Raw genomic sequence first — 222,373 nt, 5'->3', positions numbered from 1 at the left:
TACCCCTTGGGCTCAGACTCTGGGAGCTGCCCGATGCATCCTAAGCTTAGCCGGGTGGGCTAAGCTGCACGCTCCGGGACCCCTCCGCTTTTCTTCCTGGTAGAGGGAAGGCAGAAGCCTGCGCGGCCGGCCGGAGAGGCGGGGAGCGGGCAGTAGGGGCAGCACCAGCGGCGGCGGCGCCCCCCTGGCCGCGCTGGGCGCCGAGGGGAGGCGCTGTGTGCTCACGGCCAGGCGGGGCCGGGCTCTGGGCTCCAGGCGCCCCGGGGCTCGGGCTGCTGCTGCTCCTCCGCTGCCTCCTCCCCTTTCCCTTCTCCTTGGCTGGGAAAGTGGGAGGTGGCGCGCGCGCGCGGGCGTGTGTGTGTGTGTGGGTGCAGGGGGGCAGCAGAGAGGAGTCTCCTCCGTGCCGCCGCGTCGTCAGAGACAGACAGACAGATACACACGCACACACACAGGCAGCTGGGCTGGGGCGGCATCGGCTGCATCTGCTGCTGCTGCTGCTGCCATCGCACCCCCTCCCCTCCACTGCTGCCGCTGCGGTGCCCGCGAACAAAGAGGAGGAGGCAGCTCCAGACCCGGAGCAGGGGGCCCCCGGACCCCGGCCCCTGCCTCCTCCTGCCCCCCTTGGCCACGGAGGAGCCGCGCAGGAAGGAGATGGTGGGTGCCTTCTCCCTTGTTCTCTCCCCGTCTCGCTCCCTCTCCCTCTCCCGCTCTTTCCCTCTCCTCTCCCCAGCTCTCTCTTTCCCCGGGTGCGGGGCGGAGATGTCTCTCCTTCCCGGGAGGCCAGGAGAGCCGGCTCGCTTGACCGGAGGGGTCCCTGCGGGTGCCCGGGGATCCAGGAGGCAATTGGCGAGGTCCGGGATCCGCGCCGGGGCTTCCGTGGCCCGGTAGCCAGGCTTGGCGAGGGGGGTCCTCCCCGGGCTTGACCAGCTTTCCCGCGATCACCAGGACCCCCCAGCCCTCCGGAGAAATCGGTTTCTATGGGGACTGTTATCTCTTTACTTGTCCTGCCCCTTTCTCTAATGGGTTTTCTGGTTTTGCTTCTCCCCCCCAACTCTGTGCCGAGCTGAGTTTCACAACTTAAGGCTACGCATTTATTTTTAAGTCCTTGAAAACTTCCAACGATTGTGTGTGTGTGTGTGTGTGTGTGTGTGGTGTGTATGCATGCATGTGTTTGGCCCCTGCCCCAACCGAAAGGCGCAAGCACAGAGGATTCTATTTAATAAAACCCATATTCCATGGTTTCCTCTTTACCCACTTCCCCCATCCCCTTGCCTTGGCTGCGTTAGCCATTGACCTTTCCCACTAAAAAGTGGTCACGCTGTGCCCCAAACACCTTGCCGTGGGGTGTGTCTGGAGAGAGAGACAGAGAGAGAGAGAGAGAGAGACAGAGAGAGATAGAGACAGAGTACATATGTGTGTGTGGGGGGGGGGGGGCAGGGGGACAGGGACTTGCCTCTGTTCAGTATGTTTCCAGAGTCTGAATTAATAATCTGTAGGGATTGTCTTTTGGGGGGAAGGGGGAAGGGGAGTAAGGGGATGGTGGTGGGAAATGACTTTTTCACTGAGTGGTCGAATTTCCTATTCTGCCGGCAGATTTCCAGGCAGAGATTCCCCATCGTCAGATTCACAATTTTTTTGCCCGTTGTCTTGAATGGAATTAGGGCAGGCAGTTTAAACAAACAAAAAAAATCTATGTACTTGAGAGTTTGTGAATGACTGCTCAGGAGGTGGGGATTGGTATAAATTACTGCTGCTTTTATATTTTAGGAACTTTCAAGCCAATCTTTTTAGGAATATCCTTAGAATTGGGTCTTAGATTCTAGGGTTGGAAAGGTACCTTAATTATCTAAGTTCCAGCCCCTCCTTTTACAATACTGACCTTTCATTCTTTTTTTTTTTAATGAGAAATCTCAAATAGCCTCATTTTTAAGACCAGATAAGAACCATAGGATTTGCAGAGCTGCTTATTGGCTAGAGGTCTTACTGGTGTTGGAGTCAATAAGACCCAGGTTCCAGTCCAGTCTCTAATACATACTGTCTGTACTCTTATTGCAAAGTTACCATAGCCTTTCCATATTCCAGGTAAACCTCAAAGACAAAATAGTTACAGGCAAGTGAGTGATCTGCATCAGGGAAGGGAGTTTCCACCTTGGGAGTTTCCTTACTCATGAAATCACAACCCCAGACCTACACACACACACTCACTCACTCTCTGATACTGGAGCCACTTTGCCACAAGTGATCACAGGCAGCAGAATTTATTAAACTCTAAAGTGGTTTGAAAATTGGAGCTTTGTTGGATGTTAATAGTAATTTCAGGTAGAGAAAACTTTAAATTGGCTTGTTTAGCTTTGCATTGGAGCCAAGTACAGCAGTTAATAGCATTGTGATGGTCAAAGAAAATGATCTTTATTTCATTTCATAAATTGCATTTATTATAGAAATCCTTCTGTAATACGCACTTAATGGCTGTTACAAAACAGTGTACTTCTAAATAGCTTTAGGGATTATTTTTGAATTGTGTAGAAATCTTTTTAAAAAAAGATTGACTCACTCATCAGTGTAGGAACTGTTCAGAAGCAAAGCAGACTCTATAAAAGATATTTATGAATGTTTTTGGTTCTTGGCCCTTCTTCTATAGATTCATATGTTTCCCAAGCTGGAAAGAATCTTGGAGATCATCTGATTTGCTGCTCTTATTTTGCAGGTGAACACACTGAGTCTGGGGAAGGCCAGTGAGGGTCCCAAGATCACATAGTGATTTATTAAAGTCAGCTTCTTTTATTCAGATAAATTTCTTAAAAAGTAAACACTTGATTAGCGAAGGAAAGTAAGTTTGGTAGTGGAACGGGGACATAAGCCCAGCTCTCCAGACTGTAGTGTTCTTTTTACTGTGCTCCGATGCCTGTCAGTGAACTCATTTTTAATTTTTTTTCTCCCCAGATGACCACATTAATTATTTATTTTTCTTTTTTTCTCTACCCACCAATTCCAGAGGAGAGTCTGAACAGGCATGGATGTTACATGCATCACTTTAAGGGAGGCGAACAACTATGAAGACTTTTTTTTCAGTAAACTAGATAAAGATGGATGAATCTGCCTTGTTAGATCTGTTGGAATGTCCTGTGTGTTTAGAACGACTTGATGCTTCTGCAAAGGTCTTGCCTTGCCAACACACATTTTGCAAACGCTGTTTGCTGGGGATTGTCGGTTCTCGGAATGAATTGAGATGTCCAGAATGCAGGACTTTAGTGGGCAGCGGAGTTGATGAGCTACCCAGTAACATCCTATTGGTCAGGCTGTTGGATGGAATCAAGCAGAGACCTCGGAAGCCAGGCGCTGGCAGCGGGATTAACTGCACAAATGCTCTAAGGGCCCAGGGCAGTGCTGTTGTGAATTGTAGTTCAAAAGATCCCCAAGGCTCTCAAGGTGGACAGCAACGAGTGCAAGCCCGGAGCCCACCAGTCCGAGTAAGTAGCCAAGAAACAACTAGTTGGTACATCTCAATCAGTGCATGGAGGACTAGATTTCTCTCTTTGCATTCGAGTGCTTTTAGAACTGGTGGTAAATTATCTGTTTCAGAATATATTCTACATGTGTTCTCACCCAAAGTAAGTGTTTTTTGGGGACAATTATCAAATTATTCAAATGTAATTTAAAAGATGGCAGTTTGTGAAAATGTTGGTTAGGTGTGATTGTGGTTTATTTCCCCTCCCTCACATACTGATCATATATGTCTGGAATAGAAAATCAGCCTGGTGGAATTATTTTTTGTAGTGGTGTTTGGCTTGATGAAAGCATGTTACTGTATTTGCTGGTGGGAGGAGTTCTTAACAGACCATAGCCACAGGTAGGTCAGTTTTGTTGCCATGGCAACAAAATGTCATTCTGGACTGCTCAAAGACTGTGGACAATTTAGTCATGTGTTTTTTTTTTTTAAACTGGGAGTGTAATACAATTAATTCAGCAAGATCCTTTATTAGGGTTTGGATGTGAGCCTGAGTTGGGGCTGGAAAAAAATTTTAAGTGTTACTACCCCTTAAAATCAAGCAATGAACTGGCATTTATTAAGCACCTACTGTGTGCCAAGCAGAGGCAGATAGATGACTCAGTGGATAGAGTGCTAGGTCTGGAGTCAAGAAGACCTGAATTCAAATCTGACCTCAGACACTTACTAGCTGTGTGACCCTGGACAAGTCACTTAACCTCTGTTTGCCTTAATCCACTGGAGAAGGAAATGGCAGATCACTCCAGTATCTTTGTCAAGAAAACTCCATGGCATGCCATGGTCACTGGTGTCTTGAAGAGTCAAACTCTCCTGAACAACAACAATGTGCCAAGTACAGTACTAGCCACTAGGAATATAAAGATGAAAGTGAAATTGATTGTACCTGGCTTTAATGAGCTTATGATCTGAGGAGACATGGGAGAGACTTGAATAAAGTGCTAGGTTTGGAGTCAAATGACCTGAGATTGAATCCTGGCCACATGATACTGTGTGACCTTGGACAAGTCAGTCACTCTTTCTATGCCTCAGTTTTCTTATCTCTAAAACAAGAGTGTTTGACTTGATGACCTATAAGGTTCCTTCTAACTCTACATTTATGATCTTATATAGATCGATACTAAATAGATAAATAATTTTGGGATAAAATTCCTCTGGGCTGGACATATCAGGAAAGGCTTCAGATAGAATGGAATGCTTAGCTGAGCCTCATTCTGTTTTAGCTTTAATATTTTTTTGGGGGGGGGGGAGACAGGGCAATGAGGGTTAAGGAACTTGCCCAGGGTCACACAGCTAGTAAGTGTCAACTGTCTGAGACCAGATTTGAACTCAGGTCCTCCTGAATCCGGGGCCGGTGCTTTTATCCACTGTGCCACCTAGCTGCCCCCCTCATTCTATTTTAATCAATTCTATTTCTCAGGAATAAACTATTTTATTAGGTAAGGTTAGAAGTCAGGCAATGATATTGTAATCAGATAATATAATATTGTTATACTATGTTGTGTTTTCTTCTCTCTTGCTCTTTTTTTTTTTTTGGAAAAGTAGTTGTGAAGTAAATAGTTGCATTTGTCATGAAGGAAACTATTTTAGAAATCGGCCAAAGTGTCGTGGATTCAGTTTTAATTAATAGTTAATCTTGCTTAGAATATTTTTAGTGATTCATAGGATCTTAGATTTAGAGCTAAAAGGGACTTTAGAGCTTCTAGAGTTCAGCTATCTGATTTTGCCATTGAGAGAGTTAGTGACTTGCCCAGAGTCCCACAGGTAGAGTCGGTTCCTAGTAAACATTTATAAACTCACAATTATTTTAACACTTGAAGAAGGTTTATAAGGCCTTTTCCTCCAACCAACCTTGGTAAGGTAAGCAGTACAATATTTTTAAATCCCTCTTTTACATATGAAACAACTGAGGCTCAGAGAGATGAAATATCTTGACCCAAGTTTACACAGCTGTTAAGTATCAGAGTAGACTTGATTCCAGGTCTCTACTGGAACACCTGTGCTTTTCCCCCTACGGTAGGGTGCCGGTGTCTATTATTATAACCTTCCACTAAAAAATAATGTACTTTGTAGTTTCTTTTGTAGTTTCCTTTGATTTACTACAGGAATTCTTCATCTTGCAGGCATTAGATAATACAGGTTTCACCTAGAGTGGTTGAGGAGCAGCTGGTCCGACGGCAGCCTTGTATATAATGTGACTGCTGCAAACACAAGTCTGTCTCTACATCCATTCCCCGGGGGATGGCCCAGGTTTAGAAAACTGATCCTTTGAACCCATCGCTGGCAAACTATTTCATGATCTTTTCTTTTGATTCACATTTTAAAATTTCTTCAGGAGAGTGAGTGTTCTGAGAGACAGAATGATTCTTTCCAGTATTTGGAGCCCATGTGCTATGGATTAAATAAATACACAGGTCCCCTCAGCGCTCTTCTTGGCATTTGTTTATTTCCTGGACTCTTTCAAGAAAAAATTCCGCAGGAAACAAGGCATGGGGAATTTCACTCATGAATATTTTAACTGGAGAACCAGTCATCACATTGATCATTTCTGAGACACCTGACCCAGGTCTGCTTCCTTTAATTAAGGGAGATTTACTTCTTTGGAAAGATTTTGTTTCACTCTTAATTAGACTAGTGGAGGGATAGCTTCTGGCTATGAATAGAAAGTGTCTTTGTTGTTGACACATCACTTTACATGTTAGGAGGAATGCTCTGAATGTTTGATCATTGGGTAAAAAGAATTTGGAGGAGAGGGCTCAAGTATTCAACTCCACAGCCCTAAGATTTAGAGTTAATAATTTACAGCCTTGGTTTTCTTTGTAGGGGAGGAATCTGCTACATACCTTCATTGATCTAGGCCTCAAAAGGACCTTAAAGGTCCTTTAGTCTAACCCCTTTATTTTGAAGATGAGGAAATGGAGGCTTAGGGTGGTGAAGAGACTTGCCTGAGGTAACACTGGCAGAAAAGTGGGTGAACAGGTATTCAAACCCACGGCCATTCACTCTTAAAGGCAGCATTCCTTCCAACTGTACCTTATCTCCCTATATAATACACCCACGAAATTCTTATGTTTTTGAACTGCTAAGGTATTTCAGGTATGCATCGCTATGTAAACAGTTGTTAATATTTATGGCAGTAATACCAACTAGCTGTGATAGGATTTGCCTAGGTTACACAGTTTTCTTATTTTATTACTACCCAACTGTGGTCTCTTCTAGGTGTGAGAATATTAACTCTACAGGGACAAGAATAGCAAAGGATCCGTGATTTTATCAGCATGAGGACCTCACAGTGTGGGAATTCCCTCTTGCAAAGCAGATCAGAACCATATCTATAACTTAGTAAATAAATTCTAGGGAGTTATTTGGTGCACGTGGAGTTAAAGTGACTTGTCTAATGTCAGAGAGTTAGTGTGTCAGAGGTGATATCAGAACCCAGGGTCTTCCTGATTCCAAACCCAGGTATTCTATTACTTAGTATATTTACTTGTGATTTCTTTGTATGGAGAAAAATTATTTTTTTAAAACGAAACCCAACTTGTCTTGCTTCTTACTATAACTTGGGTACATTAGTAGAGGTGGTTAAAAATGGGAATGAAATATGTTGTTTTTATTGAAGTAGAATAAAAATCCCCAAAGCGGCATCATGAGAGCAGTGGAACAGGAGTCTGGAAAAGCCAAAGTCAAATCCTCCTCCTAATACACACTTATTATATGACTCTGGGGAAAGTCATTTAACTTCTCTGTGCCTCAGTTTCCTCATCTGTAAAATGAAGGCCTTGGGCGCGATGGCTTCTAAGGTCTCTTTCAGCTCTAAATCTGTCTGCTGAGGGATGCCAAATATTTCAGTACTTCCAAGGACAGCCTCTTCTCCTGCTTAAAATAACTCCTCATTAACAGTTACCAGTCATTACCTTTTGCATTCAGAATCAACAGCGGCAAAAATACATTCTCTTTGCTGTGTGTTTTCTAAGCATTTCAAAAACATATTTGTAGGTATAGGGGATAATTCCTGAGAAAGAAATCATAGTTGATGGATGGCACTGAGGTTGGTGAGCATGTGCGTGCGTGTGTGTGTGTGTGTGTGTGTGTGTGTGTGTGTGTGCACAGACACAGACACACACACACCAGACTCAATGAGAGAGTGACTGTAATGCCCACCAAACATTTATCCTTGTCAGGGGGATATTTTTAAATGACAGTACTGTGCAGCTTGCCATGTTGCCACGTGTTTTCCCACAGCTGAAAGTGATACCGCATGGACGGGTTGCTTTAGTTTATTAGTTGTGCTCCGTTATGTACCGGGAGGCTGGTGACCACATGGCTTCCTCATGCCCTTAGCTGAGTCAGAGTGAGTATGATCGGCAGATCCGAACATTTCCAATAGGTTCTGCACATCTTGTTTGCTGAATTTGACTTTATTAACTCAGTCTAAAGACAGGATGAAGAGGGGTAAGGGTTAGGGCCTGCCCTGCCTGAGTCAGCATTGGAACCTTTCATTCTTGCCCTTAGGCAGAGAATTACCATGGACTTGGTTTCCTGCTGAGGACAGACACCTGCATGGGCCTTGGGGAAGGATGAACATTGCTCATCCATCCTTTTTCCCCATCTGCGGTGTAATGGAAAGAGTTCTGAAAGCCTTGAAGTCAGCACCATGGTTTTTAATCCTGCCTCTTTGTCAGTCTTTGTGATCTTGGGCAAGTGCCTCTTTCCTCAAAACAAAAGGTTGGACTACCTGAGCTCTAAGGTTCCTTCTATCTCTAAATTTATATGGGGCTGTAGATAGTGTTGATCTTGGAGTGAGGAAAACCTGGGTTTTGATCTGGCTTTAGATGTTTATTAGCTGTGTGACCCTAGTCAAGTCACTTAATCTCTGACATCATCAGTCTCCTTACCTGCAAAATGGGGACAATAATAGCAGCTACCTCATAGGGTTGTTGTGGATCAAATGAGAGGACGCATATATGATCTACAGTGAACATAGTGAGACGAGGCCTGGAGAAGGCATTGTGCATAGACAGTTGCTCACATTGAAAATGTAACAATCGGCTCTCAGGAGGAGCTGTCTCCAGCACACCCTGGGCTAGATGTTCATTCGGATCCCTTTCAGCTCTAAATATTCGATCCTATAATTAAGGGCCAAATAATTGTTACAATCGACAATAACAACAGCACTTCATGACCCAGATTATGACGATTTAGGACTTCGGAAGTACGTTCCTTTGCAACAGCTCTGCGACATAGGTAATACAAGTATTATCCCCATTTTGTGGATAAGGTCACAGAGACTCATTGAGATCAAATGACCAGCCCATGTATGGAAGCTAGGATTTTCAAGAGGAAATGGCCCCTGGGATGACCAGTTAAAGCTTCATGAAGGAAGTGAGACCAAGAGCTAGACTTTGAAAGATGGGATTTGAATAGGGAGAGGAGAGTTGGGGAGGGACTTCAGGGCAAGGAGAATGGAGGTGAAGATGCTGTTTTGCTCCTGGCTCTCAGAATCCTACCTTTGCTCTATAGTCCACTGTGGCTCCCTAGCCTTTCTCTTACATTTACCAATTCCATTCCACAGGGAAATGAAATAAAAAATACCTACTCTGTGCCCTTGAAAAAATGAGCGATAACCTAAAAAGAGAAATCCCTGCTCTCATTCTCCCTCAGACTGCCCCTTCAAGCTTAGAAGTGTGTATGTAGCCATCAGTGCCAAGCCAAGAGCAAGGCAGCGGTTGTTTCATGAATGGTGGCATATGGGTCTATGTAAATATAGCCATCTTAAAGATAGATGTGTGAGCAAGCTCTTCAGTGGAAGCTGGAAGGGAACAGAGGTGCCATTTCGGATGGATGACAGCGGCAGTGAGCAGTAAATTACTTGAGTTGTGAAACGGAGAAAAGTAAGCAGTAGGAGGGCTAGAAAATGAATTTTTCAGCTGAATTAAATATAGTACAGAAAGGCAAGGGCTGTCAAGTTTTAAACATTTTTCTATTACCCTAAGGAAATAATAAATAGCCTAAAACGCTTTTTGGGGAAGAATCCCTTTCCCCCAATGTTTTTTTTTTTTAATTGCTAGAGGTCCAATGATTCATGAAGGAGTGTGAATTTTTATTATTTTTATTGTTTAATTAGCAACTGTCTCCAAGTAATAAAGAATCACTTTCATCCTTTTGAAACTTAGAAGCGAGAGCCTAATTTCAAGTTTGTGGTAGAGGCTTCTGTTCAGTCATTTGCATTTAATAGGCTTAATACTTGACTGCTTCTGGGATCCATGATTCATGTGGGTATGGGGAGATGGCTGTATGGGGACAGTTGTTAGAGGGCTGGGAAACCTAACCTAGCTGCACGACCCTGGACAAGTTGCTGAATCTGCCTTAATAAAATGGAATAGTGATAGCTCCTGCCTCATAGGGTTGTTGTGATCATCAGGCAAAATGCTTTGCAAACCTGAAAGCATCCTATAAATGTTAGCTATTATTGTTGTTATTGCTGACACCCAAATGGATCTGATCTCACTGATGTGTGAAGACCCCTCCTCTGATACAGATTGCAACCCATCCATCCCTGCCTGGCCTGGCAGACTCTTACCCATTTCCTCCCTCCCATAAGTTCACCAGGGGAGCAATGAGGGTTAAGTGACTTGCCCAAGGTCACACAGCTAGTAAGTGTCAAATGCCTGAGGCTGGATTTGAACTCAGGTCCTCCTGAATCCAGGCCTGGTGCTTTATCCACTGTACCACCTAGCTGCCCCTCTTGCTTTCTTTTCCAGTCAGTGAGGAGGATATAAATTGAGGACTTGGCTATCTCCTGATTTTCTTTCAACAATCACTATAGGATGCTATTATTTTTTTCACCAATAGATTTCATTGATGACATCCTGACCATTTTTTCACCAATAGATTTCATTGGTGGCATCCTTTGTAACTAACATATAGTCCATGGTGCACAACAGCCTGTTCCTTTCCTCCATGCACTTCTCTGTGGCCCTATTGATGTAGATGGATCTCTGCCACTCGCTTGGCAGCTTAATGAGTGGCCAGCGCTGACAACAGCCCTCACTTGGGGTCTAGCCCTCTCGTGATGACTTAGCTAGTTTGGCCTTCAGGGAGAAGACATAACAGTCTGTTCCCACCGCTGTACCTGAAGCCTTTCCAGGTGGATGTGGTGGCACCACCTCTGAGAACACAAAATCCTCTCCATGCCACGATGAGAGATGAGCCATATATAGTTTTAATTTACCTGAGGCACCTCACAGTACTTTCAGAGAGTGATCAAGTATAAAGCTATTCTTTCAAAGATTAGTTCTTTTTAAAAATGTTTAGGGCAAAACAAACAAACAACAACAACAACAACAACAACAACAAAAAAGGGGCAGCTAGGTGGCGCAGTGGATAGAGCACTGGCCTTGGATTCAGGAGGACCTGAGTTCAAATCCAGCCTCAGACACTTAACACTTATTAGCTGTGTGACCTTGGGCAAGTCACTTAACCCAATTGCCTTACTAAAACAAACAAACAAAAAAACCCAACCCAAACCAAACCAAAACAACAAGAACAACAAAAAAACCAAAAAATGTTTAGGGCATAGGTTTTTTTTTTTTTTTTATGGGGCAATGGGGGTTAAGTGACTTGCCCAGGGTCACACAGCTAGTAAGTGTCAAGTGTCTGAGGCCGGATTTGAATTCAGGTACTCCTGACTCCAGGGCCAGTGTTTTATCCACTGCTCCACCTAGCTGCCCCTAGGACATAGGTTTTTAACCTTTTTTTTGTCTTGGATACTCTGGCATTTTGGCGAAGTCTACCTACCCCCTTTTTAGAATGTTTTTTTCTTTCTTTCTTTTTTTTTTTTTTTGCAGGGCAATGAGGGTTAAGTGACTTGCCCAGGGTCATACAACTAGAACATGTCAAGTGTCTGGGGCCGGATTTGAACTCAGGTCCTCCTGAATTCAGGGCTAGTGTTCTATCCACTGCACCACCTAGCTGCCCCCTAGACTGTTTTTAAATGCATAAAATATATAGGATTACAAAGGAAACTAATTTCAGTATATTGAAGGATAGATTATCAAAATATATATTTTTAAAGTTCACACACTTTAGGTTAAGATCCCCGATGTGGTCTATTCTGATTTTTTGCGGGGATATGGTCAAGGAAGTCTGCATCTCCATATCTCGCTCAAGCTGGAAATGCAGTGATTCCTCCCAGGGCTGACCCCATTTCTGGTCTTTAAGGAAGCTGTGACCTTCCCTGTTTCCAACTTGGGCCAGTTCACCTCTCTTTAGGCAGCCTAGCAGTCGCCATATTGGTGTCGGACCTAGCACACTGTAGCTCTTAATGCCCAGGCTCAAAGGATCCACCTGCCCCAGGCTCCCTAGTAACAGGGATTATAGGGCACACCTGGCTCAACTCAACTTAACTCATGTATTTTTTTTTTCTTTTTCTTTTTTGTGTGTGAGGCAATTGGGGTTAAGTGACTTGCCCAGGGTCACACAGCCAGTAAGTGTTAAGTGTCTGAGGCCGGATTTGAACTCAGGTCCTCCTGACTCCAGGGCCTGTGCTCTATCCACTGTGCCATCTAGCTGCCCCTACTCACATGTATTTTACAGATGATGGAACTGAGTGCCAGCATCTTGTCCGAGGACACACAGTAATTAAATCAGTGGCAGAACTAGAATTTTCACATCCAGCTCCAACTCTTAGTGGATGGATAGCTACTTGTCATAGGTGTTAGAGAGGAGATTTTCCTTCTGATAAGGGTTTGACTAGATAGCCCCTGGGGGGCCTCCTGTCTCTCAGGTTTAGTGCTGTCTTCCATTTTGCTTTTCTCCTGTTACTTCTCCAATACCCAGCTGCACCCTGAGGAAAGAGAGTTTTGTCGGTAGAGGGGAAAGAGGTAATTTTAGATTAAGGAGCATTTTGGGAAATAGGAAAGACCTGAGGGGATTAGGACAGCACGAAGGTACCTGAGGTCCTGGGGACAGGAGTACAGAAAGACACTTGGGAGGGTACCGAAGACAAAATTCACTTATCTCAAAGTGGGGCAGAAATTTCTCTCCCTACCCCATTTCTATACTAATGGGCAGTCTACTAATGAGGCTCAGATCTCTGGCTAGTACTATTAATTAATGAAACTTAATTATACGTTAAGTATGCTTTTATTGGCCAGCCTGGGAGCTTCATTCCCATTAATACTTCTTCCTTTGGGGGGGGATGGGCAGTGGGGGGGGTGGTAGAAAAATGTTCCAAGTTCCAAATCTATTAATGAAACTTGTGGGTCACAACCCGTTGGAAAATCGAGGAGTTGCCTGTTGTGTGCAATACCATGTTTTACTTATAGCAACAAAAACAAAACTAGTCATGTTAAATTACATATTGTATATATAAGAATTTTTTTTTCTTTAGTTTTTCTTTTAAATGAAATGTAGTGGGACAGCTGGGTGGTGCAGCGAATAAAGCACCAGGCCTCGAGTCAGGCAGACCTGAGTTGAAATGTGGCCCCAGTCACTTTACATTTAGTTATCTATGTGACCCCCATTGCCTCCCCCTGCCCCTCAGTGAAACGTAGGAAAATAATTTAAATGATATGAGCCATAAGTTTTTCAGCTCAGTTCCTCTATTTAGCTTTCAAAAACTTTAAAGTGAATGTTTATTAATGGATAACAGATATGCTTTGAGTATTCCTTTTTTTTTTTTTTTTTAGTGAGGCAATTGGGGTTAAGTGACTTGCCCAGGGTCACACAGCTAGTAAGTGTTAAGTGTCTGAGGCTGGATTTGAACTCAGGTACTCCTGACTCCAGGGCCAGTGCTCTATCCACTGTGCCACCTAGCTGCCCCCTTGAGTATTCCTTTTTAAAAATTTTTTTAAATTTTATTTCTTTTTTCTTTTTTTTTTTTGCTTTGAGTATTCCTAAGGTGAATTTGAAGGAAGGCAAACATATTCTCCTCCTGTTGGTGAGAGAGACTTTTAGGTCTCATCTTATGTTCTTCTGGTTTTTATCTATAGTTGAGATTTTTTTTTCCCCTCCCTGGATGACACTGAGAAGATTATAGTTCTTGAAGAAGGCATAATAAATTCCTGGTCCAGTTTTCTGTGTATTGAATATTTCTATGTTTAGAGCAACTCATGATCTTTCTTATAACTAGGAAAGTGCATGTCCAATTATTGCATTCTCCGGCAGACACTGTAGGTGAGATTCTGGGAATGCAATGACAATAATGTATTTTACTGTGTTTTACCTCATTCTCAAGAGCCTAAATGGTTTAATCTATACAGAGTGTGGATTCATGGTTTTGACTTATCAAAAATCTTCCTCCAAAAGAAAGTATAAAGTAAGAAAGGAACTTGACAAGAGCTGGTCATCTACTATATTTTTATAGTCTCTAGATTCCCAAACTTAATGGCCACACACATTTCAGTATCTCAGGGTTTTCATAGCCAGAAAGTGTGTTTTCTTTTTTCTTAAGTGAGGCAATTGGGGTTAAGTGACTTGCCCAGAGTCACACAGCTAGTAAGTGTTAAGTGTCTGAGGCCAGATTTGAACTCAGGTACTCCTGACTCCAGGGCCGGTGCTCTATCCACTGCGCCACCTAGCTGCCCCGTATTAAATATATATTCCCATGGCTTTCAATCTAATTGCATTTCCTCTTGTTCTCTTCTCAGTGGAAGAGAAGAGTTGATCATGTGCTATCCCCCCATATCTGCAAACATTCATGTTAAGCATCCATCTCATCTCTCCTTTAGGCAAAATAATTCCATTTTCTTTTATATTTCCTCTCAGGACCTATCATGCTTTTGGTTGCTGTCCCTTGGACTCTCTCCAGCTATTTGCACATCTTGCTTAAGTTTCAGTCTGGTAGAGCCCCCAGGACTGTAATAAAGTTCTGACCAAGGTTTAGGATTGTGGAAGGTTTATCACACCGCTCTCCTGCACTGGTCCACTTATTTTTACATCTCACTGTCATATGTGTGGCACAGAGGGATTTGGAATTGGAAGTCTTGGGTTTAAGTCCCGACACTGCTCAGACTGCAAGCTACTTCAGCCTCGGTGCCCCTATCTGAAAAATGGGTGGGTGGGGAGCAATAACGTTTGCATTTCTTACCTCACAGGGTCATTTACCCCTTGGTAAAGCTAAAGCATCAGATGAATGTGTTATTGTAATAATAATAATAATAAGCTTTTTGAATGGCTTCATTACATTGATGACTTATTCCAAGAGCTGGAAAGGACCTTGGGAGTCATCGAGCCCAACCTGAATTGGAACAGCAAATCCCTCCAAAGCATCTCAAACATCTGGTCATCCGCCTCCACTGGAAGACCTCCAGTGATCAGGAACTCATTACTCCTTGAAGCTGCCCATTGCATTTTTTGAACAGTTCTCTCTATGAGGAAGCTTTTCCTTCCATTGAACTGAAATTTGCCTCTCTGCAGTTTCCCCCCATTGCTCCCAGTTCTGGAGCCAAGGAAAACAAATCTAATCCCTCTTATACATGACAGCTATGGAAGACCTGAGAACAGCTCTCCCATTCCCCTTAAGTCTTTCTCTAGTCTAAACATCTCCGGGCCTTTGCACCTAGTCTCAGAAGGGCATATTTTCAGCCTCTGAAGAATCTTGGTAATTCTCCTTTGCTACTCTCGAACCCCTCCTAAAATGTGGCTCGCAGGGATGAACAGAATTCTCTAGATCTGGTCTGACTCAAGCAAGAGACACTGGGATTCTCGGGGGCCTTCTTCTGGGTGCTTCTTATGGGAATTTAGCCCATGGTCACATTAGTTGTGGGTTTTTTTTTCCTGGCACTCATCTACAGAGTTTGCAGTTTTCTAAAACCCTCAGGTTCCCCCCACCAACAAACAGTTGCCTAGCCCTACCTCTCTCATCCAGTATTTGTGCAGTTGATTTTTTTTTTTTTTTAGTGAGGCAAATGGGGTTAAGTGACTTGCCCAGGGTCACACAGCTAGTAAGTGTTAAGTGTCTGAGGCCGGATTTGAACTCAGGTACTCCTGACTCCAGGATCAGTGCTCTATCCACTGCGCCACCTAGCTGCCCCTCGTGCAGTTGATTTTTTGAACCCAAGTGGTGGACTTTGCATTTATCTTCAGTGGGCTTTGTCTGTTAGATTTAGCCTGTCAATTTGGGCCTCTTCAGGGATTTTTGGATCCTGATTCTCTCTTCTAGGGTGTTAGTTATTCTTTTATGGACTCATATTTACTTGAAGTGATGAATACATACATGCATACATCCATAATATGCACACCCCCCACATGTTATATAGGTGTGGATGTCATATGTATACATAGATACAGAATGTGTATATAGGCATAAACATGTATGTATACATGCATAGAAGAATATATTTAATTATACAACCCCAACATACATGTGTATTTATAAACACAGTTGCATATGTGTTATGTATACATGTGATATAGGTGATATATACCTATATACACATGTAGGTACATGTAAATTTTGTACAAATCCAGATTTTTCTATGTCATCTTTGTGAAGTTAGTTTCTCCTGATCAAATTTCTGGCCTTGTGTTGCCCCTGGGGTCCTTTTCACAACTTGGTCAAGCTATCATCCTCACTGACATGAACTGAAAACATTCTGTACCATAGTGAGTGATTTCATGAGTTGCACATTGCTACCCCGTCCCCCTGCTCTGTCTACTCATACACACACATGTACTTATCTGGAACCCACTTTCTGGTGATGAGCCTTTTCAAACCCCAAGGCTCACACTGGAAGCTGTTTGGGGCTGGCATAGGAGCTGCTGGAGCTTGTGCTGCCTAACATAGTTTACAAGTACCTAGTGTCCCCTCCATGCTAAGATGGTTCATCTGAGTAGGAATTTAGTGGAGAGTCTTGTCTGTTCAACACATATTTGGAAGAAGCATTTGACCCTGTAGACACTTTCTTCATCCTCTGATGCACTGATGCTCAGTGCCATGGATTTTATTGTGCTTCCTTTTTCTTTGTTGATTTAGAGTTTTATAGATGCCCTGTGTATTTTATACCACTCATTGTCCATCATGCCCCTTACACTGAGCCCTCTTGTTACAGAAAAAATAATTGAGTCAAACTCAAAGTAATTGACCAGAAAAGCCCCTTGTATGACATTGTATGCAGCATTCTGTACATGTAGTTCCCCACCTTTCTGCAAAGAGGAAGGAAGTGTGTTTCCTTGCTTATTCTGTGGGACCACAGATTTTAAAAGATCATTTTATTATAAGCAATTTATTAATGTGCTTGTTAATTTAATTTTTTAAAGTAGATTGTAAGCTCTTTGAAAACAAGCACGATAGGAGGCAACACAGTCATTAAATAGTGGGTATAGCACTGGAAGAAGAAGACCTGGGTTCAAATCCCACTTGGGTCCCTTGGGATCATCAGCAAGTCACAACTTCCATGGGGTTCCGTTTGCTTCTCTGTAAAAAAAAAGGGTTCGACTAGCTGACCCTTCAGGCTTCCTTCCACCTCAAGATCTTTTAAGTCTTTTAATTCTCAGTATAACTGGTACAAAGCTAGGCACTTAGTCCTGGCTCTATAAGAACACAACTGATGATCTCTTCCCCTTTCCATTTAGTCACAGTCGCTTTGAATTCATGATCTGTTTTCGGTAGGGTCTTTGGGGGACAACATGGACTTAGAGTTAGGAAGACCTGTGCGACTTGAGATACCCTCTGTGTGACCCTACGCAAGTGACTTCTCTTCTGTCTTCCTCAGTTTCCACAACTGTGAAATGGGGAAAATAATAATAGCATCTATCTTCCAGGGTCGTTAGGAGGATAAAAATGAAATAATATTTGTAAAGCACTTAGGATAGTGCCTAGCACACATATAATTATATATTATATTACAATAATTATAACATCATTATTCATTATATAATATATAATTATTAAAATTATATGGTGGTAAGATTTTAAAAAATTGTTAGTTAATAATAATAATAGCTGTGTTTCCCTGGGTAAGTCACTGAACTTCCCCAGCTTCAGTTTCCCCAATGGTAAAATGATAAAAATAATAATAATAGCACCTATCTCCCAGGGTTGTTGTGAAAATCAAATGAGATAATATTTTTAAATCACTTAGCATAGTGCCTGGCACATAGCAGGCACTTAAATACTTTTTTATAGTATCTATAATTAATTCTTTTTTTTTTTTTTAGTGAGGCAATTGGGCTTAAGTGACTTGCCCAGGGTCACACAGCTAGTAAGTGTTAAGTGTCTGAGGCTGAATTTGAACCCAGGTACTCCTGACTCCAGGGCCGGTGCTCTATCCACTTCGCCACCTAGCTGCCCCTATAATTAATTCTTGATTTAACAGTAGTGTCCTTTCCATTGTCCAGTTCTGTGGTGAAAAGCTTCATCTTCCAGCTCCCACTGGAATGCTAGCTAATGCGTCAGTAGATCCTTCCTAATTTTTCTTCAGGAGTGCTGCTTTCAAATCTTACCCTGTGATCTAAACCGTCCAGCTTTGAAATGACGGTACCCTGTGGAATTTAATGAAAAATCTTATTCAAGTCAAGACATATGTCTACATCTCTTTCTTATCTACCAAGTACGTCACCCGGTCAGTGCAGAAAATGAGATGAACTTGATTGGGCATGCTCTCCCTAATGTCATTTTTTTTTGTTTTTTGTTTTTTAATTTTTTTTAGTGAGGCAATTGGGGTTAAGTGACTTGCCCAAGGTCACACAGCTAGTAAGTATTAAGTGTCTGAGGCCTGATTTGAACTCAGGTACTCCTGACTCCAGGGCCGGTACTCTATCCACTGTGCTACCTAGCTGCCCCTCCCTAATGTCATTTTGACTTTTTTTTTTTTACTGAACTGCCAGGTCTCAAATTTAGGAATTGAATTCAGGTCCTCTGACCACAAATACAGTTCCCTTTCTATTCTATCCAGTAGCATTCAAACTCATTGAGGACAGGGACTGTTTTGTTTTGTCTTTGTAACCCCAGCATTTAGCACTTACTGCCTCTCACTTAGCACGTACTTCAGGAATGCCCATTGAACTCCAATCTGTTCAATTACAACACTGGCCTTGATCTTTGAGTCCACTTGGTCTATCCAACAAATGTCCTCCTGGGGGAGTCTTGCTACTGACTAATGGAAAATATGACATAGTTAACAGTGGCATCATCAACTTCTAGAGACAATATTATGTATTTATAAAATAAAATTAAGCCTACTGGCCAGGCATGGGTAGAATGAATAACATGGCTGAAGGAATAAAAAAAGAGAAAAATCGTTCCTTTGCCCCCAGATGCCCCGCCCCCCTCACAGTGCCCTAAGGTTCTATAAGTTCTATATCTGCAAGACAAGGGAAGAGCAGGGAGTTTGAGGAAACAGAATGTAGCATCAGTAAATTGGTCCCAAGAGGTCCAGGCCCTTTATAAATTCTTGTATCACAGCTATAAAAATGAGAGGGGAAAGAGAAGGTTATCATCTTTATTCCCCTGTTCAAGTTACTCCTTAAGATTCTTAATCCAGATAGTTTAGAATTCTTATAGAAATGTTAATGGGAAAATGAATTTAAAATTTTGTTATATGTAATTGAGAAATATTTAATGAAATAAATAAAAATATATTTTAAAAAGTATAAAGATACAAGTATTTTAAGTGATTAGGTTCCATTACTCCCTTTAGAAGAGACCAAGCTAATACAAAGAATCCATAGAGGATCCAACTTTTTGTCATAGAAAATGGGAGACAAGGAAATGACTTTTTTTTTTTGCTTTTTAAAAAATTCTGAACACATGACTTTATCGCTGTAAGGAACTCTCAGTGAGGAAAAAGGAGTGTTGCCCAATGCTGTTCTGCCAAGCTGTAATCTTATCGGCTCAGGCAGTATGGTGTGTTTTAGGAGATTAAGGGTTGGGCTTAGATTCAGGAAGACCTGAGTTTGAATCCTGCCTCAGATTTTTCTTAGCTGTGACCCAAGGGTAAGTCACTTAATCTCTCTCAGGCTCAGTTTCCACATGTGCAAAATGAGAATAATAAGAGAGTTGCTGTGAGCACATTGACAGCTTCTTTTCATTTTTTTTTTTTTTGCTGGTCAATGAGGGTTAAGTGACTTGCCCAGGGTCACACAGCTAGTAAGTGTCAAGTGTCTGAGGTTGGATTTGAACTCAGGTACTCCTGAATCCAGGGCCGGTGCTTTATCCACTGCGCCACCTAGCTGCCCCCACCTTCAGAGCATTGAGAAAGTTAAGTGATTTGCCCAGAATCACAGCAAGTCTGTTTTTTAAAAAATGACACTGAATAATTTCTTTGTTAAGAAGGAGAATGGCATTTGAATTAGGCAAATATATATATTCATTATACACACACACACACACACACATATATATATACACATAGATATATTCATTGGGTTATTTTATTTTTTCTTCTTTTACTCTAAGTACCATCTTTTCTACAGAGCCCAGAATTTGTGGCAGCTATGCCCTAGATGATCCAGGATGCATGCTTGGTCAATTAGACACTAACTACCTTTCTTAGTTGCTTTAGGGTAAGAAGAATGGCAATTTGAATTTTTGATAGTACACTATATTGCTTTTGAAAACTTTTTTCTTTGGATATTATATTCTTGGATCAACAGTAGTAGTAGTGGTAGTGTTGGTGGTAATGATGGTAGTAGTGGTAGTGGTAATTGTAGCGATGGTGGTGGTGGTAGGATGGTGGTAGTAATATCAGTGGTGGTGGTGGGATCCTGGTAGTAATATCAGTGGTAGTGATAGTAGTAGTAATAGTAGTGGCGGAGGTAGTGGTAGTAGTGGTAGTATTAGTAGTGGTAGAGGTGGTGGTAGTAACGATAATAACAATAGCTATTGATATAAAGTTTGCTATGGATTTTACTTAGGCTACCTCAACCTTACAACACCCCAGGGAAGTAGGTGCAGGAGGCCAGAGGTAGGTAATTATTGACTTAGACTCTGAAAAGCAAAGCGACTGCCTTCACTCTGGGCTAACAGGATGTCACTACATCTCTTAAAGGAGCAAAGCACAGTTTAACAGTTCAGTTCAAGACTCATGAATGGGTTCATTCTGTCTCTTGTGAGTAGTCTTTGCCTTGGGCTCATTGTTTGTGAAAGGAGGGCAGTGATGAACTTAATCAACTGGAAAACTCTACAGACATGGCCTAAAAATGTGAGAATGTAGGGTTTATTTGGATATACTAGGTTTGGCTTGAAGTATGTGTTTAATCTGCCCTCATCTTACACACACACACACACACACACACACACACACACACACACACTCTCTCACTCTCTCTCTCTCTCTCTCTCTCTCTCTCTCTCTCTCTCTCTCTCTCTGCCTCTCTCCCTGTCTCTTTCTCTGTCTCTCTCTCTTTTTCCTTAAGCTCATTTGTGGGCAACATAGCAGAGTCATTATTCATAGAGATGTATAAAACATAGCTTACAGTCTCCTGCTGGCAAATGCACTTGTTTGGCACAAATGTATTTGATCAAAGGTCATGTGAACAGCATTTAACAGAGAACAATGACTATTTAAATGTTTTCCTTACCATCAGTGCCACAAATGCTATTGCAAATAGCAGTGATAATAAAGTAAACAGAAGAACAGCAACAGCCCCCAGTGACGTGTTCAGCCCTGGATCCTGAAGGGGAAGTGGGGCTTTATTCTCAGACAGATTGTGTTTCGTGGTGAGGGAAGCCACTTTGTTCTGTGTCACTAACGTGGCATTTCTTGCAGGTGAGGTCACCCCTCTTTCATAAAAGGGGAACGTGGCCCACTCCCATCTCATTCCATTCCTTTTCTCACAGTCTTTAAAATACAGCTTAAATGTACCTGTGCATTTTTGAGGGCTCACGCGCTCAGCTCACCGTACAGGCTTTGCGAACCATGAATTGACAATAAAAGACAGTAGGCTTCTGTTTTTCAAATAGCCTGTTTAAGGACAAAAGGACTATTCACTCCTACGTGACTTTCAAGTTGTTATAATAAAGAATGGGAAGGCTGCTCACCCTGTTTTGTACATGAGGCCATGGACCCAGGACGACTGGCGTGGGTGGTTTTCAGTGATGCCTCATGGTGTAACCGGTCATGGGAGGGGGTGCTATCACAGACCTCTTTCTATAGGTTTCTTTAGATAGGATGCCTTTTAGGAGCATGATTCCCCTTCTTTCTTGAGACTTGGAGCATGGAGGAACTTGAAGAACATGGTGAAAATACCAGATTCATTGACTTGGCATATGTGGGGTATCATTACTTTGATTTTTTTTTTTTTAGTGGGGAAATGGGGGTTAAGTGACTTGCCCAGGGTCACACAGCTACTAAGTACCTAGTGTCTGAGGCCGGATTTGAACTCAGGTACTCCTGAATCCAAGGTCAGTGCTTTATCCACTGCGCCATCTAGCTGCTCCTGTATCATTACTTTGAAAACCTAGTTTGAATAGATACGTAATAGCATTTCCCTGATTAGAATCCAAGCTTATTGAAGATAGTAATTGCTTCATTGTTGTGGGCATCGAAACACTGCCTGGCACATAGTAGGTATTTAATAAATGATATGCATTCATTCATTTGTTGAATTGCTTTGTTCTCTGAACCCTTTCATTAGCAAGGAGAATACAGTATCTTGTACTCAGGGGACTTCCAGTGTGAGAATTGCCTCTGCCATTTCTAGCAATTGCATTTATTGCCAATCTACCCACCAAAGCACTGTGTATAAGCTAGCACTGAACAAAGCTGATGTTTCTTGCCAACCCAATAGCTGCCTTAAGACACTTGACTTGCCCAGGGTCATATAACTAGTGTCAGAGGTGAAATGGGAAGCAGGTCTTCTTGGCTTCTTCCCCACTGCTCTAACCATTATACCTCACTGCTATCTTATTATTTATAGACAGAGCTATTTTGGTGATTAAATGTTCTCTCTTTAGGAGCAATTGAAAAAACAGTCTAAGCTTCACTATTCTTTTTCTTTCTAAACTTCATCTGGCTTTTTCCCTCCCTAGAGACTAATTCTTTTTAAAATGGCTTCTCTATTGGCGGCAGCCAAAATATTTTAGGGGAACTTGTTGAGATCAGCACTTATTTAGCTGATAACTTCAAACTAGTCCTGGGGACTCAGGAGTACAGGTCCAGACAAGGGAGGTGTTTCAGAGGACACTCTGGTTCAATTTGGACTCAGGGAGTCCCACCTAGACCTTGTTCGAGACACCGTATGAATTTCAAAGTCTATTCTAGGAAAGACATGGTGGTAGTGGGAAGAGGTGGAATGTAGTTGGATCTGGGCCTGCTGTAGAGTTGGCCTACACTTGTACGTTAGCCCTGGTCCAGGGCTGGCTTGATCCATTTGGTCCCTCTGGGTCAGGGGCTGCATAAACCTCTAGGCAAAAGGGTATGAGACATCCTATCACTGGAATTCCACATGGGTTATTGACCCTGCCATTTAAATCCTAGTAAGGAGAGAAAAATCTTTTTATTGTTATCACACTAGGCTTTTTCTTTTTCTAAGTTTGTGAAACAAAAAATAATTCTTATTTTAACAAGTAATCTGGAATTTTTCAGGGGGTGGGGGTGGGCCAGACCTGTGATTTCATCAGTGCAGAGAACTCTGGTTACAGAAACTCCGGTCACCAACACCTATCAGCAGATGGGTTGTAAATTATGTCTCTAAAAGTTGCTTGAGGACATTGAGAGATTGGCAGCTAGGTGGAACAGTGGATAGAGTACTGGACTTGGAGTGAGGAAGATCTGAGTTCAATTCCAGCCTCAGACAAGTAATGGCTGTGTGACCCTAGGCAAGTCACTTTACCCTGTTTGCCTGTTTCTTCATGTGTAAAATGAGCTGGAGAAGGAAATGACAAACCACTCCAGTATCTTCGCCAAGAAAACCCCAAATGAGATCACGAAGAGTTGGACACAACTGAAGCAACTGAACAACAAAACTGAGAAATTAAGTCACTTGCCCATTTTCACACAGTTGGTCCTTGGTTCCAGACTTTGAGGTAAGCTATCTACTTCACTACTGATATCAAAACCAATAAGAATTCCTGTGGGCCACATATCCACTCAGTTTTAAAGTATGATGTTATCTATGTTTTATTGCATATTTACATATGTTGTTTAAAATTTCCCAATTACATTTTAATCTGGTTCCGATTTGGGGGGCCATTGTAGCCAAGGGTTAAGTGACTTACCCAACATCACAGAGGTAAGATTTGAACCCAGAGCCCTTTCATTCCAGAGCTGGTGCTCCTTCTACTGAACTGTACTACAATTCCCTCATTTTATAGATGAGGAAACTGAGTCTCAGGTTAAATGACTTTCCCAGAGTCTCACAGGATTTGAAGGATTGTATTTTCAACAGACCATGCCTGCAGTGGACTCTTTTTTTTGGGGGGGGGGCAATGGGGGTTAAGTGACTTGCCCAGGGTCACACAGCTAGTACGTGTCAAGTGTCTGAGGCCGGATTTGAACTCAGGTACTCCTGAATCCAAGGCCGGTGGTTTATCCACTGTGCCACCTAGCTGCCCCTGCAGTGGACTCTTAAGCTCTGAAACCTTTCCAGTGTGGAAAGCAGAGGTGCCAAATAGTCCCACCTTCGGGAACCAGGTTAAAATGCGATATGGGAGGTGGGGTAAAAAAAAATAAATATTTAACAATTGAACATAGATAATGTTAATAGGTGGTTTTCTAAGTCAGCAAACAGCCAGCAGGGTTCCTTATGTACTTGTGGTGGTCTCTAGTTTCTATTGGAGTTTCACAGCACTGGTTTAGAGTGTGGATCCAGTGACCAGATGACGTCTGCCCGATGAGGACCAGCCTGCAGAAATGGACGAAAGCTCATCACTAGAAGCTTGGTCACCAGGCTGATGAATTTGGGAGGGGAAGGGAGAGACAAGCAGTTTATGAAACATGGATGGAGTGTGGTCTCAGCTGATGAAGGGAGTGGATATTTCCAGCATGCATGTATATGTACATTTATATATATATATATGCATATACGTGCATATGTATATGTATGTGTGCATACACCCAGTCTTGTCAATCAATCAGCAAGCATTTATAACCAGCTGCCTTGTGCTAGGCATTGGGTTAAGATCTGGGGATATGAAATCAAAAATGAAGCTTACATTCTAGCAGCACATCTGCATGTATGTGCATCAGCACATCAAGGACGTGTGGTTTCACTGGACTGACCAATTCCTTCATCCTCTCTGACTGGGTGGACAGGAGAACTCAAGAACTTAGGGTCATTTCTATGCTACTGTGAGAGTCAAGGAGTCGTCTGTTCTCTCTCTCTCTCTCTCCTTTCTCCTCTCCTCTTCTCTTTTCCCTCTCCTCCTTTTCCTTTTCCTTCTCACTTTTATCTGTCTCTTTCTCTGTCTTTCTCTTTCATTTTTCTAGGAAATTAGACATGCAGCATGGTCTCAAGTTCTATCTCTAATTCTTTTTAACGTTTAGATTTGGACACAAGTACTCAACCAACAGTATTTATGCCCTTCAGCAATTTAATTTTTTTTCCTGATGTTTTAAGATGACTTTTAGTGGTTTTACAGAAAAGGGGCATTTTTTTCTTTTCTTTCTTTTTTCTTTTTTTTTTTTGCAAGGTTAAGTGACTTGCCCAGGGTCACACAGCTAGTGTCAAATGTCTGAGGCTGGATTTGAACTCAGGTCCTCCTGAATCTAGGGCCGGTGCTTTATCCACTGCCCACCTAGCTGTCCCCAAAGGAGCATTTTTTTTTTGAAAAGGGACATTTAAAAAACATATTTTGTTAAATTCAGGGACTTATAACGTAAGTAGGGAAAACCGAGATTTGCCGTTCCTGCCATAGTTCAAGGCGTGGTCAGGACAAACCTTTTTAATGATCTGCTTCACGACCTCAAGAAATTGTTCTGTCTTTAAAGAACCTTCTTTTTTTCCCCCCTAACTGGTACTACCTAATGAGCTCCCCAGTCTGCTCATTGCTTTGTAAAGATTAATGAGCAAAACACTTTTCCCTTTGCTAATTGAGTCCTCATTCTTTGCTAGGGGTGAAGATCGGGTATCCCAAAAGTCTTAGTGCCGGGCTTGAAGCTTTAATACCTTTAAACTGCCCTAAGACTTCTGGGACATCCTGTATATTACAAGTAAAATCATTTGAAATATACCTGTGCTGAGACCCATAAACAGGACCACAATCACAGCGTCTCGGAAGTGACACCAGCCATGTTTAAAAGTAGACATGCTTTCTTTGGCTTGAGTTGGCCAAGAGGAAGTCACAGCTCACTGAGAATTTTCCACCCTTCCCCCCATGGCCCTGGGGGAGACTAACAGGTGAAGGAAGCCTTGGGGTTCTTTTACACTAAGTGCTTAAGAAACATTATACTGATCCTTTACGGTTTCTCGGTAGCAGGTGGGCTTTCTGTGCACAAGGAGAGGAAAGTTAAATTTATTGAATGATTTTGCAGGAATCCCAGGGAGGAAAAGCCCTCTCCCAAAGTAGATCCACATCTCTGTGTCTACAATCCTCTGTGGCTGTTGCTTAGAGCTAATAAGCCTTGTCCAACATAGAGATGGCCAGGAAGGGCTTGTTCCCTCTCAGTTACTACTTTTCTTGTCCCACTCGACTTGAATCAGCCTCTTCTTTCCTCTGTCCCGCAAAACTTACGTAACCCTTTTTATCACTCCTGGTGGGTGCTCCCTCTTCCTTTCTTGCCCCACCCTTCTACTCCCAGCCCTACACCATTCCTCAGGGCCACAGCAAAGTACCTCACTGATTCAGTCAGCCAACCAGCAGTCATTCAGTCAATCAACACTTCTTATGTGTTGGGCTCCCTGCTAAGTGCTGGGGCTACAAAGAAAAAAGGGGAAAAAAGCCAGTACTCTCAAGGAGCTTACATCCCAATGGAAAGAAAATGTGTATAATTAGTAAATACAGAGTACTTACTGGGAAGGAAATCAGAGAGAGGATACCAGAATAGGACCTCTATAAGGATGATAGTTATATTATATCATATAATATACTTTTATGAATGGGACCTATCTAAACCCAGGCAGAATTATATTCCATTTTAGAGACTCTTCCACACTGTCAGTCTCTTAAAACATTGTCCTGGGCAGCTAGGTGGCACAGTGGATAAAGCACTGGCCTTGGATTCAGGAGTACCTGAGTTCAAATCCAGCTTCAGACACTTGACATTTACTAGCTGTGTGACCCTGGGCAAGTCACTTAACCCTCATTGCCCCTCCAAAAAAACCCCAAAACCCAAAACCAAAACAAACAAAAAAACCCATTGTCCTGTCTCCTGAGAGGAAAGTACCTCAAATCCTTCCCCTACAGTGAACATTCAGGCCGGGGTTCTTAACATTTTTATGCCATGGACCCCTTTGGCTCTCTGGCTTTAACAACAACTAGCACTTACATAGTGCTTTTTTGAAAAGTTCACAAAGTGCTTTTCAACTATCTCATTGTATTTCTACAACAACTCTGAGAGGTAGATGCTATAATTATGCCATTTTTACAGAATGGAAAACTGAGTCAGAGGTTAAGTGACATCCCAGGGTCACATAACTAGTAAATGTCTGAGGCCAGACTTGGGCTCTGGTTTTCCTGACTCCAGATCCAGTGCTCCATCCCCTGCCCTTGGATCTCTTCCCTCACCCTCCCAAAATATTTTTAAGTCCGGTATTTTATGGCCTTAAAATACATAAGATTATAAAGGAAACCAACTATATTGATATATAGTTAGCAAATATTAAAGAAAACAGGCTCCTGGACCCCAATTTGAAGATCCTTGCTTGCAGGGATATCCGTTGTCCAAATACTCCCAACTCAGAAATTCTTTAGATTCTTTTCTCCCTGTTGTCCAAATTGTTTTGCCCCAGACCACAGGACTTTTCTAACCTGGCCCTCCCAAGCCTGTAAAATCATTTCCTTGCTTCACTTCTCCATACCTGCCATTTTCTGTATTATCTGACCCCCAAGTGAAGCCCCTTTCTTTGCTGTATCATTGAGGTCTAACCTTTCTTCTACCCCTGTCATTGAATTCCCTGTACTGAGGCTCTGGTTATTTTCTGTATCTTTCCAGCCCACCTATATCAGACATCTGGTACATTGTGGGAATGCTCATACCTGTTGCTTCAATTCTATCCCAACTCCCGACTATTAAATAGCTTCCAGTGATACCGTGGGATCAAATACCATCTTCTCACTGGGGCTTCTGAGGCTCCCCACACATTCTTCCTTCCTTAGCTCGGTCTGCCTGCTCTCGTCCTGCACCCTCTCCACTGGTTCAGCCTTCTTCCTTTCTGTTTCCTGGAAAACTCAGGCTTTGCCCTGCAGGATCCAGATGCTTGGAACATCTCCCCTTCTCCCAGCTGACAGTGCTCTGTAACCTTTAAATTAGACCCTGGGCTGTCTACTAAGCTCTATTTGATTTTGTGCAGAAAAACAGAGTTAACTTTAATAGCTTTCCTTCCTGACACATGAACAGTGAAATGTTCACTTTTCTTTTCTTCTCCTTCTCCTTCTCCTTCTCCTTCTCCTTCTCCTTCTCCTTCTCCTTCTCCTTCTCCTTCTCCTTCTCCTTCTCCTTCTTCTTCTCCTTCTCCTTCTTCTCCTCCTTCTCCTCCTCCTTCTCCTCCTTCTTCTCCTCCTTCTCCTTCTCCTTCTCCTTCTCCTTCTCCTTCTCCTTCTCCTTCTCCTTCTCCTTCTCCTTCTCCTTCTCCTTCTCCTTCTCCTTCTCCTTCTCCTTCTCCTTCTCCTTCTCCTTCTCCTTTCCCTTCCCCTTCCCCTTCCCCTTCTCCTTTCTTCTTTCTTCTTCTTTCTTCCTTCTTTCTTCTTTTTCTTTCTTCTTCTTTTCTTCAAAGTTGGGGTTAAGTAATTTGCCCAGGGACACACAGCTACTGTCAAGTGTCTGAGACTGGATTTGAACTCAGGTCCTCCTGACTCCAGGGCCGGTGCTGTATCCACTGCGCCACCTAGCTGCCCCTCCCACCTTCATTTTTACGTTTAGTAAGATTTTTTCATATTTAATGGAGAATTGCTTTGTAGGGGGAAGGAGTTTGAACTGGGTTCCTCCTAAGAGTAAATGCTAGTTAGCTGATTTGGGATTAGTGGAAGAGACCAAGTTAATATGAGTTTGTACAAATCTTAAAATGAAAGTTGAAAAATTAAATTTGTTCCGTACTAATTTGGTTGGTGGGAAGTAGGGAACAAAGGATTGCTAGCCGTGTTTTAAAAATCAGCTGTAATTAATTGCATGTGCAAATGCATCAACCAAAATTGGGAAGCAATTAGTCTAATTATGTTGAAAATAAAGTTGCATGCTCAAATAGATAATCACGCCCCCGGGCCTGCCCAGTTTCTTCTTTTTTCCCTTCTGGTTCAGACATGTAGGGATTTTTTTGACACTAAGCATGAACCATTCAATTTCTATGGATGATGGCACTATGTCAAAATACTGAAGAACTGAATTCATACATGCCCTAGGTTTAGAATTTTGGTCACTTTGACATCTATTTCACATATTTGCTATCTATTTAACATATTTCAAGATACAGAATGCTTAGTGACATCCTCCCCACTCGTATTATGTTGTATTTATCATGTATCTCTTTTACATTTACTTAATTGTTTACGCATCCTTAGGCCCCCACTCCCCCCAGTAAAGAGTAAGCTTTTTGAGGGCAGGACTAACAGTTTCATTTTTGGTTTTGTATCTCTAGCACCTTAGCATACTGCCTGACATATAGTAAGTTCTTAAAGATGCTTGTTGAATTGAATGCATCAATTAAAAGGAATGATAACATTTGACCTAGAGAAGACTGTGGTGGGTGTGTGTGTGTGTGTGTGTGTGTGTGTGTGTTGGGGAGAGATTGCTGTACTCAAGTATTTGAAGATTGTCAAATGAAGAAGCAAGTTTAGACTTGATGTCTAAGGAAAAAATTTCTCACAGTTACTAGTTGAAAACTCAGTGGACTGCTTTAAGAGTTGGTAGATTTACCTTCCTTGGAGGTCTTCAAGCAGAAAGTGGGGATCACTTGTTGGGCAGGGATTCTGTTGGTATGTGGGTTGGACTAGACAGTCGCTGATAGTTCTTCCAAGTCACTGTGATAAAATAGCTGGTTACCCAGGAAAAAAGAACGGTATTGTTCTTTTGGCCAAGTTTATTTAAAATACTTTCCATAGCTAGGCTTTCTTTTATTAAATGAGTAAGTGCCTTTCCCTTCTGGTTTGAAATAAGATCACTGCACTTGAATCCCAAAGTGAAGATTGTAACCATTTTTAGATTCGAATTATAATCTCAATAAGAATTTACATTCATATTCACATTTCCGGATTTACACATTGCCTTTCTTTAGTCCAAAGAGAGTGGATTTGGAGCAGATGTCCTGGGTTTTGTATTCCAGCATTGCTATTTCTCATCTATGAGTCAAGTCATATCATCTTTCTGGCCTTCCATTTTCCTCATGAGTAAAATAAGGAAGTTGGGCTAATACTTAATAAAATTCTTCCCTTGTGCCTAGCACTGTGCCCAACAGCTCTTGAAATACAAAGAAAAAGGGAAAATAATTCCTGTCCTCAGAGAGCTTTTGTTCTAATAGACCTGTTAAATCTTAGGTATCTAGGGCATGCCTTATTTTCCCTTATTATTTTACCGCTGAAGAAACCGAAGCTCACAAAGGCTGACTTGGAATGCATTTTATAACCACCACAATACATAAAATAAGAATGAATGGTCACCCCACCGCATTTTTGCGCCTCAGAAAGCTGAGATAGAAGTATTGCCTGTAGCTCTGTAATAGTTTTGTGTGAAGTCTTAACCCCCTGAAACTTCCAATGGATATCAAGTTCCTGCCAAAGTTGTGGTTTTCTTTCCATCTAAGGGGACCAACTGACTTTCATAAAGGAGAACGAACATAGATGTTTATGAATGACTTTCCCTCCTTTCACTAAAAATTAATATGACTAATTTTTCTATTCCCTATATTAGGTTTTATTGGCAGAATCCATCCAAGGTGGTCTTATATAAATACTCCCATGTTAACTTTCCTCAGGTTCCTGGTAGCATTAAAAGCAATTTACAAATTATGTTTTCTTTTTATAGTGTATATCTGTCCTGCAGTCAAAGGGTTCCAGGTTTCATTATAGACCCACCACAGTGTGATGTCTTTTTTTTCTTCCAATATGTTACTGTAATTCTCATCCAAAGTGCTTTTAGGTTTGGAAAGTGCTTTACTTATATGATTATAACCGCACTGTAAGGTAGGTCTTGTAGTTACAATTATCCTCATTTTACAAATGGAGAAACACAGACTCAGCGATAGTAAGTCTCCTGGTATATTTGTTCACGTAGTAAAATGTCAGAAGTGGGATTTGAACCTAGGTTGGCTTTAGTCCTGATCCAGAAAGCAAGCCACAACATCATGGCGGTCCTATTGATTAGAGAGTATAGTTTTTCCATTCAAGTGACTGCATCTCACAGAAACCAATGCCAGTGAGAAGGGAAAAATATTTTATCCTCCATATCCACCCTGATGCTTGCTGAAGTTATGCCACCTAGAACTTTGCTCTGGATTATTAGGATCGTTATTCAATACACCAGTTACTTGGAGATCTCAAAGCTCAAGTCTCAATTAGTGATCAAAGAACCAGCATATTCCGTTCTCGCTGCCAAAAACCTCAAGTAGAGAGGTGCTGAACTCATTCAATGCATCTAACACTTATTATCTGGATAATTCAGGTCAAAATAATTTGCTATTGAGAAATAAGAGCTTTTTTTGGCCCAAATCATTAGACCATGTCTTTGTAGCTTATTTGTCAACACAGCTTGAATTCAGCCTTCAGGCATTACATGCAGAGATACACACAGGCCTAAACAGAGGGTAGTTTGGGGAAGGGGTAGGGAAGGGGGATGGGGATGGGGAAGGGGGAAGGGATGGTTTCTTATTTCATTTCCTGGCCCACATTGTCATCCCCTCCCTTTTGGTCCAGAGCGACACAAGTTTCCTTTGAAAAAGTTTATTGTCACCTTAATCTCTACTTTAAAATGAACTACTCTTCTTAATTGAGGTTGACATGAGTGGATTCATTTTTAATCAATAAAAGCTTATGTCGTTTGGTTCTCAGTGACACAGTCAGAAGAAGAAAGGACTAATTATTTTAATGGAAGTGTATTGAATGCCAGTCATCTCCTCATTATGGACAAATTTCAGATTGTACTGGTCTATTTATTCCGCTGCAGGTGCGTCTCTGCGTCACAGGGACCAACGTAGATTAAAATGTCACTTCTGTTTTGTGTAACCTTTAACCCCCCACTCCCCACCCCCACCCCAAATAGGGAGGTCTCCTCTCCAATTTGTTGTTGTTTTAGCATTTCTTTTCTTTTCAGGCCAGAGGCTTAGTAGTGTTTTTCCAGTGTTATTTCTTAGTGGCAAAATATCTTAGTGTTACCAAAGTTAAATTGTAAAGTAAAAAACAAACCCAACAAAGAAACGAACCTGCGTTACATGATTAGAGTTAAAAACCTGCTGGTAGAGGTTTAGTGAAACCCAGTCATGGGCAGGTTCATTATTGTATCCCTCTAAATGTATGCCAGATTTTAATTTTCTCCTGGGGGGGATTTCATTAGACCTGCTTCTCACACCAGTTTATCTTAATTGTTCTTGCGGGGAATAAGGCTAACTAGGATTCTTCAGTCTCTTGCTTCTTTCTCTTTAGTCTGGTGTACATATTGGTTTGACACAGATTGACAAGCTTAGACTATTAACTTATAGAATGGGTGTATTTGAGAATGAGTAACACCCTGGCCTCCGTCACACACGGTATTCTTGAGCCTTCCAAAGGATTCATTGTGAAAGACTAGACTGGGTGGGGGGGGGTGGGGGGAAGGAAGGGGGAGGGATGGAGGGAGGGATCAGCTGTGTGGTGGGCTTTAAAAACAACAACAACAACTTGAGAGGAACTTTTATAAAAGCAGCAGGAAGTACTTACTGAATCAGCACTGGCCCATTGTGTGGAGGGGTTTGCAGATTTTTAATTAAGCTCCGAATGCCTACAGTTCTCAATTCCCAGGGAAAATGTAAAAGTTGTAGTGTATAAAAGAGGAAAAATAGAAACTGGGCTGAAAGCTAATGAAAGAAAGAAAAAAAAGAAAGAGGACTAGGTGCCTAAAATGATATGATCAGAAACATTGAGATGAAGGATGCCTCATGCTTTTTTTCATTCTCTCTTTTCTTTGGAAGAACCAAAAAAAAAAAAAAGAAAAGAAAAAAGAGCTTACTCTAGGCAACTTTGAGACCAGTGAAAGGGATGGCCAGAGAATAATGAGAGCATGTAAAAGCCTGTTCCTAAATCAGAACCGAATAGGCATGCCGGCCAAAACCTCATTTACTACTCCTTAGTCTGTTGCCCTAGAGACAGACCTAACATATTGACTTTGGCAGGACTGGCCCATGTTTGCCATGACTGCAGTTATTGAAATTAAAAAAAAATTAAATTGTGCTATTTTTTGGGTTTGTTTTCAAAGTTTACTGTGATCAGTTCATGCAGTGTTTTGTGTCTGTTGTTGGGAAGAAATTGACGAAGGTCTATTCATTCTTCCTAAAAAAATGCTGGAAAAAAAAAGACAAGAAGTCTTTTATTTTATGATTTACAAAAAAAATCTGAGAGGAATATAGAAACAAGAACATGACTTCTTAAAAAGTAAAAACAAGATGTTTGTAAAAAAAAAATTCGATTTTAGCCATGATCTGATGTATTCAATGAGGTGATACAATGGGAATGTAGAGAACAGAAAATTAATGTTAATCCAGGGTGTGCCTAAAATATTTCTTAAAGTCTCAGATGAGGACATTGAACTGGATCATATCTCCAAGATTTCCATGTTTAAGATTAAAAAAATATTTCAAGGATCCATGATTCTGCGAGTTGAGTATACCCTTCCTTGGATGCAGATTGAAGTTCCTCAGTGCCTTAGGAAATGTTTCCCTAGGATGGTTCTCAGATAACAGATATGAAGCCCATCCCTGAGCCCATACTGAAATCTTAGAGGCTTAGTATAACTTGCCAGGCTGATGACAGCACCCAGGGTCTCTTCCCCTCCACAACAAGGCCCTGGAGTAATTTGGGCTTTTAGGATTTGTAAGGCAGAGTGGATAGAGCTCTTGACTTAGATCCACAAAAAACTAGGTTCAAATGTTGTTTCAGATACTTACTACCTATGTAAGTCACTCTCTCTTTTTGCCTCAGTTTCTTCTTTTTCAAAATGTGGCTAATAATAGCACCTACCTCACAAGGTTTGTCCTAAGAATCAAATGAGGTAATGTGTGAGAAATACCATGCAAACCTTAAAATGCTACGCAAATGTCAATTGTTACTATGCTTCTATCGTTTAAAAGAAGGAACTGGTTTTCAGCTCAATTCCAGAAGCATCCTCCCTTGCCTCTTTTCATTTATAAGTTGTACTGAAAAAGACATTCTAAAAAATTTAATTAAAAAAGTAAACGGACATGCACGTATTTCTGAGGTGAAAGACTACAGGGGAGAAGATAGTCTAATTAGCAGCACCCTAAACTGGTCTCAAACTCTCCACTTGCCTGCTGGTTTCTTAAATCTACCAATCTCAGCTGAAGAGGATCCTGGTTGAGCAAAAAGTTCAAATACCTGTCCATTTCCTGTTGGGGGTAATTTGGGGAGCAGGTGTCAAATTTCTTTAAACCGTTTTCCCCTTAAGCCCGGTTTGATGGGATTAAGCAGCTTTACCTTTGTCAGGTGCTAGAAGTTAATTCTGATGATTGAAGTGATTTTAGGTGGGGGATTTTCTCTGATGTATGGAGATGGGGGTATTGTTCCACAGTAGATTTCTGCCTTCTTGGTATAAAACAAAGCCTTTACTTTTTATTAAAAGAGAAACTCCTTTGATTTAGAATTTAGTGGTCTGTTTCTTCTCTTTCTCTTTTTTTTCATCCAGCAGGGAATCTCCTTGCTCAGCTCTCTTTCAGATCCCACTCACGATTGAAGCCAATTGATGGGTGGTCTTAAGCTGCTTCTTTTGACCTGCCTTAAGTTTTGGTTTTCCAGGCTTCATTTTCTACTATTCAGCTCTGGTCAATAGAGTTAAGATATGGGACCTGAAGACTGGAGGCTGGATGATCAATAATGAGTTAAGATAGGGGACCTGAAGACTGGAGGCTGGGTGGTCAATAGAGTTAAGATATGGGACCTGAAGACTGGAGGCTGGGTGGTCAATAGAGTTAAAATATGGGACCTGAAGACTGGAGGCTGGGTGGTCAATAGAGTTAAGATATGGGACCTCAAGATTGGAGGCCAGTAAAACTACAAGCTGACTTTACCAAAAGATCCCATTTCTGGTCTTACAGGTGGTAACCAGTTTTCCCTTGTCCACAGAAAATACTTTATGTGTCTAGAGTCCAACCCAGGTACTACATGGAGTTGCTGAACTGACATTTCAAAGGAATCTCAGTGTGAATGTTGTTTGTTTTTTAAATAGGTACGATTCCTTTTTGTTGTTGATAAACTGATGGAGTACCTGAATTTCAGGCAATATTCCAAAAATACCTTGAAGATTAGAAATTTGAAAGTATGTGTTCTGGATAGCTCCGGTATCCTCGTGTAGAGACAGCTGGGGACCTGACTCAAAGCATATTGTTTGGTCTACTGCTAAAGCTACCCATAATCCCTTTACTCCTAAATCCTTTAATTTCAATGGATCATAATTTTAAAAACAACAACAACAAGCAGATATTCTACCCCCCCCCAACCTCTCTGCCTGTGGTCCCCACCTTACAAACTTGGGGATGAAAATTTATTCTATTTAATTTGGCCCAAGGGTAAATTCATTGACGAAAATCCATCTGGTTTTCTTATCAATAAGTTGTTTTCAAAATTAAAACCATTTTTCTTACTTTTAGTCAATGCTAATATGTATGATTTTAAATCTAAGCTCATTTCCTTTTTAAAATAGTCTTGACCCCGAAGCAAAAGTTCAAATAAATGACCTTTATTTAAAAATCGCCAACTAAATACATTTCTAGGAGAGAACCCCTCTCACTCCTTTTCTTTCAATCAATCAGTCAGTCCACCAACAAGTTTTTACTAACTCTTGAGTCAGGCACTGTGCCAGGCACGGAGAATGCTTACTCAATGAATAAGGGCTATCCTACCTCAGTGTATGGGATTCTTGGGCAGTAGTTACTCTCATAGTCAACATAACTGAATCAGCTCCACTTTTGAGTATAGACTCTTAAGTGTTAGGTGGTTGCCTTTTCCATAGTTGCACCGGCTCAGTGCCAGGCTAAGACAGTAAGGGCAGGTTTGCTTTCAGCTTAAAGAGCTTGTGACCTGCTGTTTTCGCTGGAGATCATGACGTTTGTTTCTAGTTGACAATTTGTGGTGTTTCGATCTATTCTAGTGGGCTGTATAATTAACAGCTCGGTCATTCTTCACCTTTTTTAGAACAAGGTTGTTTCTCATGTAGGAGGGAGGTGATTGCCAAATGAAAATCAGCACACACAAGTCATTAACTCTGATTTAGAGTTGGGGGACCCAGTTTTCAGTCTTAGCCCTGCTACTTAGGTCATAATCCTTTGATTCTCTGGCCCTTGCTTTCATCAGTAAGGTCAGTGACTGGGAATAGATCATCATTTAAAATTTTTTTTTTTTATTTTTTCATCTCAGGGACCCCTCTGGCTGTCTGGTAATGTCTATGGACTTTTTCTCAGAGTAATCGTTTTAAATAATTGAAGGAAATGTAAAATTTCAGTTAGAGGCTGGTGAAAATAACAGGTTGGGTTTTTTTTTCCCCATTCAAGTTCATGGTTCCCTTGAAATTTATCCACCAACCCCTTGGGGTAACTTCAGGTTAAACGTACATAGACTATATGATCTCTGAGGTCCTTTTTATTCCTTCTAAGTCCTGTGAGATTCAAAGCTGTTGTTTATATGTATTAACCCTTTCACCTTATTCTGTACACCACCATGGCTGTTGAGTGCTTAAAGGGTTTTCAGCTTTACAGCACTCCCCCTCCCACCCCCCTACATTAGATCAGTACCCCCCTACACACACACAAATATAGGAAAATTGGAAAGCCTTACCCTATTAATCTATATATACATGCAGACCTTAGCTAAAGATAAAGATTAACTTTAATAAAAACAAGAATTATGCAAGTGTACTAACAGCAGTGTCCAAAGCTGAATATTCCCAGATGTCTATTAAATTTTATGCATATCCCTTTTGTTTTAGCATTGTCCTAATTAACCTCCCATTGTTTCCCTTCCTGCCACTTGACCTCTCTAATACCAACTTTCTGGGGAGAAGACACATGGGCATATTCTGTTTCCAATATGCCTCCTCCATACTACTTTGTATATTAACAAAAGCTTTCATTTTGCAAAGAGATGGGAGAGATTTACCTCCTTGACTCATGGGCAGAATCTTGGTGGACAGCAGGGATCTGCAAATAGTGGGGATCTGCAGATTGGAACAGGCTGTCCATGAAATGGGAGGGCTGAAAGCCAAGCTTGTTGTGTGTGTGTGGGGGGGAAGGACAAGGGGCAGAGTTAGAAATAATGGCAGAGATTGATGGTCGTTACTTACATGGACCAAATGTGCCCAGATCTATACTACTCCCTGACTCGTATCTCACCAGACTTCAACAACTGGCCAAGGTCTTTGCAGAGCTATTAAGCAGTCATTGTTGAGAATTCATGGAGGACTGATGAGGTGTCTGGAGACCCGGAAAAGTCAAGTGAATTAGAAGAAAAAGGGTTGGGGAAGCAACCTGAAGAGGGATTATCTTTGAAATTATTTATTTGCTTGTCAGTTTCTATAGCTAGATAGACTCAAACAAATCAACCAAGGAAAAGGAGGTCCTGGACACCACAACAGTGGCGCTTTTAAGAGAGTCGGCAGTAGGGCAGCTAGATGGCGCAGTGGATAAAGCACCGGCCCTGGATTCAGGAGTGCCTGAGTTCAAATCCGGCCTCAGACACTTCACACGTCCTAGCTGTGTGACCCTGGGCAAGTCACTTAACCCCAATTGCCTCACCAAAAAAAAAAAAAAAAAAGAGAGAGTCGGCAGTATAGTGGAAAGAATACTAGGGCTGGAGTCAGGGTTGTTGTGAGCCCTTTCTAGCCATATGACCACGGACATGTTATTTGTCCCTTCTGGAGCCTCATCTCATACTACTTCCCATAAAAAAAATATAGGCAGGGGGGCAGCTAGGTGTCGAGTGGATAAAGCACCAGCCCTGGATTCAGGAGGGCCTGAGTTTAAATCCAGCCTCAGATACTTGACACTTACTAGCTATGTGACCCTGGTCAAGTCACTTAATCCTCATTGCCCCCCCCCCCATACAGGTTGCATGAAGCTATTCAATATTTTTAAAGTGCAATAAGACTTTTGGGAAACTCTGTATTAGTGTATATTCTAGAAGAGATTTTTGTTTCCCATCCATTCTGCCACTTCCCATATCCTATCTAATAAAATATCATAACTAATATAATCCCATCTATAAAATGGGGAGTGATATTTGGATAAAGATGTCTCTTTCACATATTTCATAAGGAAGACACTTTGTAAAGTATTACATATAATACAACATGAGCTATTATGCTTATGGTTGGAAATATTTTCAGTTACAAACTGATGCTATCATTGGGCCTGGCACATCCTCTTTTCACCTACTCTGTTAAGACAGAGAGATTGCTGGTTTTTACTTTCCCAGTGGGCTAAAAGAATGTACTAGTGGCCTTCCTAACCACTTAACTTAAGGAGCGGGTTAGCCTTAGTTGAGGGATGGGGAAGTGGAATAAATAGAAATTGTCTGAATCAGCTGAACTCCCAAATATCAAATTGGCTGATCCTGGCTGGGTGCACTCTACAGCCTCGGTTCTCTATGTCAGCAGCAACTCATAGGACATCTTCCCCTTGATAGAGAGACCACACTGCTCTCTTTATGGCACGGCATTCTCTGCCTCTCCTCAAGAACCTTCAGTGGCTCCCTGGCTCTTATGGAGACAAAATAGAGTGTCCCCAAAGTCTTATTGCACTTTTAAGCTATTAAAGCTCTAGCTATTAAGCTGCATCCAGTGTTTTGGGATACCCTGTTAGAGACTTTATTTTCAAGACTCTATGGCTTGGCTCCAAGCCACCTTTTCAGTCTTTATCTCATACTGCTTCCCTTTAAAAATGCAGGTTTCATGAACTTGGTCAAGCTTTAAAATTGCATTGAGACTTTTGGGACACTTTGTATAGCCTATATTCTAGAAAAATTGGATTATTGTTTTCCACCCCATTCCCATTCTGCCACTTCCCACATCATATCTAATAAAATATCATAACTAACATAAGAAACTTTTGATAAATTGGGGCAAAATGGTGAGCCCATCTTATCTACTGCAATGATCTCTTTTCCTCTTTGCTGTACCACTGAAGTATAAAGGCAGAGAACTATCTCCTGTTGAAGACAGGCTTCTCTCCCTTTCCCTCCTTTTCTCCTTTTCACTTGAGTCCAACTCATCCACCATTTAGATGCTCAACCAAACTTTCTCACACAGTATCATTCAACCTTTCTGGGCCTGTTTCCTCAACTCTAAAGTGAGGAGGTAGCCCTAGATGACCTTGAAGGACCCTTCCAAGCTCTAAATCTGTGATCATCCATCCTTTTATAGTATGAAAGTGAAGGTGAAGGTACACAAGAATGTAAACTATGTTGATGTGCTTTTGGTATCTCCCAAATATAGTCACTTAGTTGTGTTTTTGTTTTTTTTTTTTGGTAAGGCTATTAGGGTTAAGTGACTTGCCCAGGGTCACACAGCTAGTAACTGTTAAGTGTCTAAGGCCGGATTTGAACTCAGGTTCTCCTGAATCCAGGGCCGGTGCTCTATCCACTGTGCCACCTAGCTGCCCCGTAGTCACTTAGTTTTGAACAAGGTTCAAACTGGATTTTTCTGCTGTTGGGCCACAGGTAATGGAGAACACAGGTTTAAAGATCCCAACAGACCCATCCTGGTGCAACCTGTCATCACAGGTTTCCCCTCCCTTTTACTAATCTCCCTACCTCCACCTTCCAATTGCCAGGCCCAGCCACACTGCCTTTTGTTCCCAAATTGGTCTTTGTTGTCTGGCTGCTCTTATCCTCTCTCTAGTCTTTGAAAGAAGCCCTTTTAGAGGATGTTATTTTTCCTGTCTGGATTAAAGCATAGCCTAGGCTTCCTTTTCCTTCTGTTCTGTACCTGGCCTGCTGTTAGTAGGCTCTGTCCGGTGCTCCTGCCTATATAACCACTATCCCTCCCAACAGGAATCTCATGCTTCTATCATCCCTGCGATATCTGTCCTTGGGCCCCTTCTTGCTGCCAAGGGCTGCCAGCCTTAGATTTTTCAAATCACCTTCTTAGTTCTTCACAACTCTTTCCCCTAGAGCTCTTCCTAGAATCTTGCATTGAAATCCCTGAGAAAGCTTAGACATCATCTATTTAACTCTTTCATTTTAAAGGTGAGGAAGCTATGGTTCAGGGAGCTGAATCAAGGTCACACAGATGGCAAATGACCAAGCTGAGATTTGAGCCTGTGTCCTCTGTCTCCCAGACTACCATACCGTATTGTCTTCCCCTCCACTAATGCAATCTGGGACTTTCAGAGCTTGAATCTGGGATGTTAACATCTCTGCATTTAAAAAATACTTGCACCCCCTCCCCCCCCATGTATATTATTAGCAGGATCCCTTCAAAGTGTCCTCCCTCAGATACTTGCTAGCCTCGGGACCCTGGGCAAATTGCTTCTCTCAGTCTCAGTTTCTTCATATGTAAAAAATCCCACCTACCTCACAAAGTTGTTCTGAGGGCCAAACGAGATAATATTCATAAATTTCAAAGCACTACATAAATGCTTGCTATTATTATTATATGTAAAACACTTTGCAAACTTGAAAATGCTTTGCAAATGTTAGCTATTATAATTTGCATGAATTCTACCAGCCCTCCAAATGCTTCCTGCGAATTCACAATCCCTTTATATGTGTGTATTTATGACTGTGTGTGTGTATTTTTGTATGTATGTGTATGTGTATGTGTATGTGTGGGTATATATGAATATACAAGGGGGGAGAGAGAGACAGAGACAGACAGAGAGACAGACAGTGAGACAGAGACAGAGAAGTTTGATTCACAGGTGAAAAAAAAAACCCTCTCTCCTATAAAGGGGTATCTATCTATCTATCTATCTATCTATCTATCTATCTATCTATCTATCTATCTACCTATCTATCTATCTATCATCTGTCTATCCATATATAGTTATACATGCATTTGACACTTGTATGTGTATAGATGTTTATACACATGTGTGTGCACATATACATATATGCATACATGCATGTACATGTATATCTATCCCGTTATAACATCCTTTTATGGGAGAGGGAGTACTTTTTTCACCTGTGAATCAGACTTCTCCCCTCTTTTACTTAAGAAAGTCCTCCTTGCTTTTCCCCATCAAGAAAATTTCTAATAAGGAGTTCAGAGGCCTTTCTGAAACATTGATCTCTTTAGCATCCTGGTGGTTCCTATAAATTCCGGTGAGCACATAGTCTTCCCACCTCTTAAAATTGGTTGTATTTCTCTCCCAAGTAAATGAAAGGACCACAGTGAAATTAATCTAGAGGAGTGTGGTGCTAGAGTCACGGCCCCTCGAATCTGTCATGGGGAAAATGGGGTAGGGAGTTTGGGGAGGGGTAGGGGTTTGGGGTCCTTAGGAGTTCCTTTTTAAAGAATTACACCCTCTTGCGCACAAAAGCAATTAGAATAAGATGGTAATTTATTTCAGGGCTGAGGAAAGGAAAGTGAAGGGAAGGGAAAGCATGAAAAAAGTCCTTGTAATTCTCATGGGGAGAAAGGCACAAAGCACATGACTTTGAGATACCAATCTCCTCAAGCAGGAGACTGGCAGGTACTTTTATAGAGGACTGATGGGGTTGACCATCTGACTGGAAAGTTCCTTTAGTGAGGGAGGACCATCCCCTACTGGTGGTGGCTGGGGGAATTGGGTGCGGGGTGGCTGCAGATCTCTCAAGCCATCTCAGGACACAAAGGAAGCAGCCACACCTAATCTTATTGCACCTGGGTTGAGGGAGACTAGAATGAAGGAAGGGTGGAGGTCCCAAAGCTAGCTCAGTCTGATCCGGTTCCACTTATCTCTTGAGGTGTGTCTGTCCTTTGGATTAGTTTCTCTAGGAGAAGGTTCTTTGATGTGCCCCCAGAGAACTTCTGGGGTGCTCTGGGCCCATAACAAATCCAAGCATGAATATGCTCTTCTCCACCGCATGTCTCTGGATGTTTTGCATTGTGATTTCACACCAGAAAGCTCCTTTTCAGTGTGGTCCTTATTCCCAGTCAGTGGATGTCAGGTGCGAGATTATTTAGTAGACATTGTTGTACACATCTCACAGCCAATTGGCACTGGTTGCTTTGGCTCCTTCTGCTGAATTCTCTTCTTTGCTGTCTGGCAGTTTGAATCTTTTCATTGAGAAGGGAGTGTACAAGTGTACAGGATGGGGGATGGGAACAAACAAAAAGGGGACCCTTTAGCTTCAATCCTTTTATACCCCTTTTTTATTCTCTCTCTTCTCTCTCCCATTCTTTCTCTCTTCCCCAATCATTTGCTTTTAAAAAATCTCTCAATTTCTCCCTCCCCCTTCCTTCCCCTCCTTCCTTCTGGCAATCGACAAGTATTAAGGGCCTTACCCAGAGTTTGGCACTTTGCTAGGTGCTGAGAATGTAAAGACAAACCTGTCCTCAAGGAGCTAGTATTTTCAACACTCTTTCTCTCTCTCTTTTTTCCTCCCTGGTGAGGTAATTGGGGTTAAGTGACTTGCCCAGGGTCACACAGCTAGTAAGTGTTAAGTGTCTGAGGCCAAATTTGAACTCAGGTCCTCCTGAATCCAGGGCCAGTGCTCTATCCACTGCGCCACCTAACTGCCCCAAGGAGCTGGTATTTTACCCAAGGAAACAGCACAGACACATAGAAGAAGACACAGAATTTATGCAGGATGCAGTAGAATCCTATTGCAGCACAATTCATTATTATGTGGGACTTGTTATATCCCATACTAAATCACTTCCCCCAGAACTAAATGAGTGTGTCCAGAAAAAGACTGCTCTGATGTCATTAGCCTGTCCCCTCCTCACCACTTCCATTATAAAAGTCCATTATAAAAAGAATGTCAGGGCAATGAGGGTTAAGTGACTTGCCCAGGGTTACACAGCTAGTACGTGTCAAGTGTCTGAGGTCAGATTTGAACTCAGGTCCTCCTGAATTCAGGGCTGGTGCTTTATCCATTATGCCACCTAGCTGCCCCATAACAATATTTTTATGGGAAAAAGCACTCTTAGTTATGACTTGTGAATGCAGAACTAGCCTCCCAGTCACTCCCCCATCTCTTAAGCAGTAGGAACAGAGACACCCTCAGCTTCAAGCCATTGGTGATGGCTTCTGTAGATATTTTTATCTCTGTCTTATAGATGAGGAAAGCAAGGGTCAGAGGTTAAGTCATACAGATAGTGTTTGGAGTTCATGGTTTGAACCCACACTTCTCTGGTCTCCAAACCCAGAATTCTTTCTACCATAACAATGATAAAGGGGAGGGACAGAAGCTGTGGAGAGCTGGGAGTTCTTGTCTGTCCAGATAGCTTGGTTTCTTCTTTTCTTCTTTTGCTACCAGAAGTTAGTATAGCTATTTCCCTTTTACTTCTGACCAGGATTTTTTTCTTCTTCTGGCCCACTCTGGAATAGAGCAGTCCCCTGTTCAGTCCCGTCGAGCTTTTTGTGGAATTTTTATTGCTTCTAATAAAGGTTATACAGATAGGGAGCAACATTTCTTCCACTTGGTCCCTTATCTTGTGTCTTTTTCACATGGACCTTGGGGGAAAGACACAGTAGGGTGACCACATTTAATGATAAAAGTTGAGTTATGGTGAGACAAAGGATATGTATTGTGCAAAGCCTCTAAAATAACTTTTTTCCTTGAAATGGAATTGACCCTAAATCTAGAACTTTGGGGCGCGCTCTCTCTCTCTCTCTCTCTCTCTCTCTCTCTCACACACACACACACACACACACACACACACACACACACACACACGGTTAATGGGTTAATGGGTCTTTTAATTTTTATTTATTTATTTATTTATTTTAGTGAGGCAATTGGGGTTAAGTGACTTTCCAGGGTCACACAGCTAGTAAGTGTTAAGTGTCTGAGGCCAGATTTGAACTCAGGTCCTCCTGACTCCAGGGCTGGTGCTCTATCCACTGCGCCACCTAGCTGCCTCTAGGTCTTTTTATAAGAAGGACTAAAGTAATATTTAAAGGGAAAATTATTCAGGTTGTCCTGAGGACTTCAGTCTAAGAGTAAGAATTAGCCCCTTGGGTTTGGAGGTCAAAAGATGGGGCAGAGGCTACAGGGAGGAATCAGTTCCCATGGGGATGTTGTAGCTATTGCCCTGGACCAAAGTATCTTGAACACAGTAGTAAGTACTTAATACCTCTTTGTTGAATTGAGTTAGAAGAAAAGAATCCAGATGGAGGTGGAGGGACCTGTTCTAGGCAGGACCCAGACCAAAGCAGGAACCTGTGTAAGAGAATTCTAAGGACCTGGGTTCAGATCCTATTTCTGTCATTGGTGGGGCTTTCAACATATCATTTAACTTCTCTGGGCCTCAGTTTTAGCTCTAAATCTCTGATCCAGTGACCTTAGTGACTTAAAGGACGTGTGGGTCAGGTCAATGATATCTTAACAAATAAAGCTATTTTTATAGTCTAATTGGGTAAGAATAAATGACTTAACTAAATCCAGTGTGAAGAATGGGACTTAAAAAACACATAATTCAGGGGCTGGTTTTGAGTTTGACAGAATTCTCTTTTTGCTCTCCTGTAAGATTCTTTTCCATAAGAAGGTTCCCTACTGTTTGACAAATGCAGGTAGAATCTTGTTTTAATGGCTTACCATTGAGATGACCTATTTTATATAATCATTCTGTTTCCATGGTCTAGCCAACAGCTCATGCAATTTTGCTGATGGGACCGCAGCAAATTCTGTAAAACACAACACCTCATATAACATGCATTCACAAGTCCCTGTGCACTTAGCAATTAATCATTTAACAATGAGATTATCTAGTTATCACAATATTTATAGTAATAGTATTTAAATAAAAGTCAAGTATTTTTAACTATTTAAATTAAATGTTAAATGACCTTACAAATAGGCATTTAATAAGTGTTTATATAGTTGAGCTCAATTAATATACTCTGACATGCTTATGACAACATTGGTTCACAGTATTTTAAAATTTAGTTTCAACTTGTGTTTGCTTGCTCTTTTCTTCCTTCCTGCCTGCCTTCCTTCCTTCCTTCCTCTCTCTCTCTCTCTCTCTCTCTCTCTCTCTTTTTTTCTTTCTCTTTCCATCTGTCTCCCCTTCCCTCATCCTTCCCTTTTCCTTCCTTCCTTCCTTCCTTCCTTCCTTCCTTCCTTCCTTCCTTCCTTCCTTCCTTCCTTCCTTCCTTCCTTCCTTCCTTCCTTCCTTCCTTCCTTCCTTCCCTCCCTTCTTTATATAGGAGGGCTGTTGGTACATTCCTGCCCTGAGACAGGAATTCTGGTGTATCTTGGATAAGGGTACTATCTACTACTTATAGAAACTATTCCAGCCTTTTCTCCTCAAACATCTCACATATCTCCCATTCTCCCTCCTTCCCCAACCTTTCTTTAAATTTACTGAGTAGACTGAGGCCAATTGGTATGTTTTCTCTCCTCTTTGATCTCTAAACCCTTTGCCATCATCCCCTATTTTTCTCCTTTTCTCCATTCTCTGATATGAGATGGCCCTTCTCCTTGTCAAAGCCAACCCTTCAATATGTACTTTTTTTTGGGGGGGTCGGGCAACGAGGGTTAAGTTAAGTGACTTGCCCAGGGTCACACAGCTAGTAAGTGTCAAGTGTCTGAGGCCAGATTTGAATTCTGGTCCTCCTGAATTCAGGGCCAGTGCTTTATCCACTGCACCACCTAGCTGCCCTTAATATGTTCTTTTGAGCCCATTTCCTCTGCCTATTCCAACAAATGGCTCCTTCCATCATTCCCTCTCTCTAAACATTGATTTTCCTCTGGCTTCATAGATGCCTAAGTCTTTCCCATCCTCATCCTTAACCTTCACTAGGTCCTATCATCCCCTCAAGCTGATGTCATATCATGCCTCCCATTCACAGACAACTCCTGTGGTGGGGTGGGCTGGGATGGGGGAAACAGTTTATCCTCATTGTAATACTTTACAATCTGGTTTCTGACCTCATCTTGCAACTGACACTGCTCTCTCTAAATTTATCAAAGACTTCTTAATCGACAGATCCAGTGTTGACTTTCCCCCTCAATTCTCATCCTTCTTTGCCTCCTTGCTGCATTTTTGACACTGCTGACCACCCTCTCCTCCTGGTTACTTACCTCTTTGTAGCCACTGCTGTGGGTGTGCCCCATGACCCCATCCTGGACCTTCTTTCTCTATATTGTTTCAGTGACCTCATCATCTTCTCTGGTTTTAATTATGATCTCTTTGCAGATGACTCACAGATCTTTATCTCCACTCTAGTGTCTCTGTTGAGCTCAATCCTCCATTACCACCTGTCTGTTGCACATTTCAAATTATTCTGTTATGGAGACATCTTAAACTCAACATTTCCAAAACAGAACTCATCCTTTCCCATAAACTCACATCTCTTCTGATCTACTCTATTTCTGGGGAAGGCAACACCATTCTTCCAGCCTCCCAAATTTGTAACATAGGCATTAATTATTGTGGACTCCTAACTTTCCCTTACCCCATGTATCCAACCAATGACCAAACTTGCCATTGTTACCTCCACAGTATCTCTTGCACCTGACCCCCTCTCTCTGCATACATGGCTACAATCTTACTTAAGTCCCTCATCACTCCTTGCCTAGATTATCATGATGGTCTCCTAATTGGTCTTTGAGCCTCAAGCCTACTCAATCAACTTCCAGTGGTTTCCCTTTGCCACTAGGATAACCTATAAACTCCTCTGTTTGGCTTTTAAAGCACTTCACAGCCTGTTGCCAACCTGTCTCTCCAGACTTCTGGTGTGCTACTTCTCTTCCTGCACCTAACTGCTCAGACTGGCATTTTTTTTTGTTCCTCACACATAGCATTCCATTTCCCATCTCTCTGCCTTTGTCCTGGCAGTATCTCATGCCTAGAATGTACTCCCTTCTGACTTCTTTTCCTTTAGCATCCCATTTTGGCTTCAAATACTCAGCTCAAGCACCTCCTTCTACTGGAAGCTTTTCCTGAGTGTTCCAGAAGTTAGTATCCTTCCTCCCACTTAGTATATATTGTGTATGTCTATATGTGGTATTATATATATTCTTTCCTTCTTTCTTTCTCTCTCTCTTTCTCTCTCTTTCTTTCTTTCTTTCTTTCTTTCTTTCTTTCTTTCTTTCTTTCTTTCTTTCTTTCTTTCTTTCTTTCTTTCTTTCTTTCTTTCTTTCTTTCTCTTTCTGTCTGTCTCCCCTCCCCTTCTCCTTCCCTTTTCCTTTCTTCCTTCCTTCCTTCGGAAGGTGTATGTTTGTGTATCTAGCACTATTTATCTTTCTACTTCTGTCTTCTCCAATAAACAGCAAGATTGTCTTTTTTGTTAATTTTGTATCTTCATCACCTATCAGATCCTGGCATACAGTAGTCACTTAATAAATGCTTGTTGATTGATAGAAGCAGTTGGGCAAAGTGGACAGACAGCTGGACTTGGAGTAAGGAGAACTGGGTTTGGATACTGATCCAGATAGTGATTATGGTCAAATCAGTTAATCTCTGTGAGCCTCAAGTTTTGGTTTTTTTTTTATCTGTAAGATAGGTCTACTTGTAATATTTACCTCACAGGCTGACTGTGAAGGAAGAATTTTGCAAGCCTTTGTATGCAGATATTCTTTATTATCATCCCAGGCCACTGTAGGTCAGAGTAGGTGGTTGGATAATGAGGCTTAAGGGACAGGGTAAGGAAGAAGAGAAAGTTGAGATCAGGGTTATTTCTGGTCCACTAGGGGAGAGGGTGTCTTAAGGCTCTAGGATGGAGGATACTTAGTAACATAGAGAGATGGAGAAAGTGATTCATAGCAGCTCCAGGGCAGGGACAAAAAACTAGAGAAATTGTCAGGGGAAAAAAAAACCCTCTCAACTTACCTGGAAGCTAGATTTTCAATTGTGTTCCTTAATGAAATGTCAGTTCCTGGAGGGTAGAGCTGACAAGCATTAAAGAATGATGGTGCTGGAGAATAATAGGGTGAGGAAAGTGGTTGGCAGATTAAATCGCTCATTATTGAGAGACTCTGGAGAAAATTAGTCACTGTCTTACCTGCTTCAGTCCTCCAGGGATCTGTGGCACTTCATTGCTGTGGGTACTTCTCTCACCTCTCAGATGAACCCTTCTCTGCCTTCACAGACTGTGGGGAAGTAGGTGTGGGGCATAGTTGCTGTAGAGTTGGAAATGGGGTCAAGAAAACATGAATCTAAATCCTGTCCCAGATACTTGCTCTGTGACTGAGGGCAAGTCACTTAACCTTTCTGAGCCTCAGTTTCCTTATCTATAAAATAGGGATAATACCCTCCCATAGTTTTGCCAAGTTTGTTGTGGTTCTTAAGTGAGATAAGGTTGCTCTTTGCAACCCTTTAAAGTTCTATATAGATGTCAGTTTTTATTGTTATTTTTATCATCATCATTATTATTGTTTTTACTATCTGAGGACAATCGTTTTGTTCTGTTTTTGTACTTCTAGCACCAAACCTAGTGCCTTGCATGTCATCATTTTTCTTTTCTTTTCTTTTTTTTTTTTGTGAGGCAATTGGGGTTAAGTGACTTGCCCAAGGGTCACACAGCTAGTAAGTGTTAAGTGTCTGAGGCCAGATTTGAACTCAGGTCCTCCTGAATCCGGGGCTGGTGCTCTAACCACTGTAACACCTAGCTGCCCCCATGTTGTCATTTTTCAATAAATATTTGTCTAATTGAATTGGATTAGATTGAGCTTTCTATAGTGGAAGGGATCAGCACCTGGTGTGCCCCCCCACTTCTGGGTGATGAATCTCTCCAAAGTGCTTTGCAAATTCCAAAGCACTATATTAAGTGCTGACTATCATTAACCTTTGGATAACAGATGCATAGTCAATCAACAGACTTGTACTCAAAGCCTCTCCCATCTGGTAGGCTCTTCTTCATCATCGCCTTCCAGAAGCCCAGGATCACTATCATGCCATCATGAGGCATCTGAGTGGTATCCAGTGGCAAAGTCATTATTCCTCAAAATCTCAGCAGAATCTCTGATCTCATCTATGAGCAAGTCCCGCTGCTCCCGTGGTGGGGCAGGGTTGCTTTATGACTCTTCTCCATTTCATAATTTTGTCACATAAGGGCCCATCCAGTATCCCTAGATGGCTTTCCTTCCTTCCTTTCTCTTTCTCATCCTACTAAATACATAATTTCCATTTATCTGAAAGCCAAAGACTCAATAAATTAAAAAAAAATGTTAACCAATACTTGAAGTAATAATTGATGTTCCCAATGATGACTCAAGGATTTGCATTTTTTGACCATTTGCAGTATAGGGATCTGGGAAGACATCTTGGAGGAGATAACATATGATTGGAGGGGCATGTGGCAATTAGGCAAGTTAGGGCCCACCGGACGGGAAATAACATTTATGCCAGGTGAGGGAACAGCACGAGCCAAAGGCATGCATGGAGGTGAGAATGCTTGGATTGTGTCCCGGGAATAGCAAATGGTCTAGTCTGTGGCCTAAAGTATTAGCCGAGACATCTATGTCTCTTACTGGTTGTGAACAACTGGACTTTGGAGATAGCAGAAAGACTCAAAAGGTCACATAGAATACAAACTCCTGGCTGAGCAAGGCCTATTTCTTGCTGTCATTGGCCGCTGTTTTTCCTTAATGAGTGTTAAGCAGAAGTACACGTTGGCCTTGTTTGTACAGAATACCCTTTTTCTTCTTAAAAGAGGTTCAACGTACTTGCTTTTCTATTTTAAAACTCAAAACAGATTGTTTCTATGGATTCTTTTTCAGGCAACGTTAGAATTTTAATTGAAAAACAAGGTGAAAAGCTGTCATTTATTTTAGGATAAATCTCCCATCTCTTCAGAATGAAGTTCCTCCATCTCGATGGCATTTCAGTGGATAGAGGTAACCTTTGGCTAATGGAGTGAGCCAATGAACACCTTTGAAAAACTTATCCGTCTCAGTGCGACTTAAAAATTGTGATTTGTGAGCTCAGTTCACTTTTGCTTCCTCAGACATTTAGAATGAAATATGGTGTCAAAGTAAATTCAGTGTTCTATTTAGCTTTGTATAAACATTTTATGGTTTGCTGAGCCCAGTACCATTGAAAGTCTTACAGCCTTAAATAGTTCTGCTTTTAAGGGAGTTTGCTCATATTTCTGCTGGTCATTTATTGTATCCAACTCTTTGTGACCCACTTTGGGGTTTTCTCGGCAAAGATAATGGACTGGTTTGCCATTTCCTTTTCCAGCTCGTTTTACAGATGAGGAAACTGAGACAAACAGGGTTAAGTGACTTGCCCAGGGTCACACAGCTAGGAAGTGTCTGAGGCTAGATTTGAATTCAGGTCTTCTTGACTAAGGCGCTTTATCTACTGTGCTTGTCTATATATAGTCCATTAAAAACCAGAGGTCATTATCAGGTTTGGCCTGTGTCAGACAGTGTATAATTATAATTGCATTTTCAGTTTTCAAAGATTTGGACCTGGAAAGGACCTTGGAAATAATTTAGTCTAATTCTCATTTTACAAATGAGGAAACTGAGTCTCAAAGATTAAGTGATAAGCTGGTTCATATAGGGTGTCATTGACAGCGCCAAGACTAAAGCCCAGCTCTCTTCCCAATGGCTTTCCTATCCTTTTCGTGAACTTTTCAAAGGTTAGGCCTGGTCTCCCATTCCTGGTGCCTCTATAATCAGTTAGAGGCTCTCCCCCCAGCCTCTTAAACTCAGAAATTAAGTGATATATAGGTATTTATGGTCAACACTTTAGATTAGGACAATTAACTCTTGGATCTCCATATCTGTGGCTAGAAATCTAGAAGAGTTGGCTAATCCAAAATTTTAGATGATTAAAAAAAATTGTTGTTGGCCTTTAAATGGTTTTTCACACTTACATTTGAATATTGGCAGGTCTATTGTTTTGAGGGATTTACTTGACACAAATAGCATGCAATTCCAGTGGTCTTTAGACTATGTTCTAAGCACTTCTTCCCTGTTCATTAATTCTCTGCAAACCTTGACAGTAGTGCTCTAGTCTAGGGGGGCTTGGACCTTCCCAGAATCAAGGGAAATGATAGAGCATTTGGTTTGCAAAAGACTTTCTTACAGACTATAAGCAAAGGAGAGCAAGGCTGGCATTTAGGCAGAGTCTTATGAAAATGGGTCAGTAAACTGGACAGCCAGATAAGATACCTTCCAAAATGTTGAGTGGGTTAGATGTTGCTTGGTCCAGTGAGTCAAGCTGTGGTTGGTTAATCTAGTTATTCTTTTTGTGGTCTTATATTTAAAGAGCAGATGAATAGAAAACAAATGCATGTTTATTTGGTTCGCTTATTAATTTGAGAGTAAATTACAAAAAATGGAGACTGATTTTTCTTATTTAGAAAATGATTCTTCTGATTGCTTTCATTTTGTCTATGGAAAGTGATTTAATTTTGATGTGCAAAGAGTATGTAGAATAAAAATTACCTCACATCCAATATTCCCTTTGAACCCTCTGTCTCCCAGTTCTGGAAGGGGCCTCTCCTTCACCTCCACCTCATGGACTTCCTCTCTTGCTTCAGGATGCCACTCAAGTACCACTTTCTCCCCAACTACCTTATGTATATTGATATTTATTCTCTTTATTGTGTATATATCTACAGATGTGCTTGTGGTTTCCCCAGTTAGAATCCAGCTCCTTGAGAGGAAGGGTTGTTTCATTCATCGAATTTGTATCTCCAGTACTTACCATGGTGCCTGGTACGAAGTAGGCACTTAATAAATACTTGATTGATGGATAAGTAAGTCATTCACCAAATTTCGGCGGAAAGTTTAAAAAGGTTTCTTTTGTAAGTGAAAGATGGTTAACTGTAAAAGATAACATCATGAAAATGAGTCAAATTTTCTATTGTTTATTAAAACATTTGAAATATTTGGATTTCCTTTTAGTTTAAATGACAGCAGATGACAATTGAGATAAGCTCTGTCCTGGGCCCTCTCTTCTCTCTCTTTCTTTTTTTAGTGAGGCAATTGGGGTTAAGTGACTTGCCCAGGGTCACACAGCTAGTAAGTGTTAAGTGTCTGAGGCCGGATTTGAACTCAGGTACTCCTGACTCCAGGGCCAGTGCTCTATCCACTGTGCCACCTAGCTGCCCCTCTTCTCCCCCCCCCCCTGTCTCTCTAAGTTCCAGGTCCACATCTCCAGCTACCTACCGGACATCTCTCCTTGGATGTCCCATATGTATCCCATGGTAAACACGTCTTGAATCACTTGTCTTTGCCCTTACTCCCCCCACAAGCTTCCCCTTCTTTAGCTTCCCTGTTTTTATATAAGGCACTATCATTCTTCCCAGGAATGCAACATAGGACCTGCTTTGTCATTTCATCATTATTCTTGGTCACCTCCTCACCCCGTATCCAATTAGGTCTAATTGACTTACCCACTTCCTCAAGACCACTCACATAGGTTGCTTTTTCTTTACTCAAATTACAACCATCCAAATCCAGAGTCTCATTATTACCCCTCACCTGAAATTACTGCGACAGCTTTCTAATTAGTCTCATCCGTCTCCAACCCATCTTCAGCAAGGATGACCAAATGACATTCTTAAAGCACAGGTCTGACCAAGTCACTCCCAAGCCAATCAATATTTATTAAGTGCCTACAACAGTGCCAGCTCCCGTGCTAAGGACTGGGGATACAGTTAATTAGGAAAGAGGGACAACTAGCTTACGATGCAGAGAGGGAGACAACACACAAAAAGAGGAAGGAAACAGGGGATGGGGAGGGACAAACAGGTACAGGACACAAGGGGACACCTGGTCTGGGGCATCTCGTTGTATGGAGTTGAAACCAGGTGGGGCAGTAGATGCAAAGCTGAGTGAACTGAGAGTTCATTTTTTTGCCTTCTATAAAGGAAGGTGTTGGGAGGAGTTTGGTACTTCACCCTTCAGCTGTCCGGTGGGGAGGTGGTATCAGTCAAGGCTTGACTTGGCAGCATGGTGGTGAGTTTAGAAGGGATGAGCTTATCCTGGGAGGAGCATTGCATTTCTTGGAGTTGAAATCAGGCAGAGCAGCAAGTGTAAGGTGGACTGACTCCTCTGCTCAAGAAGCTTCGATGGCTTTAGATAAACTTCCTGAGGGCTGGGACTCTGTGTGTGTGTGTGTGTGTGTGTGTGTGTGTGTGTGTGTGTGTGTGTATGAGAGAGAGAGAGAGCGCGCAGCACTTGGTACACTGCCTGGCAGATGGCAAGTGCTAAATCAATGCTTGTTGATTAATTATTTGATGGGCACCTGCAGTTAACTGCATAGAACTATTAGAACTTCTGGAAAGTTGCCCACTTCTGAAGTATAATAGAGTTAATGTGATGAAATAGCAGCCCACATACAAGGTCACCCTGTATACCGCAGAGGGGGTCATGGGCCAGACCAAGTACCTAATAACCTTCTCCAGAATCAACATTGAAATGAGATTCAGTCATTGTTAAGCCACTTGTATGCTAAGGAGCCCTGTTCTGGCAGGGAGAATAAATCTACTTTTGTTATCTGTTAAAGGCCAATTCTGGTCTCTGCTCTCCAGAACACCTAAAATTGCTTTCAATAGCCTAGCATTTGAACGTAAGTATCTTTAAAAATGCAGAGTTATAAGGTTGATAAGAACCTTCTGTGAAAGTACTTAATATATTTAATCTGCAGAATATCAATAAAAATTGAGAAATCTAAAAAAAAGCTCGAATTTTTTCTTGGTGTTTAGGTGTGTACTTATGTGTATATGTATATATGTGTAATGTGTCTCTATAGATGTATATATCCACATATATGTATATAAATGATGCATCAGTGGAATTTATCTATAGTCATAGAGGCACTCAGACCTGATTAGGTGGCTAGCTCTTTTTGAAAATCACCTGCTTTAAAATAGCAGTATTTTTGTTAACTCAGATTGTACTTCTATTAGGAGGAATTCATTTTAGATTCTCTTTCAAGGATGGATGGCTTGATTTCACTGCAATTTATGAAGCAAAGTAATGAAATGACCTTTTAAAGAAAAGCAGTAGTTGAAAATGCATTACAGTACTTTTATAGGAAATAAAATCCTTAATAAAATTCAAATCAGGCTTCTGGGACCCAGGATTGGTACAAGACATCAGATGTTGAATGGGTCCCATCAGGTCATTTGAGGAGCATTACATACCCACTCCTATAGAATTTTTATTCTTTTATTATGAATTTAGTAAACATCAGCAAGTATGAAACTTTTAGCATACAAAGAACCAAAAAAAGAATTGTATGTAAAACTGCGAATTTCTGAATTTCTGTTAGGTGCAGTTTTTTTTTTTTTAAATTCAAATTACAAAGTTTGAGAAGCAGTGTGGCCTGAGGGGTAGAGAGCAGAACTAGAAGCCTAGGTTCAGTCCTGCCTGTGACACATACTATGTGATCCTGGACAAGTCATTTACTTTCTCACTTTTCTAGTGTTATGGGGGAAAATGGGGTACGGGTTGGGTTAGGGGTTGGGGTTCTTAGGAATTCCTCTTTAAAGAATTACACCCTCTTGCACACAAAAGCAGTTAGAATAAGATGGTAGTTTATTTCGGGGCAAGGGAAGGGAAGTGGGGGAAGGGAAGGGAAACCAAGAGAAATCCTTGGACTTCTTTTGGGGAGAAAGGCACAAAGCACGTGGCTCAGAGGTACCAATCTCCTTGAGCAGGAGACTGGCAGGTACTTTTATAGGGGGCTGATGGGGGTGGACCATCTGCCTGTGGAAAGTTCCTTTAGTAAGGAAGGACCATTCCCCACTGGTGGTGACCAGAGGAATTGGGTGAGGGGTGGCTACCAATCTCTCTTCAGGACACAAAGGCCGCAGCCACACCCAAATTTATCTCCCCAGGGGTAAGGGAGATCAGAATGAAGGATGGAGATCCCGAAAGCTAGCTCAGTCCTATTTGGTTCTGCTTATCTCTCTAGATGTATCTGTCCTCTGGTCAATGTGCCCCAGAGAACTTCTGGGGAACTTTGGGCCCACAACACCAGGTAACTGTCTATTATGGTAAATTGTAGAGAAGGTACATTGTTAGAGGGAGTTTTTTTCACAGGGAGATCCCTATAGCAATGAAATAAATCTATTTACTATGCCTATCCCTATATTGAGTTTAGGGACAACTAGGTGGGACAGTTGGATAGAACACCAGGCCTGGAGTCAGGAAGACCTGAGTTCAAATCTAGCCTCAGACACTTACTACCTGTGTTAACCTGGGCAAGTCACTTTACCTTGTTTGCCTCAGTTTCCCCAGCTGTAGAAAGAGCTGGAGAAGGAAATGGCAAACCACCCCAGTGTCTTTGCCAAGAAAACCCCAAATGTGGTCATGAAGAATCAGATACAACTGAACAACAATAACGTAAGAAGTGTTACACAATAATTACATGGTTGCCCTGTTTGTGTCCCTTTCTGAAATTTTTTGGAGTGCATTTTAAAAAGTATATTATTGATGCTTCTTTTTTCACTACTCACTAATGCACCCTTTATAGTCTAAACTTTCCCATGGGATAAATCAATGTAATCAAGCAAAGCAATATAAATATAAAGCAATATAATCAAGCAAAACAAATGAACACATAGAGTATGTTTGAAATGATAATAGCTAGTATTTATATAGTGCCTTAAGGTTTGCAAAGGGCTTTACAAATATTATCTCATTTCATCCTCACAATCACCCTGCAAAGTAGGTATTGTTAATTATATAGAGGAGGAAACTGAGGCAAACAGCTTAAATGACTCATTTGTCTCCTCTCTCTCCCACCTGGGCTTTATCACACAACTACTAAGTGTCTGAGGTAAGATTTGAATTTAGGTCTTACTGACTGTAGATGCACCCTCTACAGCTCCACCTAGTTGTCTTTCTGTGATTCTTGGCACGTCATTTCTCTGCCAAAAGGTGGGAAGCTTGTTTTATCATCAGGTTTCTGAATCCATGAGTAGTCATTTCTTTTATCAGTTCTGAAGTCTTTCAAAGTTCTTTTCCGTTTTACTACTTTGGTTATTATGATTTTTCTCATTTTAACACCCCCAAAATATTTCATTGATGTTTTCTTTTAAACACTTCTCATTTACTCTCCCACCCAATAGGACCCTTCCCTGTAATGATGTACAGTTAATAAAAAATGCATCAACCTATTTTCTCTTTCTGATAACATAGTCTTTCCTCCCCTCCCAGCAATTAGAATTTGAACTCAGATCCTCTGGTCCCAAATTTAGTACTAAATCAAACCACCTATTCTTACAAAACACTGTCCAAAAGTTTCTTGAGTGTCTGCTTTTAAGGGGATCCTTAAAACTTTGCCTCATCACTTGAGAAATTTGTTGGAAATCCAACATGACTGAAACACTTTTAATAAGGGACGCCCTGGCATTGTAGTGCCCTAAGAATCCTATAGTTCCCCACTATAATCCTAGTAACCCCATTATTATGTGGGTTTTTTCAGAATATCTAATTATGATTCAGATTTTAATCAAAGCAGCGGTATGTTACTCTAGGCTTTGGGCTATGTAGTAAAACATAAATTCCTGTGCCACACCTGACATCTGTCAAGGAGGAGACTGCATTTTGGGGTGTGTAGCCAAGAGGACGATCTCCATGAATTATATTTCCTGGGTCCAACTTTAGTGATGGGATAAGTACGGAGGAGCATACTTTTTTTTCCCCTAGTTCTTTCTTCTCCTGAGCATATGATCTTTCTTCATGGACAATACCATTTTATATCGGTTTCCTCATCTGTAAACATGGGGACTAATAGTAATGCCTACCTCATAGGGTTGTTTTTTTTTGTTTTGTTTTTTGCGGGGCAGTGGGGGTTAAGTGACTTGCCCAAGGTCACACAGCTAGTAAGTGTCAAGTGTCTGAGGCCGGATTTGAACTCAGGTACTCCTGAATCCAAGGCCGGTGTTTTATCCACTGTGCCACCCAGCTGCCCCCCCTCATAGGGTTGTAATGAAGATCAAATGAGATAAAAATTAAAAAACACTTCTATAAATGTTAGCTATTATTATTGCTTATTATTATTACTATTATATTCCGTGAGAGCATCAGAAATGTAGATTATTTGGAGAAAAATTCACTGATGAGGAAATCAAGTGACTTCTGGTTCTTTCTCTTTCCATTTTCAAATATTTTTGGAAAATGATTAAACATTAGTTATTTTTTAAAAAAAGGTTTTTAACCCAGCTAGATAAGGGAAATACTTCTTGGTTTTGTACTGGGATATGACTGATGAGCTGATCACTCCTAGGCAGTTACTAAAAAAAAAAAAAAAAGCTTTTGGTGCCACCAATATCTCTGGCCCTGTACAAAGCAAGTGATGTGGATGAAGCTTCACTTGCTTCAGTTTTACAATCTAAGATGAGTAATATCAGTGCAGCTAGTTCTAAAAAAGATGCGCCTGTGTGCTCTGCAGAATGCAGATAAAGCCCAGGTGGGAGAGAGAGGAGACAAATGATGGGAGCATGGGAAATAACACAGGAGAACATCAATCACTCGCTTTATCCATTTAATCCACTTTTTAATCCACTACCCTTATGTTCTCCATTCAAATTTAGGGATACGGTTTAGATACTCATAAAAAAGGGAAGCAGCTAATTAAGTAAAAACACCCAAGCATCCCCCTCTTCCTCCTTTTTCTCCCCCTCCTCCCTAGCTTTTTTTCATGATGTACTGGAAAGAACAGCTGTGTGACAAGTGGCAAGTCATTTCACTTCTCTCTGGCTCTCAGTTTCCTAAACTATAAATTGGGGCTAATAATCCTTGTAATGATATACTTTACAGTGTTGTTATGAGGAAGGTACTTTGTCAACCTTAAAAACAGTATATAAGGGGCAGCTAGGTGGCACAGTGGATAGAGCACTTGGAGTCAGGAGGACCTGAGTTCAAATCCGGCCTCAGGAACTTGACAATTACTGGCTGTGTGACCCTGGGTAAGTCACTTAACCCCAATTGCCTCACCAAAAAAGCCCCACAAAAAACCAAAAAACCCACCACTATATAAATATGAATGAATCTGGGAGCAAGTCATTTAACCCTCATTTCCCCGCCTATATATAATATGTAATATATATAAATATAAATAAATCTGATAGATGGACCTGTAATTGTTTTTTGTTGTTGTTGTTTTTTAATGAGGCAATTGGGGTTAAGTGACTTGCCCAGGGTCACACAGCTAGTAAGTGTTAAGTGTCTGAGGCCAAATTTGAACTCAGGTACTCCTGACTCCAGGGCTGGTGCTCTATCCACTGTGCCACTTAGCTGCCCCTGGACCTGTAATTGTATCAATATGGGGGTTCTCTCCAAAGATGCATATCTCCATTCATCCAGGCCTGCCTATCCTATGTAACTCTTATCCAGGTCCTTCCATGGGGTCCAATAGCACAAGGTTCTTAACCTTTTTTTTTTTTTTTTGTATTGGTCCACTTTGGAAGTCAGGTGAAGCCTTTGGACCCCATCTTAGAAAAACATTTTTAAGCACAGTCAGTCAGTCAACATTTATTAAGCACCTATTAAGCCGGAGGGGTCCAGTCCATTCATCTGCAAGCATTTATTAAATGCCTACTATGCATCAAATACTGTGTTAAGAGCTGGGATGCAAAGACCAAAAAAACCAAACAAACCCCCAAATCCAGCCAGCCTACTGGGTGCCCCGCCTTCTTCTTTTTTGTCCTGTGCTGTGATTTCTTCAGGATGGAAGACTTACTCCTCATACAGAAGCTGCTGTCATCAGAGCAGATCAGCAGCTGTCTTAGAGAGTCGTTTGGGGTCACTTGCAACAATAAATGACGTGCCCATCCGCAGTCACACAGCCAGTGTGACTTACTTGAACCTTGGTCTTTCGGATCTCAAGGTCACCCCTCCATTCACAATGCCTCATTGCTTCACTCAGATTTATTATCAGAACAGTAAAAATATACCTTAAAGACAGCCCATCTTGTGGATATTTTGTTGGGCATAGATAGAGTCAGGAAGGCATGGGGACCCTTGGGCTGACAGTTATGAGATGGGGTAATCACTTAAGCACTCTGAGCATGTTTCCATACCTATATAATGGTAAAGATAATAGCACTGCTGTTCATATTGAGACATGGTAAAGTGTTAGAGAAATGTCAGTCGTCGTTGTTGTTTCCAGTTCAGTTCCATTTGTTGTTCAATCATCTTTCAGTCATGTCCAACTCTTCATGACCCCATGTGGGTTTTTTTTTCTGGCACAGATACCAGAGTGGGCTACCATTTCTTTCTCCAGCCTGTGTTATAGATGAGGAAACTGAGGCAAAAAGGGTTAAGTGACTTGCCCAGGGTCATACAGCTATTAAGTGTCTGAGGCCAGATTTAAACTCGTCTTCCTGACTCCAGGCCCTGCACTCTATTTACCTACTTGCACAATTTCCAAATTATTCTTCCTTTTAAAAAACATTTTAATGGTATTCACTAAAATGTACTACCTATCTCAGAGGGCTGTTATAAGGAAAGTGGTTTGTAAATATTACAGTACTGTGTAAATATGAGCTTGTATTTCATCTAGATTTTAAAACACACTAGAGAATCTAACTATTTGAAAGAATCCTAAGGCAAATTATTCTTTAAAGTTAATAATTGATCTCTAACTTATCTGTTTTCCTTACTCCAGACTTTCTGTTACTGGGTTTACTTAAAGCAGAGTGCCCCTGTATTTACACAACTGGAGGCCAAGGAACAGGAGTGGGGACTCTCAATAATGATACAAGCTGGTTGTAACACTCCTAAATCATATACCTGAGCAGAAGGACCCAGCAGCAGCAACAGCAAATATTGATAGGGTACCTACTAGTATAGAGCCCTGTGTTAGGTGCTGAAACTAGGGTGAGGTGGCCAGGCCTGAGACAATCCTAAGACATAGGGTTCTTAACCTTTTTGTGTAATGGACCACTTTGGCAGTCTGGTGAAGCCTTTGGACCCTTAGAATAATATTTATAGGCACAGTCAGTTGGTCAGTCAATAAACATTTATTAATCACCTGTTGTTTATTTGTTTCAGTTGTGTCTGACTTGTTGTAACTGCTTTTTGGGGTTTTCTTGGCAAAGATACTGGAGTGGTTTGCCATTTCTTTCTCCAGCTCATTTGATAGATGAGGGAACTGAGATAAACAGGGCTAAGTAACTTGCCCAGGGTCACACAGATAGTAAGTATCTGAAGCTGGATTTGAACTCAGGTCTGACACCAGGCACAGCACTCTGTCCACAGTGCCACCTAGCACCTACTATGTGCTAAGTGCCAAGGACAAAAGAAATGCAAAAGCCCCTGCCTTTGAGGAGTTCACAATCTAATGGAGGCGACAACATGCACATAATTATGTGCAAACAAAACCTATACATGATAAATAGGAAATATTCAGCAGAGGGAAGGCACTTTAAGAGAGATTGGGAAAAGGCTTCCTGTAGAAGGTGAGATTTTAGCTGGGATATTGAAGTTGGGAAGTAGAGATGAGGGGGGAGATCAGAGCATTCCATGTGTGAAGGGGACAGCCAGTGAAAATTCCCAGAGTCTGGAGAATGGGGTGTCTTGTTGAAGGAACCTCAAGGAGGTTGGTGTCACTAGATCAGTGGGTACTTTGATTTAGTAGGGGCTAGGGGAGAGGATATCAGGTATAAAAAGACTAAAAAGGTGTGTGTGTGTGTGTGTGTGTGTGTGTGTGTGTGTGTGTGTGTGTGTGTGTGTGTGTGTGTGTGTGTGTGTGTGAAGGCCAATTATATCGGAAACCCAGTTATGGTAACATAGATGAAAACCCCTACCAAGTGCATGGTGGATTCCATCTTGAGGACCTCTGACACAAAGGGAGTTAGTTAATTGGCATCAATGAATCCCTCTCAGATGAGGAAAAGGGTTGGGGCATCTGGAGAAGGGGGGACCTTGATGATCCTTTTTCAGTCCTTGCCAACCTTTTCAGGTACAGCACCTTTTAGCGGCTCCAGATCTACCTGAAACAGAGATCAGCATCTTTAACTGTTTTGAAGAAAGCAAAACTAAAATGCAAACAGCTTTCTTAAGTTTCCTGGTGCATATCCTGTAATCTATCATTAGGAAAAAAAAAGTTTGAGAAAAACATTATTTATCTCTTAAGGCTTTGAAGTGCCGACGTAAGACATCCTCTGTGATTTCAAGATGTGATTCTGAGCGTTTTGGAGATTTGAGATTAATTTGGCATAAATTTAAAGTTTAACTCATATTTAAGCTGTAAATATTAATGAAGTCAGTTAATTTAAGCATTTGGGGATAAATTATAGTCTTGCTTCTTCACTCGAGAATAAAATATTAATGGGCAGAATAGTCAGATTAATCAATTTGTCACCCAGTGGTTTAACCCCCACGTGTGGTTATAACACGTTGTCCTAGTGTGGGAGCTTGAATCTCCACCCAAAATTGTGGTGTATTTCTTTTTGTCTGGGTTTAGATTTTTTTTTTCCTCCCAGGAGAAAAACAGCATACTAATTTTTACTGTAGCTGATTTCGTAAAATGGTTTTGCCATTGAATGGGCAGCTTTCATTCTTCTATCTCTAGTCTCGTCATCCCTATTATGCTCTGTCTCCTTTTCGTGATTTGCTTTTCTCAGATATAAAATAACATCATAGTACTTAGACTTGGAAGGGAGCTTGGAGATAATTCAGTCTAGCCTCTCCTTTTTTTTTTTTTTACAGATGAGGAAATCGAGGCCCACTCATTTAGCTTTTCTTTTCCAGGCTGTCTACATTAAATCCTTTTATTAGATCATTTGTATTACTCAGTGTTCACTATTAAGGCATGTAGTTTTTCTGCGATCAGACATGAACCAAACAGACAAAACAACTTCAGTGAAAGGCAGAATAATTATTTTTATTTTTGTGAATTTGGGTCTGACACATAGCTCTCAAGTGAGATATGAAATCCAAACCATGTGGAGTTTGTTAAATTCTCTTTAAATCAGTGAAATAAAATATGATGCTATTTCTCATTTAGTGTGGGTTTTGCAGAAATCTTGGAAGTTTCTTTGTTTCGTTACCAAAGGCATTCAGCCCCTCACTTCATTACTGCCTCATTCAGCTGTTTTAAATGGTTTAAACTACCCTCTTCATTTTCCCCCTCCCCACCTCCTAGGATAGATGCTGGCAATATGCCCTCCCTGATATAATGGATGAAAATCCCCCCTCTAGTCTTTACACTAAGGAAGGTCCTGGAGGACCCCGTTAGTGACTACTTCTGTGTGATGAGAGTGTGGACAACTGGCTAGAGTTGTCTGCTCTTCTCAGGACACTGTGACAGTTAAGCTCAGAATGTGAGGTGTTATAGACTGACCTCACAAAATGGAGTTTTCTCATTTGAACTCACGCAGGGGGACCGTAGGGGGCAGGAAGGAGCAAACATGCATTGTAAAAGTTAAAGTGTACCATGCTTGAGACTTGTTAATGTCAGTTTTCTCACTTTTAATTATAAAAGGCCTTTCAGAGGGTGAAAGATTAACAAGGGAAGTAATAAACCTGACGGAAACTTGCCCTCCAAATGCTTTTCCAGTTTGATTTGAACCAGAACACTTATGATTGGGTTAATAATATGAAAAAAATAATACCAAGTCTAATGAGTTGTTGCCTAATTGGGTCAAATCCTAGTGTCTTAAACAACTGTTGGGAAGCTGACAAAATATCCAGGAGATTCAATAATATGTGACTTTATTGCTCATAATAATCATTGTTGGGGCAGCTAGGTGGCGCAGTGGATAAAGCACCGGCCCTGGATTCAGGAGGACCTGAGTTCAAATCCAGCCTCAGACACTTGACACTTACTAGCTGTGTGACCCTGGGCAAGTCACTTAACCCCCATAGCCCCGCAAAAAACCAAAAAAAAACAAAAACAAAAATAATCATTGTTGCTAGTCTGACTGGCAAAATGTATTTTGATTTAGTGGGGAAAAAATACCAAACCTTTATAAAGCAAACAGAGCAAAGACAGACACGATAATGCCAATCCACAGTAAAAGGAAGATGAAAACATTTGCCTTTGTGGGAAAAAATAGAGCTGTGCTTGAATCAATCTGTGATCTCATTGTCACAGCCATTCCAGTCAACAATACAGATTTCAACTCATCCATGATTGCCCATCCTGTGCGGATCTTCTGTGTGCTGTCCCATACGTCTTCCACAGAGGGTTTACCCAACATATTGATGTCTTCCTCAGATTTCTCTTGATGTCACAAGGATAGCAGTGGGGTATGTGGGCTGCTGGTTGGTAATCCATGAATCTTCCCATGTGACCTTTTCTGCCTGTGTATTTATCTGATGACATCTTTTACATTGTTTCTCCTTCATCATGTCTTCCTCTGAACATTTGGCAGCCTGCTCATACCTGCCATTCACCTGCTCATTGCCCTTTGGGTGATGCTCACATTTTCTTTGGAGCCTTAGGTTTTCCATAGCTCACAGGCATATCTCATCACTGGAAGAATATTGGTGTTAAAAAGATGAGTCCCCAAATGCAAACATAAAATGTTGAATCTTCTAGTTGACAACCATTAGAACCCGCCCATCTTTCATGGTAGTTAAATAAACGCAGTGGGTTCCAGAGCCTACTGTTTCTGAAGTTTAGAGTCAGGTTTATGGTGTGGTAGAAAAAATACTGATTCTGGAGTCAAGGACCCTGGGTTTAGATCCCACCTCAGACATTTACCACCTGTATGACCTTGGACAAATCATCTAATCTCCCTGAGCCTTAATTCTCTTACCTGTAAGTTTCCTTCCTTCCTCAGACGGATCGTACCAAGTCTAATGTAGTGGTTTTAGATAGACAAGGCAGAAGTCTGCAACAGAAAAATCTGTGTTCAATTCAGGCTTTTGGGTAAGGAAACTATTTCTTCATGGAGAAGAAACGTGGAGGAAAGCCCAAATAAGACATTTTCCTTGTAGTCTGCTGTATGACTTGTATAAATATATAGGGTTATTTGGCTTCTGGTGGCCATTTGGGCTTTAGACATGTACTCTTCTGATCTAGTGTTAGGCTAGGACTACTATCTCTATTCTCCCCTCCAATCCCTCCCCCAACTTGGGTCAAGCTTGTTTTTACCTTTAAGGTAAAAAAGCTGTCCCCTAGACCTGATGGGTTTTGGGGGAGGAGGGGACAAGGTTCAAACTATACCATATTTGATTTAGCTTCCTGGTGGTCTCTGGCCACATCCAGATGGCTTCCTGGTCACCTAGGAACATACCAAACTCTACCCATGTGGAGTTAGGACCCTTCCAATGTGATGATGTCCCAGCACCACATGAGTTCCCACACCCTGCCCTGCTGACCCAAGGAATTTCCACATGGGAAGGAGGAGGGCCACATCTACTCTAGCTAAGTACTGGAGTAAAATTGTTGTTGAAAATCCTTCTGTCGGGGGCAGCTAGGTGGCGCCCTGGCCCTGAATTCAGGAGGACCTGAGTTCAAATCCAACCTCAGACACTTGACACATACTAGCTATGTGACCCTGGGTAAGTCACTTAACCCCAATTGCTTCACCAAACCAAACCAAACCAAACAAAAAAAAGAAAATCCTTCTGTTATGGCTAAGTCAACCTTTTGTTAATTGTTGAATGACTTATGGATACCTTATTTTGTTCTAGTAGGTGGGCCCATCCCCAACTCTAGCTAAATACTTACTGGAGTAAAATTGTTAAAAATCCTTTTTCTGTTATGGCTAAGTCAACCTTTTGTTAATTGTTGAATGACTTATGGATACCTTATTTTGTTCTAGTAGGTGGGCCCATCCCCAACTCTAGCTAAATACTTACTGGAGTAAAATTGTTAAAAATCCTTTTTCTGTTATGGCTAAGTCAACCTTTTGTTAATTGTTGAATGATCTTATTTTGTTCTAGTAGTCAGGCCCATCCCCAACAAGCATTCACATTGAAACTGTAGTCTTTCCAACAAGCTGTTTGGTGGTGAGGGCACAGAGAATAGTACCCAGTTTCAAAGTGAAAAAGCCACCCCCTTCCCTTTCTCTCGTTCCACTGACAAAATGTTTTTCCTTCAGAAGATCAATGATTTTGTCATTGTGGGTATTCCTTTCATTGGTGCCCCTCCCTCTTCACATCCTCTCATCATCTGGTCTTTTTGGCCATGATTTTCCACGACTCCTCCATAGAGGATCCACCCAACATGGTGCTCCTCTTCATTCTTTTTATCATTCCGACAAAATACTAGTGATAACATTACACGTCAGCCCTTTCAGGGAGCAGAAGATTTCTTAGATGATTCACCAAGATGCTCATCTATGGGAAGATAGTGCTGGAAGTGGGGTCAAGGAAAACTAGGTTCAATTCTTGTCTTTGACCCTTGTCCAGGTGCAAGTCACGTACCTTCATTAAACCTGTTTCCTTACTTATAAAAAGGAGGCAATAATACCTTTAGCCACTACCCCACAGGTAGAAAGTTCATGTGAGGTAAGGTATGTACAGACATTTTGAAGAATCATGTAAATGCCAGTTGAAAATAAAAGCTAGCATTTATAAGGTGTACTTTGTGCTTTGCATGTTATTTCAGTTGACCCTCACAATAACTCAGTGAGGGGGAAGGTGGTATTATTATCCTAATTAGGCAGCTACTGGTTCAATGGATAGAGTTGGGCTTGGAGTCCGGAAGCCTTGAGTTAAAATCTAACCTCAGAAGCTTATTAGTTGAGTGACCCCAAGCAAGTCATTTAACCCCTGCCTCAGTTTCCCTAACTGTAAAATGGAGATAATAATAACACGTGTCTCACAGGGATGTTGGAAAGATCCAATGAGATGATATTTGTAAAGTGCCTGGCACAAAATAAATGCTTGTTCCCTTTTTTTCCCTTTTATTCTCGATTTAAGGAAACGGAGGCCCAAGAAAGACTCCCAGGGTCACACAGTTAGTAGGTGTCTGAGGTCAGATTTGAACCGTCTTCCTGGCTCCAAGCCCAATTTTCTATCCACTGTGGCACCTAGGAAAGCATGATGTGAATGTTAAAAGTACAGATTTCATATGTGTACGATCCTGAATTCTGTTTTTGAATATATATTTCCCCTGAAATTTCCCATTCTTCTCAAAACATCCTTCTCCCTCTAACTGAGTGTGACTCCCCTTAAGTTAGACATTGTATTTGCTTGATGGGAGACCTGAAACAGCAATTGTGGGAATTTTCTCTTTTGGTTGCTGTGGAAACCAGGTCTTGAAAGTGGTTCCAAACCCGTGACTGCTGTGTGAGGGCACAGCTGGCTGATTGTCTAGCGTGATTCGTCAGAAAGACCTATTTTTTGCTATTCAGATGCTGCACTTGGATACCCTCCTTGGAGTTCCATTCAGAATAGCGTCAGAAGCTCAGAGAGAGTTGGGAGAGTTGGAGATCTTTTCAAGATTTAGATATTTTTAAACTAACAAAACAAAACCAGGCCTGTAAAGCCCCATTCAAATGCCACTTCTTCTGTGTAGCCTCCCCCTCTGATACTCCGTCAGAAATGGGTTTTCTCGCCTTAGATTTCACATAATACTTTGCTTTATATCTCTTTGGTGCATTTACTGTGTGATATTGTTTATTATGGCTATAGATATCTGTTATATATGTCTGTGTCTTACTTAAGTTTTGTATCTTCCCCAGGCTCTAGCCTGGGCAGCTCAGTGGATAGAGTGCTGGGTTTAGGGTCTTAAAGATGTGAATTCAAATCCTGATGCAGACACTAGCTTGGGTCACTTAACCTTCCTCATCTACAGTTTTCTCATCTATAAAATGTGCAGCAAGGTGGTACAAAGTGCTGAGCTTAGAAAAGATCTTAGTTCAAATGGGGCTTTAGACTCTTACTAGCTGTATGATCCAGTGCAAATCACTTAACTTCTGTCTGCCTTAGTTTCCTTAATTGTAAAGTGAGAATAATAATAACACCTACCTCCAGGTTTTGTTGTGAGGATCAAATGACATAATATTTGAAGAGAGCATTGTGCCTGACACATAGTTGGTGCTTTATAAATGCTTATTTCTTTCTCCTTATCCTTCTTCCTCTTCCCCCCACCCATTGGGATAATAATGGCATCTATATCACAAGGTTATTATAAGGATTAAATGAGAAACAAATGTAAAGCATTTTGCAAACCTTAAAAGACTCTATAAATGTTAGCTATTATTATCAGCCCAGGGTCCTTCCTGCTCATGGGACTTAAAAAATAAATGTTTGTTGAATGGAATTGACTTAAGTCCTCGACTTTAAAGAAAGGTGATTTTAAAAAAATATCATTACCTGACTCTTGGTGTTTTATACTTAATTTCTCATTTTAATTTCATTTAAGATTATGCTTGCTCACTAGAGAACAGAGAGTGATATTGTGTCAGCAAATTGAAATACATACATATATATTATAGTGAGCTCTCATCTGTGATTAACCACCTGTCACCTTGCTGCTGTGAAAGTTATTCTGTATTTAAAATAGCTTGAAGTTTAACTGAATTGCATCCTGCTTTAAGATTAATGTTTTATTTTACATTTAAACATTTAAGCCAAGCTTTAGCTGTTAGTTAAGCTCTGTGTCTTGCCCTCAAATTAATAAGGATTTAGATCATAGGTTCTTAACCTGGGGTTTGTGACCTTATTTTTTAAATATTGTGATAATTGCACTTCAGCATATATTTAATTTCCCTTGTAATCCTATGTGTTTTATTCATGTAATAAAGTTACTTGGAAAAGGGTTCCATAGACTTCACTAGATTGCTGAAGGGGTCCATCAGCCAAAGCTGAGAACCCCTGATTTAGAATATGTTAAAAATGTATAATGTTGATCGAAAACCCTTCCGTCAAAGTGCTTCTTGGTTTGCAAACATCACTGACATAAATTGTAGGGGAGATGTTTTAGCTGTACTGGTTCCCATTCTGGTTTCCATCTAGTTTCCATTATTTTACACTCATATTTTTAGGCCCTTTTATCCACCAGACAGCACAATTCACAGAGGAAACTTTGCTCAGCCCACCATCAGGTCCCATGATGTAAGACCTTCCAAGAATTGTGCTGAGATTTTGTGGGTCACTTGTTTGACAAGCCACTAGGACCAAGCGCGGTGAAAGCCAAGCCTGCTGAAACAGGGTGCCCAAGCTGGCAGATGCTTTACAGGGTTGTGAATTTCTAAATCGAAGGCCAGACCACGGGTGGTCTCCTCTTGGAACCAGCAAACACTTTCCCTTTTTCCTCTCCCTTCCACTCCTAATCTATTCTCTTAAAAAAAAAATACGAGGAAAAGAGATTAGGGTGGAGCAGAGAAGATCAGTCAATAAGCATGAATGAAGGATGAAAAATCAATTCATGTGGTTCCTTCATTTGAAATAGACAACAGCCGGGGTAGATGTTTAATCATACAACTTGTGAAACAAAATGTTATTGAAACGGATTATTTTTCTCTTTTCAATCTTGAGTGTATGAAGAATTAAATTTTCATTTGGAACACTGAGATTATTCTCCCAACTTTTAAAAAAAGCATCCGGGGTAGTTAAGAAGGGAAACTCTGCCAGTTTAACTATAATTAGTAGAAAAGATGGAAAATTGTTGGCCTTCAATGCAGTTTTCAACTAAATGTGCTTCTTCATTGGATTAGCTACTTTCATTTTTCATTTACCTTAGAAACAGAAATATTTTATCTTACATTTAAAGGTTTGAAACTTAAAAAATTTCTCTCTTTCGTTTTTATATCACTGTCATTTCCAAATTTATTCTTCTTTCTTTCCCTGGGCAAGCCATTCCTTGGAACAGAGAGGGGAAAATAGAAATAATTTTAAAGTGGTTTTAAAAAATGTTCTGTAATTGCTACATTCATATGACTATAGATTGGTTTAAGGGAAAATGGAGGTATACTCTGGATAGAGGGGGAAGGACATTAAACTTGGGAGTCAGGAGACATGAGTTTCAAATGCTACCTCTAACCCAATGGCATGACCATAATTCATCTCATCTCTCAGAACATCAGTTTCTTTATCAAAAATGAAGATGATGGGGGCGGCTAGGTGGCTCAGTGGATAAAGCACCGGCCCTGGATTCAGGAGTACCTGAGTTCAAATCCGGCCTCAGACACTTGACACTTACTAGCTGTGTGACCGTGGGCAAGTCACTTAACCCCCATTGCCCTGCAAAAAAAAAAAAAATGAAGATGATGGTACTTGCATGATCTACGTCCTTGGTCTATTGTACAGAAAGGATTATCAGTGGGATAATGGAAGGTGTTATTTTTTGTCCAGACCTGTGATTTCATCTGCATAGAGAACTACTTGGTGTGGAAATCCTCTCTGCCAATGCAGTTTGGCAACTAACCCTTGCTCTGTGGTCTGAGAAATTTGCCTGGGAGTAGTACCAAGAGCTTAAGTGACTTGTCCAGGGTCCCACTGCTAATATTTTTTGGAGGCAGGATTGAATCCAGGTCTTTTTTACTGCAAGGCTGGCCTTCTCTCCACGATGACACACTACCTTTATTTTTTATCATTTCCTTGCTAATGTAGATTTATTGTGAATTTTTGAACATTTCTTTCAGTTCAGAAAAAGATATTTCATCCTTCGTCATCACTGTCACTCACGTTTATTGTTCTTTTCTTGCTGATTCTCTCTCCCTTTCCCACTAGTTATAGCCTTTCCTTTGAAAGGCAGTGTTTTTGAAGCTGTGGACAATAGATATTATTTCCCAGCAGTTAACATCCATTTATTTGCACAGAAGATCTTCCGACAGCTTATTAATTTTTCTGCCTAAGGTCATGCCCTATAGATAGAAGCCCATCAGAATCCTGATTTTGGAGGCTGTCCTTGGAGAGTTTGTTCAGAACCACTGTTGTTGGTAGCAATTCCAACATAGTTGATAATCACTGTTTTAACATTCATATCTTAATTTCCTCTCAATCTACAAAGATAGAGTAGAGATAAGGAGTAAAATAAAGGCCCAGGATGAGGAAATCAACCTTTTGCATTGGAGAGTATATCAAACAAAGGCAGTCCCTAAGCAGTATCTTCTGATTGATTGAAAACCAGTGCCTTGTTGGGAGTAGAGAAGCTTAAGCTTTTTAAAAAATATGCTTTTATGAGATCTTGTTTTTGCTAAATGTCACTTATTTTTCCTACTGTATTCCTCTCTGTTTCTTCCCAGAGAACTACCCCTTTATAGTAAAGAAAAAAATAGAGGAAGAAAAAAAGCTTAGCAAAATTAATCAACATATTGAAAAAGTCTGACTTTATACACACGGTATCCTCACCGCTTCACAAAATGGATAATGTCTTCTCATATCTCTCACTTACTTATCATTATAATTTTTGTTTTGTTTTGTTTTGATTTTGCAGGGCGATGAGGGTTAAGTGACTTGCCCAAGGTTACACAGCTAATTAAAGCGTCAAGTGTCCGAGGTCAGATTTGAACTCAGGTCTTTCTGAATCCAGGGCCTGTGCTTTATCCACTGTGCCACATAGCTGCCCCCATTATCATTATAATTTTGTAGCTTTCAGTTTCAATTGATTTTTTACAAAGGTATTAGAATTTAAGGGCATAGTAAGGAGAATTGGGGATGATTGGATGCTTTTAAATGGACAAACAGGAGGAGAAAGGAGAGAAGACCCTTTGGTGGAGTAGAAAGAGGGGAAGATTTGGGGTCTAGAGGATCTTGGTGTAATGCAGGCTGTGCAGTGACTGAGTAACCAGGGCAAGTCACCATTAGGGGCAGCTAGGTGGCGCAGTGGATAGAGCACCAGCCCTGGAGTCAGGAGGACCTGAGTTCAAATATGACCTCAGACACTTACTAGCTGTGTGACCCTGGGCAAGTCACTTAACCCCAGTTGCCTCACCAAAAAAAAAAAAAAAGCAAAAACAAAACAACAAAACAAAAAGGAAGCATTAGACCAGATGACCTCCAACCTTCCCTCCAGCTGTAGATCTATGACTGGGCAAATGCGGTAAATTCAAGGGAAAGTTTCAGGACTTCTGGTCACAGAGGATTAAAGGTTAATTACTCGGCAATAATTATGTATGTTCAGAAGAGAAAAATCATATAAAGGCAGCGACAGGGTCTTGGGGAAGAAAAGATGAAGGGGGTGGCCACACGTCCTTGGGGACCACGTCGTTGAATGTTCTGGAAATCCTTGTAAGAAGGTCGCCATAGCAGAAATCCCTGTTCTTCACATGCAGCATGTTGCAAGTCTTAGCTGTAGCTTAAAGACTTTGGGGACATCTTTTTTTTTTTTAATTTTTATTTTTAGTGAGGCAATTGGGGTTAAGTGACTTGCCTAGGGTCACACAGCTAGTAAGTGTTAAGTGTTTGAGGCTGGATTTGAACTCAGGTCCTCCTGAATCCAGGGCCAGTGCTCTATCCACTGCGCCACCTAGCTGCCCCGGGGACATCTTGTATAAAGATCAGCTAAGCAGACTTGGGCTTGATGCATGCACCAACCCACTCATTGCCTTGTGAGTGGGGAATGAAGTTGTTAGAAAACTCTTGCTTCATTGTAAAAATATGATGAGTCACCCCATTAGAAGATAGGCCCCTTGTGCGTGGGGATTGCTCCAGTCTTGGTATTCACAGCCCCAGGGCCTCACCACGGAGTAGTTGCCTCTTAAATTCTTGTTGGTTGATTGGTTGTTGGCTTCGGTTGGGGAGGGGGCGATCATCTGTTAGCTCTTGCTCCTTCATGTAATCCTCAGAGCATCGGGATAACTTGTTTACTTGGTGATGTAAACATTGGTTTCAACTTTATTCCCACTCAGTGTCTGTGCTCCACCAAGAGACTAGGTTAGTGTATACTCCAAGCTCACCTCCTAAGTATAGGAGTGACTCTGTGACCCTGAAGATGACAGGAGCAGGGAGGTGGGAGAGAAGACGAAGAGGGAGGGAAGAGACAGAATTGGTTGACAGATTTTGGTCATCTGTTTGTTTTTTGTGGTCCAATCTAAATCTCATCTTTAATCTGTAGTCCAGATTAATTTAATTAATTAATTAATTAATTAATTTCTTTTTGCGGGGCTATGGGGGTTAAGTGACTTGCCCAGGGTCACACAGCTAGTAAGTGTCAAGTGTCTGAGACCGGATTTGAACTCAGGTACTCCTGAATCCAGGGCCTGTGCTTTATCCACTGGGTCACCTAGCTGCCTCCCAGATTCATTTATTAAGTGCCTATTATTTTTCAGTAAGTACTTCACAAATATCCCTCACAACAACTCTTGTGAGGTAAGTGCTATTATTATGCCCATTTTAAATTTGAGGAAACTGAGACAGACTGAGGATAAGTGACTTTCCCAGGGTCGCTCATCTATTGTTACTCCACTATTTACTCAACAAGCATTCGCTAAATGCCTTTTATGCAGCAGGCATTATGTTGGGCCCTGGATGTACCAAGAAAAAAATGAGGATAGCTCCTTCCTTCCAGGGAGCTTACACTCTGCTAAGGGTGAAAAAGCATGTAAGCTGATAAGTAAATACAAAGCAATTTTAAAAAAAGGACTAAGAAGTGCTAAAACTGGATCTGGAGTTCAAATCCAGCCTCAGACTTTTACTAGTTGACTGACAAGCCACTTAACCTCTCTGTCTGCCTCAGTTTCCAAAACTAAAAAGTGAGAATAACAATAGCACCTGCCTCAAAAGGTTGTTGTGAAGATCAACTGAGAAGATATTTGTAAGCATAATTCCTGGTATGTAATGGGCACTTAATAAATGCTTGTTCCCTTTCCCCTTCCAAAACCAAACCAAACAAAACTGTTATCTCTGGAATTTCTTCATGGTTTCCAAGACCTCATCTGAAGTCACAGCCTCAGTAAATATGCTCCTAAGATCCCAGATTTATATCAGGTGTATTTGGGGAAAAGCTCTGTCTAGAGATTTTCCAGGATGGAACCAAAGAGGTGGATATTTTCATTAGTTCAGTCATCCTTTTTCATATGAAAGAACCTTCATTCTTTCTTTGACATCGAAACTAAAAATAAAAGTTGAAATCACTTCCCTTAGATGTCTGAGGCCTTGACTGAGCAGTGTGGGGTAGTGGGTAGAGTGTTGGGCTGGAGTCAAGAGGACTTGGGCTGAAATCCTGCCTCAGGCATTGACACGGTTTGTGTGAACGTGGGCAGATCCCTTCAACTTCTCTGAGATAAAGTTTCCTCATCTGTAAAATGAGTTGGATTTGATGACTTTTAAGGTCTCTTCCATCTCTAAATATATGATCCTTTGAATATTTATGAGAATGTGCTTGGCATAGTTCGTTGAATTTGTAATCCAAGTTTCAGGCTATATCATTTGAATAGACTAGGACATAGAAGATAGTAGCATTTAATAATAATAATAATAATAACAACAACAACAACAACAACTAGCATTTATATAAACACACTAAGATTGTGAAGTGTTTTACACATATAGCAACTCATCTGCTGCAGGTGAAGGAAACACGTTGCTATTTGAAACCTGAAGAGTTGTAATATGTCATGAGGGTAGGCCAAGTCAACTCTTCGTCATCTGAAGCAGCTGCTCAATCTTGGTCCCGTTTACCTCTATCAGCCAACTCGTTCTTAGGTATCTGCCTCTTTTCTGCTTCTATTTATTTAATTACTCAGTCATTCAGCCTTGAGTTACCATGTGAACATTTTTGGCTTAAACCAAAAATAATTAGGAAGGCAAACCTGTCTTATTTCTAAAACCAAAAAGAAATTTGGTATTAGTTATCTTTTTGGACTTCTGTTGCCATTGCCCCCTTCTCTTAATACAGATATGGAGGATAGACTTCTAAAATATTTAACTACATTTTATATAACTTATGGCAATCAGAAATAAAATTTTAAAAATAGAATGTAGGGGGCAGCTAGGTGGATAAAAGTACTGGCCCTGGATTCAGGAGGACCTGAGTTCAAATTCAGCCTCAGACCCGTGACACTTACTAGCTGTGTGACCCTGGGCAAGTCACTAGACCCTCACTGCCCTGCAAAAAAAAAAGAAAAAGAAAAGAAAAAGAATGTAAGCTTGCTGAAGTCTGTTTTGTTCTATGTCTTTGTATGCCCAACTGCCAAACCCAGAGTTGAGTATGGAACAGGTGCTTAAGATTATTGAACTGAATAACCAAAAATATGCACATAAGAAGAAAGGCTATTCTAAGATGATTAAGTAGCTTTGTACAAATGGAGACTAAAACAAAGAAGAGAGAATAAATGTTGTTTCTTCAAATTTTGGAGATTCACAACTGTTAGAAATGCAACTAACAGTTCAAATAAGTGATGCAGCTCAAATAATCCAAGCAGGCAGCAGAGTGTGGTTGAAGGCTTTTTAAATACATCTTCAGGAAAGTGGATACTCTCCAGAATGTGGCAGAGAGCATACCTGAAGGGCGGCTGACTCCTCCATTTATACTTACCCCAGCACCTCATCCGAGGAGTACTCAGTTTACAATTCTCCTGACCTAGTCTTAACCAATCACATTTCAGTACTCTAGCTCCTATTTACATACAGTATGAACCAATCAAATAACACCAAAATGGCCAATCAGGTTGTACCAAATATCAACCAATAATATTTGTGTCACAGTTTCTACCAATCAGGTTGCACCAAAGTTAACCAATCATATTTCAGCATTACACTGCTCTGTACTTTACATAACTTTCAAGGAACAAAACTCAGGTTGGGGGATTTGAAAAGCTCTGTGTCCCCAGAGCTCTGAGAAGAGTCCAAATATGGTCTTTTCTCACAACTCTGAACCAAACCAATTAACAATTTCCCCCAGTAGAATTTAAGCTCCCTCAGGAGAGGGGCCATTTTACCTTCTTTGTATACCCAACAATAAGCTCAGTGCCTTGCACATAGCAGGTGATAAATAATTGCTTTTGTGGGATTGGATTGAAGAGCCTACTGAGTTATTATGTGAGAACCTTGTTCTTTGTTGATTTCAGTCCCATCTGGATTCAACAGCAGGTCTTGGAGCACTCCTGTTTGAAAGGCAGAAAGGAAGAGCTGCAGCATAGTTAGAAGGAACCTCTGGTAATCACCCATTTGCTGTAAGCTTGCCTGTTCTATTTTTAAGTGTAGATTATAAGAGTAAAAACATATTCACAGGGACTCTTGGAAGTCTCTTCCCATGGCCAAGTCAAAACTTAGTCATTTTGAAATGCTCTAATTTCGGGACACATAAAAAATGATGGTTTTGATGATTTAGAATTAATGTTTCCATGTTGCTGTATGTGTGAGATTTTTATATGGACATGCAAGGCTCAAATGAAGAGCTATTCTGTCTACAGATGTCTAGCATCCTAAAGAGGAACCCAGAATAGTATTTGTACTGGAATCAGACCAAATGAGCGGTTCCATGGGGAACCTCATTTATATTTTCTTTACATTTTTTGTGTTTTGTACATCTGACATTAATGGTTTCATTCCATTCCATTTGTATCTGTCAACACTCACTGTGATGAGAATGAAGTCATGGCAAATACCATTATCCTTAATCCAGTGCTTGTTCACCAGTTTATCTTTATTTTGTTTGTATTGTCTACAGGGCATCCTCTTAATAGCCCTTAACGATATGCATGTGTATATGTATACATATTAACATACACATATGTATGTTAATGTGATGTGTATAGTGTATATCATAGGTAATATATGTATATTAAATATGTATATTCTACATTTTATAGTATATGTACAGCCCAAACTGTCACAATGCTTCATCTTTACACCTACACATAAGTGTATGTATATGTATTTGTGTGTGTGTGTGTGTGTGTGTGTGTGTGTATCTAATAGAACTTACCCACCTACCTCCCTACCTCCCTACCTACCAGAGTTGTTATGAGGATAACATTTCATATATATATTAGAACCTCTAAGTGAAATTTAGCATTTGCTTCAGTTATGAATGTCGGTAGCAAACATTCTGAGAAGGCTTCACCTGACTGCCCAAGGGGGCCAAAAACAGATTAAGCCCTCCTGATCTAGTGGAGCCAGTCCTTTGGTAGGTTCTCTTTAAGAAAAGAACCAATCAAACCTCCTGCATACAGCTCCTTGGGCTTCCTTCTGACCAGCTTCTCAGACTCTGACCTGGCCTTGTTGACTGTTGGGGGCTCTGTCTGTTCTCCTGTTTAACTGGCTTTGGTTCTCACCTCTGATGTCCCCTCTTCTCTGGCTGTCCTGTTTCTACTTGCATCCTGTGTTAGCCTGTGACATATCCCTGGCTTGGCTCTTTTCCCAAGCCATTGACCAGCCTTATCTACCTTAATGCTTAGCCATGAGGTTTGACCCTATTGCTTAATTCCCATATAATAATAAATCATAGGATCATAGATTTAGAATCGGAGAGGTCATCTGATCCAAGTCTTCTTTTTGCCAATAAGGAAAATGAGACTCAGAGAGACTCAGGCCACAGAGCCAAAAGTATCTGTGACAGTATCCTAGTTCTTCCTGACTCCAATTCCAGAACTCTGAACCATACTGCCTCTTTAAATCAGTTCAGTTCAGTAAACAATGATGATCAATTCAGTCAGTGAGTCCACCAGTTAATTTAATTCAGTCTAGCAAGCATTTATTAAGTGCTTGCTATGTGCTGGGCAATGGAAATTCTAAGATAAAAATGAAAACCTTACCAAGGTGTGGTATAGAGCATTCATGGGTCAAATTCTGGTTCATCCTGGTTGTTGTTGGCACAAGCCAAGCACGGGCATCTGTCTGGAACATCGCACATTGTAAGGGCAGTTTAGCTAGCATCCTTCATTGACACCTCACAGGATTTAGAAATGATACCTCTCGTTTACTGTGATTTTTCCAATGCCCACAATCATGTTTTTTTTTCTTTTTCTGGATTTAGCTTCTTATTTTTAGTATGCTGGTTAGGAGACCACAAGAGCCTTGTTATGTCTTCCTAAGCAAAGGATAGGATCAGATCAGACCAGAGTGTCCTAAGAGTCTTTGACAGACAGATGTGCTGTGTTTCTTTGCTAATGTTTGTAGGACTGTGTGAGAGCTGCTGATTCTATTTTTGGGGGAAAACATGGTCACTCCTGAGAATGAGAAATTGGAACGTTGCTACAAAAATAAACTCAGCCTTTCCTTTTCCTATTTCACCGTCAAGTGGCATGTAGTTAGTGAAAGGAAAATCATCTGAATGAACAATTTGGCGAGTGAATTTCCATTTGGCAGCTGATCTTTCTGGAACTTTTTATTGAGGTAAAGACCTTTGGTAACAAGCTAGTTAAAATCCTATTAGTCTTTGATAGCTGATAAAACTAAAGCACGTGCCTCATATTCTTGCAGGATATTCCAGTCACAAATAGACCTATCTAGATAATGATCTCGAAGGTTGTAAGGGGACACGGTCCGAATTAGTCATGGTGTATGTTGTCCTTGGGACTTTGGTGCTTTGGCCGTTTCTTCTATTTCTCTTATTTGTTATTCTTGATTCTTGGATCCCACTGAAAGATCATCCATGTCTATCAGTCCGGGTTTATTTGGATGTTTTCTTGTTATGACAACGGGCTATGAAATAAGGCTATTCTTGGAGGGAATTCTTTGATGGGATAGAAATAGGGCCTATGCTGGTAATTTCCTTGATATAAGGAACTCCCAGGTGTGGAAACTGTTCTCATGTAGGTCAGCTCTCTGCAATTCATAGTCACAGAGAGTTGTTTAGAATGACTTGGCCAAGGACCAATGGCCAGTTATGTGTCAGAGGCAGGCAGTGAGCCCAGCTTCCCTTGGTGTTAAGGCCAGCTCTCTCCCCTACATCATGTTGCCTCTCCGAAATGCTTTAAAGGGAATAAAAAATTACATGGATGTTTGTATGTCATTCAGGTTTTTAGGCCGTCTCTTCCTATTAAAAAGGCATAGATAGGGGCAGCTAGGTGATGTAGTGGATAGAGCACCGGCCCAGGATTCAGGAGGACCTGAGTTCAAATCCGGCCTCAGACACTTAAAACTAGCTGTGTGACCCTGGGCAAGTCACTTAACCCCAATTGCCTCACCCAAAAAAAAAAAGGCATAGATAACTAGAGGGGGAAAAGAAGAAGAAAATAAGATTTCTACTTTAGAACTCCCATGTAAAATCCTCCATTTTATGTTCACACATATGCATTCTGCTACTTTACATTTCTTGAAGGAGAAAGAAATGCATCTATTATGGTAGCGATATCAATGCATTTCTCTCTTCAGCTTACCATCCCGAGAATAGCCCTTTCCCTTGCATTTTGAGATATAGCTTCTTTAAGAGCAGAAAGAAAAGCAGACAGAAGAAAATGAGGCCCTAGTGGGTCACAGTAGGTTACAAAAGGATGAATGAAATTCCTCTGGAAAACAAAGTAGGCGGCAAGGGCAGAGGTCATTTAAACTCTGGATAGTCACTGCTATTGCTTGTGGGGAAAAAAATGAAGTTCAGCTAATGAAGAAAAAGTATTTTCCTTTTAGCTAAGAAATTCTCCTGATGCCTCTACTGAGCCAAGGTGGCATAAATCTTTTTGCATCCAAATGAGATCCTTTTAATTTAGGTGATACATGGGTGCCAAATCCCAGGCAAATGAGCCAAAAGTCTGCGTTCCCCATGTTTATTGTCAGGTATGGCTGTTATCTTTGGGGTGAATACCTCTAGTGCTCACATTAATTCTGGATATGGGGCCTGCTCTGCAGGGGGTGGGGTTGCTCCCTTGTGTGCCCTTTTGGAAAGTGGCACCTGTATCAACAGTCTGGTCTTTTTTGTTCTAATCAAATTAATCATGGTGCCTTTTAACTGTGGACAACAAGTTAAGGAGAAGTTAGCCCCCCCAGATGAATGTCTTCCATGGAACCAATTTAGTTAGATGTAGGTCAGATGCCCAAAGGCTGCTGGATTCATTTACCTGACAAAGCTCTCTCCACCTGGCACCTCAAAGCCCTGTGCCCTAGAGTTAGGATGATCCATTGATAGGTTGATTTTTTTTTTACATGGTCTGCATTTTAATACTTTATCACCTAAAGACAGAACTCTGAGACTCCTCTTGTTGTTGTTGTTGTTTGTCCTTCCTTTTCAAAGAGGACCAGTGGCATCCCAGGAGATGCCTTGTGCTTGAATTGAATTTAAGTAAGTCAGAGTCGTGCAAATTCATCAGCCTCACTCTCTCTTCTAGCGTCATCAAAGTCCAGTGCCAGGACAAAACTCAAGATGACTGTTGATGGTCTGGGATGCGGTAGATGATGTTGGCACCTTTGCTATATGACCAAGCTCTAAGCATTCCACAGAACCCGCTTCATCCACCTTCATGGCCACTGGAACAAATTATTCTCATCTGCCCAGTCCGTTGGGTAGAAGTCTTCCCATGCTTGAGGTAGACATCCCCTAATTCGCCAATGGTTTGAGGCTCGTTGGTTGCCTTCAACCTGGTTTAGCCCATATGAGGCGTGGCTTCTGGGCCTGCTACAGCTTAAAATTTTGATTTAAGAGCTAGTCTCTTCCTGAGCAGTTTCAACCAAACGTTATGACCTCCCCAGAAAATATTTTGGAGTGAAAAGAGTTCTAGTTTTGGAATCAGAGACCCTGGGTTCAAATGTTATCTCACATATTATCTGAGTGACTTTGGACAAGTTCTGTTAATGTCCCGGTCTTAGTTTCCTCATCTGTTTTATGAGAGGGTTGGACTAGACAAGGTAGCAGGGTTTTCTAGCTCGAAAGCTTTGATCCTAATCTTTTCCTACTTTCTCCTCTTTTCTACCTTCTCTTTTCTCTTTCTTCCCTTTCCCTTTTTCTCCTTTTCCTTTCCTTTTTTCTTTGATGCCCCAAACACTTCAACACAAAGGATGGAAAAAAGGGAAATAGGATTCCACAAACCATCAATCAGAAAGCCATTTAGCTAAAGGAATATAGTCATTTTGGGGGAAAGAAGACTTTCATTGCTGGATACTGAGAAAGGTAAAAATAAAACAGTACCTACTGAAAGTGAAGATGCTTTAAAAATGGAGTCATGATGACTGACATCCCTCATTTTCTTGTTCATTAGGTTCTTTTTTACCTTGAAGTGATGAAATCTGAAGCAATTTAGAAAATAAAACAAAAGAAAACATCATTTTCTTTCTCTTCTCCCTTTTCCTTCCTTCCCCTCTCTTCTCCGCCGTTCCTCCTACCCCCCCTGTTTTGTGGGGCAGTAAGGGTTAAGTGACTTGCACAGGGTCACATAGCTAGGAAGTGTCAGGTATCTGAGGTCAGATTTCAACTCAGGTCCTCCTGAATCCAGGGCCGGTGCTTTATCCACTGCACCATTTAGCTGCCCCCTCCCCTTTTCTTTCCTTCCTTTTGCTCCCCTGCTATCTTTTTGGATACAGACACTTGGTTCATTGAGTAGCACAAGAGACATGGAATCACAAATATCTTAATTCTGTTCTAATTGCTACAATATTTGTGATTTGAGACAAGACTCTGAACCTTATCGTTTCTTCATTTCTCTGACCTTAAAATGAGAGTAATATAAAAAATCTCTTCTTCCATAGGCTTATTGTTAAACATTTCAATAACACATTAATTTAGCATTAGCTATGTGCAAGGTAGAGGGCTAGGTGGTGCTGCAGATATAGTACCTGGCCTGGAGTGAGGAAGATGTAGCCTCAGACACGTACCAGTTGTGTTACCCTGGGTAAGTCACTTAACCTTGTTTGCTTCAGTTTCCTCATCTGTAAAATGAGCTGGAGAAGGAAATGGCAAACCACTCCAGTATCTTTGCCAAGAAAACCCCAAAATGGGGTCACAAAAAGTCAGACACAGCTAAAACGACTGAAGAACATGGGCAAAGCACTGTGAGAACATGAACTTGATTTTTCTACTAATCAGAGAGGATCGGACCACTCACTTTTTTTGGGAGGTACCTATGAATAATATTTACTCAACTGGTCTGGGGTCTTTCAGAATCCCCTTGGCCTTTAGATCAATCTTTGCCCTAAAACCATTATCCTTCATTGTCTCCAAGTCCCTGCACTCTGGAAAATATGCTCTACAGAATTTCTCTTGGGCTCCCATATGTCTCTGTGGCAGGTAGGGGAACTGAGAATAGACACCTAAATGAGCCTTTGGGGAAGCAGTCTGGTCCAGTAGAAATATCACTGGCTCTAGAGGTGTAAAGGACCTCAGCTTAGATCCCAGCTCTAATAAGTAATATCTATGTGGTCTTGGGCAAATCACTTAACTTTCCGGGCCCTTAACCATATCTCTATAAAATGTGTGGGTAGTACTAGAGAGCCTTTGAGGGCCTATCTGGAGCTGCCATTTCATGCTGGTAGACCTTTGCACAGATCTGCATAGATCTGCTTGGCCACTTCAGACTCAATACGTCCCAAATGGAAAACACCCTCCGTCCCTGAAAACCAATTGCTTTGCCTAAATAGCTCATCCTTTTGACCTATTGTCAGCAGTTCCACCAGTCTTCCAATTTCACCTAAAAATCTTGGGAACCATCGTTGACCCTGCCTTCTACATCTCAGAGTTTATCCAATTTGTCACCAGATACTGTTGTCTCTTCTTTCAGACTATTTCTTGGATTCTCCGCTGTCACCATTCAAGTTTATTTCCTCATCACTTCACATCTCCTAAACGTCCTCTCTGGATTTCAAGATCATATTCCCCTGCAGGCCAACCCACATACCAGTGTCAGATTAATCATCCTCACACGCTCTTTACTCAGGTGCCCTGGAAAGAAAGTGGAGTTTTATCAGGGATTGTACAAACTAACCAAGGGTTTCATGAAGCTGTCCTGGACCATTCTCATCTGCGTTTGGTCTTGCTTTTGTCTCAGGGGCTATTGAATCTATAGTCAGTATCACAAAGTGGAGGGCTTAATTTCTTAAAAAATTATTTTATGGGGGCAGCTAGGTGGTGCAGTGGATAAAGCACTGACCCAGGATTCAGGAGGACCTGAGTTCAAATCCAACTTCAGACACTTGACACTTACTAGCTGTGTGACTTTGGGCAAGTCACTTAACCCTCACTGCCCCACAAAATTAAAAAAATATTATTTTATGCGCTTCAGTTGATTTTAAGGTCCCGGAGGGGTGGGTTTCTTGTTTGACGCTGGTTTTGTATCCCCACAGTGCTTAGTAAATGACGTCTAGCTAGACTCCAGAGGCCTATATAGCTTGAAAAGTCATGTTTTGTAGGTTTACTGCAGTAGGTATGTAGTTTGTAGTCTGTAATTTGCAATATATAGTATATTTCTTGTCTGTTTAGGAAGCAGGTGTGACAGCAAATCTACCAGATGGAAAAACCCAATGAAAATAAAAGAGTGGGAAAACTTTGGTGATGTACACAAGGTGGTCAAGTCTAGTATTAGTAACAAAAATAATAATGCTGTTTTCTCTCTGCAGTTTTACAGTAGTTCTAAATTGGACAGCTGAAAGTGGAATAGACTCTTTTGTCCTATTCTCCTCCCTCTCCATACCTCCCTGGAGGGCAGCTGGTTGTTTAGTAGATAGAATGCTAGGCCTAGAGTTCAAATCCAGCCTCAGACACTTACTAGCTGTGTGACCCTGGGCAAGTCACTTCACCTCTGTTTGTAATGATAGCACCTATCTTCAAGGGTTATTGTGAGGATCAAACGAGTTATTATTTGTAAAAAGCCCAGTGCCTGGCATATGGTAGATTTTGTATAAGTGCTTATTCCCTTTCCTCTTCCTTCCTCTCTAGCCCCATAATCCTTTATAAATGAGAAACTTAGGCCTTCAAGAGGAAAAGACTCACCCAAAGTATTGCAACTCCTAAGTGTAAGAGTTGGGATTGGAACCGGCATCTGGATTCTCTGAGTGTATATACTTCTTCAAATATAGTTTGCTGCCTCCCCATCATAATTTATCTTTGTTTTATATACATATATATATACATGTTGTTTATATGATACATGAGGTAGAAAATCAAAAGCTGTTGTAAAAGACTTAAGTGTTTAAAATATGGCTAGAAGTATAAATGTTCCCTATGGACTACAGTTGCTTTTTGGAAAGTTATTATATTTGATAATGCCTCTGGATAAGGTTTGGTGTGAGAGTGTGTGTGCTTAAGAAGTTTAAAGCATGCTTTTAAAAAAATGATTTTTATGAATCCTGGAAAGGATGGCAAGAAAGAATGCCTTTGCTATTCTCCCTTTCTGTTTTTACTTTTTCCATTTCTTTCTGGGTCAGTGGTTTCCTTCTTTGTCAGTTTTTGATGCTGGTAAATGCCAAGAATGAGAAAGGTATAATATGTGTCAGGTCCTGACACACAGGAGATCTGATCACAGTGGCTGCTTAGAGTATCAAGTGAAAAATCACTCTCTAAAGCTCTGCAGAAACGTGGGCATTTGTAAACACATTGGTAGACCCAGACAGTTTAAACCAGCCTGTGGATGTTGGTATCATACTTTCTTTTTCATTACCTTCTTTCAGATTGGTGTTTGACATACTTCATCTTAAGGATGCTTTTTTTCTCTAAATCATAATAGTTGATGGTATAAAGATGGTAATTTCATGAGAGGGTTTAAATTATGCTTATTTCTGCCTTATGGAGGGAGGTGGGTCTTGTAGAAACAGAAAACAGATTTTATGATACAAATCTGAACAATTTTTCAAATAGGGACTCAGATCATTTCTGTATTTTCCGAAACCCATACATCTGGTGTTAATTTCAGTCTGATTCATCAGTCTTCTGAAGTCCTAACACACCAGCAGCATGAACAAAAATTACTAGACTTCCCGGCATTAACTTTCCCGCTGCTGTTGCCAGCAGTAGGAATATGATAATCCTGAATTTGAATCTGGTTTCAAAACATTGTCAAAACTTTAAGATATTGGATTTAATGGGGAGTAAATAGGCCATTCAGTGGGGGTATTTGTCATGATATTTTAAATGGGACTTGTGCTGACGTCTCCATGTTTGGTCTGTCAACACAATGAATAATTCTGCCTTGCCAGTAGATTACCTTTTTAATATATTTATTCCCACTTTGCCTCCTTTTTTTTTTCTTTTCCTAATGACCAATTAACACATTAAAAGGAAATTCAGGCCTCTCATTTACCAGAAGGACCCATTAAGGAAGCAAGGCAGTCTCTTGACATTAGTGATGACAGCAAAATGCCAGATAACAAAATTAAGATAAGTGTAGGCCCTGACACTTTGCACTGGAGGAAATTGAAACTCAGGGTGACTAAACAAGGTTGGGCTTTATTTGTTCAGAGCAATTGTGTATTCAGTAAACAACTTCCTCCTTTAATTGCTTTTGGGGTATGTGGTTAGGGGAAGGTCACCCTTGTGGAAAGGTGTGCCATTGATTAAAGTGGGAGGTGTGCCTTGAAAACTTGAAATCAAACACACTGTATTGAATGAACAGTTATCAGAGTGGGGAGGGAGGCATTTTACAAAAGTTGGAAACTATTTTTTCATCCCTGTTTTTGAAGTGTGTGGGTTTGAGGGTTGTTTTTTTAAAATATTTTTTGGTTGTTCTTTTGACTCATCTAATCCCATTTAATAGCCTGCCATGAAATGTTATTCTTTTTCCCCAGGGGATATATGGGAATGTGAAACAGAGGTTCTAGATTTTGTAAAATCTCAGATCCAGTCTATTTGGGTGAATATGGAAACACAAGGCAGGGAGGAATACTGATTCATCTTAAATTTCTTCTAGCTTCAAATGAGAATGCTGTGAAGATAAAAAATTAACTAGACCAGTGGTTCTTTTGGGAAAAATGCAGACTACAAAATGTTTTTGACTGAAGTGGCAGTTAAAAACCTGACTCTCCACATTTCCTAGTCACTCAAAAAAAGAAGTTTTCAGAGGATGGAAAAGCCAGGAATGAATGTATGTTAAGAGTGAAAGAAGCCAAATCTTCCCTCTTCCTGCCTTTCTTCTCAGCTGAGAAGACATTTCTCAAAACCAACACTTGCCAATACAAATAATGCACTTTTTTTTTTTTTGGTGAGGCAATTGGGGTTAAGTGACTTGCCCAGGGTCACCCAGCTAGTAAGTGTCAAGTGGCTGGGGCTGGATTTGAACTCAGGTCCTTCTGAATCCAGGGCCAGTGTTCTATCCACTGCACCACCAAGCTGTCCCAGTAATGTACTTTTTTTTTTTTTTAGTGAGGCAATTGGAGTTAAGTGACTTGCCCAGGGTCACACAGCTAGTCAGTGTTAAGTGTCTGAGGCCGGATTTGAACTCAGATACTTCTGACTCCAGGGCCGGTGCTCTACCCACTTCGCCACCTAGCTGCCCCTAGTAATGTACTTTCTTACTAAAAAGGATGGCTTCTACTTTTTAGGGAGCAAAACATATATACATTCACTTTCTGAATACTTGAAGTTTTGAATATTATAATAAATCTGATTTAAAGTATAAATTATTGTTGTTCAGTCATTTCCAGTTGTGTCCAACTCTTCATGGACCCATTGAGGGTTTTCTTGGCAAAGAAACTGGAGTGGTTTGCCATTTCCTTCTCCAGCTCACTTTACAGATGAGGAAACCAAGGCAAGCAAGGTTAAGTAACTTGCCCAAGGTCACATACCCAGTAAATGAGCAAGGCCAGATTTGAACTCAGGAAGATGAGTCTTCCCCACGACTCCATGCCTGGGGGCACTCTAACCACTGTACCACCTAGCTGCCCCCAAAGTATAAATTATGATTTTTTGAAAGTATATTTAAAACATAATTTAAATGTAAAGTATAAATGGATAATTTATTTCATTGGAGTCTTAAATGGATTGGGATTTAGTTACATTGAATTTACCTCTCTACTTGTGAATGATTGATTTTTTTTCCTAAAGCATTAGGGGATAGAGTGAAAAGTGTGCGTGTGTGCGTGTGTGTGTGTGTGTGTGTGTGTGTGTGTGTGTGTGTGTGTACACACGTACACTCATGCCTTGTGAGTTTGGGTGGTTCTATGAATTGGAAGTCCTCTTGATTCAAATTCAAATCCAACAAGAATTTAAGTGACTCCATGTGTGTAAGGCACCAGGATGGAAAGTTGAAATGAAACACAGACTTTCTCCTGCAGGAGTTTACAGTATAGTCAGAATTGAAGTCTAATTGTGCAGGGCCTTATATCTGGCATTCATGCCCAGGATAGGGAGTGGGGGCTTTCTTTTTCTTTTTAATTTTTTTGCAAGAGAGTCACTCAAAAATTTTGAAGTCATCAGACATTATCAAAATTGTGCATTAGGAAGACTAAGCTTGGTTTAGAATGCATTAGAGGGGGAAGCCTAAGTGTCAGGAAGGGAGATGGTCTCATTTAAGGGCGTTATTAGAGTACCCTAGCAGAGAAATAAAACAGACCTAAAGAGAGGATTTGAGGGGGAGGTGGACTGCAATGTCAAATCCTGCAAAGAAGTTTAGGAAGGTTCTTAATTGTAAGAAAGGCTATTGGATTTGGAGATTGTCATTGTCACTAACCTTTGAGAAAGCAGTTTCACTTTTTTTTTTTTGGTGAGGCAATTGGGGTTAAGTGACTTGCCCAGGATCACACAGCTAGTAAATGTCAAAGTGTCTGAGGCTGGATTTGAACTCAGGTCCTCCTGACTCCAGGGCCAGTGCTCCATCCACTGCACCACCTAGCTGCCTCGTGAAAGCAGTTTCACTAAAATAATAGAGCAACCCAAATAATGAGGTGACAAAGAGTTGGTGAAAAGTAAAGCAATAATGTTGATTAGGATTGTAGAAGTGAAAGCCAGAGGGGACTTGGAGAATGTAAGATTCAAAACCAGATCTGGAAGGAACCTTAGAAGTCATGGAGTTCAACTTCCTCTTTTTACAGCTGAGGGAAACTGAGGCCCAGAGAGATGAAGTGACCTCCCTAGGGTCACATAAGTAAGAAGTAGCAGACCTGTGATTCAAACCTGGTTCCTTAACTTCCAACCTAACACCCTCTCCATAACACCAATAAAAAGAATAACTATCGTTTATGTAGCCCTCTCAGGTTTGCAAGAGATTTAAAAAATATTATGTTTGAACCTCACATCAACCTTGGGAGGTGGGTACCATTATTATTTCCATTTTATAGATGAGGAAATCGAGAAAGAGGTTAAGTGACTTGCTCAGGGTCACTCAACTAGTAAATATTTGAGGTTGGATTTGAACTCAGGTCTTCCTGACTGAAGGTCAGATGCCCTAACCACTGTGCCACTTAGCTACCTCTATAGAAACCTGGAAGTAATAAAAACAGCGGAGAACGGTATAATGCCTTTAGGTTCACAAATCACTTTATATATACTGTCTCATTTAATTTTCAATCAAATGAGATTTATATATACTGTCTCATTTAATTTTCAATCAAATGAGATTTGTGAGGTAGCCTGAGGCACAGCTCCCAAATAATATTTTATATAATTTAAATTTTTTTGTGTTATTTATATTATTATCGTCCCATTTTAAAGATGAGGAAATAGACTCAGAAAGGTTATATCTGTAATAAGTATTAAACTTTTAAATAGATAAGTAAATGCAAGGATGTTTGAGGAAAGAAAAAAATACCAGCAATAGGAAAACTAGGTAGGGGAGGTAGGGGGAGAGAAGCTTCACAGAGGAGATAGCCCTTGAGCTGAGCCTTGAAGCAAGAAGATAAGAAGTAGCCACTGTGGGGAGCAGATTAGGTTCTAACAAATGAATAGAACAATCTTGGTTCTGTCACTTAATTATTAGCTGTGTGACCTTGGGTAAGTCACTGCCCTGAACTCCAGTTTCCTTATCTATAAATGACCTTTAAAGCTCTTTCCAGTTCTAAACCCACAATCCTGTGAATTTCCCCTAATCCCTCTTTGAATATCCCTGACTGCTTCCTCAAGATTATCTGTTGAACTTTAGGGTATGATTTAAAACTGAGGTTGCTCAATCATGCTCGCGTTAATGGGATTAATTGGGCTGGTCATGACTTGGCTTTTTATAATTATGAGTGTAGAAATTGATTACTGCTGCAATTATATCTATAAATAGGTTCAGACGATAGTTACGGCGTTGTAAACCCACATAATGATTTGACTACAGGCTTGTGACTTTTCCTCATTTTTAGTTTTCAGAAGGTGTTGCTCTTAAAGAACCAACTCCCTTTCCCAATTTGATACCAAGTTAGAAGAGCTAGGATCTTTTGAAATGTTAGATGAGTGGAGACCAATGTGGACACTGCCAGGCCAGCAAGCTTCAGACTCTCAAGCTTCTTCTCTGTCTACACTTTGACCCACATTCCTAATAATGTTATATGTCGGTTGTAAGTTTTTTATCTGTCAGTGAAGTATGTTGGGGGGGGAGCAGAGAGGGGGAAACCATGATTATTAGTAAGGCTGATCCCATACCACAGGTTTAAAGAATTTAAAACTGGAAGGAAGCTTCTTGGAGCTCATTTGATCCAGGACTTGCTTCTTAACCTTTTTGTTTGTTTGTTTCATGGACCCCTTTGGTGAAGGCTATTGATCCTTCTCAGAAGGATGTTTTTAAATCTATAAAATAAAACACAGGATTACAAAAGAAGCCAATTATAGTGAAAGCAAAATGTTAAATATAATCAAAATGGGAAAAATTTTAAATATTAAAATCAGAATATTAAATTTAATCAAAATAGACAAATTGAAATAAAAACATAAAATTCAGTCAACATGTTAAAAAGGAAGTCCACCAGTCCATGGTGAAGAAACATCTAGTCCAATTTCCTCATTTAAAATAGAAGTAAACTAACATCTAGAGGAAGAATCACAGAATTGGGGAACTGGAAAGGGATCTTAATCTAATCTACTCCAGTACTCTCAAACTTGTTTGGTCTCAGGACTCCTTTTCACTCTTAAAAATGATAGAGGACTCCAAAGAGCATTATATGGGTTATATCTCTTAATACTTAACATATTAGAAATTACAACTGATAATTTTTTAATATATTTATTTGTTCATTCATTTCAAAAGAACAATAAGAAACCCGTTACATTAATATGAAACATTTTTATGAACAATAATCCTAATTTCTAAAAACCAAATTAGTGTGTGTGGGGGAAATGGCATCGTTTTACATATTTTTGCAAATTTCTTTCCTGTCTAGCTTAATAAAAGACAGCTGGGGTGTCATATCTGCATCTGCATTCAATCTGTTGTGATATGTTGTTTGGGTTGAAGTATAGGAAGCCAATCCAACTTCACACAGATATGTACTTGAAAAAGGGAGTAGTATTTTATTAGGCAAATGGCATCTTAGTACTGGGGGACTAGATGGTGCAAGAGTGCCAGGCCTGGATTCAGGAAGGCTCTTCTTCCCGAGTTCAAATCTGGTCTCAGACACTTACTAGCTGTGTGACCCTGGGCAAGTCACTTAACCCTGTTTGCCTCAATTTCCTCATCTGTAAAATATTCCGGGGAAGGAAGTGGAAAACCACTCCATTATCTCTGCCAAGAAAACCCCAAATGAGTTCAGTCATGGATATGACTGAACCACAACAAAATTGTTATGAAAATCCTTTTGACTTCATGGACCCATGAATGTCCAGGGGTCCTTGGAGCACAGTTTGAGAATTACTGATCTAATCCAACTCATATAAAAAAGGAAACCTTAATACGATATACCAGACTTGCCCCGCGTTCACACAGGTAATTCTAACAGTAACTTACTTATTGTGCTTCAAAGTTCTACAAAAATATTTCCTTCACGAATAGCTCTGGGAAGTAGGTAATGTGAACTCTGCTATTGCCAGTAGCCTCCTCTTTCCACATGAAACCATTAAGCTGGAGAAGGGGGCTGTTTTGTTAAGGCCCAAATTCAGTTCCAAAAAAGCCCACAATTCTTTTATCATCACTCTTGGCCGTGGTTCTGAAAAGGGCCATGATAGGAATGAAGTCTTTGGATCAGACAAACCTTTACTCTTGTGAAATGATCTACCAGTTTCCTCAGTTCCCTTTGTAGTCAAGCTGGGCCTTTCTTTTTTTTTAAGAGCTTACTTAGAATCCCTGCACATAATACTCAGGCTTATTGATTTTCTTTGGGGAAAAAAGTAGCAAACGTTGTCTTATGATTTTAAATGGAGAAGAGGATGCAGCAGCATCAAAAGTCAGTGTTAGAACATTTTATTTGTGACATCATAGCTAGTTGCCATGGAAACAATTATGGAATTCTGTAAAATACGGTATTATAATTTCAGGTGCAAAAACAACCAACACAAAATAATAAAACGTTGTAAAAGGAGATTAAGTGCTGGGGAACATCACTGGCAGTGTCCTGATTTCAGAAGGATGGGTCAGCCCACGAGGTGTGAACGCCTGGTTTCCCATAGCATTCCCGAAACATCAACATTACATTTTTCTTTTAACTCTCCCTGCTCTTGTTACCACTTTCAGAACTTGTTGAAAGTAAAATAATTCCCATGTGTGCATGTGTATGTTTAGTTTAGCAAATGTTGTTTTTCACAGATTCCCTCCACACCTCTCCCGCCTCCCCTTTTCCTTTATTCCCAGTTGAGCCAAGGTTCCTGCTTTTTGCATCAGTAGCTTCCTCCAGGTAACATCTTAAGGACTGGCTCATATGAATTTCTGTAGCTCTAGCTGAGCAGGATGCGCAAAGATAAAGGATGACTTGAAAGGAAAACAACATTCTTTTCTCTGTAGGAACTGTCATTTGGTTTTAAGATGCTAGCATTCCTCTTAACTCTTTAGTAGATGGACTTTATTTAAACAGAATCTGGCAGAAATTGAATTGTCTATTTAAAGAATAATAAGAGGATCAGAGATTGCCTCTTGGAAGGGACTTTAGAGGCCACACAGTCCAGGCTCATTTTACAGAAGAAATGATAATAATGTATATATGTTCTTAGCCTGTGTCTCATGATCTAGCGATGAGGTATAATGCTAGTGTCTCTCTCCCTTTTCCTTTCTCTGCAACAGTCCTTTAGGATTCACACACTGAGCTGACATTGTGTCTGAATGGCCCCTGAAGATTTCTCTCAGCTCAGTGTTGTTATTACGCTTGTAAAGGAGGCCTGCTTTAAAGAATAATCTGGCCCATGGTCTGGCACCCCAAGCTGGCCGCTAACACATTTCAATTAGAACAAATTACTGTGAGATCTAGAGTTGTTTTGGGGGCCTGCGACTTAGGAGAATTACTTGACTCTGCTTCTTTATAGCAGTGAAGATCTCTTAGGTTAAAAGGCGATTTAAAGATGGAAAAGAGACAACTGAGAGAGAAACTGGTAGCAGGTAAAGTCCAGGGTGCCCTTGTGTCTTGTGAGGCAGCTGGGTGGCTCAGTGGATGGAGTAGCAGGCCTGGAATCAAGAAGACCTGAATTCACATATGGCCTCAGATACTAGCTATATGACCCTGGGCAATTCATTTCACCCCTGTCTCAGTTTCCTCATCTGTAAAATAATAATATGCCCTACCTCCCAGGGTTATTGTGAAAATCAAACGAGGGAGGTAGCTAGGTGGCCCAGTGGATAAAGCACCGGCCCTAGATTCAGGAAAACCTGGGTTCAAATCCAGCCTCAGACACTTGACACTTACTAGCTGTGTGACCCTGGGCAAATCACTTAACCCTCATTGCCTAGCCGTTCCCCCCCCCCCAAAAAATCAAATGAGATAATAATTGTAAAGCACTTAGCACAGTGGCTGGCATATAATAAGTGTATATAAAAGTTAACTATTATTGTTTAACTTCTGTTTGCCTCAGTTTCCTCATCTTTAAAATGGGGATAATAGCACATACCTTTCAAGGTGGTTGTGAAGATTAAATGAAGTCATGTTTGTAAAAGCACTTAGCACAGTGCTTGGTACATGGTAGGTGCTTTATCAATGTCCGTTCCCTTTCCTTTCCCCTTGGATCAGTTAGTCAATCAGCAAGCCTTTATTCATCATCATATGTATCAGTCATTGTGCAAGGCACCAGAGACACAAAGATGAAATGAATGAAACAGTCTCTGTTTGCAGAGAGCTTAGTTGGACTTGGACTTAGATGAGTAATTTTACTAAATATTTTTAAATCCCTCCTTCATTGACTTCCTGTTCCTGCCGCATTATCTATTGCCTCCTCAGAGACCTAGCATTCCTCTCCTGATGGATGCATATTTTTTCCTGGGTAGCCCTCTCTTTGGCTCCTCACACTGTACATCACAGATTGCTTGACCCAAATGAGAAGATCAGGGCAAAAAATGAGCATTTGATTTTTCCCAAAGAGAGCCTTTTATCTCAGAAAAGTCACAACTATTTAAAAATCCAATTCAAGGGGATAACTAGGTGGTATAGTAGATAAAGCACCGCCCTGGATTCAGGAGGACTTGAGTTCAAATCTAGTCTCAGACACTTGACACTTACTAGTTGTGTGACACCGGGCAAGTCACTTAACCCTCATTGCCCCACCCCCAAAAAATCCAATTCAATTTAGGAAACATTTGCTCAGCATATATCATGGTGCCAGGTATTGATGATGCAAAGACAACACAGATTCAACAATCCATCTGTCTTCAAGGAGCTTACATTTCCCTTGGATGCGCTCACAGTAATCATGTTAGCTTGTTAGCTTGTTAGCCTATATCCTTCAATTGGCCCTGTATGTACTAGACTGATATGTACTAACATATCAGGGTTTGCCTCAGCCAGTGGGACAGGCTCCTTCTTGTGACAGTTTTCACTGCCTGGCTAGGGCAGGCTGCTCCAGTCTCCACAGAATTGCCTTCTTCCCTACCCCGTAGCTCTGGTTGTCTCGTCAATTGAGGCTCTGCTCCCACCCACCGGAAATGCCTCCAGTTTGGATCCAGCTGCTCCTATTCATTCCCTTAGGCTTCTGATTATATCCCAGGCAAAGCAGTTTAATTAGATTGGGGGAAAGTGTGGTAATTTCACCAAATATTGCAAAAGTTAATATAAACTCTCCTGTCAACATTTTCACAATGACTATAACTTAGCATTTCCACTACTCTCTCCCCTCCTATTACCCCCAGGGTGCATTTCAAGTTCTCTCTCTTTACTCTCCAGCTGCTCCCAAGCTGTGGGAGAGTAAACCCAGAAGTTCAGGGGCTTATCTTAAAACTTCCTGGCTCTCTCTTTAGCAAGAGTGGGAAGGATCTCAATCTCCATCAGTCCTGGAAGGGGGTGGGGCAGTACCAGACATGGGTGCCTTGCAGAAGTTTCAGGGATTCTTCTAGAGGTAGCTGCTTGCTGAATGGTACCTCAACCACAGCCTCCTCACGCTCTTCCTCCGTGCTTCCGGAAACTCTAGCCCTCCCTCTTGCTCCCAACTCGAGCCATGAGAGTATAAGACCTCATAGTTGTCCCTTCCTGTCCCCAAGAGTGAGTGTCTAAGAAGGCTGCAAGAGTCTATAGAATGATAGGGTAATATAGGACCCTGAATATTCACAATTCCAGGCTGGAGGAGTCTTCTAGTATGGTTATTAACCTCCCAGGTCCCCCCCCACCGCCCCTTTCCTCTGCCCTCTCAATTGAATCTTGGTGAATACCTGCCTCTTTGGACATTTCTTCCCCGCCAACCTATCCAAGTCATGCAAGCACAAAGCTACGCTGATAATGGTGCAATTTAATAGAATCATGTATTTAGAGATGGAATGTACTTCAGGGGTCATCAAGTCCAACTTCCTCATTTTACAGATGAGCAAACTGAGGCTTAGAGAGGTCATCTAGCTAGAAAGTGTATGAGCCAGGCTTTGGCCTCCAGGTGTATCACTGGAGTTCCCTGGGAAAACACCATCCAGACATGCCCCTTATACTGCTGTCTAATTCATAATTGATATGATATATTTTTGAAACTTAGGTTAATATATAAAGGAGCATTTATTAAATACCTAAACCTGCTAGGCTCTATGCTAAGCACAGGGGATACAAAGCAAAACAATTCCTTTCCTCCACCTCATAGGGGAGATAACATGTATACATCTAAGTATATGTATAGTTTAGATACAAAATCTATCTATCCATCTTTCATATCTTCTACCTGTCTCTGTGCAAATTACTTAAAGATTTATATATGTGTATGTATATATACACATATTATGTATCTATCTACCTTCAATCTCCCTCCATCCTACCCTAGAAATAACTTTTTTAATCATAAAAGTATTTTATTATTTTCCAGTTACATGTAAAGATAGTTTTCAACATTTGTTTTCATAAGATTTTTAGTTCCAAATTTTTCTCCCTCCCTCCCTTCCCTCCACCCTCCCCAAGACAGAAAGCAATCTGATAAAGGTTATATATATGTATAGTCACATTAAACATATTTCTGCATTAGTCATGTTGTGAAAGAAAAATCAGAACAAAAGGGAAAAACCTCAAAAAACAAAAAGTAGAAACAGTATGGTTAAATCTGCATTCAGAATCTACAGTTCTTTTTCCTGGATGTGGAAAACATTTCCCATCATGAGTTCTTTGGAACTGTCTTAGAACATTGTATTGATGAGAAGAGTTAAGTCTTTCACAGTTGATCGTGCCACAATGTTGTTAATGCTGTAAACAATGTTCTGGTTCTGCTCACTTCACTCAGCATCAGTTCATATAAGTCTGTCCAGATTTTTCGGAAATCTGCCTGCTCATCATTTCTTACAGCACAATAGTATTCCATTACATTCATATACCACAGCTTGTTCAGCCGTTCCCCAATTGATGGACATTCCCTTGATTTCCATTTCTTTGCCACCACAAAGAGAGCTGCTATAGATATTTCTGTACATGTGGGTCCTTTCCCCTTTTTTTATGATCACTTTGGGATACAAATCTAGTAGTCTACCCAAGAAATATCTTAAACTCAACATGCTCAAAACAGAAGTCATTGTATTTCCTCCAAACTCTCTCTTCTTCCAAACTTCTCCATTTCTGTCAAAGGTTCCACTATTTTTCCAGTTTTCCAGGTTTAAAACTGTGGCATTATCCTGTATTCCTTTCTCTCTCTCACTTCATATATCCAGTTATGGGGGCTCTAGGGATCACAAGTATAATGAATTAAACAATTAGTATTCTGAAGCTGACATTTGAATAGGGGAGGCGTGTGTGGGGTTACATATAAACATGTATAGATGTACATATATATATTTACACATGCACATATATAAACATATATGTTTGTATATGCACAAATATATACAAAGTAGTTAGCTACAAGGTAGTTAGGGAAAGAATAACATTAATAGTTGTCAAATCTTGTCATTTCTAGCTTCATAACATCTCTTAGATCTGACCCCTTCTTTTCCCCTAGTCTAGGCCATCATCATTTCTTGACTAGATTTTTGCAACAGCCTTCTAATTGGTCTCCCTGCCTTCATTATTAGAGTCAATTCTATACTTTGATACCAAAGTAATTTTCCTTAAGTGCAAATCTAACCATGTGACTACCCAATTCAATCAGCTCCTGGTGGCTTCTGATTGCCTTAAGGATTTCATATAAACTGTTCTGTTTATCTTCTGAAAACCCCATACAACCTGGTCCAACCTCTCTTTCTAGCCTCATTAGACACTGTTTCTCCTCCCACACTCTGTGATCTGGCCAAACTGGTCTTCTTTCTATTCCTCACATCTCCCAGCCCCATGCCTTTGTACAGGCTGTCCCTTCTGCCTGGACTACGTTCCCAGATGCTTATGTCTGCTTCAGAGTTCCCTGTCTCAGAGATGAAGCCGGATCTCCAGCTTAAAGTCTTTTGTGATTCCCCTATTAGGGTCCCCCTTAGCCATCTTGTATTTAATTATTTTGTACATATTTGTGTTCTTCAGTTTCTGTTTATGCTTTTGTGTATGTATTGTGCATATATGCATTCATTGCCTTCCCCATTAAAATGTAAGCTTCTTGAGAGAAGGGATTGTTTGATTTATTGTTTTTGTATTAGTAGGTGCTTAATAAATGCTTGTTGATTGATTGTGGACAGGGGTTGAGGTAGGGAAGTCAGACAGGAGGCTCTTAAAAGATTTAGGTGATGGGGATCTGAACAAAGTGGGGAGGGGTAGCTTTAAGTGGAGTGGAGGAGACATACCTAGAGATATCATAGAAGTAGAAACAAATTTTGGTGCCTGGTTGGAAATGTGGGATGAGTGAGAGTGACATGTCAAGGATGAACCAAATTACCATCCTGAGATTACCAACTAGGAAAATAGGAAAGTTCAGGAGAGGTCTTGGTCTAGGGGACAAGAAGACAAGTTCTGTTTTGGGCACATTGAGTTTGAGATTCCTTAAGGACATCTGGATCAGAATGGCCAGTGGACAATTGCTGATGTAGGGCTGGAGCGCAGGCTAAAGGTTCGTATCTCGACCGGGAAAGATATGAATGCATGTGATAATAGTAGCTGGCATATATATAGTTGTTTTTGGCTTACAAGGTCTTTATATGCATTATCCCATTTGTTTAATACTGTCCATAGTATGGTTTAAATTTCCAAGTGTACGTTGTTCTTGAATGATACTGTAGAAAATTATAGCATTATTAGGTTTAAAAAAATTTAATGCCCAAACTGTTAACTGCATCACCAGAGAAAGTGAGTCATTATTTTCAGAGTGTTTGTGGCATTGAAGGAGAGAACCAATGTTAAAATGACCGGCTAGGTTAACAGTCTCCCTTATACCAGTACCCTAAGAATTCATTTTTTCCATCATGGCTTGAAAACTGCAATAAGCTGAAAGTCCGATTTGAAAGCAAATGAAGTAGGGCAGCTAGGTGGTGCAGTGGATAAAGCACCAGTCCTGGATTCAGGAGGACCTGAGTTCAAATCCAACCTCAGACACTTGACACTTACTAGCTGTGTGACCCTGGGCAAGTCACTTAACCTTCATTGCCTGGCCAAAAAAGAAAGAAAGAAAGCAAATGAAGGGCTGGACCAGGGGACTTTGTTTTAGACCTTTTCCTAAGGTCTAGCCCAGAAGGTTGGCAATACTGACAGAGAAGTTCTTATTATCTGAGATCATTTACACCAATAGTTTTTTAAAAGAATCTTTATGAAATTCTTTCATTCTTCCTTCATAATTAGAAAAAAATGAGTTCTGAGTTGTCATTTTGTAAATTGCAATCAGTTTGTAATCTCAGCAATAGTGTTATATTGGCAGGGGAAGGAGAGATATTTAAATGTCATATACGTGAGTATGTTTAAAATACTAAGTAGGATAAAAGTTGAAGTTTTGATTAAGAAGAACTTTCCTTGGCATGCAGTACTACACATGTGTCGTTGAGACGTCACCTTAGTTAAAAACCTCAATTTTTTTCATATGCAGTATTTTAAACACATATAGATTTCTATTCTAGGGATTCTTAACCTGGGGTTCTTGAACTTGGTTTTAAAAAACTATTTTATAATTGAATTATAATTAGTTGATTTCCCATGTAATGTGGTATATTTTATTTTATGCATTTAAAAACATTCAGAGAAGGGCCCTATAGGCTTCATTAGACTGCCCAAATATTCCACAACACACAAAAAGATGAAGAACCCCTGCTTTATACAGGTACATTTATGTACATGCAAATACATAATTAATATCTTCAATATGTATACTGTTTGCCTAACTACAAAGGAGACATAGCATTCATTTATTATAATAGTTCTAGTACTGTCCCTCTTGTGTTTTTTTTTAATGCAAATTTTAGGTAATAGCCTAACATTTCATTCTGGCCACAGGTTTGTTTTGCTGGATTGGACTTTAATATCAATGAATTATTCCTTATTCATGTTGTTCCTCCCTTCCATTGGGAACAAGGGGGAGAGAAACTGAGGGGTGGGGAGAGAGAGAGAGAGAGAGAGAGAGAGAGAGAGAGAGAGAGAGAGAGAGAGAGAGAGAGAGAGAGAGAGAGAGAGAGAGAGAGAATAGATTGAAGTAGGTAAAAAGTATCAGTTTTGAAAACCACTTTTAGCATATGAATAATATTTTATATTTCAGTGAAACAGAATGTACTTAGCAGAGAGAAATGAGCAATGAATTTAGAGTCTCAGGATACAGAAGACTTGAGTTTCAATCTTGACTTTGATACTACCTACTGTGAGCAAGTCACTTAACTTCCTTGGACCTCAATTTCTTCATCTGTAAAATGAAGGGTTTGGACTATATGACTTCCACATCTCTTCCAGTTCTATGCTTTCTTAAGGGCAGGTACTGTGTTTTTGTCCTTTTTTTGGTATCCCTTGAGTTTAGCACAATGCCTGGCCCATAGTAGGAGCTTAATAAATGTCTGTGGACTGCCTATGATCCTTTAAACCGAAAGAAGCCAAACTAGTCTCTCTCTTTGAAAGCTCTATCCCTAGCTCCCTCTCCACTGAGGGAGAATCTGTGTTACTTGATCAGACCTGAGGTTGCCATTGGAATTCTTGTGAAAAAATGCCTTTCTTTCTTCAACTTCCTTTTTCTGATTTATCTGGGCTATGGAAGATGTTACACAGGTGGCCTAGGAAGTGGAAATTCTGTGAATTACCAGTAGAGATAGGGAGCAGGTCATCAGCAAGCTGTTTCCCCTATACATCTTATCCCTAAATTCTTTGGCCACCACATTTGCCAGTGGCCAATTTCTAGGACTGTGGTGAGGAGGGAAAAACTTCGGCTGACTCAGCTTTGACTTTGCTGCTTGTGGCCTCACCCTTCTGGATAATGGCATGAACCCATATATGCCCCAGGACTTGAAAGACAATGATTGAATGTGGCTAAAAAACACTGCAGAATACCAGCTATTAGGTGCTGACATTTTTACTGTCTTATGACATATCTGACTAATTGCAAGCAGTCCTCTCTCAATTGATTTGGGAGGGTTTGGGATTTATTTCTCATGGAAAACACTTGAATGTTGCATCAACTGGAAAGAGAATGGAGAAAACCAAAATGTGCTTCATTGTAGACATCTGGAAAAGCTTTTACTTAGCTGGTAAGAGTACTCTCTTCACAACAGCTATTTAAACCAAAGCTATTTTTACTAGAATAAGACAGTTTAATTACATCCCCAGAAATTTTCTTTCTATGTTTTTTTTTTTTGGCTTTGCTACCATATCTGAACTGTGAAAAAATGTCAAGGTGTCTACATAATTCCATTGAAAAAGTCAGTTACAAGTGATACATTGATAAACCATTTCCTCAGGCCTGTAGCCGCCAAAAAACTAGAGAAGAAAAGAGCATGTGTTTAACAGTCTGCTGAATACTTGAAGCACATAAAAATATTGATGCAAGGAGCATGGAAGAAATTATTTTGCCAATTTTGGACACTTCTATACACAAAGCCATTCATTTAGTGTTTCTTCAACCGTGGCAGGCAGGTTTAAATGGTTAAATCAGCCTGAAAAGCTGTAGAAAATTAAATTTAAAGATTTCAAATGGAGACTTTTAGATGTGGGCTATTACTCTGTTTGATTTCCTATGGTAAATATGGGACTCGGTTTTGTTTTGGTTTTTTTTTTTTTGAATGGAGAGAAAACAGTTGGGTGTGGATAGCTTTACCAACTTTGCACGGATCCTTCTGTTTTTATTGTTGGATTTTGCTTTGAATGTCAGGAAATAAGTTTCCTCAACCCTAAAATGAGGGGGTTGGACTAGCTGACCTCGGAGGTCCTTTCCAGCTTGAAATCTCTAGTGTTCTGAAGTCTGACTTTGTGAGCATGACAGTGGGTAGCTCCATCAGATTGATGACTGAAATGTGAAGATGATGTGATCTTTGTTAACTCAAAGGAGGCACTGCAGGCTTTGAAATGGGAGCAGATAGTTGCTTGTGTTCCTATTTCTAGTTCTATGTTCTTTTTAAAGAAATAGGTGGAATTTTGTTTAGAGTAAAATTTATATGTCACCTGAAGATTTAAGAGGATCCTAGGGAAAAACATCTTTAGGGGAATACTTTCTTCATTTTACCCAGCCCTTATTCATTTATTTATTTATTTGTTTGTTTGTTTGTTTGTTTGTTTATTTATTTATTTACTTATTCATTTATTCATTCATTCATTCATTCATTCATTCATTTATTTATTTATTTAAGGCAATGGGGGTTAAGTGACTTGCCCAGGGTCACACAGCTAGTAAGTGTTAAGTGTCTAAGACCTGATTCGAACTCTGGTACTTCTGACTCCAGGGCCGGTGCTCTATCCACTGCGCCACCTAGCTGCCCCCAAAAGAATATTTCCAAATATATATCATATGTAATAATATAATGATATATTATGTAAACATTATCTCAGTATACATATATTTAAAGAACATGGGTTAAAGGTCCAGATTAAAGGTCAAGGCACAACTCCCCTCATATGGATTTAGCTCCAGGATAATTTAGGTCTTAGAACAATATTTGGAATTTCTGTACTCCTTTGGAATGGTTTTTCAGAAAAAAGTTTTGTCAGAAAATTAGCATTTTCTCCTTAAAAGATGAGAAAATAAATGAATTGAAAATGTTTAATTGAAAAAAGTTTCAAAATATCGAATCTGGTTTTTCTAACTTTTTGGCACTGTAAAGTATTTCTTGTGGGAACATATGTTACCCCGAATTGTCTCGTATTCATTTTTTTGAAGAACTTCTTAGCATGAAGTTATATAAGTAATAAATAACTCGGGTAACTGTTTTGAGAGGAAGTGTGGGATAAGGAAGAGAGTGCTGGTCTTGGTGCTAGAAGGACCAAAGTTACAAGTCCTGTCTGTGATACATGTGGATCCTGTGACCCTGTGATTCAATTAACCTCTTCATGATCCAGGTAGCTCCCTTAAGACTTCTCAATTGCAGTGCTGACCTGCATTACTAGAAGGAGTCTCTTTATCTGGGAATTCTCCTGGTGAATGAAATGTCAGGACTGGATCCTATTCCTATTAACTCTTTTAAAAATTACTCCTGGGGCAGCTAGGTGGCACAGTGGATAAAGCACCACCCTGAATTCAGGAGGACCTGACTTCAAATCCAGCCTTAGACACTTGACATTTACTAGCTGTGTGACCCTGGGCAAGTCACTTAACCCCCATTGCCCTGCAAAAAAACCAAACAACAACAAAAAGACAAAAACCAAAAATTACTCCTAAAGAATTTTGGTTTTGTATCATCTTTTTATATTAAAATCATTTCTGTTTCCTACCCTCCCCTTCCACACACACTTAATATAACCTTCCCTTTAACAGAGAAAAACAGATAAGCAGAACCAACGGAACCAACCTGCACAGTGGCCATCATTAACAGTCAATGTGGCATTAAGTATCCCTCTTGAGAGGAGGGAGACATATTTGATTATCCATTTTCTGGGCCCAGTATTGATCATTAGAGTTATACAGTTGAGCTCCATGTGAGTGTTCTTTTAGTTTTCCTATATTTCTGTGCCCAAGATCCAGAAAGGGAGATAGGCACTAGGGAGTTTGGCATTGAGTTGGAATGAAACCCTCAATGTTTTTCAGTAAGGAAAAAAAAATCAATTTTGCATAGAGTAATTTTAAAAAATAGGACAGTTAGCCTACTAACTTTAGTCACTTCCCCTCTTCTATTGGGTGATTTTACTTTTTTATGAGACCTGGTGTTGTCGACCTATCCACTTCACTACTGATATTGTGGTTCTCTGACAAGTGATCCTTTTAAAATAGTAAGGAAAGTACAAGTGCAGATTTTCAGAAGATACCCTATCACCTGTCCTAAGCACCTTATTTTTCAGATGGGGAAACTAAACCTCCAGAATGGAAGTGACTTGCCCAAGGTCACATAGGAGTTAAGTGGCAGACCTAGGGTTTGAACCCAGGCCTTTTTGCTCCAGATTCAATGCTCTTTCCAAAACACCAGGCCAAGCTTTTAATTGAGAGGGGAAAAACAACAACTTTTCTGTTTGCTCTGCATTTCCTAGATTGTTCACATTGATTTAGAGGCTTTTGAGTGAAAATTTACAGTACATCCTTCTCCCCACAGCACTGACACTTGTCTCTTAGCTATCCGTAATCCCTTTGAATCACTAGCTGGCAGTGGTGGCCCCTCTGCACCCTGCAGTATCGATACAATGAGAGGCCTATCTCCATTTTCTCTCAGGGCTCCGGGAATTTCTTTTCATTGAAAACTTCTTCCTTGAAGGCAACACTACCTTTGGTCACTTGGAAGATGTTCAGATATAGAGGGTCTTGGTTCTTCTGCCAAAAAACTTAGATTTTAAAGGAATATATACAATATATTTAAATATATAATATATTCTATTACAGTAATATTATAATTATTACATTATATATTACAAATACACATTTAAAAGGAATCTCAGGCTGGATATACTAGATTTGCAATTTCATGTGTAATCACCTTTTAAAATTATACTGTTATAGAAGTGCTTGTTTTATTCCATAAATTTAAAATAGAATAAATTTAAAACAACAACAACAAAATTTGCTCCAGGGCCCATCATGAAAAGGGTTTCAACAGCACATAGAATTTACGAGGCAGCAAACACACAATCCTTCCCGCTCAAGAGCAGACCTGCCTGCCCCAGCATGTTTTCTGATGTTTTGTCCAGTCTAAAGCCATATTTCTCAAGACATCTTTTAGGCTGTGCACCCTTAGGGCATGGATTTTGTCTGTGTACGTCCAGCCCTCAGTGTTCAATAAATAACAGTGCTGTTATACCTCAAGCATTTAGGAAGTTTGGAATCCTTTCTCCATTAGCCTTCAGCATCTCACAGATGCTTATCTCCTTTCTTTCTTTCTTTCTTTCTTTCTTTTTTTTGGCCCCAGTAGCCCACTGTTAATTAGTGGTTGCTGTGGTCCTCAGTCTTTGACTTGCTATGCTTTTGAAAAGTACTGCATTGTTAAATCTGAAAGGATCAGAGCTCATCATGTGGTTTTTGTGAAACCTTAGCATTTGTTGGGGCTTAGGCCTTTAACGTGGTAACTTGGACTGGTTTGGATTTATGCGTGTCTGATATGCTTAGTATTAATGAACCGCATAGTGAAGTCAGACATTTGGTTCAAGAGACGCTTATGAAGTATCTACTTTGGACAAGGTATGCTGGTTTTTGAAGGATAAATCAGTGAATTATGGGGTCCTAGGGAACAAGGCACAGAATGCATTCTAGAACATGTGGTATGGCCACATCAAAACCTTCTTCCTGGACTTTTAAAGTAGTTTCTCAGTCTCCTCCAATCTGTCCTTGACACTGCCACTGAATTAATTGTTCAAATGCATGGATCTGATTCTGTCACTAAAAAGCTCAAGAATGTTTAATAATTCACCATTGCTTACTGTCCAAAGGGGGAAAGAATCTTTGATCCAGCATTGAAAGCCCCCTCTTGATAGAACACCAATTTGCCTTTCTGGTCTTATCACTTAACTATCCATCCCCTAAGGAACTTATTCCACACTGTAGCCAAACTGGAGTACTGTTTATCCTTCAAACATAGCCTGCCCTTTGCCAGCTTCTTTGGGAGTAATCTCTCAATCATAGGATTGCATATGTATCTTCTTCATTTGTGTTGTTGCTTTATCAATTTTCCTAAAGTGTTTGCTCCTGGAGGGCAGAGGCTGTGCTTTATTTATCATTGCATCTTCACCTCTCCTCTGTGAAGTTCACTGCAAAGGGGATACATCAATAAAAATTGGTCAGAATAAATGAATCTGTAAGTTCCATGGTGATCTCTTAGCAGCCTAGGCTCCATTTAAATGAATCCATTTCCATCTTTAGCCCAAGTCGCTCGCTAATCAACTCCAGCCATCCTCTCCTTCGAGTCCCCAGATGATGGAGACTCAGGTAAAAGGATGACAGAAGCTATTACTGCTTTAACAAGAGAAATGTGCCCCAAATCAGCAGGCGGTCGGCTGATTTCATCTTTTTAGGCAGATGAGCTTCATCATATCACAGAAATCCTGTGGGAAGTGAAATATTTGATCCCTACAACTCATCATTCTAATCTCCTTAGTAAAAATGAGCAACCCTGTCATAACACATCTGCCTCTTTTAAAGAGGCAGTTTAGTGTAGTGGAAAGAACATTGGAGTGAAGAGACAGAAGACCTGGGCTCAGATTCCAGCTCTGCGTTTTGCTACCCATGTGAAGTAGAGGCTCCAAGAAACATGAGGCCCTGGAAGGGGAGGTCTGGGGGAGATTACCAAAGGCAGATTTCAGTCCCTTCATGCCTTTGTCTTTGTATAGCATGTTGCTGAACACAAAAGACTTTTGTATATGCATCTCATTTGACCTTTACTATAACTTTGCAGGGTAGATGGGCCTGTTTTCCAATGCAAAAACTGAGGTTTAGGAGAGCCTTACTGGCCATGTCCACAGTCACACAGTTGGAACCCCCATCTGATTCCACTGAGGGTTGGCATAGTTGGGATGAGATGGAAGGTTGGGCAACTGTGATGCACATTCAGTAACCAGGGTACTACCTCTTAATATTCTTCTCATCTTGGATAATTGAGTTTTATTGCATTGCTTGCGGGGTGGGGATGATGGAGCAGGGATTGGGAACATTTTGTTTGTTTATAGTGCAGTGTCATCTGTAAAGTTGGGAGGTTGGACTAGATAGAGCATAGCAGATTTTTACTGGTCTACAAAACTTTTATTACAAGTCCTTCCTTCTCAAAATCCATAAAGTTTAAAAACAGGTGACTCCTGCTCCTGTCCCCTTCTCTTCCTACCCAGGGAGCCAGGGAGAGCCAGCAGCTGAATCAGTGAAGAAGGATACAAAGGGTGAAACAATCCCCAGAGAGAAATTTTTCTATAGTACCAGTTCACTGTCTATCTCGGGTTGGGAAATGACCATTATAATACCTGACATTAAGGTTTTCATAGTGCCTGACATTTATCTCATTGAACCCTCACCTCAATCCTGCAATAGAAGTACTGTTGTTGTTTTATGAACTGAAGCTCAGAAGGGTCCTTTGGCTATAGTCATGCAGCTAGCAAGTGTCACAGGCCCACTCTGCCTGATAAAAGCTGATTGTTAAATTTTCAATGTGACTATTTGTACCTCAGAAAACAGCAGATGCTACAAATCAGAGCTTGACTTACTGTTTTGTTTATGGTTAAGAAAGCAGTGAAGTGTTAATAATACTTATTAAAGTTTAATCCATCCTTCCATCCATCCATCTTTGGAGAGCTGGTTGTTAAACATTTATCAGTACATCCCTGATTTCAAATTGTTGAACATTCGCACTCCACTAGATAACCTCCTTCTATCTGTAGAATTCTGTGACTGTGACCCATGGCCCCAGACATCTAAAGGAATGTACATTGTCTTTCATTTTGAGGATTAAACACTCTTTGTTAGAAGTATCTAAGAACACTCAGGCTCCTGAGAGGGAGATCCCTGATCACCGGGGTTGGCCTACATTTCAGATTTAATTTATTTTACAAAAAGAAGGACATAACTCTTCCTTGGTCTCTGGAGAAGGGAGGAAAAGGAAAGAGAAGCTGGGAGAAGGAACTCATCCTCCGGCTAAGGCTAGGAATGATAATAGCTAGTTGTGACTTTTGAAGTATTGTGTTTTTATGTTGAAGTTTAAGAAGTTGGGGGTGGGGATGTGAAGAGTGCAGTTCTATGCACAGATAAATCTGATGTAAATGAATGTCTTTATCTTGTGATATAAGACACCATGCATATTTAAAATCTTTTGCAACTTAAAAAGAATTGGAGCTAGCCAGAGGCTGGTCCGGAAGGATCAGAATCCTGGCTGCACAGTGAGCTCCTTATTACCCATTACATCTGACTGTCTCTGTCTGTGTCTGATTCTGTCTCTGTCTGTCTCCCCTCCCTTCCCCTCCCTCTTCTTCGCCCTCTCCCCTCTCTGTCCCCTTTCCTCTCTCCTCCCCCCCCCCTTTCTTTTTCCTCTCAAGACGTGTGAATGGAGCTGGTGACAGCCAGTTCATCGGAGGAGTTAGAATTCCTTCAGTTATAGTGGCAGTCCATTAAGCCAGCAATGCTTATTATTGTAACTGGATAATTATGTAATGTCAACAATTCAAATGAGCTGGAGGATCAGTATTTATGCAGGCATGGCTTGGAGCGGGAGTCACAGACACTCTGGTATGGGCACATTTTTCCTCTGCAGAGAGTTTTCCATTTAACCCTTTCCACCTGGGAAGGAATATGTAGAGTAGGGGAAAAGAGGGCCTGTTGTGGTGTCAAAAAGACCCAGGTTCCAATCTCATCGCCCAGCTCTGCCATTCACTGATTGTATTAGCGTGTAATTTATTAACCTCTCAGAGCCTCAGTTTCCTCACCTGTAAAGTGGTGATAGCAATGCTTGCTCTGCCCACTTTGGAGAATAGTTTGTGAGGATCAGATAAAATTCTCTATTTTACAGGGCTTCTTAACCTGAAACTTAAAAATCCATTTTTGAGAACTGAATTTCAATATAATGTGTTTCCTTTATAATCCTATGCATTTAAAAATATTATTCGGAGAAGGCGTCCATAGGCTTCCCTAGACTGCTGGAGGAGTCCTTGGTACAGAAAAGGTTAAGAATCCTTCCTGTGGGAATATCAGCTGTTCTTCAAAGGTAATAATCCCTTTCTCAACAGAAAGCCCTGCCTGCTATCTCTGTGACCTTGGGCCCTCTCTGGCCCTCATTTTCCCCATGAGGGTATTGGCCTGGATGGTGTCCAGGCTCCCTTCTAGGTCACCAGTTTTGGGGATACTGTCAACCCTGAGAGTGGAATGGAAAGGTTCATTTAAACAATGGATTCTGTAGAGGATGAAACATATCACTTCCCCATTTCTCCTCCCCTTCCCCCAATCATGGTAGCAAGATGGGGAACTACAGGTTTATAATATTAGACGTTTATTAAAAAAGAAGGTTAAATCTAATGGTATATCAGTGACTGTCATATTTTTAGAAAAACACAAAAGGCATCAATAAAACATTTTATTTTATTAAAAAAATTTTTTTTTGTGGAGCAATGGGGGTTAAGTGACTTGCTCAGGGTCACACAGCCAGTAAGTATCAAGTGTCTGAGACTGGATTTGAACTCAGGAACTCCTGAATCCAGGGCCGGTGCTTTATCCACTGTGCCACCTAGCCGCCCCCAATAAAACATTTTAAAAGAATGAATTCAGACCAGTACTTTGCTTTTACTCTCTTCTCCCCACCCCTAACTCCTTCCCTTCCCCATATTCCCATAATGCTGGTGGTCTGACCTTGCTTAAGTTTTTCAGCTCTGAAGAATTTCCTCTTATTTCTAGTCTCCCCCTGTAGAGTGCATGTGGTTAAGATTTATGCAGGTTTATATCGCATTAGATCCAAACCCTTTGATGCAATCACACCTTCCTCTAAGAGGCTTATTGCAGAGTGAAAATCTAAGGGATGTGTGCATTAAGATAGTAATCCACTGTGATCACCCAGATTTCTGGTAGGTAGAATGGATCTTGGGGAAGAATGCACATTTTGATGATGCACTTTATTTATTTATTTTAAAAGGACAGCCAACCTTTGAAGTAGAATCCCCAGAAAACAGATTCAGACTCAACCTTGTAGTACTTGGGAAATGTATGTCAAAGAACAAGTTAAAGTGACCAGTGGGATTTAATTTATCCTAGGTCTTGGTGGTTCTGTGCCCACTCACTCATGGGTTTGTTACTTCTTGGCACAAAAGAAGTGCTTAATAAATACTCGATGACCCACTGTCTGTGACGGGGTGAATTTGTGGTGGTACCATGGATATTATTTCTGCATAGCTTATGAAGTTTGGGGAGTCTCTTCAGAATGAAAATCCTGGTGAAGGTCACACCTATCTAGAGGGTAGGCCGGGCCTTCAATTCTGGAATTCATTGATGAATTCTTTTGGGTTGAATTCTGAAAAATTGCTTTGGGTATAGGTGAAACATCCAAATGAAAAAGAATCACTCTGTAGAAGTTTGTTTTAAATTGCCAGAGTATTCAATTATGACCTCCTAATTGTATTCAAGTATCATTGAGCTAATAGTATGACCTTCCTCTTGCTTAGAATTACCAAAGCTAACATTTAAACAAAACATTACAAAAATGATCTCATTTGAGATTCACCACACCTCCTTGAAGTGGATAATATAGGTACTGTTACCTCCATTTTACAGAGAAGAAATTGGGCTCAGAGAGATAAGTGATTTACCCAGGGTCACACGGCTAGCTAGTGTAAGAAGTAGCATTTGGGGGCAGCTAGGTGGCACAGTGGATAGAGCACCGGCCCTGGAGTCAGGAGTACCTGAGTTCAAATCCGGCCTCAGCCACTTAACACTTACTAGCTGTGTGACCCTGGGCAAGTCACTTAACCCCAATTGCCTCACTAAAAAAAAAAAAAAAGAAGTAGCATTTGAATCCAGATATCTTCCTGTTCCAGATCCATTGTTCTTTGAACTGTTTTCTTTGCCTCTTTATGACCCTTAAGGAATTTTTCAGGGTATGTGACTTTTTTTGGTTTTCATGTTGAGTGTTTGTTTGCATATATCTACACTCCTGTTGGGCATGCATCCAAAAGGCATATTTAATTTATTTTTAAGGCATCTATAAACACAAATTCATAGTCAAAATATAACTTGGGAAGAGAACAAGTATTTATTAAGCACCTACTATATGCCAGGCACTGTGCCAAGCACTTTACAAATCTTAATTTATTTGATCCTCACAAACAACCGTGTGTGGTAGGACCTGCTATAACCCCCAATTTACAGATGAGGAAACCGAAGCTGGCAGTGTCTGATGTAGGATTTGAACCCAGGTCTTCCAGACTCTTAAGGCCCAACACTCTATCCACTGTGTCTGATACAGAGCTCTATGCCATTCCACTAGAGATCCTTCCTCTGTTAACATTCTTTGAAGGTTGAATTGTTCAGACAGCAAATAAGCCCTTATATTTGGACTATTCTCAGGAGTGTCTAAATTTCCTTTATTTTTGGCTTTATAATATTATTTTTTAGATTCATGGAAATGGAGCATGACTTATAGGAGCCCTCTGCTTTTTCATTTTCTTAAATGGTAGTTACACATTTGTTCCACGTTCAGTGAAACAATACTTAGGATTTTCAGCGTTGCATTTTAAACATTTTACTGTTTTTCTATTCTTCCAGGAGTTCTTCTTAGCTTAGTTAATGACTTCTCCTTTAATTAGATAGAGAAGAAAATCTCTCTTTGTGTAACAAGTGGGTGGTTATGAAATGATAATCCCTTAGGCTACAGCAGGCTGAGGAAAGCTTCAGGAAAAGACCTGCATTTTCAAAAGAGGAGCACAGCCCTAATTAATAGTGCCCGTGTGCCCAGCCGTCATTGGCCACGTGTGTGTGTGTGTGTGGGGGGGACCCCATTGCTTTAATTAAGTGTATCATGTGCAGTTAGTTACTCCATACCTAAGGGTCAGAGTAGTATCATATTGTCCTTTATACTGGGAGCAGATAGCTCTATTTCATAGAAAATGGAATGTTGACATTCAACCTCTCTGCTCTCCTTGGGAGGTTTTAAAGATAGCTATATTTTGTAATATGTAAGTATATCAAGTATATATTAAATTATATGTTAAGTATGTATTAATATATTATGTAAGTATATATTAAATTATATCAACTAGATGGTAATAGATATTAATATGTTATAAAAGCATATCAAGTATACATCAAAGTATATATTAAGTATTGCACACATATTACATTTATGTTGAATATTTTATATGTGATATGCACACAGACATATATATATATTGTGTGTGTGTGTGTGTGTGTGTGTGTGTGTGTGTATCCAGATGGTCATGGAGAAATGTAAATAGCATTCACATATTTTTCAGAGGATCAGTGGAGTGACTTTAGTGGTCAGTCTCCCACCCAAAGTAATAATCCCCTCTGTGGCATCCCTAATAGAGAGTCATCTAGCCTCTGCACAGACACTGCCCTGGAGGGGGTTCAGTAGCACCAGTCATTCATTCCACCTCCCTGTGAAACCTTTTTGGATCCTCCTCCCCCACTCCACCCCACTCCCCACAGTTTGTTCTCTCTCCATAGAAAGCCAGAAGACCAGGCTTCAAATCCCATCTGGGCCACAATCTATGTGGCTCTGGACAAATCACTTGCTTCTCTGAACCTCAGGTTCTTCTTCTGTAAGAAGAGGGCTTTGTACTGGACCAGGGCTTAAACTTTTTCTACTTGCAACCCCTTTTTGGTAGAGAAATTTTTACACAACCCTAAGTATATAGGTATATAAAATAGGTATACATAACCTTTTACTGTTGCCAAATTTTTCACGACCTCTACATTCAGTTACATGACCCCATATGGAGTCCTGACCCACATTTTAAGAAGCTAGGTACTAGATGACCTCTAGAGTTTCTACCCTCAAATTGTATTCAGGTGTACTTTATTATCTCTTATTGTCAGGTCAGTTAGGGGGCACAGTAGATTCAGGAAGACCCGAGTTCAAATTCATCATACACCAGCTGTGTGACCCTGGGCAAGTAACTCTTTGCCTCTGTTTCCTCATTTGTAAAATGAGCTGAAGAGGGAGATGGCAAACCACTCTAGTATCTCTGCCAAAATACCCCCCAAAAGGGGTCATGAAAAGTCAGGCACAACTGAAATAACTAAACAACAACAATGCTTTATTATGAAGAAGCTTGGCAATTTCTTTAGAGATGGGTTGGAAGGAACTCTAGAGGTGCTTTAATCCAAACCCCTCCTATGTTTTAGAAAGTTCTTATCAAATTGAGCCAAAATCTGCCCTTTGTAATTTCCACCCATTAATTCTAACTCTTCCCTCAGAAGTGATACAGAAAAAAATACATTTTTTCTCTCATCATTGGGGGTATTTGAAGTGAGTCACTCAAGTCCCTAACTTATTCTTCATAGGATATGGTATCCAAACCCTTCATCTTCTTGGTCTCCTTCCACCAGATGGGTGTCTCATTGTCAGTAAAATCATTCTAAATATATGACCTCCAGGGGAGCTAGGTGGCGCAGTGGATAAAGTACTGGCCCTGGATTCAGGAGGATCTGAGTTCAAATCCAGCCTCAGACACTTGACACTTACTAGCTGTGTGACTCTGGGCAAGTCACTTAACCCTCATTGTCCCCGCTAAGAAAAAAAAAATCAATATATGACCTCCAGAACCTGGATTAAGTTCTCTCTGTGCTCCCACCAGTGTAGATGACAGCTGCACTATGACCTCCCTTCACCTGAGCACTCTATTGAGATCCTGAGATTCTGTGAGAGTAACATAGCCTAAGGTTTTAGTGGTCTACCGGGAGCTTGTGGTCAGCCAAATGCTCCATGAATTTTCCCCATGACTTCTCTTTGATCGAAGTCTCTCATCTATCTTATACCTATCCATTTGATGTTTTTAACCTCAATTGAAAACTTTGTCTTTTATCTCTGTTAAATTTCATCATGTTAGTTTGGACTCATCTTCTAGCATACAGAGGCCTTTTTGAATCTTTATTCTGTTATACAGTATAGTACATGCACTTCCTAGCTTGGTGTCATTTACTAATATATGTCTTTTTATCATTGAGAAAAGTGTCAAACAAGATAGCACCCAGTGTAGAACTGTTTTGTACCTCTAGAGACCTATCTCTTCAGCTTATCAGTAGGTGGTCTATTAATTAGCACTCTATGAAGGTTGAATTGTTCAGAAAGTTAGAAATCTACCCAAACATACTATTCTTCAACCCATACTTCTCCAACTAATTTACAAGAGTTTCTTGAGTTTCTTTCTATGACTCTGGGTAAGTTCAAATCTGAAGTTTTTAGCTAAATGCTCTTTTTTAAACTTTTAAATCAGAGTCACCGTTATTTGGAGAGCACTCATATATTCTTTAGACACTGCTGCTTACAGAAACCAGAGCTTTTACCCCTGACTTAGATTTGGGGATAGCCTGTGAGTTAGCCCCAAATTCTTGCCTTTGATCAGTGGATTTTTGTTGATGAAACTACAAAAGCTTATAACCCTTTAAAAATAAAACCTATAACTTCTGAATAATTAGATAAGTTATAATTCAGGATCACAGTGTGAATTCTTCAGTTAAAATCACCAATGGGTTGATTTAAAGGAGATTGCTCAGGGGAATTCTCTACATTTCACAAATCCAGGAATTTGCATCCTCAACCTTGCAGATTCCCTCCGAGTATATATTGCTGTAAGGTCCTGTGATAGCCTCCTCTACAGGGTCAGGAGCCTGTAGTCATGCACTCCACTGGTGAGATCACACTAATTAATGTATTGTGATACCCTGAGAAGCGGGGAGGCTGGGAAGGAGGGATAATTCACATGCCCTCCCTTTTGAAGAGGTGAGGTCAGCTTGTGAATGTTACCTTTGCTGTCCTTAAGGGAACTCACTCAATACTTATCTAAACTTTTGAGAGAGAGAGAGAGAGAGAGAGAGAGAGAGAGAGAGAGAGAGAGAGAGAGAGAGAGAGGAAGGAATAAAAAACCCAATTCATCCCAAAAGGCCCGACGTATTGTTCAGCAAGGTTCCAATGTTAAAGTGATTTCATCCATGTGACACATGATGGCCCCTTGAATTGAGGCAGGAGCCTACAATTGAGTGCAGCTGAATTCCTCAGGCAGTGGTGGCAGAGGGGGGACTGAGAATGGGGGTGGCAGGGTGGGGAAAGGTTAGAGGCAGTTGTCAGGGTCTTTCTGCCTGGCGCTTGACCTGCATTCTTTCCCTTGATCTCTTTGCATGTACCAGGTGCAGCAGTAGCAAATGCTGGGGAAGCCAGAGCTCTGTCCCCTGACCTTTGGTTTGGATTGTGTAAACTCCTGGAGAATGCTCGATCCATGGGGCATGGAGAGGCTCCCGGCAGGGGACAACTCCACTCAGACTTCCCTGGGAGTCCAGGATGAATCTTTACTTTGGTCCTCAGAACAATGTTGGAGCTCGTGACCACACACAGACAGCCAGCTTGGAGAGAGAATGGAGGAGGTAGGGGCAGGGTGGCACAGAGGAGGATGGGCCCAGTCTATCAAGATGAAATTTAACAGAGATGAAAGCAGAGTTGAACATTTAAGTTGGAAACATCAAATATGCCATTATGGGATAAAGGAGAACACAATCATACAAGTCATGGGAAAAATATATGGGGATTTTAATTTACCACAAAACTAATATAAGTCAGCACAATTTTAGGCTGAATTAATACTACAGAATCTCAAAATTCCTTCCTACCATTAATTAATGTATGATTAGTTATCCTTTGTTCTGGAAGAAGACCAAAATGACATCACTGTGTTGGAGCCAAGGTAGAGTATGTCTGACTATGGCTGATCAGACCAATATTATTATATATTAATTAGCACAATTAATATATACCATATATTAGAATGTCAAAATAGTAATAATTTATCATCACAGTATTGGTGTTCCTGTCATAATATAAAAGCTCGGCTAATAACCATTTTACTCATTATTAATATCATGATCTTTGATATTTGGAAAGAAAGCAGATTTTAAAACTCTCTCTCTTAATCTGGTACTTGGGGTTCTTATAGGTTTACAGGGAATGTTAGAGATCAGCTCATCCAAGCCCCTCATTTGACAGATGAGATAACTAACTTCTTTGATGAATTCACACAAAGAATAAGGAACAGAGCCAGGATTCAAACGTAATCTCTTTCACTCTAATTTCGGTGACTCTTTCCACCATAACCCCCTCCCACCCCCATCCCCCATCTTAAGAAGGTGTTAAGGGTTTTTACATCACAGAAGTATGATGAAACATGTAATTATTATAATTGCATTATTTCTGCCTCCAGGGAACAGATGAAGGTAGATCCTTCTCAATGGAAAAATGATGAATGAGATTATATACGGGCCATGGAAATGATGGAATACAGTAAATGCTACACATATGTATTTCTCCATGTTATTTAAAAACAGGTCTGTACTTAGGTGACCTTGAATTTATGTGCACATCTAAAAAGAATTTTATTGTACTAATAGCGATAGCTTTGGAAAGGGTGATATTAGTTGGAGGCCTGTATCTCCTTGGTTGATGAAACAGTGTCCTTTAAAAAAAATACTATTACTATTAAGTAAACCACCTTCCACCCTGAAAAGAAGGCTATCTTAGTAATATGCACGCATAGCCAAGCAAGTGAAATACCACATTGGAATTGGAAAGGTGTTGGGTAAGAAGTTAGGTTTTGACCAGTATCTTACACCATATACCATAATAAACTCTAAATGGATACATGACTTAAATACTGAAGATTGTGTCACATTAAAAAAAACACACAAGGAAATGAGAGTGTTCTCATTTTATGGGTGAGGAAACTGAGACCCAAGTCACATGATTTTCCCAGGGGCACACAGGTGCCACCACCACATCACTGATGATAGAACTGAAGTTCTTTGATTTAAACTCCCAGTCCATCCACAGCATGGCACACATCCTGCTCTTGAAGAGTTTTGTCATTTACTGTGGGGAGGAAAGGGAAAGGCACCTATGCAAATAAGTGTGGTAAGTATAAGGAGGAAGGAGAGGTCCGGGCAAACCTCTGTAAGAAACCTGTGGGAGGAGAAATCCTTTTCAGCCAGGGATGTGGGGAGGAGGCCTATGGGGTAAAACACAGATGTAGAGACAGGAGTGTGCAAGAGAATGGGGGGGGCATGGTCTACTTTGGCTAGCATATAGAATGTGGGTACTGACTTCACAAAGGACAGAGAACCTGGGTTGGGCCTTGAAGGAGGGGAAGGATTTCAGTAAGAGGGGCAAAGCATTGCAGGCAGGTGGGATAACATAAGAAAAAATAAAGAACTGGGAGAAGATACAATGAGGGAGGGGAACAGAGAATAGTTCCATTTCGCTGGAACCTAGAGTGTATGAATAATAAAAACAATAGCTTACATTTATGCAATTCTTCCAGATTTGCCAAGCACTTTACATACATTATCTCATTGCTTCCTCACAACAACCCTTTGAGATAACTGCTGTTATTTTCCTGTAGTAAAGATGAGAAAACCAAGGCTCAGATTAATGGCTTGCCCACTTCCTATGGCTTGTAAGTGTCTAAAGTGGGATTCAAACCAAGGTTTTCTTCATTCCAAATCTAGTGCCAATGCACAATATCACATTGGCTTCTTGTTGTTCGGTCGTTTCAGTCATAGCTGACTCTTCACGGCCCCACTTGGGGTTTTCTTGGCAAAGATACTGGATTGGTTTGCCATTTTATAGATTTTATAGATGAGGAAACAAGGTTAAGTGACTTGCCCAGGATCACACAGCTAATACGTGTCTAAAGCCAGATTTGAACTCAAGAAGAGGAGTCTTCTGACTTCAGGCCCAGCACTCTATCCACTGCTCCACCCAGCTGCCCACATTAACTTGACATGAGGCTAAAAAAGATAGTTTGGGCCATTATTTATTGTGGAAGATTTTGAATGCCTGGTTCAGGAGGAACTAAAGATTTTTGAGCAGATGGCCACAAGCATTAAGAGGGAGGCAGGGGCAGCTAGGTGGTTCAGTGGATAAAGTACTGGCCCTGGATTCAGGAGGACCTGAGTTCAAATCTGGTCTCAGACACTTGACTCTTACTAGCTGTGTGACCCTGGACAAGTCGCTTAACCCTCATTTCCCCACCCCCTCAAAAAGGGGGGGGGGAAGGCAGCATGATGTGATAAAAAGAGCATTCCCTATGTAGTTGGATGACCCAGGTTCAAATCTCCCCAGCTCTCTGCTACTTGCTACCTGTGTGACCCTGAGTAAATTACTTAAGGCCTTGGACCTCTGTTCCTCTTTTTTTTTTTAGTGAGGCAATTGGGGTTAAGTGACTTGCCCAGGGTCACACAGCTAGTAAGTGTCAAGTGTCTGAGGCCGGATTTGAACTCAGGTCCTCCTGAGCCAGTGCTCTATCCACTGCGCCACCTAGCTGCCCCTCTGTTCCTCATTTTTAAAGCGAGGGGGTTGGACTAGATAGTTTTAAGGCCTCCTCTAGTTCTGTTTCTATGATCCTGACTGTAAAATTTTACAGTTTAGTATAGCAGGTGTACTAAACTTATTGCAAAGAGATGTTTAATTTCATTTTGTTTAGAAATACTGGGGATAGCACAGGGTATTGGGAATTTGAGGAAGGGAGAAGTGAGGGGGTAGCATCGGTAAATATGGCTAAGGCAAATTCTGATTGTGTGGGGGTCAGTTTTTCTTATTTGAGTCTTAAAAGTTTTTTAGAATGTTACCTTCAGCTCTTCTGGTATCATTCATTAAAGAAACCATTTGTTCCATGTGCATTAACCAGTGTTTACAATACTTTGGTGAGCTAAATAGTATTATTATTGTAATTATTTTCTATATACAAAGGTATATGTGAGATACAAAGACTGTGATTTTTAATCTGGTTTATTGGTCACCCATAGTTGATAAACATGTTTTAACAAGCAACGAACCAGACCACATGGATACAGGCTGCTGTGTTTTAATGAAAAAAGTAACTTCTCTCCAGTGAAACATTTCCATGAAATTTATTCTTTCTCAAAGAAAAAGGTCCCATGTGTACAGAAATATTTATGGCAGCAAAGAATTGGAAAGAAAGTAGGTGCCCCATTGATTGGGGAATGGCTAGATCAACTGTGATGCATTGAATGTAACGGGATATTATTGAGCCATAGGAAATGATAAATGGGATGGATTCAGAAGACCTGGGAAGACTTGTATGAACTGATGCAGATCAAAGGGAGTAAAACCAGAAGAGGGTACATAGTGACCACAGTAATGTACAGGAAAACAGCATTGCCAATAGTGACCTCAGACGCCTGATGGTGAAGCATGCCTCCCTCCTCTTAGCAGAGAAGTGGTGAATCTCTCAGTGAGTTGCTAGTTGCATCCCCAATCACATCTCACCTAGTTTATTGCAACAGCTTCCTAATCTCCCTTCCTCCAGCCGTTTTTCACCCCAGACCAAAATGATCTGCCTTCTTGTTCCTCTAATCAATGAATTCTAGTGGTTTTCTATTGATGCTAGGATAAAATAGAAATTCCTCTGGTTTAGCTTTTAAATTCATATACAGCCTGGCCCCAGCCCTTCTTTCCTGCCTCACTGCATTTTATTCTCCCACACACTACAATCCAGCCAAATTGGCCTTTTTCTCTGTTCTTCATGCACACCACTCCATCTCTTATTTCCTTGCCTTTATGCTGGCTAACTCCCTATTTAACTCCTTCCTTAGAGAACCCCCCTTTTCAAGGTGCAGCTCAAGCACTAACCTCTTACATGAGGCCTTTCCTGATCCTCCCAATTGCTAGCATCCTTCTTCCCAAACTACCCTGTAGCTAATTACTTTTGTATTTATTCTCATTACATTTATTCTGTGCAAACTCATACATGTCCCTCTTTGTGAGTAGGGATTATTTTCCTTCATTGTAGTTCTAAACTCCCAGGCCTCATACAGTGCCTAGCATAGAGCAGGAACTTAGTAAATGTTTGTTGATCACTTATATTGGCTTGTTCTACTTTACTGTACTTTACAATGGAGGATTTTTTTGGTGGTGGTGGGGTAGTTATATGGAAATGTCAGTAATATTTAAAAAGCATCAATAAAACATGTTTTCTCATTTGCTCTGATGGAGATATGGGGGTGGGGTAGGAAAAGATTGAAACCGTTCAGCCTTTTGTCCTATGGGCCCCCACTGTGGCTTCATGTGCAGGGCATCAGGGTGGCCACTGCTGTCCCTGAGCCGACATGAACTGCTCCTTTTTTTAGTGTGATTTAAAAAATTCTTCTGAAGCCTTAATGCTGTTTGTTTCATTAACACATTTTCTTCTTGTGTTTCTCTGTCTGTCTCGCTAGGTCTCCTGATTATTCTTTCCCTCTGGGGGCCATTATAGCCAACCTTGCTATTGGTTTTTTGTCTCTCCCCAAAGTCTTGGTCTGTGAAAACACATGCTCACCTGTATGTATTCCTCTGTTCCCTTTGAGAGGGAGGCATTGTGGTGTACTGGAGAGTGTTGTTTGACCTAGAGTCCAAAGAGGCCAGGTAGTTGAAAAAATGGCACCAGGAAGGAGAATTGGATTTGTTCTGTGTGACCTTAGAGGACAGAACTCAGAGCACGGGAGGGAGTTGAAGAGATAAATTTATACTTGATCTAAGAAAAAACTTGCAAACACTTGCAGCTCTCCCCAAATTGAATGGACTGTACTGGGTAGTTCACAGGCTCATTGGGATTTCCCACTGTAGGTCTACAAATGAAGACTGGAATAACCATTTGTCTGATACATAGGGACATACATTTAGAGCTGAGAGGGACCTTTGAGGTCATCAAATCCACCCCCTCATTTTACAGATGAGGACTCTGAGGCACAGAGGGTGGTCACACCGAGTCAGCAAGCAGGACCTTTTAATGCCACATCTAGACCTCGATCTACTAAGTCACCAAGCACTAATGGAGATATTTTTCAGCTAAAGTATGGACAAGATGGCTTCCAAATTCCCTTCCAGCTCTGGGATTCTGTAATTTATTTAAAAAATAAAGGAAGGAAGAAATTTGTTCTTTCAGATGGGTGTATTTTCCTGTACACCAAAAATTCTTATCCATAATACTTGGGTGTTTTGGGGGCTTTTTGCCTTAATGTAGGTGGCAGACATTTCCAGCTGTCAGAGAATCAAGGCTACCTGCAATTTGTTCATTTCAGTTCTCAGTGTATAGAGAACAAAAATGATCTGTTTGTTATTATGCAATGTACAGTAAGTTCTTAGTAAAAATCTACCTTTCACGTCTCCTAATGGGCTCCTAGCTAGTTTTTGTTCTTTATATATATGGAAAAAATAAAAACCAGCAGAGGGTGTGTGTGTGCGTCTGTGTCTGCATCCACCGCCTGCCTGCCTGCTTGCCTGCCTGCCTGTCTGTCTGTCTGATAAAGAGTAAGCTCCTTGAGTGCAGGAACTTTTTCATTTGTCTTAGTATCCCCACTCTTTAGCACAATACTTAATACCTAGTAGGGGCTTAATAGATGTTTGTTGATTGATGGATGAGCATAGAGGGAAAACAAAAAAAAAACAAAGCCCTTTACTTGTTTGTGACTCTTATCCTTTTTGTTCTCAAACACTTGTGTCAAGTCATTATTTTGAGGGGAGTAACAAAGAGAACCCAAGGTTCCTAAGTTGTGTTAGTGAGGATGCCCTTCCTGTTGAAGCTGTGTCTTTGTTTGGGAAGGTATTATGCACAAAGCAATGTGATACAGGGTAGCTTGTGTCAAGGGCAGAGAGAGAATTCACTTTCTGCTGAGGAAGTCTGAGAAGCCTTTAGCTGTCTTATTTCGTGAAAGGTTAATTTAGTAGTAAGGAAAGTTTTTATCTTAAACATGGAATTATTTTGTCATTCAGCTGTAACTCCCAGGGATGTGCTCTATTGATTAACAACAACAAAAAAAAGTTCCAGAGTGTCCGCCACTGGGGACTCTCAATGACAGCCATTTTGTGTTCAGGAAATAGGACTTATTTCCTTCCATGAGCTTCTTTAAATATCTCTTTCCAACTGAATCAAAGATTCAGATTAACATGACAGAAATTTGAAGTAGACTGTGCTTTCAGTCTCCTGTTCTTACTTTTTGCGTAGCTGAGTTTCAAAGCAAATATAATTTTTTTTTTTTGCTGGTGAATAGATTTCCTTGTGTTCAAAGCCCTTGGCTCCACCCTATAGGCTCTATAGGGTTGCTTTTATATTCTTGTAAAAGATTGTATTTCAAGGGGAAAGGATGTTGTGCTGAAGTCATGACTCAGTCTTCACTGCATAAATGTGATGCTAAATCGACCAGTAGCCAATCCCTTTGAACAGTAAGTAGCAAGTCGCATGTATGTATTATATATAACTTTTCATGCAACAAGCAAAAATAATGAGATGAAAGGCAACATAATGAGATGAAAAGACACATACACATATACACATACCAATTTCAGGAAGAAGTTTACCAATTTTATTATAAAAATTATTTTATAAAATGAAAAATAGTTTCTCAAAAAGGAAACTACAGATTAGTTCCTCCCCAGAACTTTCATACTAACTGAGCCGGTCAGCACAAGTAAAACACACCAGTTAGTCAGGAAGGAAAGGAAAAGGAAAAGGTGCTTCATTAGCACCTCTGATGTTTAACCAGGAGATAGGAGCCCTTAGGTCTCTGGAGTGAGGTACGTGGGTACATTTTATTCCTTGACATAGAGGAAGTGACAGGGTGAATTGGCCAAAAACAAAAAATTTACACAATAAAATGCCAGAATGATAACTTTAGAAATGGATAGAACCAAGGCAGCTAGGTGGCACAGTGGATAGAGCACCGGCCCTGGATTCAGAAGGACCTGAGTTCGAATCCAGCCTCAGACACTTAACAATTACTAGCTGTGTGACCTTGGGCAGGTCACTTAACCCCAATTGCCTCACTAAAAAAAAAGAAAAGAAAAGAAATGGAGAGAACCTCAGAGGATAGTTAGTCCATTGCTCTCATTTTACAGTAGAGGTAACTGAGGCCCAGAGAAGTTAATTGACTTGCTCAAAATCACACAAATAGTGATTGGCAGAACTTGGATTTTAGCCTAGGTCCTCTGATTCCAAATCTAACAGAGAATAAGCATACCTGATCTCTACTATTAGTAAGTGCTGGTTTCACTTCCACCATCCTGGTCTTAGTGAGAGGTTACTCCCTTAAACTGTGTTCCAGAACACCACAAGTATGGTGGAATAATGGCTTTGTCTTCAAGGATACATTCCACTAATAGGAAACTAGATGGTACGGAATCATGAGTGTGACATGGGCACCTGGGCATGCAAATTCTCTCATCCTTCAAAAAACTCTTCTGAACTGTGGAAGAGCATCAGGGGAAAAAGGAAAGTCTACCCAGTGTATGACTTATTTCTTCATACCTTATTTTACCCTATATCAGTTATCTGCTTGGGCCCCAAGGACAGTGGCTAAGACTGGTGCCAAAAATAGTACAGCAGGTCTCAGTGTGATCTTTACCAGCTTTAGAATAACCAAACCAGGGGCATCTAGGTGGCGCAGTGGATAGAGCACCGGCCCTGGAGTCAGGAGGACCAGAGTTCAATTCTGGCCTCAGACACTTTACACTTACTAGCTGTGTGACCCTAGGCAAGTCACTTAACCCCAATTGCCTCACCCCCCCCCAAAAAAAAAGAATAACCAAACCACCTTTTGAGCAAGAAGATTGATCTGCTTTAGATAAATGGTTGGGAAGGCCTGAGTTCAAATCTCACCTCAGACACTTACTAGCCATGTGACCCTGGGCAAGTCATTTAACCCCAATTGCCTTAAACATCTGGGGCTATCTCCAGTCATGCTGATATGTATCTTGCCATCAGACCCAGATGGCTGTGGAGGAGAGAGTGAGGTTGGTGACTTTGCAAGGCCCTCCCTCACTTCCAATTCAGGGCAAGTCATGACATCACCTCCCTATGTCATGGTCCTCTTTGAGAATGAAGGACAAACAACAACCTCTCTTCTCTACCCCATTTCCTTAAGGAAGGAGAAACAAAGAAAAATAAATGGTTTGGGAGGCAGAAGGGAGAAGGATAAACACAAAACCATAATTCCTTGTGGAAGGTTGTTGAAAGCTTGACAGCGACGACAAAAGACAAAATGGTAAATATTAGAATCAAGAAAGAAATGAAACAAAACTAATTTTCCACTAGAATTAATACCAATAGAATACCAATTCACTGTCAGGAGAACTGTGAAAGTGGTCCTATGATTTCATAATCTGTAAAATGATTTGGAATTAGGCTAGGAAAAAGGCACCATACTGTCCATTCATTCTCTTTGACCCAGTAATTATATTACTACTTGGCATGTCAAAGACAGGGGAAAAGGTCCCATAATGGGCCGGAATAGTTAAAGTGGCCCTTCATGTAGCAGCAAAGAAATAAATCGGGTACCCATAGATTAGAGAATGCCCAGATAAGTCATCTTATATGGATGTCATGGGATATAATTGTGCTGTAAGAAACGAATCAGAAAGAACCTTGTATGAACGGATGCAGAGTAAAGGGAGCAGAACCAACAGAAAAATAAGGAGATGATGTCATACAGTGGAAAGATTTCTGTTGCTAGAATGGGAGGTCTTTAATTCAAATCCTGCTTCTGTTTACTTACTGCCTATATGTTTTTCGGCAAGTCACTAGGTAGTCATTTTCTCATCTGTAAAATGAAGTCGCTTGACTAGATGACCTCTCAGGTCAGTTTTAGCTGTGAATCTATGGTCCTATAATGTACACAGTTACTACAGTACTATGATAGAAAACCATCTTGAAAGGCATCAGAACTCTAGCCAACTGTGACTTTTATTTTTTTCCCCTCAATGATAAATTTTTATTTTTCAGCCTTTAAAAGTTATTTTAGACAGATTCTTGAACTGGTGGTTCATAGGGCATCAGCCCTTTCTACTTTTGTGCCTGTTTCATCTCCTGAAGGTTTTCCAGAGCCACCACCTTCACCATGCAGTTCCATTAGCTTTCCCACTTCAAATTTGGGCTTCTTGAGCATCCTGACTTTTCAAACAAATACATCACGGAGAGGGTAAATGGACTGGCAAGCCTTTTCTATGTCTTTTCCAATGCTGTCTGGAATTAGTTTATTGACGACTCCTTTCAAGTCATTTTTCTGTACCTCCCGGGTCACGATTTCTTTTTTTCTTTTCTTTTCTTTTTTTTTGTGCGGGGCAATGGGGGTTAAGTGACTTGCCCAGGGTCACAGAGCTAGTAAGGGTCAAGTGTCTGAGGTCAGATTTGAACTCAGTTCCTCCTGAATCCAGGGCCAGTGCTTTATCCACTGTGCCACCTAGCTGCCTCCCTGGGTCATGATTTCTATCATTTTCTTACGAATTTGACCGAACTGTTGGTGCTGGACATAAGAGGTTTTACAGATCTGGTTGTTGCACTTTTTGGTAAAACTAACACAAAAGAGACGGAGCAAGTAGCCATCGGTAGTTTTGACATCAACATGGGCTTCAATCTTGGTCTGCCACTTTTTGACTGTAGAGCACATCTTGTCCCGGGTAAGATCCATTCTGTGGAAATTAGTCAATTTTTACCCTGAACATCTTCAGGAATTAACTTGAACTTAGGAAAAGCAACCTCACCATTCTGCAGATCAGCAAGGCTCACTTCAAAAACTCGACCCTTGAGACCATCAGAGATAATTTTTGTTCCTTGAGTCCTTGTCACCAGTGTCTTGCCAATATTGCGAATGTTGAACACAGCTGGTGCTTTTACATCATACAAATCCTTCTTTGAAAATGGATCAACCACTTTCTTCTTGGCTCCTTTTTTGCTGCCTTTGGTGAGGCGCCTGTTCTTGCCCACCGCCATAATCCCGCTCTGAAAGCCAAAAGGCCAACTGTGACTTTTAAGAACTGATGGTGGGGGCAGCTAGGTGGTGCAGTGGATAAAGCACTGGCCCTGGATTCAGGAGGACCTGAGTTCAAATGTGACCTCAGACACTTGACCCTTACTAGCTGTGTGACCCTGGGCAAGTCACTTAACCTTCATTGCCCCCCCCCCCCCCAAAAAAAAAAAAGAACTGATGGTAAAGCATGCCTTCCTCTTCTTAGCAGAGGTGGTGGACTGTAGGTGTGGAATGCGGCATATGTTATAAGAATAGGTATACCTAGAGCTTGGGCCATTTGTACAATATGGTTACAAGGGGGAAATTTTGTATAGTTGAGGAGAAAATATTGATGAAACGTCTTTTTAAAAAAAGATAAAGAAAGTTGGTGAATGACCTTGAAGCAAGTCAGAGAGTTGGAAAAGACTAAGAGTCTGCCCTTTAGGCAGAACCAAACATAAGAGGCTACCTTATTTAAAAAAAAAAAAAAGCTTTCCAGTGAGAGATTTCATAACCTACTCCAAAATCTAACAACCTTCAATGTTGGGAAATACTTTATCTATCTTAAATAATTCAGGCTTCACTTGAGCTTGTTTCCTACTATTCACCCTAAGATGGATATGGAAAGTAGCTGATCACATTCCCCTGTGAGAGAACCCTCCATTATATTTGAAGATTTATTTTTATGCTCCTAGCCTGGGGTGGAGAGGGAGAGGGGGAGCCTGAGTGTGAGCTGGTGGGGGGAGGATAAAACAACATAGTTTTTTCAACTGTTCCTTATATGCCGTATTTTCCAACCCTTGAATCATTTTTGTGGCTTTCCACTGAATTCTTTCCAAGTTCCCTATGTCCTTTCATTATGGGACTCAGAACATAATATTCTGTGAACCTAGAATCCTAGTAAGTATCTAGGCAGTGCTGAGCTTTGTGGGTAGGGTTACCTTACATGTAGTATACCTATTTGTCAAACTGGGCATTCTTACTACAGCACTCCATCTTCAATCTCTTCTAGCCTTTGAACTCACAACTGCCCTGTGAGGTGGGTGCTCTGTATTATTGTCATTTTACAGATGAAGAAATAGAGGCTGAGAGAAGTTAAAGTGACTTTCCTAGGGTCATGCAGCTAATAAGTATCAGAGGCAAGGCTTGAACAAAGGTCTTCCTGGGATGTAGGTGCTATTAACATTCCCATCTCAGAATTGAGAAAACTGAGATAGAGGTTAAATGACTTGTTCAGGGTCACACAGGTAATGTGTCTGATAAATGCTTATTGATCACTTCAATATACATATATATATATGTATATACATATATATATATATAGGCATGTTAGTAATGGGATGATTGTATAATAAAAAGGCACAGTAATAAAGGTGGCACAGTGGATAGACTATTGAGCCTGGAGTTAGGAAGACCTGAGTTCAAATATGGCCTTAGACACTTAAGTCACTTAACTACTCCCTGCTTCAATTTCAAATCTTCAACTATAAAAGGGGATAATAATAGCACTTACTTCCCAAATTTGTTGTGAGGATCAAATGAGATAATATTTATAAAGTGCTTAGCACAGTACCTGGAACATGGTAGACCCTTAATAGATTCTTATAGATAGCTTTGGTTTCTTCTGAAAATTCACTGTTCATTTCCTTTGACCATTTTATAAATTGGGGAATGGCTCTTATTTTTATAACTCTGACTCAGTTCCCTATATTTTTGAGAAATAAGTCCTTTATTAGAGATACTTGCTATAAATTTTTAACATATTATTTCATCATTCATGGTACCTTTTTTTAGCAAAATGTAGTTTCCCTGATTATCTCTTTTAATCAGGTCTATTTTGATTTTTATTTGTTTGAGTTAATGATTGCTGACCCTGTCTTTTTTATTTCAGCTGATGCATAATAGATTCTCTGTCATCCCCTTATTTTAACTCTGTCTGTCTTTTTGTTTCAAGTATGTCTTTTGTAAATAATATAGTGTTGGATTTTGGTTTCTAATCCATTCTGCTTTTTGCTTGTTTTATGGGTGAGCTCATCCCATTCACTTTCACAGTTATGATTATTAACTATATATTTTTTCCATTTTATTTTCTTTCGTTTATCCTCTTTCCCTCTCCATTTATTCTGTCCCTCACCAAAAGTCTATTTTGCTTCTGATCACTGCTCCCCTTAATCACCTTTTTGTCATCCCTTCCTCTAATTTCTCTTTTCTCCTTCCCCTCCTGTCTCCCTATTGAGTAGGATAGATTTCTATACACAACTGATTGTGTGTATATATATTTTTCCCTCTTTGAATCACTCTGATGAGAGTAAGGTTCAAGCATTACCTGCCACCACCACCACCCTCTCCACTGTAAAAGTTCTTCCTTGCATGCCTTTTTTTTGTGAGGTATTTTTCCCATTCTACCTCTCCCTCATTCTCTCAGTGCATCCCTCTTTCACACCCCTTCATTTTTTTTAGAGATCATCCAAACATAATCAACTTAGACCCATGCCCTCTGTCTGATAAAGTTCTTAGGAGTTAAATGTATCATGTTCCCATATAGGAATGTAAATGGTATAATTTCTCTTTCATGTTTACCTTTTAGGCTTCTCTTGAGTCTTGTGTTTGTCAGATTTTCTGTTCATTTCTGTACTCTTCATCAGGATGTTTGCAAGTCTTCTATTTTAATTTATTTAACATGTTATTTATTTTTTAAGAATTTATTTTCAATTCATGGAATACATCAAGCATTTCCATAACATAATACAATAAAAAAAGGTGATTGTACATGAAACTGTAAATCTACCATGTAAGATTTGCTATTCCCTCCAAATATACAACAAAGTTATCATGTACATTTTTCTTTCATTGGGCAAGTGATTTTTGGTTGTAATCTTGGTTCCTTTGCCTTCCAGAATAATTTATTCCAACCCCTTCACTCCTTTAATGTGGGCTACTTGATCATATGATCCTGGCTGTGGCTCCATAGTATTTGAATTGTTTCTTTCTGATTGTTTGCATTATGTTTTTCTTGATCTGAGAGCTCTGGAATTTAGCTATATTATTCCTGGGAGTTTTCATTTTGGGATCTCTTTCACGAGGGGATTGTTGAATTCTTTTAATTTCTATTTTACCCTCCAGATTTAAGATAATGGGGTAATTTCTTGAAATATGATGTCTAAGCTCTTTTTAAAAAATCATGGCTTTCAGGTGTTCTAATAATTCTTAAATTGTTACTCCATGATCTGTTTTCCTGGTCAGTTGTTTTTCTGATGAGATAGTTCAATTCTCTTCTATTTTTTCATTCTTTTGATTTTGTTTTATTATTTCTTGATTTCTCATGGAGTCTTTTGCTTCTACTTGCCTAATTTTTTTTTTCTTAATTGAACTTTTGTACCTTTTTTTTTTCCTTTTGGCAAACTCTGCTTTATAAAGAGTTCTGTTCTTTAATAAATTTTTGTGCCCCTTACCATTAGGCCAATTCTGTTTTTTAAGGTGTTATTTTCTTCAATATTTTTTGCCTATTTTACCAAGATATTAATTAATTTTCTTTTCATAATTTTTTTGCATCACTTTCATTTCTTTTCCTAGTTTTCCCTCTAGCATCTTATCTCTTTCTTTAACTCTTCTAGGAATTCTTGTTGGGGTTGAGTCCAATTACCATTTTTCTTTGAGGCTTTGTAGCTGTTTTCACATTGTTTTCTTCTTCTGAGTTTGTTTCTTGTTCTTCCCTGCCATGGTAGTAACTTTTTATGGTCAAGTTCTCCTCCCCCCACCCCTCATTTCCCAAGATGTTTCTTGTTTTTATGTTAAAGTTAGGCTATACCCACCTGGGAGTGGAGATATACTATGCCAAACTTCAGGGTCTTTCATAGTGCTGTTTTCAGAGCTAGTTCTGGGGGCAGGGATCTGCAAGTTTTCAGTGCTTCTAAGGTGGTGAGATCAGGTACAGGTGTAGTCACTTCTCTCCTAGTCTGTGCCTTTGTGTTTACTCAGGAAGGTCTTTTGTTCTTCTAAATCCTCTAAGTGCTAGCACTTCTTTTGGCCCTGGAACTGTGACCAACACCTTTGTGATTGACTGCAAACATTTATCTATACTTGGGAACTACAATGTAGAACTGTATATATGGCCTGTAGAAATGCCATTCAGCAATAGTGGCACCCAGTGTCAACAAAGGGTCCCCGGTAATCTCTTTTTTGAGCAGTTGTCCAACCCCCGTACAGTTTCTGTGCTGAGAATTCCTCAAGTTGGTGCTGCTGCAGGTGCTATCTTGGTCATTCCTGAGACCTGTTGCTGGTGCAGTGGCGATGTGGGCTCCAGTGTCATAGAGCTCTCTTACTGACCTTGTAGATTGCCTTAGTCTGGAAAAATGACACATCTGGACCTTTTATTGGCTCTGCTGCTCCAAATTTTGATTTGAGGTGTTATTTTAAAGTTGTTTGGAGGGAAATGTTGGGAGAGTTTAGCTTGTCATTGCTTCTAATCCACCATCTTGGCTCCATCTAACTCAACTTTTAAGAACCCATGCAGGGGCAGCTAGGTGGTACAGTGGATAGAGCACCAGTCCTGGAGTCAGGAGGACCTCAGTTCAGATCTGGGCTCAGACACTTGACACTTACTAGCTGTGTGACCCTGAGCAAGTCACTTAACCCCATTTGCCTCACTAAAAAAAAAATAACAACAACAAAAGAACCCATGGAAGCAGTGGGAAGATTTTCTGGTTGGGGGTGGGGGGTGGGGGGGTCAATATTTTGCCTGTATCTAGGAAAAAGCCAAACTGGAAATTCTGGGAATTATTCAAGATAACAGTTTAATTTTTCAACTTGTTGATTTAATTTCTGTACATGTAAAACAAAGAAAAATTATTCACAAATTGGATATCTCAACACCTCAAAGATAAGTGGGTAATACTCTCTTTCCGCATCTGTAAAATGGAGATAATAATGACAGTAGTATAATAGTGGTTTCCTCACACATTCATTCATTTATCCAGGAAACATTTGTTAAGTGGCTGCTACGTGAGAGGTTCTCAGCAAGGGCTCAAATGAGTCAGTATATCTAAAGGACTCTATAAATGTCAGGTATTTTTATGATTATTGTTGAACTTCTCTTTTCCAATTTACTGATAAACGTGTGTTTATTTTTCCTAAAGGACTTGAAAGGGATGATTTACCAAAGTTATTTTGGATTCTGAATGCCTCTTACATGGTGATAGTCATCTTTCGTCACACTCACATTTGATGTTGCATTCCATGATCTCTCAAGGTCTTAAGTGAAAACATTAAACAAAGAAACTAAAATGATAGGTGTTTGATTGACTATATGTTGATTGATCCCTAAAGTCATTCCCACTAGTGTTAATATTCTATGGTGATATGAAATATGAGAACAGGACAAACAGGGCCTTTAAAATCTGCTTGTTACACCTCATGTAGGTGATTAAAAATTTAAATTTAAAAATCAGTAATCAATCAACAAGCATTTGTTAAGTACTTGCCATGTGCCAAGCTCTGTGCTAAGGGCTGGGCATAGAAAGAAAAGGAAAAATACAGCAATTGGGTCTGGCTACAAGTCCTAAAGCCAATGATTTGCCAATTTCTGTACCATACCACCTTTAGACCTTAATCATATATATAATGGAGAAATAAAACTACATTTTGTTCAAAGAAAGATAGATCCATTCTCTTGTTTTGCACTGATCTGTTGCAAGGTCCTTGAAGCAAGGCTTGCTCACAACAGAGCCATGCTCTGGCCTCTCCAATCCTAAAAAGACTTCCTTTGACTTTTCTATTCCACTTAGTTCCAGCCTCATAACTGTCCTCCCCTTCACTACTAAATTGTGTGAAAAAAATCTCTCTAACCCAATGCCTTCACATCCTGAGCCCTCCAATTAGTAACATATTATCTATCTCCTTGGACCTCACATAATGCTCTTTTGTAGTTTTATAATGCTTTTATCAATCAAGCAGCACTCAAATACTTATTAAGTGCCTACTATGTGCCAGGCACTTAGTGCTAAGTGCTGGGGATACAAAATTAGGCAAAAGACAGCTCCTGTCCTTCCCTGATGGGGGAGACAACATGAAAACAAATACATACAAATCAAGCAATATGCAGGATAATTAGGAAATAGTTAAATACAGTAGAATTAAGAGGCTTTGGGGAAAGCTTCCAGTAAAAACTGGAGTTTTAGTTGGAACTTAAAGGTGGAGAGAGGAGGGAGAGGGTTTGGGGCAGGGAAGACCGCCAGACAGAATGCTTGGAATTGGGAGATAGCCAAGAGGCCAGTGTCCATGGATTGGGGAATACTTGATCATGGAGTCAGGTATGAGAAGACTGTTGAATGCCACACAGAGAGCATTTTGTATTTGATCCTGGGGGCAATAGGATGAGTTCATTTTGTATTTTAATTCACTTCACTCTCTGAAGCCAGATACCATCTTTATAAACTCAGAATTTCCTCAAGTCCAGTGCTCTGCATACAGCAGGGAACTCAGTAAATGGCTTATTGGATTGGATTGAATTGAAATTGACGCCATGCTTGGGTTATTGTTGTTGTTGTTAAGTCCTTTCTGACTCTTAGGGACCCCATATGGGGTTTTCTTGACAAAGATCCTGGAGTGACTTGCCATTTCCTTCTCCAGTGGATTAAGACATACAGAGGGTGCCGTGCCTATGGTCACACAGCTATTGAGTGTCTGAAGCTGGATTTGAACTCAGGTCTGACTCCAGCTATCTAAGGTGCCTCACACTGGGTATTACTTATTACTCATTTGTATTTGAGGAATTCAGACCTTTATGTTGTGAGTTCCCCCTGCCTTTTTTTTTTTTTGCAAGTGTAGAAATTAAATTGACAACTTGAAAAACTAAAATGAGCTTGAATATTTCTCAGAATTGTCATTTTTAAATTTTCTTAAACCCAGGCACAATGCTGACCATGAGTTCTCAGAGGTGATAACTCCTATTCTTACAGGACTTTGACCCTCAGGCTTTCCTGCCCTTGCTAAGTTGCTGTCTACATTAATTTTGATTTATGACATGACAGAAAACTGGGCTTTTGTGTGATTTGAGGCTTGACTTGTCAGTATTTCACTATGGCCTCTGTGGTCTCAGTGGATATTTTTTCCCTCTAAATATTTACAAGGGCTTCCTTTATGATTTTACCCATTAGCTCCATTCTGTTTTGTTTTTGTTAGCTCCATTCTTAAGGCTTTCCAAGGAGAAAGCATTATTATAAACCTTGTGACTCTGTTTCCTCACGATAGTGAGAGGAGTTAGACAAATATTTGTGTGTTTTTGTTGGTAGTGATCTTTATGGAATGCATTTAGTGGGCTCACCGCTAGCCCTGTTAACCTCATCCCTGCATGCTCTTCACACCAATAGGAGAATCTAGTGAACCCGGGTTGGGGTGTGTGGGGGGAACAGGGATTGGCTTTCAGCGGGTTATATTTATGTGGCAGTAAAACACATATGAGTGAACTGGGAAGCCTGGAATAGCTGAAATGGAGATCGAGAAGAATAAGGATGAATGAAGACTAGACAGATGGCTTTTAAGGAGCCTTCTTATAAATGTATTCTTTAGTGGATCTGTGAAATCCTTGAAATGGGTACTTCCTCCCATAGTTGAGATTGTAGCTTATCCTTTGTTCCTCATGTCTGTGTCTTCACATGGATCTTCCACAGAGAGTTCACTCAAAGTGGGTGGCCTGGCTCTAGGCCTTTTAACATTTCCTGAGTAGCTCAGATGATCCCTCATGAGGCATCAGTGACCTTTCTGTCTTTAGTCATGTGTCTCTCTGATGATATCTTTTACACCTCTTCTAGTGCTCTGTTCTTGGTTGGTAATGGGCTGTAGCCTCCTTAGGCCTACCACTTTCCATTCTCCTTTTATTCATCCACAACTTTAATTCTAAAGAGACCATAGTGTGTTATGATTCATAGACATATAGCAGCACCAGAACACCAGTGGTGTTAAAAAGAAATTGACGTTTTAGTTTCAGGGAGAATAAGGTTATTAAAATAAAACACACACACACTCTTCCAAATGTAATCCAGCTTGCTTTCTTCATTCTATTCAGTTCTGGGCCCAGATCATTGTCATTCTGTAGTATGTATCCAAGTTATATGGACCATTCATAAATGCTAGGGGAAATTGCATGTGTTCAGCAGTTGGGACCAGGGGAAAGGATAGCCTACCTCCCTTTGTCCTGCTTCCAAACAAAAGAAGAAATATTAGGAAGGAAAAGAGAGGGTGAATTGATCGTCATTACACGGAGCCCCCATTCCATAAAAGGTGAATGGGTAGTTGGATTGTGAGATCGGCAGTCCTGTAGCTAATCCTTACCCGTTGAATCTCTACCCACCCTTTGAACCCAACTCAAGTGCCATCTCCTCTGTGACACCTTCCTTGATCCTCTTGGTTGGTAAGATCTTTCCTCTTGGATCTCACATAGAGCTTTTATATATTCATTCATTCATTCATTCATTCATTCATTCATGGGGGGGGGGTAATGAGGGTTAAGTGACTTGCCCAGGATCACGCAGCTAATAAGTGTCAAGTGTCTGAGGCTGGAATTGAACTCAGGTCTGCCTGAATCCAGGGCTGGCTCTTTATCCACTGTGCCACCTACCTGCCTCCGCTTTAATATATTTATTGTTGAACGTGTGTCATAATAACATTCAGGAAAAGGAACAAAGGTTTGGTGTCAGGGGTCTGTGGTTCTAATGCCAACTCTGCCACCCCAGCAAGTTATTTAATTTCTGGGCTGCCATATCAACCTCTGTAAGATGAGGGGATTGGACCAGGTGACTTCTGAGGTCTCCTCTCATTCTATACTTAGGTTCTTATTACCTATGTCTTTGCTAGACTATAAACTCAATGAGGTTAGGGCCTCCCCTAAACTTTTTTTCATTACCCTAGATGCTTGAAAAACATTTGTTAAATGAAAATCATGTGTTAAAATAATCTTTGTGAAAAAAAGTATGAGATCGAATACTTCTCATTTAAGTTTGTTCTGGTGGTGTTGGTACATGCGGAGGAGGCGATGAAATCACACTTGGATTCCAGATGCTTCCAAACACTTCTTCTGGTTCCCGGGGCTGGATTTGGAATTAAAGGGTCTGAGTTAGAAACCTAGCTCTGCTCTGTGTGACCCCATGCAAGTGGAGTAACCTCTCTGGACTTCAGTTTTTCAAATGTAAAATGAAGGGTTTGAACTAAAAGACCATCAAGGTCCTTTTCAGTTCTTAATTTGTGATCTTATGATCCGAAACAATAGTTAGACCCTGGGAGACACTCGATTATAGCTGTGATTACATTTTTATGTGAAGTTAGAGACTTCTCTGCTTTCTGCTTCAGAACATTCTTGGAAGGTGGGCAGCTAGGTGGTGCAGTGGATAAAGCACCAGCCCTGGATTCAGGAGGACCTGAGTTCAAATCTGACCTTACACACTTGACACTAGCTGTGTGACCCTGGACAAGTCACTTAACCCGCATTGCCCTGCCCCCCCCCCCAAAGGAACAGTCTGGGAAACAATTCTGGGCATATTTTTAGGGGAGTAATTCTCTTTTTAAACCTCTTTTGCTGGCAATTAAAGAATCAATATTTTTCATGCAATTCTATCATTTTTATATCTTCTTTTATTATAGTATACCAGTAATGAATAGCCAATAGATTTTTCTTTGTACCAAAGAACATATTTTTAAATCGTTTACCTTTGCAGAGTCAAGTAGGTGGCACAGTAGACTGGGCCTGGAGTCAGGGAGGCCCCGAGTTCCAATTCAACCTCAAATGCCTACTAGCTGAGTGACTCTGGCAAGTCATTTAACCTCTGTCTGCCTCAGTTTCCTCTTCTGTAAAATGGGAATAACACTATTACCTCTATGGTTATCACATCTTGTATTACATCCCAAGCTCTTTACTGTCTTACTGTACACTTTGACATCTGCTGCCCTGACTGGTTTCAACTCTATAAGGAACAAGGTGCCCCCGGAGCCAGATACCCCTTGGTGTCTCGGAGGCCCCCTTTTACTTGTGTGTTGTCTCCCCCTTTAGACTGTAAGCTCCTTGAGGACAGGAATTACCTTTATTAATTGTATCCCCAGCGTTTAGCAAGAGGTGCTTAAGAAATGTGGATTGGATTGGATTGGATTATGACCCAGACCATACTGAGTGCTTGTGAACTTGAAAATATTTCCTCAGTTAAAAACCAGCACTATTAAATTAAATTATATAGCTTTAGACTTGGAAGGCCAAACCCTCCATCTTATGGATAAGGAGACAGTGCCCCAGAGAAGTAGAGTAACTTGCTTCAGGTCATGAAATAAATGGGGGGAAAAACTGCCAATTTGATTTGACCCCGGGTCGTATAGCTCCAAATTCACCCGTATTCTATCACATTCTCCCAGGTCTACCATATTGCATCCGTCTCAATAAAGGCCACCTCCCTAAAGTGAGATCCAGAAAGGAAGAACATCCATACACCGAAACAGAACACTGATTACAGGCCACACTCTGTTTTAATATGTGCCAGATTGGAGGAAATGAGGCTTATGTTCAGGCCAACACGGTATTTTCCCCCAGTTATTCCCACAGTAAACCAGAAATATAGATATATCTATCTATCTATCTATATCTATATCTATCTATCTATCTATATATATTGTGTGTGTGTGTGGGGGGGAATCTCTCTATTTTCTTTCAGAAGTCAATTCTTGACCTCCACCCTTCTATCATGAAGTGGTAGGCAATGCCCAAAAGAACTTGGATTGAAAAACGCTGCTTCACATATGAATCTGAGCATTGGGGTTTGGAGACTATAAAGTAGATTGGCAATGAAGCATGTTTTATTTACTGTTAAGAATCCTAGATGGATCATCAGACTTACTCGGGCAGATCCTGCAATGCATCAGCCTCCCCCCTAATGGGACTGACTGAGGCTGTTAGGGACTTATTTGTAATTCAGAACATTTGTTTTAAAATATTTGTGTGGGTATAGGTTTCATATGCATGCTTTAAAAATATTATTTAGAGATTTTCGTGCCTGTCACATGAAAATACATTTATACATATTTTATGGAGTAGCAGCGTTGGTGGCATAGCAGATAGAGAGGATGAGGGGCCTTAGAGTCAGGACGATTTGTGTTTCAATCCTGTGTCTGACACCTACTAGCTTAGCTGCGTGACCTTGAACAAGTCATTGAAATTGTGTGGTTCGTATGAAAGTTGGTACTAGCAGCTGTTTATTTTTGCCAAGAACAGGACAGGAGACAAAGAAATGGGTTGTTATATTACAACATGAGTGTCTTCTGATAGTATGAATTGTTTGAGAGGCAAGGTGACATAGTAGGGAGAGTCCACAGAGTTAAAAAGACCTGTGTTCAAATCCTGTTTCTGATACATACCAGTTCTGTAACTGGGCAAGTCAGTCAGTTAGTAAGCATTTATCAAATGCCTATTTGGTACGAGGTGCAGCTAGGTGGCCCAGTCAATAGAGTGCTGGGCCAGGAATCAGGAAGACCTGAGTTCAAATCTAGTCTTCAATACTTACTAGCTGTGTGACCCTGGGCAAGTCATTTAACCCCGTTTGCCTTAGTTTCCTCATCTGTAAAACGAGCTGGAGAAGGAAATAACAACCCCCTCCAGAAAACCCCAAATGGGGTGATGAAGTATCAAAAACAACTGAAACACTGAACAAAAACAATGCAAAGAAAGTCAAAAGACAATCCCTGTTCTCCAGGAGTTCACTGTCTAGTGGGGGAAGATAATATGTAAAGAATTATATATGAACAAGATATTTGCAAGATAAATTGGAGATAATCAGCTGAGGGAAGGCCCTCTGGCATTAAGGAGAAGAGGGAAAGTCTTCTTGCAGAAGGTGAGTGTTTATTTGGGACTTGAAGGGAAGCCAAAGGAAGCCTGGGATAGGGTTGGGGTTGGGTGTGTGGAGAGGAGCTGGGAGAGAATTCCAGGTATGGGGGGCAAATTAAAATGGCTAGTCAGTCAGGAGACTGCAGGGAACAACCAGTGGGCCAAGGTCTCTAGACTGCAGAGTATTAGGGGTGGGAACTATAAAATGTAAGAAGAGAGGAAAGAGGAGGTAGCTAGGTGGCGCAGAGGATAGAGCACCGGCCCTGGAGTCAGGAGGGCCTGAGTTCAAATCTAACCTCAGACACTTGACACTTACTAGCTGTGTGACCCCGGGCGAGTCACTTAACCCTCATTGCCTTGCCCCCCCCCCCAATCTATGTTGATATGATTGATGATAGTTTAAATGCAACCAAGGGAACTGATGAGATCATCACATCAAATAGTATAAGGGGGAGAAGAGGGCAGAAAACAAAGCCTTAAGGGACACCTACGGTTAATGGGCATGTCCTGCATGAAGGAAGATCTAGCAAAGGAGACTAGGAAGGAGTGGTCAGACAGGTAGGAGAAGAACTAGGAGAGAGAAAAATATGGAGAGAAGAGTATCCTATAATATCAAGGAGAAGAGGTTAATCCATAGTGTCAGAGGCAGCAGAGATGTTCCAGGGGATGAGAATTGAGAACAGTCCATTAGGTTTGGCAATTAAGAGATCACTTGTAACTCTGGAGGCAACAATTTCAGTCGCGTGATGAAAAGCCGGAGGTGAGAGGAAAGGATATGGAGGTATGTATCAGCTGTGGAAAGCCTCAAAGAGTTTAGCCAAGAAAGGGAGAAGAGAGACAAGATGATCACTAACATGGAAGGAAGGATCAAGGATTTTGAGGATGGGGAAGACGTGGCCCTGTTTGTAGGCTGTTGGGAAGGAACCCGGAGAAGGGCTTGCAGATAAGTGAGAGGGTGGGAATTGATAATGGAGGCAATTTGCTTGAGAAGATACAATGGAATGGGATCCCTAGGGCAGGTCCGAGACAAGTCACTTAATCCTTCAGTGCCCCAGGCAATTCTCTAACAAGATAAAGGAACACATATTTAAACTGGAACTGGAGTGAGTTTCCACCGGGAGAATTCACCACATGAATGAAATCCCAGGTTGGGACCAAAAAACTCAAGCATGTATGAATGAGGCATAGTATATTCAGTTCACACATATCTTCCTATGCTTCTCTGTATTGTTCCTAGAGATAATTTCTTATGGCACAAAACATTTCCATTACGTTAAAATACCACAATGGATTTGTTTCCAAATGTCTGATGCCCTCTTGGATATGTCAGAGCAGGGATTTTCGTTTCTTGTATGGAGAAAACTAGGTGGCTTCCACTTTGGAAATTCTGTGATCCTGTGGAAATGTGATGGGTTTATTGTCCTAACTTTTTTTTTTAATTAGCAATATAACTAATATTTATTTAAATCCATCTCTGTTGGAAAATCTTACAAATCAAGAAAGTCTAATGCAGCAAACTTTAAAAAAAATTATCATTACTAAGAAAACCCGAATGAATATTAAATTCTCTTTACAGCTCAAGTATTTCTCTTTCAATCCTGAGCCTAGGAATTTTGACTAGAGCTGGCTGGGTAAATGACAGCTGCAGACCAGTGGGTAGGCTGCAGACTGGTAGGGTTCTCCTCCTCCCTCCCACCCCTTTCTCTCTTTCTCTGAGTTTTTTTTTTTTCTCCCTCCCCTTTTAAGCCTCTCTTTCATGTGTAGCCAAGTGAAAGACTCAGAGCAAAATATAAACTCTGGCTCAGCAGATCTTGGGGGCCTGGAGGCTGATGAGAGAGTTTAGAGGCCGGGAAGCAGCCTGGAAAGACAGCCTGCAGGCACAGGGCAGTAGGGCCCCAAGGCGGGCTTTGGCTCTCAGATCTTTCCGAGGAGATGGATGTGAAGATAGTGCCCTGGTGGGCTGTGATATATAGCGCCCCCAAGAATGGTGAAGGGGGGGCTATCCAAACCTAGGGTTGAAGAAGGACAAGGCATTTGTTTTCAGAATGGGTTCACCATTCATGCTTAATCATTGGCTGTCTCGGTTAGAATAAGGCCTTCCTCCCCCCTGAACTTTGTTGGGGTTTTTTGAAATTATAGAGCAGAATCCATTTTATTTAATGTGGGAAATGTTCCTTTGAGACCCTTGACAGAATCTGGCTTCTTGGATTCTGACTCTCAGGGTTTAATTGAAAAAGGAACATTGTGGGGAAATGGAGCCAGATGTTGGAGCGTGGGTTCTCATTCTGTGGCCTCTGTGATCCACTCTCTGTTTCAGGATTGATTTTTGTCATGCCCTCAATTGGCCAGCCAGAGGCAAATTATGGAGTGGCTAACAGTCACTAGAAGCACTTGAGCCCGGGGCCAAAGAGAATCCCAGTGCTGTGGTAATAAAAATATTATCCTCCAACATTTGTGCAATCAAGAACACTTAATACGTTTTTTGGAATAGTTCATCATTTGTCTTGGAAAAACAGGCCAACAGGCTCCAGGAGTGATTGTGTTCAGAGGATGAGCAGCAGACGTCAAATGTCACACCAGTTTAACAGAGGAAAACCAGGTTGTAGTTCTTTGTGTCCTTGCAGAAGTCCTTCAAAGATCAGTTCAGGAGGGAAAAGACCCTGTAAGGATAGTGAATGGGGGCTTGGAGGCTAGGAGACCTGGGTTCAAATCACACTATAGACACTTCCCAGTTGTGTGACCGTAATAACAATAACAACAACAAAAACAAAAACTCACTGTACTCACTGTCAGTAAAATACTAAGTACTTCTAGGAATAGTATCTGAGTTGTGATGAAGTAACCACACTTTCAGGGTATCATTGTGGCATAAATTCAGCTTCAGTTCCTCACCTGTATGATGAGGGTAGTAAATGTACTAGCCACCCACAGATTTGTTGTGGGCAAACTGGAAGAAGGGAGGGGAAATGCTTAATAAATAATTTGGGAATAATCTCTCTCTCTTTTTTCTGGACCACATCAGTCAGCTTCTACTTGTCAGCACCGTGCTAAGCACAGGGGTTACTTATAACAAAGCACCAAAAAACAAAACAAAACAAAAAAACCCCTGCTTGAAAGCAGCTCACAGTCCAATTGGAGAGGGAACTTGCAAACAAGATATATATGTGTGTATATATATATGTATATATAGTATGTATATATACATATATGTATATATACATATGTGTATATATACATGTGTGTGTATATGTATGTATATATATATATATGAGAAGGAAGGCACCAAGATTAAGGTTTCTTGCAGAAGTTGGGGACTTTAGCTGGCATGGAGGACAGCTAGGGAAAATGCTTGGATTTGGGAGAGGGAGTGTCTTATGTCAAGAACAATAAGGAGGCCAGTGTCACTGAATTGCAGATTTCCTTGATAGGATGACCATTGAAAAAAAACACAACACGCTGTGCCAGCAATGATTGGCAGCTGTTCCATAGTTATCAGTCTTACTCCTTTTTAGTCATGTCCGAAAAGTCTAATATACGTCTGTGTATTTATTTGAGAGGCATGTTTTTGTATAAAGTAGGCCAGACAGAACTAATTATGATGGAGAGGGATTGGAGGAACTGGCCATAAGGTTGAACAATGTTACTCGTGACTACTTTTGAGAAAGATTTTAACTTAATTTCCTTTAGTCTTGTGTAATAACCCTATTGAAATGAGCTATGACCACATCTGGAATATCACCTGCTATTTAAATAATGTTTGACAGCGAATTTCTGATTTTTTTCTGAAATCAATCATATCTGAAATCTGTATGGTTTTTGTTTTGTTTTTTGGTGGGGTGAGGCAATTGGGGTTAAATGACTTGCCCAGAGTCACACAGCTAGTAAGTGTCAAGTGTCTGAGGCTGCATTCGAACTCAAGTCCTCCTGAATGTAGGACCAGTGCTCTATCCACTGCACCACCTAGCTGCCCCTATGTTTTAAAATGCTAAGTACTTCTAGGAATATTGTCTGAGTTGTGATGAAGTAAACATATTTCCAGGGTGACATTGTGGCATAAATTCCTTCAGGACAGAACTTCATGTTGAGATGCTATGCTTGGTGGTAGACATATGCAACATAGTCAACAGTTAGTCAGTAAGCATTTAGTAAGCACCTACCATCTTATCAGGCATTGTGCTAAATGCTGGGGATACAAAAGTTGTTCTATGTTAAGATCAAAACTGCCTTATTGATGACAGTTACAAGAATCTACAGGAAATCCGCAATATTTGAAAACTTGTCTTCTGCCGCAGATTTTGTTGTACCCTCTGACGAAAAAGAAAAAGAACTGGGTTCTAACTTGCCCCTAGGGACTATTTTCCTACCTACCATTTGTGGACACAATCAGAGGCAGAATTTTACAGAGGAAAGAACACCGGATTTGGCATTCTAGGACCTGGGTGTGAATCAAAGCTCAGCTCCTTCTCTGTTCCTCATCAGTAAAATGAAATGGTGGGATTCGGTGGCCTCCAAGGCCCCTTAAGCTGTAGATCTATGATCCCATGAAGGCATAGGGTAGGATTATATCTATCTCCACATTTCTACACCTGTATCTTCTCAAGTTGTAGCCTTTGTGTCATGGCATTGTCTCTGTCATCAGACTGCTCTGACCGTCTCTTAAATCCTATTCTAGAAAAAACTAAGGACACGAAAGAATGAGTCACTGGATTGTTCTTGTTCTTCATTCTTTGTTTTTGAAGAGGACTAATGACATCATGGGGTGATATCTTGACTTGCAGGTGAATTGGATTTAAGTGAGGCAGAGTTGCACAAAGTCATGGCCTCACTTTCTCTTCTGGAGGAATCAAAGTCCTGTGACAAAACAAAAGTCAGGATGACTGACAATAGATTGGGATACAATGGGTGACATCTTTGATGTCTGAGCAAGCTCTAAGTGCCTGCTTCAGCCTCCTTCATGGTCGTGGGAGCAAATTGTTCTCGTCTGCCCATTCTGCTGGGGAAGTCTTCTTGTGCTTGGGGTAGACACTCCCCTAACTCACTGACAGGTTTGAGGTCTGTCTGTTACCTTCAACCTGGTTTAGCCCATCTGCTGAGATGGTTTCACTCGGGTGTGGCCACTGGACATGCTGTAGCTTCTTGGAGCCACAGGTGAGAGTTGAGTGTCGGGTGGACACCCTGAAAAGGGCTTGGCAAGTACTCACACCAGAGGTACCATTCCTCCTTGAACACCCATACACCCCCACCAGATTAGGCCATTATCAGACAATGGAAGAATAATCAAATCAAATAAGAATGTCAAGTAAGAATGGTAGAATTTGTAGATTTACAGGAATAAGAACTCAAAGTGTGGTTTTATAGTGTTGGGCCTAAATTCAGGAAAAATCTGAGTTTTAATGCTACCTCAGATACTGGCCATGTGATCCTGGGTAAGACATCTAGTCTTTCTTAGCATCAGTTTCTTCATCTGCAAAATGAGGGTAATAATAGCACCCACCTCACAGGACTGTTGTAGATCAAATGAGGGAACATAAGGCATGTTTCAAATCTTAAATTGCTGTATAAATACTACCTATTCTTTTTCTTCTTGTTATTATTATTTTTGGTGAGGCAATTGGGGTTAAGTGACTTGCCCGGGGTCACACAGTTAGTAAGTGTCTGAGCTGAGATTTGAACTCAGAGTCCTCCTGACTCCAGGGCCAGTGCTTTATCCACTGCGCCACCTAGCTTTTCTTATCTGAAGCTATACTCCTGTGATCTAATATGACTGCAGAAGCAGGGTAAAGATAGGTCTGGACCTGTCATTTTATTGCTATGAGGTGTGGGAGGGGAAGGGGAATAAGCATCTACCTCCCACATGGATTAAAAAATGTACCCTCGTAAGAGATTACCTCTGTGATCTTGAGGAAATCCCATCCATCTCTATGGACATCATTTCCTTATCTGTAAAATGAGAGGAGTGGAATGGTTGATCTGTAAGGGTCTTTTGGCTCTAAGTCTTTTTCCTATGACTTGGGGGGAGGGTGCAGCTTTAGGAGTCTCACTGGACCTTAGGTAGAATCCGCCACAATGGAATCAGTGTATTGCTTTGGAAATAGAGGGAGATTTGAAGTCAGAGCAATTGGGTTCACATTTCCACTGTGCCTCCTATGGCCTTGGTGACTGCCCTTGGGCGAGCCACTCAGCCTTCGTGGAGGGTCTTGGTCGCCTCACTAGACTCAGTGACCACTCAGTGACCTCTCAGTTGCCTTTCAGCTCTAAGTCTATGATGCTGACTAATGGTGTTAGTATCTTTGGCTTTCTCCCATTGTTTTTAACTCTCACTAGCCAATTACAAGAACTCATGGGTAGGACCTAGCAGAAGGCCACTGTAGGCTAAAAAAAGTATCCACAGTCAGATCAGAGCTTGTACCACAGTTGCTCATGGGCTAGACAAGGGGACTCAGTCCAAGGATCTGGGAAGAGACCCAGCAGACTATGATACTGGACACCCCAAAACTATCAACTCTCTCTTTAATACTACATAGTAGTAAAATGAAAAATCTCCCTTGAAAGATTAGATTTTTTTTTTTCCCTTTCAAAGGTCTCTACAAATTAACGGTGATTTGTCATTTGTCCTCTGGGAAATTGGTGGCTAAGTAACAACGTTATAGGAATTATATTCCAGATTACCAAGCTAAACTTCTGAATTAGATCACCTCCTCTTGTGTTGCTTTGAGATTCTCATAGTCACTTATTTGGGTTGTTTACAAAATGGAGTCCTTTAAGCTGAAATTGTCTGTAGGGCACTACACGAGTGCGAAGCAGGCCATTAAAAGCCAGGAAACAGAAAGTGTCACTGATTGTGGCTTATCAGTGTCAAATGCTCACTTGTTAGGGAAATCTGACTTCCAAGATGCATATCGTCAGTGACTTGTGGAAGAGAGATCAGACGAGTTTTCCTTAGTCTTGGGAAGTCTGGAAGATGGATCTGATGTGTTTTTCTTAACCTTAGGAGGCAAAACTAAGATGAATAGGGAGTTTTGATTCAGTATGAAGAAAAACTTCCTAATGATTAGAGCTGTCCAGTTAGAAAGAACTGCCTTGGAAGATCTCAAATTCCCTGTCATCGGAAGAGAACCAACAGCTCGTTGGAGAATTTGTAGAGCAGATTTATGGTTCACATGTGAATGCAACTCGATGACCTCCAAGGTTTCTTTCCATCTAAGGCTTTGTGGTTCTCACTGTGGCTAAAGACCAAAGGATATCATATCAGTCTATTTTTTTTCAAGTCATCTGCCCTATTCAAATGTGAGCTCCCTGAGAGCAGAAACCGTATTTTTAAAATCTTTCTTTGCATCCCCAGTGGTTAGCACAGTGCTTAATAAATGCTCGTTGTCTGTTTGACCCACTTAACAGCTATAAAACGAATGAATCGTGCTTTTATATAATAGTAACAGCTAACATTTATATGGTCCTTTTTAAGGTTTCCAAAGTGTTTTACAAACATCTCATTTTATCCTTCCAATACTGTTGGGAAGTGAGTCTCAAACTGAGGCAGGCTAACTTGATTAGGGTCAAGTTAGAAACGAAATTTCTGAAGCTAAATTTGAATTCGTATCTTCCTGACTTCCATGATCAGGAGACAGCTAGATGGTATCGTAGATGAAACATTGGACCTTCCTTCAATCAGGAAGTCCTGAGTTCAAATCGCACCTTAGATACTTAGTAGCTGTGAGACCCTGGGCAACTTGCTTAGCTTATGTCTGCCCTTTAGTTTCCTCTTCTGTAAGAGGAGGAGAATAATAATACGCCCATGGTTATTGTAAGGATCAAATGAACTAATATTTGTTAAGCACTTTGTAAACCTTAAAGTGCTATATAAAGGGTTGCTATTATTTTTCATACAGCTATATTTTTGGTTTCAATGTTATTTATTGATATTGATTAGAGCTGTTAATATCAGCTCTAGTCAGTATTCTGTAATAGTATTTACCTATTATAAGAGTTTTATATGTGGGAGTCAGACTCAAAAATACATTTTCATGATCAGTGATCAAAACAAAAACTGTCATTGAAGTATAGCTAGCTTTGGAAATAGAAAGCTAGACAGAAGCATGTCTTGATTTGATTGTTGTTCTTAGATTACTTTGGCTGTCAGTCACATTTAAAATGTATCACTGACATAGGTGAGTTTCAGTCATTAGATTTTTGACTTCTTTCCTCAGAACTAAAAAATGTCTACTTCACTATAACTTTTTTTTAAAATTTGTGGGGCAATGAGGGTTAAGTGACTCGCCCAGGGTCATACAGCTAGTGTCAAGTGTCTGAGACCAGATTTGAACTCAGGTCCTCCTGAATCCAGGGCCAATGCTTTATCCACTGCGCCACCTAGCTGCCCCTCACTGTAACTTAAAAAAACGCTATTAATGAGCATTTCTATTTTCAGACTGTTTTTTTCTATGTTCTGTCATTAAAAACTCACAATTATGTTTTTCTTTCCTTTTAAGGGTGTTCCTCAGTTACCATGTGCCAAAGCATTGTACAGCTATGAGGGAAAAGAGCCAGGAGATCTGAACTTCACCAAGGGCGACATCATCATTTTGCGTCGACAAGTGGATGAAAATTGGTATCATGGAGAAGTCAATGGGATTCATGGATTTTTCCCCACTAACTTTGTGCAGATTATTAAACCTTTACCTCAGCCCCCTCCTCAGTGCAAAGCACTTTATGACTTTGAGGTGAGAGACAAGGAAGCTGACAAAGACTGTCTACCATTTGCAAAGGTAAACTTTCTTAAGCTGGACATTTCTTTTTGTTCATTTATTTGTTTTGAGTCACTGGGGTTAAGTGATTTGCCCAGGGTCACACTACTAGTTAGGTCAGATTTTTTTGGGGGGAGGGGTGAGGCAATTGGGGTTAAGTGACTTGCTCAGGGTCACACAGCCAGTAAGTGTTAAGTGTCTGAGGCCAGATTTTAACTCAGGTCCTCCTGACTCCAGAGCAGGTGCTCTATCCATTGTGTCACCTAGCTGCTCCTGGACATTTCTTTTTCTAAAAAGTTGTTGTTATTCTGCTTTTTTTTTTTTTTTTTGGCATTTTTATACCACTGTCATTTACTCTTAAACTGTTGAACCTTCCCTGTAATCCCTGCCCATAGCCCCTCACCCCCACCCCAAAAGAAGCCAGTTAAGCAAAGCTAATAGGCATCACCACTATATTTATCAGGGCATACACCATTCCACATCCATAGTCTTCCATCTCTCAACTGGGATTGGGAGGTGGGTTTTATCATCAGTTTTCTGGGACCACATGTGGTCATCACAGCTGATCAAAGCTCAGCTGTCTTTCAGTATTTGTTCTGTTTTCTCAACAAGGGTATGACTGAATGGGGTAGATTCACCCCCATTTTTACTTCCTTCTTACTTCCATGTTACTGCCATTTTATATGAATGCATGCCTAACTTTAAATATGATCTTAATTTTTAAAATTAATCAGCAATAGCAGCATGACATAATGAATAGAGCTGGCCTCAGAGTTTGGAAGACACATCCTGGGCTGTGTGATACTGAGTAAGACCCTTAACTTCCCAATGCCCCCAGGTGATTCTCTGCACTTCAGAACAGCTGACCACCTGCACTGGTAGATAGTTTCCTCGTAGTGAGTTCCAGTGAAATCACTTGTTATCATTTACCAAAAGTCATTTTGTTCATGGGGCAGTGGATAGAGCACTGGGTTTGCCCTTGTACATCATGGGTGCTTAATAATTGTTTCTTAACTGGGTGACTGACTAACTAAGATTCCATAAGCTAAAGTGGGTGGAGGTGGGAGTGGAGATGAATTGCAGTGGCCTGGATGTCTAACAGGCAGCCAGCTTCTTCACAAGGAAGTCACGGGGGAACAACAGAGTCTTCAATCTGTCTGAAAAACCATTGAACGAGACAGCATTTGATTCAGGAAAATTATGGATGCATACACAGACATACCTGTCATTGGGTTTTCATTCACATATTCTGAAATTGTCAAAGGGCACAAATTAAGTGACAAGTCTTCATTAGAATGGGGAGACATCATCATTTTGGTATTCCTGCAGGATGATGTCCTGACGGTGATTCGGAGAGTGGACGAGAATTGGGCTGAAGGAATGTTGTCCGACAAAATTGGGATATTCCCAATTTCCTACGTTGAGGTAAGTTAAGCTACAGCAACCTTGAGAAGACCAGTGATGGACTCAAGAAACAGACTGTGAAATTTCATTATTAGTCATGAGTCTTCTCTCTCTGCCTTCCCCAAAGAGTGAGCTGCATACTAACCTTATTTTACAGAGGGACCAATTATAAGACACAAATAAATGATGAGAGTTAAGTTAGATCTCAGGACAAATATGGAGCAATTCCTGACTCCTGCTTTCCTATGATTTTTTGTTTGTTTGTTTGGTTTTGTTTTTTTTTTTTTGCTGGGCAATGAGGGTTAAGTGACTTTCCCAGGGTCACACAGCTAGTAAGTGTCAAGTGTCTGAGTCCGGATTTGAACTCAGGTACTCCTGAATCCAGGGCCAGTGCTTTATCCACTGCACCACCTAGCTGCCCCAAACTCCTGCCTTCCCTATGATTGCTGAACACTGAAATTTCATATGCTTCTTTTTTCAAAATTTATTATTTATTTTTTAAGCATTCTTTTTTTAAATTTTGAGTTCCAATTTCTCTTCCTCCCATCCCTTCCCCCACCCACTGAACAGGCAAGAAATATGATGTCAATTATACATATAAAATCATGCAAAACATATTTCCATATATTAGCCATATTGCAAATATATATATATGTGTGTGTGTGTGTGTGTGTGTATATATATATATATATATATATATATTTATAAAGAAAAGTGAGAAAGTTATACTTCTCTTTGCACTGAGTTCACCAGTTCTCTCTCTGGAGGTAGATAGCATTTTTTTCATCATGAGTCCTTTGGAATTGTCTTGGGTCACCGTATTGATCAGAGTAGCCAAATCTTTCACAGTTGATCCTTGTTAAAACATTTCTTCTACTGTACTCAGCGATCTCCTGGTTCTTCTCATTTCACTTTGCATCAGTTCATATAGGCCTTCCCATGTTTTTCTGAAACCATTGTCCTTGTCATTTGTTGTTCAACCCCTACATTTTTATGGATAAGAAAACTGAGAGGCCAGAGAGAGAAGACCCCTAATGTGTATCATAGTAGGATTTTAAGACTTAGAACGGGTAGAGTCCATAGAAATGATCCAGTACTATGCCTTCATTTTCAAAATGAGGAAAAGAAGAAGAGAGATCGCCTTTTCAAGGTCATCTAGATAGTATGTAGGAGAGCTGGGTTTAAACACAGTTGTATTTTTATTCCCAGGACTCAACATAGTGCCTGGTAAACAGTAAGCACTTAATAAATGCTTTTTCTAATCCAGTGTTTTTACTCCCTACTGCCTGGTCAAATATATGATAGGAGCAGGGTAATCCTAAGAGTCTAGGGTCTGAGCCATGCTGGGATGCTTATTGTTTGATGAAATGAGTGATGGTAGAAATTTCAGGAGTGTGGCTGTTTTGGAAGCTACTGTGTGAGCTGAAGCCTTCAGGAGAACTGCAAATTAAGGACTGTTATGGGTCAGGCCTGGCTCAAGCTGATTGGATGGTTCAGGCTCTGGATTGAAGTGAAATTAGATACGTGTAGACTCTATAACCTTTAAAACAAGGAAGGTCGCTCAATAATGGCATAGAAAGGATATTCAGCAAAGATACAGTGTTAGTTCATTTAGGTGCAGCTCTCCTTATCTCTTCATTTGGCACAGTGGCATATCTGTATATTGATTGAGATCTTCCTGGCCTGAGGAACACTGACTCCTCATGCCTTGGACTTTTGTGCTTTAGGCAACCAGGAAACTATGTCAACTATTTTATCCTTAGTCCTCTGGTTCAGTTAAATATCCCAGATACTTTCATTGCTTTTTTGGGGGGGCGGGGAGAGGGAGGCAATTGGGGTTAACTGACTTGCCCAGGGTCACACAGCTAGTAATTGTTAAGTGTCTGAGGCCGGATTTGAACTCAGGTCCTCCTGAATCCAGGGCCAGTGTTCTATCCACTGCGCCACCTAGCTACTCCTCATTGCCTTTTTAAGAAAAACAAGTCTTTATTCTTGGACCATTTATCCTTTCTGCCATTGGTACCAACTAGATAGTAGTAGATATGCTTGCCACAAGGGATGAATTAAAAGAGAAACCATTAAGGGCCAGACATGGCCCCAGGAACCAAAACTCATCTAGGACTCAGAAGGCCAAGGCTGGGATTATAGATGGATTGATGGTTGTGAGAGGGGATAGGATGGTTGGAAGCAGCGGTAGCATACAGTGATGAGTAGAGGCTTTTGGATACCTGGGAGAAGAGCAGCAGATGCAGGTGCTGTCCCCAGAAAGAGATTTCAGAGACTCAGAGGCCGTGTTAGTAGGCAGCCGTGGTGTTGTCTGGGTGTAGCTCAGAAGACCTGTTGGGGATAATTGGAATGTGAGTTGAGAGTGAAGTAAACCTGAATGGGTATCTCCAGTCTTTTCCAATAAGTCCCTGTTACTTGGTTCCCCACAATGACACCCTGGGATTTGCATTGGTTCAGAAGTGATTGATTGCTCAAACTTGACCTTCTAAATTATATTCCATGGAACAAGAGTGGGTACCAAAGATAATGTGTGTGTTCCTCTTAAACTTGAGGACTAAGAAGTTTTCATAGCCAGTTTTCATTTTATCACTGCATATAAACCATTAATAGTCATGCTCCAAATATTAGTTTCCAGTTGGATACATCATAGTATTCATGATCTACTCATATATCAATATATATCAATCATATATCATTTGATTGGAGGACAAATACCTTCATGCTTCTTGAATCCTGGATCTTGTAAGCAAGTGAGATGTGGCACCACACACACTCCATCTATTTGCTAGCGATGTGACCATGAGCAAATCATTAAACCTCTCTGTGCCTCAGTTTCCTCTTCTGTAAAACAAGGGAGAGGAACAAACCAGATAAACATTTGCAAAGAAAGAATAAATTATTTTCAACATCTTACTAATAAGAAAAAAACACCTTTTATTAGTAAAAATTGAATTAGTAAACTTTACTTTATTATTTTATTGATTGATTAAATGACTTAATGGTAGATACTTCAGGAGGACTGGTTTGCCATTCGAAAGCTATTATGTGATCTAGAGCCACAAATAGAACTTCAAGTTAAGGGCTATTCTGGGTCAGTCCTGGACTAGGTTGGTCTGATGGGTCAAGCTCAGGATTAGAATGAAATTAGGTACTTGTATACCATATAATCTTAAAACAAGAAAATTCATTCAAAATAATAAATAGGGTATGCTATTTTGAAGTAATTCATGTAAACCCACTAAGGCACATGAGACCTTTGCAGAAAAAATAAAAAATTTCATTGATAGAAATGGGGAAGATTGGGACAAATGAAGTGATGTGCCATATACTTGACTGGTGTGCATCGATCAATTACAACTCTAATTCTAATCCTTTACCCTAATAGAGTGTAAGTTTTTTGAAGGGAGAGACTATTTTGTTGTCCTCCATCTCCCCCATCATATATTCAAAGACTGTCACCATGCCAGGCACAGAGTAGTCATTTAATAACTATTCATGGAATTAAATTGAAGTGAATTGAGTTAAACTGAACAAAACTATTCCAACTGAGAAGTTCTGTGATTTCCAAACACCATTCCAACAACACTGAAGAGCTCCTTTGTCATTGCCCCGTTATAGAGACCTTAAGCGAGCCCCTACTACTGTGCTAGCATTATGAGTAAAAGTCATTTTCTGTGGTGGTGTTTTATATTTCAGGAGCTCCTCTACGAAGATCTTTAAGTATCCTCAAAGTCAGGGCTTCTTAACCTTGGGTCTGCGAACTTGGTCTTTGAGTATTTTGATAACTGTATTTCAAAATAATTTATTTCCTTTTTAAACCTGTGTATCTTATTTTAGTCATTTAAACATTATTCTGAGAAGGGGTCCAGAGGCTTCTCCTAACTGTTAAAGGGGTTCATGATGCACAAAAAATTAAGAACCTTCATTCTTTCTATATATGTTTTGGGATCTTTTAAAGACCATGTCAAAGCTTTTTCAAAATTGGTCATTCTAGAACTGAGAATTAAACATTTTAATTTGCATTTAATTAGTATGTTATAAGAAGTGAAACCCTGTGACGTGGAACAGAATATTCTGGGAGTTTATGTTACAGTGGAATTTTGATCATTTAAAAAGATTGGTTGGAATGATATCCATTAAGCTTGAATAATCATTTTTTATTATTCTGAATATATCTAAATACTCATTTCACATTAAATGTGAGGCTTTCAAAACTGAGCATGGGCAGTGCTTCAGAATCCCCCCCACCCCCGCCCCTTTTTTTTCTTTCAGAGAAAGACTTCATTTTGCATAGGCTTTATTGCAGATACAGGTCATTCGAGGTATAATTGCCTCTAATTTGCATATATACAAGCTTGTCTTGTCCCCAATCAGAGCACATTGTGGTTTGAGGGAATAGAGTTAGGGTAGGGTTGACGAGATCCTGTACAGAAAGGGCACTTGGAGACTAACCAAGTGGCACAGGAGTATAGAAAAGCAATGAATGAAATAAATTCATGTCAGCAACCCAGATCTCTTTCTAATGATCACTGTAGACCAATGAAGGTAAACAGTGGTGCACCCACAGTACTTTTGCAGAAGTTTACAAACCGTAGTCTCATTTCTCCTTCGTAGAGAGATGAATGAATCAATCAGTCAATCAGTAAGCATTTAGAAGCATTGATTATATGCCAAGCATGGTGTTCAGAGCTGGGAAACAAAGAAAGGCAAAGAATAACAGGCAAATTTTATTTCTTCTGTCTAAAGGAGCAAAACATACACAGTATTTGAAAGACAACTCCTAGTTTCCCCATCTTTTTTGTCCAAAACATCCATTGTTGGAAGATTCTGAAAATTAAAAAGCAGTTTGTCATCGTAGCCAGTATTCAATTTGCTTCCTCCAGTGTTGAGAACTCCAAGGTTTTCATAGCAAATCATTTTGTCCACACCCATGGAAAAGTGATTCAAAGCCTGTACTCGTTTTGAATTATATCCATGCCCTTCAGGTGTTTCGGTTTGCTGAAATCATCTTCCCTCCTTTGAAAATCACCACCCAAAAATTTTATATCCAGTCGGCTGGGGTTTCGTTACATCACTTGTGTATATTCTAATAGTTGTGCCAGGGAAAATTCTGGGAATTTAGTGGTCATATTTGAAAGCATGGCTAAGCATCAGACTAATGATGAAGACCTGTCCTCGCTTGCCAGGTGTTATCAATTGCATGCTAATATTTGTTTTATGATGCATCAGAGAAGGCTGCTGTGTTTTTGTTATTGTTCATAAACAGGGCAGAAATGTGTGCCTATTTGCACATGAGCATGGAAGAGCAGCCCTGCCCCAAAGCAGAGGAATATATTCGGGGCTGTTGAAACCTTTCATTCGGGGCCATTGGCTCTGAGTTGCGATATAGGCAGAATAAACGAGTCCCTGCCCAGGCAGGAATTACTATAATTCTATCACACTTCTTTTCATTTATGGGCAATAACCCAGAGTCCCCTGTTCCCATAGGGGCCATAACATAAAGGCTATGGCTAATGACCAAATGCAATTAATCTGCTTAAATAGCAACTGAATCTTGTAGGGAGTGGGGAGGGCTCTCTGTCTGCCTAATTAAGAATATTCCCCCTCTCAAGAGGGAGAGGCGAAACTGAACAGATGTGTCTCCTAACTTGCTCTGAAGTTCTGTACAGCAGGGGGTGTGTGTGTGTGGGTCTGTTAGGCCAGGGAGATGGGATCAACTATTGCTGCTTAGCCAGTTGGGAAATTTTCCTGATCCCAGACCACTGGACACTGCTTGGTCACTAGGGGGAGGAGAGTGGAGGTACTGCCGATTAAACTTAAAAGTGTGCCCTGCACACATTTTTTTTTTTTTTGGTGGGGGGTAGTGAAAATATCACTAAAAGGGAGTTGGATTCTGATTAATGAAAAAAAGTACCTAAAAACAGAATTCCTCACTCATTGATAAGAAAGGTAGACAGCCAAGTGTGGTCAGTGTGGACAGTGTAGTCAAAGTGAAATAGAAAGAGGAGCCACTAAACCATCCATAAGGATCCCTGAAGGCTGCATATTCACCGACCTAGAAAAACACATTTTAACATTATCTATGTTTTAATGTGTGTGGGTTTGTTTTTTTTTTTAATTTTATTTTGGTGTTTTGTTTTGTTTGGGGGGGGCAGTAATGAGGATTAAGTGACTTGCCCAGGGGCACACAACTAGTATGAAGTGTCTGAGGCCGCACTTGAACTCAGGTCCTCCGGAATCCAGGGTGGATGCTTTATCTACTGTGCCACCTAGCTGTCCCCAGTTTTATCGTATTTTTAAAAAAATTGTTAACGATTTCCCAGCTACATTTTTAAATGGTTTCAGGGCACTTAGGAGTGTTGCAGGCCACACTCAGGAGTGTTGCAGGTACTACAGGCCCTTAGAATAAGGGATGGAATGCTAGACTTCAGAGGTAGGAATACCTGAGTTCAGCTCTTGTCTTAGCTACTAGCAGTGTGACCCTGGATAAGTCACTTAGCCTATCCCAGTCTCCTCATTTGGTGAAATAGCTATAATAATAGAAGCTGCCTCACAAGATTGTTGTGAGGATTAAATAAGATAACATATCTAAGGTGCTTTGCACAACGTAAAAGCACTATATAAATGTTAACTCTTAAGTTTTTTCAGACTCAATCTACAGACTGAATGTTTTTGTTTAATTATTTTTCTTCATGACAAGAGAGGGTTTAGTCTGGAGGGGGTTGGGAATGATTACAATGTAAAGTCAAAAAGTCTATAATTTAAGGATAGTGAGTGAACCTATGATTTCATCCTTTTACTACGTCAGGTCAGTGCATCTCTGGGAGGTTGTGACTCTGTAAGGATTACACAGTATGTGGCTGAGGTGTTACTTGAACCCAGACCTTCCTTGTTCTAATGAACCTGACTCTCTGTCCAATACATAACTTTTAACTTCTTGGTGCCTTGGTTTCTTCATATGTAAAAAATGAGTTGTACTCAATGCCCTCTATAGTCTAAATCCAGCTCTAAATTTAGGTTCCCTAATTGTGCTTAAACAAACTCCTTAAAGGGTTTACAAACCCCAAAATGCCCACCATACCAGCCCTAACCTTTCTGTTTTATAAGAGAAATCCATTTCTTATTTTATTTTATTTATTTATTTATTTATTTTAATTTTTTTTTTAATTTTTACTGGGCAATGGGGGTTAAGTGACTTGCCCAGGGTCACACAGCTAGTAAGTCAAGTGTCTGAGGCCGGATTTGAACTCAGGTACTCCTGAATCCAAGGCCGGTGCTTTATCCACTGCGCCACCTAGCTGCCCCTAGATATCCATTTTTTAAAAATGGAGCTCTCCACTAAATCCTAAAAGCTCTACATCCCTCTGAGTGGTCAGATTTTCATAATGAATGGGGATAGTATTTTTCAAAACAGTAAAGAAGGAAGAAGTCCACCGTGGCTACCCAGTTGTGGCACAACTCCCCCTTCTTTGAAAATATTTAACCATTTCAACATTTAGTTAGAATTTTCCTTCTCTCTCCCTTTCCATCATTTGCCTTCTCTCCCATCAGGCTCTGTAGTGTTTCTCAAACTAGATCTTTCATCTTCCAGTGCTGACCATTTTCACTATTTATACTCTACCCCTCCATCCCTAGAATTCTCTCACTCCTCATCTTCACCTCCTGGTTTCCCTCGGACCTCAGCTAAAAACCCCAACTTCTGCAAGAAGACCCATCCTCCTTAATGCTGGGGCCTCCCCTCTGATGCTTAGCTCCAATTTATCCTATATACATCTGGTTATTACGGAATTGTTGCTGTGAGCTCCTGAACGGCAGGGGCTGGCTGCCTATCTTTTGCCTTTCTTTGTTGCCTCAGTGCTTAGCATATAGTACCGGGCACATGGTAGGTATTTAATAAATGCTTGTTACATGCCTGCCTGGCTGATTCCTAGATCAACTTAAGAGAAAAATGTTGTTACTTCTCAAATCATACAGCTGATCTTGATGAAAGCATTCCTCCCCCCGACTTTCTTTTGACCAGAATCATCCAGATTTATGAAGTTAGTTCAACCTTGCCTAAAGGTTCAGCCTGTGTATTAGACTTCCAAGTTAGTAAATGACTTCCCAACCAAGCAAACCACCCATTCTTTTGTACTGCTCAGAGGCAAATCAGGCTACCTGGCACTATTCCCCCTCCCCCTCCCCAATAAATTGGCACGAAGCCTCTGTCATATGTTGTATAAGTTATTAGGTTATATACTGGTGATTCTTCTGGAAAATCCCCTTCTTGATCCAAATCTTTTTTGTTGCTTTTTGGAATTAGGAAAAAAGGAAAAATAAAACCTGATTGGTCTTTTCATCGAAGAAATTGGTAGATTGAACTGTATAAAAAAATAGAATTTAATTTGCCTTTCCCTTGAATATTCTTTCTCTTTAGAATTTAGGCAGAATGTTTAATTAATAGAATCCAAAGCCAGCTTCAGTAAACTCATTTATATTAACAGAAGGATGTCATATGGAGATCTGAAAAGAATGCTGATAATTCCTAATTGACTTTATACCTTATATAATTCTTGACTTTATACCTTAAAAGATTTGATCAGCTTGACATATATTTATATTAGAGGATGATTTTTGGTGCTGGAGGCCTTATTCCATGTTGGAAATTTTTAATATCTTCAGAATTTTATGCTTAGATTGGTTATCTTTTGTATTTTTTAGGCAACCCTTTTCCTCAGTGGGCTGAAGCCACTGAAAATAGCCAGCTTTCTTCCCCCTCCCCACCAGGAACAATGGTTTAAAGTGCGTCTTGGGACAGCACTGGTAGTTGAATTGAAAACAGGTCATTGAAAACAAGTAAAGCATCCCAGATCATGGATCTAGACCCAGAAGGGACCTCAGAGGGTATTTAATCCAACCCCCTTATTATTAGTAAGGACACTAAAGCCCAGAGAAGTTAAAGGACTTAACTTGAGGTCAGTTACATAAGCAGACATCAGAGATAGGATTTGAATCTCCGTCTTGTCGAAGATTAAGTATAATTTTTATTTGCCTGTCTCCTACAAAAAAATAACAAACAGATCAGAGAACATAATGTCTCCTACCGGAAAAACCAGATCAGAAACAGACAGGAAAAACATAGTACCAGTTTATTTGTCCCAAGAAGAAACAAGCATGATTCTTGCTGGAAACCCCTTCCTAAGAAGAAGGTCTCACTGAGACTCCCTCTTTCTGAGAGTATATAAGGCTTTTTTTGTTGTTGTTCACTGGTTACAGGGTGTTGTCAGTTTCATTAGCATGATACAAGTCAACCCAAAAGCAAATAATATAACAAGAATGGATGCAATTGGGGGCAGCTGGGTGGGGCAGGGGATAAAGCACCGGCCCTGGATTCAGGAGGACCCTGGGTTCAAATTTGGCCTCAAACACTTGATACTTCCTAGCTGTGTGACCCTGGGCAAGTCACTTAACCCTCATTGCCCCGCCCCCCCCCAAGAATGAATGTAATGCAAAGCAGTTTTAACAATTTCAGTTATAGCAAGTATGGAGGAAATATAAAGGCACCATGATAAGATTACAGGATTCCAACAAGGAGTTTGGCAGGGATGAGGATACTCAGATGCCCCCACAAGATAGGGACTTAACTTATCCTGGGGAAAGAAGTCACCAGATAGGGACTTTTATCTGCTAACTATCTGGGTTCAGTTGAAGGACACTTTGCCTCTATTAATCTAAGGTTTCATAAAATACTTTTGGAAAATAAAGTAGCTTGCATCAAATCTAAATTCATATTAACAGTCTTATGATTCCAGAGCCTGTCAGAGACTTTGGTCTTTACACTAGGGTTTTTATAACCTGGGGTCTGTAAATTTGTTTTCCTTTATTTTGATTATTTCATTTCAGCATAATTTGTTTCCTTTGTAATCTATGTATTTGATGCATTTAAAAGCATTCTGAAATGAAGAGCTCCACCAGACTACCAGAGGGGTTCATGACACGAGAATTCCTGATTTACCCTGTCTGGCTTCTCTGCTTCTTGTTGGCCTGTTGCTAACTAAGAGTTTCCTTTTGTTTTTTATTTTTATTAATTCATTTGTTTTCAGTTTCATTTATGACATTTATTTCTACATCATGGTCATTTCCAGCTGTACCCTTCCTCCCACCCCCAACCTTCCCTTGTAACAAAGAAAAAAAATTAACCAGATCAACTGCCACCAGGCCGGCATCTGGCATCACAGACAATATTAAACACCCTTATTCCCCCATGCCCTCAATGAAATTTCCCTTTGTTTTAAATCAGATTATTTTAATTTCATTACAAGGAATTTGTATGACCAAGATTCAGTTAGTGCTTATCGAGTACTCCCCTGGGTAAGTGATGCAGGACCCATACTTTGAGTCATTTTCACAACATAGAAAAGAGGCAAAGCCTGTTCATGAAGTACTGGAGGACTTGATTTTTAATAGCTTATAAAACAGCAAGATTATGGCTCGTGTTGTGTGTATATAGTTGGTAATTTTTGGTTTGTAAACCCTCTATGATCTCAGGGTCCTAGATTTAGAACTGGAACGGACCTCAGAGGCCATTTTTTACATTTGAAGAAACTGAGGCACAGAAAAGGTTAAGCTAATTACCCAAAGTCACAGTCAGGAAGCAGGATTTGAAGTCCCCTCTTCCCTTCTCTCAATCTAGGGCCTTAGCCACTACACCATGAGGCCTCTTCGGTGTGATGTACCTTTAAAAAGGAATGTGGGGGCAGCTAGGTGGTGCAGTGGATAGAGCACCGGCCTTGGATTCAGGAGGACCTGAGTTCAAATCCAGTCTCAGACACTTAACACTTACTAGCTGTGTGACCCTAGGCAAGTTACTTAACCCTAATTGCCCAGCAAAAAAAAAAAAAAAAGGAATGTGAAGGGTGAAGATGATGAGTGAGTTAGCTGTGACTAAAGCCCAACCTGTGTAACAGCCCCCCTTTGCCTACTGAACAAAGATTGGAATCCTTAGCCTGGAATTTCAAACGGTACAGCATCTCACACCACCCTGCGGGGCTCTCCTCCCATGCTTTCTTTTCATGTGTCAGCCAAGTTAGCCGACTCCCTCACTCTTCCCCAAACACACCTTTTGCTCTTCTTTGCCACATCTTGGCGCATGCCATTCCCTCTGTGGGAAACTCCCCCTTCTCCAGTCCTGCCTGTCCTTTGAAGCCCAGTTCAAATGCCCCATCTTCATTCCACAAATATTTACTGAGCTTCTAGGAAGAACCGTTCCTGTGGGAGGTTTTAACCCCCCTTTGGAGAGCCTTCTTCTGGTAATCATTCCGTTCTTTCTGCTGACTCTTCCCCAAAAGGGGACTGTGGATTATACACAAAGTCTGGGGATTCTTTTGTCTTCTTGGCCATCCAATAACAAAAACCGTGTCGCCTAAATTGCATCTAGGAATAAGAGATTGTTGGAAATACACTGTCATTGTCACAAGGCCAAACGAATGCCCTTTTTTTTTTTTTTTTTGGTGGGGCAATGGGGGTTAAGTGACTAGCCCAGGGTCACACAGCTAGTAGGTGTCAAGTATCTGAGGCCGGATTTGAACTCAGGTACTCCTGAATCCAGGGCCGGTGCTTTATCCACTAGCTGCCCCAAACGAATGCCCTTTTGCCCATTGTCCTGGTTGATTCAGCCATAGGTCCAAATGGAGTTAAATTTCAGAGACACGGCTTGTGCCAGCATTTCTAGAGGGTTACTCCCCTTGGGGAGGTCTGGGGTCCTTACTCTAGTGCAGAGGAGTCCCATCTTAGTATTAGATTTAAAACACTTTAACTACATGTGTATACTCTGACCCTTGAAAACTGAAAAGCTCATTCACCTACAAAATACTGATCACGTCCTTCCTCCCATCAAAAACTTTCAGTGGTTTTCTTCTTGCCTACCAAATAAAATAAATTCTTCATCCTTGTTTTCAAGGCCCTCAGCAGATTAACTTTAAATTACAGCAAAATGGTATAATGGATAAAGCACTGGGCGTGAGGTCAGTACAGATCTGGCCTCAAATGCTTTTACTAGCTATGCGACCCTGGGCAAGTCATTTAACCTCTGCCTGGCTCAGTTTCCCCAACAGTAGAAAGGTTTAATAATAGCACCTACCTCAGCGGGCTGTCATGAGGATCAGATGGGATAATAGTTATGAAGTGCTTAGCACAATGCTTGGCACATAGGATATGTTTAATAAATGCCTCTTCTTTTCCCCTTCCTTCCCTTTCCAACTTTATCTCATACCACTTCCCTTGAAATATTAAATGGTCAGGGCGTCTAGGTGGCACAGTGGACAAAATACCAGCCATGGATTCGGGAGGACCTGAGTTCAAATCCAGCCTCAAACACTTGACACTTACTAGCTGTGTAACCCTGGGCTAGTCACTTAACCCTCATTGCCCCACAAACAAACAAACAAAAACAAACAAACAAAAAACAAAACCCCAAAACAAAACAAAACAGAAATATTACATGGTCCGGCCAAACTGGACTTTTCTCCATCCCCCATTCTTTTCTGACAGTCTCCTATCTCCGGGCGTTTCCTTTGAACATCCCTCACATCTGAAATGGATTCTTCTTCCTTCCCTCATTCTTGTCTGTCGCATTCCTTCCCTTCTTTCTAAGGCCCAGCTCTGGTGGTACCTTCTGGGTGAACCCTTCCCTGGAAAGTGTTCTCACATTTCTGAGCCTCTCTTTTGTATTTCTACCCTGCTGTTTTTCACTTTCTGTCCTGAATCCCACTCACTTCAGAGCCCACAGGGCATCTCCCTTTGCCTCCTCTGTGTCTAGTATAGCCTTGCTCATCCCAGACGGTTAATAAATGCTTACTTGTATTTCACGCAGTTCAACTCAATAAATATTCACCTTGTCTTTTTGAGAGAAACTCCACACCAAACTGGAAATGTTTGATTTCAGCTTACAAAGGGCACACAGACACACAAAACATACAAACATGATCATTCTTATTATGCAGGGCATAAAGCATCCAAAAATGATTTGTCACAATGGAAGCTGGCCTTGCTAACTGATTAATTCTAGGAGAGAGGAACTCTTTTGTCTGTAGTCAGACTCACAGGTGTGTTTATGCTCTTGATAACCTAGAATTATCAGGAGTGACTCATTCTGAGTCAGGTCTTTTGCAAAGGGCTTTTATGAAGGAGGGGCATTGGAATACAAAGCACCATTCTAGGTGCTAAAAGCAAAGTCCATTCTTGGCGTCAGCACAGCATGGGGACTTTTACTTTGCCCCCAACTCTTTAGTCATTATCAAACTTAGCTCACCAGATGCATCCATGGAGGCTTTCTGAGCTACTGAGATACTTTGTAGGTGATGAGTGAGCCCACCACTGGTGAGGACCCTCTACTGTGCTCAGACATTTATAAATGGGAGTTAATCCAAATTCCATTGGGCTCTCAAATCCTAGCTTTCTTGTTTTTGCTCAAGTCTCATCAAAAGAAATATCTTTCTGTTTCAGCCGAATTCATTCAGTAATGCCACGAAGGGGTAGTTACCTTGTTGTGGTGTTAAGTACCCTAGAGTAAGGGTTCTTTCTTTCTCTTTGTTTGTTTGTTTTGTGGGACAATGAAGGTTAAGTGACTTACCCAGGGTCACACAGCTAGGAAGTGTCAAGTGTCTGAGGTTGGATTTGAATTCAGTTCCTCCTGAATCCAAGGCTGGTGCTTTATCCACTGTGCCACCTACTGGCCCCCAAGGGCTCTTAACCGTGGGAAACTTGGATAGATTTCAAGGGGTCCTTGCACTTGGATAGGAAAAATGACATCTTTATTTCAATATAATTGGTTTTCTTTGTAATCCCATGTATTTTATATTACACATTTTAAAACATTTGGAGAAGAGCTCCACAGGTTTTACCAACCAAAGAAGGGTCCATGACACAAACAATATTAAGAACCTCAGCCCCATAGAAAAGACCCCACCCACCCCCTTCCAGGAAGAGTCTAAAGCAATCTGAAATCTCCACAGAGCCACACTATTAATAGTTAGTTGCACATGGAAACTGTGAGGCATTTAATTTATTTTACAAACCCCAAAATGTCACCACCACCACCATCATCACAAAATTATTGATTTTGAGGCAATTACATCCAACCCCTTTATTTTATAGATTGGGGTTTATTTTATTTTATTTATCTTTTTATTTAGGGTTTTATTTTATAGATATAAGGTTTGCTGGAATGAAGCAGCCTGCCCAGGGGTCACACACATAGTAGATGGCCAAGTTGGGGGTCATACTCGTTCCTCTGAATCTGACGCTCTTTCCCCTGAGGTTAAGGGGAGAGGAGGTTGGTTAATGAATGACGATGTTCTTTTCATAAAGAGGCTCTACACACATAGTTTTTGTTCTTTTGCTTTGGTCTGGACGTGTGATATCATCAGCAGAGGGCATTTCCAATATGAATGTATTCTAGGCGCATAATGTCTCTTTCCCAACTTGATAAGAAGGTTTCAAACTGAAATTTAAGGGGAAGGGAGGGAAAAGTTGCAAGAAAAAGTGAAAACCAGATACAGGGTGCTAAAAAGCCGGAGCACATCCTGGATCACTTGGGAGATTTGAGTATTAAGGGTTGAAGAGCCCCAAGGCTGTTTAGACTGAAGAAGAGAAAATAGGATAGCTGTCTTCAAATATTCAAAGGGCTGTCAAGGTAGAAGGGAGAGGTCTGTCAAACATGGAAGACACCTTTAGAAATCACCCAGTCCAACCCACTCAGGCTCATGAAGAGACGGAGCCCAGAGATGTGAACTGACTTGTCCAAACATCACACAGACCGGCTGTGGCAGAGCCGGGACTGAACCAAGTCACCTGGCTCCTAACCCAGGATTTTCCATTATTACCATGCTCTTCCAAAGGGGAGAACTAGGAAAAGTTGAAAGCAGATTGATTGATTTATTGGCTCAGAATAACGGGCAGCTATGTGTCACAGTGGGTAGTCTGTGGGGCCTGGAGTCAGAAAGATTCATCTTTGTGAGTTCAAATCCAGCCTCAGACACTTTCTAGTTGGGTCACCCTGGGCAAGTCCCTTCATCCTGTTTGCCTCAGTTTCCTCATCTATATAATGAGTTGGAGAAAGAAATAACAAATCACTCCAGTGTCTTTGCCCCAAAAACCCCAAATGGGGACATGAACAGTGGGACGTGACTAAAATGGCATGGTTGACAAAGAATAACTTGGTCATAATGAGGAGGGTTCAACAATGAAATGAGTGGTTTCCAAAAGCAATAAGTTTTCTATCATTGGAACTTTTCCCCTCTATTCTCTCATCTACAATTAGACCCCCATCGCCTAGGCAGGTAGATGGCCTAGCCTCCCAGTTCACTGAAATCAAGGTTACCCGTCGGGAATTCCCTCAAAATACCTCTTCCATTTCTCAGAACCTATCCTCCTTTCCTTCCTACAAAGGGGTCTTTATTCCTTGCTAAGGATAATTTCCCTGGCCTGGTCTTTAATCATCGATAATCCGGATTTCTTACTCTTTTTTGCATCATTGACCCCTTTGGGAGTCTAATGAAAGCTTATTGATTCCTCAGAATAATGGTTTTAAATGCACAAAATAAAATACATCAAAATACAAAGGAAACCAATTATAGTGAATTATGGTTATCAAAATGTAAAAAAAAAAAGTTCATACTTAACTGCAGGTTAAGAACCCCGGATCTAGTCCCGTACTGCATTAGTCATCCTCTCACACTCATTCCTCTTCTAATTTCTCCCACTACACTGCCCCTTTCCCATCTCTCCATAGCCATTCTCTCTAAGCCTGAAAACAAGCCTTCCTATGACCCCGGCACCTCATCAGACTACCATCTCATCTCTCTCTTACATTTATGGTCACAAAGGCTGAAAAAAATCTATACTCTGTGCTTCTATATTCCTCCTACCACTCATTATAATTTGGAGTTTGAATGTCCTTTTGTTAATGAATCTGATCTCTCATCAAAGACCTTGTCAGATCATTCAAAGGCCCTTTGCTCAGTCCTCATCCTCCTTGACCTCTCCAGTATATCTGGCACTACTGACCACCCCTACATTCACCTTCTTTGCCTTGTCTTGGTTCTCTTCCTGTCTCTTTCATGATTCCTCCCCTCTCTGATTTTCCAGCGTTGCCTACTCTTTTTGATGTTTTAACATGGGCACTCCCCAAGATTTACTCTTACGCTCTCCTCCCTTCTCACTCTTCAGTCTCCCCCTTAACAATTTAATTTCTTCCTTTCACCTATGATTTCCAAGCAGGTGACTCTAGGATCCATATTTCTAGCTCTCACGGTACAACTGGATCTAAATGTTACACCAGCGTATCTTAAGCTCAGTATACCCCAAATGGAGCTTATTGGTATTATTCCCTTTAAACCTGCTCTTCCTGACTTCACTGAATCTGTTGGTGGTTACTGCCATTCACTTTGCCTCCCACATTTGAAACCCTAGAGTTTTCTTGAGCTGTCCCCTTCTTTTCATGTCTTCTACAGGATAGGATGATAGCTCTAGAGTTGGAAGGGACGGCAGAAGCTGCCTAATTCAACTTCTTCATTTTACAGAGAAGGAGACTGAGGCCCAAGAAGATTTAAGTGATTTGCCTTAGGTCACACAAATAGTAAACATTAGGAGTAGGATTTGAACTCCAGTCCTTTCATTTCAGAGCCAGTGGCCATGTCACCTCTCTAAATTCACTTAATTTTTCCTTTACAACATCTTTCAATTCGTTCTCTCTTTATCCCCACTGCTACTGTCCTTGTATAAGTCCTCATTGGTACATATCTGGACCACTACAATAGCCTCCCAATGGTTTTCTCCATTCTCTCCTCACTCTAATCCATCCTTCATACTGCTGCTATAAAGTACAAATTCCTTAGCCTGGCATTCAATGCTCCTACAATCTGGGAACATCCTTTCCAACTTCATTTTATAGTACTCCTTGCTATGTACTCTAGCACACCAGCCAAACAAAATACTTGTTGAGTTGAATTGGATTCTGTACTACCCCCAATAGTTCCCATTGACCTGCAAATGGAAGTAATTAAAGCATTGGCAGATACTGTTGCTTACCACTTTTTATTATCTTTGAGAGTTTGTTGGACTGGTTCAGGAAAGTCTTGAAGCCTGGAAAAATGGAAATGTACTATTCATCTTCGAAAAAGCATGACCCTGCTAATTATAGACCAGCCGGGTCAGCTGAATTTCAATACCTGGGGAGATAGTAGAACAAATCATTAATCAATTTGCAATCACCTAGAAGAGAGCTGGGTACTAAGTGGTAATTAGCATAGCCTTGTGAAAAGACAATTGTGGCAAACCAAGTTCATTTCCTTATGGTATTTACTGACAGACTGCCTTTTGATTCTGTCCAACCAGACATCTTCATCAAGACATCAGAGAGACTGGAACTAATCTTACCATTCATGGGTGGGGGGAAGCTATCCATAGATTACTCTTCACCATCCCCACCAACACCATCATTAGAAACCGTTATTAATTAGGGTATACATAATGCTGTGATGAGGAATTGTCAGTTTTAGCTTTAATTTTCTTTATCTTACATTAAAATATGCTGTGTCAGGGAATATTTAAATTTTTTTGATTCTTCACCTTTTTAGTTCATATGGTGCTGTTTGCCCTTTTATAAGATTAGTTATATTTTATATTATTATATAATGTATAACATAGATTAGATTAGTTATATTAAATAGTTATATATTGGATTTTTTTTCCTTACTGCTTTATCTGCCTGCCCAACATAATTGCAAGTTGTTGTAATATTTGAGGATTTTCATTAAGAACAAGGGGCAGCTAGGTGGCCCAGTAGATAAAGCACCAGCCCTGTATCCAGGAGGAACTGAGTTTAAGTCTGGTCTCAGACACTTGACACTAGCTGTGTGACCCTGAGTGAGTCACTTAACCCTTATTGCCCTGCAAAACAAACAAGTAAGACCATCACTGCTCTTTTGCCCACTCTCCATTGTTTCTGGGGCTTTGCGTTAAGCTCCTGTGAAAAACTGAGTTTAGAAAATGAGACAAGAGGACCTCTTACTATATGTTGTACCACAGATATAGTGTCAGTATTTATAGCCAATGAAACCCCAACATTGAGAGAAAATTATTTCAAAGAGAAAGTATTTGTAGGTGTGTATGTATATAAGTGGGAAGCTAATTGGTATTGGTAGAAGGAGTCCCCTCCCTGGGACCTCTCTAAACCAAAAAAAAAAAAAAAAAAGACAGGTCCACATTAAAAAACAACCTGAATTGGGGCAGCTAGGTGGCACAGTGGATAGAGCACTGGCCCTGGAGTCAGGAGGACCTGAGTTCAAATCTGGCCTCGGACACTTAACACTTACTAGCTGTGTGACCTTGGGCAAGTCACTTAACCCCAACTGCCTCACCCAAAAAAAAATTTTAAAAAAGAAGAAAGAAAAATTTTAAAACAAAAAAAAAACAACCCAACCTGAGTTGTAAGAAAGCACAATAAGGACATTTGCTATGAATAAATACACTTCCTTATACGCACAAGGTTTTTCTAAACTTGAATCTGTTGATGTTTTGCAGTTTAACTCGGCAGCCAAGCAGCTGATAGAACTGGACAAGCCGGCGGGTCCAGGCGCTGACTCTGGAGAAGGCCCCTCAGGCACAGGCCACAGCAGTGCCGTAGCCCCAAAGCACAGTGACACCAAGAAGAACACCAAGAAGCGGCACTCCTTCACCTCCCTCACCATGGCTAACAAGTCTTCCCAGGCTACTCAGAACCGACATTCCATGGAGATCAGTCCTCCTGTCCTCATCAGCTCCAGCAATCCGACGGCTGCCGCTCGAATCAGCGAACTGACGGGCCTCTCCTGCAGTGCCCCTTCTCAGGTAAATACCTCATATGAGAGGGGGCAAGAGGAGACATACAGAGACTCTTGCACTGAAGACAAGCCCTGTTCTCTCCCTAATAATAGATGGTCCTTTGGAAATATAGCAGTGCTCTTCCTTAAGGCGCGACTCTATTGTTTGGTTCTGATCTGAATTAAAATTCCATTGGTGTAGCAAACTCCCAATAAGGAACCCACCCCCACCATTATAAATAAACATCTTCAATGCAGATTATCATCTTAGGCAGTACCATAGATGGGACTTGAACCCACATCTTCCTGGATCAGAGACCTTCTCTCTATTCACTATGCCCCCCTGTCTCTCACTGGTCCATTATGCATGTGAGAAAGCAGAGGTTAGAGGGAAGCCAACCCTGGTATCTTTACCCAAGACCACCCAAGCAGTCCTTAGAAGAGGAAACATCTTGCCAACCCAACCAGTTGAGCCAAATTTCCCCACAAATATGGTTTGGAAAAGTTTGCCAAGTAAAACTTTATTTTTATCCAATCTTAGGATGCTGTGGTTGAAATGCTTTTTTGTAAAGCTTTCCATTGCCTATATTCCTATAAGCCCACCTTCCTCTTTTAGTCTTCTCGGTAAGTATGACAGAGGAGGCAAAGCAAGAAGAAAGAGGCCTTTTAAAGGAGCCCCCAGATAGGCTTAAAAGACCCTGGGCACCTGTTGTTTGAGACAATATAGTCATGCCAAGCATTGGGTGTTACTTTCTATCTCTATTAAAATGCTTCCTGGGGGACAGCTAGGTGGTGCAGTGGATAGAGCACCGGCCCTGGAGTCAGGAGTACCTGAGTTCAAATCCAGCCTCAGACCCTTAACACTTACTAGCTGTGTGACCCTGGGCAAGTCACTTAACCCCAATTGCCTCACTTAAAAAAAAAAAATGCTTCCTTTTCCAACAGCCACTTTCGTTTGCTTTCCGCTGCCTTGTGGCTATACCCATATATTGTAAAGGCTTTGGGATTTAACCCCGAGGAAAAATCAGGAGTCGGAGTCCCTTAGGCAGTTGGATGTTGGACATCACATCCCTCTGGCAACTCCTGCAGCGGCACTGGTGCCAAACTGTATTGGCTCTGCCTCTCCTTTGGATCCATCAATGTCTCGGAGAGGGAAAACCTGCTGCATGGGCAACAGCTTGTTTTCCATATTGATCTGCCCAGGCCAGCACCCTGGAGAGGACACTCCAGCTACTCCTCATGGGGTAGATACAACACGGGATGCAGCAGTTACCAGTTATAAGTCACTCAGGAGCTGCGGCTCCCGTATCAGACTGCACAGCCACACTGTGGCCTGTGGCTCTTCAAGGCGCTGGTCCATGGTTGTCCGCGACTGGTGGAGGCCTACTACTTTCGTTTGCATTCTTGCTCCTCTAGCTCTGTGCCTTATTGTGTGGCACAGACTTAGTTTAACTTCTAAGAGGTCCTTTCTGGGTGGACCCGTATGTGTGATCTCATTGATGGACAGAATTCCCAGGGAGGTAGCTCCAAGCAACCCTTGTTTTGCAATGCAGAGCCTCAGAGAATTGCCTGGGGGGGGGGCACTGAGAGGTTAAGTTTTCATGCCCAGGTCAAAGAGATCATTTTCACCCAGGTCTTCCTAACTCTGTGATGGGTTTGCCAGTAAAGCTTTATTTTTGGCTAATCAGTAAGGCATTTCTAAGTCAACCATTCAATTGAGCAAGCATTTATAAAGCCCCTACTATGTACAGAGGATGGTGTGCCCACTTTGTTTTATTGGATACCCACTTGTGCCAGTCGTCAGTAAAGGGGGCTTGGGAAATTATATATTAGGGGTTTTTAACTTGATGTTCCCCGCTTTGAGATTCTTGGATAAATTTTGGAGGATCCATGATTATGGATGGGGAAATATTACATCTTTCCTTCAATATAATTGGCTTCCTATGTAATCTTACAAATTTTATTTTATGCTTTTAAAAACATTATTCTGGGGGCAGCTAGGTGGCGCAGTGGATAAAGCACTGGCCCTGGATTCAGGAGGACATGAGTTCAAATCCAGCCTCAGACACTTGACACTTACTAGCTGTGTGACTTTGGGCAAGTCACTTAACCCTCACTGCCTTGCAAAGAAAAAAAAAAACCATTATTCTGAAAGGGGGTCCATAGGCTTCATCAGACTGCCCAAGGGATCCATAACAAGGTTTTTAAAAAAAGTATTTATATAGAGGAAGAAGACATGGACTTGAAAACTTAGTGGAAACAGAACAAAACATATATAAAATATGGAGTGAAAAGAAACATATAAGTTTATATCCATTCATCCAGCAAAGTTTATTAAGCTCCTATAACATTCTTAGTACTATGCTAGGTGTTGGGAGAGACAAAGATTACTGCCCATGCCTTCATGGTGTCTACCCTTCAGTAGAGTTCATACTCAAATAAGTAAAATGCCTTGCCAATTTATATATAACTTCTTACAACTATGTTAAGAAGTTCTATGGATGAAAGAATCAGAGAGTTTGGGACCTTTTTTATTTCTATTAATTTATTCATTCATTTGTTTATTTGTTTATTCATTTGCTTGTTTATTTGTTCATTCATTCATTCATTCATTTATTCATTCATGTAGCAGATGGGCCTGACTTGGTACAAAAGATTCAAATCGTTCACTTCTGCTAAGCTTTTTCGTTTTGTATTATAGTTTCGGTCATCTGAGCATTATATATTATCTTGAAATGTCAACCAGGATGCAAACAGAGAAGATTTCATTGATGCATTACAACTTTACTATAGTTCATAGGGAAGAAGGGAGGATAGAAAAGGTTTTTTCCCCCCAATGCTATCAAAGGCAGTAACCCAGAACGTGGAGTGGCTTTGAAAATGTGGGCAGGAGTTGTTTGGTATCATTGGGGCAGCAGTGGGTAGAGCACCAGCCCTGGTGTCAGGAGTATCTGAGTTCAAATCTGGCCTCAGACACTTGACACTTATTTACTAGCTATGTGACCCTGGGCAAGTCACTTAACACCAATTGCCTCACCCCCCACCCCCAAAAAAATAAATTAATTAAAAAACAAAACAAAACAAAAACAACGATATACTAGCCATCACTGTCCCGTCTCCATTTTCTGCTTCCGCATAGGGTTTGAGATGCCTGTTGTTGAGTAACACTGCTATCTCTCTCTATTTCCTTCCACAATTATTTGAGATTTTGAAGGAATGCAATCACATCCGCTCCCTGGGACTAAACTCTCACATCTGTAAAATGAGGGTAGGTTGGACCAGATAAGCTCTGAGGATCCTTCTGATTCTACATCTGTGAGCCAAGAGAGAAATTACACTGGATTTAATGGAAATGATCACGTTGCCTCTAGAGATTCCACATGCACGCGCTGTTTATGCCGCTGATGTCATTATTTAGCTGCTCGGTTGGCCTCCTAAACAACAAGTGACAGCTGACATTCATGGAGCATTTTTAAGGTCTGCTAACTGCTTTATATACGTGATTCCACCCGAGTCTCACAGCAGCCTTGCGAGGACGGTACAATACACATTAAAATCCCTGTTTTACTGATGAAGAATCAGAGGCCTGTCAAGAAGGTCTTGGTCACACATCTAGTAAATGTCAAATCTAGGTCTTCCTGACTCCAAATTCAGCATCCCATCCATAACAGGGTGCTTCTTGAGTGGGCTGCATTGAATGCATATTAAGTGCCCTACCTGGACACCTTTGTTCTAGTGTCTTATTAATTGCTCCTGGTGTTTATTTTAAAATATTTGCATGGATGATTTGATTTTCTACGTTTGCTTGGAGGCTGTTGTGTTTGGCTACTGTTCAGTGAAAGATAAATTCCAAAACCATAAATAAATCTATTTGTTTATAAGATGTGTCATCCAGGTGAGTCACCAGAGCAGGTGTGCGCAGGTGTTTTGTGACTGACAAGCTGTGTACAAGGGGGTTATATTAGATAATCTCCAAGGCATCGTTTCATGATTCTGTGATAAACCTGTGGTAATGGATAATCCCAGCAACACAGTGCGATGGGTTTGGCGTCCAAAGGCCTGAATCTGAATCCTGTATCTTCTCCTTACTTGGTGTGTAATATTGGCAGGTCGCCACCCCCTTCTAGTGCCATTTTATCTCCAAGATCCATTTTAGGGCATAATCCTAGGATGGCAACTCACAGGTGTGATACTTTACAAAACCCTTCCTCGTAACACTGAGAAACATGTATCTGTTCTATCACCTCCATTTTACAGATGTGAAAACCAAGATGCAAAGGTTACATGATCTGCCTAAGGCCATATCACTAGTAAGTGGCAGAACTGACACTCAAACTGGTGTTTTCTGAAAGAAGATAGGTCCAACGCTCACGCTCTTTGCATTGCAACATACGATCAGTGGTTTTTGCCAGTTTACCTCCCTACTGTGTAAATGAGGCTCACCCACCAATGATTAACCTTGACCTCGGCCAGCCAGAGGAGTCACTAATAAGTAGACTTATTAGGACTGAGGATCTTTTCAGTAGCCTCAGGGAATGCAGAGAAGCCTTGGTCTTCCCCTAACCGCTCTTTCATGTTGTGAATCATTCTAATCTGTTGCACCAGGAAAAAGAAATGGGGTGGAGTAGAAGGTCAACCCTTTCCTTCCCAAGAATAATAATATTAATTGGGTTGATGTGTTGGTTAGTTTTGCAGAATAGCTCCTGGCCCCCCTTTTTTATTTATAACAAAGGATGTCTCTCTGACTAGAGGATATATTTGGAAATGGAAGTGTTATAAAACTAAAAATACCAATAATTTTTTTAAAGGATTTAATCATTTTCAGCCCACATTCCCTGCCTGTTTCCTAGCATCCTCTTTATAAAAGATCAAATGAGATAATATTTGCAAAGCACTTAGCACAATGCCCGGCACACAGTAGGTGCTTTTAGTAAAATGCTTGTTTTCTTCCTTCCCATCATCTCTCTCCCGCTTTTCCAATATTTAGGGTTTGGACAAAATGACTGTTAAGAGCTGAAAGAGACCTGAGAAGATCATCTAGTCCAGAAGTTCTTAATTTGGGGGGGAGGAGTATCATGGTTCCCTTTGGACAGTCCAGGTTGCCTACAGTACCATTTGCAGAATGATGCTTTTAAATTCACGAACATGCATTTAATGTATAAGATCATAAAGGGAAAACAGTTATAGTAAAATACATTTATCAAAAGATTAGAAAAAAATTTTCACAGACCTGAGATTAAGAACTCCTGATCTATGGGGGCAGCTAGGTGGCGCAATGGATAAGGCACCAGCCTTGGATTCAGGAGGACCTGAGTTCAAACCCAGCCTCAGACACTTACTAGCTGTGTGACCCTGGGCAAGTCACTTAAACCCCATTGCCCTGCAAAAAAACCCCAAACAAACAAAAAAAAGAACTCCTGATCTAGTCTAACATTCTTATTTTACAGATGAATAATTGAAGGTTAAAGAGGCTAAGTGATTTGCTCAAGGTCACACAGGTAATAAATGACAGAGCCGATGCCTGTATATTCCTGGTTGTTTATTAATAGGTCCTGGGGGAGAGTCTAGGGTCCAGAGTGATGCACAGCTGTTTGGGCTCTGGTCCAGGGCCTGCAATTAACAGTACTCACTGCATTTTGGCCTTCCTGGTCAACACCTGTTCTCATTTATCTCTACAGTAAACGTGGCTTCATTCCTCAATACAGGGCATCCCAAAAGTCTTAGTGCAGTTTTAATGAGCTACTCTGAAGAATGAAAGGAGGAAAGGAAAGACAGAAGGAAGGAAGGATGGGTGAATGAATGAGCTGAAACTTTTCTAGTTAGAAAATGGAAAACCATTGGGTTCAGTCTTTGAAAGGGAAGTAGTTCACAAAATGTGCTTTCCAGGAAAAGCTAACTGGACACAGCCTGTGTGTGTGTGTGTGTGTGTGTGTGTGTGTGTATGTGGCGGGGGGACATGCTTTAGAGTATCCATATAGTATTACTAAATCCACTTGCAGCATTGATGATACATCAACACTTTTCAGCCTTAAAACCCTATAGGGGAATATCCTAGAAGTCTTAGTGAAGTTTTGAAGTTTTAAGCTTTAATAGCTTAAAATTTCACTAAGACTTTTGGGACGCTGGATATCGACGTGAGCCTCTCCTGATGCTGCTGCTAACACCACTATTATATGGAATTCATAGGAGGACTGAGAATATTGGAAAGTAAAAGAAATAACTGTGGGTTTTGCCACAGAACCAACTCTGTTACCCAATAGCCCTTTTTTCTTTTCTCATGTTGATTATTACCTTACCTAAGGAAAATGTTATAGTAGAATTTCCCCATGCATGTGGTTGTGACTCTTTTTAGCTTACCATTGACTCCCTTGGGGGAAGAAATTCATCAAAATTCAATTTGGCTTTTATTGAGAGTTTACAGAACACGAGACTAGGAGACCCAAAGACACAATGGAGTCAGAGGCTTTTGATCCAAAACTCAGCACCGATGTTTACTAGCTATGTGTCTGTAGACAAGCTGCCTAATTTCCTTGACAGTCGGTTTCTCTGAGAGTAAAATGAGAAGTTGGACAGGATGGCCTCTGAGCGGTTCCTTCCAGCTCTATGTAATCCTTTGAAATAGCCCCTTTCCTCAAGGAGTTTACATTCTAGTAAGGGGAGCACAAAGAAGTACATAAAAGGCCATGTGGGAGAAGAGAAAGTGCTAACAGAGAGATCAGGGAAGGCTTCCCGGAAGAGGTGGTAAAAGAGCTGAGCCTTGAAGGAAGAAAAGAACTCTGACCAACAGAGTTCTGTCTTCATTTGTGTAAGAACTTTTGTAGTTGCATCCATATAGTTTGTACTTGTGTCTTGGGAGAAAGACTCCCAAATATTTTATACATTCTATAATTATTTTGAATGGAATTTCTCTGTCTCTTCCTGCTAGGTGGTGGTGTTAATATACAAAAATGCTGGAGATGTGGGTGGATTTTATTGTGCACCCTGTAATTTTACTGAAGTTACTTTTAGTTAATTTTGTGGTTTATTCCTTAGGCTTCATTCTCTAGCTGGATCAGGGGTTCGTGACCAGTCACTGTGCTGAGGGCTTTACAAATATTATCCCATTTGATGATAGTAGTGGTAATAACGGGCTATGCACATGTTTTGCCACAGTGAGAGGCCGAGTTGAGGAGGATAGGTCATTTCTGCCTTGGGGGGAACCACCTGTCTGAATGCATAGAAACAAACTGTATCCCTTATTCTAGCTAGGGGGGTAGCAGGGAAGATCTTTTCATTTAAAGAGAAAAAGAATAAACACCTTCCCCATCTTCAAGGTATCAGGTCATGATCTGCAACCTGAGTGGAATCCATCAGGTGTATAAGCATCAGACCTTGGAGTGAATTGACGTCCTTCCCAGCGCACATATTTCTGCTTGTACTGGTGCCCTTGACAAGGAGCCTTTGAAAAAGCTAATTTGGCCTTGACATTGTCTCCTTAAGGCTTTGATAAGCAATCACCTGCTGGAGGCATGTTGAGGCACCTGCATCTTAATCACAGGTGGAAGTTGGGGGGGAATGATTGTCAAAGAGTGAAATGCCTTGTGAATTAAACCCAGGTTTGACTTCATGATAGATAGCCCATTGAAGCTGAATCCTCAACAAGGTTTGAAGGTGTGCAAATGATCAGGCATGGAGCTGTTTTCAGGGTTATTGAATCTGAGAGGTCCATCCCAGGAAGAAAATCTTCCCAAAAGAATAAAGGCTTCAGATCCCTGTTATTGGGAAAGCCAAGGGCCAAGTGCGTTCAGCACATTGTATCTCCTGCCTTTCACTGCTCAGCACAAAGGGAATGAAAATACATACTGGCTTTTAAAATAAGGGAGGCTGCATATCAAACACCAGGTGATTTGTTTCTCTGGAAGCCGCCCCAAGACAGTGTGTTTGTTGTATGAAATTCACAGCTCAGGGTCACATATTGAGAGTTGGGAGGGACCTCAGAGGCTGTCTTGCCTACTCTTCTGTTTTACAGATGAAGAAACTGAGACCCAGAAAGAAAACATGCCTTGCCCAAGATTCAGAGCCCTTTCCACCATTTCTAGACTGCTTTTTCTCTGAATGCTCATCATGCATTAAATTCACAGTTGATTTTTCTGATAACCCCTTTTTTATATGTACTTTTTTTCTTTTCTCGACAGGTTCACATCAGTACCACTGGGCTAATTGTGACCCCACCTCCAAGCAGCCCAGTCACAACGGGACCCTCGTTCACCTTTCCATCAGACGTTTCCTACCAAGCTGCCCTTGGAGTAAGTATCCCATGCTTCTCCTGTCCTTGATGATTTTGTTCTTAGCTGTTTATCAGACCCATCTGTTGGCATAAATTTGCTTCTCTCAACCTCTAAGCAGCCTTAGTTTATTATTGATGCTTGTTCCTTTGGGTGGAAGCCTCACCAGCCGTATCTTTCATCTACGGTGTTAGTTGTCTAGAATGTTATTTCTGCCAGTTTTGCAAATAAACTCAAAAAGTCCCTGCCTGAAATGTGCACATTTTTGCCCTTCCCTTTAATACTAAATGACTGTATACATCATAATATACATGATTTGGGGGCAGCTAGGTGGCGCAGTGGATAGAGAACCAGCCCTGGATTCAGGAGGACCTGAGTTCAAATCTGACCTCAGACACATGGCCCAAACATCTGTGTGACCCTGGGCAAGTCACTTAATCCTCATTGCCCTGCCCCCCCATAATAATATACATGATTTGACACAATATGATCTTTAATAATAATAATAATAATAATAATAATAATAATAATAATAATAATAATAATAATAATAATGCTAAACACACCTTATAGTGCAGCCAGCATGGACTGTTCCTCAGATTCATCACATCTGTTGCAGGCTCCATGCTGAGGACCCTTCTGTCCCGCTGCATTGGTCCTGCATGACCTTCAAGGCCCAACTTAAATGCTTCTTCTTCAGGAAGCCTTTCTTGATGTCTCCAGCTAGAATGAATCTCTTCCTTCTCTGAACTAATCTTATCCATCCATCCATTCATCAAGTGAATTTTAAAACATCTGTTATAAGCAGACACTGGGAGAGAAACAGAATTTAGACAACTGAATTACTCTCATGGAGCTTACAGTCTGACAGTTGCCGAAAAAAAAAAGACATATACATTCATGTTCTGTCTTTTATTATAGTTAGGTGAGTGTGTGTCTGATCTCTCCTACTAATCAGTAACAGAGTTGAGGGTAGTGGTTGGTGCATCTAGGGACACTTTTTAATAAATATAGAATGGAAAATGGACCTCAGAGAGCTAAGAGGCATCTCCATACCATAATGATGATGATGAAGATAATAATTATATTAAAATTTAGAATTATACTACATTAATAGAAATATATTAATATTATATGTTATTACAAATAATAGTTATAATAATAATGATAGAACAAGGAATGTACTTCTGACTTCATTGATAAAGGAAGCCCCTAGATGAGGAAACTCTATTTACCATGACAGGTCATCACTTCCTCTATATTATTATTATTTTTTTTTGGTGTGGCAATTGGGGTTAAGTGACTTGCCCAGAGTCACACAGCTAGTAAGTGTCACGTGTCTGAGGCTGGATTTGAATTCAGGTCCTCCTGAATCCATGGCTGGTGCTTTATCCACACTTCCTCTGTATTTTAAAATACTAGCCAATCTCTTTTACTATGTGCTGTGTCACTTACTGTGTGACAGGCATTGTGCTAAGTACTTTACAATTATCATTTCATTTGATGTTTACCCAAACCTTGGCAGGTAGGTGCTATTATTATACCCATATTACAGATGAGGCAGACAGTCAGTATCTGAAGGCAGACTCTCTACCTTGCCACCTAATGGCAGCTTTAGCATCTTAGATCAGGGCTTCTTAAATTTTTTCCACTTGCAATCCCTTTTCACCTGAGAAATTTTTACACAACCCCGGGTATATAGGTATATAAAAGAGGCATACATAACCTTTTACTGTTGCCAAATTTTCATAGAGTCATGACCAAAAGTTTAAAAAGCTTTGTCTTAAGGAGTGATCTGAGAGAAAGGAATTAATTTGTTCAAGATCACACAAGGGGGGGCAGCTAGGTGGTGCAGTGGATAGAGCACCGGCCCTGGATTCAAAAGGACCTGAGTTCAAATCCGGCCTCAGACACTTGACACTTACTAGCTGTGTGACCCTGGGCAAGTCACTTAACCCCCATTGCCCCGCAAAAAAAAAAAAAATCACACAAGGAGCGTTTACAGATGTGGGGCTTGAGCCCAAGTTTTCCTGACTCCAAAGCCAGCTCTCTCAGCACTGTATGAAGTTGCCTCTCACATTAATGCCAAAGAATCCCATGCTCTATTTAGTGCAATACAATGCAACAAGCATTTATTTAGCACCTACTAGATGCCTAGTATTGTACTAGGAATGCAAAGATGAAAATAAAACAATCTATCCCCTCAAAGACCTTATATTCTGCTTTTAGTTGTTGTTCAGTCTTTTCAGTTGTGTTCAACTCTTCAGGACTCTATTTGGGGGTTTCTTGGCAAAAATATTAGAGTGATTTGCTATTTCCTTCTCCAGTTTATTTTACAGTTGAAGAAACTGTGTAATTTAAGATTCTAAATGTGGATTCTAATCTCTTCCCCCAGTTTTTGGGGAAACTGACTAAAATCACTGGTAAAACGAGTTTAGGTTTTTAAGGGTTTATTGAAAAATAGAAAGAAAAAGATTGAGAACAGAATTCCAACAGCCTGGCATTCTTATCTTTCCTCAAATTTCCTGTGAAGTCCTCTGCCGCCACCACCACCATCAAGTCAGGAACCCCAAAGAGAGAGAGAGAGCTCTCCGCACAGGTCCTCTTTCCTCCTTCCTGTCTCCTCCCAGAAAATAGGAGGCTCCTCAAGTTGATTGGCTGGTAGCCTTGATAGACAGCACCCATGAGCAAACGTCACTTCCTGACGCCAAGGAAAAGCCACATGGCCTTGCCCTCTGAGGCATTTTCCTCATGGTGGAGCTTTCCTATAGTAAGTCTCCAGTAGGTGGCATCATTCCAATCATTACAAGTGACTAAGGGTTAAGTGACTTGCCCAGGGTCACCTAGCTGGTATCCGAGGCTGTATTTGAACTTAGGAAAATGAGTCTTCCTGACTCCAGGCCCAGCACTTTAACCACTGGGCCATCTAGCTGGCCCATATTCTACCTTCACAGCTAGGAAAAGGCAAAATATATGGAATGTAAGTATAGAGTATGGGGGGGGGGGGTTATCAACAACTAGAGGGATGTAGGAAGTGGCACTTGAATGGAACAAGGGATTCCAAGAAGAAGGCCAACCTTCCAGGTCTGGATGTGGCCTGTGCAAAGGCCAAGGACACAAGAGGCAAATCTGGGGCATAATGATATTTATTTTGTGGCAAGTTACATTGTTGTTGTTGTTGTTGAGTTGTATTTGACTCTTCATGACCCTCTAGACCATACCATCCATGGGATTTTCTTGGCAAAGATACTGGAGTGGTTTGCCATTTCCTTCTCCAGTGGATAAAGGCAAACAAAGGTGAAATGATTTGCCCAGAGTCACACAGCTAGTGAGTGTCTGAGTCTGGATTTGAACTCAGGTCTTCCTGACTCCAGGCCAGGTACTCTATCTGCAGCACCACCTAGCTGCCGTAACAAGTTATAGTCTCAAGTTAAAATGAATCCTCAAAAGTCAGAGGACAACAATGTGAAGGCCGCTCCCTTTCCAACCCTTGCATAGAGGACACGAATGCCTGTGGACAATGTAATCAGGAGCCCCTGAATCTTATTCTTCTCTGCAGTGCTTAAAGTGCCCAGTGCCCTGTAATAGCTAATCAAGGAGTATGTGTTGAGTTAGTGAATGACTAAAAGACTTTGTTGAAGGCAGCCGGGATGGGCAAGTTACTCGAAATACACTACATCAGGATTAGCTGAAGGAACTGGAGATGCTTAGCCTGGAGAAGACTTAGTGGCATCTTGACAACTGCCTCCAAGTATATGAGGGGAGGTTGTATAGAAGAGGGATTGGACATGTTTTGCCAGATACAACTATAATGACTGCACAACAAAATGACAACAAGAGGTGGAATATAAGCTCTTTGAGGGGATGGAGTGGAACCCCAAAGGGAAGAATTAGGAGTCGTGTTTGGAAGTAACAAAGAGGCAGATTTAGGTTTGGTTAAATGAAAAACTTCCTGGCAATTGGAGCTATCCAAGAGTATAATGTGTTTAGTTCTGGACATCCAGCTTTAAATAAAATATTGATAGGCTGGCGAGTGAACATGAGAGGCCAAGCAAGATGGCGAAGGGTCTTGAGTTTGTCATCTGATGATGAGTCGAAGGGCTGAGATCACTGTTATTGAAGGAGACATTCACACTGAGGAGATCATTGATCAGTCTGATTGCTTGAGTGTGGAGAAAATAAGAGGGAATGAAGGGGGCATACGCAGGGGAGCAAAAAAGAGGAAGAGAACAAGGGGAAAAAAACCTAAGTAGTGAAAAACTAGCAAGCATAACTTTAGGGAAAAAAAGAAATAATTGGCAGCATCTTATTTTCATGAAATAAAAGGAAAGGGCTGTCAGAGTCTCAGAAAGCTGGGGACAATCAATTGTTCATTGTGCCCAAGGCAAGGGGTGAAAGCGTTATCAACTGGCCCTGAGACAATCATCATATTTGTTTTTAAGTCTCAGAGGGATAAATTAGGCATTCTCCTGTTCAAAAAAAAAAAGGGGAAGTTTGCTCTGATTAGATGTAGAAAAGAAACTTCAGGAAATTCTCTGGCATCTTACAGCTACAATTGTTTATAAGACAGCTACTTGCTAAAGGAAATGTGGTTGTGCTTTTCATTCCTTTGGGAAAATGTGAAGTACAACTGACATTGAGTGAGACATGATTCCCATGAAAATGGGGTCACAGAGGATATTTTGTCCAGAGACAAGTTCCATGAAAACCCTCTTCTCTGATTTCCTAGGGCGGAGGAGGGGAGAACAAAAAAATAAAACAGACTCCTCTCCCGCCCTCCTTTCCCCCTCAATCTCTATGCCCAGCATCCAGCTAATTGGTGCTTCTCTTGCTAGCAGCCCATTACACATGGAAAATACTAATTTCATTTCTTAAAGTGAGGGGGAAAAAGACTGTGACTTTATGATCTCAGAATAATTAACAGAAAAGACAAAAAGGTGGCCAAACTTCAGTTCCCAAGGATTAAAATCTAAAAATGGAATGCATGTCAAGTCACTTGTGACCATGAGTTCACCCTAGGACAGATTAGTGAGAGTAAAGGAACAACACAAGACCAGTCCAGAAATCGGTTTACAGCAGACCATTTCCTCTTAGGATTAGCCCGCATGTGCTGGCCAGGTAAAAAGAGGGTTTATGAGTTAGTGGGAATACCGTGCCAATCACAGTCAGTGAAACACCAAATTCAATTTGGCTGGGATAGTAGACACATGTGCCTGACATTATCTCAGGGGGGGACAGATGGCTGGAATTCAAGGTTTTTGAAAACTTCGCATAAACATTTTGGATTGCAATGGAATGATCCAAATTTCATTAACCCTGGATATCAGTGCTATCAGGTGGTATGTTTAGAATGGGAAAGGTCTCTCAAGACTTGGAGTATTTATAGCTAGAACACACACATATGTACATATGTGTGTGTATATATATGTATTTTATATACATATATACATACACACATATATATGTATGTGTATAAACACTTTAGGGTTTGCAAAATGCTTTACAGAAATTTCCTTTGATCCTCATAATAACTCTGAGTAGGTGCTATTATTATCCCCATTTTGCAGGTGAGGAAACTGAGGTGAACATAGATGAGTTGACTGGCTCAGGGTCACATAGCTAGTAACTGTCTGAGACTGAATTTTAACTTGGGTCTTCCTGACTCCAGGCCCAGTGCTCTATCTACTGCACCATCTTGATGCTTTTCTTCACTTGAGCTCTCCAAAGACCACTAGTTGTTCATTAGTGGAAGATGTTATAAAGGGGGGTGGTATTCTTCTGGGCTTGGGTTTAGCATCCATGATTCTATGTCCTGTGAAGGTCTTGGGGGCCAGTTCCCTTAAGGAAAGACATATATGCCTAGTCAGTGCAGCTTTTTAGCCAGAAGATTCCAAGATCAGAAAACCCCAAATCAACTCCTGAAAATTATTTCTGGTTTGTTTTTTTTTTTTTTTTTGAGAATTTGAGTTTGTTATGTATGTTTTACACAGGATGTGGTTATGAGAGCATTTCCACGTAGGTTCTTTTAAAGTGGACACCTGAAAAAATTCCCATTGCTTATTTTTGATGGACCAATAAAACAGGGGGTTTAATTAGACTAGATATCTCTGTGGTAGGCAATTTCTCAAGCTTTTCTCCATTTAGTAGGAATTTATTTATTAGAGAAGTGATATTTTCAGAAGGGTAGTTTCCCCCCGCATGCCTTTATTTTAATCCCTAGGTAATATTTGTTTCATGGGTTTCTATGGCCAAAGAAGGATAGCTAGGTGCTGCAGTGGATAGAGTGCTAGACCTGGAATCAGGAAAACCCAAATTAAAATTCAGCCTCACCTGCTTCCTAGCTGTGTGACCCTGGGCAAGTCACTTCACCCTGTTTTCTTCGGTTTCCTCATCTGTAAAATGAGCTGGAGAAGGAAACGGCAAAGCATTCTAATATCTTTGCCAAGAAGACCCCAAATTGAGTCCTGAAGAATCAGTCAGACATGACTGAAAAGTGACCAAACAACAAGAGCCAAAGAAACATTCACTAAGTTCATCAAGGCCACCCTACTAGTGATGGCCATCAGTGTACTTAGAATGGTCCTCAGAAAGCAGTGAGACAGGCTACAATAAACATAATTCCTTACCAACAAGGAATTATGAAACAAATCTGGAATACAAGGATGTCATTATGAACATAAAAGGAGATAGTCTGTCCAGGCAGTATGAGTGAGGGATAAGCTGTTGGAAAATGCATATGCTCCAGTGGTATTCACATTGGGCAGACCTCCCTCTGGCAAAATTTTGGGAAAACTTAGACAAGAATTGCCCAAGATGGTAACTCATGAATGATGATCTGTTTCCTTGAAGAGAATTCCAATATGGATGAAATCCCAGTTCCATTGGCGCATTTGGGTATACAATATTATGTTAAACGTGTTTAATAAAATTTGACAGCTTTAAAAGTATGGAATGAGAAGTCTTTTGAAGTTTTAGAAACTGTTTCTTATTGTTGGTAAAGGGTGCTTGAGCTGGTGGTAGCTACACAAATGAGAACTGCATCCCTGAAGGGATTTCCCACGTGGTTGAAATCTCAGCGCCCTTGGTGCATTAGGGTATACAGTATTATGTAAATGTGCTTAATGAAATTTGACATCTTTCACAATGTTGTGTAAGAGGTCCTTGAAAGTTTTTAAAGCTGTTTCTTATTGTTGGGAAAGGGTGCTTGGGTGGGTGGAAGCTATAAAATGAGAGGGCTCTGGGTCAACTGTGGTGAAACCAGTACACTGTTGTAGATGCTCAGATCTTTGGGGGAGGGGGAAGGGGGAAGGGGAAAGTACTATTGAAGATCAGTATTACCAAATCACCTTGTGGACTCCCATATCATCAGATTATTGAGTTTAGCCAAGGGACATCATAGTCTATTATCTTCCTGGACACCATCATTTTATAACATCTATTAACCAAGAATCCTACTTCACAGATCTATCTCGGTCTAGCTTGAGGCCGGCTCAAGTGCTTCCATGTATACAAGCCTTTTCTTTTCTTTTCTTTTCTTTTCTTTTTTTTTTGGTGAGGTAACTAGGGTTAAGTGACTTGCGCAGGGTCACACAGCTAGTAAGTGTTAAGTGTCTGAGGTCGGATTTGAACTCAGGTCCTCCTGACTCCAGGGACTGTGCTCTATCCATTGTGACACCTAAGCCTTTTCTTTACCTCTCCCCCCAGCTCAGTAATCTTGCCCTACCAAAATTCTTGGTTTTTACTTTACAGTTACTTTGTATTTACTTATTCACATTCATGTTGTTTCATCCTTACCCTCCACCCCCAATGAAATAAGTCATCTGAAGACAAGGCCTTATGGGTTTTTTGACTCAGCGTCTCCAGTATTTAATAGGCACTTAATAAATTGTTTGCCTAATTTAATAGAATCATAGAACCGCAAATTGAAAGGCGCCTTCAAGATTATGCATCCAGCTTTCCTCCCAATACAAAAATCCTCTCTATAACATGCCAGACAGGTGGCCAGGCAGCCACTCTTGGCTTAAATACTTTCAGTGACAGGGAGCTCACTATTTTTCTCAACAACTCTTTCCGGTTATTTATTTATTTTTGTAGCTTTATCTTTAATCAGTCTTTAATTCTTCCTTCTATTCAGCAAAAAAATATATATTTTGCCTTCCTTTATGTTCCATTTATTGTTCTAATTCTGCCCTCAGGCGCCTCAGAGAATGATTTTTATTCTTCTTCCCTATAACAGCCTGGACTGTTACATCTGCCTCTCCACTTGTGCTGTATCCCCAAAGCATCAATTGTGCATCTCAGAAAAGTCCAGCGTTATTAATAATTTATAAAGCATTCAAATAGAGAAGAATGTTGCTGTAGTTGCACTCTTGGGGACCAATTTCCAACTATCAGAACAACTCTTGAGCAGCATCCATCCACCTCCCCTCCCCCCCACCTCGCCAATGTTTGCAAATGTGCTGTACTCCTAGCGTTTGCTTTACATATGTGCATTTGATATAAATGATTCAGCGTGCTTCTTCCAGATTCTTGCACCTCTTGGAGAGATTCTGAGAAGCTCAGAGATGGAAGAATTTTGAGCACATTATTGATTTGTGAGATTTCTCTACAGCACAAAGATTTTCATTCACTTCAACACCAAAATAGAACTCTGCCTATGCTTTGACTTGAATTTTGCTGGTTTAGAACCAGACCTTAGATGACCTAGCATTGTTTGGGTGCATCGAATGTCCCTGGTTAACAAACAACCTACTTTGAGATTTCTCCCTTTGGAATGGAAAAACTTAAAGGAAAATAAGATCGGAGGAGAATCATAGATTTTGAACCATAAGGGACCTTAAAGGCCACACACAACATATTTTACAGATGAAGAAAAAACTGAAGCTGAGAGACATTAAAAGACTTAACCCAAGATTACCTCCAGATCTAGCCCTCTTTCTAAAACCACCATTTTATAAGTTTTCTTATTGATCTTAATCTGTGTTCAGCCTGAACTTGTTTATCTCTCCCTCCTCAGGCTTCTGATATTGTTCCTGTCACCACAGATCTGTGTAGGAAGATATGTTCAGCATTTTCCTGGGGGTTATCTCCCTCCCCCCACTTTCTGTTTTGTCTCTGTTAAGAGTCTGATGGAGTGAGAGAGTGACCCTAGGCCGCTACAGGTTTGGGGAGGTCCTAAAAGTTTCAAGAGAACCAGATTCCAAAGCCGTGACTCACTCCAGATCCGTCTGCCTCTTGGTGTAGCAAGAGTGTGAGAACCCTTTTTCAGGAAAGGAGTGAAATTCTGTGAACAGCCTGGGTGCTTTCCCGGTCCAGAGCGTTAGCACCAGGACCGCTCTGCTCAGGCCTCAGGATCTGTTTTGTTCATTTTGTGCTTTGTAACGACTGGCATGAAGCTGCTTTGGGGGGGGGGGGGCGGGGAGATGGAGAGTCCTGACTACGAGTCACTTTGGCTTGAAATTAAAAATAATGTGTGAAACAGTCGCAGCATATGTCTAGAAATTCGAGCTTTTTTCCTCCCAGCCTCAGGAACCGCGTGTGTCTTCGACAGGCCTGTGAAGTCACTGCTTGATGAAATTTAAATTTTGATTCCAAGAGCTGGAAATGAAATGGCTGTTTGTGAACTGCGGTTAGAAATTAATGGTTTGTTTTTACAGTCGTGCTGATGTATAGGAGCCAATTTATGCTTCCTTTAGGCCCTTCTTTATTTTCTTTTACTTCTCCTCTGAATCGTTTCTTACCCTGCTAGTGGTTCAAAGATGGTTTGGGGGTTGGGGTGGGGGGGAGGCTGCCTTTTGTGAGCCGGCTTTCCCAGGAGTGTCACTATACAGACCCTAAAGAATGATCTGGGGTTTTATAGATCAGAAGGTAACAATTGCCCCATTGATTTTCAAAAGGAATGGAATCCTGCAGGCCGGCCCCCATTAGGCTGTGCCCATAAAGGAACCAGCAGCTTTTCACTGGTATACTTGTTAAAGATTACCAACCTTGATAGGGCTGGTTTTCAAAAGCTGGCAAAGTTAAAAATAATCAGAAGTGGCAACAATAGCTCAGTGGCTGTGGCCTGCTATTATTTATGCTCATTGTAGAGTAGGCATCAAAGGGAATTTTTCAGGTTACAGAAACAATCACGGATTAAGTCCTATCAAGCAGTGGGATATTAGAGCTGCCCGTTTGGAAGGTGGTTGGATTCTGCTCCAAGGGCTTACTTGAAAATGCTATTTACCTTCAAAATTGCCTGTAACTCTTTCATTTTTTTTCCTCCTTCCCTTGCTGAAGTGAGATTACTTACCTGTTTGCTAAAAAGGCATCTGGGGCTTAAAGGAGAAGGAAAAAAGAGACCAACAAAAAATGGGGATTGTACAGTCAGCCCTTCCCAGGAAGCAGCCCCATGGTTCAGCACTGTGAGGGGGGGCTACATTAAAATATCTCCCTCACACCATTTGCAGTTCCTTTTCCCCCCACTCATTCGTCCATCCCCAATAATTTGATTTCTCTGTATTTCCTCCCCAATACTAGAATATAAATCCTCCTCTGCCCCCACCCCCTCTGCTGGCTGCCACTGTCATCGCCTCAACATCTTCAGCTGCTGCGGCTTCCGGAGTCGGACAGAGACCTGCGGGATCTGTTGAACAAATTGCACATTTACGGCCCCAGACTCGACCCAGTGTGTAAGTGGCCGTCGTGGCCAGCAAACCGTGAAATATTTGTTTTATGTTAGGCCCCGAGTGTGTGGGAGATGGCAAAGGGGATGGGAGGAGGACTTGGCCGTGCGGGGCTGGGAGACAGGTGGACATCCGATCACCCAGTTGGTTCGAGATTCTAGCAGTCCAAGATGTCTGAAAGGTTTCACCTAATCATGCATCCAATTGGGAATCAGCAGTGATCAAGTCTGTCTGATACTTACCTCTCTGGAGACCCTTTGTGTGTCAAGTACCATAATGGGTTAGGTTATCATAAAGGCACTCAGTCAGGACTACCTTTTGTTGGCTTAGTGGTTCTGACCTCCCTGCCCACACACCTCCTTCATTTTCATTTCCTACCAGATTGGGATGCTGACGGACTCAGAAATAGCCCATCCAGCTGTTCCATAAGCAGGAGAGTTAGTTGGAGGAAGGGACTGAACATTAAGGAACAGTAGATTGTCAAAATTGTTGTGACTAGGGCTGCCGCCGGATTTTGTGGATTCTTCAGGTCAACAAGTCAAGTTAACAGCATTTATTACAGTCCTTGCATTTGGAGAACTTACAGTCTGATGGGGGGAATGACATGCAGACCAGTCTACACAAACAAGATATATACAGGATAAATCGAAGCTCATCTCAGAGGGAAGGTGCTGGCATTTGGGAGGACTAGGAAAGGCTTCTTGGTGAAGGTGGCATTTGGGCTTAGATTTGAATGGAGCCAGAAGGTGGAAATGAGGAAGGAGAAGGCATGGGGGCAGCTAGTGAAAACTCCTGGAGTCAGGGATGGAGAGTCATGTATAAGGAATGACCAGGAGGCCAGTGCGGAGAATAATTATAATAATAGCCACCCACCTCCCAGGGTAATAGTTGTAAAGTGCTTAGCACAGAGTGAGCTCCGTAGAAATGTTAACTATCATCATCAATCATCATCATCATTATGAAGCGTATTAAATACCAAACTGGGAATTTTGTATTTTATCCTGAACACATTAAGAGAGGCATGGAAGATTTTTTTTTTTTTGCAGGGCAATGCAGGTTAAGTGACTTGCCCAGGGTCACACAGCTAGTAAGTGTCAAGTGTCTGAGGCTGGATTTGAGCTCAGGTCCTCCTGAATCCAGAGCCGGTGCTTTTTCCACTGCACCACCTAGCTGCAAGATTTTTGAGTGGGGGAGTGACATGGGCAGATCTGTGCTCTAGGAAGATTATTTTGGCAAACTATGTACAAGTTGAGCTGGAAAGGGCAGAGACTGTAAGCAGGGAGTCCAATGTAGAGGTGGTTACCAAGGCCCAGGTGAGCAGTGTTGGGAGTCTGAAATAAGGTGGTGGTTGTTTGAGTAGAAAAAAAAAAGGACAAGTGTAGGAGATTTTTTGGAGTCTACAAGTCTAGGCAACTGATTGGATATGGGGGTGACAGAGAACAGAGTCAAGAATGATGGTTTGAAAAAAAAAGAATGATGGTTTGAGAAGCTGGGAAACTGGAAGGATGTGGTAGTTTGAACAGAAATGGGAAAGTTTGGAGGAAATAATAATAACTAATGTTTTATATAGGGTTTCCTGTGTGCCATGTGTTTTATAATTATTGTTTCACTTGATCCTTACAAAAAAATGATGGGGAAACAGGCAAACGGGTTAAGTGACTTGCCCACAGTCACAGTCAGTAAGCATTTGAGACTGAATTTGAACTCAGGTCTTCCTGATGCCAGGCTCAATGCATTGTTTACTGTGCTGCTTAGCTGCCCCAAGGAAAGGCAAGCTTGGGCAGGGAAAAAAGAGAATTTGCTTTATTTTAGATGTGTTGAGTTTGAGGTGTCAAGGACCATCTAGGAGGAGAAATATTCCTTAGTTGGTGCTATGGTACTAGAGTATAGGAGGGACAGACAGATAGACACATACAGATACATACATATATATGCATACAGAGATACATATTTATATATATGGATAGGTTGGTACATATATATAAGCATCCAGACACATATACATGCATACACACATGGGGTGGGGTGCCCACATGTATGAATCAAGGAGTCTGATAAGATCTACAAGAAGATTTTAGAAAGAGAAGTCAAGATGAGCTCTGTGCATGTATACATATATACATATATATTAATAGGAAAGAAGGGATTTAGCACAAGATAAGAGAAATGGGCCAAGCATAATTTTTTAAAAAGGAGGAAAATAAGAAATTTGGCATTACCACTTCTAAATTATGATATAATGCTGTAATTACCAAAACAACATGATATTTGCAATAGCCTGTGGGAGCTTCTTTATTCTGAGGCTCTCCATCTCCTTAGTTAACTCAGTCTAAATATCTTGTTCATTAGAAGACCTCTCCCCTCCCCGCTCCCTTCCCATTTCCTCCCCTCTTCTCCTCTCCTCTCTCCCCTTACTATGCTTCGATGTCTTAGTTCATCCATCAGAAATCCATTTAAATTTGTTTAGCCCTTATTCCCCCTGGGTTAGGTAAATCTTCCCATGCTTCTACTTCCTTAAATAGAAAAAAGATTATGATAAAGAAAACTCTTTTAACCTCACTCCATCACCCCCTCTGGTCTTTGTAAAATAATAACTGCTGTGCTAACTAAAGAATTCTGAGAGATACTATGACCTGTGTCTCACTACCCAGCAACAACACATCCCAGACTGGTCTCTCTTTCTCTATCTCTATAAACTCAGTGAACAATAGAAAAGGTGGTCAGTCAATGGACTTCATAGATTAAGCAAGTCTTGGAAGGAAACACATATAGCAATCTAGGCTTTGGGAAACCCAAGATCACAGTACTGGGGAAAGAACTCTTTATTCTGTGAGAACTACTAGGATCAGTGGGTATCAGTTTGATGGGAAATAGGTAAATGTGAGCAAAGTAATCTTGCAACATGGGATTATTTTGTTTATCAATATCCATTCCTTATCCGTGCCTCCTTTCCTTTTCAGATCCAATAACTTGACCAGCTTAAAAATACAGGAAATAAATGCCACTAAAGTCTCTGTATGTTTGTCCATTGAGTTGGCAACCACCATATGCTGTTCCTCCTGATAGTAACTGACACCCCATATCTCCATTTGAAGTTAGAGTCTATTTCTAACAAGCACCTTTGGGGCAGCTAGATTTGCCCAGGGGGACAACTACTCCCTGAAAGCAAGATTGGCCTGCTTAGAGGCTGAATGAATTCTTTCACAACACTAGAGAACCCTTTGGTATGCCAGCTTCTCAAACAGTGGGAAAATCTAGTTTAGTAATTCTTATCAGGAAGTTATTCAGCATTCTTCATGGTTCCTAGACAAGCCATCAAAACTCTTTCACCTGGGGCGGCTAGGTGGCGCAGTGGATAAAGCACCGGCCCTGGATTCAGGAGGACCTGAGTTCAAATCTGGCCTCAGACACTTGACACTTACTAGCTGTGTGACCCTGGGCAAGTCACTTAACCCCCATTGCCCTGGGGAGGGGGGGAAACTCTTTCACCTGACAGGCTTTTCTGGCTCCATTTTGAGATTTAAAGTTTATATCATCAAGTAGTAGCTACATTTGGTCAAAAACTGGAGACTCAGCATCTCTAGGAACAATTCAAGAGTATCCTAGGGATTTTCATTTCATAATCTATCCATGTTGTTTGTAATCAAATGTAGTACTTCGTGTTTCATTTTCATTTTTATTCTTGTGTTTTTACTGGGGCCACCTTAAAATCATATATGACAAAGACCATGCAGTTTTACACTCTGATTAGTCACACATTCTGGTAAAGTGAATGTTCAAAGGTAAAGGGGCATTTGATAATTTTAGTTAAGCTATCAATTCTGCTTAAATTGGCTTAAATGGCTGAAGTTTAAGGAGGGATTTTTTTAAACATGTATAGCCTAGGCAGTATAACTTTCTCTAGAGATGTCTAGAATGTCACAAGAGCTTCTTGCTCTCAGAAAAGAATATGACACCGAAATTAAAGTATTCAAAAGAGAAAAGAAATATGCCCACAAGCAGAAAGATAAATATTGTAGAAAGGTCCTTCATAGGCATTAAAGAATTACTGTAGGGGCAGCTAGATGGCGCAGTGGTTAAAGCACCGGCCCTGAATTCAGGAGTACCTGAGTTCAAATCCGGCCTCAGACACTTGACACTTACTAGCTGTGTGACCCTGGGCAAGTCACTTAACCCCTATTGCCTGCAAAAAAAAAGAATTACTGTATTCTGATATTGGAGTAGGTTTGAGTCTTTGTAATTCTAGACAACCATCCCCAAATATGGACCTTGCCCTTTGTCACTAAAATGGGGTGAGGAAGCTGATTCTATGATACTTTGTCATCCTCGGGGCTTCAGAATCACATGTATGTTGCCAAATACACTAGCAGGACTCCCCAAATTGTAGATGTTTTGATGATTTCTGCATCTTCTCTTATTTTTTAAAAAAGACTGGCATATATTGGAAGATTTGATAAATCACATGTAATATATTTAGGATAAAACATGATGTTGTAAATGTTTAAATTAGGGGTCATGGAAATTTCTTAATTGGCTTATCTTCAGTCGCTGGATTCTTTTTATTTTTGTATTTCTTTTAAAAATCTTATAGCCTCTCTTTCTCTCCCCCCCCCCCATTCCCCCAGGTATGTGGCTATTTATCCATATACACCCCGGAAAGAAGACGAGTTGGAGCTGAGAAAAGGGGAGATGTTTCTAGTGTTTGAGCGATGTCAGGATGGCTGGTTTAAAGGGACTTCTATGCACACAAGCAAAATCGGAGTTTTCCCTGGAAACTACGTGGCACCAGTCACAAGGTGGGATCATAAATCGATGTTTTCGAAAGTTCTTAACAATGAGACTTTTTTTCCCCCGATCACTTGGCTGCATCATATTCTAACTTATACCATATGACACATTTGGTATAGAGGACTTCCAAATGAGGAAACATTGTGCAGGTGGGCATTTTCTCTACAACTTAATCATAGGGAGTTACCTAGAGCACTGGGAGGTTGAGAGACTTGTCCTGGGTCACCCAGCCATCGTGACCAGAGATTCTGTGATCCATTTTTCTGTTGACAATTTATACAATGCAAGTTCTGTTTTAATGTTTCTGTCCAGATTCCTTTAACCTGAGTATCTGAAGATTATCTGTGGATACATAGATCTTGCCTCATTAATGGACTATTTTGCAGATTACATGCCTTGGTTTACACATAAGCAAATTTAAATAGGTCCTATTTCAGTTGTCATTTGAGTTCAAGCTCCAGAAATTTTATAAGTGAGGAATCTGAGGCTCATAGATGTGAAATCTGTTTTGTTTTGTTTTGGTTTTTTGCGAGGCAATGAGGGTTAAGTGACTTGCCCAAGGTCACACAGCTAGTAAGTATCAAGTGTCTGAGGCCAGATTTGAACTCAGGTCCTCCTGAATCGAGGGCCATTGCTTTATCCACTGTGCCACCTAGCTGCCCTTTCATAGATGTGAAATTAAAGATGGTGGGTGAGTATTTGAATCCCATTCTTCTTGAAAGTAGAGATGGTTTCATTCTTTTTATTTGTATTTCCACCACTAAGTACAGTGATTCTTCAGCACATATTGGGTGCTTATAAATGCTTGTTGATTGTGCCAAGTCCAGCACAATTTCTACACAATTAACCATAATTTGTTCAGCAGTTCTTTAAGCACTTCATATATGTCTATAATTTGTTGTTATTATGACTAAGATAATTTATTTTATTAAAAGATAATTTATTTCATTTAACTGGTATTTCAGTGTGTACTCTAGGCCTGCCAGGCATAAGGTTAAACATTGTGGGAGATGCAAAAGAACTGCATGACACTGTCCATCCCCTGAGTACATTATATACTCTTCAGACCATACAATTTGAGATGGAATGGAAGAGATCTCCAGGGTCACAAGAAGACAGTCTTAAACAGTAGAGAAGGAGCAGCTAGGTGACACAGTGGATAAAGGACCGGCCCTGGATTCAGGAGGATCTGAGTTCAAATCCAATCTCAGAGACTTGACACTTCCTAGCTATGTGACCCTGTGCAAGTCACTTAACCCTTATTGCCCCATTTAAAAACAAACAAACAAACAAAAAGCAGTAGAGAACATTTGGAGAACAACAGTACAGAAAGGTTATAAATAAGGGCCAGATGAGAAGCAGTAGCATTCCTCACCAGTCCTCAGGAATCACGGTTGATCTTTTTGTTTTCAGAATTCTTAATAAACATTTATTAAGCACCTACTACGTGCCAAGGATACAAAGACAAAAATAAAACCACCCCTGCCCTCAAGGAGCTTAGATTTTATCAGGAGAAACACTATATACACAGAAGGATTCCAGCCTGCATGCATAGAGGAAAATTTTGGAAGGCCTGGAATGACAGGCAGAGAAGTTCAGACTTGTTATTCCAGGAATTAGGGGATCACTGTAACTTCTTGAGTCACTGCAATTTCCTAAACTAAGAAAGGATTTAGTGATTTAATCTCTCTTTGGTTCAGAATGTTCTTCAACATTGTGCAGTGCCTCAGGGTCACCATTATTTTGAATTCACTATTTTTCAGTTGAGTAAAAGTGAATTGTTCTATTATTAACATCCACTAAAGACATATTCTGGTGCGTCTCATCTTGGAAGTGACCATGGGTTTATTCCAGAGAAGGATGAACTCTGGTAAGGCCTAACAGGCTGAAAGGTCTGATCAGTCAGTCATCCAGCTTTTATTAAGCACTTACTGTATGCCATGTACTGAGCTAAGTGCTGGAACTAGATATAAAGACAAAAACATGGTCCCTGGCCTCAAGGAATGCGCACTGGAAGGGTGGAGACAACATTTAAACACCGAGGTACCTGCATAGTAAGTACCAGATAAATGGGAAGTCCTGTCAGAAAGCCCAGGTACTAGCACTATGGGGAGGAAGTAAAGACCAGGAAAGGCCTCTTCCAGAAAGTGGGATTTGAGCTAAGTCTTGAAGGAAACCAGGGAAGATTGAAAGGCAGAGTGAATGGGGAAAGCATTCCAGGCATGGAGGGGCCTCCAGTGTAATGCCTGGAGTTGGAAGATGTCTTGTTTGGAAAATGTTTTGTTCCAGAACAGTATAGTCGTAGAATACATGGAGGGGAATAGAAAGCAAGAACGCTGGAGAAAGGTAAACGCTGTGTTTGTCTGCAATCCACATATCAGGTTCTTAAGCTGAGAGAACCTCATCACCCAAAGGTTGGCCACCAGGTGATTGTATTTTTTGCAACAGTGACCACATACTAAGGCACTGGTGGGTTGCAGTTAGCCTGAATTGAAGAAATAATAATGTCAGCTAGCACTTAGACTAATTTAATAGATGGTGATATACTATAACAATATAATATATTAATAATAGTTCATAATAATTAACATATGGCATAGATTGATTAATATAATGTATTGACTTAATATGTTAATATTATTCTCTAATAATCACATAATACATATTATAAATAATTCTAAACAATTGTATGTATTACATGTTATTAAGTTGCTATATTAAGTTAATGTGTTAACTTAATATATTAATGTAACATGTTAATATTAGATAATAATTATATAAAACCAATAATATACAATTATATAAAATGATATTAACATATACTTGTAGGTTAATAACACATGTATATCAACATATACTTATGTTCATTAACACACTTATATAATAATATAGTATATGTTATATAACTAATATTACAATTATATTAACTTATACAATATATTAGTATAACTTATATATTAATAGTAGCTAGTGCTTTAAGACATACAAAGATCTTTACATTTGTGATCATATTTGATCCCTACAACAACTCTGGGAAATAGATACTATTATTATCTTTATTTTACACATGAGAAAAACAAGACTGAGAGTCATTAAATGCCCTGCCACGGTCACATAGCTAGTAAGTATCTGAGTCAGGATTCATACTCGGGTCTTCCTAATACAAAGCCAGTCTCTCTATACACTACAGAATACAACACTGATGAAATCAGAGAATTCTTCATGTAGCAAATAGAAGTAATCTTGTTATTATTAGAGTCAGTAAAAGTGACAGTGAGCCTTAGCACATCATATGGCTGGGTCTTGAAGGGGATAGAACAGGCAATGTGGTGGCTTGGAGAGTGGCCTAGACTTAGAGTCAGGAGGAGCCTGGGTTGAAAGTACCACATCTGAATATGACTATCTCTGTGTTACTACGGGCACTTAGTTTCCTCATCTTCAAAATGGGGTTAGTGATGGAAATAGTGCCTACCTCCAACGGTCGTTATAAGGTTTGAATGGGATAATGAATGTTAGTGCTTTAAAAATTCTAAAGCAGTTTCTAAATTGACTCATTCTTCATCCCATGGCATTTGGATAGAAATCTTGGCCTAGTTCACTCTCCTTGCTCTTTTCCTTCTCCTTCGTTCCCCTCTTTTTCTCCTTCTCTGCCTTCCTTAAACCCTTCTCCTCTTCCTTTTTCTCCCCATCCTCCTTCTGTTCCTCCTTGTTGTTGTTATTATTAATTATTAACCTGGAAGGTAATCTTGTGTACTAGGACTTTGACTAGGGTGACATTCAATTTATTTTTTTTAATCTATTCCTGTGAGTTTATTAGTGTTGGGGGGGGGCGGTTCCCAATTTGGAAACATCCTATATGGATGAAGAACGACTGTTCTATGAGAATTAAGTCTTAGAGCATGGGCTGGGGCACTGACATGTTAAGGGGTCACACAGCCAGTATATGTCAGAGACTGGACTTGAACCCAGCTCATCCTGACTTCATGGCCAACTTTCTAGCCACTAAAACAGGCTGCCTTTCTTACTGTCAGCGACGCTGGTGATGGTGACCATAGTGGTGATGATGATTTACGTGGAGGCAGCTGTGGCACAATGGATAACCCACTGGGCTTGGAGGAAAACCTGAGTTCAAATCCAGCCTCAGACACTTATTAGCTGTGTGATCCTGGGCAAGTCTCTTAACCTTTGTTTGCTTTAGTTTCTTATAAAGTGAAGACAGTAATAGCCCCTCCCGCTGCAGGTTGTGGGAGGATCAAATAAGATATTTGTGAACACCATTTAGATCAGTGCCTAGTACATAGTAGATGCTGTATTTAGGTTTTTCCCTTCCTCTTACTTCTTCACCTGCTGCTTTACCCAATCTGGACGCTTTATGGAATATAACATGACATCGTCTTCCTCTGTCTTTTCATAGTCTATCCCTCATGCTTATTACATTCACCTTTCTAATGTCTGCTTAGCTCCCTCTGAGACACAGCAGCAGCCACCAACTCTACAAAGCCTTTCCTTTTCCTCCAGCTCTCCTCTTAACCTCTGGAAATAGTGTGTGTGTGTGTGTGTGTGTGTGTACACATATACACAAATGTACATAGTACATACATATATACATATGTGTGTATGATATAGTGTTGTATATTTGCTATATATTATATAAATATATCATACTATTATAGATCACATATTATACAAATAAATTCACTATACGTTGTTATTATATAATTACTATATATTACATAAACACACATCTATGCCCTATAGATTTACGATATAGGTTATATGTTACATAAATATACACATATACTATATATGTTTATAGATTATATTTACCTAGCTCTGTAGATATTGTTTCTTCTCAGGGGAATGCAAACTTTTTGAAGGCAGGCTTTGGCTCTCTACCACAGTACTCAGCACCGTGCCTGGCATACAGAAGATACTTAGTAAATGCTTACAGAGTTGAGTTAACTTGAGCCAGTGAAGATTTGCACTTGAGATGATTCTGTCTACCATTATTTAAGTGAGCAGGCCTTCCTCACCATTTCTCTCCCTTCCCTCACTATTAGAATGTTTATTTCTCTATTCCGACAGATCTGTGACAAGTGCTTCCCAAGCTAAAGTCTCCATGTCTACAGCCGGCCAGACGGGCCGAGTGGTGACCATGGTCAGTCCCTCCACTGCAACGGGGCCTTCGCAGAAACTGCAGGGGAATGGCATAGCAGGGAGCCCCAACGCGGTGCCCACCGTGGTGGTGTCAGCAGCCCACATCCAGACAAGTCCGCAGGCCAAGGTTCTGATGCCCATGACCGGCCAGATGACAGTAAATCAAGCCCGCAATGCTGTCCGTACAGGTAAAGAGAGAACTGTCATGTGACAGGCATCAGAACACCCTCCCACCCACCATATCTGACCTTTAGAAAAGGCTCTGCGATCTTTAAGTCATGAATAGCATTATGAGGTAGAGACAGAAGACAAGCTGATGGAGCATACCTCTGCCTCACCTCACCCGGGCTTCTCCATCTGACTCAGCCTGACTGACAGACCCAAGACCCTGGAAATATCAAACTGCTGTGAGCTGCAGCTCAGGCATGCTTCTACCCCGTGTCCCATTGTTCTTACCAGCCCCTGCCGCATGGCATCAGGGCTAAACTTCTGATCACTGGCTAACTCTCTGGCTGTGAACCTAGCCCCAAGCTTGATGTATATTCTAACAGTGAAAGCAGGGGCAAGTCACGTCATCTCTCTGTGCCACAGTTTCTTCATCTGCAAGACTAGATGATTTTCTAAAGGATAAAGCCTTCCTTGATAAGAGGAGTGGGGTGCAGAATATGGGTGTTACCATTTATCAAGGACCTACTATGTGCCAGTCACTTACTAGGCTGCTAATTTACAAATATTATCTCATTTGTAAATTTTATATAACAAAGATAAAAATATTACCTCTTAAGGTTAACCTTCCATCTTTTATGTATATATCTTATATACATTTATTTATTTACATGTTGTCTCATTAGAATGTAAGCTTCTGGAGGACAGGGACTTTGGGTGCTTTGTTTCCATATTCCCCAACACTTAACATGGTGCTGGCACATACTTATCATTTGATTAAGGCTTGTTGATTGTTTGAAAGTCCTGTCTAGCTTCAAGTCCAGTGACCCTAGGATTCTAACACAGGGGACAGGGATTAAGCCTGTGACTTCCTTGGTCTGGGGAATTCCCAAATGAGGAAAAAAAATCTCTCTCCCATTCATGGTTGTGCCCTTCTATGAACATGACAGAGAGAGATCAAGTGATCACCTATATAATATGTATCAGAAGTGGGACATAGACGCACATCTTACTGACTTCAAGGTTGGCTCTCAATCCATGATGCTATCTACCATCCCTCATTATTCTAACATATGAATTACCAAAAAAAAAAATAGGTCTCCCCACTTTTTTGTTTGTTTTTGTTTTTGTTTTTGTTTTTGTTTTTGTTTGGTGAGGCAATTGGGGTTAAGTGACTTGCCCAGGGTCACATAGCTAGTAATTGTTAAGTGTCTGAGGCCAGATTTGAACTCAGGTCCTCCTGAATCCAGGACCTGTGCTCTATCCACTGCACTACCTAGTTGCTCCTGGTCTCCCCACTTTTTTATCTACTCCCAAGAGTCCTAGGTCCCACCAGTGGGGCAAAACAAAACTTTTGAGTGCCCCTGCATTGCCTAAGTGTTGGGCAAGAGTAAATAATGAAAGGTTTAAAAAAAAAATATTGAAAAGTGGAAGGGAAAAAAACCAGAAAACCTTGCGTTTGGTTAGGCAGTCTATCAGGAACCGGTGATTTCACTGTTCTGGAAACTCTTGCCACCTACACTTTAGAGACTTTCTCAGAAAGGGTTGGACTTGCCTGGGATCACACAGTTAATAAGTATCAGAAATGTGTTTTGAAAGAGTTGACAGGACTTAAAGAGGGGAAGGACTGGCCCAAGGTTACACATTTAGCACCTCTCAGAGATGGGATTTGAGAGAGTTACATGAAGCGTGGAGATAGGAAGAGGGGGGAAAGAATAAGCATTTATTAAGAACCCACTGTGTACCCAGCACTTTACAAATATTATCTCATCTGACCCTCACAATAACTCCGGGACGCTATTATCCTCGTTTTTCAGATGAGCAGACTGAGGCAAGCAGAGGTTATGGGACTATCTGAAGCTGGATTTGAGCTAGTTCTTTTTGACTTGCAGGCCCAGTGCTCTGGAACACAATGCTGCCTCTCTTGGTTCGTAAGATGCCACAAAAAGTTGCCCCTGTCGCACTGATGTTATGAAAATCCTATCCGTCTTTCAGAGCATTGGATGTTAGTGGGACAGAGGGCCCCTGCACAGATTAAAAATCTGACCTTTAAAAGACTGACCTTTAACTGCAAACGCTCTTCCTTGTCTTTGACTAATACTAGACTCTTTGGAGCCCCCCACCACAGCGCCTTATCTACCATGACAGGATCACAAACATACCCGTTCTGTTACAATGGAGTGACTTATCCTGGTAAGTGATGTTTATTAGAAAATTAAAAGTTTGATCTGCTTCTTCCCCTGTTAGTTGCCGTTCACAACCAGGAACGCCCCACAGCTGCCGTGACGCCCATCCAGGTGCAGAACTCAGCCTGCCTCGGCCCTGCGGCCATGATCCTACCCCATCAGCAACCTCAGCCTCCAGTTCCCAACTCTGCTGCCTACGTCACTGCTGCCGTCAACCTCGGCCGGCCATCAGTGCCACTGGCCTGTGCAGCCACTGCTTCCTTGAACTCCCCCAGCATCCCTGCCACCTCTCTGGAGACAGAACTGAGTGGCTGGGCAGGGACGGCCCTCCCTGGACCCCCTACTTCTCCCGAGAACGCATTATCTGCTGGTGGAAGTGGCCTTGTCACCAAATCAGACAAAGATAGCAAGGTGGGACCGGCATCCTCTTCCTGTCTCTCATAATGTCCCTTGGTCAAGGACTGATTCTCCAAGTCACTTATTTCTCTTCCTTTTCCGTTTTTTGTTGCTCACTTTTCATTATCTTCTGTTCTGTGGAAAATACTTCAGACTTATTGTCAGAGGTCGTAAGGTTAAATTCTGATCCTACCACATACTTATTGCGTGACTCATTTTCCTTATCAACAAAATGAAGGACCTGGGCTAGGTGATCTTTGGTCTTAAAAGAAATTTAAATGGAAAGCTAACCTCATGAAGCCAATCCAGTCCACTCCAACAAGCATTTATTTAAGTTTATTTAAAACAGTTGCTTTCCTCAAGAAGCTTATATTCTACTTGGGGGATGGGTGGGGAATATAGCACTTAAACATACATGATAGTATGTATGAGATCATCCGTGTGTGTGCGCGCGCTGGATGGGAGCAGGACATCGGGTGGATCAATTCAAACAAAGGAAGGGACAACAGCAAAATTGGATCATTACAGTGACTCTTAATGAACATTTCCCAAGTTTACCCCTGTAGAATAGTCCAACTCATATCAGCCCCAGGGCACAATTGAACTCTCAGCCATCTGGTTCCTTGGTAATGTACATGGGTCTGTTTAAATTGTTAGGTATGCCCGTAAACAGTAGTTTATGAGGGAATAAACCTTGCAACCTATTAAAAAGTTAATATTTAATTGCCAGGTTAACATTAAGAGTTTATGAATAAAGCAGATCAGTTTTGGTTTGGTATTTATAATTAACTGCATGAAGCTATAACTCCCAAGACTGATGTTTCATACTACGTGAATACTTTTTAAAGAAGATTTATTGTTGTAGTTTAGTTTCAGGGGTTTGGAAAAAGCATTTCAAGGTCTATTGTTGCTGATGGTTTTCTAGTGTCTTACCCCAGGAATGGAGAATCTTTGAAAAAAACAAAGGAAGACCAGCCTCTGTCAACGCTCTGGGTCTTCCACAGGGTCCACTTCTTTTGTTTTTTGTTTTGTTTTGTTTTTGTTTTTGCAAGGCAATGAGGGTTAAGTGACTTGCCTAGGGTCTTACAGCTAATAAGTGTCTGAGGCTGGGTTTGAACTCAGGTCCTCCTGAATCCAGGGCCAGTGCTTTATCCACTGCGCCACCTAGCTGCCCCAGGGTCTACTTCTAACTGGCATGAAATCTCTACCAGAGACATTCACCCAAATGCTTTCTAGTTCTCCCACTTCTTTGTCCCTTGCCATCTAAAAAAAGCCCCCTGTCCTCATGACATATTTCACCCCTTTAATTCTCCAAGGAAGGTTCGCCCAGCCTGCCGAGTCTCACGGCCCCTCCCATGCCCCTGCTGGCAGCTGTCATACAGACAGAGTTTGTCTTGACAATCTGGATTTTATATGTGACAATGATGACTCTTGCTGTTTGTCAGATCAGCAGAATTTCTACGGAAGGTGACTTGCTGAGCATGTAGTGCACATACTTGATAAACAGAATGGAAAGTTAGGGCCTGGGTGAACCTAAAGATGGTTTTGTTAGTTTGTTTGGTTTTTCCTAAATCTAACACTAGAAAATGTAAATGGGAATTGAATTTTTAAAAACAACAATCTGTTCAAATTTAGCAAATTCTAAATTCTTAGATCATCATCCTTAAGAAAAGAGACAGATCCTTTATGTTAAGAGGCAATGCTGGGGGCAGCTAGGTGGCGCAGTGAATAGAGCACTGGCCTTGGATTCAGGAGGACCTGAGTTCAAATCTGGCCTCAGACACTTGACACTTACTAGCTGTGTGACCCTGGGCAAGTCACTTAACCCTCATTGCCCCACAAAACAAAACAAAACAAAACAAAAAAAGGCAGTGATGTCAAAACCAGGCTGTTGGACCCCCTATCTATTCTGCCAAAGCCTCCAGTTTCCTTGTGGTGCTATTCTTGGGTCTGCAGGGCTTAACATAGGTTTAAAAAATTCATCTTAAAAGATCATCAAGATCAGGGGAGAAGCAAAGGTGAAGGAGGTTTTAAATTTTTTATTTATATTTTTTGCTGCATTAATTTAAGTTCTGAACTATCTCCCTCTCTTACTCCCCACCTCAACCCAGAGAAGGCCACCATGTTGACACGGATATGTATGTATGTATGTACACACTTGCATGCATATATATACACATATGCAGATGTCATACACAATATGACCTTACACATATAAAACATTTACACACTCAGTGCATATAAATACATACATGTGTGTGCATGCATGTGTGTGTATGTGTATGTGTAGAGCCATACCATGCTTAGTTCTATTCATAAGTTCTTTATCTGGAGGTAGCTAGCATCTTTCTTCATGGTTCCTTTGTAATTGATTTGAATATTTATAATACTCAGAATAACAATCTTTCACAGTCATTCTTTGAACAATATTGTTGTTCCTGTATACAGTGTTCTCTTGGTTCTGCTCACTTCACTCTTCATTGTTTCATGCAAGTCTTTCCATGTTTTTCTAAAATTACTGTGCTCTTCATTTCTTACAGCACAGTAGTATTTTAGGGTGAGTGGTTCTTTACTTTTTCTGTGTCATAGACTTCCCGGGGCAGTCGGGCAAAGCCAGAACAATGTTTTTACATGAATAAAATAAAACACCAAGGATCACAAAGGGATCCAATTATATTGAATTATGGTTATAAAATTTTTTTAAATTCATGGACCCCCAAGGACCTCCCTTGATCTAGTTCAATCTCCTCATTTTATAAGAAGTAAGATATTCATTAAATTGGATTTGATTTATTACATTTTCACTCGATTTTGAGAATTGTTGATTGGTGATTGATTATTCAATCTGGAAACAGGAGTCCCTGGCCCTGGATTCCTATTTTTCTTCTAGTTTCTCAACTTAGCTTGAAAGCAAGGAAGGAAATAAGAGAGAAATCAACAGCTGCATAAAACACCATTCATACTAACACTGTTATCAACAGTTTGGGTTGGGGAAGGAGGAACAAGAACTTGGTGAAATGAGAGGTTACCAAGGGCTGACTTCAGTTTTCACACTGCCCTTTCCTCCAAGCTAATTGACAGTTTGCTGTATTGATATTCAATATTCCTCTTCAATGCATGAAAGGCACTTCCTGCCCGGTTGCTACTTTCTGTCCTTAATAGTTCTTTTCAACTCAGATGCCAGTCACACCATGAAATCCCCTAAAGAGAAAACTTGCCTGAAAAAACATTATTTCATCTAGAAATAATTTCCTGGGAAATCCACAGAGGAGCTGAAATTAGGAGGGCTCATTAAAAAAGATTTGTCCTCTTTCTCAAGGATAGTAATCTAAGAGTTGAGAATTTGCTTTGAACAGAGATCAGTCTTTTAAAATTCAGCTCCCTTTTACGTTCTCTAGTGTTGGGTTTAGGGGAAAAAATACACACACACACACACACACACACACACACACACATCCTAAAACCAAAGGTGCCCCTTAGACATTTAATGGATTGTAAAGAGCTGAGTTTCCAGAACCATCGAGCCCATTGCCCTGATAATGCAGAGACTATCAGAATGCAGAATTAAAAGCCTGGGCCCTCCAGAACAAGCACCACATGTTTTCTGCAACGTGCTTTGTCCTATACTGTATACTCAGTAGCCCTTCAATATTGGCTGATAATGATAACAGGTCCCCTTAGAAGTTATTAAAGGAAACCAGGTATAATTTGTTTAAGCATTGAAGATGCACCAAGCCATCTCTCTTCTTAGTCACTGGTAGAGTTTCTGGGCTTTGAATCTCGTCCAGCTAGCTGCTACTTCCAAGGGCCCAGAACTGAACTTGTAAGAGATGGGTTTAACTGAGGTGTTAGTTTCCTGATGGATGTGATGTGCTAGGGAGAATGGGGGGTGGTGCTTAGAGCTGACTTTACTCCCATTTAAGGAGTCATTGGAAGCTGATGGGGTGAGTGAACTTCAGAGCACAGGCAGCTATTACACATGGATCTTCCCCAGCACCTGTTTTAAGCCCTGCAGACCCCAAGAACAGCACCACAGGAGAACTGGAGGCTTTGGCAAAATAGGTGGGGGTCCAGTGGCCTGATTTCGTCAGCATTGCCTCTTTTTTTTTTTTTTTTTTTTTTGTGAGGCAATTGGGGTTAAGTGACTTGCCCAGGGTCACACAGCTAGTAAGTATCAAGTGTCTGAGACTGGATTCGAACTCAGGTTCTCCTGAATCCAGGGCCGGTGCTCTATCCACTGCGCCATCTAGCTGCCCCTCCTTTCCTTAAGCAGCTAGTGGCACAGTTGGCTTACTAGCTGTGTAATACTGAGCAAGTCCCTTAACCTTAACATTTAGGCTAGTTAATCAGCATTTGTCCATTTGTCCCTTTAGCATAAGCACACCGAGCAGCCATTGTGTTCACAGCTCTGTGCCAGGGACTGTGGGAGTGCCACATTGTAAATCCTGACCCCTGACATCCCTTCCTTCTAGTCTAAGGAGAGAGATAAGACAAGTATACAAATAGCTACAACTTAAGGCAGGATGTGTTGTGGCTTGAAGAGTATCCAAGTGCTGAATGATCTCCCAGCTCTGGGCTGATCAACACTTCGATTCAATCACCTTTCATTCAGAAGGCACCTACTAAGTGCTTGGCACTGTGCTAGTCCCCGGAAGAACACAAACGTGACTGACATATGGCCCATTCCTCAATGAACTTGCCTCCTGGATGGATTAATAATCCTGATACAAAAGTAAATAAAATACAAAATAGACCTAAGACCCGAGTTTGATTGTGGTCTCAGACAATTACTAACTTTGTGACCTTGGGCAAGTTATGTAACTTCTCTGTGCCTCCTTTTCATCCGTGGTATAAAGAGGGAAATAGCAGCACCTAGCTCCCAGGGTTGTCATTGCAGATAAAACAAGATTATACTTGTAAAACGCTTTGCAATTCTTAAAAACACCATATAAATGCTACCTGATATTATTAATATCATCATTGTTATGTAAGTGCATAATCACATCTAATATATTTGATCCTGCAGGTCATAGGGAGCCACAGGGAGTTACTGAGTAGAGGAAAAACTACTTGGGTAGCTAACTGAATGATGTATTGGAGAAGGGAGAGACTTGAGTCAAGAAGACAATGCAGAAGCCTGTTGCAGTAGCCTAACCAGGAAGTAATGAGGGCTTGTATGAGGGTGGTGGAAATGGAGAGAAGGGGGTATAGATAGAAAAAATGTTGAGAAAGTTAAAATAAAATGACAAGGGGCAGTTAGGTGGTGCAGTGGCTAAAGCACTGGCCTTGGATTCAGGAGGACCTGAGTTCAAATCCGGCCTCAGACACTTGACACTTAACTAGCTGTGTGACCCTGGGCAAGTCACTTAACCCTCATTGCCCTGCAAAAAATAAAAATAAAATAAATAAATAAAATAAAATAAAATAAAATGACAAGATTTGACAATAGATAGAATGATGTAAGGTAAGTGCCAGTGAGGAAAGGGGATGACACCTGAATTGCAAGCATGAGTGACTGGGAGAATGGCGCTTCCTTTAACAGTAAGAGGGAGGCAACTAGGTGGTGCAGTGGGTAGAGCATTGGCCTTGGATTCAGGAGGACCTGAGTTCAAATCCAGCCTCAGACACTTGACATTTACTAGCTGTGTGACCCTGGGCAAGTCACTTAACCCTCATTGCTCTGCAAAACAAAACAAAACAGTAAGAGGAAAGTTGGGAAGAAGGAAGATTTGGGGGGTGGGGTGGGGTATTGAGTCCTATTTTGGATATAATGATTTTGAGATGCGTTATATTTATGAGCACATCCAATTCATAGTGTCCAGAAATCAGCTGGTAATAAAGGACTGGAGCTAAGGAAAGAGGTTAAGGCTAGATAAATAAATCTCGGAACCATTTTTATAGAGATGATCATTGAACCCTTGAGAACAAATGAGTTCAATAAATGAGATAGTATAGAGGAAGAAGGAGACAGAGCCTCAATAGGTGTGACCTGGATGCCTATTCAGTGAGATACGTGCCAAGAAGCACATAGCCAATATCTTTCAGAGGGACACTCTACTCCCCACAATGCCTCTAATAAAAGAGTTTTTTTCTTAAAAAAAAAAAAAAAAGTGGGAAAGGAAATTGAATCATCTGGTTTTGGGTTTTGATAGTTCTCTAATTAAAAAGACACTTATAAAATGAAAATAGTTTTATTGTTTTTCATTTCATTCATTAATTTCAATCCAAGTAGTTTATGGTTGATGCATGATGTTGTTTTACTATTTTATTTTTTATTGTTTGTATTCTTAAAAATAATTAACAAATGATATGATCCAGGCAGTGACCTTGTAAAAGCAACAAGTTGCCTGTCCTGGTTTGATATTTTGCTGATCAGTGTCAGTATCTGTGAATGATAAAGTTCTTAGGTAGAGTCCAGTGTTAAGTGTTGTTAAAGTTTAGTAAGAACAGCAAACTGTTGTGTCCACCTTAGTGATAGGAAATAGACTGAGCATGGATAAAGGAAACCCACTGATAACCCGAAAACATCTACCTCCAAACTTGCCAAACCTGTAATGAGTACCACTGCAATGACTGGTCGGCTTTCTCCTCTCCTATCTCTTTGGAAGAACCTAATGAACATTGGACAGAGCGTTAAAGAAATTAAATTTGATAGACAAATGGAGAGACCTTAATGGAAAAAATTTGTGCACTAAACATGTTGGTTTGGTTTATGGTTTTTTTCTTTTATTTGTTCGTTTGTTTGTTTGTTTGGTTTTTACAGGGCAGTAGGATTAAGGGACTTGCCCAGGGTCACACAGCTAAGTGTCAAGTGTCGGATATTGGATTTGAACTCAGGTCCTCCTGAATCCAGGGCTGGTGCTTTATCCACTGCGCCACCTAGCTGCCCCCTATATACATGTTTTAAATATCTGTGGAACATTCTCAAAAACTGATGGTATTCTAGGATGTAAATGATCAATAGATTAATTACCAAACATATATTAAGCACTTTTCTGTTATAATTCAATTCAGAAAGACATAAATTTTCAATATCACATTTATAGATCCCAAAAAGGCCAAATGAGAAGCAAAAAATACAAATATGATCAAATACATGTAAACCAATGTGGAATTTTACACTTGACTTATTGAATAATGCCTAAATTAAGGCATACTTCATAGAAATAAGAATCTAATGAGTAACCAATTGGCCAAAATCAGGGGAAAGGAGGAGCAAAGGACATGGATGATTTCACAAAAAGACCATCAGGCCTTTGATAATTGACACATTTAAAATTAAACTAAATGTGGAGAGAGAGAGAGAGAGATCAGAGGCAAAAAACTGAAAAAAAAAATACATATACAGGGGGGGTAGCTAGGTGGCCCAGGGGATAAAGCACTGGCCCTGGATTCAGGAGGACCTGAGTTCAAATCTAGCCTCAGACACTTGACACTTACTAGCTGTGTGACCCTGGGCAAGTCACTTAACCCTCATTGCCCCGCAAAACAAACAAATGAATGAATGAATGACTAAATAAATAAATATACATATACAGGGAATAGGAATTAGAGAGAGAGGGTAGCAAATTGTGAAAGCCAGTGTGTTAAGGTGGAAACTGGAGTCAAAGGACCTGGGTTCAAATCCCACCTCTGACACTACCCATCTTACCTTTGGGAAGTCACTTAAATTTAGGAGTAATTTTCCTCATCTGGAAAAGGAAGGAGGGCATTGGACCAAATGATCTCTGAGGTCTTTTCCAGCTCTCACTTTATAATTTTTGTTGTTCTTAAGTCCTTTCAGTCACGTCCAACTCTGTGTGACCCCATTTGGGGTTTTCTTGACAAAGATACTGCAGTGGTTTGCCATTTCCTTCTCCAGCTCATTTTACAGATGAGGCAAACAGGGTTAAGTGACTTGTCCAGGGTCATGCAGCTAGTCAGTGTCTGAGGCCAGATTTGATTCTAGGCCCAACACTATCCACTTTACCGCCTAACTCTCCTCGATCTGTAATCCTATGATGATTTGATTACAATAGCAAACATAATGCCAGACTAATTGTAGTATGTCTGTCTGTTACAGAAGGAGAGGAAAGGTCTACTGAAGTTGCTTTCCGGTGCCTCCACCAAACGGAAACCTCGAGTTTCTCCTCCAGCCTCCCCAACTTTGGAAGTGGACCAGGGCCCAGGGGAGCTGGCCCTGCAAGGGGCCGTGGGGCCCGAAGTCCCCCCAGGAGGGAGTCACGGCAGGGCTGGGTCCTGTCCTGTGGATGGGGACAGCCCGACGTCGGCTGTCTTGGCTCAGGAGGCACTTCACAGGAAGACGAGCTCCCTGGATGCCGTCGTTCCCATCGCTCCACCCCCGAGGCAGCCCTGCTCTTCCTTGGGTTCTGTCCTGAATGAGTCGAGGCCCGTTGTCTGTGAAAGGTGAGCTGTAGGGGCTACTCCAGGCACTGGGCCAGGGACTGTGCTAAGCACTTTACAAATATTTTCTCATTTGATCCTCACAACGACCCAGGGAGGTAGGTGCTACTATTGTTTCCATTTTTTACATTTGAAGAAACTGAGGCAGAGGTTAAGTGACCATCCCAGCTAGTCAGTGCCTGAGGCTAGATTTGAACTCTGGTCTTCCTGACTTCAAGCACAGCACCACTTAGCTGCCTGTAAAGAGAAAGGAACAAAATATATACCAGATGAACAGGGAGATCTCCTGTACTCTGGCATTTATTCAGAAATTAATCCACCTTGTACGGTCTTTACCCCATTAGCAGTAGCATCCAAAATGGGCTTTGAACTACCACCTGATGCTGATACACTGCTGTTTTTCAGTTCTTCCTCCTCCAGAATTTCTGGAACAGATCCTAGCCTTTCTTAGATATTTTCTCTAAACATCCTCCCCAGAAATTGCACCCAGATGCATTTTGTCACTTTTGAGCATTCACCCCCTTTCCTGTCATTGGTTTCCTTGTATTCCATCTAGAAGCAGCTCCCCTATTCTGGTGGTAGAGAGTGTGACTTTGTGTAACCAACACTTGGCTTAGGTCAGGGGACTATATCCAATCCAAGGAAGAAAGGAAGGAAGGAAGGAAGGGAGGGAGGGACAGAGGAAGAAAGAAAGAAAGGAAAGAGAAGAAAGAAAAAATAAAGAAGAAAGAATCCTTGCCCTAATGGAGCTAATATTTGGGGGTTTGGGGAGGGAGGGCTCTAAACTTGGCAGTTCTGTGACATCAGGCATGTAACTTCCTCTCTCTGAATTTGAGTGTCAATTTGTAAAAAGGGGGAATTAGAGCTGAAGGCTCTACCTCACATGATGATGAAGGGAAGCCAAAAGGGAACAGCATTTATTAAGCACCCCTAATGTACCAGGCATTGTTCTAAATGCTTCACAATGATCTCATTTGATCCTCACAACAACCCTGGGAGATAGGTGCTAATTTATTATCCCCATTATACAACTGAGGAAACTGAGGCAGACAGAGGTAAAGTGCCCAGGGTCACACAGCCGTTAAGTGTCTGAGGCTGGATTTGAACTCAGATCTTCCTGACTACAGACCCAGTGCTCTATTCATCGTACCACTCAGTTGCCTTGGATACAGGAAGTGGTTTGGTTTTTTAAATTTTGCTTTGTCCATTTTTCCCCCAATTAACAAGCTTTTGTTTTCTCTCCCTCCCACCTTTCTCCTCAATGGGAAAAAAAACAAAAACAAAACACCACCCAACCCTTTAAAACAAATATGCAAAGTCAAGCAAAACAAATCCAGAGAAATGTTCTGTCAGCCCGGAGGTGCCGTATCCATCTGAGATGTTTAGGATTGTTAGCCATAGCTTTTGGCTGGGCTGTGAGAAACATCAGGAGCTCCTCCTTAGGAAGCCACTGAAGTCTTTTGCCAACCTAGAACATTCCGTTTCAATTACTCCTTTGCCAGAAGCATGTGGTTGACTTGCCACGGTTTCCCAGAGAATTTTATCTTCTCCTCCTGACCCAGGGATTCGGTTCAACTACACTCAGAAGAAAATGAGGGCTGTTGGAACCGCTCTGGGCTTGATTAATAGCTACAAGAACGAACAGTTGTCTCTTGACATAGCCACTAGTTGCATCAGAGTACGTTGGGAGATGAATTATTTTTAGTAAGACAAATATCATCTACTAGGGATATATAAACTCCAAAATGAAATATTATTGTTGCCTGAGGTGGTGGTGATGGTGGTGGTGGTGGTGGTGGAGGGGGGAAGCCAACATTCTCCCATACCCTGAAAATAGGCACAACATTTACTGGAACATAAATACACTCACCATATGTTGAAATGTCATTTGTTGAGTTGCCTCGTGAAATTTTCTTTTCCTCAGTACCTGCTTTTTTTCATAAGGCATGCATTCCTCATATGTGTAAAATTCACCTGTGGGAACTCTGTATTCCTCTTTTATTGGTTCAAAATTCTTTTCAGGCCTGTGGAATTATGAAAGTATATTTATAAAAATAACTAGTATTTGTAGTATAAGCAAGAATAATACAAAGAAGAAAAATATTCATAAAGTCTGCAAAATACTTTACGAATTTATTGTTGTTATTCAGTCATTTTTCAGTCCTATCTGACTCTTCATGACCCCATCTGGGGTTTTCTTGGCAAAGACACTGGAGTGATTTGACATTTCCTTCTCCAGTTCATTTTACAGATAAGCTAAGTGACTTGCCCAGGGTCACACAGCTAGTAAGTATCTGAGGCTGGATTTGAACTCGGGTCTTTCTGACTCCAGGCCCAGCGCTCTATACACTGTGCCACACATAGGTGTGCTTGGGCTGAAGCTGAAAACTGGCAATAGCTGTTTTATGTGCCTCCTGTTCCAGAGCATAAATCTACAGAAAAGACCTTGCAGGAAAAAAGCCAACAATCTGTGTGGCTTGTTAAGTAGGGGCAGTGATTTGTCTTCGATGGTGTTCAGAATGAGTCCTGTTGATAGGGGTTGGGGGGGGGGGTAAGTCTGACCCTTGTGAAAACGATGGTGGAAAAGAAACATTATCTTCCAAATGGTTCTTTCCCAGAAGGCAGAAACTTTGCCTATTTCCCTCATCTACTATGCTTTTAATGAAACTCAATACAAGTCTATCCTGACTTTGTACTTTGATGCTCCTATCATCCCTTTTGCTTTCCAAGGATGAACCCTCCCGCTGCTGAGCAGGCTTCTTCTTGTTGCCTTTCCCATTTGGCCAAGGGGAGTTTGTCTTGGTTTCATTCCTGGGCATCAGTCCATGCTATGTCTTTCACAACCTGCTTCTCCTCTCTGTATTTTTGAGAATGTTTTAGGTGGTATGTCACCATGCCCAGAAGTCTCCTTGGACTCTCAGTGGCTCAAACACAAATTCCTGCCCCCTTCCTCTTCTCCATTTCCTTTTTTTGTTGCCAGATGTCCTGGATCTCTGCGCTGCCTACATTTCATCCTGTTTCCTCTCTCACCAACTCATGCCTAACATCACGTCCCTGCTGTTTCAGTGTGCTGAGACGGAGAAATCTGTTACTCAGACAGGCAATGGGTTTTGGGGGGAGATTGGGAGTCCCATCAGATGAGATACATAGATAATTTAATTATTGGACAGATGGTCATAGGCACATTTTAATCCATGGGCAGAATTTTTATGACTCTTTTCTTTTCTACAAGTGGGAAAAGGGGATATTAGGGATAATTCCTGCCCAACTTCTCTTTTTAAAAAAATGCATGGCATGTTGTAACTAATCTGGTTCTCTTTGATTAAAGAAATGTTCTGGCTCAAAAAAATGCATGAATTCAGGGAAGGGTCTTTAAATAATATTGCTTTAATAAGTAACTTTTCAAACTTGATTCATGCAGTGATGATAATGAGCTTTAGCCAAATGCTCAGTTCTACCTTACTGGACAATAACAAGACACCTGGGGTAGTAGGGAAAAGGAACTCCATAAACTGTCTGGAGATGGGCCATTCTGGCAAACAGAAAGTTTTTATGTATAACAATACAAGACTTCAATTTTTCAGAGAAATTTCATTGCTGTTCAGTTGTTTCAGTTGTGTCCAACCCTTCATGACCCCATTTGGGTTCTTCTTGGCAAAGATACTAGAGTGGTTTGCCATTTCCTTCTCCAGTGGATCTATTTTGTCAGGCAATCAGAGAGAGGTTAAGTGACTTACCCAGGTCACAGAGCTAAGAAGTGTCTGAGGCCAGATTTGAACTCAGGTCTTCCTGATTCTAGGCCCCGTGCTCTATCCACTGAGACACTGGCTGTTGTTTTTTTTTTAACTGTTTCGGAGAAATAAAATGTCTGTTGTAAAAATGCAATTAACACTAAAACTAAGTGAAGACTAAATTCAAGACTGGTGTGATGATTCAGAAGCACAAAGAACACATATAGTTCAGTGGAAAGAATGCTAGATTTCAAGTCAGAGAATGTGGGTTCAAAGCCAGGCTTTGCAAATTGAAGGAGCTTGTACTAGATAATTTCTAAGGTCTCTTCCAGCTCAAGATCTAAGGTTCCATGGCCTTGTGACCTAGGATATAATTCTATGATATTACAGAGCCTCAGAATCATCAATATGCATATGAGTTATCATTATTTTATCCAAAACATGGAATACTAATGAATAGTTCTAATTGATAGAATTACAGAAAATGGATTTATTGTATAGTTCCTAGTACAATAAAAGATGGTACATAAAATCATCATAATAACTGATATGCATATGGATTTTTATGGTTCTAGAAGAACCTTGCATACATTATTTCAAACAAGCTCGAGTAGTAGGTGTGGTCATTGTCCCCATTTTATGGTGAGGAAAACTAAGGCTCAGAGAGGTTAATTGATTTCTCTGATTCACAGCTACTAAAGTGGCTGAAGTAAAATTCAAACCCAGGTCATTCTGACTCCATGTCTCTCTATGCTACTATATAGCTCTATATGCTATACCATTATTACTGCTTCTCTCTCTCTCTCTCATTTTTTATGTATGTATGTAGTATATGTATGTGTAAATATATATGTATATATACACATGTGCTATATGTATGTTTCATGTGACATATGCATTATTCTATCTCCCGCCTGTATAGTGCCTTGAGGTTTACAAAGAACTTTTCTGACAGCTAATCCAATCGGGTTAAAATTATGATTATCTTTATTTTACCAATGATGAAACTGAACCTCAGAGAGAGGAGAGGTAACTTAACAAAAGTCACACAGCTAATTAAGTGGAATTCCAGCCCAGATCTCTGCCAATTCTAGGCTTTCCATGCCACACTGGATGAATAGATAGCTAGACAAAAGGATAATGAGAAAGGATCGAATGTCTTCCCTTAGGTACACAAACTCATGCCATAAGGCTAAGTAAGGTAAAAAGGAAATGACTAAAGGAGGTGGCTCAGTCAATGAATAGAGGTGGGTACAAGATGTAAAAAGCCTTAAGTGATCCCTTAATAAGAAAGGATGAACCTTGAAGTGTGATAGAGGATATTGGTGTCAGCTGAGAATTCTCTGAGTATCAAAAGGATTCCTTTGTGTTTGCCAAGGCAGATGAGGGAAAGAGCCCTGAAACTCTTCTGTATCCCAAAGGCAGAAAAATGTAAGATTGATGAAAGCACAGAAGAGGTGTCTTGGACATTTGGATTTTTTAAAGAGGGATTGAGAAGAAGTCATTTAAAGAGCTGAAATGAGGGAAATCTGAAACAAAATATAGTGGAACAAGGGCAAGAGGAGGAAACAGGAATTTTTTAAAACAGATTTCCTCTCCAAATAATAAGCTATCTGAAGGGTATCCATACAAAAATAGCTGTCAAAGAGATCTAACAAATCTCAGATTCACATCCCTCCAAGCCCACCTCTTAAATTTGGAAAGAGCCTATGTCTTTGATGAAGGATTAAGCTAGAACTCTTGGGAATGTACAAATTGGTTAGAGATAGATTTCCAGAGAGGCAGTCATGCTTAACCAGCGCGAGTAATTTCTTGGAGGCAGTGACAATGAAATGACCGGGTGCAGCAAGAGACATGATTTACTTGGACTTCAAGCAGGCTATAAAGTGAGTTAGTACGGTATTGCCAGGGAAATACTTAATTAGATATCAGATTGCCTTGGTAACCGGCCGAAACAGCAAATGGTTATGGAGCAAGCCGATAAGAAATGACAGGCTCAGGGACTTCCTAGGAGCCTGGCTGGTGATAGAGGTGGGGTGGGGGGGGGTGGTGGTGGAGATTTGTGGTATGCCCTGCATGAAGAAGAAAAAGAAAAGTGTGGACCTGCAGAGAAGATGAATATTAATGAGTCTGTGAATACCAGAGTGGTCAAAATAGTGATGTGAGAGGGAGGGGGATGTCCTTAGAGGAAGGGATAAGAGATTGTATGCCAGAGGAAAAAATGTCTATAAACCATTTAACTCAAAATTAGAAAGGCTTAGCTTTCTAACTTTCAACTCAGGATTTTCAGAAGACTTTTATTTCTTCACAGAACACACTGTCTGTTTCAGAGCCATCATGGGAACTTTGTGTGCTCCGATGATGGCTAAAGAACATTTAGGCAAACCCTTTAAAGAAAAAACTAATACTTGGGTTGTCTGTGTAGGTGGGTGAGTCTGGGAAACTGGTAGCCACCCTTTTTGAGGGTGTTTCTCTCTTAGCTTCTATTGATCACCAAATCCTGTGTTGGTTTCTGATTTTCCACTGTGTGGAAGCCACCTAATCTGACATCTTCAAAAGAGCTTGATTCCCTTGAAACGTGCCAGGATTATTAGAATGAGGCAAGACAGGAACGGGAAGAACGTGAAAGGCCTATGCAGCTGTGCCCACACAGCTGGTTGTCGGTCTGCAAACAACTGGCCTGCCAAAAAAAACCAAACCCAAACCAAAACAGAACCTTTAATTTCCCAAGACTACCTTTTAGTTACGTCCAGTTATTTGTTCCTGTATCACTCCGTGTTAGAATTGTCTGTGCACACCAATTTGGCCAAGGCCAGAGTCCAAGATCTGAGCTGCATATAAACCATGCTCATAGGACAATTTCTAAGGGCAGAGTGTTATGGCTACACCTGGTAGTCATGATAAATGATGAAGGCTGTGTCAAAGTTTCCATTAGGCCCATGGTTTCGCATTCCCACCCCAAGAGGCTTATAACTTAAAAATGAAAATTTGCTCCCAGTGGGGACTTGGCAGGAAGGCTATGTCCTTAGCCCAGCTGCAGTTCTGTTTCTCAAACAAAATTTGACAAAATGGGTTTGGCGCCTATTATTAAATGAAAACATCAATCTAATAAACTTCAGTTTTTTAAGAGAACAATTTTTTTTTTCTGTTCAAGCTGTAGAGAAGCAACCTAGAGGGACAGGTTGGGAATAAATTGAATAAACAATTAAAGCTTAATATGATCTGAACCATTTATACATCTTTTTTTTCAAAGGGACAAGACTTTGTGCCTTATTGTTCACTTAGTTCAAATGACAATTGTTTCCACCTTCCATCCAAGAATTTTTAGATGTGAGAATCATGAGGTTGGAGAAGGTTTGGGGATGACTTCTCAATCATTTCTCTGTTTTCCAAAGGAGCTATACCTCGATTCTAGCAGAAACATGAAATTGTCCCACTTTTGAAGACCTCCAGAAAAGAGATTCCATGGCCTAAGTGCTGTGATCTAGTATTTAACTATTCTTTTTGGTCCAGACCTGTGATTTCATCAGTGTGGGGAGAATTCCTCTTGTGGAAATGTCCTCCATCAGTTCAGATCAGCAACTTGTCTATAACTTAGAATCTTTGAGAGTTACCCAGGTTATTGAAATGTCGTGACTTATAATCATTCGTGGTCCCACAGCTAGTATGTGTCTGAGGTAGGTCTTGAACCCAGGTCATTCTGACTCCAAGGTCAGCCTTCTACCTTCTATGCTATACTGCTTTCATGTTGTGGCATAAAAGCTTATTTCCTGGGGGCAGCTAGGTGGCTCAGTGGATAAAGCACCAGCCCTGGATTCAGGAGGATCTGAGTTCAAATCTAGCCTCAGCCACTTGACACTTAGTAGCTGTGTGACCCTGGGCAAGTCACTTAACCCTCATTGCCTTGCCAAAATAAATAAAAAAATTAATTAATTAAAATTTTTTTTTAAAGCTTATTTCCTCTTTTTCTGTTCTGTCCTCCACAGAAGCAAACAGTTCCCCTTTGCATAATTCTTGATAATCCTCAAGTCTTTTATTAAACAAGTGGAAGTCTGGTGTATGGTCAAAAGAACTCTAGACTAACTAGAAGTCTACAGTTTATAGACATTTCTTGCTCTGGAATTAGTCCAACCAGGGTTTGAGTCTTGGCTTTATCACTTACTTACTAGTTATGTGACCTTAGGTAAATCACTTAACTTTTTCTGATTACTTACCTGTAAAGTGGGAAGAATAGACTTTGTACTACTCTTAATAGCCTTTCTATGGGGATCAAATGAGAAAAGGTATGTGAAAATTCTTTATAACTATAAAGAATTATACAAATTCAAGCTATAATTATTTCATGGCCAGCCCCTCAGCTTTCTGACTGAGATTCCAGTTCAAGTTTTTTTTTTTTCCAGAACACGATTTCATTCTGCTAAATAGTCCCCAGCTTCCCTCCATCTCTCTTCGTTTTAACAGGCAACATCAGATCATTAGTCTTGGTATTTAAGTCAGAAAACATTAGCGTCTAGAGACCTTAAGATCATCCAGTCCAACCCCATAATTTTACAGAGCAGGACAGAGAAGTCCAGGGAGAGAAGCCTTGCCTTGTATCACAAAGCTAGTAATAGGCAATGCCAGTTTTTGAATCAGGTCCTCGGATTCCATGCCTAGTTCTCTTAACACCCCCTCATGCTGCAACAGTGTTTATAGATACTTAGGATCTATAAAGGAAAATGCTTATGAATGATGGTGGCTTTCAGTTGGGTGCTTTTCTGATTTTTCTTAATATCTAAAAAATTAGGAAGAAAATTCTACTTTAAAAGTAAGAAAAATAAAGCTACATACCTAAGTGTAAGATTTCTACCATCCTGTTCTTTTTAAGTTGGTAAGTTGCACTAAATAATCTCTATGATTTTTTCCAGCTCTTAAAATTTTTTTTAAATTTTTTTATGGTTTCATTATTTTGTAATTAGAAACAAGTTCTTAAAACTGAAAATAGCTAAGGAAATCAAAAGACATTTTATTGGCATACAGTGGAATAGTTCAAAGTTTTTTTGTTCCAAGCAGAATTTCAGAAGGGGCCTTCCTACCCTTTTTAGTCACACACAAACATACAACTTCTGCCATCATCCTGTTCCTAAGCCACTTGATAGTATTACAGCCCTGGAAAAAATAAAGAGAGGTGGCTATTAAAGGCCATCTCCTTTATGACTAGCTTGTCCTCTGTTGCTTTTTGTCCTTCCCCATGCTGTTCAGGGCCCCATAAATAATTAATTCTCGGTGAGCATTGTAATGATTGGAATGACGCCACCTGCTGGTGACTTACTGTAGGAAAGCTCCACCATGAGGAGAGGGCCTCTGAGGGCAAGGCCATGCGGCTTTTCTTTGGTGTCAGGAAGTGACGTTGCTTGTGGGAGGAAGAGCGGGGCGAGGCTGGCTCTCTCCCTCTCTTTCGTCAGGACGCTGGTGGAGAGTGGAGCTAGAAATGCGCTCTCCCTTTGATAGATAGATGAATCTAGGCTTTTCTCTCTCTTCGCCAAATTCTTATTCTCCTTAATAAATGTTTAAAAGTCTAATTCTTGCTAAAGCTTATAATTTATTGGCGACCACTCATTAGGTATTTTAGACAGACTAGCTAGAATTTTAGCCCCTTACAGAATGGTACGAGGGAAAGAAGTGTGGGTTGGTGGGCATTTATAGCATTGGACATGTCACTTAATCTCTGGGCCTCAGTTTCCTTATTTGTAAAATGAGATTGTACTAGAGGATAACTGAGGACCCTTACAGCTCTAAATCTCTGATCCAAAGCAAAATAACAGATGTCCAGCTAATGGATACCTCTTGTCAATTTAAAAGGTTTAGTTAAAATTTACATGATACCTATATCATGTAAATGCGCCATTTTGTCAGGCCTTTGAGTAGTACTTATATAGTGAATACAGGCTGTGAGATTATGACCTGGAAGGAAACTTAGATTTCAGCTCTCTCATTTTACAAATGAGAGAGGTCAACAAGGTGATTTGGCTATCATCCCGTTGGGGTGTGGTCAGAATTCTACCCCAGTACTTCTGAATCCAGGTTGAGGTCTTTTTCTATTATGTTACTTTGCCTCTCCTGTCAAATTTGTGAGCCTATGGCATAAGTAGAATAATATGGGTTTAACCCTTGATTCAAGGATGTGCTCTTTGAGACCTTCTTAGTCTCTGGGCTCAACATTTTTACATGCACTCTCTTGAGCATCTTGTGCCCACCCTGAGCCCTTTTTAAATGGGCAGTTTGGTTTGATGCTCCTGATGTAGTCACTTCTTCAGTTGAACTATGGCTTTATGTGCTGCAGATCGATGGAGCTCAGATCCTCTTCAAAAAAAACAAACCAGTCTGGTACTGGCTAAAAAATAGAGTGGTAGATCAATGGAATAGGCTAGGCTCAGGAAATGCAGTAGTAAATGACACTAGTAATGTAGTGTTTGATAAACCCAAAGACTCCAGCTTCTGGGATAGGAACTCAGTATTTGACAAAAACTGCTGGGAAAACTGGAAGATAGTATGGCAGAAATTAGGCATAGACCAACATCTTACACCTTATACTAAAATAAGGTCAAAATGGATACATGATTTAGACATAAGAGGTGATACCATAGGTAAATTAGGAGAGAAAGGAATAGTCTACCTATCAGATCTTTGGAAAGGAAAACAGTTTTTGACCAAACAAGAGATAGAGTATATTATAAAATGCAAAATGGATGATTTTGATTATATTAAATTAAAAAATTTTTGTACAAACAGAAGCAATGCATCCAAAATTAGAAGGGAGGCAGAAAGCTGGGAAACAATTTTTGAGGCCAGTACTTCTGATAAAGGCCTCATCTCTAAAATATATAGGGAATTAAATCAAATTTATAAGAACCCAAGTCATTCCCCGATTGAGAAATGGTCAAAGGATATGAACGGGCAGTTTTCTGATGAAGAAACCAAAGCTATCTATTCCCATATGAAAAAAATGCTCTAAATCTCTAATGATTAGAGAGATGCAAATTAAAACAACTCTGAGGTACCACCTGACACCTATCAGATTGGCTAAAATGACAAAAAAGGAAGATAATAAATGTTGGAGAAGCTGTGGGAAAATTGGAACACTAATGCATTGTTGGTGGAGCTGTGAACTGATCCAACCATTCTGGAGAGCAATTTGGAATTATGCCCAAAGGGCAATAAAGCTGTGCATACCCTTTGGCCCAGCAATTCCACTTTTAGGTCTTTTGCCCAAAGAAATCATGGAAGGGGGAAAGGGACCCACCCACATGTACAAAAATATTTATAGCTGCTCTTTACGTGGTAGCAAGGAATTGGAAGTTGAGGGTGTGCCCATCAATTGGGGAATGGCTGGACAAGTTGTGGTATATGAATACAATGGAATACTATTGTGCTGTAAGAAATGATGAGCAGGAAGAGTTCAGAGAAACCTGGAGGGTCTTATGTGAGCTGATGATGAGTGAGATGAGCAGAACCAGAAGAACATTGTACACAGTATCATCAACATTGAGTGTTGACCTACTGTGATGGACTATATTCTTCTCACCAATGCAATGGTACAGAAGAGTTCCAGGGAACTCATGATAGAAGAGGATCTCCAAATCCAAGAAGAAAAAAAAAAGAACTGTGGAGTATAGATGCTGATTGAACCATACTGTTTCTTTTGATTTGGGTGCTGTTGGTTTTTTTTTTTCTATTTTGAGGTTTTGCATCACTGCTCTGATTTTTTCTCTTGTAACAGGATTAATGCAGAAATAGGATTAATGTTATTATGTGTATATATTATATGTGTGTGTGTATATCTATATGGATATGGATATATAGATATATAGATATAACCTATATCAGATTACCTGCTGTCTAGGGGAGGGAGGGAGAAAAATCTGAAATTGTAAAGCTTGTATAAACAAAACTTGAGAACTATCTTTACATGTAACAGAAAAAATAAAATACCTTATATGTTAAAAAAACAAAAACAAAAAAACAAAACTCGGTTTCTTAGTCAATAAGCATTTAATTAAGTGTCTGCTGTGAATTAGGCATTGTGCTTGCTGGGGACAGAGATAGAATGAAACGATTCCTACTCTCCACCAGCTTCTACTTTAAGAGGTTTCATTTCTTAAGCCTATGGCAGTGCTAGGGCAAGACAAGAAAATTGGAGTTAGCTCTGCTTGTCTTTTCTTGCATCTCGAGTGAGTGATATCCATAAGGATATAAACTCATTTTCTGTCTTGGAGAAAAAAATAGGGAAAGAAAAAACTCAATACTCCTCCCCTCCACCTTCTCCTTAGAAATGACTCTCCATTCCTTAGCACTAATGGGGTGGGGAGGGAATAGTGTGCATTGATAAAGATTTTCTCTATTCTTAATAACCTTTCATGGAAATGACAGAGAGAAGGTAAGGGAGAAATAAATCGTTCATAAGGTGAATGGGGTAAGAACATTGTGGGAAAGAGTGAAAGGGGTGGGAACGGCAAAGGCACCAGGGTCTCCAGGCTCACCACCTCCTCCCTGTCTACAGCTGCTGCTTTATTAGTGCCAGAACAGGATGGGGGAGGAGGAAGAGGGCTCTCTTTGTATATTGTACCAACAAGGCAGAGAAGCCAGTTACAGCTGTTGGGGGTGGGCTCTGTACACGTGTGAACTTTACCGTCATTCTTTTAGCGTCACATTCAGACTGGTGAAGTTATTTTTGAGTTAGCGTTATGTGGATGGGTGTGGCCTCCTTTTATTGGCAGCCTGAAATTGGCAAGGCCCGTTTGGTGCATGGCATCCCTGCCGTCCTGCTGAAAGATGACAGAAAGATTGCCACTTTTTAAGACAGACTGCCAATCAAAAGAGGCTCCCCCTTGGGGGCAGCTAGATGGCGCAGTGGTTAAGCACCGGCCCTGGATTCAGGAGTACCTGAGTTCAAATCCGGCCTCAGACGCTTGACACTTACTAGCTGTGTGACCGTGGGCAATTCACTTTACCTCCGTTGCCTGCAAAAAAAAAAAAAAAAAAAAAAAAAAAAAGAGGCTTCCCCAACCGCTGCAGTAGCGGACCCAGCAGGTTGCATGTTAGACAAACTGGACGTGCTCAGAGGAGCCCAGGCCACCACTCCATAAACTCTATGAATAGCTTCATTCCTCTTTTTGTTCAGATATTTCTTGGAGCTCCCAGACTCTGTGGAACACCCAGTTTTCAAGTATCCCTGCTCTGAAGGAAGCTTGATGAAAATGTCTCCGTCTCTTTTGCAGGCACCGAGTGGTGGTTTCTTATCCTCCTCAGAGCGAGGCCGAGCTGGAACTCAAGGAAGGAGACATCGTCTTTGTTCACAAGAAGAGAGAGGACGGCTGGTTTAAGGGCACGCTACAGCGCAATGGGAAGACTGGCCTTTTCCCGGGGAGCTTTGTGGAAAACATCTGAGAAGATGTAGTTTTATTTAGAAAGCTTCAAATCCCATGACCCGATGCAAGAGCACAATGGATCTTAGTAGAAGATTCGAGCACAGTCACCCATTTTCAGATGATCAAGGATAGAAACAGATCTATGGATCTGCAGTATCCCACAGCAAGCATGATTGCAGCATCAGCCAGAGACGATTGCGGCTTTGTCTGTGGCCTTCTCCCTTTGGATTCTGATGTGTGATATGTGCCTTGTACTGTCTGATTTCTTCTACAAAACAAACCTTTTTTTTTTTTAAAATCTGTAACAAAAATGGACGATTGTTTACAAGGCTGTAACTAATTTATTTGCTTTTTTAAACTTGAATTCTTCTTGTTATAGATAAATTCTTGGGATTCTGATTTTAATAGATTATTAATTTATGAAATGATAGCTAAGGAGAAGCTGGATTCTCTCCTAATGAGCAAGTGATTCTTTTCGACAGAGAGTTCATTTCCCTTCTTAGGTTTTTTTCCTCCTTTTAAACTGTGTGTGGCAGATTGTAACTTGTCTTTTTGAAGAGGGGTCCATGCTGTCAAGTTGTGATGACGATAGCGTATTAGTGAATTGATTAAGTCTCAACAGGTAAAATACTGTATTTTGTGCTCTAAGACAGAAGTCATGGTTCTCTCCTTTGGCTCTCCCCTTTCTCAAACGACAATCGCATCCCAAATGATGTAAGATTCCTGGAGGACTGCAGACTTACAAACTAATCCTCACCAACAAGGGCGTGGAGAGAAGGGAGAGAACCCAAGAGAGGAGCAGAAAAAGACTCCTCCTCAATCTCATGTGTGCCAGAAATTCTGCCATGCGAGTTTTCAGTCTAATTCTGTGGGTGGGGTATGTTCACAGAATGGAGTCAAAATCAGGGAAATATGAAGGAGGCTTAAGCACAACACTCAAACAAACAAGCAAAACGTTATCAAAGCACATTTGTAGAGTCATAGAATGCTAAGAGCAGGCCGGGACCATAGCACTCATCTCATGAAACCCTTTCCCCCTCCACATTAACAGATAAAGAAACTGAGGGAGAGGAGTGACTTTTTTTAAGGTCCCAAAGTCAGTTAGTGGCACAGGTAGGAGCAGAACTATGTCCTGACTCCCAATCCAAGGGGATATTGAATGAATGAACAAATGAATTGAATGACCTTTATTAAATGCCAGAGCCTATGATAAGCCCTGGGAACACAAATACAAAATGCGCCTACTTGGTTTTATAAGAAGAGCAGCAGCTCAGTCCCTTGGGTTGGAAATTAAGTAAAATTAAAACCCTACTTGCTGTCTGAGAATGACTGTGTGAAATGTAACTTGTCCTTTTCCCCCTCAGTGATCTGCATGACCAGAAGACATTAAAAATATGGTTGAGCAGTAGTGGTTGGTGGTTCACTTGTGTTAAAAAAAAAAAAAATTTTTTTAAAGGCTGTTAGACACTGTGAAAAGTTGACTAAGTTTTAACCATGGAAACTTTAATCCATTGGGATTTCCTCCCTCCCCCCACTGTCTTGCATGTATTACTGAATTCCCACAGTAATATAAATGGTGCATGGTGTGTGTATTTCATTGTCATTTCCTGTGGTGGCTAGTTTGCACTCAGAATGGTCCTCTATAGGGACTGTAATATAAACAGTATTCTTCTCTCTGCCCCAAAGTCACTGCTGACCATATCTCTGAGTGAATTCTGCTGCAAGGCGAGGTGCCCATTATCCATGAACCTGCATCATCAGTGAGAATGCACCTTTACCATCTTGTCCATCTGGCTGATGTGACACATGGGCTCAATGATACCCGTTGTGTTGTGTAAGAGCCCGGACAGGCTAGGCATTAGCAAATGAGCCCACATCTTATTATGATCCTGGCAAGGATCTGGCTAGCCATCTCTTTTTTTCTCTTTCCCTTTGATATCAATGGTCTTCTCTGTTGCTCTCATTTTGATACTTGCCATAGAGCACAAAGGATTGAGATAGGCCCAAAAACATAGAGGGGGGCAGGGGGGGGTAATCTCATACTTTTGAATGACATCATCACCATGGTTTTCTAATGGAAAATGCCTTTTAATTTAATTTTTTTTTTTTTTACTCTTAAGAATTTCATCTGGGAAGATAAGGAGACATAATCTTTAAAAAAGGCTTCTTGAGGCGTCAAGAAGCGTGATGGTCTTAAAAATCTAGAGTGAGAGTTGAGAATGAAACCATTCCTAAATTCATCATTTTTAATGAAACACTGTATATTCTGTTCCTGTGTTTTAAATATTTTAAAAATAGTTTACTTGGATATTCATGTAATATATAAAGGTTTTGTGAAATGAACTTTAGCTAGGAAAAAGCTGTCGTCAGCTTTCATAAACATATAAGTTGACACCAATGTGTCATAATATTTTTTATTTGGGGAAATTAGCACATTTTCTAAAATAAGATTTTTAAAAAGGCAAAAAGACTACTACAGGTTCAAATTCCTTTTTCTACCTGTCTGTTTTCTCCATATCTTAAGCTATGTGACTAAGGTACCTCTGTGAATAGTTTTCATGGTGTTAAAGTCAGCTAAGATTCCATCTGTTAATAGTTCTGTTAGATAATGTATTGTATGGCTTTTCTATCAACTTTTTTGAAGACAGTAGAGTGAAGTTTTGAAACGAGAGTTTGTTACACAACAGTGCAGCAATGATACAATGACAATTTTTCCGACCTTTCCATGTGAACGATTTGGGGGACAAGATTAAAATTTGATGTTTAATCTTTATGCTTGTCTTGTTTCATTTCACAGCACTCTTTCTTTTTTTTTAAATCACAAGCCTGGGGATTGCAGGTGTGGCCTCAAGCTATTACCAATTCCTGGAAAAACCTGAAGTCATTTAACTTCTCAGGCCTCTCAGAAACTCTGTAAGACTTCAAGTTGCAGAGAAGGTGCCAACCTGCACTGCTGAAGAGAATTTCCTCATCTGGGACTTCCCTGCACCAATGAATTCATAGGTCTAATGTCTATCTCTGTAGAATCTTTGATCTAGAGCTGGAAGGAACCTCAAAGGTCATTTAATTCATCTCCCTCATTTTACAGTTGGGGTAGGAAGTGGGAGACAGAGGAAAATAGATTTCTGTTAAAAATTATCAAAATAGGGGGCAGCTGAGTGGCGCAGTGGCTTAGAGCGCTGGCCCTCAATTCAGGAGGACGTGGATTCAAATCCAGCCACAGACACTTGACACTAGTTGTGTGACCCTGGGCAAGTCACTTAACCCTCATTGCCCCCCCAAAAAAAATTAAAAAAAATTTTTTTTTGAGAGGCAATGGGGGTTAAGTGACTTGCCCAGGGTCACACAGCTGGTAAGTGTCAAGTGTCTGAGGCTGGATTTGAACTCAGGTCCTCCTGAATCCAGGGCCAGTGCTCTATCCACTGCACCACCTAGCTGCCCCTGAAAAATAAAAAAAAAAAATTCTCAAAATAGAGTGGGGATGTAAAATAGTCACATGCACTTTCAGATGAATCACAATATTATTTGTTTGCTTAATTGTTTACTTTAAGAAGCCTTCTCACTGGGGAGAAGGGGATATGATCAAATTGTTTGTAATATAAAAACAAAATGGGGCAGCTAGGTGGTGCACTGGCCCTGGATTCAGGAGGACCAGAGTTTGAATCCAGCCTCAGACACTTGACACTTACTAGCTGTGTGACCTTGGGCAAGTCACTTAACCCTCATTGCCCCACAAGAAAAATAACAAAACAAAAACAAAACACATCAATAAAACCGTTGTTTTTTTTTAAAGATGGGGGAGAGGAGAATGAGCCTCAGGAAATTAAGTCACTTGCCCAAGCTCACACAGGTAACCAACATCTGGGGAAAGCTCTGAACCCAGCTAGGACCCCAGAGCCATTATGATCATAAAGTAATAGATTTTTGAGTGGGAACAGCCTTCTGATGCCATCTAGTTGATAAAGGATTAGAATTGGAAGCACACTTGGACTTGGTTCATACTGGCCCACGGAGCAGACTGTTAAGTTTTCAGTGTGAGAATTTAGACCTGCCTTTGAAATCACCAAATAATACAAATCAGAGCTTAAGTTGTTGTTTTATTGATTATCTAGACTTAAAGTGATGGAAGAAATGTTAAATGATGCATATTAAACTTAAAGGCCTGTGGGTCATTTTCAGAGAGCCTATTGTTAAACATTTACCAGCACACCCCCTGTTAGACTTCATTTTTCAGAAGAGCTTTTCTTAGGTTTTAAACTGGCACAAGTTTTTGACCCTGTGATATTTGAAACCAGTTAATAAACAGCAGGTACCGACTATCTGCTAGGCTTTGTGCTAAGCCCAAAGAAACGTAAAAGACAATTCCAGTTTCTGGGGGCAGCTAGGTGGCCCAGTGGATAAGGCACCAGCCTTGGATTCAGGAGGACCTGAGTTCAAACCTAGCCTCAGACACTTACTAGCTGTGTGACCCTGGGCAAATCACTTAACCCCCATTGCCCTGGGGGGAAAAAAAAAAAAGACAGTCCCAGCCCTCCAGGAACTCACAGTCTAATGAGGGAGGTAATATGTAAGCAATTGTGGACAAACAAGCTAAAATACTGAGTAAAGTGGGAACCATCAACAGGGAAGGCATTAGAATTTAGGGGAAATCAGGAAAGACTCCTTGTAGAAAGTGACATTTTAGCTGGCACAAAAAAAGACCGTTTCAAACCAACAGAAAAAAAATTTTTAATAGTATCTCATAAGGATCAGCATTATTGGGAGAAAGAAATCTGCACAGGAGAACAGCCTTTTAAAATTAGGATGTTAAGGTAGAGCCTTAATAATGACTTGTGAGCTGGCAAGGCTGTGTGCCAAGGGTCAAGCCAACTGGGGAGGCAGAGGGAATCTGGGCAGTGACAATCACAAATGGTGAGGAGAGAGGCTGTGACCTTGGCAGCCAGCCCAGGGAAAATGAAAAGCTTTAAGCTAGGCTTGCTAACCCCTGGTTTATGGATGAAGGTTCCCATGTCTTTCCCGACTCTCTATGATTTGGGGATTTGGTTTCGACTTAGAAATACCCAGCCCTGCTCAGCTGAACTTGTTTCTCATCTGCACCTCTGCATTGGCACCTTAAAAATCATGTCCAAGTTCAGTCCAACATAAGCATTCTCCCAAACCCACTCAGAGCACACAACTAAGGAACATCACCATAGAGCCAAGCAGTGGAGCTTATTTTTTTAACTTAAGACTCCCCAAGATGAGGCCAAGAGGAAAAACTGCAAAGAAGAGGCAAAATAAAAAATGGCATCAGAGAGATGTGGCTAAATAGAGAGGGCCGTCACTCAGGTAGCAAAAATGCAGGATAACTGATGTCTATGTACTTCATTCTCCGTGCAATGTTAAAAGACCTAGAGGGGGTAGCTAGGTGGCGCAGTGGATAGAGCACTGGCCCTGGATTCGGGAGGACCTGAGTTCA

General features: G+C 40.8%; 1 protein-coding gene and 1 pseudogene across 1 annotated transcript; one reads left to right on the top strand and one right to left on the bottom strand.

The window, feature by feature from the left end:
- Positions 1-259: 259 nt before the first annotated feature.
- Positions 260-219,653, top strand: SH3RF1 (SH3 domain containing ring finger 1). Its single transcript, XM_043972654.1, has 12 exons — positions 260-654; positions 2,996-3,470; positions 143,251-143,526; positions 144,835-144,930; positions 163,477-163,782; positions 171,929-172,039; positions 182,537-182,688; positions 187,308-187,478; positions 192,556-192,815; positions 195,040-195,389; positions 203,437-203,780; positions 216,766-219,653. Exons 2-12 carry the CDS (start codon positions 3,087-3,089, stop codon positions 216,932-216,934), a joined length of 2,619 nt encoding a protein of 872 aa, XP_043828589.1. The 5' UTR covers positions 260-654; positions 2,996-3,086; the 3' UTR covers positions 216,935-219,653.
- Positions 121,915-122,894, bottom strand: LOC122732484 (annotated as a pseudogene).
- Positions 219,654-222,373: the final 2,720 nt, after the last annotated feature.

Source organism: Dromiciops gliroides, chromosome 6 (genome assembly GCF_019393635.1).
Source record: "Dromiciops gliroides isolate mDroGli1 chromosome 6, mDroGli1.pri, whole genome shotgun sequence".
NCBI lineage: Eukaryota > Metazoa > Chordata > Mammalia > Microbiotheria > Microbiotheriidae > Dromiciops > Dromiciops gliroides.
Note: the sequence above shows the minus strand (reverse complement) of the source record. Positions and strands in the feature narration are given on the sequence as shown.

Coding starts and splice junctions, on each gene's coding strand:
- SH3RF1 (XM_043972654.1), top strand. CDS start 3,087: ATGGATGAATCTGCCTTGTTAGATCTGTTGGAATGTCCTGTGTGTTTA. Junction 172,040..182,536: donor CCTACCAAGCTGCCCTTGGA/GTAAGTATCCCA, acceptor CCCCAATACTAG/AATATAAATCCTCCTCTGCC. Junction 192,816..195,039: donor CCGCAATGCTGTCCGTACAG/GTAAAGAGAGAA, acceptor TTCCCCTGTTAG/TTGCCGTTCACAACCAGGAA.